The following is a 288,358-nucleotide window of genomic DNA, read 5'->3' on the forward strand; positions in this document are numbered from 1 at the left end:
CATCCTCATCAGAATCATCTTGCTTGGAGAAGAAGTTTTTCTTATTGAACCCTTTCTTTTTATGTGCCATTCTTTTAGAATTTCCTTCATCATCACCGTCATGTTTATGAGGAAATTTTGCTATATAATGACCTATTTTACCACATTTAAAATAGATAAGAGGATACTTGCCTTTAAGCTTAGATCCTTTCTTCAGCTTTCGTACAAATTCAATTCAGATTCCACATTTGACTCATCACTATAGTCATTCCTTTCTTTCCCCTTCTTTGACCTTGAGGCCTTGAATGTTGCATATTTCGAGCTTGGGCCACCTTTCCTCATTTCATAGGTAGTGAGAATTCCATGGAGTTCATCCATTTTGAGGGTATCTAGATCCTGTGCTTCTTCTATAGCACTTATTTTGGAGTCAAACCTGTCTGGAAGAGACCTTAATACCTTTTGAACAATGGTACTTTCTTCAAAAAAAATTTCCAATCCTTTCAGGAAATTTACCACTTCAGCTACTCGGAGGAGGTATGCTGCAATATCTTCTTCATCTTCCATCCTCAAACTTTCAAATTGTCTTCTGTGAGTTTGAAGCTTTGCCTTTTTGACTTTTGAGTCTCCATCTTACAAGCCAACTAGATTCTCCCACATTTCTTTTGCCGAGGTACAGTGCATGATTTTTGTAAACTTAGAATCAGTGATTCCACTAGTGATGGAGTCCATGGCCTTTGCATTTGCGATGTGGGCTTTCCTCTCGTCCCTGTCTGTTGGAAGAGTGGAAGTAGTTTTGTATTCATTTTGAACAAAATGCTAGACTTCAGGTCCAAGGGACATTAAGTACTAAGTCATTATTTTCTTCCAGAAACAAAATTTAGTGCCATCGAACAAAGGAGGTCTTCCTGATGCTTCGTGGTTTCTCATCATGGTTGCGGATCCTTCTTCAAGCTGTTAGGCTAGTATGAAGAAGCTTGCTCTAAAACCAATTGTTGGAAATATTGAGGGGGGGGTGAATCAATATTTCTTACTATTTATTTTTTTAATTGTTCTAGTGATTTCCAACAACCTATATAGATATGTATATGTATACATAGAACATAGAAATCAACAGTTGAATTTAATGCTTTTATTAGAACTCAAGACAGTGCAAAGAAATAAATACAATATAAGTATAAATCTGATTGTGAATAGTTGCCAAGCTCCAACTTGGACTTCAGTGAGGCTCCAACCTCCAGAGCACCAACTCTATTTTGCAATGGTTCTGCACTTAGGAGCACCTACCCCAATGACTTCAGTCCTGTTCAGTTCTAAGGCTCCAACCTCTTGGGCTCCAACCCAACCTTGGTATAAATAGGTATGCTGCTGCACTCTATTCAGCTGAGGTTGTCTCACTCCTGCTCTCCTGCCTCTGCTGCTTCTGCTGCCTCTACAGCCTCCGCTGCTTTTTCTGCCTCTTTTGCCTCTGCTGCTTCTACTATCTCACCCTTGGGTTCTTCACCACCATAACCACACCAACAGTTCTTTGTTTCTACTATTTTATACATTCCCATGCCTTTTTCCATTCATTTCTGCTTACACCATCTCTTAGGCTTCCTCCTCAGTCGCTGTCATTTCCTCTGACTCGCTTGATCTTTCAGCTTCCCTCTCTTCAGCAGCAGTAGCCATCAAATCATTGAACTACTATGATTTTCCCAGTATTATTTCAACCTTTGCTTTCTGGATGGGACGACCTCTTGATTGATATCTCATATCAATGGTAGATGTTGAGATTTTCTTTTCTACAGCTAGACCATTGTTCTTCAATATCTCAAAAACAGTAACCACTGTGGCAATGGCCATTCCTAAAGCAGAGAGCTCCACTTCTTCATGCTGCTGCATATACCTCTTGGCGAGGTTGACATAGAACAAGAGCGGCTTCTTAGTATTGGAGACTTGAATCCTATTTTTCTTGTGAACATCATTCAGATCCATGTTTCCAACTCGCTCAGTGATTTCTTCCACGGCCATTGTTCCTGTGCTTTTCTCTTCAGGAAAATTTCCCCTCTTAATACCTCTGCATTACTTCTCCACCTCCACTGCTTTATTCCAAAAACCCACGTAACCGTGCCCATATTAGCCTCTGCCGCATTCGCAATCACAGTCGTTGATCACCCTCATCCAATGGTTCCCACGTCATTATGGCCTTTTGCTTGCACTTTAAACCTCGTGCATCTCTTCACCATCCGATCAAACCTCGCCGTGATCGGACGGTAGTCGCACCTTTCCTCGCCGAAACCTTCATACGTGTTAACCTGCTGGGGCGGCGTTTTTCATCTGCCACACGTCATATTTTGATTGGATCGCTGGCCCTTGTACATATACCACCAAACCCAGGTGGGCGGTGCGGGGTATATCGCTTAGCGCGTACCTGTACATCTCCTGCGCATTATCGTCCGTGCATCTTTCGCGTGCGATGACTGTTGGATCCGCTGCTCTTTGATCCGACGGCTCACATTCACCTCTCAACTATAGCAGGATCAACACCATATCCAGTTAAATGAGCCTATGGTTAATCAGTACGTGCCGCACGTCTTGCTTCCTCCTGATAGCGTAGCATATCTTCTCTCAGCAATTCCTCTCGGCGCATTTCTTCTCAACTCAGTTCCTCTCTGCGTAATTCCTCTCGACGTAGTTCCTCTTCTTCAGCTCTGTCTGCTCCTCTCGTCTCTATCTACTCCTCGAATATTTCCATATTGACATCAATGACAATCTGTGTCCAACATGTAGAAGCATATGTTCCCCATGGTGCGACAAAAGTTGTCATATGTATATCATCCTCTAATACTAGAATTTGATTATATCCTTAAAATACATCTAACATAGACATTATCTTTGATCTTGTAATAAACTGGATAAGCCTTTCCATGTTTAGGAGAGGGTAATTATCCTTTATTGAGGCATTGTTCAATTATTGAAAATCAATGTGAATTCTAGTTTCCCTATTTTTTTCAAACAAGGATTGAATTCAATCTCCATTCAGAATGACACATCTTGAAAATAATTTCAACTTTATCCATTTTATCATTTTTTATCTTAACCATTTCCTTGAGCTTAGGATTTATTATTCTTGTTTTCCATCTTATCTGCTTGGTATTTCCCTCTAGTTAGATTGTATGTTGGATTGGTATCTTGTCATATTGTTTTAGAGCCTGAAGTCCATGCAAACACATCTTATGATTCTTTAAATAAAACCAATTATTTTTCAATTTATTATTGAGAACAATATACTCCAAGGCTTAGCTATTTTAGATTTTCTATATCTCCAATATTGATTCTTGTGATTTTTGGTACATTCTTTGTAGATATCATTTTAGTGATTTGTGATGCTCCCACTCCATCATTTTTATCAAACAACGATTCAATTGATGTTGGGATTTTATTATTAATATCACATTTTTCATCTTCTTCACCTTCAACATCAACCAATAATCAAGAAACGTGTTCTTCATTGTCAAAGATTTGTAAATATTCTTGATTATTCATAACTAATTGGTCAGAAAAGCATCTCAACCTTAAAGGAGTCGAGTTCTAAATCTGGAACAAAAAGAGAAGCAACAATAACCAATGAATCAAAGTTATGATTTTGATCTCTTGGATCAAAATATAATGCAAATGATTTGAAATTTTCAATGAGATCTCATACTCTTCTTATATAAAGCTTTAACTTCCCTTTTTTGGTATTATACTTTTTATTAACTTGATTAATAAATGTCTCCCATTACTTTGATTTCTCTTATTACTTTTTGATGGGCCAACACTAATCATTTAATCAGTGCCTTGTATTTTTCTTCATTATTTGTACTCTCAAATTTTAAAGAAAAGGCATTTGGAATATTGTCTCCACATAGAACTTCGAGAATAACTCCTCTCAAACCACTATTTGACATATCACCATCGAAGAAAATTTTGCAAGTGCCAGGGTCTACATCTTGATCACTATTGTGTACAACATCTACATCATTTAGAATGACATAGTTAGCCATGCCCATGTCCTCATATTCAATTAAACCTTCAACTTGCTTCCTTTCAAAGAAAAGATGATTCCTTGGCTCTCAAGGTATTCTTGATTATTGACCATCCTTACTTGGGATCATCATGCAACTCCCGTCGTTCATTAGATAACATTTGAGTGGGAAACTCCATTCCCGACCCAAAATAAGTCCATAGGAAACTAACAAGTCAATGACAACAACTATGAAAATCATTTTAATATGAGGAGTAAGTTGTATTTTCACATAAAGATATTTTATCTCCCCATATGAAGTTACTTTCCTAGAATCAATTATGTTGATACTTTATCTCTCATAATTTCTATTGCAATCCAAGCCTATGGATTTCATAATGTGTAATGGCATGCTGTTATTAGTAGCCTCACTATCAATCAAAGAGTTGTGTAAGATGAAATTGAGAGTTTCAAGAGATATGTAAAACGAAGGCTCCTTCCTACATTATTTTCCTTGGATTAATGGATTTGTTTGTGGGCGATCCATTGCCACAACTTCAACTCCTGTATTTTGGAATTCTTCACACTTAATATTTTGGTTAAGGATCTCTCTTTGTTGAGGGATTTTAATGACCTCTGAAAAGGGAAATGTGGTTTTCAATTTCTACAAATCATCCATTACATTTTAATTCATCTTATTGACATCTTGTGATGGTAAAATTTTGTCCTTGAATTTACTAACTTGTGTAGTTGTTTTTTCGTGACTTGAAATCGGATCAGTCATTGTCATTTTATCCTCTGATTTATTCAGTTGAGTTCAAATTTCAACTACATTTTATCAATCCAAATATTCTTCATTTTCTTGCAAATATTGTTCCTCAAAAGAAAATATTGGATTATCCCCCATTTCCATTTCTTCCCAAGGAGAATATTTTTCTTGGGCATCAACCTCTAACACCCTAGAATAATCTTCTTCCTGAACTTCTTTGTCATCAATTATTACTACACTTGAATTTTGGTATCTAGGAGGTCTTGGACATCTTGGTGGAATATTACACAAATTCTTATTCCTAGGTGGCCCAATGATCCATTATTGTTGAGACCCTTGTCCATAATTTTTCCTTATCCAAAGAATTTCATTTTGCATCTGCTTCATTGTTCTATCCATTTGAGCAATTTCAGAATCAAAATTTGATGTGGATGCTTTGTCAAGCCTTGGAATATTTCTTATGTTTGGAGGAATGCTTAAAACAAAAAACCTCTTTCTATGCTAGTATCTCATATATTTTGCTATTGAGTTGGCTTCTTTCAATTTGTGATTATGAGCGAAGCCATCTCCCTTTGCTTTTTCACCCAGATGATTTTTTGGTCAACCTCACTTTGTAACATGTCTGCTTCCATCTCTTTATATTTTGCCATTGCATCTCATAAAATTAATATTTATGGTAATTTTATACATATTTAAAATTCGAAAGAATAAAATTCATATAACTCCAAAATTTCATATTCTCATTGGGACGAGATTGCTCAAGCATCAATTGTGAAGTCCTGAAAAATATTGGGGATTAATATCTCTAATTTTTTATTTTTATTTTTTTGGAGTTTAATTTGATTAAACTAAGCCAATTGAGTGTGGTACCCAATGGTGCAAACATATCATCTAATGAATACATTTCCAATATTATCAAAAGAAGTGATAGAACTAGTAGGTAAGGAAAACAACCAATCATAAGCAAAATCTTTGAGTGTTTGGAGAAAAAAATCTTACCATTGCATATTCTTAAGCAATTCCATGAATGTCACATATTTCCAAGAATTGGTCCATACATTTCTCTATATCAAGGTCACCATCTTTGTTTAATACATGAAACACTCTAATACATAATACAGGAAGAGGGTGTTGTTCACCTTCTAGGGAAAGTGGGCTTGCTGTAGCCCTTCTTGTCGTTTTCTTAGTTCGTCTCTTCTTACTTATTGTCTTTATTCCCTTATTTACTCTATTATTTCTTCTCTTCATTCCTCCCTTATTTATCCTTCCATTTCATTGTCACTTAAGGGATAATAGAGGGACATTGATTTTCTATATGGAGTATCCATTTCTTCTACCACTTCATATTATGAGTTCTTGTCAAGGTCCTTGAAATTTACTAGAATTCCCCAGGTTCATTAGGGGAATTTTGAGGTCTAAAATGGTCCTCCTAAGGAAATTATAAATTAATAGTTGAAATAATAAAATAATATTTGATTACATCATCAAATTTTGGAGGGAAAAAAGAAAACACTATTTTTTCAACTCATATTTTGAACTTATCTCCCTATGGGTTTACTCAAATTTCAAGTGGAAACACTCGTTGGATGCAAATTTGATTCCTCATCCAAGAAGTAGCCATTTTTCATACTTTCTATGGACCCTACTACATGAAAAATGAGAAATGCATGAAAAACGTTATAGCAATAATATTTTTCATGTAGTAGGGTCCATCGAAGGTATGCAACATGGGTTGTGCTTGGATGAGGAATTAAATTTTTCATCCAATGAGTACTCCCACTCAATATTTGAGTAAAACCTTAGGGAGATAAGTTGAAAATACGAGTTGACAAAGTAGTTTTATTATTTTATTATTTTATTTTTTTTACTTTTTTACTCCAAAAATGGTAAATCATCCACCATGGTTGACATCATCATCCTGAATCCTATTGGTTCTTATAAAGTTTATTTGCTTGTACATTTTTCTCAGGAGGCCCATTTTAGACCTCAAAATTTCCCTAATGAAAGTCTAATGTTGTTGCAAAGTTGCCTATCAAGATTTATGGGTGCTAGTAATTCTTCTCAAGATAAAATTCCCTAAGATATTTTAAGTTATTATCTAATTATTTCTTTTTGCATGACAAGATTGTATAACTGATTCAAAACACTTCTTTGATCATCAAGTTTAGTGAGAAGAGGAGGTTGAAAAAATTTGGTTTGATTCATTTATTGGTGAGCGAGCATTAATTATTCATCCCTAGTATGTTATTCATCCCCATTATGGTCACCAAAAATGCTAGTCATTTTCCAATTAAAGGAAAAAGTCAATCTCTTGTGGCATGGTAGCAAGTCCCTCTACATTTTTATAGAGTTGAAATTCCTCTTTATGAACACACTCAAGTATATGGAATATAATTTAAAACATTATAACATGCACCTGTGAGTGGACCAAGTGTCTTTCATAGATATGCATGGAAAATCAAATAACAAAACATATAAAGAATTTAAAATTTAAATATGATATCCAACCATTCCATCATAGAAATAACATATCATTGAAGCATATTAAAGGGAAAACATGAGATAACAAGGTTCAAATATTAGAGAGCTAAAAGATACTTTTATTCATGTAATATCATAAAGAGCATGAGAAAAACATTCACGAGACTCATACAACTTCAAATAAGTTTTTGAATCATAAACAAATTACCTTCCCAAAATGGAGCTTTATACAAGAGTAAAAAACATTATAGATTCAATTTTATAAAATATTCAGTTTGTAAAGCACTAATCAAAATCTTGATACTTAATCAAAATGTAAATGAATTCATCCCAAGGGGGACTAGGATTGGGCTCCTGTGAACTATAACATGAATAAGGCACCTAAAAGAAAGGAACAATTGAAATCAAGGATCAACTTACTTGAGCGATAACAAAATCAAGAAAGATGAATGATCAAAAACTGTGTAGCAGAAAAGTGAATGCTCCAAGAATTAAAAAATAATAAAAATGTGGAAATATGGACCTCGTGTTGTTGAATTGTCAGCTACCTTTTACTGTCGTTGATGAAATCGTTACAATAAGTAGTTGATAGTTAATTTGGATTGATGATTTCTTAGAGAGACTGATTTATCCATTCTTGAATATAATATTTCATCAAAGGGGTTGTAATGTGCATTTGGACATGTTGATTGAGTATATCCTCCTCAATTTCCTAAACCTCCTTATGCAAATGGACAACTAAGATATATTGGTCTTCATTAACATTAACAAAAGTAGCTAACCACTTATTAATTTCCTCATCAGTAAAATCAATTATAATGTCGAATTCTAATCCCATTGACTTTTTAGATCAATCAAATCAACTTTCAATGAGTCCCTGGGAATTAACCCAGAGTCTCTTATCATGTAGGGAGAAAGCATATCATTATAAACTTTGATTTCCTTAAAAAATGTAGTACTCCTATCATTAATCTTGTTAATTTTATAATTAATCTCCTCGATATGTTAATTTTCGAAACCATCTAGCTTAGATTTGCTTCATTCATTTAGGCCCTGAGAGAGGTTTTTATGACCTTCACAATTCGTTGAGTGAACCAAACTTCTAAATAAAAGTAGATAAGTCATTATCTACAAAATGTTTGTCATAATCGAGATCCTTTTAACCTAGTCAACAATGGATGTAATTCTTTATGCTAAATACCTCATATGGGAAGCTTTCACAATTCGTTAAGTGAGCCAGCCTTCTAAATAAAAGTAGATAAGTCATTATCTACAAAATGTTTGTCATGATCGAGGTCCTTTTAACCTAGTCAACAATGGATGTAATTCTCTATGTTAAATACCTCATATGGGACGCTGATTCCCATGTATCTTCATTAGTTTTCAATATTTTACTTATATTACTAACCATATATGATTTTAATAAATTTAGGAGGTGGGCTCCTTTTTCATCTCTATGAGGTGTACCAGTGGTGGATGTTTCCATGTTGGTTCTTGTATGGTTAGAGTCATGAACACAAGAATAGGATTTAAAGTTTCTTCTAGCTCTTTTATTCTCTTTTTAAGCACAAGGTTTTCGACTTCCTCTTCTATGACATAGTGTGTTATTTATTCTCTAGTAGTTTGATGTAATTTCATGAGCATGGTGGCTCCAACTTTAGAAACATCAATGTCCATTTTAGTTTGACTGATTACTCTTATATTTTGGACTTTCACCCTTTCAATTTTTAACCTTTTATTACTTCTTTCATAGCTTTCATTATGCAAAGTGATACTAGGGTGATCATCAAAAGTAGTGGTATCCTCGGCTATTTCTTCTATCATTCTCTGTTTTTTAGCTAAACAGGAAATAACCCAATCAGGAGCTGCAATGTTGTCAACTTCAATGTCCATAATCTCTTCCAAACTTGTTGTTTCCTTTGAACATCTAACCTTGGTCGATTGAGCAATGTGTGACCTTTTAGGGGTGAATTTGGGAGGGGGATCTTCCTCACCTCCACTACCTAAGATCATATCATTACTCAGTATTCCACTCAAGGTAGCATTTCTTTTCGTTTGAGTGTAGGAAAAAATCAAGCGAGTCTGAGGTGTGGAGAATGGAGGCTACTTTATTGGCTCTTTTCTTTTTTACTTGTATCTTCCTGCCATGATTGTACAAGTTTCTTTAATAAATTCTTCAGTATGAGTTGGAAACTCTTTATCTCTTAATGGGCCAGTGTGACTCTCTTCACTTTCCTCTACATCTCTTGCAAATATATTGTTGTATCTAATTGTACTAAGGTTTCTAGAGAATATGTCTTCCAGGTAAAAGCCCTAAACAACTTCAACTTCACTTAAATTAAAAGAATTTAAAGACTAGGAAAACTTTGCAAGTGGGTCTCATTATTTTTAGTCACTTCTCCAATAGTAAATGGCAAGGAAATGAATTACTTTTCTTCTTCCATTCAAATAAAATTAACCATGGGTGATATTATCTACAAACTTCAGCAATTAAAAATTATACAACAAATTTGGGTAGTATGAATGACTTATCTTGAAATCCATACATTAAAATTTTGGTATTAATGTCGCTTTCCTCATGGACACCTTTATCCCATAGGAAAGCTTTGGATTTTCTTGATATTCTAGTGGGATCTCATCCAGTCATGATGTAATTGACTTCCTTTACAAACAAATCTCAGACTTGGAAAAAATTAAAAAGATCTTTATGCTTCCAAGTGTTGGATATGAGAACTGAGGTGGTTCCTCATCTGAGTTGAAATTACCTTTGTTGGGTAGGACATGAAAGACATGGATGGACATAAGGGTTGATATAAAAAATTCCATCATAAAGAATCTATTGGTTTGGACAAATTAACAAATTGGAAGTAGATTCATTTGATATGAGATCAACCTAGTCAAATACAAAATATCTTCTATGTTAGTAGAGAACATAAAGTATGGATTTTGGGACATTGATTATAGTTGATTGCCCCTCACTCAAGAAAAAAACTAAGAAAAGTCTCTAAAAGCATCTGTAAACAAAGAAATATAAGAAAAGGAAATATGAGAAGGAACTTGAGAAGATAAATTCCTAAATGATATTCATCTCACCCTCTTGGGAATGTAAGAAATTGTTTGCCTCTGACAAATTTAGTAACTTATTCAACTCTAGTAGATTAAATATCCTTCTAAACTCCTTGGGAGTGATTTGAATTGGGTTCTTCTTCACCCCTAACACTAATTTTTTTGTTCTTTGATTAAAATTCTTTGCACAAAGATAAACAATTTATTTGAAATCGAAAACCTGTGGAACACATGAAGCATCTGCCAATCCACTCATCCAAAATTTGTTATTGTTCTTTCACTCGGTTGGCAAGTTCATGAACAAATGGAATATAGTCAAATAATGAAAATTATTATCATGACAGGTGAGTGATTTATAGGTATCGCCAAAAACATATTATTTTCTTCCTTTATCATCCATCTATTGTTTGTACTTATATATACATAGTTAATCCCCAACATTCTCAATGGTCTTAGTTGTAAATTCATCATTCTCTTATATTATCACTAGATGTTACTCCCTTTCATGTGAAACCAGTTAGGCAGGATAGGATTAGTACATACAAACTCAATATACTAAGGCCATCTTTTATTGGAGATAGTGCAGATAAATATTGAAATTCTAAAACCATATCATCCATTTACTTCAAATCTTTCTCTTATTTTCATATCCTTGATACTATTACCATGAATGACAGGGAGATTAAATGAAGATATATAAATATTATACCATGAAATTTTTGTGATCATATAGGTTGCATACAAGTAGCTAATAACATTGAGCGAGAAAGCGTATGAGAAGGGACAAGTGCAGGGAAAATAGTTGTGCAAATTTGGGTGTGTGTGGGGCAACTTTATGAAAGATGGAGATGTGCAAAAGGAAAATGTCTGGAGGTAAGGATATGTGTGGATTAATGCATGTGAGAAAGGTGAAACATGTGCCAGAGAAAGGATACGCAGAGGGAAATGTGTGTGAAGAAAAGGATGTGGGCTTCCTTCTGCACACATGAAATTTGGCTAAGTAAAAACACTTAAGAGGTTGGCATTTTGAGGGTCAATGCAAACTTGAAGAATATATTTTCTCTTAAGAACTCAAACTCTTTATTTTTTTTAATTTCCTTTACTACATTCACTTTAACACATTTGGTCAAGTAATCATTGCATACAATGATGTTCCTTTTATGTCTGAATGGGGGGTCAATATGACTAATGAAGTCCATTCCCCATTTCTAAAATGGCTCAAAATACACTTGAGTTTGAAGGGGAATTTCATCCTTTTGAGCAAGCTTTCCTATTCTTTGGCACTCATCATGTTATGTGGCGTATCTTTTGGAATTCTTATGAAGAGTTTGCCAAATGTATCTTGCTTGTAGGATTTTGTAGGTTACCCTTTCTAAAAAAAAATGGCCTCCATAAGATCCATCATGAAAAGTTGAGAGGATATCATATACATAATCCTCCCTCACACATATTCTTAAAATATTATCTAGCCCCAACTTGAAGAGTTTCCTCCCAATCCAAGTACAAGAGGCACTTTTTCTCATGATCTTGCTCTTTTCCTTTAAAGAAAAGTCAAGAGGGGATTAGTCATTAGCTAAATAATTTTCAATGTTAGAAAACCATGGTGAAAGAAGTGAGATGGAAAGAATATTCTCATTTGGTAGATGATCATCTACTAGCTCTTCATCTATACAAAATGTAAATCTTGATAAGAAATCTGCAACAACATTCTCTTTTCCTAGTTTGTCAGTGTATCCCCTCATTGTTGTTGTCAATGTAACCCCTTTATTGCTATTTTTGTGCCCATGTAGTCCCCATATGGCTATTATTGTGCCCCATAGAAGCCCAAAATTGTTATTTTTGTTCCCTTACATTATTATTTTTATGTCGGCTCTGATTATATTGTGACCCCTTAAACTCCTATATATAGAAAGGAGATTTTGCCATTTGAATCATACAAGAATTGTTCATTTGTGTAATTTAAAGGATGCTTCCCCCTCAAAGAGGCTAATTTTGAAGTCGTTGATATATCTCTTCTTCTATTTTGGGATTTGGTTGCAAAACATTTGGTATCAAAGCTTCAAATTCTAGGGTTTCGCTTCTTCAAACATGTTATATTGGAATTTTCGCTATAACATTTTCTTTGCAAGGCTTCAAAAACTAAAATTTTTATCATATGGTGCTGAACTATTGGTGAAATGTTTGTAAACATTTCAGATCTTGGTTCATGATTTTTTTGGAGATATGATCTGGGGAAGTTAGGGTTTTTGCAAACTCAAAAATTTCATCTCAAACAAATGACCTAGGGAACATTGTCATAACTTTTGTTTTAGGCGTCGGATTTGAATTCTGCAAAAAGTGGTTGTAATTGCACTTTTAGTTTTTCTTGTAGTGTTTTTAGGGCTGAAGGTCGAAACAGTGACACATGGCACTCCATACAAATTTTCTCTACTGAACTAGTCTATAATCAAGTCATCGTGGGAGATCAGACGTAAATCTTTCATGAAGATTCCAAAATTGGTCTAACTGGTGGGGTTGGAAATAATACTTATAGGGCTACCATAGGAAGAATTTTCAAACCTTGGAGATCCAAAATTATAGATATACAACAGATTCAATATCAAGCTTTCACAAAGAGAAAAAAAAGTGTTTAGTTTTTTTAAAAATTTGCATACGTTTTGTTTGAAAAATTAGTTTGAAATGATTCAAAGTGAATAGTGAAGCATAATTATCATTAAGTGATGCCCCAAAGAAAGAAAATAGAAACACCTAGTAAGAGCCCCCGAAAGATCTACTATGACACATGAAGAAAAGGAAGAAATGTAACGTGATATATCAAAAATTATGAGACCAAGTGCAACAAATTTAACTCTCACAAAAGTAACATAAGCTAAGATGGATGGTTTGAAGAATGACATCAATGCTATAGAAGAAAAACTGAAAGGCGACATTGACTACTTGATGAAGGACATGGAAGGTTTGGAGGAAGGTTTGACAAAGTTGCTACAATAAATTATTCCTAATGGTGAAAAGGTAGTAGAGGAATCTCATGATAAGAACATAAGAAATGTTAATCATGATTTCATAGAATTTGATGTTGGATTGAAGAACCACCATATTACAAATATCAATATGAGGAAGTTTGATGGAAAGTATCCCGTAACATGGATGCTACAGAAAGAACAATATCTTGTCCTCCATAATGTGAAAAACACACAAAAGGTACACATTACAACTTTATATTTAGAACCCAATCAATTTGTATGGTATCGATGGATTTTCTCTCGTAAAAAAAATTCACTTGGTCAATTTTTACAGAGGAAATGATAGCACATTATGAGGATACAAAGAGAAACACCTTCTTTAGCCAATTGTTAATTCTAAAAAAAAATGGATCAATGGTGGAGCAATTTGAGGACTTCCAAAAATTGAAAATAAGGGTAAATGATATTCCAAATGAGCATAGGATTGATGTCTTCATAGGGACTTTGAAGGATAACATCTAGCATGAGCTTCGCCTTTCAGACACTGATTCATTGAAGAATGCATTTAGGTTCTCAAGAAAAATTGAAAGCAAAACTATGGCAACAGGGAAGCCTAACACTCACAACTATAACGATGGAAGTGTTTTTGCTCCTAGCGTTCCACAACCTACAAGGTTGAGACCAAAATAATTGGAAGAAAAAAGAGCAAAAGGGCTTTGTAACAGTTGTGATAGAAAATACACTAAAATTCATAAGTGTGCTGCGAATAAATTATTCTACATAGATTGTGAGGAGGAGGAAGTAAAGGAACAAGAAATGTCAAAATAAGAGGATATACACCTAGAACCAACCCTAAGGAAAAAAGAAATGAATTCGCACATATCTTGTAATGCATTGACAGGAATTACCACTCCTCAAAATCTCAAGATAGAAGGACATATCAAAAATAAAAAGGTAATAGTGTTAATTTATTTGGGTAGTAACCATAATTTTATTCATTGAAAGATAGCCAAGGAATTGAATTGCTTCCTATATCTAGCACCAGAGTGTCAAGTCATGGTTGCAAATAGAGGAAGGATAAATTTCTCTGGAAAGTTCCATAATATAAAGATATACATAGGAGAATATGTATTGAATAGTCCAATGTTTTCCATTCCAATGGGTTGTGTTGTTGTTGTACTAAGAGTCCAATGGTTACAATCTTTGGGTACATAGATTTTAATTTTCAAGAACTTTTCTTAAATTTTTTTTGGGAAGGAAAAGAAGTTGAATTAAGGGGTATCATAGGGAAACCAAGAAATATAATAAACTCTAATGGCATGATAAATCTTCTAAAGAAATAATAGCAGGGCATAATTTCACAATTATGTTCACTAGAGGTCAAACATCGAAATCATCTATTTCTCCAGACCTCCAAAAAGTATTGGACAATAATTCCAAGGTATTTGAGACTCCCAAAGGCCTCCCACCTATTCGTGATCATGATCATGCTATTCTTTTGATTCCAGGAAGTGTTCCTCAAAACATCAGGCCTTTGAGATATCCTTATGCCCAAAAGAGTGAAATTGAACGTATGGTTGCAAAAATGCTAGAGGTTGGTATAATTCAACCTAGTAAAATTTATTTCTCTTCTCTAGTAGTATTGGTGAGCAAGAAGGATGGATGATGGTGCATGTGTCCGGGTTATAGGGAGCTCAACTAGCACTATTAAAGATAAATTTCCCATTCTTGTCATTAATGAATTATTGGATGTATTACATGGAAGAAGACATTCTAAAAAAACATTTAGAACTCATGAGAGTCATTATGAATTTTTGGTCATGCCTCTCGGCCTTACCAATGCGCCTTGTACATTTCAAACCCTTCCTTAGAAAATTTGTGTTAGTCTTTTTTAATGATATACTAATCTACAATGACTCTTGAAAGGATCATGTTCAACATGTTGACAAGGTGCTCAAACTATTGGAGGAGAAACAATTATATGCAAAAAACTCCAAATGTCTCTTTAGAGTACATGAGGTGGAATATATGGGTCATATTATATCTCATGTGGGTTTTAAGATAGATCCTAACAAAATTAAAGCCATTAATGAATGGAAAATCCCCACATCCATAAAGCATCTGCGAGGATTTCTCGGGTTGACAAGGTATAATCGCAAGTTTGTTAAGAATTATGGGAGAATAACAGCACCTCTAACGACAATTAATAAAGAAAGATGCATTTTCTTGGACTGTAGAAGCAACTAAGGACTTTGAACATCTTAAAGAGGTGATGTGCCAAGCACCAGTCTTAGCTATGCTAGGCTTCACAAAAACCTTTATTGTGGAATGTGTTTCCTTAGAAAACGGAGTTGGTGTTGTTTTAATGTAAGAAGGAAGACCTATTGCTTTTGAAAGTTGTCCAATCAAAGGATAGTATTTACAAAAAAATATTTATGAGAAGGAAATGTTGGCAATACTACATGCACTTAAGAAATGGTGACCTTACCTAATGGGTCACAAAGATGTTGGGTTATGATATTGAAATCATCTACAAAAAAGTGAAGCAAAATGTTGTTGTAGATGCACACTTAAGAAAGGATGAGGGTGTGAAATCATTTATTTATGCCATTTATTTTATCCAACTAGATTTGATAACTGAAGCAAGGGATGAATGGTAGAATGATGAAGAAGTGTGGGAACTCATTCAAAAGTTGCAGCAAGATCCCAATACATCTTATACATTTAGCTGGAAAATGATTCATTATGGTACAAAGATTGCTTATATATTTGTAAGAATTCCCAACTCAAACAAAATATTCTTCTAGAATTGTAGACCTCTCCCTTAGGAGAGTAGTCAGGTTTTTTAAAAACTTACTAGAGGGTTAAGAAGGAATTTTTTGGGATGGCCTTAAATCTGATATTAAAAAGTTTGTGGTGGAATGTTTGGTTTTCTAGCAAAATAAAGTTGAGACAATTAAGACCTTGGGTCTATTACAACCTTTATCCATTCCAATTCAATGTTGGGAAGCGATTTCAATGGATTTTATCATAGGTTTACCCAAGTATGAAGGAAAGAGTGTCATTATGGTGGTAGTTGATAGACTTACCAAGTATGCACACTTTTGTGCATTATCTCATCCATTTAAATCCATTATAATTGTTACTGCATTTATGGAAACAATTCAAAAGCTACATGGAAACCCAAATATTATTGTAAGTGGCAAGGATCCTATTTTCGCTGGAAATTTTTGAATGGAATTATTTTCTTGTCTTGGTACTCAATAAGCTCATAACTCATCTTAACATCCTCAATTAGATGGGCAAACTGAGATAGTGAACAAATGTTTGGAAGGATATATTAGTTTCTTTATATATGATAAACATACACACTAGGTCAAGTGCTTACCTTTGGTTGAATGGCGGTATAACACTTCCTTCCATACTGTAGCAAATATGATCCCATTTATGGCACTTTATGGATATCATCCAACATCCATCACATCATCTTTAAGAGAAAGTTCTAAGGTTCAAGCATTGGAAGATCACATCGAGCATAAAAAACAAGTCCTCCAACTCTTAAAGGATAACCTCACTTTGGTGCATAATAGAATGAAACATTTGACAAATAAACATCGCAACGAAAGAAGTTTTGATGTAGGTGACTGGGTATTTTTACGGCTACAACCATACAAACAAATGACCCTCAAGAAAGATAAGAATTATAATAAATTAGCACCAAAGTATTATGGTCCTTACAAGGTGTTGCAAAATAATGGTACTATGACATACAAATTGGAGCTTCCTGCATTTTCTCGAGTGCACCCAGTTTTCCATGTTTAATGCTTAAAGAAGGTTATAGGTGACAATTTTCCAGTTCAAACAATATTGCCAGAACTTGATGAGGAAGGAAAATTTATATTGGAACCCAAAGAAATCATAGAAACAAGAACTCAATAGCTAGGAAATTGATCAATTTTAGAGTACCTCATCAAGTGGAAGAACTTACTCATGGAAGATTCCACATAGGAGGATGAGAATTTTATACAGAAGCATAAAAAACTACTCAAGCGTTGAGTACAACATATTTTTGAAGGAGAGGGGCATTTTAGGTCCCTATAATACTAGTGTATTCCCTCATTGTTATTCTTAGTGTAGCCCCCTTATTTTTATTCTTATGCCCATGTAGTCCCCATATTATTATTATTGTGCCCCATAGAAGCCCAATATTGTAATTGTTGTTCCCCTACATTATTATTTTTTTGTCAGCTTTGATTTTATTGTGACCCCTTAGACTCCTATCTATAGAAAGAAGGTTTTGTCATTTGAATCATCCAAGAATTGTTCATTTGTGTAATTTAAAGGAGGTTTCCCCCTAGAAGAGGCTAATTTTGAAGTTGTTGATATATCTCTTCTTTCATTTTGTGAGTTGGTTTCATAAAAAAATGTTGCAAAGTCAATAACCACCTAATTATATGAACATGTACATCTGGTTTCTTCATTAAATACTTAATTTTTGCATGGTAAGTATGCACAAAGACTTGGTAACCAGTGATATAATGCCTAAAATTATTTAAAGAGTGTACAAAAATGATGAACTCTTTTTTAGATACAGTATAATTTAATTCAACATTGGTTATATTTTTACTAATGAAGTAGATCACATGAGGGAGTTTACCTTCAAGTTGACCTAGAGTTGCCTCATTTTCCTTGCCTAATGCAACTATGTATATGTGAAAGGGAAAGGTCCAATTAAGACTTTTGAGGATATGTGTTGTTATTACCTTTTATTTTATACTCTCAAATTCTTCTTGATATGGATTTGTCCAATAAAACTTAGCATCTTTGGTTAGCAAGGAAAACAAAGGAGAGACACATGTACTAAACTTTTTATAAATATTTGATAGTATATTGCAAGGCCCAAGAAGATTCTAAAATTTCTTTACTTTTGAGGAGTAAGAAGGTGTTTAATGATGGCTATCTTACTATGGTTTACTTGAGTTCCTTTTGAGGAGAGGAAATGTCACAGAATAATTCCTTGACAGTTTTTTGCAAGGCCTAAGAAGCTTCTAACAATGCTTTGCTTTTGAGGAATAGGAAGGTGATTAATGATGGCTATATTACTAGGGTCTACCTGAATTCCTTTTGAGGAGAGGAAATTTCCTAGAAAAATTCACTATAATCAACATAGACTCTCCACTTCTCATTTTTCTTTGGAACAATAACCAATGGAGATACCCATTCACTATCTAAAATTGGATAGATGAACCCCGCGTCTAATAATTTCTACAATTCTCCCTTAAAAATATCTTTTAAGGAAAGATTCATTCATCTTTGAGGATGACAAATAAGCTTGTGATCTTCCTTTATGTATATGTGGTGAATGCACATGGAAGAATGTACTCCTTTCATACCCTTGTAATCCCATGCAAATGCATCATTATGTTTCCTTAAGATAATGAGTAGTTGATCCTCCTAATCATCTGAAAGCGAGGAGTTGATTTTTAACATTTTGGAGGGTCTAATGTCTACCTTCTTCTTATTATTTTGATGAAAACCAGTAGTTAATAATTCTACCCATACACTGTCCTGAGAATATCTAGCCTACCCTAGGCATGACCCTTCTTTCATCCCATCAATATTCATAGTAGTATGACCTTGGTTTTGCAGAAAATTATCATTTACTTTATATTCATATTCCTTCTTGCTTCTAAGGGTAGTTTCTATTGTACACCGAAGATAGGGTTATGAGGGGTTTGAATCCTATTCTTCTTCTTCTAACCATGTAGGAAATTCATCCTCAACCAGGGGTTAGTTGGGGATATAATACAAGTTATTTTGAGCACTTTCCATTGGTAATTTTCATGTTTCCAACCCTATAATTGCTATATGAATCAATAATAGCTAACCATGGTCTCCCTAGAATGAGTAGATAACCATTGAACTTGGTTTTGGGATAGAGGACATTATGATCAAAATTTAATATCTCTCAAGGTTTAAACCTTTCCTCAAGGTTTCCAACTAAAAATAAGTTTTCATCTTGAGATATTCAATCCCTCTTGGTGCTTGGTAGATCATGAGTTAAGATCCATCTTAACTTCGGATCTACCAAGCAACGAGAGGGATTGAATCTCTCAAGATGAAAACTTCCTTTTGGTTGGAATTCTTGAGGAAAGGTTTAAACCTTGAGAGATATTAAATTTTGATCTTAATGTCCTCTATCCCAAAACCAAGTTCAATGGTTATCCACTCATTCTAGGGAGACCATGGGATCAAATATCTCAATATGCAAACTGTTGTGTGTGGAGCATGATTGTTCAAAGGTCTTTGTTTCAGCCGGATGTATACCACAGGAATTTTGTACACCCCTCCACGCGGGGGGGTGCGAGGGTCCAAGGGCCAGCAGTCCCCCGACGGGGGTTCGGGGGCAGCGCCCCCGAAGCTAAAAACAAATGTAAAATTACCTTGTAAAAGTATAGTAATTTCTAGTCAATCTGGGCCGTTCATTAGGCAGATGATCTGACGGTAGAACTTATGTTTAATTTAGGGTTTTTTGTCCTAGAAGGCAACCCCTCTCTTTGTATGAGGGTATTGTATTGGAGGCTGAGATAATAAATGTGTATTCTGTGAGCGAGAAACAGAGAGGTGAGACTGTGAGAGAAAACAGAGGATATTATAGCGGATTTTCTGTAGGTTGTGTCTCTTCATTTTGTTGGATAATAGAAAGGAAGGACTGGCTGTTTGGGGTGGACATAGCCCAAACTGGGTGAACCACGTATATCTGTGTCTCTCTTGTTTTGTCCGTTTTCTGTGTTTATATTTCTGCAATATTTTATGTGTTCCATTGCTCCATAATATATAATTTTCTAACAACTGGTATCAAAGCCGAAGGTCTATTTGGCTGATAAACTTGCAGGAAAGAAGGGTTCCTGGTTTGAGTGGGAGCAATGGCGGAAGATGGTAAGTTTAGGGTCGAGAAATTTAACGGCCAAAACTTCTCGCTGTGGAAGATGCAGATGGAATATTATCTGTATCAGAAAGATCTATACCTACCATTGGGCGGAAAAACAAAGATGCCGACGGGTATGAAAGACGAAGAATGGAACCTTCTCGATAGAAAGGCACCTGAAACAATACGGTTGTGCCTTGCTATGTCAGTCACCTTCAACATTTCGAAGGAAACCATGACAGAGGGTTTGATGCAGACGTTGTCGAAACTATATGAAAAACCCTCGGCCTCAAACAAGGTATTTCTTATGAAACGGTTATTTAATATGAATATGTTGGAAGGTGGATTTGTTGCAAACCATTTAAATGATTTTAATACAGTTACAAGTCAGTTAAGTTCTGTAGGGGTAAACTTTGATGATGAAGTTAGAGCTCTGTTATTCTTGTGCTCATTACCAGAAAGTTGGAATGGTTTGGTAATGGCCATTAGTAACTCCATTTCTCGATTCAGTACTTTAAAGTTTGATGATGTTGTCGGTGTTATCCTTAGTGAGGAAATGCGACAGAAAAGCTTCGGTGAGACATCGGGAAATGCTTTGAGTGCAGAGTCTAGAGGAAGAAAAATGGAAAGAGGAAAGAGCTCAGGATATCACAGTAAATAAAGGAAAGGCAGATCCAAGTCCAGATCGGGGATAGTGTGCTGGAAATGTGGAAAGAAAGGACACCTAAAGAAAGACTGTAGATCTCAGAAGGGAAAAGAAGGAGATGCACAACAAGAAAACAATCATGAAGCAAATGTGACAGGTGAGGTGTTACAAGATGCTTTGATTCTTTCTTTCAAAAATATTACTGATTCCTGGGTGGTAGATTCAGGGGCTTCATTCCATGCCACACCTAATAAGAAATACTTTCATGACTATGTTCAAGGAGATTTTGGACAAGTTCGTCTGGGTGATGATAAACCCTGTAAAATCGTTGGAATGGGTAAGGTTCTTGTAAAATAGCAGAATGGAAACCAATGGCTATTAAAGGAGGTAAGGCATGTTCCAGATCTAAAGAAAAATCTAATTTCAACAGGGCAGTTAGGCAGTGAAGGTTGTGTGACAACTTTCACAGATAAAGCTTGGAAGGTCACCAAAGGAGCCCTGGTAATAGCAAAAGGCAAAAAGGTTGGTACATTGTATTTATGCAATGGTATTTCTAACTCTGTTAATGCTTTAACTTCCAAAGGAGAAGATGCAACATTATGGCATCAAAGGCTCGGACACATGAGTGAAAAGGGGATGAAGATTCTTCACTCAAGGAATTTGTTGCCGGGTTTGAAGAATGTTGATTTGGATTTCTGTGAGAATTGCATTTATGGAAAACAGAAGAGAGTCAGATTTCTTAGAGTTGGGAAAGAAAAGAAGAGCGAAAAATTAGAGCTTGTGCATACAGACGTATGGGGACCTGCTCAGGTATCATCTCTCGGTGGCTCTCGTTATTATGTTACCTTCATTGATGATGCAACTAGAAAAACTTGGATTTATTGTATTAAGAATAAATCTGATGTATTTGATACTTTCAAGAAATGGAAATCTTTGGTTGAGATTGAGACAGGAAAGAAATTGAAGTGTCTTAGATCAGATAATGGAGGTGAATATTGCAGCAAAGAGTTTGATAGGTACTGTTCAGAACATGGAATTCGTAGAGAGAAGACAGTTCCAAGAACACCACAAGAAAATGGTGTGTCAGAAATAATGAACAGAACAATCATGGAGCGTGCAAGGTGCATGAGATTGCATGCAGGATTACCTTTACAGTTTTGGGCAGATGCTGTAGATACTGCTGTTTATCTAATAAATAGAGGGCCTTCAAGTTCCTTGGATGGTGGTGTTCCAGAGGAAGCATGGACAGGTAAAAAGGTAAACTACTCTATTTTAAAGCCTTTTGGTTGTGAGGCCTTTGTCCATATTGATAAAGAAAATAGAACAAAGCTTGAGGCAAAGTCAAAGAAATGTACCTTTATTGGATATGGTGTTAATGATTTTGGTTATCGCTTATATGATTACAAAAATCATAAAATCATTAGGAGCAAAGATGTAATATTCAATGAAAAGGTCTTGTATAAGAATTAGTTGCAGGAAAAGAAACAGGAAAAGGAAAACAAGGAATATGCAGTTCTTGATGAAATCACTGAAAAGGTAAAGGTTCCTGAAAATAATAATAATCAACAACAGCAACCACCACAACAGCGACAGGCACCCCAAACACCCGAAAGTGGTGTTAGAAGATCTACCAGGATAAGTAGACCCCCTGAAAGATAATCTCCTTCATTATATTATTTATTGTTGACTGATTCTGGTGAACCCGAATGTTATGAAGAAGCAATGCAGGTTGAAAGCAAGAAGAAGTGGGAGGTAGCCATGGAAGAAGAGAAGGACTCCTTAATGCATAACCAAACTTGGGATTTAGTCAGGTTTCCTGGAGGAAAAACTACATTGAGGAATAAATGGGTTTACAGGTTGAAGGAAGAAGATGGAGGAAAACAGAGGTACAAAGCTATACTTGTGGTGAAGGGGTTTGCACAGAAGAAAGGTATTGATTTTGATGAAATATTTTCTCCTGTTGTTAAAATGACTTCAATAAGAACTATTTTAAGTCTTGTAGCAGCTGAAGATTTGCATCTTGAGCAGTTAGATGTAAAGACAACCTTTCTCCATGGGGATTTGGAGGAAGAGATATATATGCAGCAGCCACAAGGATATGAGGTGAAAGGGAAGGAGAAACTAGTGTGTAGGTTGAAGAAGAGCTTATATGGCTTAAAACAGGCTCCAAGGCAGTGGTATCTAAAATTTGACAAGTTTATGTTTGAACAAGGTTATACTAGATGTCACTCTGATCATTGTGTTTATCTGAAAAAGCAAAATGATGGCAGCTATATTATATTGTTATTGTATGTGGATGACATGCTTGTTGCAGGATCTAACATGCAGGAAATAAATGTACTCAAAAGAAAATTGGCAAATTCATTTGCAATGAAGGATTTGGGAGCTGCAAAACAAATCCTTGGTATGAGAATCACTAGAGACAGGAAAAATCGCAAATTAACATTGTCTCAACATGAGTACATACAAAAGGTGTTGAAAAGATTTAATATGCACAATGCAAAACCAGTTGGTACACCTTTTGCTAGCCATTTCAAACTTAGTAAGGAAATGTTCCCAAAGACCCAAGAAGACATGGATTATATGTCTAAAGTTCCATATGCATCAATAGTTGGAAGCTTAATGTATGCAATGGTCTGCACAAGGCCTGATATTGCACATGCAGTGGGAGTTGTAAGCAGGTACATGAACAATCCAGGAAAGGAACATTGGATGGCAGTGAAATGGATTCTCAGATATTTGAAAGGTACCACAAATCAAGCATTATGCTTTGGTGGTGCAAACATTTCTCTACAGGGATATGTTGATGCAGATATGGCAGGTGCCAGGGGTAACAGGAGGAGCACTACACGATATGTATTTACTGTTGGTGGAACAACTGTCAGTTGGATTTCCAAAATCCAAAGTGTTGTTGCACTTTCAACAACAGAAGCAGAGTATGTTGCTGCTATAGAGGCTAGTAAAGAAATGATTTGGTTACAAAGGTTTATGGGTGAATTGGGTAAGGAGCATGATATGGGCACGTTATACAGTGATAGCCAAAGTGCCATTCATCTTGCAAAGAACTTAGCATTTCATTCTAGGACTAAACACATACACCGCAAGTACCATTTCATACGATCAATGTTGGAAGATGGAGAGTTGAAGCTGGAAAAGATACACACTAGCCAGAATCCTGCAGATATGCTAACAAAAGTTGTAACTAGGGAGAAACTGAGAATATGCTCAGTTTCAATTGGTCTTCAAGGATGACGATGAAGATGAGAAATAGCCAGGTCCAAAGAGGAGTCATTGTCCAGCAAATGAAGCAGCGGTGGAGTTTCTACAATCATTCTCCAAGTGGGAGATTGTTGTGTGTGGAGCATGATTGTTCAAAGGTCTTTGTTTCAACCGGATTTATACCCCAGGAATTTTGTACACCCCTACACGTAGGGGGGTGGGGGTCCCAGCAGGGGCTCGGGGGCAGCGCCCCCGAAGCTAAAAACAAATGTAAAATTACCTTGTAAAAGTATAGTAATTTCTAGTCAATCTGGGCCGTTCATTAGGCAGATGATCTGACGGTAGAACTTATGTTTAATTTAGGGTTTTTGCCCTAGAAGGCAACCCCTCTCTTTGTATGAGGGTATTGTATTGGAGGCTGAGATAATAGATGTGTATTCTATGAGCGAGAAAGAGAGAGGTGAGATTGTGAGAGAAAACAGAGGATATTACAGCAGATTTGTTGTAGGTTGTGTCTCTTCATTTTGCTAGATAATAGAAAGGAAGGACTGGCTGTTTGGGGTGGACGTAGCCCAAACTGGGTGAACCACGTATCTCTGTGTCTCTCTTGTTTTGTGCGTTTTCTGTGTTTATATTTCTGCAATATTTTATATGTTCCATTGCTCCGTAATATATAATTTTCTAACACAAACTTCTTTTTGAGTACCAAAATTGAAGAAAGGTTTACACATTGAGAGATTTGATTCCTCTCATCACTTGGTAGATACTTATTTAAGATGGATCTATGCTAGTTTCTAATAATATTATTTATATTATAAAAATTTCACATTTATATATATAAAAGTATTCTCATTTTTTATTTTATTTAAACTTTAATTTCATCTTTATGGAATATTCACAAAATATTTTTAGTAGTGTGTTTAAGAGATAATTTCTCCTATAGTAGTAGGTTACCTTAATCTTATAAAACTTTTTCCATAGCTTTCCCAAACGGTGTGTGTGAATGAAGAAATGGAACTAAAGAATCTAGACAATCCCAAGAACTTTCATATCACAAGAAGAAGCCAATGGACATACCTTTCAACACTAGAGCCTTAACTCTATTTGATGATGCCAACTATAGGAATGTCTCCCATAGATATTTACTCCTAGATCTCATAGATCACTTGTACATAAAGAAAGAAACTAATATGATCTTCCTGCAAAAATATATTAGCACAACATAATACATCAATCATATAACATATCAAAGAAAAACGAAAGATGAATATGGGGAAAATATTCATTACTATTGCTCTCTTATTGAACTGAATTACATTGATGAGTCCTCCAAACCTCTGTTCTTAATATTCTCCCTAACCTCTATGCTCATTAGTGTTGATGCACAAGTTTATTGTGGTCACATATCTAGTAACATTTTGACATAAGTTCCTTTCTTATCCTTGTAAATAGTGAACAACTCCATTTATATATATTTCCTCATGATTGGCCTTCATTTCATCTAGAAAATTACTTGACTTTATCAAGGCCATGATTAAGTTAGACCAAATCAATCATTATCTTAATTAACAATGATTATTTTAACCAAATTTTTTAAATTGGACTAGATCTAAGCTTATCTAGTGGATCCTTCAACTCTAATGTAGAGAAGTCATTCATGTCTTGTTGCTTAAGTCCTCCAAACTAGGAAAGATCACTGCTAGGCCTTCTGGTTTGGTTCCCACAATTAGGTAGGAGCATTCATCCCTCAAAATGCTTTCTTTTTTATGTGTCACCAATCACAAATTCATCCCCTGACTTGGAAAAGTATATGATTATCTTCTTGACCCTATGGGGTGTCTTTCTAAGTTATAAAAATTTCCCCCTAATGTATGAGGTCAGAAGAGAATCTAATGGCCAAAATACATTACAATAAGTAATTCAATTAGTGAAGCAAGAAGAGAACATAGAAAAGAGACCTATAGAAACTGGAAAATATAGTCATATACATAAAGGAGTACATCCTCAAGGTAGGAGTACCCATGCTCAATACTGAGAGAATAAAGCATTGATCCCAACACAACATATTGCGGACTGATTTCATCAAGGACTAATCATGATACAATGTAGATCTCTGGCACAATAGCTATTAGTAGGGCTTGACACTAATGTGTTTCCCCCAATGATGGCCCTCAAAATACATAATATATTATCCAATCGCAACTTGGGGGAGGTAATAATCACGAGTGAAGTGGCCCCAATTCCCTAAGGTCTTTGACACATCCCGATGGTATGACTCTACTACATGCAAATGAATGAGCTGATGTCGAGAATTTAGGGAGACCATTTTATTACCAAGAATCAATGTATACCACTAATAGATGAGTGGGAGACCAACAATATTGAAAATGGTTCCCAAGGTACCTAGAACAATATACAGAGTGAAAATAAATAAGTTGAAGTCGAGCACTCTACAGAATCGGTCAATATGGGTCAATGATGAAAACCTGGTGCAAACTGCAAGGAAACCTACCATTGATGACTACAATCTCCAAGGTAATAGTTTGTTTCAAAATTTACATCCTAGATAAGGTGTTGGAGTCGAAGGGAAGAGATTTGTTGAAGGAAGGACTTAACGTATCCCCCATCATCTACACAAAACTAACACCAATATTAGGTATATGATGATATAAAATGAAGAAGCGACGTACAAATGACACATGGATGGCCGACACAAAAGGTATGATGATATGTGTAGATGTTAGACTCTTGACTGAGACTTCCCTTGAACATACAATGGTGTGACACAATAGTGAACTTGGTAGCATAGACTGAAGAATACCAAAAAACATGATTGTGACACATGATGCATCACCAAAACCCATAGATTGGAAGGGTAACCAATCAGATGAGATACTGACTCAAGAAATAGAGTGACTTGACTCAATTTGAAGGTGTGATTCAAAGGTATAGAAAAAAATAGCTCTAAGACTATGACTTGAACAAGTGCCATGTTCAAGGGCGACATACAACTGCCAAGACAATGACACGACAATGAAAAAAATTCCCCCACTTTTGTGTATAATGTATCCCCTTCATAGTCTAATGAACACAAAAGATAAGGAAAGTAAGCTCAATAGGTTCCTTTTTTGTGAATTTTATATGAGGTTAAAAAGATATAAAAATAGGCTTGTGACCTTCTCATGGATTAACAATCTTGAGGATGGACAAGAGATCACTCACAAACTTTAAATTTAACTAACGATCAGGAAAAGATGGAAAGAACTCATTGTTTTCATATAGGTTTTACAAGCATGAAAATATGGTAGCAAATGAGGCTTGGGATTTTCATGGGTTTAACGAGTCACAAAAAGAATACCAAAATAGACTCGATGTTTCCATATAGATTTAATGAGCACACATATATAGAAAAAGGAGTTTGGCATTTTTATTAATTAACAAGCATGAAAATAAGACCAAAAGGAAGCTTGTTCTAGAGAGACAACTGGTATAACATCATGCATCTTGTTTTGAGGGGTGGTGGTGGAATTGACCTAAATAAAGAAGGAAGCAGAGGTAAAGTGTCTAGCAATGGAAATCCACTCATCGTAACGGTCTTTCTGAAATGTGTTGGAAGGTTGTGAGATGGATACAAGACATTCAAAGGAAAGAGGTGAAGCATGGCTATAGTTTTGGCTATTGAAATGAGGACAAGCATCGATATGAAAACATATAGCAATACATTGAGGACCGGGAGCATAGGTGACCATAAAGCAACACGATAAAAAGTGTTGGGACCCCCTATAGGATGATAGTAAAAAATTATAGAGAAAGAGATGTATAAGGATGAAATTTGATGTCATGGAAGGCACTAAAGAGGATCCTTGAACCTACAAATAATTATAGAATGGACACCAAAATGACAATCAGATTTTATTCTAGAGTGCCCATGGAGGGTAGGCTCTATCGCAAAAGTTACAACATGCAAAAGGAGTGGTTAATGGAAAACATCAATTGGGTGGGCCATAAGGAAAGACGAAATAGATATGGAAAAGGCCAATAATGTAGTGACATGATCAGTGTATCCTAGGCCTATGTGTAATTTTCAATTATATACCTCAGAGTAGTACTAAAAAAGATGACATCTCTACAAATTTGTTTAACATATGAGTCAAAATACCTTTACATAAGAATTAGTGGAAAGAAATAATAAGTAAAAAACTAATTAATACTCCCAAGAAGTAACAATTCGACAAAGAGATATGACCAAAATTAAAAAGGATACATAATAGGTCCACATTCCCAATAGGAAAAGGAATATTTTGACCATAAGGCTCATTTTGCACCTCATTTGAAGAGAAAAATTGGAAAACCCCTCTTTTTTCCAGATCTTGAGAGCCATAGGCCACGAAATCAGATTTTGTCACCACAACGTCAGTCCTCAGATCCCTGCCTTTCATTTGATAGTAAATTTGATGTATTATCCTAATTTTCTTTGGCTATGGAAACCCCCTTTCCAAGCTCTAGTGTGTTCAATTCTTTGCCATAGGACATTTGACTAAAACAATAGGCTAGCAATGCTCCTGGAACACTAGGGTCATAGTGTTATTAGCTCTCTAGTTCGGTAGTGACACTAAGAAAGAGCGTTGAAGGGAAAATTTTCTGATCTAAGGTAGTGGGAGTCCCAGATTAACCTAAATTTTTGTACATGAGCATACACTAATGATATCTTTGATGGGTTTTCAATATTTGTATGATGATTGAGGGGAGAGAATGATAACATAGTGTTGATGATGAAGCTACACTATTGGATGTAGGAGCTATAAGAGAAATTCAAAACTGTAGACTCTTTAAGTTTTTCAAGAGCTAATATGTGAGAGGGAAACAAATGCTTCTAAAGAGGATTATCCAATGGTGGGATCTTGAGAACCAATGCTTCAAGACATAGACATAGGGGTTGGCCATTGAGGTAGAGGATATATACTTCCTCATATGTTTATCAAGGTGAGGGTCCATGGTAAGGGTATCTGGAGGAAGGTTGGTTGCAGAGAGATCCATGGAGGAGTGTATGGTAACATATTTCTCTACCACTGCCCAAAAAATAGGTGGGATGATCCCTATAAAATCAGTGACAAACCTTTTCCTACGAAACATCATCTTGACTTTGACCTATGTGGTCGGCACATCGAGTCCCCATCTAGCTTCCAAAATTCAGGTGAACATAGCAATTCAATGTTTTCCTCTTATAATGTTCAACTGGTGTGAGGGATAACTCATTAAATTAAAGGATCAGTTGACAAAATTCATAATAGGGAATCAGACTATGTTTGTTTATGACAACATCATAGTATCATCTTTCTTTGAGAGATTACCAATACCACGACCACGTGTCTTACCCACACTATTAGAGAGAACATCCCCACGAATGGACAAGTGGACTGAATTGTTATCAATGTTAGGGGGCGGAATGGGCATTTGAGCATATGGCGAGGATTATTTTGTATGGTTAGGTATTCAGTTCATGTGGAGTGATTATTATGCGTATGCAGGAGTATATTTCTGCCATGACATTGACCTGATGTTACCATTAGTGAATAGTCAGGTCCCCTGGGTAAATGAAATGTGTTTTTAAGTCTTCTATTTTTTTTTATGGTATAGAGTACTAATCTTTAACATGCATGAATGACACAAATTTTGCACCATAGAGACTTGAAGGTGGATCTCCTTATGATCATTGAGAAGTAGTGAGAGTGCTCGAGCCACATGAGGCCCAGGAGGAAATAGACAAGGAGGATGAAATTGACCACAATGAGCTAAGGCAAGTGCAGTGGAACTTGCAGGGTTTGACAATGGAGTACCATCAACTTGATTGGATGAGATTTCAAGACCTATACTGTGCTACAACATTGGCGTGACTAGCAAGATGTGACAACTTCTTTTCCAATTTTCTAGGATGGAAGTGCATTATTGAGCATACAGTGACTTAGATGATGAGTAGTGATAGGATTCCACTATGTACTCTCTATGAGGAATTTTGTATTTGGAAATTAGGTTTGATGTAACTTCCTTATGAGCCTAGACCTATACTGTGCTACACCATTGGTGTGACTAGCAAGATGCGACAACTTCTTTGCCAAGTTTCTAGGATGGAAGTGCATTATTGAGCACACAATGAATTAGATGATGAGTAGTGATAGGATTCCGCTATGTACTCTCTATGAGGAATTTTTTATTTGGAAATTAGGGCCGATGTAACTTCCTTATGAGCCTGGGGCTATGAGCCCAAATTTCACACTATATTGGTTTTTTATATTATGATGATGTATGCAAACTATATTCTACGTATATACATGTGAGTTTTATTATTTTTCTTATGGATGTATTAATGATATACAATGGTCCCATGTTTTTGTTTATGTACATGCATGTTTAGTTATCTTGATTTTTGATGTGACAAATTCCATTCCAACGCATAATTAACCGATGAATCCACTAATATATTAGAATCCCTAGGGGAATGTTAATCAATAATGTAATCAAATGAACGTTTAAGTAGACATACACTTAAGAAATTACAAAATAAGATAAGATGTCAAACATGATAGACATGATTCAGTTTTGATACATTAAGGCTAGATATTTTCATTTGCACCAAACTTTGGTCCTTATATTCCGATGGTGGATAACACGTACAAACTTTTGTCTTTGTGAGTGATTGATACTTTAATTGCATTGAGTATGACACTACAGGTGCAATATAGCATCACTCTTATGAAGAAGAGGAGTAGAGAATTCCGACTAATTGATTAGGTACTAGAAAAACTCAGACTGGATTTTACGAGGGACGCAACCAGTCATTTATAGTATTCATATCTGGTGACTAGTTATTACATGACCGATGAGTGTTGGTTAAAAGTAAATATTTGGGTGCAAGTGGACAACTTGCATTATCTCATCCATTAAAGTCTTTCGACATATGGGGACCAAATTAGACACATTATTACAGGCTCACTATTGCTTCTTCTTTAAGCTGAGGGTCCACTACTTCAACTGTGAGAAGGTCTGCCATGCAGTTGAGGTATCTGGGCTTATGTTCGATACCAAACTCATAACCATATAACCATATTTCCCATCACATGATGCAAACGTTATTATCTGCAGGTTCACGGTTTTCTTTTATCATGCCCGGCATGATTTTGAGATCGGTTCTGACCAAGAATTTAACAAGTTTTAAATAAACCCTGAAATGAGATATACTTTTCTTGATTGCAAGTACTTATTTATGGCTTGAGGGATAATTGATTTTAGGTCCATGAAAGGTTCCTAAGGTGTATTCGCAAATCTCTTTAGTTCCATTTACGCATTCAAGAAGAACACCTCCCCATGCAAAATTTGATGCATCTGTTTCAAGGACATAAAATCCTTCATCTGTTGGGAGCTTGAGAGGAGGACGGTTCTAGACTTTCTCCTTGATGGATTTCACCGCCTGGGTCATGGTTTGATTCCATTTGATTGGTGACTTTTTCAGTCTTTGCTACATGACAACTAGATCTTAGGCTTGTCCTTTATATAAATGTCTAATGTATTTCAGACTGCCTAGGAATTGTTGCATCTGGGTCTTGTCTAGGATTTTCTCTGGAAAATTCTTCAGTTTTAGAAGAACATGGTCTTGTAGTTTGATACTTCCATAGAAATCATCAAACCTAAGAAACTTACATTTGTTACTCCAATTTCAATCTTGTATTTTGACAAAGCTAATCCATGTTTAACATAATGCTCAAAAAATATTTGGAGATGTTTCTGATGTTCTTGGATATTCTTGGAACAGACAAGTAAATCATCTATGTAGATAATTAACTAATCTATGCCATGGAAAACATCTTCCATTCCTTTTTGAAATTCACTAGGAGAATTATTTAAACCGAAAGGAATTACCTTCCATTGATACTGTCCATGTGGGACAATAAAGGTTGTTTTATAACGATCTTTAGTAGCTATTCAAATGTGGTAGAAACTTCATTTAAGATCGAACTTGCTGAAAATGTTACATCCTTTCATTTTTTGGAGAAGTGCTGCTTGATTTGGTAGAGGGCATGCCATATTTTTTAGCACTGCATTTAAGGGCTTGTAGTTGATCACCATTTGAGGTTGGCCTCTTTTGATATCTGAATTCTTGTTGACGTAGAATGCTCGACACGCCCATGGGCTCTTGGCTAGTTCGATTAGGCCCTTGTTTAAGAGATCTATAATCTCTTTCTTGTAGTAATCCAACTCGGTTGGACTCATCAGCATAGTTGATGGTTTCTGTGGTCTAATATGTATATCATATACATATGTTAGATTGATCACATACTTTTCTCATGCCCAAAAAGCATTGGGGATATCCAAAGTACACTGCTAAATAATATTTTTAGAAATTTCTTTCGAATAATTTTGACGATGAGCTGTGGCAAAAGAAATGATTCTTTCTTTCTTCGGGACTTCTACAGGCTTTGATTGTTCTAGTTTTTTCTTGTGAGGGATGAAGAATGTACAAGAAGTTTTGAGAGGAATCTGTACAGACTTACTAGAAATAGTCATGGAAAATATGAGTTGGTGGTAATAAATAGAAATGGTAGAAGAACTAGTAAACAATTTAGAACCTAAAATAATGTTGGCCTGGATGTCATCAAGTTTGAGGAATGTACATTGGACTGCATGGCCTTGGATGGTCATAGGGAAATCAACTACCTAATGTGGGAGAGAAAACATTGAACCAGTAATGCTAGCACTGCCCTCCATTTATTTATCCCAGTAGAAAGGGGGAATAGAAAGATGGTGTTGGGCATGGAATCCTCCCAAGGCATGTTTTGGGGCTCAAAGCCCATGTTTTGACCGAATAATGTTGTAAAGCCCCGTGAATTGTGGGCGCGGATGTATGTTCGAGTCATAGGGTTGCCTGCCCTAGTTTGTAATGTAATGTAGGCCTACCCATGGTATTGTATAAATAGAGCGAGTCTCTAAGAGTAAAGAGAAAATAAGTCGAAGGGATTTAGTCATAGGTGTCTAGGTGTGTCTTTGGGTCGTAGAGTAGGAGAAGGCTCTATAGCTGAGTGCATGGACCCATGCAGCTGATTGCGCAGGGCAGAGTTGAGTCTGTAACCAAAGAAGAAAATAATAAAGAGAAGTTTGATCCAAATTCTGTGCATCTGTTCTTGAGTTATTACATGTTTGATATCAATTGCAAATATATTGTTTATTTATTGCATGCACCTGTATGAATGATTTATATTGCTAGGTATACTTTACACATGCAAGTAAGCTAAGCTAATCAACTAACAGTGGAATACTGGTAAGGACTTAGGTAATAACAACGTTCGGCCCCCGAGTAGGGCTACGCGAAAGCAACATCTCAGGCTGTGAGGTACAGGTAAGTGCACGTAGCGATGTGCACGAAGGGTAAAACCGTGGACCACTTGAACTCATCAGACATCTCTAGGGTGTAGAAACCTAGTTCTAGCACCCTCCCATACTACTTCAGGTGAGACCTTGGTCCGCGCTCCGTGGACTATTGCCAAAAGCACTAGTAGTATCGGTATTTGTTTGGCTAAATCACCTCTGAACCTGGGTCAGGCCCCAATAGGCCAACAAATGGTTCTATTGCTGGGACCCAGATCTACATAAGGGATGTTTGATGTCGTGTCACTAGAATCTGACAAAGAAAGAAATTGAAGGGTCGTTGGATAGAAAAATTCACGAGTTCGCGGCGCAGGAAAACAAGAATTTGTGAGAATCAAAGGAACAGTGGTTAGAGTGCTAATTATATACAGAAATTCACGAAATTTTCTTTGCATCCTTCCCCTCAGAGTTGTACGAGTGGATCATGAAGCTAGCAGACTGTCAAGGAAAGTGTAGCCTCAACAAACCGATTGTGTGGACTCCAGAGTTAGTGCATAGGCTAGAATCCTCGGAAGATAAGATTACGCACGATGTGGACCATTAGCTCGATCAAATTATAGGAGGGTTTATCACCGAATTCGCCGTAGACATGTCAGTCAGCTATAGTGAGGTAGAAAGACACTTTTTCAAAGGATCGTGAGGTAAGTATGTTAAATCTTTGAACACTTGGATTAAAATGCTACTGTGTGAAAAACGGGTTATGTGAATAAATTGACATTTGGGGCTACACAAAGTGGGAGGATCTATAGAAACAAAGGTAACGCAAAGATAGAGAATAGCCCCTTGATTTCACCTCGGCGAGAAAGCAAGGAAGAGCTTGCAAAAGTTTCACCAAGAAGTACAATTAGTTTGATAAGGCAGCGAATTCTGCGAATACCACCTCCACCCACACCACCACTAGTTTCACCATCTTCACCCCCATCTCCTCCCACACCACCTTTTCCACCACTACAATTCAAAATAGCGAGTGTAATAAAGTTTTCGATGTTCAAAGGAGTAGGGAACGAAGATCCGAACCAATTTCGGTTCATGGTAAAGGCTGTATGGGAAGCGCAAGGAGTCACGGATGACAACATAAAGAAGGCAACGTTGGTAAGCGCATTGCAGGATCGCGCATTGAAATGGTACATTAAGCATTCTAATGACACTCAAAACACGAGGATCATGGATATCCAAGCCGCGCTAAATCAGGAATTTAGTAGGCCAAAATTGGAGACACAGTCGATTATCGAGTTTAAAGAAATCGCAATGCTTCCCAGCGAGACCCCTTGGGAGCTAGATCAGAGACTGAAGGGTATGATTCACGAACATAACATGACCTTGAAAAATGGGCAACACTGCACATGGTTTGTAGTGTCACTAACGCCGCATCTAAGGATGGCGCTATTGCAACAGAAGTTATCCACCCAGGCCGAAGCTTTGGAGAGTGCAATGAGACTGCACAAGACCCCGATACAAAATCCTAGCCTGGGAATCCAACAAATCCATGCGCAACTAAAAATTTTGTGTTTAGAAATATAGAGTTTGAAACAGGATAGGACGACTCACCCAGAGGCGTGCGAGGAGGTATGGTGCATAAAGTGCAAAGGCCAGGGACATGAAAAGGACCATTGTCCAGTCTTCGTGAACTACTTGAAGGGAGGAGGGTCGATGCCATTAAGACCAGAGGCACAAGTAGGACCAAGTGTGGCCCCTGCATTATGGTGCGCAATTTTTCAGATAAGAGGGAAGCATGCTACAAATAACTGTCATCTATTACAGAAATATATGCAGACGTCCCAATAGTCATTCTATAATTTCTACAGGTCAGTAGGCCATGATGAGCGTACTTGTAGACGTTATGAACTGATGATGGATTAGACTCCTACCTACAAAGTTTAGACCAAAACATGAGCCATCAATCAAAATGTAGGGATGGTGCACACTGGATTTTAGGGGTGCAGATGAGGTTGAGGCGGAATGGGACTAGGAAGGGGTCACAGATAACTAATTTTTTACAATTGCGGAGGGCCAAGACATTATGCCCGTGGTTGTACAAATCTGACAAGAGCATCATGTTTATATTGTACCTAGTTTGATCATGAGACAGAGGAATACCCTACACTGATAGCGAGGTTGCATAATAAAGGAATAATCTAGCCTCCCCCGACTCAGAACCTACAAATGATGAGGTCTGAGCTACGTGAAGAGGACTCGAATGTAAACATCGTGCTCCAAAGTGGTATCACGACAAGAGATGACAAGCGAAAGAAACCCGAAGAGAGCGCTTGGGTTCGCAAGGCTCCAACAAAGGAACCACAGTTTGATTTGGAGCGCGCGAAGGAGACATCCATGGAAGCTAAGAAGAGCTTCACAGAGGCCTCCACTTCAGGTAGTAAAGACAAACTAGAACTAGAGATGGACTCATCAATGCTTACTACCTTTTTGGAGACAAGCACGAAGCTGCTGCACGACAGCAAGGTTGTAAAGGGACTGCAGGAACTCATCACTAGGTGCTTCAGGTCAGGAGAAAACCGCACGTAGTCTAGAAGCTTGGGAAGCACACAATGCAAACAGAAAGGGAGATGAGGTTGACTGCCCAAATCGGGGAATATGAAATGGATCAAGTGATTCTAGATCTAGGATCGGACGCGAACGTACTGCTAAAGCAGACATGGGAGTGCATGGGCAGGCCCGCATTGCAATGGTCTCCTATTCAATTGTGAATGGCCAACTAGTAGAAGATCCTACCAATGGGAAGATTGCAGGGAATAATGGTAGATATCGAAGGTGCGAGCACACTTGAAGATTTCGAAGTGATAGAGATTGTCGATGAAAACAATCCCTATCCAAAGCTACTGGGAATAGATTGGGTCACTGATATGAATGGAGTGATAAATCTAAAGAAGCAAAAATTGATTTTTGAGAAAAAGTCACTACATGTAGTGGTACCATTAGACCCTGCAGAAGGATCGGGCTACATAGAGCCAGTGCATGACAATGAGAGCGATGATGATCTAGACTATATCTATAAGATAACTACTCAGGAGCAGGACTGGGTGAATCCAACAGTGGATGGCAGGATTTCATGGGAGCATGAAAGCTCCTGCACCTCAGATTCGGACTAAGAAATAGAACGATGGCAGAATTGGTTACATGAGGTAACCATGCTCAATTGTAACATGATGGTAAGATCACTGCGCTGCGTGACAATAGAGGTAAGGGATCTACCTATGTATGATGGGTTGACAACGGTGGATGATTTCCTAACCAAATTTGAAAGAGAGGTGTCGAAACACTAGCGTTTTGATGCTCTGAAATGGGCACTGCGCTACGCCCACAAGATGGTGGGGTACACGCCAGTAGTATTTTGAGGATTGGCGTGAATGCAAAAGGGTGATTCTTATATGGTTTAGGAAGCCTAAGCTACAAATGGAAGCTGGGTATGATGGACGAAACAACCTGTGTGCCCACCTCTCCAGATGGGTACAAGTGTATGGTACGCAACCTGCACAAACGCACACTCTCCTCACGATAGTAAATAGGACCAACAAGCAGGAGCAGGCAAGACAAGGGTGCGAACGAGAAAGTATGATAAGACCAAGCTCGCCAAAGATTATTCGCGGGGAAGCCTTTGACAAGGTGTGTGAAGTGATGAACACGGTCCACCATGTGAGACACACCTACTGGGACCTGCGCGTACCAGCGGTTCTATGGGCTTATAGAACCATGTGCAAAACCCTGACTGTGCAAGCACATCCAAAGCTGAAGAATGAAGTAGGGGCTGTAATCCCTATGGAGCATGTGAGGCCTAGTCCGTGCATGATAGCACCCATAGATACAATGGTTTCCGCAGCCCAGAAAGAAAGAATCACACATATGCAAGAGGCAGAACGCATAGGACTTGAGGAAGAAATCCGACAGTGAAACTTTAGTCTCCGTGAACTTGAAAAAGAAAGGGTACGGTTAAGAGAGAAAAGTGCTTTGATGGACGTGTGTGGAGCACTGGAAAGGTATGTTTTTGACGAACAATTTAGTGACTTTTCAGTAACAATTGTAACCCTTTCTGCATAATGAGCTTAAAGAAATAAATAGTTTTAATAGAATGTGTAAGAATTAGTATGGAAAGCTTAATCACTGATAATTGTTATTTTTCCATGCAGAAAAGGGTGGAAACGAAGGACTGCCATTCGAAAGGAAAAGACAAAGAAGCAATAACTGCTATCCCTTTAGGAGGGAACCGGATGCGAACAAGATCGAACAGATCGAAGCAAGACGACCCTGGAAAGAAAGAAGGATTATCAATTCGGCGGAAGAAGGGAAGAAAAGTAAAGGATTAACGGATTGGCGAATCCCTCAGGATCTTTGATCCTGAGGGATCGATGTTTTGCTTATTTTTGCTACCTAGATACCTCCGTCGTTACTCTTATAAAAAGGGACAGCAGTGTTAAGCAAAGGGACTTTTGGTTCATATATGTAACTGTGAATCTCAGATTCAACTTTGATCATCGACTCTCACTAAGACTTGTTTTGTTGTACAATTGTTGATACATTAATACAAAAGACCTGGTATTTATTTCATCTCTACGTCTAAAGTAATCTAAAGCGGTGTACCGTTGGAAGCTAAGGGCCCGGCTCCGAAGGACACTTGCTTTTGTATCATTATAATTTGGTTTCTGTGTGGTTTGTTTATCTTTACAGTTTGGTAATCTGACGCGTTTTTCATATGCTATTCCATGCTCTGTTACAATTAATTAATTAATGGTTTCTTTCAAGAAGTGATTCTGGATTGTATGAGTGAATCTTTTCAGAGTCGATTGCATGCCAACTGTTTTCGTTGCAGAGCCTTCATATTGAATATTGCTGTAGTGGATTCATTTGAAATCTCAATTGTTGGAATCCTAAAGTGATATTATTCTATTTGGAAGCATAGTCATATTCTCTTTAAATCAGGTTACTATAGTAAGCGTGTTGTGTATATATGTTTGATGATTGCTGTTCCATAATTCATTTGTGAATACTGTTCCATAAAGTATAATTCATTAAAGTTGTTTTTGAGAGAAGATTGCTATTTGATTGCAGAATGTGAGTTTAATTCAATAGAGCAAGCTTAGTCTGACTCGCGAGATTTAGTTTATTGGATTGTTGTTCCATTTATTGCTGTTCCATTTTAGATTTGCTGTTCCATTTCCTGTTTGCTGTTCCATTTTACTTTCTGCCGTTCCATTTACTTGCATTTACTGTCTTGGTGTGAGAGAAGGTCTAAGGCTGTAGTGAGCCTCAGCAAGTCACTGCCTAGCTCCCAGACCTATGGTCCATGCTCTAATTTCCTTTCCATCAGTTTCTAGAGGGATGGGTTATCGCTTCCGTACCCTTGACTGATAAGCTGCTTTGTGTGATCTTATTCTTTTAAGCAATTTAGTCATAAATTTAGCATCCGTTCACTCTTGTATTTGCTAGAAACTGTACTACTAAGCATTACTCTGACGAATAGCCTCAGATTGAGTTACTCTTTGCAATAACAAAGCATTCCCGGATTGACTTATTAATGTGGCATAACTAGAGGTGAAAGAGACCCGTGTTACAGCTCTACAACGTGGAGGTCAAGAAGCTAGAGGATGGGATAAAGGAAGAGTTCCTCACCGAGAAATCTAGGATGATAAGGCAAGGTGCGTATGATCATGCTGACAAATTTGAGAACTATCACCGTCAATTTATTAGTCTGCTGCCTTGGCTTGGACTGCATATCACCAAACGTAGTGACCAGGGTAGCGCATTGCAATTAGTAAAGTGCGCGAGGTCGACCACAACAATGGAACATGGTGATTCTCCATGACTCATGATGGAGGATGGGATGGAGCCCCACATGGGTGGTGCAACCACCTGACTAGCCATGGGAAGGACAGTCTTAGCACTCCAGGCAGTTGAAAGAGAGCGCGAGACTATAAAATATTCTACTCGGGAGCTATGCGATATTGGGAATGTGCACAGAAGAAGAGCGTCACAGGGTCCGTGTCCACGCATGGAGGGCTGCGCTATCACACGGATTGGCCAAAAAGTGATCGTTGAGGTCACTATTCATGATGGGATGTGCGACTTGATGCCAAATGAAGTGGGCAGTCGGCATTTAGGACGTGATTTATGGGCAAGATTTTGGAAAATTTGCCACCAAGAAAGCATTAATGGACCAAAATTGGGGGGAACAGTCGAATTCAGATTCAAAAGGTGCTATAAAACAGAAAGGGATTCCTAGAAAACAACACTTGGTCAATTGAGAATTGAGCAATTGCACAGAGCACTGAGCATTGAGAGCCGAGCGATAATTGAGCCCCTAAGTTTGCGAGTAACAGAATACAACCTAGATATGATGACAACAAGTAAGGATGGGTTGGGAATTGAAGAGGTAACCGTCGGCAAGGTCGTGTAGACCCCAATGGTGGAGGATGTTCCAGAAAGTGTCGAGATTATGGCAGAAATCCCCAAATCACTGCGAATGGTGAGGCCCAAGAAAGATAAACAAGCAATGGCCCCCGTATGCATGTCCCTGAGGAACCCACTACGTAGCAAACTATCAATGCCAGAAAAAGGGAAAGCTATTACAATTGGCACAGATGAGGAAGAAGAGGATTAAGAGGCCCGGACCATCGCAAAGGAAGAAGACGAAGGCATGGACAAGGATATTCCACCTACATGCTCTGCAACAAAACTACCCACATATGTCCCTCCGTGGAAAGGGAAGACCAAAGTGCCGAAGGACCTCGATGAAACCAAGAGTTCACTCCAGACCTCGCTCCTCCCAGACAACATAGTGTTTGAAGGCATGCACCAGGGCCATGTGCCAACCATGAAGTTCGAAGATTGGGACCTCGCTGACTGTGAAAAGTTCCCTCACCTAGAGCTAGGAACCTCATGAAGCAAAACACTGGGGGTGGTGACAATGTTAGAGCCACAGAAGTGGTTGCATGGTGTGGAAAAGGCTAGGTTGCTTCACTTACTATGGGTACCGCATTTCCACCATGCACCTATAACCATTTTCGTCATTAGGCAGCTACTTTACCTGGTGCATGATGGGTATCTATGGCTAGAGGAGCATATCCACATCACAATAGACCTAATGCATCACATTTCTTGGCTTCCCTGTAAAGGAAAGGACCCTGCAACCATAGACAAAGGAAAGGGCAATGATTTGGCCCTTGTAGAAGCCATGAAGACAAAATACAAGCTGGAGAAGAAGAAGAGGGGCTATGCCATCTATAGCATCAAGGACAAAGGGGTACGCGTAGCAAACGAAATCCTGGTCGGCAAAGCTATGAGGAAGTGTTGCGTCGATGAGGTACCGACACCACTGATCGCACTGGCGAAGCAGTACGTAGAGGGGGTCCAGTTCAACTGGTCTGAATTCCTCTGCGAGGAATTTTTGAAGAATTTTCACGAAGCCTAGGAGCAGGGTAAAACCTTCCACTACGCGTGGTTGTTGTTATCCATAATGCTCATAGCAGGGGAACTGTTGGAGGACAGTCAATTCCTCAGCATTGGTAGAGCATTACTGGAGGCCACGAAGTACGCTTTGCTTTGGGCCACAAAGGACGCGAAACGGATATGTAACACCAAAATCTTATGGGTGCTCATGGAGATGAGAATCCGAATGTGGATTAATCAAAGGTCGCACCTGTCGCCCACGATGTACAATATTCTGTGGAGTTTTGCAGACTTTAAAGCTAATATGCACAACATTTTTATCAGGGCGCGCAAGGATCTGGGGAAGCGGTGGATGAAGCAACCTTTTGTAGCCATTGACGATGCTATTTTTACTATCTTAGAGACATGGCCTCTGGAATGGCGTGCCCCAGATCTGGCAGAACTTGAGAAGGTGACAGCATAGAAGAAGAAGGATGATGCCAAGTTGTGCATCACACAATTGGCCAAGAAAAGTAGAAGGAAACAACAACAACTAAGAAAAAGGCAGTGCAGAAAGCGACACAGAATGCCACCAAGCAGAAAAAGGCTGCAGAAGCAGCAACAGCAGCACAAGCGGTAGAAGAAGCAACACTGAAGGTGGATAAGGACCAAGAAACGTCCTCACATTGGCAGAAGGTAGAGGAAGTAGAAAAAATAGAAGGGAGCATAGACCTAGGGACTACGTCCATGCAGCTAATGCACCCACACATGACAGAGAGAGTAGGACCGAGGAAGAAGGTCAAGGCCTCGAAGTTGGCCATTGACCCGATCACCTTAATCGAAGGTGACCTCCATGACATCGTCGAGACGGTTCGTGATATCACTAATGAGGCCCTTTAGTATTTTATGCAAGAGCACCATACTGTGTTAGGGGCCCTCAGGGCGCAGCTACAGGAGTTACAGGTGCGGCCCCCTCAGATGGGTACCCTTTCAACTCACCTCACAGCAGGATCCTCGACAACAGAGTAGATGCTACACGCACGAATGGAAAACACAATATTGTTACCTGAAGGGGCCTTAGTAGCAGCGAATGAGACCAACAAATTTGCGGTTAACATGATCAAAGGCCTTGGCCTTAATTTGGTTGCCCTTCTGCGAGAGAAATTGTATCTGTTACAGGATGGGATAATGATAGAGTTGTGCACTAGGGAGAGCTGTGCGATCCAAGTTCTCAACGAACAAAAGATAAACATGGAACAACTCAATTTGCAACACGATGAATTGGTGTTGTAGAACCAATAGTTGGTGCAAGCGATAGAAAACACTTGCTGACGTGTCCCAAAGTTGGCCATCCCAGCAGATCTACAAGTAGAGGTGCAAATCCACAGGTTGGAAACCTGAGTCCACGAGGCTAGAGAAGAAACGACCAAGGTTCACTTGGAGTTGAATCTCTAGATCGTCGAGTTGTGGTTAAAGGTGTAGCCTTCCACTCCCCTGTAGGTTTGAGAACAGCATGCTAGTGCTATCACAACAGTATTGGAAGAAAATGGAGGTGTAGTGTAAGACTGTACCACTTTGTTGGAGCAAGAACTTGAGGTCCTCACAACTCTACAGGAGGACCCCAACATCCAACACCTGGAGACAAACATACGAGAAATTCAGTAGCAATACAATAGTGTTAGAGGAACTGCGCAGACAGTGGTCCTCACTCAACATCTTGCAAGGATGCAGAAAGTAAAGGCACTGAAGGAGTAGGTGGACGCGACGCGACATAAGGAGGCAGTTCTCAAAGTGCGCATCTAGCCGTGGATCGACGAGGCTTTCACTATCACGACAAACATCAAAGGAAAGCTCACACACATATAGGGGATGAACACGTTAATGCAGAGAAGCACCCTAGACATGGAGGTCTCAAAATAGAGGATGCAACAAATTCAGTAAGCAGGAGTGCAATACGTTGTCGAAATTAGCACAATTCGAGGATAGTTGGAGGAACTTCGTGCCAAGATCCCCACGCCGATAGAGTGACTCGAGGGTGAGTCATGATGTTTTTGTTAGGGGCCTGTTGGGCATGGAATCCCCCAGAGGCATGTTTTGGGGCTCAAACCCCATGTTTTGACCAAATAATGTTGTAAAGCCTCGCGAATTGTGGGTGCAGAAGTATGTTAGAGTCATAGGGTTGTCTGCCCTAGTTTGTAATGTAATGTCGGCCTACCCATGGTCCACAAACCATGGGATTGTATAAATAGAGCGAGCCTCTAAGTGTAAAGAGAAAAGAAGTCGAAGGGATTGAGTCGTAAGTGTCTAAGTGTGTCTTTCGGTTGTAGAGTAGGAGAAGGCTCTACAGCTGAGTGCGCAGAGGCCTAGTTGTCTGTAGCTGAGTGTGCAGGGCGGAGTCGAGTCTGTATCCAAAGAAGAGAATAATAAAGAAAATTTTGATCCAAATTCTGTGTATCTGTTCTTAAGTTGTTACATGTTTGATATCAATTGCAAATATACTGCTTATTTACTTTGCACACTTGTATGAATGATTTATATTGTTAAGTATAATTTACACATGCAAGTAAGCTAAGCTAATCAACTAAAAGTGGAATACGAGTAAGGACTTGGGTAATAACAACGTTTGGCCCTCGAGTAGGGCTGCGCGAAGGCAACATCTCAAGCTGCGAGGTACAGGTAAGTGCGCGTAGCGACGTGCGCACAGGGTCAAACCGCAGACCACTTGAACTCATCAAACATTTCCAGGGTGCAGAAACCTAGTTCTAGCACCCTGCCATACTACTTCGGGTGAGACCTTAGTCCGCGCTCTGTAGGCTGTTTCCGAAAGAGCCAGTAGTACCAGGATTTGTTTGTCTAAATCACCTCTAAACCTGGGTCAGGCCCCAACAAGCCAATAGATGGCGAGCTAAATTAAGTTGAGCACCTAAATCAAGTAAATAATCGAAGGAATATGGTTTACAATTAGGGGGAGAAAAGGTAAGAGGTATACAATTTAGGTTGACTAGCGAGAGAGAGAGAGACTTACCAGGATAAAGTGCAGACAAATAAGTTGAATCAGGCCATTGGGAATAATCTGGTGCAGGTGAGATAGGGGAAGATTATTTCAGACTGTCTAGAGCCTTAGTTTCTAGATGGTCTAAATCACCATCAAAGGATTCAGCAACTTCTTTCTCAAGCTAGTGCAATTTTTCTTTGAGCATCTGGATGTATGTGGCAAGGGATCTGATATTTGCTTGGTTTCTGTGGATCTACATACGCATGGATGTGTAGGAGGCATTCTTGACAAGTTGTCACTCTGGATGCTTGGCTAGATGGTCAGCGTATAACTTAGCCAGATGCTAGTAGGAGGGAACATAATAGGCTATCTCCTTCTCCTTTTGTTTGGTCGCCATCTGGCTAGACGACTGAAGTTTTGGATGGTTTAAAGTGGTCATGGCAGCCTCAATTCTTTTAATCTCATCATGAATCTTCGTGTGGAGATTTATCTACCATGGTGGTGTTTTCTCGAGCTTTTTTGTTAAGTCCACAAGATGCTTGTTAGGCATAGAAAACATACAAATGAGGTAGGACTGCAAACTATCTTCATCGTTAGAACTGCCATGGAAACTGGGAACACGGTTTCCATCTTCTTCTTCCACTTTAGAATCATCTTCTAGATAATAAATTTCTCTAGTTGGGTCTTCATCATAATCACAATAGAATAGATCCCACATAGTAGGTTCTAAGGTATTTGTGAATAGAGTTGCTAGCTTTGGCTTCCGTACTTTTTGTGGAAATTTGTTTGCCCAATGACCTTCCTTATTGCAAATAAAACATCGGACTAATTTAGTAGGAGTCTCTTGGTATTGAAGGAATGGTCATTTTTTCTGGAAAGGCTTCTTTCCAGGCTGATATGGATTCTTGTAAGCTTTTGGATGAAACTTGTTCTCTGGGGACCAATGCTTCTTGTGCGGATCTTCGGATTTAAAAGAGAATTTGGGGTTGTGATTGAAGGGTCCCTTACCCTAGTTGGTCATGTAGCCAACTGTTGTGCAAATCTTATTTGAAAAGATCTTTTTTTACTCCTTGAAGTTAGTCATAACACGTTTAGCTAAATAGTGTTCCTCAATGACTTTCTTGATGTGGCCATGGACCATTGCTAAGGTCATGCCTGACAGAGAAAGATGTTTGTCTTCAAAATATTTGTTGATAGCGGTGGGAAGAATGTGATTCATACTCTAGATATACCTCTTGAGGTATGATCTATTAGCATAGGAATTATATTGGATGAGCCAATCCTACATTTGAAAAAAATAATTTTCCATAAGACCAAGATTACCTAACTGGTTAGACATAAACAATTCATTGTAATGGTCGGGATCTTCATCAATTGTAAGGTCGACAAACTGTGGACATATAGCAATGAGAAACTAAACTTCAGGATCATTATGGCCAATGATGGCTTATTGGGCTTCTGTGGAGGCGTAATTCCACCATCTATGTGCTAAGCCACCAAATCCATTGATAATGAGTTGTGAAATGCTATGGACAGAAAGTGCAGGGTCATCATTCTGTTTTTTATTGTGCAACTATTGAGGAGACTCATTTCATTCTCCATTTCAATCTTAGGCTAGAAATTTGGAAAAAAACATGGGTTCTTGCAACATAGCTTGGATAGTCACACTCATAGTTGAAACTTTGGTCGTTGTTACTGATATGGGATGCGATGTTTCGTCAACTTGCCTAATCCACAAAGGGATACCTAGTTCTTTCTTTACATAAACAAGGAACTGATTTATTTGGTGTTGGATGTGGAGCCTAATTATCTTCTGTATTCAAAGGTATCACTGCATTAGGCCCCAGTTTGTAATGGGATGACAACACTACCTATAAAATATTCACTGCAGGGGAGGTCGGGGGGGGAATATGAACTTTTGGAGCTCCCCCTTGGTGGGGGGATCGGGGCAGTGCCCTAGAAGCTAAAAACAAATGTAAATTTGCCTTGTAAAATGTTGTAATTTTGTAGTCAATCTTGGCCATTCATTAGGTGAATATCTAACGGCATAAGTTATGTTTAATTCAGGGTTTTTTGCCCTAGAAGGCAACCCCTCGCTATATATGAGGGAATTTTATTGTGTCTATGTATATTTGTATTCTAAGTGAGGAAGCGAGAGGAGATTGATAGTGAAGAGGGAATTACAATGGATCTGTTGTAGGTTGTATCTCTTTAGTTCGTTGGATAATATAAAAGGAAGGACTTGTTGTTTCTCTGTCAATGTAGCCCAAACTGGGTGAACCACATATATCTGTGTCTCTCTTGTTTTATGTGTTTTATGTGTTTATATTTTTCCAAAATTTTATTTGTTCCATTGCTTTGTAATATATAATTTTCTAACAACTGGTATCAGAGCCGAAGGTCTATTTGGCTGATAAACTCACAGGAGAGAAGGGTTGCTGGTTCGAGTGGGAGCAATGGTGAAAGATGGTAGGTTTAGGGTTGAAAAATTTAAAGGCCAAAATTACCAGCTATGGAAGATACAAATGGAAGATTATCTGTACCAGAGAGATCTATACCAGCCATTGATCAGAAAGGCAAAGAAGCGGACAAGTATGACAGACACAGAATGTGATATTCTTGACAGAAAGGCACTTGGAACAATATGGTTGTGCCTAGCAGCATTAGTAGCATTTAATATTTCAAAGGAAATGACAACAGAGGGTATAATGTCGATGTTGGCCAAACTATATGAAAAACCCTTGGCCTCAAATAAGGTATTTTTTTGAAGCGTTTATTTAATATGAAAATGTCAGAAGGTGGATTTGTTGTTGATCATTTAAATCAATTTAATATAGTTACGAGTCAGTTAAGTTCCGTAGGGGTAACTTTTGATGATGAAGTTAGGTCTTTGTTATTTCTATGCTCATTGCCAGAAAGTTGGAATGGTTTAGTTATGGCCATTAGTAACTCTGTCTCTGGATCTAGTACTTTAAAGTTTGATGATGTTGTTAGTGCAATCCTTGGCGAGGAAATGTGACGGAAAAGCTCCGGTGAGACATCAGGTAATGCTTTGACTGCAGATACTAGGGGAAGAAAAATGCAAAGAGGAAAGAGCCCTAGATATTGCAGTAAGTCACGAAGAGATAGATCCAAGTCTAGATCAGGGATAGTGTGCTGGAAATGTGAGAAAGGACACCTGAAGAAAGACTACAAGTCTCGGAAGGGAAAAGGAGATGCACAATAAGAAAATAATCATGAACAAAATGTAACAGGTGATGTGTTTCAAGATGCTTTGATTCTTTCTTTAGAAAATATTATTGATGCTTGGGTGGTAGATTCAAGGGCCTCATTCCATGCCACACCTGATAGGAAACATTTTCATGATTATGTTCAAGGAGATTTTGGACAGGTTCGATTGGGAAATGATAAACCCTATAAAATCATTAGAATGGATATAGTTTTCATAAAACAAAAGAATGGAAATCAATGGCTATTGAAGGAGGTAAGGCATGTTCTAGATCTGAAGAAAAACCTTATTTCAACAGGGTAGTTGGGAGGTGAAGACTGTGTGACTACTTTTACAGATAAAACCTAGAAGGTCACTAAAGGATCCTTGATAATAGAAAAAGGAGAAAAGGTTGGTACATTGTATTTATGCAATGGTATTCTAATTTTATTAATGCTTTAACCTCTACAGGAGAAGATACGGCATTGTGGCATCATAGGCTTGGGCACATGAGTGAGAAGGGGATGTAGATTTTTCACTCAAGAATTTTTTTGCGAGGTTTGAAGCATGTTGATTTAAAATTCTATGAGAATTGTGTTTATGGAAAACAGAAGAGAGTCAAATTCGTCAAAGTTAGGAAAGAAAAGAACAGTGAAAAATTAGAGCTTGTGCATACAGATGTATGGGGACCTGCTCAGGTATCATCTCTTGGTGGCTCTCATTATTATGTTACTTTTATTGATGATGTAACCAGAAAAACCTGGATTTATTGTATTCAAAACAAATTTGATGTATTTGATACTTTCAAGAAATGAAAAGCTTTGGTTGAAAATGAGATAGGAGAAAGGTTGAAGTGTCTTAGATCAGAAAATGGAGGTGAATATTGCAGCAAAGAGTTTGATAGGTACTGTTCATAGAATGAAATCCGTAGAGAGAAGATAGTTCTAGGAACACCACAAGAAAATGGTGTGTCAGAAATGATGAACAAGACAATCATGGAGTGTGCAAGGTGCATGAGATTGCATGCAGGATTGCCTTTACAATTTTGGGCAAATGCTGTAGAGACTGTTGTTTATCTAATAAACAGAGGGCCTTCAAGTTCCTTGGATGGTGGTATTCTAGAGGAGGCATGGACAAGTAGAAAGGTAAACTACTCCTTTTTAAAGACTTTTGGTTGTGAAGTATTTGTCCACATTAATAAAGAAAATAGAACAAAGCTTGAGGCAAAGTCAAAGAAATGTACCTTTATTGGATATGGTGTTAATGATTTTGGTTATCACTTTATGATTATGAAAAACACAACATCATTAGGAACAAAGGTGTCATATTCAATGAAAAGGTTTTGTATAAGGATCAGCTATAGGAAAAGAAAAAGGAAAAAAAAAATAGAGAATACACAGTGCTTGACGAGATCATAGAAAAAGTGATGGTGCTTGAAAATCATAATGATCAACATCTAGAACAACAACCACAACAGCAACAAGCACCTCAAACACCTAAAAGTGGTGTTAGAAGATCTACCACGATAAGTAGACCCCCTCAATGATACTGTCCTTCATTATATTATGTATTTTTGATTGATTCTGGTGAACCATAATGTTATGAAGAAGCAGTACAGGTAGAAACCAGGAAGAAGTGGGAGCAAGCCATGAAAGAAGAGATGGACTCCTTAGAGCATAACCAGACTTGGGACCTAGTCAGGTTGCCTGCAGTTAAAACAACATTACAGAATAAATGGGTTTACAAGTTGAAGGAAAAAGATGGAGGTAGAAAAAGGTATAAAGCTAGACTTGTGGTGAAAGGGTTTGCATAGAAAAAGGGTATAAAATTTGATGAGATATTTTCTCCTGTTGTTAAAATGACTTCAATCAGAACTATTTTAAGTCTAGTAGTAGTTGAATATTTGCATCTTGAGCAGTTAGAAGTAAAGACAACTTTTCTCCATGGGGATTTGGAGGAAGAGATATATATGCAGCAGCCACAAGGATATGAGGTAAAAGGGAAGGAGAAATTGGTGTGCAGGTTGAAGAAGAGTTTGTATGGCTTAAAATAGGCTCCAAGGCAGTGGTATATAAAATTTGACAGGTTTATGTCTGAACAAGTTTATACTAGATGTCACTCTGATCATTGTGTTTATCTCAAAGGCAAAATGATGGCAGCTATATTATATTGTTATTGTATGTAGATGACATGCTTGTTGTAGGTTCTAACATGCAAGAAATAAATGTGCTCAAAAGAAAATTGGCGAACACATTTGCAATGAAGGATTTAGGTGTTGCAAAACAAATCCTTGGTATGAGAATAACTAGAGATAGGAAGAATTGAAAATTAACACTATCTCAAAGTGAGTACATAGAAAAGGTGTTGAAAAGGTTTAATATTCAGAATGAAAAATTAGTTAGTATACCTTTGGCTAGTCATTTCAAATTAAGTAAGGAGGAGCGTCCCAAGACTCAGGAAGAAATGGATCATATTTCTAAAGTTCCATATGCATCAGTAGTTGGAAGCTTAATGTATGCAATGATCTGCACAAGGCCTAATATTGCACATGCAATGTGAGTTGTAAGAAGGTACATGAATAATCCAGGAAAAGAACATTGGATGGCGGTGAAGTGGATTCTCAGGTATTTGAGAGGTACCACAAATCAAGCATTATGCTTTGGTGGTTCAAACATTGGTCTACGGGGATATGTTGATGCAGATATGGTAGGTGATAGAGATAACACGAGGAGCACCACAGGCTATGTGTTTACCGTAGGTCGAACAGTTGTCAGTTGAGTCTCAAAACTGCAAAGTGTTGTTGCACTCTCAACAACAGAAGCAGAGTATGTTGCTACTACAGAGGCTAGTAAAGAAATGATTTGGTTACAAAGGTTTCTGGATGAATTGGGTAAGAAGCAAGAGTTGGGCAGGTTATACAGTGATAGCCAGAGTGCCATACATCTTGAAAATAACTCTGCATTTCATTGCAAGACTAAACATATATAGCTCAAGTACCATTTCATATGGTCAGCATTGGAATATGGACAGTTGAAGTTGGAAAAGATACACACTAGCCAGAATCCTGCAGATATGTTAACAAAAGTTGTAACTAGGGAGAAACTGAGAATCTACTCAGTTTCAATTGGTATTCAAGTATGATGAATAAGATGAGAAACAACCAAGTCCAAAATGGAGTCATTGTCCAGCAAATGAAGCAGCGGTGGGGTTGCTATAATTAGTCTCCAAGTGGGAGATTTTTGGGTGTGGAGCCTGATTATCTTCTATATTCAAAGGTGTCACTGCATTGGACCCCAGTTCATAATGGGGTGACAACACTACCCGTAAAATATTCACTGTAGGGGGGGGGGTCTAGGGGGGTGGCTGCAACCTTTGGGAGGCCCCCCCTGGTGGGGGAATTAGATGTAGTGCCCCCTAAGCTTAAAATAGATGTAAAATTGCCTTGTAAAATGTTGTAATTTCGTAGTCAATCTAGGCTGTTAATTAGGTGGAGATATGACAGTAGAAGTTATGTTTAATTTAGGGTTTCTTTCCCTAGAAGGAAACCCCTTGCTATATATCAGGGAATTTTATTGCTTCTATGTATATCTGTATTCTGAGTGAGGAAGCGAGAGGAGATTGATAGCGAAGAGGGAATTACAACAGATCTTGTGTAGGTTGTATCTTTTCACTTTGCTAGATAATATAAAAGGAAGGAGTACTTTTTTCTTTGTGGACATAGCCCAAACTGGGTGAACCACATATATCTATGTCTCTCTTGTTTGATTCATTTTCTGTGGTTATATTTCTGCAATATTTTATGTGTTCCATTGCTCTGTAATATATAATTTTCTAACATTTGGTCCTTTGAAAGGGCAGGACCCTTTTGTTGCACCTGTTGCAAGAAGGATGCAGTGACCGAAGTAATTACCTCAATCTCTTCTTCTTCAACTGTTTGAATCCCAAAATCCAAAGGTTTCAAATATTGCCATCTGGGTGCAATCCGTTTTCACCTGAACGCTCTCGTTCGACCATCCATGAATGTCAGTAGCCTTTATGTTTTGATAGATACTCGACATAACCAATTAGCCAAAGGCATAATAGGAGGATTTTCCAACCCTTTGCATGATGGCCCTGCCTTTGGTATTGACTATCCCAATTATTCTGTTTCATTAGATGACCCTTACATCTATGACCTTCTGCAAGCTTATATTCATCCCCAAGGTTTTTGTTGGTGTCGGTGTATGAATAAATTATCCACTCCTTTTCCTACATTAATGTATCAATATAGGCACATATTCTTTTCAAGGTAACATGAAAGATATATGCAGGGGAAAGGTTATGATCTTACCTAAACCAAGGGTTCGTGATTGACAATCAAAATATTGCTAAGACAAAAATAAAACTCAACTGCAGAATGTAAAAAGGTATTCACAGTTATCTAAGAGATTTGTAGCAGCAATAAGATATAAACACAGCAAATAGAAAATACATACAACACAAGGAAACATGTAGCACCTGATCAAAAGAGCAGGCCCATCTCTCTGATGAGGGATGCTTTACTCACAGCGAACGATAGATTAGAAAAAAGGGTTATATCTTATTAATCTGAATACTGCTGCTACAATATCATCCGTAGTCCCCTTGATACACGAATGACCCGTATTTTATACAATATAAAGGAGAATTATTCTCCCCGAAACCTGGCAATTGTATGCCCAAAGATATACATAAGTTGTATTGTAGCAGTAGAGCTGAGAGAACCAAGAATAAGAATGGTAAAAAATGGGTTGAGAGAAACGGCAATCAATTATGTTTATGAGAAAATTCTTCGATGTCCTGATGATGAACCACACTGGTTGGTTCGAAACGCGTCGAAAAATGTAAGATTATGTGATTTACGCCGAAGAATTTTCTCATAAACTTGATATGGATCATAGAAGCCTCAACACAACAATCAGTTATGTTGTTTTTTCGTGGTCGATCAACTGTTGTGAATCACGGAACTGTTGTGATATGCTGCACAGTCAACACCTCTACTCCATAATTTGTGGTCATCACAAGTTTTAGTGATTTGTATAGGTAGAAACCTTCATGACTCTACTTCATTAATTAAATATCTAAAGAGATGATAAAGCGGAATTACCTCATAATGTTACACAATAAATATCTGCGAATGAATGAAAAAAGGGTGAAAAGAGGAGAAAAAATGCAAGGGAAAGATAGGCCAATTTGGTACCCAACATCTTCCCCCAACTAGCCTTCTGCACGCCCTTTTTCAACTCGCCATCTCCGCAGGTCTGGGTTGGATAGGCTATGTGCTTCTTGAAGCTGGGCGAGATCTTATTCCTCTGCCGTTTTTGTTCCTAGAACTTTGAACCCTTTTGAGAGGAGAATTTCCTTCCACCAATAATTTGGTACATTATAGGTTGGGGTGTAGTGTTCCACTGGTAGCCATAGAATAGGGTACTGGAATTGAATTCTCATCCATCAAACCCCACATGTTTGGATGCACACCACATATCTTGGCACCCTGCTAAGTGCCCATGCAAAATTTGGTGCTCCAAACGGTTCTCTATTCCGAATAGACGTGGGTTACATCATCCACCTCTTCTGACAACTATCCAGGGCCTCAACCTAAAACGTGACTAATTGTTTGATGCAGAGATCTATGCACCACTTTTGTGTCCTCAACATCTGTTCCTTGTTTCCCATAATTTAAAAAAATGTAGTGTGCTTATTATACATAGTCACTGATCTCTCGGGTTCTCCTCTTACCATAAAAGGCTTCATGGCCTAATTTGACTCGAACATGTTAGAAGACTTTTGCCAACTTATCTAATTAAAAGTGTAAGATGTGAGAGCCCTTAAATGAATGTCTCCCACATATGAAACTGTATTAAATTCTTTCTCAACACGCAAGAGATACCCATGCATATGAAGTTCGCACATCAAGTGCTGAGTTGGTACATCATGGGCTCTCAATATCCGGAGGAATTGTACACCATCCTCAATCTCATGACTAATTTCTTTCTGGATGCTTTTCAAACAAAAGAAAAAAAAGCGCTCATGCAAAAGTAAAGAGTAACAAGAAGCAGGAGGGCAACATGCCATTGCTTCTTGTGCTAAATGGAGCATCTACTCTTTATCGGTTTTTAATTCTGCTACTTGCCTTTCCAGCTGCTCCACATTGAATTGCTACTTTGCATGTCTCAGTCGCATTATATCAATGCATTCTACATAGTCAAAGATAGCCATGGATGCTCGCTCTTGGGCTCTCTTTGCTTCATTCAGATATCGCGCCGCGATGGACTTCCAGGTCTATACCTCAGCTGACAAAGAAAATTCATGGCCCTCAAACAAATATTCTATCAAGTCTGTTTGAGTAGCAACAGAAGTTGTTGCCACTTCCTCTGCCTACGTCCCTGCTTCAATCATCATGGGTTTGGGCTTCTTAGCCCACCGCTTATATTTCATCACTTGGTTCTTCAACCAGTGCATTTGTTTCCTCAGCTTCTTAACCTTTGTTTTGAGTCACATCATTTCTTTGAACTGAAGTTGATATTTTTGCTTCATAGGCAGTCTTCATTGTTCACACAACTCCACCCATTCTTCTTAAACCACCACCTCATCTGGTACTGTAGCTAGTTCGACAGGTGGTGATTTACCCAAGGCAGTATCCACAGGTTACTCTGCGGAGCGTCCTTACTTGGTTTCTCTTCCTGGGGAATAGCCATTTCATTACTATCTCCTACCTCACCCTATTGTGAAGCTATCTCGATAGGTGGTGAGCTCATTCGATGAATGTTCATTAGTGGTTCAGCCAAATTTCTCCTTCCAGGTTCCTTTATTTTAAAAACATCTACCTCTTCCTCTATTCTGGGTCCTTGGGAGAGGTCTATGTGGGGATCTGTGGCCAACAAGCCTGTGGCAGCTGGTCCCTTCCTCAACCCATCATATTTCAAAATCGGTGGAATAGCCACCTCCTCTTCTGTATGTCGGTAGAGCGAGACACTCTTTCCCCTTTCAGAATGGAGAAGTATGAGGAAAATTGAAAGAATTCTCCTACCTGATCTATCTTAGCACCAGTTCTGGTGTTGAGCCCCTGCCCTCTATCTGCAGCGTCTCCACTCTGGGTTAAAACCTCTACTTGTGCAGTCCCCTATTTGAGGTTGACGCTGGTTCTTTTGGAACAATGTCAATCTCGACATTTAATTCCTTTGTGGTCTCCAAAGTCGAACAGGTTGATGGTGGTTCTTGTGGGACACCACCTTCCAAGTCCAACATTTCTTGAAAAGGTGATGTCGGCATTGTTTCTTCTAGCATGACATTGATCCAGATGGATTCTTGCATAATCACATCAATTCCATGCATTAAACCCCTATCCTCTTCTTTTGTTGTCCCCACAATTCTTTTAGCTTCAGGCCCTTCTCGTTCTGGTTCTTCCTCCATTGGTTCTTTGGTCGACGGTGGTTCTTGTGGGACACCCCCAGCTGCAATATTAATGGATTCCTCCACCTCAGCCCGATGTGGTCCCTCTTTGCTTATTATAGTGCTACTACTTCACTCTATTGGCTCCATAGTTGAGGCTGATTCTTGAAGCACAACCTGGGTTGTGGTGCTAGTGGCCCTTTCTATATTGGCCCCTTGCTGCAACACTTCTTCTTTCATTGGTTTTGAGGTTGAGACTAATTCTTGTGGAGTAGCCTCGATTGTCTCTCTTGGTTCACATTCTTGATTCTGTTCCTGCTCTTCAAGTTCAATCTCCATTTCCTCCGGTTCCTTTTGATCTATATATTCATCCCCTGCTCTGGTTCCTTCCTCCATTGCTTCCAGCTCTTCCTCTCTAGCAGCTTGAGCAGCCATTATTGCTTCCTATGTAGAATCCCAGAATGTTTCCCACAGGATTTGAAATTGACCAATTGCATGCATGACTAGGAGTTGGACCAGGCCATGGTTGGTAATGACTGTTGCCACTTTTGGCGAACCTTGAGAAGAGTATGCCATCAGCTGGAGACTTCTTAACAAGAAGAAAGGCATATACAATGAGAAGGCTTCCGCATGTGGGAACCAGAGGTGAGCCAATATTTTGAAATGGTACTTAAACATGGTGGTATACCTCCCCTCGCATGCTATGTATCTCATTACAAAACCTGCTACCTCACCCCATGGGTGTGGTAATGAGTTTCAGTTGTACCCCTGACCCTTCTAAACAACGTTTTCTCCGGCCTATAAGAATGCTTCGGGGAAGTCTGGAAGGGTGGTTCTTTGTGAAAACCATTTATGCCCCTACTGGGGTAACCTACTGACCTCTGTAATGATTTCTTTAGTGACAAGTATTTTTATCCCTCGGACCTGAGAGCTTTCTTCTTCTAGATTGAGTGTGAATTCAATCCCAATTGCCTCGTTAAATCCTTGTAACTTGTCAAAATAAACATTCCATCCTCCATTTACGAAGACCTTCCATACCTCTAGATTATTTCTGACCATCGTTGTGCCCTCTAGTTCATGGCGCATAGCCAGTCCACCCATTGGTGTAAGAACTTTGATCAACACGACGGGTATAGTCGGCTGGTAGGGGGGAGAGTAACAGCAACCCAATTGACAATGACAATTTTATTGGCATGGTGGCCGTGGGGTGAAAGGATCATAATGACTGGTACACCTCAAAGAACACAATAATTAATAGCAGGGTGTGGTAGTACAAGTGAATGATTATGGAAATTGAATACAGCATACTGGGGAAATGACCGGTAAAGTTCTTGGCATATGTCTTCAAATTCCAATGCGTAGGAATCATGATTACAAAATCGCACAATTTTTGGTTTCCATTTTCATCGGATTTGGTAATGATGTGATATGATTACGGTTTTAGGTATGCCATCATTTCTTTATGATGGGACCCCCCCCAACTTAGATGTGGCCATTCGTGGCACGTACTAGTCTCTTTTTGGAATATTTTAATTAAATCTATAAGAGTCAATGAAGGCGTACCTGGTGACCCACTTGATGGTGGAGTAACAACAAAGATAATCGGCAAAGTAACGACAATAGTGGAGTAACAGTGTTGAAGGAGTAACAACATCGTTGGTGTAACAACACAACATAGTAACAACAACAGTGGAGTGTCAGCACCGCGGAGTAACAACAACAATGGAGTAATAGCACTGATGGAGTAACAACACTAGAGTAACAATACTAGTGGAGTAACAACACTAGTGGAGTAACAACACTAGTGGAGTAACAACAACTAGTGGAGTAACAACAATAGTGGAGTAATAGCACCAACAAAGTAACAACAACCAGTGGAGTAATAGCACCGGTGGAGTAACAACAACCAGTGGAGTAACAACAACTGTGGAGTAACAACACTGGTGGAGTAGAAGCAACTAGTGGAGAACTCCCTCAAAGTCGGCTCCAAATCAATTCCTGCACAAAGGAAAGGCAAACACAATCACAACATACACTATTGAAAACTAATATAAGAATGCACAATGAACATCTATTTTCATACAACTAAACCACTCATCTAAACAACTATCGAAATGAACAACTCAATGAACTATGTTACTGACACTATGGAGTAGGGAATACAACTGCAGTTTTGTATTTATAATAGAAGATTGATTACAACCATCTATTGTATCAGTCTTCCCTTGCCCCTTCTTCTTCTTCTCTCTCTCTCTCTCTTTCAGCTCACTTCTTCAAGTGTATGACAGTTCACAACAGCTTAGTGGGCTATCCTTTCAAATTCTTTGACCTTTTTCACAATAACTGTCACCTTGCTTTAGCAATTGAGTTAGGGTTGCCAAGCTCCTCCTAGAGTTCACTAGGGAAAAAGCAATGAACTTGCTCCGCTTTTCAGCTCTTTCCCATTTGCCTTCTTTTCTCAGATTAGACATCCTCCAAATATCTTGATTTTGGATGTTTCCTTGCTTTTCTTGAGCAAATTTCGGGATAAATATCTAGATATTTGTGAGTCAATTCAATGGCTTGACCCATTGAACTTCCCTTAGTTTCACTAATGCTACCCCTTCACTAGTAACATGAGTTAGCAGGATCACTAATGCTCCCTTACGCTTGGTAACAAGCTTTATAAAGTAGGTTTTCAGTGTGCAACTGGTGTTAGTGTGGAATCAAGGCCTGCAATTGTGGTCTTTGCTTCAGTCATCATGTCTTTCACCTCTGATTTGATGAGGAGCTCATTTTTTTGTATGACAGATGCCCCCTAAAGTATGAGATCAGAGGTAGAGATAATGGCCAAAATACTTTACTAAAACTGTAATTTTTCTTATCAAAATTTTGTAGAGAGAGAGAAGCTTCAGGCGGCAAGGAAAACCTGATACAACACACACACACACACACACACACATATATATATATATAACTACTAAAATCATGTTTTGAGTCAGGGATTCCCATGCTCAGTAGCTATGTCAGAGTAATTTTCTCCAAAGATATATAACAAGGTTGGCCACTGATAAGCACAACGTGGATCCAATGTCATAATAGAATCATCCTAAAACAGTTGTCTCCAAAAAACAATATCCACAGCTTGGGAGAGGAAACAAGGCTGAATGATGCAAGCCTCTACCTAAGGTCTTGATTTCCTCTTCACCAGTCAATAATGGAGACCGTTAATAGATGCAAGGAAGGCCAGCGATAATGGTGATGGTCTCCAAGATGCACAGTACAAACTGGCAAGTGTGAAAGATTTCTTTGCCATCGAACACTTGTAGAATCGCTTAAACAGGAGCCAATAATGAGAACCCTGATCAAACACAAGGTAACCTTCCACTAATGTCTACAAGTACCAAGGCATTGAATGTGTTTCTGGGTTATCTTCTTAGATAGAGTGTTGAAGTGGATAGGAAGAAACCTATTGAAAGTTTGGCAATGATGTGTCCTACATCAATCGACATGAAACAAGACAAGAATGATTTTTTTTTTTAGGAATATTTTGAGAATTTGGGTCTAAACAACGAAGGGCATGATGAAAGGATATGTTTGATCGGTTGATGGAGGAAACAAATGGGTAACCCTTAAACAATAGAAGGCATGACAACGGTTTTAACCAGACAACACTAGACTCATGAACACTACAGGGTGTTAGGATACAGAGATGCAATTACATCAGGGTATATTGGCTAAAACTCATAGAATGGTAGGGTTCATATTGAGAGGCCATCAAAAGGAAGGTTTATTTGAGGTAGTGCCATGTTCATGGGAACGACTGCTGCCAAACCGCGCTTTCTAATATGGAATACAGTTGTATTGTCCACTTTCCTCATCTGATTAATTTAATGAGTCCAGACAGGTAAACTCATCAATCTTTTAATGTTTAAAGAGTCTAAAAAGGATCGCAAAAAGAACAACTCTTTGCCCTATCTGATTAGTTTAATGAGTCTAGACAGGCAAACTCGTCAATTTTTTCATGTTTTAAGAGTCTGAAAAGTATCGTAAAAAGAACGACTCTATATCTTGTCTGTGTAATTTAAAAAGTCAAGAGAGTCTGAAAATATCATAAAGAAAAACTCCATGGTGGTCCCTTTGTCATAGTTGTTAACCGAGTGCGACAAAAGGTTAATAGTATACCTGGATCAGTTACTTTTCCGTAAGTTAATCTATTGAACCTGGATAAAGAGAAACCTATTTTCAATAGATGTCAACCTCATTTTGTTATGAGTATGAGGCGATAGACTAAACTTGTTTTTCATCGTGAATTTTTAATGAGTCACATGATGACAAACTAAATGCCTTCATCAAAAATTTTAATGAGTCAAATGAAGAAAACTCAAGGTATATTTTTTAGTTTAGTGAGTGAGAAAAAGAGTGGAAAGAACGACTCATCTCTTCTTCATAGTTTTACAAGCTCGAAGGAGGGGAATAAATCGGCGATTTTTCGATTTAAAGCGAGAAATGGTCCCAAAAAATGAAGTGCTCTTGCTGCTACCGTATATTTTTAACGAGCTTGGTAACAAAAACTCAGGATTTTTCGGTTTAAAGAGCGAGAAAAGTACCTAAAATAATGCTTGGGTCATCTTTATCAAGTTTAACGAGCAGAAAGACTAAGCTCGAGATTTTTTCAGTTTAAAGAGTGAGAAAAAAGCACCAAAAAGAATGCTCTTTTGGTCTTTTTTAGTTTATGAGCTAGAAAAAGATCAAAAAAGAGTTGCTCAGAGCATCGTTGTATGGATTTAACGAGCGCAACAATGAAAACTCAGAGATGTTTCTATTTTTTAAAGAGCAATAAAATATCACAAAAAGTGCTCTATTGAGAATTGCATGCAGCTTTTACTGCTTTTCATTCCTAAAAGTACTTTCATCAAAAATGGCAAAAAGTATAAAAAAGCAGCAATTCCTATCATATGGGTTCATGCATGATAAAAAATCATGGAGAATGGACTACTTCCTCTTTAATGATTTTCAGAAAATCATATCTCCAAAATTATATAAGGAGATGCTTGGAGCTTTCACATGCATCATTTTCACTATTTTGAATTTTGTGAGAGCATTCTAGAGCTAAAGAGGAGTAGATTTTCCACAAATCATTGCAGGAGATCCAAGCAACCATTCGAAGTGATGTCAGTCCCAGGTGAAAGCTAAAACCTTTCTCTATGAATTATTTGACCTTTTTTGACAGTTTTATGGGTGGAATTTTGCAGATCTGAGGTGCCCTGAAGCCTTATTTGCGCACTAACGCCCTTCAGATGGTCAGTAGGGAGCGTTAAACACTCTATACGAGTCACTGGTGGGCATTAATCCTCCCTGTGTAGTACTAGGGTAGAATTAGAGCTAAAGGACGCAATTAAAACCCTCATGCATGGATTCCTTAGGTGATTTTGCCCCATTTTAACTGGTTTTAGGATTATTTTGTGTAGGTTTCAAGCCGAAATGACTCACCTATGGAGAGAACGGGCTCATGATAATGAGGAATTGCTGATGTGAAATGATCCAGCATGCATACTTGCATTGTGCCACTGCAGTTTACTTAAGCATGCAAAGTTGGAGCTGATGAAAGGGCAGCAAGATTTACTGAGATGGATTATCTAGCACTAGGATGAACACAAGCAAGTGTTCAGGATTGGAGATTAGGTGTTGGCTATTGACCGGGATGTCATATATTTTTTGACCAGTTTGTTGTGTCATGGGGCACAGACAAACCTCACCGGTGGTAGGCCAGATCCACGATTTACCTCGGAGCTGGTACAAACTTACTGCATCTCTAAGATTGGACTAGTCAGCAATTAGGTTCCCATAGAGAGGATAAGATCCCGTCTATGAGGGTAGTTTTATGGTTGATTGTGTGGTTGTCGGGGTCAAAGAGTCCCCACATTGTGACAAAGGCCCAACTGTTTCTTGTGGTTGAATGTGTCCAACCCCAGATGTTCAATTGGTGTGAATCAGTGCTTCGCTAGTTGAAGGTAGAATTAATAGCATGCAAGATTTGTACCCAACACAGTTTTGGGTACGGTACTATCATAGTCTCATTTTTCATTGAGAGGGTACCTGTCATGTGCCCATGGATGAGCCTAGGTCCCCTTGATCCGAGGGAGCCAAGGTAGGGTCGCTGGTCATCACTCGATCCTCGCAGAGGAGGAGGACTGATCTAGCATTTCTTCGATGAAGACTTCTTCCAGTGGCTTCATAGCTAGATTGTGATTATTGATGACTATGCTTATGAAGGCATGGACTTCACCGACGACCCAGACTTGATGCTACCGCCCAAGACCAACTGGGGTCCTCAAGGTGAGAATAATTTTGACAGTACATTAAGTATTTTTTAGCTTTTGAATGTTTATGTAATATATTTATAGGTGAGATAAGTACTGGCATGAAACTTTTATGCTTAACACAAATGTGGTGCCATTACGACTTGCAGGCAAACCTCACCATGTGCGACGAGGAGGCCAACAACTAGTTGGAGGGGGCGATGCTGACAGTCTCCATGAGGTTCTGAGGAACCTGGAGGGTTTGACCATGGGTGTCCCCCCCTTCCTATGAGGGAGATTCCCACTCATATGTAGTGGCACACAGTTGGTGTACCTGAGCGGTTTCTGGTTCCTCTTTGGAGGGTAGCTAGAGTGGTTTTAGCATTTCTGGAGAAACAGGCTCTTTTTAGCAGGTGTTTTGGTATGAGTATTTGTAGTTGGGCTTTTATAGCCATTTTTTACTTAAAACATCCAAGTTTTGGAATATTTTGATGTAAAAGACTAGATGATGATCCATATATATATATATATAGACATTTTTGGTATTTTAGTGTTGTAAATGTGTTTTTTAAATGTTTTTTGTAACAATTTTTTAACTCAGTAAATGTTTTACTTTTCATGCATGCTTCTATAAGGAATGACACAAATGCCAATCTAATACATAGTTAGCTAATGAATCAGCAACTGTATTTAATTCTCGAGGAACATGTTCATATGTGATTATTTGAAATTGACATTCTAGGAGTCGCACCCTTAGATAATGATGTAACAAGGTTAGATTACAAATGTGATAATGGTTATTCAATTGCATAACGACTAGCTGGGAGTCTAATCTGACCACCAGATTAGAGATGTCCCTTGATGACGCTCCCGTGAGAAGTCAAAGAATGAACATGTACTCAGCAATATTGTTGGTGGCGGTACCAAGAAAGACCCCTTCAGAGCAAAATAGTTCTGACTCGGGTGCATAAATGACCCAAGTAGCTGATGCAATGTGTCGTGTGTGACGACTGGCACCATCAACGTATCTTAAATATGCTAAAGGTAATGACAACATATGCATTGCGAGAAGAATGCATGAGACAAGTACTCCACTAAATAACAAAACAATCCAATCACACCAAAAAGGGAAGCAAACCTTATGAATACATAAAATTACAAAGCATATGCCCAGTGCATTACTAGGCATAATACTTTTTCAGATAGAGCCCATATATGGGCTCCTTGAGTGGGACTCCTTCCTGGTCCTACAATTCATATGCCCTTGAGGGGAGGAGTTTCGTTACAACATCGAGACCTAGCCTTTTGGGTTGAAGTGTGCATGCCTCCAAGAGGTCATATTTTGGATGATAGAGCAACAGAAGGTCACCCTCTTGGTAAGGAGGAAACTTAAGCTCATTTGCAAATAGGGATTGTACCTGGTGCTTATGAGCCTCGAGTGCCAAGTTGGCCTCTCGATGGGTTTTACCCATCTGTTTAAGGTATTGTAAGCATTCTTCTTCGGCCGTAGTGTCGAGCATGGGTTCAACGGCTACTTCTAGGGAAGGGATTGGCCACCCATTTTGTTTTGTTTCGTTGTAAAATTGGATCTCATGCATGACAAACGATGGATTAAAGTTAGGAATTTCCTCATGAGACCAAACAAATTCATCGTGGAATTCCTCATATAGGCAGGTGGAGCTCACAGTTTCCTTAGGGCTGTAATCTGCTCGCATCTGGATGCTTTCCATGATGCCTGTCATGACCTAAATATATATGGGCAATGTTCTGGAAGTGTTGCCCATGATTCCTTCCACATCCAAATTTTGAATGATCTTGTAAGGTGAGGAAACAATTTCTGGTATGCCAGGGGACAGGTTTTGAAAAGGCATCATGTCTGAATCAAATATCGGGACACAATGGTGCCAATCCTCCCAATGTTTCTCTCCAAAACTCATGATTTCTTGAATATCTTCGTTCGTAGGAAGGAGTTGATTGGATGGATCTAAAGGAGGAGTAGTTATTGGAAGGGTTGTGGTACCGTCGGTCATAACCAACATGACTAGAGGTGCAGATTGAATGGCTTGGTGGTCCAATTCAACTGGTGACAACGGCATTTGGTCTCCGAATGTGTCAAGGGCTGAAGGAGCTAGTAGGATCCATGGATCATTTAGTTCATGAGGAATAGATGAAAGCATGTTGACCTTCTCTGAAACCTTGGTTGGCTAAAGAGGAAAACAACCCATGAGGGAAGAAGCCTTCAGTAGACCAGTACCTAAACTGACATAAGAGTCAGTTCCACTTCTTACTAGGGGTATGGAGCCACTTGGTAATGGTGAATAATCGGGGGTGCAAAAAGACAACTGATCTACTGTAACCACATTTCCATCCAATGGAAATAGGATGATGTGAAAGACAATAGATACGACGACCATCATGGCATATATCCAACTGTGACCCAGCAAGAGATTATAGTCGAGTCTTTTGTCCATGACTTCTATGTCCACCGTTACACTTTTCCCATACAAAGTGATGGGGAAATTGGCTAGGTACCCTTTTGGGATAAAGGTGTGGTCATCGAAAGCTTTCAAGGAGTTCGAAGGCAGGGTTAGGGTTGGAGAACCTAGGGTGAGCCAACATGAAGCCAACATGACGCAGATAGAAGCACCTTTGTTGATGAAATTTTTGTGTATACCTTTACCTTTCGAAGTGATATGCACCTGGAATGCAAGCTGGTGAGAAAGGGGAGGTTTACACTTGTCCATGTCAAAAAGTAGCAAGCATGGAATCCATTAGGTCAATACCTCCAATAGTTGAAAGCAAAGCTTTCCATTATGTTGGGCATGTTTGCAATACTTCAAGCGCCGACATAGCCGACGGTACTTGCGCCAAATCCTCTATGATGTTGTAGTGTTGGGCAGCACGTGTAGATGTATTTTGTGTTGTGGGTCGAAGTGCCCCTTTTTGAGGTCTAATTACAAAGTCCTCAACCAGCCTTTCAATATGAAAATTGTTGAGCAGCGATGGGTTTTGACCTGAGGATGGTTCTACTACCGAACCGACATGAGCTCCATAATATATGGCTCTTGTGGCGAGTCCTACCATTTCAAATGTGTAAATGGTAGAAGATCCTTCACTAATTGAAGGATGTTGCAAACCATCGTTGCCCCCTTGTAGGGGTTGTGGTTGGTTGGCAATAAGATTTTGCTGCTGTTGAGTAGGAAAAGGATTTCGAAGGATAGCAGATGCCTTACCAGAATCCCTTTTAGCAAGGTAGTCTATGCATTCCTAAAGCCGTAGACAACGCCAAGTCGTGTGGTCTTCAGCACAGAGTTTACATGGACATCTGCTGGCTTTATCATTTTCCTCATTAGTAGGCGCAGCAACCTTTTGCTTTGAGTTGGGATGTTTGAGTGACTGCTCTTCAGAAGGAGCAATCTTTTTCTTTTTCTTCTTGTCCTTGCCACTGGATTTTTGCGTAGACTACATAGAGTTTATCACAGTGGTAGGAAGAGTAGTCATATTGGTAGAGGGGTCCACTGCCAACATGGCAATGGAACCATTGAGTTGTTTTATAGCAACCCTAAAGGTTGCATCGACAATCCCTTCGGCGTGCACTCTGGGGTGCTAAGTGGCAGAAGCATTGGGGTTCCTAGGAGCATTGGGGATTATGTCGTAAATAGTGCCAGATTATGAATATATCAAATCTGAGTACTGGGCACGACGCATGGATTGGTCTTCTGTGACCGCACCACCTAGAGCGACATCTCTAACGATTTGCAGGAGTAAGGACTTGCAGAACCAGTCCGTTAAGAGAAAGTATGGGATAGGAGCTTTTACTAACCTCTGCCTACATCTCTATTCATGAATATGATCGGAGATGTGGGTGGCATTATCCTGACGAAATGAAGTGAGGAGCTCTATCCAAGTCTCATAATGGATTGGTAACTAGAAGTGCTTTAGGAATTCCATCACTAAAGTGTCAAAGGTGTTTACTGACGCACGTGGTAACTCAATATACCATTTTGTTGCATTACCAGTGAGGGTGCGGGTTAAGAGATGTAATCGGACACTATCATCCACCATAGAGTTTGAAACACACCAGAGATGGTAGGTGGTGATGTGGGTGTCCGGATCCTCCCCTTGTTTTCCATCAAACTTTGGAATGTCTGTTGGTATTTTATGCGGAATCAACGACCATTGTAAGTTGTGGTAGATGGGTTCGTTTTTCAGCTTGTATAAGTTGGGTATATCCAACGTTGCCAAGAAAGGCAAAGAGTTAGGTGCCCCCAACATAGACCATGGTGATGGCAGATGATGTGAGGAGCTTTGCGCTCCTCCCATCATTTGGTTCCCCATATTGTACATGGGTTGTGTGGTGTAGAAGTTGCTTTGCGGTATGGTGTTGTATAGTGGATTTCCATGAGGATTTTGATATTGGGGTATGAAATTGCCCCCAATATAAGTGGTTCCCCCTTGAATCATTCGAGTATGTGAGTAAGGTGCCCCCATGGACTAGTTGGGAACCACTTGTGGATTCCCGCTCAACACAGAACTGACCATTTGGCCTTGATTGATAGAGGGGACACTCATGTCAATCAGCGATTGACCATGCATGCCTGAGAACGGAAGGGGAACTGTTACATTCCCTATCGGCATGTGCATATTGGGAACCCCCCCAGGTGTCTGAGTCTGGGGGTTTGAACTATACATTGGCAGCCAACCATATTGTTGGTGAACGGGAACCGATCCCATAGTGTCGCATTAAGTGTTATAAGGAGCACTATATGTTGCACTTGTCGAAGGTATGTAGTGTGGCACCATAGGGGTGGAACCTAGCATCTGCTGGGTTTCACTCATAGAGGGTGTCGTGTGAGTGCTTGTACCTAAGACAAACGGGATAGCGAGATTCGCCATTACTGGTGTTGTGGAGATTGTCGATTGGGGAAGTGGTGGAGGATCGAAAGTGTCCACAAAGTTCTACAACCCATTAGTCATCGACTAGATAGATGGAAATGTTCCAACTAGCGAAGCAGGAAGTACAGGTACTAAGGGAGCCAAGATAGGTTCCGACAGATTTGTGAGCGAAGTGTTAAAGGAATGAAGTAATCCTTTGATAAAGAAATCCTCCGGAAAACTTGAATTGTTAGTAGTCCAAACAGATCCCATGTAAGATCTAGGAGACTGATCCCCTGAAGATGGAGAATCTGGTTCAGTGGAACTCAGCGGATCCTCCACAATGAGTGGAGGAAGTCCTAACGATCATCTAGAGTGACAACGAGGGCTAGATGTAGCCATGGTGATCGTTAATTTTATCAATAAATTTTTATTGTGATGTTCGTTAAAGTCTCAAAAATGATATCATTCAGGTACCTAATATAAAAAATAAACTAAGTCTATCAATCAACAAACAGAGGGAAAATACCTCGTTTGATAAGCACCAATCACCGGAGATGAAACCTAGTATCTCAATGAATAACAGAGAAGGATGGCCAGATGTACAGTTACGATTACTTTAGAGCTTCACTCAAACCTCAGATTAAGGGGCCAAGTACTCTTGTAAAGACAAGCACCCTCCCAAAAACTGAAGACAAAGTAGGTCCATCTGTGTTAGGTACCAGGACAGCCCGTCCCAGTCACCTTGTGTAAGTTCCTATAAGTTTGGCCACTAGAGATACCTCAAATCATAGACATCACTGGGGGGGGACATAGTCATAGATAGCATGTTGTGTCGGCAAGATACTTGAATCCCTGACTCAATTCCAAAATCCCCGAAGGGACCCCCAGTACACAGAATGCCCAAAGGATTTGTAAGAGAAGGTGGGCTACCTTCAATTACAGTCCGATGTTGTCTCGTATTTTTCTTCGTTGTTAGTCGAGTGGTCCCAGTAATATGAGTGCAGAAGGAATTTTTCACTCGTTAATGACACTAGTTTTGGTTTTCAACCTTGGGTAGTTCACTCACATGCTTATCCCAAGATCCTAGCCTAGCTAATGTTGGTTTTCTCAAAAGAGCAACTGATTGATTTCAATGTAAATTTTATGTGTACTTGATTATTTGTCTTCGGTAGGGGTGTTGGCGTATGAAATATGGTGAGACTCTTGACTCAATAAATCATGCAGAAACAATGCTTTGAAAAATAAAAAATCAATTTAATGCAAACAAGCTTTATTCTACATATTCATATTTTTCACATATTCATAGTTTCGTCTGTGCATCTATAGTCTTTCAACACATGCATAACCAAAAGATTCTTTTCCAATATTTCCTAACAACTACTGAAAACCAAAATGAAGCAACTCACAACTATTTAAACAGAAGGATGAATACAAAATATCAGTCTTTCTTTCAAAAAAAATGTTTTTTAAGAGAGAAAAAACAAATTTTTTTCCTAAAAATAAATTTCTAGAACACCAATTTTGCTGACATAATATAGTTACAGATCTTATTTCAGCCCATGAGAAGCTTTTCCATCCCTTTTGGTCCACAGATACTACTAGAAATCAAGATAAAGGGAGACTAATGCTCTGTAACAGTGGTTACAGAGAGTTAGTAGGGTCACTAACGCTCCCTGTACACAGGCACAGTGCTTTATAAAGCTCTGTGTAGCCTGGTAACCTGCGTTAGTGTGGGAAATCTTGCACAACAAGGGTTTCCAAGATCAGTTTCTGAGATGAATGTATACTAGTAGGATGTAGCAAGATATTTGGTGGATCAGAAAAAGGATTGCTGAAGAATAGGGAGCTCTTAGAAGGAAGAGAGAACAGAGAAGAGTCTGGGTAAACTGGGAACTAGATGTATAGTCCCCAGCGGAGTTGCCAATTCTGCTATGGGGTAAAATGCATGGTGTATGGAGAATGAAAACTACCCTCAAAGGCCTTCTCAGGACCTTCGACAGATTGTAAGATTATCTGCAGAAGCTACCAAGTTATACACATGTTCATCTATCAAATATAAGTTAACAAAGTATGGAAAGAGGATTACCTCAAGTCTCCTTCTAGATTTGTTTGGAGATCGCTATGCAGCCAAGAAGAAATCCTTCAAAGCCGGCTCCAAATAAATTACTGCACAAAGGAAAGGTAAACACAATCATAGCATACAATATTGAAAAGTAATATAAGAATGCACAATGAACATCTATTTGCATACAACTAAACCACTCATCTAAACAAGTATCGAAATGAACAACTCAATGAACTATGTTACTGACACTATGGAGTAGGGAACACAACTGCAGTTCTGTATTTATAATGGAAGAGTGATTACAACCATCCGTTGTATGAGTCTTCCCTTACCCCTTCTTCTTCTCTCTCTCTCTTTCAGCTCACTTCTTCAAGTGTATGACAATTCACAACAGCTTAGTGGGCTATCCTTTCAAATGCTCTGACCTTTTTCACAATAACCCTCACCTTGCTTATATATCAATCGAGTTAGGTTACCAAGCTCCTCCTAGAGTTCACTAGGGCAAAAGAAATGAACTTGCTCCACTTTTCAGCTCTTTCCCATTTTCCTTCTTTTCTTAGATTACAAATCCTCCAAATATCTTGATTTTGGATGTTTCCTTGCTTTTCTTGAGAAAATTTAGGGATAAATATCTAGATATTTGTGAGTCAATTCATTGGCTTGACCCATTAAACTTCCCTTAGTTTCACTAACGCTGCCCCTTCACTAGTAACATGAGTTAGTGGGGTCACTAACGCTCCCTTAGGCTTGGTAACAGGCTTTATAAAGCAGGTTTTTAGTGTGCAACCAGCATTAGTGTGGAATCAAGGCCTGCAATTGTGGACTTTTCTTTAGTCATCATGTCTTTCACCTCTGAGTTGATGAGGAGGTCATTTTGTTATATAACAATTCTCTGTAACAACAACCATCAAACTAGATGTATCAGAAAGATGTTTTATGAAGGCATCTTTAGACGTTGGACAATGGTATAACTTCAGATGGTGTCCGTTCACCAGGAAGGAAGTATGATTTTCATCTACTGCAACCAATCTGATAGTGCCATTGGTGAATACAGCATCCACTTCATAAGGTCCCATCCAATGAGTGCAAAGATTTCCTTTAAAATATTTGAACCGGGAGTCATATAACAATGCCTAGTCCCCTGTATGAAACACCTTATTCTTGATAAATTTATCGTGCCATTTCATTCTCTGCTATTGGATAGCAATAGTTCTCTGGATAGCTTCTAAACCAATCTTGTTTAGCTCATTGAGTTGTTCTAGCTAGTGTTTCTGGGCCTCCGATAAGTCCAATCCTACTTCCAAAGCTGTTATGAACATATTGATCTTGAATTCAACCATAAACAAGGGAGATTTCTCGTAGACTAGCTCAAATGGGGAAAACCCAGTTGTATTTCGCCATGTTGTCCTATACGCCCAAAGAGCTTCTGGGAGTTTCTGTGACCAATCCCGGTGATGACTTGCTACAGTGTTTGTTAAGATATTCTCCAACACCTTGTTTGTAATTTCTACCTATCCATTTGCTTGGGAATGGTAAGGAGTTTTCACTCTGTGTTTGATCCCATATTTCTGCATAAGCTTCTCTATCATGTGGGATGTGAGCTGTGCTCCTCCATACGAAACTATTTCTCTCGGGGTACCATATCGGGCAAAAATCTCTTCAAAAAGGAAATCTGCCACCACCTGTTTTGTTGCCTTCGCAACCGCTCTGGCTTCCACCCACTTAGTCACATAATCAGTATAGACCAGAATGTGAACCTTGTGATAGGAGGGTGGGTTGATGGGTCCAACAAAATTGATGGCCCATTTATCAAAAGGTTCCAGGACTATCTGGGGTTGTAATGGCATTTCATCTGATTTCCCAGGTTGTCCCATACATTGATAGCTGTCACATCTTTGGACATAATCTCTAGCATCTCAAAAGATAGAAGGCCAGTAGTATCCCATTTGCAGCACCTTGTGGCCTATTCTTTTATCTGCAAAATTTACTCCACACGGCCCACTATGGGTGGCCTTCAATATCTCATAGATATCATCCTCTGATACACAACGCCGAATTTGTTGATCCATCCCCGTATGAAAGAGGTATCCTGCCATCCATGAATATTAGGTACTATGATGAATAATTTTCCATTGGTCCTTGTATGACAAATGATGAGGTACTTTTCCTGTAGCAAGATAGTTAGCAATATCTGCATACCACAGAGTGTTGGCGGAAATTGCAAAAAGATATTCATCCGGAAAGCTATCTTTGATAGGTGTACCTTCGATATTGTTTTATAATCTAGATAGAAAATTTGAAATCATGTTTTCCTTTCCTGGTTTATCTACTATGGTAATATCAAATTCTTGAAGTAACAAAAGCCATCTTGTAATATGACTAGGAGTAATGGGTTTATTCATTAGATACCTGATGGCTGCATGATCCAAAGGTGGGGTAACCAGTGATATAGTGCCAAAACTTGTTGATGGCGTAGATGACAACGAGGAATTCTTTTTCAATCACTGTGTAGTTTAACTTGGCAGAGGCTAAGTTCTTGTTAACATAGTGAACTGCATATGGTACCTTATCCACCTGTTGTCCTAAAACTGCCCCAATTGTTGTTTGGGAGCATCAGCATGAATATGGAATGGTAATGCCTAGTCTGGCCCTCTAAGGATTGGAGCACTACAGACCAATTTCTTGATCTTCACAAAGGTTGCATCATAGTCATCTATCCACACAAAGTTTGCATCTTTTGTCAGTAATTGAAAAAGCAGATGTGTTGTTTTAGCAAAATGTTCTATAAAGCGCCTGTAATAACCAGCACAATGATAAAGCTACATACCTGAGTGGGTGTTCTGGGTATTGGAAAGTGTTGTATTACCTTTATCTTGTCTGGATCCATCTGGATTCCTGTAGCTGAAAGAAAGTGTCCCAGGACTATTCCTTCATTCATCATCATACGACATTTTTCCATACTTCAGGAGATATGCACCTGCTTTCATCTTTCAAGAACTTTTTCTAGCTTTCCCAATGCTTCTTCAAATGAATCTCCATATGCTGTGAAATCATCCAAGTATATTTCAATGCTATCATCCATCAGATCAGAGAAAATCCCCAAAATTGCCCTTTGAAATGTTGTGGGTCCATTACAGAGACCAAATGGGAGGAATTTGTATGCAAATGTTCCCCAAGGGCATGTAAATGTGGTCTTATCCTGATCTTCAGGAGATATCTGGATCTGTTTGTACCCACTAAACCCGTCCAGGAAGGAAAAAAAACTTCTTCCCTGCTAATGTACCCAAGACTTGGTCAATGAATGGTAATGGAAAATGGTCTTCCTTGTTTAATTCTCTATAGTCCATACATATTCGCCATTTATCGTTTTTCTTAAGAACCATTACCAATGAGGAAACCCATTGGCTATCTAAAATGGGGTAGATAAATCCCACATCCAATAGCTTTTGGAGTTCTTCCTTAATAATGTTTTTTGGGGCCGGGTTCATTCTTCTCTGGGGTTGCCTTACAGGACGAACGTCCTCCTTAATGTATATGTGATGAGTGCACAAATTAGAAGGAATTCCCTTCATATCTGAGTAGTCCCAAGTGAAGGCTTCCTTGTGTTTCCGAAGAACATGCAGAAGTTGTTTTTTTTGGGTATCTGACAGTTTTGGATTGATATTCAAGGTTTTTCCTGGTTCTATTTCCATGGAAACACTGTCATGGGGAGTGGCTATAGATAGCTTCTCGAATCCATCTACTACCTCAATAATTTCCTGAGTCTCATAGCTCAAGACAGACTCCAGGATTTATTGATTCAAATCTGAAACAGAACAAGGGTCACTGATAAAGGTAGTAATTGCATCATCTTCTGTCTCATCTTTCAACTGGAGGTCCTGCCTAATAGTGAAACTGGTCTTATCTCCTTGTTTTTTGATTCAGACTCTTTCTTATGTACAAATTTCTTATGGCCTACTGGTTTTGCTGATGGTTTAGGTTCTGATGGTGGATATAACACTAGATTCTTAGTGTTTTTCCCATTTTAGATGATCATATGCCCATACCAACACCCAATATAAGCATCTGCGTTTTACAACCACGGTCTTCCCAGGATTAATGGATGGCCTCCAGCTGGAGATTGCATTTGGAGTACTAGGAAGTCCACAGGGTAGTGCCATGAATCCACTGAAATTGTGATATCTTATAATTTCCCTACTAGTTTAACTGTAGATCAATCTGCCAATTCTAACACCATAGGTGTATGTTTCAAATTATGAAGTCCTAATGCATGCATGGTTTCAGTAGTGATGACATTTATGGTAGTGCCAAAATCTACCAGTACATTTGGAATTTCTACCCCATTAATGTGCATGGTCAAAATTGGGTTCCTGGGATCCCCATACTTTAAAGACATGGACCTTCCCATCATGAAATCTGATAGTTTCCCCATTACATGAATGGTGACCAGATCTCTCGATTTCTTTTTAGGCTTCTTAGCACAATATTCCCTAAGAGTTTTCGCGTATATAAGTACATCTTTCATGGCTTGCAACAAGGGAATCTTGAAAAATAAATTCTGTAGCTCCCCTAACAAGTCAAACTCAGTTTGAGGGGTTGGTTTACTCACAGCCAACCTTTATGGATAAGGCAGTTTAGCTTGGGGTTTCTCTATAGCTAATGGTTGAGGAGGTGTATGATTTTTGTTAGCTCGGTTTGGTTCCTCTCCAACCATTTCTCGTTCCTTCTCCTCATTGTCAATATGCTCAATGATAACTGGTGAGGGTTGAGCGCCTACGGGCTGCACAGATCATATTTCTCCAAGAAAATAGTTCTCATTGATTTCCACGTGGTGATAGACCTTCCCCCAAGACCCATAAACCACTGCAGGGTTGTCCCTTTTAGTGTAGTAGGGAAAATTTTTAATTTCTGAGCATTCGTTATGTAATCATACCCTTGGCACACAATGTCAAATTCAAATAAAAACATGTCAGGGTCCTCTGAAGTAAGCCCATGGAAACTGGGTAAAGCTTTTAAAGGGATGGGCTTTGTTGGTGCACCAGTCCCCAAATCCCCAATTGGGAAGTCAATAGTAGAGGCTGTAGGTGCCATGAATATCCTCCAATACTCACTAGGGATTTTAGCTAACTCCACAAGAAGGATTTTCATCATAGGGGTTCGATTTGTCTTAATAGCGCTTCCTCTATCCTTTGGTGATAAAAAAAATTCTACAATCTCTTCCCCCCTATCATCATGGCTGGACCCTTCGAATCTTCTCTCTACAATTTCTTCTTCCCTACTGGGATGGACAGTTCCTCCGGATGCTTTACTTGTAACTCCTTCTTCTTTGGTTGCAAGCAACAGGATTATTTTAGCAGGCGTACTGTTGCTTGTCTCTCTGACTACTAGAAGGGTATACTATATTGAACGGCAAGGGTACTATGAACAGCACTGGTTGATCTACAGATTGTCCCTCTGATTTTGTTTGTGCACCTGGCCTCACAGATACACAGGAAGATGCCTGTGGCTCAGCTTTTGCAATGATTTGCTAGATGTAGGTGTTCCTTCCCAAATCCTGTCTTCCTTTCTTTGGGGCTCTCCCTCTACCCCTTTTATTTGGCTCTCTATTCATATAAGTTGGTGTGGCAATAGAAAGCAAACCACTATGCTCAAATCCTGGAGTAGGGTGTCAAAAGACCATTCCCTTCCCAGGATGAGAGGTTGCTTTGAAGAGAGGGTTGTTCACAACAAAAAAGAAAAGAAAAGAATACAGGAACCTTGGGTTTAGGACCTAGAGCAGGGCGTCAAAGGACTCCTCCCTCCCCAGGAACAAGACCTTAATTAAGAAATAACACACACATGATAAAACCTTAATACTTCAAGACATGAAGTAGGGTTTCATAGGACCCTTGCCTCCTCAGGGCAAGAGATTGGGTTTCTCGAAAGCAAAAAAAAAATGCTAGAAAAATCTAGGCTTAAAGCCTAAAGCAGGGTGTTAAAGGCTCCTCCCTCCCCAGGGCAAGAGATTGGCCCTACTAAATAAAAAAACAATAAAAATTCAAAATAAGTAAATACCTGCACTCATGACCTGGAGCAGAGTGAGAAAGCTTGTTCTCTCCCCAGGATGAGAGATTGACCCTCTACTTAACACAGATCGTGTCTTGCACCTCGTTAGCCTCCTCGGCAATAGCGCCAAAATGTTGGTGTCAGTGTATGAATAAATTATCCACTCCTTTTCCTACATTAATGTATCAATCTAGGTGTGTATTCTTTTCAAGGCAACACGCAAGGTATATGCAGGGGCAAGGTTACGATCTGCCCTCAACCAAGGGTTCATGATTGACAATCAAAACATTGCTGAGATAGAAGTAAAACTCAACTGTAGAATGTAAAAAGGTATTCACAGTTATCTAAGAGATCTGTAGCAGCAATAAGAAATAAACACAACAAATAGAAAATATACACAACACAAGGAAACATGCAGCACCTGATCAGAAGAGCGGGCCCAGCTCTCTGATCAGGGCTGCATTACTCACGACGAATGATAGATCAGCAAAAAGGGTTATATCTTATTAATCTCAACACTGCTGTTACAATATCATCCATCATCCCCTTGATATAGGAATGACCCGTCTTTTATACAATAAAAAGGAGAATAATTCTCCCCGAAACCTGGAAACTGTATGCCCAAAGATATACATCAGTTGTATCACAGCACTAGAGCTGAGAGAACCAAGAACAGTATTGGTCAAAAATAGGTTAAGAGTAGCTGCAATCAGTTATGATGTTTTTTCGTGGTTGATTAGCTGCTGTGAATCGCGGAACTGCTGCGATATGCTGCGTGGTCAACACCTATAGTCCATAATCTGTGGTCATCACAAATTTTAGTGATTTGTATAGGTAGAAACCTTCATGGCTATACTTCATTAATTAAATATGCCAAGAGATGATAAAGGGGAATTACCTCATAATGTTACACAGTAAATATATGCGAATGAATGCAAAAAGGGTGAAAAGAGGAGCGGAAACGCAGGGGAAAGATAGGCCAATTTGGTGCCCAACAGTTTTGACATGAAACGCCTATCTAAAATAATTTAGCTCAAAACTTTGATTGTTGTTCACTTTGGCAATGACAACATGCCCCCACTACAACCCCATATCAGTCATACTTCGCAACTTATAAGTGAGGTGGAATCTAGTTCCAGTAAGTATACATCTCCTATTATATTTGAATGGATTAGAATCCAATATCCTGGACTTTGGGAAGCTAAAAATGAACAATACCACCAATTAGCCTTATTCAAAAACAACCAGAAGATTCCCAAAGCACACCCAATTCCATTTAATGTTGCTACCCAATCCTTTTGGTTACCAACCCAAGTTAAAACAACCTTTCGAGAGAAGGTTTCAGAGATGGTCCAAAACCATCCTGCAATCTCTTCAACAGAGCTTATTACAAAACATCAAGGTCAGTACCAGCAGTGTCTAGCCTACAATCAACTGATACAAAATCTTAGTACTACCACTAAGATAGAAAGACCTCACATTCTCATGCTCACTCTGCTACCCTGAGAAGAAACAACTAAAAATATGAAATTTAGCACGAGAGAAGAATCCTACACTCCAGGAAGGAACCTTCCTTATATATCTTTCTGATAGTTTCATGATGATGGTCAAAAGAAAAGGGAATTCATCCCTTACTCCATAGTACCACCAGCCACTACGTCTAGTACTAACATTGTACAGATTATCTATGCAAATCTCCAACTCAACCTTGAGTCGAAGAACATTGATGATTTGCACAATGACATCCTTAAGGTTAAACAAGTAGTCTCTGAAGAAAAGGAATTCTATGAGAAGATTTTAGCAAGATTAGAATTGCTAGATCACAAGATATCTTACATATCAATTCTTACTGCATCCAATACAAAGCTAGACCAAAGGCTAGTAGCTATATCTCAGGTTTTGTCCATAACTACCCCAATCATCAAGAAGTTAGGATCTAAGGTTCAGATCCCTGACTATTCTATTTTGGACAAACCATCAAATTCGGCTATGTTTACAGATAATCCCAAGAACAAGCTTAGGCACACTTTCAGCTTTAGTGTAGCTAGTCATAAGCTACCTACATGGAATTTTGGGATTCAAACAGTCGAAGAAGAAGAGATCGAGGTAGCTACTTCGGTCACAACATTCTTCTTGCAACAGGTGCAAGAAAAGGGTCCTGCCATTTCAAAGGACCAAATAAATTAGTTCCTTGTTTATGTAAAGTAAGAACCAAGTATCCCTTTGCGGATTATCTAAGTTGGTGAAACATCCCATCCCATATCAGTAACAACAACTTGAGTTTTAGCTATGAGTGCATCCATCCAAGCTATGTCGCAAGAACACATGTTTTTTCCAAATTGCTAGCCTAAGATCAAAATGGAGAATGCAATGAGTCTCCTCAATCACTGGGCAACGAAAAAATAGATTGATGATCCTACCCTTTCTCTCTATAGCATTGCACAACTCATTTTCAATGGATCTGTTGGCTTAACACATACATGGTGGCATTACGCCTCCACAGAAGCCCAAGAAGCCATTGTTGGCCATAACGATCTTGTTGTTTAGTTTCTCATTGCTATACGTGCACAGTTTGTCAGCCTTACAATTGATGAAGATCCAAACCATTACAGTAAATTGTTTATGTCTAACAAGTTAGGCAATCTTGGTCTTATGGAAGATTGTTTTTTTCAAATGTAAGATTGGCTCATCTGATCCAATTCCTATGCTAATACAACATACCTCAAGAGCTATATCCAGAGTATGACTGGAATTCTTCCCACCACTATCAAAAAATATTTTGAAGACAAACATACTTCTCTGTGAGGCAGGACCTTAGCAATGGTCCATGGCCATATCAAGAAAATCATTGAAGAACACTGTTTAGCTAAACGTGTTATGACTGAATTCAAGGAGTACAACAAGATCTTTTCAAATAATATTTGCACAATAGTTGGCCAGATTCCCAACTAGGGTAAGGGACCCTTTAATTGCAACCCCAAATTCTCTTGTAAATCCAAAGATCCGCAAAAGAAACATTGGTCCTTAGAGATTAAGTTTCATCCAGAAGCTTAGAAGAAGCCATATCAGCTTGGAAAGAAGCCTTTCCAGAGAAAACTACCATTCCTTCAATACCGAAAGACTCTACCTAAATCGGTCTGATTTTTTATTTGCAATAATGAAGGTCATTGGACAAATGAATGTACACAAAAAGAACGGAAGCAAAAGCTAGAAGCTCTATTCACAGATACCTCATAACATACTATGTGGGATATGTTCTACTGTGATTATGATGAAGACACTACTGGAGAAATTTATTATCCAAAAGATGTTTCTAAGGTAGAAGAAGAAGATGGAAACCGCGTTCCTGGTTTCCATTGTAGTTCTGACGATCAAGATAGTTTGTAGTCCTACCACTTTTGTATGTTTTCTATGCCTAAAAAGAGTCTTGTAGACATAAGGCAAAGCTTTAGAAAACACTGACATGGCACATAAATATACACATGAACATTCATGATGAGATCAAAAGAATCGAGGCTGCATTGACCACTTTAAACCATCCAGAATTTCAGTCATCCAACCAGATGAGGACCAAACAAAAGGAGAAGGAGATAGCTTATTCTGTTCCCTCCTACTAGCATCCGGCTAAGTTATACACTGACCATCCAACTAAGCATCTAGAGTGACAACTTGTCAAGTGTGCCTCCTGTACATCCATGCATATGCAGATCCATGACAAGCAAGCATAGATCAAATCCTTTGCTGCAGAAACCCAGGTGCTCAATGCACAATTGCAGTAGCTCGAGAAAGAAGTTGTTGAATCCTTTGATTATTATTTCGACCATTTAGAAACTAAGGCTCTAGAAATTTCAACCATTTAGCAACTAAGGCTCTAGATAATCTGAAACAATCTTCCCCTGTCTCGCTTGCACCAGATTATGCCCAACGGCCTGATTCACCTGATTTGTCTGCACTTTATCTTGGTAAGTCTCTTTCTCTTGCCAGTCAACCTAAATTGTATATTCCTCTTACCTTTTTTCCCCCTGATTGTAAACCATATTCCTTAGATTGTTTACTTGATTTGGGCGCTTAGCTTAATTTAGCTCGCCATCTTTCTATTCCCCCTTTCTACTGGGAGAAATCAATGGAGGGCGATGCCAGCATTACTGGTTCAATGTTTCCTCTTCCACGTTAGGTAATTAATTTCCCTATGTGCATCCAAGACCATCCAGTCTAATGTACATTCCTCAAACTTGATGACATCTTGACCAACATTATTTTAGGTTCTGAATTCTTTACCCTTTGGTCTCCCATTTCTATTGACTACCACCAACTCATATTTTCCATGACTATTTTTGGTAAGTCTGTACAGATTCCTCTCAAAACTTCTTGTACATTCTCCATCCCTCAAAAGCAAAAACTAGAACAGCCAAAGGCTATAGAAGTCCAGGAAAAAGAAAGAATCATTTCTTTCCCCACAGTTCATCGTCAAGGTTATTTGAAAGAAATTTCTAAAAATATTATCCAGCAGTGTACTTCGGATATCCCCAGTGCTTTATGGACATGAGAAAGGTATGTGATCGATCTAACATATGCATATGATATGTAGATCAGACCACAGAAAGCGTCAACTCCTCTGATGAGTCCAACCGAGTTGGATTACTGCCAGAAAGAGATTATAGATCTATTAGACAAGGGCCTAATCAAACTGGCCAAGAGCCCATGTGCATGTTGAGCATTCTACGTCAACAAGAATTTAGAGATCAAAAGAGACAAACCTTACATGGTGATAAAAAACAAGCCCTTAAATGTAGTGCTAAAAAATATGGCATAACCTCTTCCAAATCAAGCAACGCTTCTCCAAAAACTTAAAGGATGTAACATCTTCAGCAAATTTGATCTTAATCAGGTTTCTACCAAATTGGAATAGCTACTATAGATCATTATAAAACAACCTTTTTTGTCCAACATGGAAAGTATCAATGTAAGGTAATGCATTTAGTTTTAAAGAATGCTCCTAGTGAATTTCAAAAAAGCCATAAAGAAGTACTTGCAGTCAAGAAAAGTATATCTCATTCAGACTTTATTTAAAACGTGTTAAATTCTTGGTCTGAAACGATCTCAAAATCATGTCAGACATGATAAAAGAAAACTAAGAACTTGCAGATAATAACCTCTGCATCATTCGATGGGCAGTCTGGTTAGACGATTATGACTTTGGTATCAAACATAAGCCTGGATATGTCAACTGTGTGGAAGACCTTCTCACATGTTAAGCAGTGGACCCTCAACTTAAAGAAGAAGCAACAGTGGGCCCGTAATAATGTGTCTGATTTGGTCCCCATATGTCGAAAGACTTTAAGGGATGAGATAATGCAAGTTGTCCACTTGCACCCAAATCTTTAGTTTTAACCGACACTCACCAGTTATGTAATAACCAGACACTAGATATGAATACTATAAATGAGTGGCTACATCCCTCATAAAATTCAATCTGAGTTGTTCTAGTACCTAAGCAATTAGTCGAAATTCGCTTCTCCTCTTCTTCATAGAAGTGATGTTAGATTGTGCCTGCAGTGTCATGCTCAGTGTGATTAAAGGACCAATTTTTGGTGCAAATGAAAAGATCCAATCTTAATGATGGATCTTTTCATTTGCACCAATCTCTGGTCTTTGTATTCCAACAGCGGATAACACATACAAACTCTAGTCTTTGTGAGTGATTGATACTTTAATCACACTAAGCATGACACTGTAGGTGCAATTTAACATCACTCTTATGAAGAAGAGGAGACGAGAATTCTGACTAATTGCTCAGGTACTAGAACAACTTAGATTGAATTTTATGAGGGACACAACCACTCATTTATGGTATTCATATCCAGTGGCCGGTTATTACATGACTAGTGAGTGTCGGTTAAAAGTAAATATTTGGGTGCTAGTGGACAACTTGCATTATTTCATCCCTTAAATTCTTTCAACATATGGGGACCGAATTAGACACATTATTACGGGCCCACTATTTCTTCTTCTTTAAGTTGAGGGTCCACTACTTCACATGTGAGAAGTCCTGCCACATAGTTGAGGTATCTGGGCTTATGTTCAATACCAAACTCATAGCCGTGTAACTAGATTTCCCATCGCATGATGCAGAAGTTATTATCGGCAAGTTCACGATTTTATTTTATCATGCCCGACATGATTTTGAGATCATTTTAGACCAAGAATTTAACAGGTTTTAAATAAAGCCTGAAATAAGATATACTTTTCTCGACTATGACTACTTCTTTATGGCTTGAAGGATGATTGAGTTTAGCTCCATGAAAGGTTCTTGAGGTGTAGACGCAAATCTCTTCAGTGCCATTTATGCATTCAATAAGAATTCTTGCCCATGCAAAATTTGATGCATATGTTTCAAGACCATAAAATCCTTCATCTATCAGGAGCTTGAGAGCAGGAAGGTTCTGGACTTTCTCCTTGATGGATTTCACCACCTGGGTCATGGCTTGATTCCATGGGATTGGTGACTTCTTCAATCTTTGCTGCAGGAAAACTAGATCTTGGGCTTGTCCTTTGTAGAAACGTCTGATGTAATTCAGACTGCCTAGGAATCATTGTAGCTGGGTCTTGTCTAGGATTTTCTTTGGAAAATTCTACAGGTTTAGAAGAACATGATTTTGTAGTGTGATACTGCCATTAGCAATCTTCAATCCTAAGAAACTTACATCTATTACTCCAATTTCAATCTTGGATTTTGACAAAGCTAATCCATGTTTAACATAATCATCACAAAATATTTGGAGATGTTTCTGATGTTCTTGAATATTCTTGGAACAGACAAGTAAATCATCTATGTAGATAAGTAATCAATCTATGACACGGAAAACATCTTCCATTCTTTTTTAAATTCACTAGGAGCATTCTTTAGACCGAAAGGAATTACCTTCCATTGATATTATCCATGTGGGACAACCAAGGTCGTTTTATAACGATCTTTAGCAGCTATTCCAATTTGGTAGAAACTTGATTTAAGATTGAACTTGTTGAAGATGTTACATCCTTTTAGTTTTTGGAGAAGCGTTGCTTGGTTTGGCAGAGGGTATGCCATACTTTTTAGCGCTGCATTTAAGGGCTTGTAGTTTATCACCATGCGAGGTTAGCCTCTTTTGATCTTTGAATTCTTGTTGATGTAGAATGCTTGGCACGCCCATGGGCTCTTGGCTGGTTCGATTAGGCCCTTGTCTAAGAGATCTATAATCTCTTTCTGGCAGTAATCCAACTCGGTTGGACTCATTAGAGCAGCTGATGATTTTTGTGGTCTAATCTTATATCATATGCATATGGTAGATTGATCACATACTTTTCTCGTGCCTAGAAAGCATTGGGGATATCCGAAGTACACTGCTGGATAATATTTCCATAAATTTCTTTCAAATAATCTTGATGATGAGCCATGGTGAAAGAAATGATTCTTTCTTTTTCTAGACTTCTATAGGCTTTGGTTGTTCTAGTTTTTGCTTGTGAGGGATGGAGAATGTACAAGAAGTTTTGAGAGGAATCTGTACAGATTTACCAGAAATAGTCATGGAAAATTTGACTTTGTGGTAGTCAATAGAACTGGGAAGCCAATGGGTAAGGAATTCAGAACCTAAAATAATGTCAGCTGGGATCTCATCAAGTTCAAGGAATGTACATTGGACTGGATAGTCTTGGATGGACACAGGGAAATCAACTACTTGATGTGGGAGAGAAAACATTGAAGCAGTAATGCTTGCACTGCCCTCCATTGATTTATCCTAGTAGAAAGGGGGAATAGAAAGATGAAAAGCTAGATTAACTTGAGTGCCTGAATCAAGTGAACAATATAAGGAATATGGTTTACAATCAAGGGGGGAAAGGTAAGAGGAATATACAATTTAGGTTGACTGACGAGAGAGAGAGAGACTTAGCAGGATAAAGTGCAGAAAAATCAGGCGAATTAGGTCGTTGGGCATAATTTGGAGTAGGCGAGACGAGGGAATATTTTTCTAGATTATCTAGAACCTTAATTGCTAGATGGTCGAAATCATCATCATATGATTCAACAAATTCTTTCTCGAGCTGGTGCAATTGTGCTTTGAGCATGTGGATTTCTGTGACAAGGGATCTAATCTTTGCTTACTTGTCATGGATCTTCATACACATGGATGTACAGGAGGCACATTTGACAAGTTATCACTATGGATTCTTGGCTGGATGGTCAGTGTATAGATCAGCTAGATGCCTGTAGGAGGGAACATAATAAACTATCTCCTTCTCCTTTTGTTTGGTCGTCATCTAGTTGGGTGACTGAAGTTCTGGATGGTTTAAAGTGGTCATGATAGCCTCGATTATTTTGATCTCATCATGAATGTACATGTGGAGATTTATCTGCCATGGCGGTGTTTGCTGGATATTTTTCCTTAAGTCTACAAGCCACTTGTTAGGCATAGAAAACATACAAAAGCAATAGGACTGCAATTTGTCTTCATCACCAGAATTGCCATGGAAACCGAGAATACGATTTCCATCTTCTTCTTCTACCTTGAAGTCATCTTCTGGATAATAAATTTCTCCTTTAGGGTCTTCATCATAATCATAGTAGAACAAATCCCACATAGTAGGTTCTAAGGTATCTGTGAATAGAGTTGCTAGCTTCAACTATTGTGCTTTTTGTTGACATTCATTTGCCCAATGACCTTCCTTATTGCAAATAAAACATCAGACTGATTTAGCTGGAGTCTTTTAGTATCTAAGGAATGGTTTTTTTCTCTGGAAAGGCTTCTTTCTAGGCTGATATGGCTTCTTGTAAGCTTCTGGATGAAACTTACTCTCTAAGGACCAATGCTTCTTGTGCGGATCTTTGGATTTACAAGAGCATTTGGGGTCACGATTGAAGGGTCCCTTAACCAAGTTGGGCATCTGGCCAACTGTTGTGCAAATATTATTTGAAAATATCTTGTTGTACTCGTTGAATTTAGTCATAACATGTCATGAGATGAGAATCCAAATTAACCACCAACTGACGAACACCTAGAGCTATGGCCTTGGTTAGGAGTTCAATGAAAACATTGTATTCCGAAACATTATTGGTGGAAGGGCCAAGAAAGATGCCCCATGAACTCAAAAGTTTGTAAGTGGGTGAAAATAGCACCTAAGAGATGGAATCAATGTTCCAATAACTACGGATGGTTCCATTGGCATAATTGACATGGATCGAAGACAATACGAGCATTTACAAACCAAGTACCAAACATGATAAGAAGCATATTGAAACGTGGCAGACAAGAAAAGTAAAAGGAGAGCATACTACATACATACGTAAAGGGAACTATTCCTAGAAAAATAAAAACATTATGGTGCTAAGATGAACCAAATAGGGGGCTCCATGATGATGTACTCATCAAGATCTGGAGACTTTGGACAAGAATAACGTTTAAAGTCTACACAGATGCGAACACCATTGTTTTTGATGATGAGAATGATGTTATAAACCCATGTGGGGGATGCATGGGACTATTAGAGAAATTTTGAGGTCTTAAATGGGCCTCCTAAGAAATATTATAAATTAATAATGGAAATAATGAGATAAGATTGGATTACCTCATCAAATTTTGGAGGGAATAAAGGAAACCTACTTTTTCAACTCATATTTTCAACTTATCTCCCCACATATTTACTCAAATTTCAAGTGGGAGCACTGATTGGATGAAAATTTAATTCCTCATCCAAGGAATACCCATGTTGCATACTTTCAATGGACCCATTCTACATGAAAAATGAGAAATACATGGAAATAATGTTATTGCAATCATGTTTTTTTCATTCATTTCTCATTTTTCATTTAGCAAGGTCCATTGAAAGTATGAAACATGGGTACTCCTTAGATGAGGAGTTGAATTCCATGCAACGAGTGATCCCACTCAAAATTTGAGTAAAATTGTGGAGAGATAAGTTGAAAATATGAGTTGAAAAAGTAGTTTTTTTTTTTATTATTTTATCTTTTTACCTTTTTACTACAAAAATGGTGAATCATCCCCCATGGTTGATATCATCATGTTGAATCCTATTGGTTCTTATTAATTTTATTTTGGTTTTACAATTTTATTTTGAGGCCCATTTTTGACCTCAAAATTTCACTAGTGTGGCATCAATGGCATGAATGTGCAAGAAACTATCGATTGCGACCAAGCATAACTTCTTGTAAAGGTGGAAGAATGGTGTGGTTGACATGATACAAAGAAGTGTAAAGGAAAATCTCATCATGATGGAAATCCACCCTAATCTCAAGATCATCTGCGACCCCAAGATTCTGAGTGTTGATGGGGGTATTAGAAGAAAAGTACACAAGCTTTCATTCAAAGAGAACATGGTGGGTGATATCAGGATCTTATGCACAATAAAAATTTTGCTGAGAATCGAGGGTGAATAAGTCACTATTCCATAGTTTCAACCAAGGAGAGAACAATAAAGAATGAGATGGATCCTCCAAAGATAGATCAAAGATCGGGATGTCTTCCTTGAGGTAGACATCCTACGCACATAAAGAAGAATGATTGACATGTGGAGGGAAAGAGCCATACCCAACATCATGGGGAGGGATTGATGGGACAATTGATGGGAAAAGGGGCTCATCTTGATCGAAATAAAAATGAGAATTAAGTTCAACATCTTGGGAAGAAATCGACTCAAAGTCAGGTTGTTCATTTCATTAAACATTCTGAAGTCCTCAAAAAAAGGATTGATCAAAGGGTTAGTGGACCTATCAGAATCATATTCAATGGAGGAAGGAGCAAGTTCGACATCATGGGAAGAACTTGAGTCATGCTTAGAAGACACCATTTTGCCAAAGGTGGAAATATTTCCAAGAGAGAAATCTATCCAAGGTTTAGTAGACCCATATGAATCATATAAGATGGAGGTGATCATATTGATGCCATTGGTTGGCTTTAACATTTCAGGAGGAAGGAGAAAGAGTGTGCCCATCATGGAGGAGTCTTTGAACATTAATGCCCCAATACTCTCTATAAGAGTGGAAGAATCACCTACAAAGTGGACTAACTGACTATCATTAAATCAAATCTTGGGCATGAAAAATTCTATTTGGTCGACAATGATTATTTTACCCTCATGGGGAAACATTATGACACAAAATACTAATGACATGATAGTAGTCATAGCGTAGAACCAACTTTTCCCAAGCAGGAGGTTGTAATATAATGGTACATCATTAACCTTGACCCCAACATAGATCTTTTCTTGATCTGGATTGGATCAGTACATTTTTTGTCATCCATCTTGATGTATTTGGAGTGGAAAAATTGGAGGAATCATGTCATGAGACCATTTTCACCGGCGAGACTGAATTTGGAAAAACATGGTCTGAAACCTTCCAGGGGCGTTTTGAGGCATCAAACGACACTTTTTGAAGGTAAATTTTTTTGGTATAGCGTGAATCATTTCATGCTATCATACACATAGATATATTTCTAATGGCATAATAAGCGCATTAATTGGAGTCCGTACACAAAAGTTATACCACTCAGAAGTTGACCTTCCTATTTTCACACCTATAGTTCAGGATGATGCCACGTTAGTCCCCATTATTCATGGAGAACGAGATATCCACATGATTATGATGTAAAATACTCTAGAAGAGTATATATTGTAACTTTATTTAAGACTCGATGCAGTCAAAATTAAAGCCTAGTAGGCTATCGGGTTGTGTTATAACTGAGCCACTAGGAGGAAGAGGCATTCCATTATTTCGAGAGAATTTTGTTCCATAATTAAGGAAATATAGCCATGAGAGATAGGATGTAGAGCACACATAGAGGATCTGTGCACTATATTAGCCCATGGACCACATGCATTACTTATTTGTACCTACAACCATATTTACAGACAAAGAAAGGGAGTGAAGGAGCCTCACCTTCCAGTTGGGTTTTCTCCTAAAAAGGTTTTCCAAAGAGAATATCTTGTGTCTTGTTTGTGTGTGAGTTTATTTTGTCATTTTCTCATTTTCTGCATAAGTTCCATTTGCATGCATGAACTAATTACAGTTAAATATATATATCATAAAGTTTAATAAAGCTGTAATAGTGTAGAATCTCATATTTTTAATATAACATTATCATATTTGTTGTGATGAATTGTCTAGTGGAATATCCACGATAGTTTACATATCATTTTTCCCCCTAGTTTGATGGGTAAAGATGAAAACATCCCTTGAACTACAAGGTGTTATAGACATTTTTGTGCCTTACAGCATAGAGCATGAAATGTCAATAATCTAAGGGATCCAAAGTCCCTAGACATGTTGTTCCTACCCCTAGAGGAACAAGGTCAGCAAACCACAGCACTTCAGATCAGTTCTCCACTGAAAAACACTCAAAAACAGGTCAATTTTGGATCAAAGAAGCTGCTCCACTAAGCATCTGCGCTGAATGTCAAAAGCTCTATGGTGTACCTGCGCTGCATAGCAAGTGCAACAAAGGCTACCTACGCTGGGCGTACTTTGACATGTGGAGGAATCTTTTCTCAATGTGCCAGTGCCCAGGAAGCTTCCAAAATGACACTTGGATCAGAAGATTCGCCTAATGATTAGTTAAGAGCTTCTAAAACTCCAAGTGGAAGGTAGAAACTCTGAGTGGACTCAAGGACTGAAGAACAACTGGAGTTGAAGAGGACAACAAGTCACACATCAAGCTGACTTATCTTCACTCCAAAACTCTATATAAGGATCTCATCCCATGAGATCTGGAGGCCGGAATTTAGTGCAAAGAATTGCTGTTGGTTTACAGTTGTGAGTATTGGGTGATTGCTTGAGGGAGGTGAAGAGGAGATTTCTTTCCGTCGGGAAGGTGATGCTGGATTGGACCTCTTACGGTTGTATCACCGCCTGAACCTTACTTCCTTATATTAATAAAGCATTTGAGGTTCTTCTATTCGCATGTGTTTCAATGGTGTATTGTCTTACTTGCGTATTTGATTTATGCTAATCCTTGAATCAATTATGAATGCATGCTTCTTGTAGTTTCCTTTTCTTGTCTTGTTCGCAGGATCTCGTGTAGCTGGGCCCGTGAGAAGACTTGGAGCTGGGAGCAAGCGGCAAATAGAGGAGATTGGATCGACCATTTGCGCAAGACGTCGGTAAGTGGATCTCTTCCTTTCATCTCTTGCATGTCATAAAGAAGTAACTTTAGATAGCTTTGCTTCAGCTGTTGCTAAGGAACTATCACCCTTAGAGTGGGATAGGGTCATTCCGTGTTGGATACTTTTCCCCACAACAGACTGGCAACTCCACTGGGGATCGTGTCTTGTTGGTATCTTGTGTTTCTTGCTATTCATTTCCTAAACAAAGGGAGTACCGAATCGAACTGCATTCGAATCCTTCGAATGCAAAGTAGAGGGCAGCTACTCTAGCTCAGTGCTGGGCATGTTTATGATTTGAAGAGCTGATCCACAAGGACTCTTATTAGCTCTTTGTGATAGTGTTCATCTTCCTTTAATCATCCTCTAGAGTATACTTGATTGATAGCCTCTGATTTGGCCAAAAACAGTTGATTTTTGAGCAATCTGTGACCCGGAACCAAAGAGAGACGAGAGTTTTCTCTTCAGTGCAGCTGCAGTGAAGGCTACCTGCGCTGCAACGCAGGTCCTGAAGGGGCTACCTGCGCTGCATGTCAGATTGACAGTGCAGTACCTGCGCTGATCCAGTTTTGCCTTGTGCAACTGGGGTTCCCTACTGTCTGTTGCCCAGTTTTCAATATTGTTTTTGCAGCCTGTTGTCAACCTGTATACCCAGCTGAAACTACCTTTCTTTGCCTTCATTCCACCTCAGTTGTATGAAGAAACCGTGATTGTTCTTATTGTATTTCTTGCTTTCATTCACAGTTTCCCGTAGCGAAAGTGAACTAGTCTTGTTGTGACCTCTTGGATCTAGGCCTGTAAGAAAGTGTCGTTGTGATTCTAAGAGCTAGTTTATTACTGTTCATAGCTGCTTGAACATTTGATTTCGTTATATGGTTTGAATTTCAGTATTTCTTGTGTTGAAAAGAGTGAATCTTAAGGTGTTCTTTTGATTATTGGACAAAAACTTGTTTGCTTTCGCTTGAAATTGAATTCGAAATTATACAACAGCTTTCTTTTTGTAATACATCAACATTAAGGAAGAAGAAAAGAAATACTTGCATTGTGCATGTGCATTTTGACAGTTTGCATGTCGATTTAGGAAAAGTGCATCAGTGTGTGCTCCATGATCTGTTTGAAAAGATGATGTCTTTCTTTTCCCTCAGTAGTTAAGATTTTCATAAGTTGAAAGAATTGAAAAAGCCTGCTTATCATTCTTAGACTGCATTTAGGAGTTGTATCATACATCACGTGGTGATCCATAAAGGCAAACTGCTAAGTAAGATCAACCTAAAAAGAACTGAATTTATCTAACAACGCTTTGAAACATAACGAAACACAGTAGAGGTCTAGGTAGAGACGTGTTCCGGCGTCATTAAACATAGTGACCGTCGATCTCTACGAAGGTGGGTGATTCCTCCTGAGGGACGATAGCACTAATACGGACTTGTGCCCCCGCGTACCGTCGCGTATATTGGGGGACCCCTATAGGAACAAAGCCTTTATCCATAGGAAGCCGTGTCGGCTGCCCTACTGATCGCAATGCAGTGAACACAGCATTCACGAAGATCGACCACTCGTACCGTAAAACGTATTCTGTGGTTTCGCGAAAGGTTTGGCACACCCTCTGCCTAGAACTCCAGAGTAGTTTCTTTTGGCCTTTTTCAAACTCTATAACTGAAAAAGTCCATCCGAGCATTTGTCACTTCGGGCTCGTTAATACATCGAAGGAGACTAGAGTCATCTTTAGCTTTTTCTCGACTCTTAAAAAGTGAAAAAGCAAGTTGTGTCTAAAAGTGTCGTCATAATAAAATTCATTTTAAACGGAACATAATCACCTCCTATTCCTGCGTTGATCTTCGAAGTTAGTCTTTTGGCATCGTAAGTTCTTGTAGAATCGCTAAAATCTTTTGGATAGACTCAAAATGTCTGAACAACCGTCAACATCTAGGACTGTGTCGTCCGACACAGCAACAGCAGAGCCTCCTGCTGCTACTCCAACGATGTTTGCTGGTATACCATCTGTCCCGACAAATTGCCAACAACAAGCCGGAGTCCCATCAAGGGCGACAATATGGTTAGTTCCTATTTCTTCATCCGGATTATCATCTGGTACTTCTTATGTTGAAACTCAACAAACTGATCCAATGTGTCTTCAAAGGCCAATTTACCCTTTAAGTACTGGATTTCCACCATATGGAGGGCAGTATGCTCTTTCATTGTTCCCTCCTGGAGAACAACCATATGGGAGTTTACAACAAGGTTCAGGTCAAACTGGAATTACATCCAGCGGTTGGGTACCAATACTACCCCAACAACTAGGAGTTGTATATTCAATGCAACCAGTACACCCTGCGTCGAATATTACCACCACACCTGCTATGGCAAATGCGTCGCAAGTACAAGCGCTACCTGTTGTAATACAACAACCTCTTCTCTCAGCGGCTCAATCACAATCTCAGGGTAGTGCCTCCTTATCTGGAGCGACTCAGGCTCAAACAAGTACTGTGACTCCTCATCTTGGTCAATCATCCAGTATTGGTCAGCAGCAAATGGTCCAACAAGCAGAGCTGGTTCAATCTCAACAACCGCCATTCCAGCAATCATATCAAGGACCTGAGCAACAAGTCTTTGTAAGTAATGGGCAACCATGCTATAATGGTTATGCCCATCAACTTTGTCAAAGTTGTTAGCATTATGCTGGTCTGCAAAGACCCATTGCTCAGGCGATACCATCTTATCCTGGATATGCTTCGCCTAACCTGAACCAACAGTTGCCCTTTGTAGCAACTCTAGAATTACCAGATCTAAACCGGCTGATGAATGATCCAATTGCTTATGCCCCTTGGTGGCCAGCAATTCTGCATAAACTTCCATCGAACATTCCTAAATTCAATGGAAATCCAGGTGAAGACCCGTCGAATCACGTCATGACTTTTCATCTGTGGTGTTCATCGAACACTCTAAACGATGATTCGATAAGACTTCGCCTCTTCCAGAGGACATTGACAGGTCCAGCGGCTAAATGGTACATTGAATTGCCAAGAGCCTCTTTCGACAATTTCAGCTCCTTAGCCACGACTTTCTTAACCCATTTTCAATTACCGATAAGGTATGAAACGGGAACAGAACTCCTTACCAACTTCAAACAGACAACGGCCACTCACATATCTGATCATATACATGAGTGGCGACGTCGTCGTAGGATGGTGAAAACTTACGTTCCCGATCAGTTGTTAGCTGAATGGTTTATAAAGTCGTTACTTCCGGCTATAACAGAAGATGTGGCCAAGGGAGGAGTCGTAACAGAGGAGCAAGTCATTGCTCGCGCTCAATACGTAGACTTAGTATATACTCAGTCGGGCACACTCTACGACAAAATACCTGACGCCCCTAGACCTGAATTTTCAATTCCTCCCCCTCCTAAATCGAATACTGACTCTCACGCTAGTAATGGCGTGACTGGCAAACGCAAAATTTCTAGTCAAAATGCAAATGAGGAACTTCTTGCCTCAGAAGTAAATGCCATGTCGACCGACAAGGGAAAACAACTGAAGCAACCAGGGGGCAAGAAGAAAAAGAAAGGGAAAGGGAAACCCCCGACAGGGTGTCATATATGCGATGAGGATCATTGGACGAAAGATTGTCCACATATAGCTGAAGTTAAGAAACTCTTCAAGAGTTCAAAAACCCCAGCAGTATTGACTGATTCGTTTCCTAATCCAAGACAAAATCTGGTTGCTAATCAAAATGCTTCCCGATCCCAAGTGCTTATGTTGTCCACCTCAAAGCAACAGAATAATGCTTTGACAAGGAATAAAGATTACAGGAATCCAAAGCAGTTGAACAACAAGGCAAATAAACAACCTAGTAGTTCAACAACAACTTTGACCAAAGTCGTGCCACCCATCATTCCTGAACCAATGATAAAGTCACCAAAGGGAGTAGTACACAAATCGACATTTAATCCTCGTGCAAAAATAGCACAGAATTATAATATAGTAGAGGACCTGGCCCAATCGCCGTCCGCTATGTCGACACTTGAGGTACCGCAAAATTGCCCCTCCCAAGAGCAAGCTTTACTATCAGCGATAAGTGGGATTGGCCCATTGGATTCCAATCTTGTGGCCTTTGATCATAAAGGATATGACCCTCAGTTACCAGCTCAACTAGCTTTCCTTATTCAAGTGAAAGCCCTCAACAAAACTGTTCATCGAACAATTATTGATGAGGGGGCATCTACATGTCTTATGTCGATGAGTTGCTGGAAAAATTTAGGCTCACCACCCTTGTCGAAATCGTCAACGACATTAAAAGCATTTGATGGACGATCATACACTCCATACGGGATTTTAAGTAACTTGCAAGTTGAACTGGGGGGCAAAACAGTAGAAGTTGATGTGGAAGTAATCGACGGAAACCTCGATTACAACATCCTACTGGGAAGGCCTTGGATATATGCCATGGCTGCAGTTGTGTCGACCTACTTCAGGAGGATTGTATTTCCTTTTCAAGGAAAAATTACAATCGTCGACCAACAAACATTTCTCCCCAATAGTTCTCAAGTTACGGGAAGCAGCACAATGATCCATGAAAGTAATCAATTACTCCAAAATATTGGAGTAGGTCTCCTAAAAGACCCTGCCTTAATGGGTACTTTTGCCCTACCGCCGGCAGGTAATCTGGCGGAAGTAGCCACAGTGGAAACCTACAATATGAAATCTTCTATATCCAACGGATTCGGAAGATTCCTAAATATTTTTTCAGCATGGATCATCGCCCTAATGGAAATACTGTAAATACAGTGGGCTCCGAGGACGGTTCTTATCTCGTGTCAACCTCGTTAAAAAATGAAACAAGAAATCATGAGGATAGTTCTTTTATTGTGTCAACCTCATTAAAAAATGAAACAAATCCCCTTTTCAAAATTCAAAGGTAAACCTTCATTCCAACCACCAAGTTGAATGCAATGAAGCTTGGGGGGCACCCTCCTTTGACATGTGTTATTATGATGCTGGGGGCATGCAAAATACACGAGCAGTTTTGGCAAAGTTCATGCTCGTTAAAAAATAAACGCAAGATCCGAGCAGTTTTAACGCGGACTTCATGCTCGTTAAAAAATAAACATAAGCATGTGAGCAGGCTTCCCCCCCAGAGTTCAAGCTCATCCAGAAAAAATGAACCAGTAAATAACCATTTGAGACCATAGATTCATCATCCATAAAAGCCTTGGTCGTGTTTGTGCGCCGTCACCTCCACTTTTCATTTGGCCGATCATTCACATCCACTTGATTGTTTACCTATTTTGAGGAACAGCTGCGAAGAGTGATTTCACCTAGCCATCCTTGTGACACTGCCGTGATTGGAAAATTCCAACCTGTACCTGGAATCTGCTGCTATCCCTGTTTATCACTCGTTCCTCAAAATACGAGTCTTCTTTGAGCTCTTGTCACTGACTCGTAAAATCTGAAAAGTTTGCCGAGTTTTGGCCTTCCAGCTCATTAAAAGGACCGGAAGAGCTATCCCTCCTCTAGATTTTAATCTTTTTGGACCTGAGGGATTATTGCACAAAAAGATCGAGCGCTTGTCTAGTTCGGCTCGATAAAGATATCGAACATTCATCCCTTCTGTATTGTTTTATACTTTTTCAGACTTAAGGGATTAGATGACGAAAAAGGACCCCTGGAGTCCACTTTATGTACCCTTTTCAGACTCTCTAAAGATGAAAAGGACCGAGTTGTCTTTGTCGCTGGGCTCGTTAAAAATATTAGATAGCGACAAACTTGTCTTTAGACGAGAACGAGTTTCCCTATCGTTAAGCTCGTTAAAACATAGCGATGGGCTTGCCCGAAGGGCAGGTTATAGAACAAGCATATGTTATCCTCCTCAAGCTTGACAAAAATAAAGAGGTACTGGTCAGAAATGACTGGGGAAAAATTGGGAAGAACCTCAAAGCTTAATGGTAGCAAGTCGCTCTTGAACATGACACTTTTGCCTCCGTAAATATCGGGTTGGGTTATTATCATTCACCGGTCCCTTCACCATGGTCTCGCCATACCATCCATACATGGGGTAATGCTACCGATCCATCACATCAGTGTCGTTATATGTTCAAGAGATGTCATTTAGAAAGTGTCAACCGGGTCCCATCCACTACCATACATCATCTTTCATCCTTCCATGACCGCCACCCTGAATCATATTTCACAGATCGTTTTCACCATCATCACTAGCTCCGTTCCGTGTCACTGATGTGGGATTCATTAAGGCCCTCCTTTGACGGATCACTTCTTGTTGACATCAGCTCATTATCCAAGAAGTTGATCTAGGAGCACCCCCTCAGTACTTTGAAGCTTGCATGCCTCAATGGCAAGTTTCTCACTTCCGGCGATAGGTATACATTAATGACCTTCGACCAGGAGACTTTGCGTGGTGTTCGACGTCAAATCCTATATTCACACCACGTGAATTGTGCTGCAGTACCTTGAGGGTCATCATCATTATCGGTGATTCCTCTCGCGCTTGTTAACAGTTTACATTATTGACTGGTAATCAAGCGATGTCTTTCCATGTTCGACTTCAAGAAATTCTCACATGGATCGACTTGTACTAGAGTGAAGATCGGACAAGTTTGAAGACCCCGGATCTAGTTTCATCCATCCGGGCTGCGATATATATTCAGGAGATAAAAAACATAGACATGTGCAGCCAATGATCATCCTACTAAAAGGATGATAATTAAAAGCAGAGAATTATCAGTCTATTATCAGACGATCGTCTGTCTATGTACAGCAAATGTATTTATAAAGCTGAGCATGGGAAATGCCCGCATCAGCTAGATCATGAAAAGAAAGTATGAAAAGATAATGTATTGTATTGTATTTTGTTACAGGTCACCTCCCAACGATTGAATGAACTTCGGATCCTCCTAATAAAGCATTTCACCCGATAAACGACCTCATACTTTAGGGGGCAACTGTTATAGACATTTTTGTGCCTTACAGCATAGAGCATGAAATGTCAATAATCTAAGGGATCCAAAGTCCCTAAACATGTTGTTACTACCCCTAGAGGAACAAGGTCAGCAAACCACAGCACTTCAGATCAGTTCTCCACTGAAAAACACTCAAAAACAGGTCAATTTTGGATCAAAGCAGCTGCTCCACTAAGCATCTGCGCTGAATGTCAAAAGCTCTATGGTGTACCTGCGCTGCATAGCAAGTGCAACAAAGGCCACCTGCGCTGGGCGTACTTTGACATGTGGAGGAATCTTTTCTCAATGTGCCAGTGCCCAGGAAGCTTCCAAAATGACACTTGGATCAGAAGATTCGCCTAATGATGAGTTAAGAGCTTCTAAAACTCCAAGTGGAAGGTAGAAACTCCGAGTGGACTCAAGGACTGAAGAACAACTGGAGTTGAAGAGGACAACAAGTCACACATCAAGCTGACTTATCTTCACTCCAAAACTCTATATAAGGATCTCATCCCATGAGATCTGGAGGCCGGAATTTAGTGCAAAGAATTGCTGTTGGTTTACAGTTGTGAGTATTGGGTGATTGCTTGAGGGAGGTGAAGAGGAGATTTCTTTCCGTCGGGAAGGTGATGCTGGATTGGACCTCTTACGGTTGTATCACCACCTGAACCTTACTTCCTTATATTAATAAAGCATTTGAGGTTCTTCTATTCGCATGTGTTTCAATGGTGTATTGTCTTACTTGCATATTTGATTTATGCTAATCCTTGAATCAATTATGAATGCATGCTTCTTGTAGTTTCCTTTTCTTGTCTTGTTCGCAGGATCTCGTGTAGCTGGGCCCGTGAGAAGACTTGGAGCTGGGAGCAAGCGGCAAATAGAGGAGATTGGATCGACCATTTGCACAAGACGTCGGTAAGTGGATCTCTTCCTTTCATCTCTTGCATGTCATAAAGAAGTAACTTTAGATAGCTTTGCTTCAGCTGTTGCTAAGGAACTATCACCCTTAGAGTGGGATAGGGTCATTCCGTGTTGGATACTTTTCCCCACAACACAAGGTGCACCCATCAATGGCCTTCAAGGTGGAATTAGGTGCAAAAAAGGTGGAAGATCCAAGATATTTCCAACACTTTGATGAAATTATACAATTCAATGCCCCCATGTCTAAGACTGTCCTATGAAAGATTTTTCCATAAACATGGACCATTATCTAGAAGGCTACATGATGTGGAAGATAGGGTATCCAAAGAGATGGATTAAAGGTCATAATTTTTTAGTTTGAGGGATCTACCCCACCGATAGTAGGCAATTATTCCTTGTGTTGCGTTGGGAACCTTTGCAACACTTCTAATATAAACATAGCAGCCAAATATTGGGCCATATCCTAAACAATGTTATAATTGTAAGTGGTCATCACATTGGGATTGTGCATAGACTTTCGAAGGGAATGCATAGGCAGGCATGACGCACTATTAAGTGATGACTTATTGAAGAGAAGTTGACCATTCAGTGTAAGTTGGTTCACGGGTTCCAAGGTAGAAGTACCTCCCTCATAATTCTCGTAATTATGAGTTATAGTTGGTAGATGGGTTCCTAACTTAGCCATAAATATACCTTGTTTTTAAGGTGAGGCATTAGAAGATTTTCCCACACTCCCACCTTACTGAGGTAGTTGACGATTTGCAACCATGTTTTGTTGTTGGGCCAGAAATGGATGTGTCAAGATAGTTGGTTGATGAGTGGTTTTTGGGAGAAATATCGATGAATATCATCCATCCTAGGGCAATCATCAGTAGGATGATCATCCCCACAAATATTGTATGGAAATAAATTCTTCTTCTTCTCTTTTGTGCCATTCATAGTGTTATCTTGAGTTTGTGATACACTTTATTCCTCAAATGAAGTCTTGGAATTAATATTTTTCTTTTTCCCTCCTAGTTGTTGAGGATTCTTATTTGATGTGGATTGAAAATAATTCAACTGGGAGTTGGGAACAAAGACATGAGGACTTTGAGTAGAAGGTGGACAATCGAGGCACTAAAAGATATGTTTGGTTGGCCTACTTGAGAGGCTAGTTGTTGTATGTTTCTAGATGATATGGAGCCCACAACTCCATCTGCATGGGCTCCAGGTTTCTGAGTTAACAGACTAGTCAATGGCCGAGGAGAATTTGGAATGCATTGATATAAGGTTCCTAACTATGAATATAACAAGTTGAGCTGGTGGGCATGCAAGGTCGCTTACTCTTCGGTTTGGGCTCCACCCTTTACCACATCTTGGCCAATTTCAGGTAGTAAACATTTAATAAACCACCCACGCAACACTTCATTAGGAAGTTTAGTTTGGAGTAAGGCTCGTCATCTCCTCCACCAATGAATATGATCAGAAATGTGTGTGGAACTATCATGGTGAAAGGCGGTGAGGATATCTATACTAGCTGCATATCTAATTGGAAATTGATAATGATTAACAAATGTATGTGCCCAAGATAGGAAATAATCATAAGCGATGGATTTGAGATCAATATACCACTTGTTAGCACCACTGGTGAGATTCCACTGAGAAAGTTGTAGCCTTATATTATCATACATGAAAGAGTTGGATGAACACCATAAATGATAAGTGATGATATGATTTGTAGGGTATTCTCCAAGCTTACCCTCAAATTTCGAGATATCTGTGGGCAACTTATGTGGAATAGGTGATCATGCAAGATTATTTTGTATGGGGTCATTCATTAACTTAGAAATATGATGAAAAGATAGAGTTTCCATGAAAGGAGATGTGAATGAGCTTGGAAGGGGTTGGAGGCCCCTCGTGACCCAAGTGGAGGAAATTCTCTCCCCATAGTTTTTTTTTCCAGTATTAGGGATATTCGTGGGAGAAGGGTGGATACATTTGTTATCTCTAATGTACATGTAATCTTTTGATTGGTTAACACCCCCAAGGTAAGTGGTCCTAGTGGAAAAAGGATTCCCAAGAGGTTGTTGAGCTCCTAGAGCATAGGGGGATCCAAAGGGGTTATTGGCAAGATTAGAACTCCATGGATTATACATGTAAAAGTTGTTTCCCCCCTATAGGAATTCTAAGTATCAGATGTGTGACTCTACAATGTTGATCTTCCAATCTTTTGGCTCCAAAAAGGACTGGTGAACCAACAAGAAATGAACGCACCTTTAGTGTTGCTAAAGGATGACATGGCTACACTTAAGGGATTCCATCAATATGGAAATTCATTATTAGGTATTTTCATACTTCTGATTGACATATGTGAACCCATCAGGGAGTTGATGAACCCATATGTGAAAGAGGAGTTATACACTCCAACATTGGACATAGGGATACTAGACATGATGGAACTAGAACCTCCACTCATTGTGAATGGAGATGTAAAGGTCATTGATGTGGATGCATCCATATTGGATGTGCCAAATCGTGAAACTCCACAAAGATTCTGCTAAAAAAAGGATAAAGAGTCATTAAAGGATGTGGTATGGAAGGGATCCATGGTCAAAGGAATAGATATGGAAGTGACTTGTGGAATACTATCTGTCACTATAGGTGTAGACATAATGAGTTCCAACACAGAAGTATTAACATTATCCATGGATGACTCGGGTAAGGGACTTTTTAAAGATACAGATAAGTTGATATCCCCACCTAATGAGATGGGTTCAAAGGTAGGATGATGAGGTGGTTAATCATGGTCAACAACTATATGAATGAAAGGTTCAGACCTCTAAGTATCACCCAAAGGAAATTGAGACACAATTGTATCTATGTTGGAATTAACTACATGTCTATGGGGAGATGGACTCACCTCAAAGGGCGAAGGGAGGCAAGTCTAAGAGAACAATGTAAACAAAATTCTTCCACTGTGGTGACTAAAGGTGACACAAGCGTGAACCAATAAAATTCCTAAGTCAACTAGAGACAAGAGAGAAAACAACATGCACTAAAAATATCCTAAAGTTGAAAACCAAGCAAACTAGAGTGGGAAAGGGATCCTCCCACCACTAGAGGCAACTTAATCAATGCATGAGTCAACAGTGATGAAATGGTTGGGACATTTATAACAAGTACCTACTTAATGATCCAACCTGGGAACAAGTTCTCTTATAATTCTTGGAGCAGCCCCCAAGAGGGCCGAGTGAGCCTTCCTAAAATCTACCTCGAGTATAGCAAGGACCGCCTCCCTCGTTGTCACCCATGATAGTATCCTAAGAAAGGCCACTAAGGTCAACACAAATGACATGTCCTTGAGGGACAATTGTCAGCTATAACTACATGCAAGGGCAAGGTATTGAGCTTGAAGCCTCCCAAAGGAGACCCCCATGAGTACGATACAGTTCCTGGATATAGTCATCATCAATTTCAAATAGAGTTGGTAGGTAAATTTTAAGGTCCCATTGTAGCCTAATGTTTAACCCTCGTGTTAGAAGGGATTTTGAGCCCGTGCCATTGGAAGTGGATATACACACCCTATCTCAAGATTCTATGTTTGTTTTATGTTCTTTGGGAAGTTAACCTCACTCCCCCATCCCAAGACCCTAACATAACTAATTTTGTTTTACTACCAAGGAAATAGAAATTTGTTGAATTAATTTTATTAACAATGTAAACTTTGAAATGGGAACTGATACGATTACCCATTTTTTTGAGGTAGCAAAAAAATAAACTGATTTTGAAAAGTGTTGATTCTGAATACATATATATATATATATATATATATATATATATATATATATATATATATATTAACGTATTTTTTGACACTTTTTTTATGTACATTATTTTTAGAATGTTAGTGATTTTCAGGGTGATTTAAAAAAGTGTCGATTCTGCATCAGGCCCTTTTTTTAGAAGGGTTATTTTTTTACTTTAAATTTTCTAATGTATTAAATGTGAATAATTATTTTCTAAAGTTAATGATTTTTGAAGTAGTCTTCTTCTTCATATTTTTTGTTTTTTTTTTATTGAGATCTTTATTTTTTGGCATAGTTAAAGAAAAATATCAATATTTTAAAGTTTTGATATTCTACATATTTATTTATCGTTAATTAATTTTTCAACACACATCAAATAATTGTCTAAAAAAAAACAATAATTTTTAACAATTGAAATAAAAATTAACATTTTGAACATAAATGTAACAAAAATAGTACACATTTTGATAATTTTTTTGGCAGAAATGACATGTCAAAATCACAATTTTTGTAGGAAAATTTAACAAAAAATGGTTAAATAATAGTTTTTTTTAATGAATTTCATGTCAAAAACTAATAATAATCACAATTGTTTTTCAAAAAATAATGATTCACATAAAAGTTAAAGTGAAAATCACATAATACAAATATTTAACATATAACAACATTAACTCAATACTTATTCTTTTTATAAAATGTCAAAGTCAAAACATTACAAGTATAACTAATTAATAGTAACAAAAAATGAGCTTGATTTCCAAGCATAACTTAAGTTTAATCAATAATATCACATAATCCAAACTCTTCATCTTCTATAGTTTTATCATTGTCTTCTTCCATAATATTTTCTACTTCAGTTTGTTCATTTTTCTCTTCTGATGGATCTTTGATGCCTGAAAATCTCCCAATGTATGCCTTTCCAATGATTCCATCTAATGGTGGTTGAGGTTCCTTTGCCTTTTTTACCACACGTGATTCATTAAAATCTCCTTTCGTAAACCCAATTTCTTGCATTGCATCTGGAAGAAATTGAATAACATTAATTCTTTGATCAATAAATTTTCATTGTACTGGGTCTTTTTCAATGGGAATTCAATTTCTTCCTTTTGTAGGCAACATGCTAGTGCTGTACCTAATTATCAAGAACAAAATAAATAATGAAGTAAATTAGTATAATCACATATCAATTAATAAATAAGATATTGAAATTCAATTTTATATAATAGAACTTACCTAAGCCTAAGAATAAATCCAAAATCCAATCTCCTTCATTTAAACATAAGTCTATAAGATAATTAATCAATGACTATGGTTTTTGATAAGTGTTAACTATCTCTCCTTTTGCTTCTTTATCTTCATATGTTAGTATTTTACAACAACATCATAAACCAATACTTGGCTGTGACTCTTTCCATCTACCCGATTAAGAAGCATAGACTTATAACTATCATCTTTTGTCCAACATTCAACATGGATAAACTCACAATCACTTATAATTGGTTGATTTTCATGGTTAATAAGATTTGAATTTTCCTGTAACATGAAATAGTAAAAGTTCAATTAACTTGTACATAAATGAATTTTTTAACATTAAATATACAATTTCAATGTCTTACCATGTAATCTTCATCCTTGAGTTTTCTGTCCCCTTGAAGCTTCTGAATAACATTTTCAATTGTGTGTCTGAATGAAATATCACAAATATCCATAATGGTGATAATGTGACTTCTACAAGTCCTGCAACCAATTTACTAGGATCTTGATAAATACAAGGGTCACTATCATAGTCAATGTTTTGGATATTGAAACCATGGGGAATATCTGCAATAAATAGGGAATAATCCCTTTTAGGTATGAGTTTAGTAATGTCTTCACAATCAACTTGTATTATTTGACATTGAATAGTGTCAATCCAATTCAAAATGAAATGAGTAAGAGTTAGATCAAGTTCAACATTACTAAGACGTTGCTTTCTTAGTCTTCCAATCTTAATTTTTTCAATAAAGCTTCTGAAACTATCTGGTGATCGATTTGCATCCTTCTTCATCTTTAATAAAATAAACAAATATGTGTACAAGTCATAAAATAAAAATAGCATACAGGTGAGTAAAAGTGAATGTATAAATCAACATATCTTTTTAAATGCAAGATAAAAATCTTTTAGTGTTGATGTAGAGCTTAAATCTGGGTAGTTGAGTACAACATCATCTCAATTATCTTCATCCAACAATTTAACCATTTGTTCTTATATTTTCATGTAAACCTTGTGACTGAATAGATAAAGTAAAAAAATTAATATAATGATATGTATAACAAATACTACCAATAACAATATGTTATATTTAAAATAAAATTATAATCTAGAAATAAGTAAAAATAATTCAACAAACTTACTTTTGAAGTTCTTCACACATTTCTTCCAATGATAATTCCCTTGATTTTACACGAGATAATATTGTTTTGACAATTTTTTCATCCTTCACTCCTTGCAATGCTCTCTAAGGTGTGATAGTCATATCATCTAGAAGTTGCTTCATTTCAGGACCTGACTTACTGCTGTTACATATCAATGGTTTAGACCTTTTGACCTTCTAGTTTTTAATGCCAATGTTCTCCCACATTCTAAAAATATCATTTATCAATTCCCATATCTCTCCAGTTCTAAATTCCAGCTGGAAAATGTTATCAATACCTCTGAATATATCAGAATGTACTTTGTCGCCTTTAGAATTTATTTTTTCCTCAATTTTATAGCCTATTTACATACAATATTCCTTCTAAAATTCTAGACGAACCTTTGTATTATCCCCACCACATTTTTCTTCAAATTCATCATGCATAAATCTAACCCTTTAGATGAAATTCATAGACATCCTATGCTCATTATCTGTATTATGATCCCATGCCAATAAATTTGCTTCTGTTTCTAATAAACCAACACAAATGATACATTTCATTGTTTCAAAACATGGGTTATTAGGATATTCCTCCATCAATTTCTTTTGAGCTTCTACAGAATGGTTCCTCCCAAGCACATAATAATTATATTCAAAACATTTTGACTTATCAAATGCTTCTTTGTTGGGAACTTGAACTGGATCAGCAAGAAGCACATAATCAACCACATGAGCATATGGATTGTACCTCATAAATGTATTCAAGTTGTGAACATGCAGGTGGTGTGAATTTCTAATTTTATATTTAAATTGTCATTCACTTGGCTTATAGATTTGTCTGACATTAAGATGAAATGTACGACCACCCTCAATTAAGTTTTTCTTTTTCAAGTGATGTTGAATGTAATTTTTCTTTGCTTTAATAATGTCATCCACTAAATTAGCTCCTGGTGTAATGATTTCCCTACTTTCTTTTGAATTTTCACTAGGATCTTCACTATTGGCCTTGATTTTTTGACAATGATCATCTTTTATTTTCTTCCTCCTATTTTCTTCTAGATAAGTAACATCCTTATCATCAACTAGAACAAAGACATTCTTGGGAATTTTTACTTTTGGTCGTTTATAGCTCTTCTCCTTTCTAACATCAGTTCTAATCTCATCCTTGCTAATGCCAACATATTCTTCAGCTTCAATTTCAACTTCCTCCTCTTCAAAAGTAACATGTCTATCTTTGCTAGATTTATCCACTATAGGCATTCTTTGCTGATCCCTTGGATGTAGTTTTGTGGCATCATGAATTACTTCTTTTTCTTGTTTTCCATGCCTTCTTCTGACCCTGAGTAGAAACTAATGACAACATTCATAATATCTTTCCCTATAAAATAAATGCCACCCAACATAATTGAAATATTTTCAATAAAATACTGTTAAACAAAATATCATATGTCAATAAAAACTAGGTTATAAAAGATATAATGATACAATTACAATAACTAAAACACATAAATATAAATAGAAATACTTACGATATCTTGTGCAATCTCATTTATGATTTGTTTACACATCTTTGCAGATTCATCTGTCGTGTCATACATTGAAAATGCAAACTCATGTATAATATTGTCATGTGACTTGGATGGTTTTGTAAGCACATAAACAACTTTAGTATCTGGTATCAAACACATGTCTAGTACTTTTCCCAACACCTCATAACTTCCATTATTGTTAGGGATATCAACATATAGATATATCTGTAGATGTTGGTTGTCTTCTCTACCTCTCACAAACCATATATGTTCTGTATGACTCACTTCTTGTGATTTCTTCCAGTAAGAAATCAACTTCTTATCCTTTGAAGGACTTCATAGTTTTGTAGTTATTAGCTCAGCTTTGGTTCCTTCAACAGTATTTTTTGAGGATCCACCTCTAGTTTTAGCATTCTTTGGTCGAGAAAGATTGACAGAATTCTTCCTTGATGCCATTTTCCTACAAAAAATATACACATATATACAAATCATTAAATTACAAAAAAAATAATAGCTTAAGTATACAGGCAAAACGTAACAAAATCTAAAAATAAAAAAAGATAAGAAACATGCACATCAATCCCCATGAGAAGTTAGATGTTAGGTTCATATAGGGAACAAAAAAAATCCATTCCTTAGAAAAAAATTATTTATTTTTTCATTTCTCCTCGGTCACTTGGCAAGCCAGGGGCTAATTCTGAGAATCAGCACCTTACCTGCCACATCCCCTGCCTTCTAGGGGGGCGATTCTAAGAATCAACTCCTCGCATGTCAAGGCGTTGATTCTCATAATTGACCCCCTATTTGCTAGGGGGTTGATGTGCCTTAGTTTCGTGTTGTGTCTGTTCTTGTGAGTAGGTGCACCTAACTGTGGGCATGCCCAGTTGGTTGGTGATTCCCAAAATCAACCCCTTGTCCTGTCTGGGGTGATTCTAGGAATCGGTCCCCGACCAGGTCAGGGGGTCGTTTTGTGTTTTTTCTAGGGCGGGCACACCCACGGGCGGGAACGCTTGCACGCAGGCACTCCCTATGGGCAGGTGCACCCGGATGTGGGTGTTCCCACCCGCGGCATGGCAGTGTGCAGCATGATGTTGTTCTGCGGGTGGGGAAGCCCATGATCGGGCACACCCATCGAAAAAACCCACCTGCGTGGCCCAGACCACTAAGGGGTGAGGCCAATTTTGAGAATCATCCTCACCTTTGGGAAGGATGGGCCACAGGGGAGGGTGCCGCCGATGGGTACACCCAGTGTGTTGCACGCCACCATGACGCGGGCAGGTACACTCATGACTGGGGACCACCCACTAGTGGTAACCACCTGCGCGACCTAGCTCGTCCGCAGGTGAGGGTTGATTATGAGAATTGGCCCTCACCCTTAGTCAGGCTAGTCCATGTAAGTGGGTGTCACCAACGGGCATGCCCACAAGCAGGCGTGCCTGGTGGTGGCACCCACCCCCATGACCTACCCCACCAGGGGGTGAGGAAGATTCTAAGAACCAGTATGACCCCTAGGTGGTCTAGGTCACAAGGGTGGGTGCTACTTGGGGGTGTGCTCGGTTGTGGGCATGTCCGCCGGGGGTTGTGGGTGTGGGCATGAACATTTGTGGGCATGTTGTCCAATGCATGAGTGATGGGATCATGTGATTCAAGTGGAGGAAGTGAAATCTATGTGATAGATTGATCTTCAATGCATATAGATGAGTGATGAGGAGCCTAGGGTATTTCAATAATTTCCTGATTGGAAGTAAAACCAACCTCAGGATAGCAAGGGCCTGACATAACCATCAACTTAGGCTGAACTCCCTTGACGACCTATGGGGTTTCAACTTTATCGGAATATAGATCATCATAAATAGGTGGCTTTGAAAGATCAACAACAATGGAATCAACATTGTGAACGAATACAGGAGTAAGTAGATCACGACAACTATGAACAGAAATATCAATGAGCTCATCGACATCTTCATGATCTCATGAATCAAATAGAGGGGTAGATTAGAAGAAATAATGTTCACCCTTTGCATTTCCGGAAAAGGCACATGAAAAATCAAGTGGATTTTCAGTGAAGAATTTGTCCTCTATGTTGTCAAATGATGTACTAACATCAGGTGTGTTCTGCGAATGATCGAAAGTAGATGCACCCATGGGTGGAGTTACACAAGGAAAATCAGAGGTAGCAGAATCATCAAACATGTTAGGAAAAAGTGGAGAAGGCACGGACAAAAGGTGGTCATCCTTCATCGCGTGTTGATGTTCAGATCCCCATTCATACTCATCATAAATGACAATGCAGGTTGGTTGGGAAACATCAACTATGTAGATGGGTTTATCCTCGTCCACAACAAGTGTAGAGTCCGGAATGAAAGAACACAAGACAGTACAATCCTGAGGATCAACAGAATGTGAAGACAAAGGTTGAGGTGACAAGTGCATGTGACAAGCCATGGGATTCCCAACAAAATCTGTGTAGTAATTAAGAGTAGTGATGGTGGGAGGATGTGACATTTGAACAGACGTGTGTGCATGTTATCCCACATCACTCTGCAGGGGTGGATCTTCTTGACGAGGGGAAGGCAGACAACCACTTGTGACAACGAGTGTGTCCTCTTGTGATTGTGTAGCTCCATCACCGAAGTATGCTGAGTGGGGTTTAAACCTTAACTTCATTTTTGGACAGAGTGATTTCATGAGGAAATATTCAAATCTATCCATGAGATATTGGAATTTCATCTAGATTTTTGGAGCTTCAAACTGGAGTAAATGGGAGTGCTGCAAAAAATCCATAGGTTATTCATGCAGGTCCTTTTGTTGTTTTAACATTTTCTTGTCAAGGTCTTCAGGATCAAAAGGATGGAAAACTAATTCAATTAGATCATATAAGTGCTTAAATGAGTGCATGCAATTGTGAGGCAAGTCATGGCACCATTGTTGTGGGGATTCACAAAGTGTGGTTGCAAGCGGCATGCTAACCTCTACTTCATCAAACTCTTCCGCATCCTCCAAGAATGCAAGGAAGTCATGTAAGTGCTCAGACTAGGCCACTTTGCCTTCACCATCATACGCGAGTTCTGATAACTGATCAAAGAACTCCTTCGTGATTTCAAAGGAATGTGCATTGGACAGACATCATTGAGGGTGAACTACAATGATATCCATGATAGATGTGCAAAGATTAAAAATAGGATGTGATGACTTAGCTTGTCATCTAGCCCTCCTTCTAGGACCAAAAATGTTAACGGTGTTGGACCTGCCAACATGTCAGGGGATCTCCCCAGTAAGAAGTTGTAACTAGACCTCAAACCATTTGGAGTAGGAGTCCTAGCAGCGAGTAGTATGGTATTTCCTTAACTGTGGTTGACTACAGAGGTAAGTAAGATGTCCTTTCTGGTAGAAAGCATGTGACCTTGAATAACTCATGGAATGGGGGAAGAGTGCACCCCTTAGAAACTTTTGATAGAACACAGCTTGAAGTGGAATACAAGAGAAGAAATACATCACGATATGGAAAGAAGGATAGCCTACGATCCAAAGTGATGGATTATATCAGCAACATGCTTCGATAAGATTCATACAAACACATAAGTAATAGTCCACACATACATGCATAAATAACATCTACATACATCATTAGAGTAACCAGGATAGCCAAACTACAATAACAACATATGCATGAAACGTGATGGCTATGTTATATTGAAAGAGTGCATGATCCAATCATACATACAACCATGACTTCCACTAGCCCTGATATCGGAACATTATTATCACTACCGCTTGCTCCTCCAAAGAGATGTACTAGCTCTGCACTATGGAGAAGCCAAGGCTCATTACAATACACTCCAAGCTTTCTCTAAGTTATCCTTATAGGAAGCTTGGCTCCCAAAATCCTATACAATGAGTTATGAGGTTCTATAAATAGCAAAGGGTGGGGTGAACCCTGATATTCTCCTTTGTGAATCTTCACCTACACTCATGACTCTTCAACTACTGGATGATTGTTACATTCTACCATCGACATTTGGTGTTTCACTTTTACAACATGTTTACATTACAATCTGCACATGTACCAATGTGAGACAAAATAGGTTTGAGTAAGCCATGTAGGACATCACTAAGACTCAGACAGCTGTGGGAAGACTAACTCTTTGACATCCTCGCGATGATCGACGGTTGCGAACTAATGCCAAGCTTGGTAGTCTATTATGGCGTCTGTGTACTCTGTGGTGACATCCTTCTAAAAGAGAAATTTTGTCTCCGTTGCATCAGGGTATATTGATTTGGTACCTCTGTCCAACTCATCAGATAACATGTACATCATAGTCTTGAGTGCAGCTAGACAACCAACATACTGATGCATAGTGTCTGTGCTCATCTGCAATTTTGCACTGGTGGCTACACACATTAACTGATCAAAGTACATGTCCAACTCCAGTCGGAATTGGTTCTTTGTTTCTTCCTTGGTAGAGTTGAAGGAACGCATCTGGAGTCAAATCTGGAACTATGAGGAACTCTTGCAGCTCATCACTAGCTTACAAGATTTACATACACGGGTGTTCAGGAGAATGGATGTCATTGTGTGCACGCATGCATTCACATTTTTTTCTTCCTTGGTGAAAATTGACCATGTCCAGCTCTAGTCGAAATTGGTTCTTTTGTAATTTTCTATCTTTCTTTTCTATCTTTTTGTGAGCTAGTTTCATAACAATGTGAATGCATGCGTGCGCAAAATGACGTCCATGCTCCTGAACACCTGTGCATGTAAATCTTGTAAGTTAGTGATGAGTTGCGGGAATTCCTCATAGTTCCGGATTTGACTCTGAATGCATGCCTTCAACTCTATTGCCTTTGGCTTCATCATATTTAACAGGTGAAATGGGGATCCTTTGTATGTCATTGCCCATATTTGCATGTGATCGATAGCAGTGTGTAAGTCTAACAAGATGCATGCTCTCCTAGCACAGTATTGCTGCCAACAATTCAAATGGACAACTGACTTACACACAGTGACGAATCTAAAGTACAACTTCCGTATGACAGTCTCGAGAGACAATACTTCATACAATATCACTCTCCTCAACTTTACTCTAGCTAATGTTGTAACCTACTCTCCCCCCTTCTTGGCCACTTGTAACTCCTTAGCCATGCACTTGTTCTCAGCTATCATGAGTCTAACACTCGAACTGGTGGCTTCGACATATGCTTTGGTAACATCGGCTAATGTAGTTGGATGTCTGAGCACATCGGACATGCTCACTCACTCTTCAAACTACATAGGAGATACATGGACATCCAAAGTAGGCAATCTATTCGATTACACAACATTATGTTATGACTCGTCGAAAGATATGTTGTGCATCTCAGCTTCCAGATTGTATTCAAGCATTTTCATGTCTCCTTGATCACTTGGGACTTGATTTGGTGAAGCTGATGGGGTGATGTCTTGGTACTAAGGCATGAGGTCAATATCCTGATCTACCTCTAACTGAACCACATCCATGTTCATCCGCTCTAGCATTTGTTCAATCTCCTGAGAAAATTCCTCCTCCTACGACTGATCACCCTATCGTCTATGTGTTGATTGCTCGGATGTGTCAGTAACCTGTATGGGTGTATTTTCATCAATATGTGAATGTTGCACCTCTTGTTGTTCTTCTTCCTATCATGCTTCCTTCTTTCTTCTCCACAGCTCTTGTTCTTTCTTGAGTTGTTGCTTCAAATCTTGCAACTCCTTTTCTGCTTCCTCCAACTTCTTTTTCTCTCTTTGCCTTTGTGCGATCCTTCTGTCATGATGTCACCTCTTCACCTCAATCTCCAAAGATGCTCTCAACAGAAGTGGATCTACTTTGAACTTGCAACTTTTCTCCGCCTCTACACTATCTCCAACCTTCCTCTTGCCTTGGTCAAGTGCAAGTCTAATGCCCTCTGATGCTACTCTTTAAGATGTTGCTACCTTTTGCTTTGCTAACCACCCTATAGCTATGTTAGAAGTGATAAAAATATCTCCATGGGTATTCATCAGGCCAATGACATGCCTCGTGGATGCAAGGATGATACACTCTCACACAGTGGTCCTTTACTAACCAGTGTGGGTCATACGAATTGAAACTTCTTATGCTAAAGTTGAACCTTTGAATTATTTCGTCACAGCCTTAGCATGCTTGAGATTTTGGATCTCATACAACCTGATCCAAAAAGGAAGATTGGGCCAAGCTGCCTTCTTCTTCCTGTGCATTCTATCTAAAAACCCTGTCGAGATGTGATATGATACTCTTGACATGACGATCTTATCCATGGAAATTTTCGGTAAAAATTATAGAGCCTTCTCCATAATATACATCTAGATGAAGGTGCCAAGGGGTGAGGCATACCAATATACTATGTCAATCAGTGCCTCCATCACTGCCTGCGACATGCAAGGTGGATCCTACTCAAATATTATCCTGTATACCGAGGTAACAAAGTGGTCTAATAGTTATATGATAACTCCATGGAAGCTGCGTTCAGAGAAAAACCTACAATAAGTGTGCATAGAGGTTTTTGAAGGTGTCCATGCCCAACCCAAGTGTGGAAACTACTAACAGGCATAGACTGCATTAATTATGTAAGAAGACATGAATAGCTTCACTTTCTAGCCCTTGGGTGGGTGTCGGGCTTCTATTACCTATTTCTTCAACCTAAGAGCCAACATTTTAGACTAGTTGAAAGATATTCCTTCACTCGCCAGTTGATTAAACAGAATCACCCAACTCTGTAGGCAGGTTTTTGTTCTCTCTTGGCGATAGAAGTGGCGGCGAAGATTACCAATGGCTGATATGCCTTCCAAAGTATCCTAATCTTGTAAACCTGGTTGGGTGTTCTCCTAAACTTTGACGACTCTTTCACCCAACTCTTCAAGATGTCTCTTGAGTTTGCATTGTTGTTGGGTCCGGTGAAGGGTGTATCCATCGTGATCACCGACTGTGGCAAGTGATACATCTCCTGAAATTCATTTGCCCTGAAGGTAGAAGGTTATGTTCCATTGACACTCGTCAACACCATTGTCTCTGGATCAATATGTGAGACAATCTAGTGGATCATGTCTGCGCATGGAAACGCGGGATACCTGCATGCAATCCAGTACAAGCTAGACTTGTGTATGTTGACATAGACCTTGTTGTCTTTGATATTTTCCTCAAATGTGCCTGAATATGTGTCATTGATGTCTTTCCATTTCATCTTGATCTCTTTGTATATGAACAAATTAGTGTCTTCATAGATGGGCAAGTTCATAGACACTTTCTCAACTACATCTCCAATTGCACTCTCAATGGTGTCCTTTGACCCTTCTCTCTTGGAATAAATTGTACCTATACTATTGAGAGATGGACAAACACCTATGAAACCTGGAGAAAGAGCATCACTCATGGAAAGAAAACTGTCAGTTGGAAACCAAAACAATTTGAGGGCTGTCATGCAAGACACCTAGGTGACTAACTAAAAAGATTGCGCAATTTTCACTAAGAGGCTGGGAGACTAACTACCAAAACTGCGCAGACTACTAGTGGGCTAATTAGCTGCCAAAACTATGTAGATCACAGTCCACCTTGGATTGTTGAGGAATGAAACTGTGTAATGCGCAATTTCAGTCAGCAATAACTGTAGTCGAGAAAATTGCATTTGTGCAATTCCGGGTGCTAGTAGGGCACTTCCTCTCATAATTGAGCAAAGAAATCCTAGAGGCCAGTGTTGGGCTAGCTCTGTGCAATTTATGGGAGGAAGGTAGAGGCTTCACTCTCAAAAATGTGCAGTGCAAGCCGGGAAAGGCAAGGTTCGGGCCAAGGTAACCCAGACCCACCAATGGGTGACTTAAAACATGTAAAGGCCGAATGCATGGTGAAGATGAGTGGAGACAAGAGTAAATTATCATGCATGGAAACAGTGAGTGCAAGATTCAAAGGATGAAAAAAAACAAGTGTGTGAAGCGAGTCATCACAACGGTGGCCGTTAGTGCAGAAATAGTGTCATGCATGTGGCATCAATGAGATGCAATGAAAAACTGAAACAATGCTTCTACAAGCTAACATGCATTAAAATGACATAAATTGTTCAACAAAACCAAGCAAACAACACTAACACAAACAAAAATACAAAAAGTGACAAAAAAGCAGCGAAAGATATGAAAAGCGGACTTACCCAAAAAAGGTTGAGGTGAATGTATCGAATGCTCCTAGATGCGATGTGGGATGCTAGAGCTCCAATATTGATGTGAAGAAAGAGCTCTAAAGTGTCGAATAAATAGTTTTTATAAGATCGAGGCTTATGATGCACATGCCACAAATCTAGGAAAAAGTGACACTTGGTGAGAGGCTTCTAAAATGGATTTTGCATGTAACCTCCAGCTGCTAAAAATGGATCCCTAAAATATAGGGATGCTTTTTTTCTTTTTCCTTTTTCGGGAAAAGAAGCCCATGCATGAAAATTAAGATTGGTCAATCCTAGAGGGAACCGATTAACTTGGGATCACATGCAACAGACTACAAGCCTTGTAGTAACTTTTGCATAGTTTATGGGCTTAGTTGGTCTAGCAGTCCCTCAGGCTCTGCACAATTTCCAGACTTATGCCCTGGTTGTCAACTAGAATAGCGCAAATTTTGAGAGCAAGCCTAGTGATGGGATACATTGCACAATTTCTAGAGGGAAGGTTGTTTGTTTTCTCTATGCATTTCTGGAGAGCAGTAGGCTGCTTGGAAGGTTTACACAATTTTGGAGAGGAAGGTTGGTTCCCCTCCAGATTTTCACAATTTTCCAAGTGAGCACAACAACCAGAAAATGACCAAGTGTCGGACTGTCAACTTGTGGGTGGGAGACAAACAAGATGGAAAATACAAGCTGATGAGCTACTGAAACTCAATTGAATCATAAGTACTTGGGCATTGCAAGACATGTTGTTAAGGATGGTTGGTAGGGAGGCTCCAAATGAAGCTAAGGAAAAATTTTCGAGGGTGGTTGTAGTTGCTACAACACTTGATGACACACTGGTATAACTCTAGCTCTCTGAATGGACCTTCTTCCATCAAAAGAAAGTTTAACTCCTCCAGAAGTATTGTTCGGTTCTCTAATCATCAAGATTTGCACACTAGCTTGAACGAAAGATGTAACACCTGCCATGCTCTTGATCGCTTAGCACACATTCCAAGCCAAGTCGACACAATTGTTTCGATTGGGGATGAGGGGTATATTGGTACACAAGCAATAATACTGTCAGAGTTTAAGTTTTATCTATGGTGTTGCTCCACTGCGAGCAAGCTTGGAAAATACCCCGACAAAGTCATGTAGGAACACAAGCATCGCTCTGCTGCCAGTGAGCCTAGTCAGTACCCTGACGAAGTTACTTGCATCACCTATATGTGCAGAAAGCCTTTCTCTTCTTTCTCCTTATTCACTTTTTCAAAAAATTTCACATTTTCATTTTTTCATTTCTCATTTTTTCAAGAAGTGTGCATAGAACTTATTTATTTTAGAGGCAGAAGAGGGATCCTGATTTGTTGAGAGCAGAAGAGGTTGTTCCTTCAAAGAATTATTTTATATATATCTCTAACATACTTGTTAAGGTTTCCCCCCTCACCTTACTCTACTTGACTGGGCTGACAAGCGTTAACCCAAAACAACCGACTATAGTAGGTGGTACCAGTTAGCATGCAAGCATTGTGTTTTCCCTAAGATTCACTTCTAAAAAAATGTAATTTCCATTGGTGTATCATTGACTGAAGACAACAAGTTCTACATAAAGAGAGAAGACAACAGATAACCAAGTATTGATAGTTGTACAAGTCCTCCAGTACTTTACCTTTCTTGTTTCAAGAGTCGTATAGGGTTTCATGTGAAAATAACCTATGGATGTAAACAAGCAACAAAAAAAGAGCAAAGAGCATAAGTAAATGAAAAAGGAGAGATAGTAAGCAAAGCAAGAAGACAATAAAACAAACAAACCAAGAAATAAAGAGAACATGCATTCAAGAAAAAAAGATAAAAATAAAATGATACTCCCACTTCTAAGCTAACGGTGCATGGGTCTATTCACGTGAAGTGATATTTTCAATGTAGCCACCAGTGCATTGGTTGACCCATGGTGGTGAAGGCATGGTCCGTGAATGTCATAGTCAGGTGAACCAGAAAACATGAAAGATATAACAATGAAGACAAACACACTTCAAGTTTAAATGCATCCACAAAAAAGAAAAAAAATTAAGCACGCGACAAGCACTCTGTTTACTTACCATGGTCCTATGATACACTGTGTGTAGATGTTAAGCATATGCACTCTCTTGATTGTGGAATGCAAGAAAAGATGAGAAAAAGAGAAAACTTATGTCTCACAAGTGTGCTTGCTATGTAAGATTCCTCCAATGCATGAGTGATGGGATCATGTGATTCGAGTGGAGGAAGTGAAATCTGTGTGATAGATTGATCTTCAATGCATATAGAGGAATAATGAGGAGCCTTGGGGTATTGCAACAATTTCTTGGTCAAAAGTTAAACCAACCTTAGGATAGTGAGGGCTTGACATAACCATCAGCTCAGGCTAAATTTCCATGATAGCTTGCAGGGTTTCAAATATATCGACATATAGATCATCATAAACAAGTGGCTTTGAAAGATCAACAATGATGGAATCAACATCGTGACCAAATACAGGAGTAAATAAATCATGACAACTACGATCAAAAAAATCAATGAGTGCATCGACATCCTCATGATTTGATGAATCAAACACAATGGTATATTAGAAGCAATAATGTTCACCCTTTGTGTTTCCAGAAAAGGTAGATGAAAAATCAGGTAGATTTTCAATGAAGAATTTGTCCTCTCCACTGTCAAATGATGGATTGACATCAGGTATGTTCTGCAAATGATCAGGAGTAGATGCATTTGTGGATGGAGTTACATAAGGAAAATCAGAGATAACAAAATCACCAAATATGTCAGGAAAAAGCGGAGAAGGTGTAGATAGAAGAAGGTCATCCTTCATCGTGGGTTGATGTTCAGATCCCCAGTCATACTAATCATAAATGACAGCACAGGTTGTTTTTGCAACATCAACTCCATTGATGGCTTGATCTTCGTTCACAATAGGTATAGAGTTCAGAACGGAAGAACACAAGACAGTGCAATCTGGAGGATCAATAGAATGCAAAGATAGAGGTTAAGGTAACAAGTGCATGTGACAACCCATGCGCTTCCCAAGTAAATCTAATGGTGAGAGGATGTGATATTTGAATAGATGTGTGTGCATCTTCTCCCACATCATTTTGCAGGGGTGGAGCTATTTGACAAGGGGAGAGTGGACAGTCACTTGTGACAACGACTATATCCACTTGTGATTGTGCATCTCCATCAGCGAAGTATGCTGAGCAAGGTTTGAAGTTTAAATTCATTTTTAGATCGAGTGATTTGGTAAGGAAATATTCAAATCTATCCGTGAGATATTGGAGATTCATCTGGTTTTTCATAGATTCAAATTGGAGTAAACAGAAGTGTTGCCAAAAATCCATAGGTTTTTCATGCGGGGCCTTTTGTTATTTTACCATTTTCTTGTCAAGAGCTTTAGAATAAAAATGATGGAAAACTGATTCAATTAGATCATAGAAGTGCTTAAATGAGTGCACGCAATTGTGAGGCAAGTTGTGGCACCATCCTTGTGGGGATTCGTGAAGTGTGGTTGCAAGAAGCATGATGAACTCTACTTCATCAAACCCTTCTGCATACTCCAAGAATGAAAGGAAGTTATGTAAGTGCTCAGGCCAAGTCACTTCTCCTTCACCATCATATGTGAGTTCTGACAAGTGATCAAAGAACTCCTTTATGATTTCAAAGGAATGTACATTAGACAAACATCGCAGAGGGTGAACTACCATGATAAATGTGCAAAGATTCAAAATAGGATGTAGGGACTCAACTTGTCATCTAGACCTCCTTCTAGTGCCAGAAATGTTGACCAGGTTGGACCAGCCAACATGTCAGGGGATCTCCCCAGTAGGAATTCCCAACTATATCTTAGACCATTTGGAGTAGGAGCCCCAGCATTGGGTAGTACAGTATTGCCTTGACTACAGTTGCATACAGAGGTAATTAAGATGTCCTTTCTTGTAGGAAGAATGTGACCTTGTAACAATTAAAGGAAGGTGGATGGAAGGCTCTAACTCACAAAAGGGGGAAGAGTGAACCCCTTAGAAAGTTTTGATAGCACGCAGCTTGGAAGGGAACACAAGAGAAGAAAGACATCACTAGATGCAAAGCAGGAAATCTGATGATCCAAAGTGATGGATTATATCAACAACATGCTTCGGTAAGATTTGTACAAACACGTACAGAATAGTCCATACATATATGCGAAAATAACAGCTATATACATCATTTGCATAACTAGGATAATTGAACTACAATAACAACATATGCATGAAATGTGTTGGCTCTGTTATATTAAAAAGGTGAAAGATCTAATCATACATAGAACTATGATTTCTGCTAGCCTCGATAGTGGAACATTATAGCCAATGCCACCTACTCCTCCAAAGAGATTTATTAGTTTTGCACTGTGGATTAGCCAAGGCTCATTACAATACACTCCAATATTTCTCTAAGTTATCCCTGTAGGAAGCTTGACTCCCAAAATCTTGTACAATGAGTTATGAGGTTATATAAATAGCACAGGGTGGGGTGACCTGTTATAAAACTAGCTCACAAAAAGATAGAAAGGATAGATCAACGCCTCTGAACTCAGCCTCTTCAAGGGGGCAACCTCCTTTACATTACACAAATGAATGATTCCTTGATGATTCAAATGAAAAAACCTCCTTTCTATATATAGGAGTCTAAGGAGTCACAATATAACCCAGCCGACCTAATAATAATAATATAAAGGCACAAAAATAACAATAGAGGGATTCTATGGGGCACAATAATAACAATATGGGGACAATAGAGGCACAACAATATTAATAAGGGATACAACTACAGTAGTAATGGGGTAATCACTAGTATTATAGGGACCTAACATGCCCCTCCCCTTCAAAAAAGTGTTGTCCTCAACGGTTGAGTAGTTCTGGATGCTTCTGTATAAAATTCTCATCCTCCCATGTGGAATCTTCAGCGGATAAGTTCTTCCACTTGATGAGATCCTCTGAAATTGATCAATTTCGTAGTTGTCAAGTTCTTGTTTCTGTGACTGCTTCCAGTTCCAATATAATTTTTCCTTCCTCGTCAAGTTCTGGCAATATTGTTTTAACTGGGAGCTTGTCGCCTATAACCTTCTTCAAATGTGAAACATGGAAAACTGGGTATACTCAAGAAGCTGCAGGAAGCTCCAATTTGCATGCCATACTACCAATATTTTACAACACCTAGTACGGACCATAATACTTTGGTGATAATTTATTATCCTTTTTAGCTTGCTTGAGGAACATTTGTTTATATGGTTGTAGCCGTAGGAATACCCAATCACCTACATCAAAACTTCTTTCGGTGCAATGTTGATCTGCATGTTGTTTCATTTTATTCTGCGCCAACACGAGGTTATCCTTTAAGAGTTGGAGGACTTGTTGTTCGTGCTCGATGTGATGCTCCACTGCTTGAACCTTAGAATTTTCTCTTAAATATGATGTGATGGATGGTGGCTGATATCCATAAAGTGCCATAAATGGGGTCATTTTTGTTGCTGTATGGAAGGAAGTGTTATACCACCATTTAGCCAGAGGCAACCATTTGACCCATTGTGTCTGTTTATCAGATACAAAGCAACGAAGATATCCCTCCAAACATTTGTTTACTATCTCAATTTGCCCATCAGATTGAGGATGATAAGATGAGCTATGAACTAACTGAGTACCAAGACAAGAAAATAATTTTGTCCAAAAATTTCCAGGTAAAATGGGATCTCTATCACTTACAATAATCTTTGGGTTTCCATGTAGCTTTTGAATTGTTTCCATAAACGCAGTAGAAACTGTATTGGACTTAAATGGATGTGATAATGCACAAAAGTGTGCATACTTGGTAAGTTCGTCAACTACCACCATGATGACACTCTTTCCCTCAGACTTGGGTAAACCTGTGATAAAATCCATTGAAACCTCCTCCCAACGTTGACTTGGAATGGATAAAGGTTGTAATAGACTCAAGGTCTTAATTGTTTTGACTTTATTTTGTTGGCAAACCAAACATTCTGCCACAAACTTTTGAATATCCGATTTAAGGCCACCCCAAAAAAATTCCTTCTTAACCTTGTGGTAAGTTTTTAAATATCCTGAGTGCCCTCCTAAGGGAGAAGTGTGCAATTCCATAAGAATCTTTTGTTTGAGTTGGGAATTCTTACAGAGGTATAAATGATCTTTGTACCATAATGAATCATTTTGCCAGCTAAATGTATCAGATGTACTGGAATCTTGTTGTAACTTTTGAATAAGTGCCCACACTTCTTCATCATTCTTCCCTTCCCCCCTTGCTTCATTTATCCAATCTGGCTGGATAATAGAAATGGTGCACAAAAATGCTTCCACATCCTCATCCTTTCTTGAGAGTGCATCTGCCACCACATTTTGCTTACCTTTCTTGTAGATGATTTCAAAGTCATAACCCAACATCTTTGTGACCCACTTTTGTTGCTCTTCAAAGGATAATATTTGTTCTAAAAAGTATATAAGGCTATCATGATCTGTTTTTACCTTGAAGTGTCTTCCCATTAGGTAGGGTTGCCATTTCTTAAGTGCATGTAGTATTGCCAACATTTCCTTCTCATAAATAGCTTTGTGTAAAAACTTTCCCTTAATTGGATGACTTTCAAAAGCAATGGGTCTTTCATCTTGCATTAAAACAGCACCAATTCCATTTCTTGAAGCATCACATTCCACAATAAAGGTTTTTGTGATGTCCAGTGCAGCTAAGACCAGTGCTTGGCACATTGCCTCTTTAAGATGTTCAAAGGCCTTTGTTGCTTCTAGAGTCCATGAAAATGCATCTTTCTTCAATAATGTTGTTAGAGGTGCTGCTATTCTCCCATAATTCTTAACAAACATGTGCTAATACCTTGTCAACCTGAGAAATCCTCGCAGATGCTTTATGGATGTGGGGATTTTCCATTCCTTAATGGCTTTAATTTTTGTAGGGTCTACCTTAACTCCTTCATGAGCTACAATATGACCCAAATATTCCACCTCTTGTACTCCAAAGAAACATTTGGATCTTTTTGCATATAATTGTTTCTCCTCCAATAGTTGTAGCACCCTGTCAACATGTTCAACATGATCCTTCCAAGACTTGCTATAGATTAGTATATCATCAAAAAATACTAACACAAATTTTCTAAGGAAGGGTTTGAAAATAGAATTCATCAAACCTTGAAATGTAGAAGGTGCATTGGTAAGGCCAAAAGGCATGACCAAAAATTCATAATGACCATCAAGAGTTCTAAATGTTGTTTTCGAAATGTCTTTAGTCTTCATTCTGATTTGATGATATCCTGAACAAAGATCCAACTTGGTGAAGTAAATTGATCCATGCAATTCATCTAGTAATTCATCAATGATAGGAATGGGAAACTTATATTTAATAGTGAGCTTGTTGAGCTCCCTATAATCTAGACACATGCGCCATGATCCATCCTTCTTGTGCACCAATACTACTGGAGTAGAGAAAGAACTTTGACTAGGTTGAATTATACCAGTCTCTAGCATTTCTGCAACCATACGTTCAATTTCACTCTTTTGGGCATAGGGATATCTATATAGCCTAATGTTTAGAGGAACACTTCCCGGAATCAGATGAATAGCATGATCATGATCACGAATAGGTGGGAGACCTTTGGGAGTCTCAATTACCTTGGAATGATTGTCCAATACTTTTTGGAGATCTGGAGAAATAGATAATTTCGATGTGGAAATATCTAGCGAACATAGTTATGCAATTACACCTCTTTGTTCCTTTTTTAGAAGATTTGTCATAACGTTAGAGCTGATCATCTTCCTGGTTTCCCTGCAATGCCCCTTAATTCAACTTCCTTTCCTTTCGCAGAAAATTTCATGAAAATTCTTGAAAATTGAAAGCTATTGTACCTAAGGATTGTAGCCATTGGACTCCTAATACAACATCAACACCTCCCATTGGAATGGAAAGCATTAGGCTAGTCAATACATATTCTCCCATGGATTACTTGACATTATGGCACTTTCCAGAGAAATTTATTGTTCCTCCATTTGCAACCATCACTTGACACTCTGGTGCAAGATATAGGAAGCAATTCAATTCTTTTGCTACCTAACAATGAATAAAATTGTGGGTACTTCCTGAATCAATGAACACTATTACCTTTTTCTTTTTTATTTTTCCTTATATCTTGATGGTTTGAGGAGTGTTAATTCCTGCCAATGCATTACAAGATATGGTCGGATTCATTTCTTCTTTATCTAGGCTTTGTTCTTGGATTATATCCTCTTCTTTTGACCTTTCTTGCTCCTTTCCTTCTTCCTCTTCACAATCTATGTAGAATAATTTCTTCTCAGCACACTTATGACCTTTAGTGTATTTTCTATCACAACTATAACAAATCTCTTTTGGTCTTTTTTCTTCCAATTTTTGTGGTGTCAACCTTATAGGTTGTGGAAGAATACGGGCAACAACACTTCTATCTTTATAGTTGTGAGTGGTATGCTTCCTAGTTGCCATAATTTTGCTTTCCATTTTTCTTGCTAACCTGAATGCCTTCTCTAATCAATCAGGTTCCCAAAGGCGAACATGATGTTGGATATTATCCTTTAAAGTCCCTATGAACACATCAATCCTATGCTCCTCTGGAATATTTTTTACCCTTATGTTCAATTTTTGGAACTCCTCAATGTGCTCCATTATTGAACCCTTTTGTTTGAGACTTATCAATTGGCTAAAAAAAATGTTGCTTTTTGTATCCTCATAATGCACTATCAATTATTCTGCCCAGATGATAATTTTTTTATGAGATCAAAGCCATTGATGCCATACAAACTTATTTGGTTCCAAATATAAAGTTGCAATACGTACCTTTTGTGTGTTTTTCACATTATTGAGATCGAAAAATTGATCCATCTGTAATATCCATGTTGCGGGATCCTTGCCATCAAGCTTCCTCATATCAATTTTTGGAATATGGTGGGTCTTCGATCCAACATTAGATTCTATGAAATCATGATTAACCTTTCTTTTGTTTGCATCATGAGTTTCCTTTACTACCCTTTCACCATTAGTAAGTATTTCTTGTAGAAAATTTGTCAAATCTGTCTTCAAATCTGCCATGTCTATCTTCAAATTGTCCATCTTAGCTTCCACGCCATTCATCTTAGCTTCCACACCCTTTATCTTAGATTCCACACCATTTATCTTAGCTTCTATTAGATTTTGTGAGAGTGACATTTGTTTCACTTGGTCTTGTAATTTTGATATATCATGTATCATTTCTTCCTCTTCCTCATGGGTCATGCTAGAGCTTTCAGGTTGCTTACTAGGAGTTTTCATTTTCTTTCCTCGGGGCATCAGTTACCGATAATAATGCTCTACTATGCCCTTTGAATTCCTTCAAAATAATTTTTCAAACCAAGCTTAAGCAAAAATTTAAAAAAATATACACACCTTTTTTCACTTTGTAGGAGCGTCATATTGCCTCTGATGTATCTCTATAATTTCAGATCATCCAATTGTAAAATTGTGACCTGCAGTAGCCCTCTGTGTCATATTTCCAATGCCACCAGTCTGATCCAAATTGGATTCTCCAAGGAAGATTTATGCCAAATCTCCCACAGTGACCTAATTATAGACTAGTTCAGTAGAGTAAACTTGTACGACATGCCACGTGTCCCTGTTTCAACCTTTGGCTCTGAAAAAAATATATACAAGAAACTACAGTCTATCCTCTTTTTGTAGCTTCTTACGAAACTTCAATCCGATGCTCAAAGAAAAAGTTATGACGATTTTCCCTAGGTCACCTGTTTGGAATGTAATTTAGGAGTCTACAAAAAGACCAACTTCCTCAAATCATATCTCTGCAAATATAGCGCGAAAAGCTCTGAAATTCGAACCCAAGGTTTAGTGTGATTTCATCTCAAATGGCCTTTTTTTTTTCTTCTAAAACATTGTAGAAAAGAAGTTATAGCGAAAATTCCACGATGACCTATTTGGAGCAGCGAAACCCTAGAATCCGAAGCTATGATACCAAATGTTATGAAACCAGCTCACAGAAAGATAGAAAAGATAGATCAACGCCTTAGAATTTAGCCTCTTTGAGGGGGAAACCTCCTTTACATTACACAAATGAATGATTCCTTGATGATTCAAATGAAAAAACCTCCTTTCTATATATAGGAGTCTAAGGAGTCACAATATAACCCAACCGACCTAACAATGATAATATAAAGGCACAAAAATAACAATAGAGGGATTCTATGGGGCACAGTAATAACAATATGGGGAAAATAGGGGCACAAAAATATTAATAAGGGATACAACTACAATAGTAATGGGGTAATCACTAGTATTAAAGGGACCTAACATGACCCCTGACATTTGACTTTGTGACTCTTCACCTACCCTCATGACTCTTCAACTACTACATGAATGTTACATTCTACCATCTACACTTGGTCTTTCACTTTTACAACATGTTTACATTACAATATGCACATGTACCCATGAGACAAAATATGCTTGAGTAAGCCATGCAAGGCATCCCTAAGACTCAGACAGCTGTGGGAAGACTAACTCTTTGACATCCTTTCAATGATCGACGGTGGTGAAATGATGCTAAGCTGGGAGTCAGTTATGGTGTCTATGTACTCTGTGGTGCCATCCTTCTGAAAGAAAACTTTTGCCTCCATTGCATCTAGGTACACTCATTTGGCACCTCTATCTAACTCATTGGATAGCATCTGCATCATGGTCTTCAATGCAGTCGGACCAACAACATACTAATGCATAGTGTTTGCACTCATCTGCAAGTCTGCACTAGTGGCTATGTGCATCAACTAATCAAAGTACATGTCCAGCTCTAGTTGGACTTGGTTTTCTGTTTTTTCCTTGGTGAGTGTGCCAATGGATGGGATCGCATATGTGTGCACACTGACATCCATGCTCCTAAACACCCATGCATATAAAGAATGTAAGTTGGTGATAAGTTGTGGGAGTTCCTCATAATTCCATATTTGACTCCGGATGCGTGCCTTCAGCTCTACCACCTTTGGCTTCATCATCTTTAGAAAGTGAAATAGGGATCCTTTGTACCTCATTGTCCATATTTGCATGTGTTCGACAATAGTGTGTAAGTCTGACAAGATGTGTGCTCTCCTAGCACAAGGCTGCTGCCAACTGTTTATATGGACAACTGACTTATGCACGGTGACAAACCTAAAGTAAGGCTTTTGCATGATTGTCTCAAGAGATGATACTTCATGTAGTATCATTCTCCTAGACTCTGCTCTGGCGGATGATGTAACCTCCTCTCCTCTCTTCTTGGCTACTTGTAACTCATTAGCCATGCGCTCGTTCTCAGCTATCAAGAATCTAACAATTGAGATGGTGCCTTTGGCATATGCTTTTGTAGAATCAACAAATGTAGTTGGATGTTTATGCACATCGGACACGATCACTCATTCTTAAAACTACGCAGGAGATACATGGAAATTTGGAGTAGGCACTTTGTGTGATTGCACAACTCTATGTTTTGACTCGTCAAAAGATATGTTGTGCATCTCAACTTCCATATTTTCTTCAAGGATTTATGTGTCTCCTTGATCACTTGGGACTTTCTCTACTTTAAAATCTAGTGAAGCCAGTGGGGTGACGTCTTGGCCCTGAGGTCAATATCCTGATCTAAGTTTGGTTGGACCACATCTGTTCAATCTCCTGAGCAAAGTCCTACTCCTGCGACTGCTCACATTGTTTGCTATGTGTTAGCTACTCGGAAGAGTCAATAACCTGTATGGGCACAGTTTCATCAATATGTGCATGATTTTCCTCTTGCTGTTTTTGTTCCTGTTGTGTTTCCTTCTCTCTTCTGCATAATCCTTGTTCTTCCCTGAGTTGTTGCTTTAACTCCTGCAACTCCATTTCTTCTTCCTCCAACTTTTGCTTCTATCTTTGCCTTTGCACAATCCTTCTATCACCTTATCACCTCTTCGCCTCAATCTCCAAAGCTTATCTCAACACAAGTGGATCAGATTTGAGCTTGGATCTTTGCTCTGCCTCTGTGCTGTCTGCAACCTTCCTCTTGCCTTTGTCAAGCACAATTTTCCTACCCTCTGCTGCTACTAATGATGATGCTCTCTAAGATGTTACTGCATTCTTCTTTGCCAACCACTCTACAATTATGCTGACTGGTTCATTGAGCCTTGAGAAGTGATAGCAGTATCTCCATGGGTCTTCCTCAAGCCAATGACACGACTCATGGGTCCAAGGATGATACAGTCTCGCACAATGGCCCTTTCCTAAGAAGTATGGGTCATACGGATTAAAACTTCTAGTGCCAAAGGTGAACCTCTTGAATTCTTCCATCTCACCCTCAACATGCTTGAGATTCTAGATCTCATACAACCTAATTCACAAAGGAAGAGTGGGCCAGGGTGCCTTATTCTTCCTATGCAGTCAAGTTGGCAACCTTGTCGAGTTGTGATATGATACTTCTTGTATGATGAGCTTATCCATGGAAAACTTCGGTAAAACATGCAGAGCCTTATCCGCACTGTACATCTGGATGAAGGTACCAAGTGTTGAGGCATACCAATCTACTATGTCAACCAATGCCTCCATCGATGCATGTGACATGCAAGGTGGATCCTTCTCAAAGATCATCCTATATACCGGGGTGACGAAGTGGTCTGATAGATGTATGATAACTCCACGGAAGCTACATTTGGAAAACAACCTACAATAAGTGTGCACAGAGGTTTCTGAAGGTATCCATACCCAACACAAGCCTAGGAACTACTGATGAGCATAGACTACATCATGTATGTAAGAGGACATGAATGTCTTAGCTTGCTGGCCCTCAGGTGGGTGTCTAGTTTCTATCACCTTTTCCTTCAACCTGAGATTCAACATGTCGGACCAGTTGAAAGGTCTTCCTTCACTCGCCAACTGATCCAACACAATCACCCAACTCTACGAGAAGATTTTTGTGTTCTCTTGGCCATATAGGCAACATGATAGGATGACCAAGAGATGATATGCCTTCCGTAGTATCCTTGCCTTGTAAACCTAGTTGGGCTTTTCCTTGAAATTGGATGGCTCTTTCACCCACCTCTTCAATATGTCTCTTGATTTTTTACTCCTACTAGGTCTAGTGAATCATGTATCCATCGTGATCACTAGCTGCGGAAATTGATACATCTCTTGAAAGTCCTTTGCTCTGAAGGTAGAAAGTTCTATTCCACTGACACTACTCAACACCATTATCTCTGGATCAGTATGTGATACAATCCAATGGATCATGTCTATGCGTGGAAACACGGGATACTTGCATGCAATCAGGTAGAAGCCAGACTTGTGTATGTTGACATAAACCATGCGCTCTTCAAGATTTTCCTCAAATGTGCCTGAAAATGTGTCATTGATGTCTTATCATTTCATCATGATCTCTTTATCTATGAATAGCTAGTGTCTTCATATATGGGCAAGCTCATAGACACTTTCTCAATTGCATCTCCAGTTGCACTCTCAACAATGTCCTTTGACCCTGCTCTCTTTGAAGCCATTGTGCTTGTCTTGTTGAGAGACGGAGGACACCTGTGATACCTGGAGACAAAGAAACACTCATGGTAAGAAAACTATCAATTGAAAACCAAAACAACTTGAGGACTATGATGCAACACACTTGGGTGACTAACTGAAAAGATTGCACAATTTTCACCGGGAGGCTGGGAGACTAACTGCTAAAAATGCACAGAACAGAGTCTGAATTGTTAGTGGGCTAACTGACTACTGAAACTACATAAAGCATATTCCAACTTGTCCTGCTGACGACTGAAAATATACAATGCGCAATTTTAGTCAGCAATAACTACAACCCAGCAAATTGCATCTCTGTAATTCCTCGAGCCAGTAGGGAACTACCTCTCAAAATTGCGTAGAGAAGGCCTGAAGGCAAGTGTTGGGCTAGCTTTGTGAAATTTTTGGGAGGAAGGTAGAGCCTTCACTCTCAGAAATGCACAGTGCAAGTTGGGCAAGGCAAGGTCTAGGCCAAGGCAACCTAGACCCACCAACGGGAAACTGAAATCATGTAAAGGTTGAACGCATGACGAAGCTGAGTTTAGACAAGAGTAAATGATCATGCATGCAAAAAGTGAGTGAAATATTTAGGAAATGGGAAACAAGCAAGTGTGTGACACGAGTCACCACAATGACGACCGTTAGTGAAGAAACAGTGTCATGCATGCAACAACAGTGAGATGCAACAAAAAACTGAAACAGTGCTTCTACAAGCTAACATGAATTAAAACGACAACAAGTGTTCAACAAAACCAAGCAAACAACACTCACACAAAACAAAATATAGAAAGCAATAGAAAAGCAGCAAAAGACATGAAAAGGAGACTTACCCAAAAAAATTTGAACTGAGTGTGCATAATGCTCCTAGATGCGATGTGGGATGCCAAAGCTCCAAGATTGATGTGAAGAATGAGCTCTGAAGCATCGAATAAATAGTTTTGATAAGATCAAGGCTTACGATGCACATGCTAGAAATCTAGGAAAAAACGACACTTGGCGAGAGGCTTCTAAAATGAATTTTGCATGTAACCTCCAGCTGCTAAAAATGGATCCCTAAAATATAGGGATGATTTTTTTTATTTTTTTTCTTTTTGATTTTTTGGGAAAAGCAACCCATGCATGCAAATCAAGATGGGTTAGTCCTGGAGGGAACTAGTCGACTTGGGAGCACATGCAATGCACTACAAGCCTTGGAGTGACTTCTGCATAGTTTCTAGGTTGAATTGGCCTAGCTGTCCCTTAGGCTCTATGCAATTTACAGACTGAAGCCCTGGATGTCAGCCAGAACTGCACAAATTTTGATAGAATTCCTTGAGATGGGCTGCTCTACACAATTTATAAAGGGAAGGTTGCCTGCTTGCTATGTGTATTTCTAGAGACCAATAGGTTTCCTAGAAGGTTTGTTCAATTCTAGAGAGGGAGGTTGGTTCCCCTCCAGATTTGCATAATTTTCCAAGTGAGCACAACAACCAAAAATGAATAATTTTTAGAATGTCAGCTTGCAGGTGGGAGACAAACAGGCCGAAAACACAAGTTGATAAGCTACTAAAACTAAACTAAAGCATAAGTACTTGGACAATGCAAGACATGCTGTTAAGGATGGTTGGTAGGAAGGCTCCAATACAAGGCTAAGGAAAAATTTTGTAGGGTGGTTGTAGCTACTATAACACCTTTCGAATGCGATCATCTTCTTTTGAATGTGTTGTCGATAACAATGTAGCTGCTCCACAAAATCGCTCCAAGTCTTCTAAAGAACCTCGAGAAGCCTTGATGTGATGTGAAGAATAGTGATAATGAAGTTTATGATATAGCGAAAATTACAGAATTGTTTTACCACATGGTGAATGTGGTATTAGTTTTTTTTACAAAAATTAACATATAAATCGTCTTATGGCGATATAGTAATTTATGATATAACATAAGTTATGGCATTGTTTTAGCACATGGTTAATGTGGTATTAATTTTTTATTATTATAAAAATTAACATATAAATCGTGTTATGGCAATATAGTAATTTATGATATAACATAAATTACGAAATTGTTTTACAGCAGGATGAATGTGGTATTAATTTTTTTTATATAAAAATGTAACATATAAATCATGTTATGGCAATATAGTAAATTATTTTAAATGTGTGATAAAAGATATAATAAAAATAAAAATAAAAAATGTTTAATTGTCTAGTAAATGCTATATAGTTTAATGAAAGATTAATTTACGTAAAAGATTTAGTTTAAAATTTCAATTTAAAGATTTAGTTTAAAAGATTAATTTCATGAGAAAAATTAGTTAAAATTTTTCAGTAAATTGTAGAAGAAAATTTTGGAGAGAAATACATGAAACAAAATTTTTGGAGGGAAAATATTTGGTGAAAAAGTTTAGAGGGAAATTTTGGAGGGAAATTTTCATTCTTTGAGCTACATATTATCATTAGGCGACAGTGCATTTGTATCATTCAACCTCTTTTGTTTGAAAGCCATGAATTCTTCTGATAGTGAAGTTTTTCTTTGTGAAGCATCAACATCTTTGTCACTTAACAACTCTATTCATATTGATGAATATAATGGAAACTCTTTCACTATGAATAGAGAGTCAAATATTCCACTTAGTCCTAATCCTAAGGACAATGAGGGAAACACTGATGAAGGGAAGGAGGAAGAATTTAAAATAAATAAAGGTTCATGGTTTCCACTTAGTCCTAATCCTATGGACTACGAGAGCAGTAGTGATGAAGAACATGATGAAGAATTTCAAATAAATAAAGAGTCATGGTTTCCACTTAGTCCTAATCCTATGGACTATGAGAGCAACAATGAAGAAGAGCATGATGAATAATTTCAAATAAATAGAGATTCACGGTTTCCACTTAGTCCTAATCATATGGAATATGAGAGCAATAGTGATGAAGCCTAGGAGGAAGACTTTCCAATAAATTAAGAGTCACAGTTTCCACTTAGTCCTAATCCTATGGACTGTGAGAGCAATAGTGATGAGTTGCAAGATGAATAATTTCCAATAAATCGAGAGTCAAATTTTCCACTTAGTCCTAATCCTATGGACAATGAGAGTAGTAGTGATGAAGGTCGGGATGAAGAATCTCCAATAAATTGAGAGTCACATTTTCCACTTAGTTCTAATCCTAAGGACTATGAGAGAAACAATGATGAAGGTTAGGATGAGGAATTTCCAAGAAATCAAGAGTCACATTTTCCACTTAGTCCTAACCCTAAGGACTATGAGAGCAGTGGTGACAAAGGGAAGGATGATGAATTTCTAGTAAATAGAGATTCACATTTTCCACCTAGTCCTAATCCTAAGGACTATGAGAGCAGTAGTGACGATGGGAAGGATGAAGAACTTAGTCCTAATCGTAAGGACTATGAGAGCAGTGGTGATGAAGGGCAGGATGAAGAATTTCCAGTAAGTAAAGAGTCACATTTTCCATGTAGTCCTAATCCTATGGACTATGAGAGTAGTGTTGACAATGCACATGATGAAGAATATTTAATAAACATCGATTCAAATTTTCCATCTAGTCCTAATTCTCAGGACTGTGAGGGTAGAACTAACGAAGGGAAATATGAAGAATATCCTCCAAGTCAGTATTTCAAAAGCACAAATGATCATACTGAAGATAATATTCCTCCTAATGATGATGAAAATGCTTATACAAATGATGGTTCAATGATGGAGACATTGCTAGCAAATATTGTATCGAGGAGTAGGAGAAGACATTTTTGTATCAATCCATGATGTTCTAGTTATACAAGGGGTAGAGCAGAATATCTCATGAGAATAATTTCTATTAGTGCTCTCATTTCAAGAAAATGTTGTCAAAAGGATTGCTTGAAACATATGGATTTCAAGTTTGCATTGGAGAAAAGGAAGAGATATATGTCAATGAATAAAAGCATGCAAAACACATATTTTGTGGGTTTCAAGCAATCTACATTGTCAAGTTATGATTATCATATTCGGTCTTTATTTATATGTATAAAGGATTTCAAACTGTTTCATTCAACGGGTAATTTCTGTCTATCAATAATCCAAGAAATTTTGGAAAAGTATCCCACATTTTATTTTGAAGTACATCACAAACAACAGTTTGGGCCATTATCAAATACTATAATGTCATGGATGAAAGAATTCTTTTCAAATCATGGAGAGTGTATGCTAAATAGAGAGACAATACATATTCTAGATAATTTCTCAAGATGAGAAATCTACAACTTATACAAAGAATATGCAGAAGGTGTTGAAGGAAATGGTCGATTTCTTACCTATCAATATTTTGTGAAGATATGGAAGAAAGAGTTAAACAATGTTTGTATTCCTAAGAAGACAAGAATGGATTTTTTCAGTACATGTGATTCTCTTAAATAAAAAAGGGATAAATGTGAAGGGGAAGAAATAGGTAAGCATTCATAACATTAATTTTTAAAATTGTATAGTCGTCAACTAAAAAAATATTTATTAATGACTTTTTTTATATTGTGTAGATTCCATTGTCAAAGTGCTTCAAGAGCATCATGAACAACAAACAAGTGAAAGGAAAAAGGTACAAGCATCGAAAGAAGTGTTATGATAATCCAAATAAATATTTGGGGTTGATAATTGATGGTATGCACTAGACAAAAACACTTCTACCACATTTTTTTGTCACACCCAAAAATTAATAGGGGGGAAATTTTATTCAGTATCACTTGGTCAGTTGTATGGTCTTCAATGGGAAAATGTTTCCAAGGGTATACTTCATAAATCCAAATATTCATAATGATGAAAATTTTACAATAACTATAATTCATGATGTGCTTTCTCATTGGTCTAGTAATCTTCCTGAAGTTTTGTATCTACAATTGGACAACACTTGTCGTGAAAACGAAAATCAAATTGTTTTTTAGATATCTAAACATCCTTGTTGAATTGAGATTTTTTCAGAAGGTATAGGTTAGGTTCCTTCTTCCTGGGAACACTCATGACCATATTGATCAGATGTTCAGTCGTTTCTCAGTCACATTGAGGAGGAAGGATGTTGAGAGCTTGCCATCATTAATTGAATGTATTAAGAAATCATACATGTCAGAGCCTATTTTTGTTGTGTTGGAAGAAACTGTTGACAGGTGAAGGTTTATTCTAGGATCTCATAGTGAGGAGAAATGCATTGAACAACTTAATGACATTAGCTTCCAACATCAATTTCGTATCAAAAAAATTGATCAGAAAACACTAATATGGAGCAAGAAGTATTAAACTACTGCAAAATGGGCGTCGTCATCAGATTTTGCATTTTTTAAGTTCATTCCAAATCGGCCAATATTTGCATCAAATATATTTTTATTACAATCAGTTTTTGAAGTTCATAGTGCACGCAGGAAGAGTAGAGATATAAATTATTCATATTTCTTGGAAGAAATTAAAAAAAGTATCAGATATACATATGATTACTTTGATATTGTTGATTTAGTTTGGTGGGAGTATTTTTTCAATAATCAAAGTGATATCATTTCAAGAACAACAAATTAAGATAGAACTTTGAAAACTCTATTTATTTGGCCACAAAATGTGTCAAATGAACATTGGGAAAGAAACATTGTTGAACAACAACAATCTCAAGGTATTACTAAATTTTCACAGGTAGAGGAAAGAAAAATGTATATTGGTTCCAGAAGATCTCGTGCACAACGTGAAGCCATGCAAGACCTTTATAGGATATTAAGGAGGGTTGCATGATCGCAATGCTAGCAGATGGAGATGCTAATGGCTATCCATTATGGGTTGCTAAGGTTATAAAGGTAATTAAAAAAAATGTAGATTTTGTAGTGTTGAAGTACATTGGTATGCCACAAATACACACCCAATCAATATTGTGTACAAACTAGAGATGGTAGTTGATAAAAAAAATTGCAAAGAGAGAAAAAGAAAGGGTAAAAGTATAAATCGTCACCGCACAAAGCTCTTAAAATTGGAGGATGTTGACATAATTGTTTATGACTTCAATTTAACAAAGAGAGAAACTCTTCACTTCTGGACGATAGAAATTCTGAAAAGGTTGTTACCAGAAGAAACAATGTTGAGATGGGAGTCTGTTGAACCCAGTCATAGATCTAGAATAATTTTGAAACCTGAAATGGTGGGCATTTATGTGGACTCATATGGGGCACTAGTTGATGAAAGAGAATAATATGGAACATCTTCATAAGCATCCAATCATTCATCTGAAGATGTGAATTCTGATGGTGTGCAAGAAGATATGATTGATTTTGAATAATTGTCTAAGACAGTTTATATAACTAATGTTTCCATCATATCTTGATATAAAACTTTTGATTTCCATATCCACAATGCAACAATAACTTAGAGGTATAATTTATGTTTCATTCAATCTACAAGTATTGACATTTTGATTAATTTAGTCATGTAATTGTTCATAATGTCATGGTTTAAATGTGTTGAAAACTTAGAGTTTTTTAATTCTATAGTTGAAAAATTTCCAATTTTTTTTTATCTTTAATGTTATGGTTGAAAACAATTAGAATTTTAGCAATCTTTAGTGTCATGTTATTATATGTTTAACAACATGGATGAAACTGATGGAATCTTAAAGTGTTTTGGAACCCATTATTCTATTTTTATTGTCATTACTAAAAAATGTTGAAATTATACCTCGGAAAGAAAAATGTTATTCTATCAAAAACATTGTTGTGTTTTTTTCATTTATTTTGCAAAAAAAAAAATGGGTTTTGCAAAAAAAAATATTGGTGATTATGCCATTTTTTTAAATAGGTTGAAAATTAACCCTAAAAAACATTGTACTAGAATACACACTTTCTTTTTTCATGACAATTTTTCATGTTTTTTGGGGTTTTTTGGCTAGAATTCCAATTTTGAAATGATAGTTCCCATTTCAAATTTTACCTTGTTTATTAAGTGTGTTAATTTTAATAATTGTTCATTAATTCAAGGGTAATGGATGAAATTGAAATGATGTTATGACTCAACTGATACAAAGAAAAAATGTAAAGATATGAAAATGTAAAAGTTTAGTTTTGATAAATTTTACCTAGAGTAAGGAAGAGAACTTTCCTTTTTAGACTGAAATCATTCACATATCCCTCACTTCTCTCTTATTTATCACTCTGATCCTATCAAGAAGAGAAAAAACCAACTGAAAAAATGGTAGCAAAAGAAGCAAAATAAAACATAGGAAATGCTACCCAAAACCAAAAACCCTAGGCATAACCACAAGAATGCACTAAGATGTGAAAAATAAGTTCTAAGTCAAGTAATCAAGTTACAAGTATAAAATTAGTGCAGGTTCGTTAATACAATCATGCCAGAGAGGTACCTTAACACCAATGTTCCTAAAAAGAATCAAAACCCAAGGATCAAACCCTAATCAAGTAACAAAGTCCAAAAGATTGCATGTAAACTTAGTAAAAGGCAACGATCAAAGACAAAAACTTCAGAGTCAAAACACCCTCCAGTAGGGCTTGTAAGGAATCAAAAATCCCCTACCAAATTTGAGCTTAACCCCTTCATTTCTATAGAAAAATGACTTCAATGCTCTATGAAAGAAGGATTGACCAAAATAAAGAGGCTATCAATTCTCCCTAGTTTTTATGCAGACTGAAACAAAGGGTTATCAACACTTTGGTCTAAATTGTAGGCACAAAATGTAGGGAGAAAACATACATCCAAGAGGTTTTAGGATATGGATTTCGAAACCAAGATTCTTAGATGACTATTGACCACTGTAAACACTAAGGAATCTAAAAGTCCCCAAGAAAAATAAAGTATAATAGTCTTAAAAAATTTTCTTACTGGGATTTCTCTAATAGAGTTGCCATTTTTGTTTAAGAAACAATTTCACCTACAATAGTAGGTTACTTTAATCCCAACAAGATTTTCCCAGAGATTGCTCAGATGGTGTGTGTGAAGGATGAAGTGGAGAGAAAGAAACTAGTCAATCCCAAGCACTTTCAGATCATAATAAGAAGGAAATGGACATGCCTTTTAACGCTAGATCCTTAACTCTATTTGACGAAGATGGCTCTAGGAAGATCTCCCTGAGATATTTTCTCCTAGATATCCTATATCACCTACATAGAAAGAAAGAAACCAATATGATCTTCCTAGAAGATAATATTAGCACAACATAATAGATTATTAGTTGATATATTTAGCTACATATAGATTCAAATTAAAATAAATAAATCCAACAAATTAAATAATTAAGAAACTTTCCCCTAACTCTTGGTCCAGTAAACTGTCCCTGTAGTCCAGTCAATTTTAGTCATTTCCTTTGGTCAAAAGTATTTGTTTCTTTCTAGCCATTGGAATGGTAGGCCTCTCTATTTAACTTGTTGCCATGATCTGGATCTTCATCTTGTCCTAATGATGAACCACACTTGCTGGTTTGAAATGCGTTGACAAATGAATTTTGATGTGATTATCGCTCAAAAGATGTCGCAAAATCAACATAATACATCAATGATATAAAATATGAAAGATACAAGAGAGATGAATATGGGGAAAATATGTTTTACTATTGCTCTTTTATTGAACTACATTACATTGGTGAGTCCTACAAGACTCCGCCCTTGATATGCTCCCTAACCCCTACACTCACTAGTGTGGATGCACAAGTTTATCATGGTCACAACTTTGGTAGCATTCTGACATAAGTTCCTTTCTTCTACTTGTGACTAGTGAAGAGATCCATTTATATAGATTTCCTCATGATTATCCTTCATTGCACCTAGAAACTTTCTTGACTGTATTAAGGCGATGATTAAGTTAGACCAAATCAATCATTATTTTAATCAACAACAATTATTTTAACAAAGGTTGTTAAATTAGACTGAATCTAAGCTTATCCAGTCGATCTTTCACACTGTTTCATAACTCTAGTGTATAGAGGGCATTGATGGCCTATTTTTTCAGTCCCCACAACTAGGCAGGAATGTTGATAGGCCTTCCAGTTCAGTTCCCGCAACTAGGCAAGAACGTTGATCCCTCAAAACATTTGTTTCCTAATGTGTCACCAATCACAAATTGATTATATGACTTGGAAAGGATATGCTCATCTTCTTGATCCCAGGGGATGGATTATTGGGTTATGACATAGTGATAGCGAAGGATTTAAATATTTCTCAAAAACCTTTATAACATTTTCCCTTTTAGATTTAAATTTTTTATTTATAAAATTAAATTAAAATAAATATTTATTAAATATTTTGATTGTGAAATGAGTTATGGTTTTGGGTATGTGGTAATGATAGGCCATGGTATTGCAACAAATCCTTTGTACAAGTTAATAATATACATGGTAAAGTGGGGGTGAATATTCATGATTAAGAATGTTGTTATATTGTAATTTATTGTAAGTATTAAGTTTTTATGTTCTTATTAATTAAATTTAAATATGATTATGGAATCAGTATTTTAATTTATATGGTAAAAGGAATCTCAAATTATAGCTATTATTTATGTGTTGTATATTTTAGTGTGAATTTTAATTCTGTGCTTGAAAATTTTCCATTTTTTTTATCTTTAATGTTATGGTTGAAAACAATTAGAATTTTAGTGATCTTTAAAGTCATGTTATTATATGTTTAACAACATGGATGAAAACTGAAGTAATTTTAATGTGTTTTGGATCCCATTATTTTATTTTTATCGTCATTACTAAAAAATGTTGAAATTATACCTTGGAAAGAAAAATGTAATTCTACCAAAAATATTATTGTGTTTTTTTCATTTTATTTTGAAAAAAAAAATGGGTTTTGCACAAAAAATATTGGTTCTACTACCATTTTTTTAAATACGCTGAAAATTAACCCTAAAAAAAACATTGTCTAGAATAAACACTTTTTGTTTTTAGGACAAATTTTCATGTTTTTTTGGGGTTTTTTGGCTACAATTCCCATTTTGAGTTTATAGTTCCCGTTTCAAAGTTTATGTTGTTTATTAAGAGTGTTAATTTTAATAGTTGTTCATTAAGTCAAGGGTAATTGATGAAATTGAAATGATGTTATGACTCAACTAATTCAAAGAAACGATGCAAAGATATGCAAATGTAAAAGTTTAGTTTCGATGAATTTTACCTAGAGTAAGGAAGAGAACTTTCCTTTTTAGAATGAAATCATTCACATATCCCTCACTTCTCTCTTATTTATCACTCTGATCCTATCAAGCAAAGAAAAAAATTAATTGAAAAAATGGTAGCAAAATAAGCAAAAGAAAACATAGGAAAAGCTACCAAAAACCAAAAACCCTAGGCATAAGCACAAGAATGCACTAAGATGTGAAAAATAAGTTCTCAATCAAGTAATCAAGTTACAAGTAGAAAATTAGTGCAGGCCCGTCAATACAATGATGCCAGAGAGGTATCTCAACACCCAATTTCATAAAAAGAATCAAACCTCAAGAAGATGGATCAAACCCTAATCAAGTAATAAAGTTCACAAAATTGCATGTAAACTTAGTAAAAAAGCAATGATCAAAGACAAAAACATCATAATCCAAACACCATCTAGTAGGGCTTGTAGGGAACTAAAAATCCCCTACCAGATCTGAGCTTAACCCCTTCATTTCTGTATAAAAATGACTTGAATGCTCTATGAAAGAAGGATTGACCGAAATAAAGAGTCTGTCAACGCTCCCTAGAAGTTATGCATACTGAAACAGAGGGTTATCAACGCTCTGGTCTAAATTGTACGCACAAATATAGGGAGAAAACATATATCTGAGAGGAATTAGGATATGGGTTTTGAAACGAAGCTTCTTAGATGACTTTTGACCATTGTAAACACCAAGGAACCTAAAAATCCCCAAGAAAAATAAACTATAATAGTCTTAAAAAATTTACCTATTTGGATTTCCTCAATAGAGTTGCCATTTTTGTTTAAGAGACAATTCACCCACAATAGTAGGTTATTTTAATCCCAACAAGCTTTTCGAGAAGATTTCCCAGACAATGTGTGTGAATGATGAAGTGAAGAAAAAGAAACTAGACAATACCAAGCACTTTCAGATCATAAGAATAAGGAAATGGGCATGCCTTTTAATGCTAGATCCTTAACTCTATTTGACAATGATGGCTCTAGGAAGATCTTCCTGAGATATTTTCTCCTATATATCCTATATCACTTGCACACAAAGAACGAAACCAATCCAATCTTCCTAGAAAATAATATTAGCGCAATATAATAGTTTATTAGCAAATATATTTAGTTACTTATAGATTTAAATAAAAATAAATAAATCCAACAAATTAAATAATTAAGAAACTTTCCCCTAACACTTGGTCCAGTCAAATGTAGTTGTAGTCATGTCAATTTTAGTCATTTCCTTTGGTCAAAAGTAATTGTTTCTTTCTAGCCGTTGGAATGGTCGGTCTCTCTATTTAACTTGTTGCCATGATCTGGTTCTTCTTCTTGTCCTAATGATAAACCACATTTGTTGGTTTGAAACGCGTGGAAAAATGAATTTTGATGTGATTATCATTGAAAACATGTCTCAAAATCAACATAATACATCAATGATATAACATATGAAAGAAACAAGAGAGATGAATATGGGGAGATTTTTTTTTATTATTTCTCTTTGAATGAACTACCGTACATTGGTGAGTCCTACAAGACTCCGCCCATGATATGCTCCCTAACCTCTATGCTCACTAGTGTGGATGCACAAGTTTATCGCAGTCACAACTTTGGTAGCATTCTGACATAAGTTCCTTTCTTCTCCTTGTGACTAATGAAGAGCTCCATTTATATATATTTCCTCATGATTAGCCTTCATTACACCTGGACACTTTCTTGACTGTATTAAGGCGATTATTAAGTTAGACCAAATCAATCATTATTTTAATCAACAATTATTATTTTAACAAAGGTTGATAAATTAGACTGAATCTAAACTTATCTATTCGATCTTTCACATTGTTTCATAACTCTAGTGTATAGAGGGCATTGATGGCCTATTGTTTTGGTCCCCACAACTAGGCAGGAGTGTTTCTAGGCCTTGCGGTTTAGTTCCCACAACTAGGCAAGAGCATCGATCCCTCAAAACATTTGTTTTCTAATGTGCCACCAATCACAAATTGATTTTATGACTTCAAAAAGGATATGCTTATCTTCTTCATCCCAGGGGATGGATTATTGGGTTATAACATAGTGATAATGAAGGATTTAAATATATCTCAAAAACATTTATAACATTTTCCCTTTTAGATTTAGTTAATTTTTTTATTTGAATTCAAGCTTTTGTGATCCATATCATAATGTATAAAAAAAAAAAATCGGAAGAAATCACATTGAAGATTTTGGTCTACGTGTTTCGAACCAACAAGTGTGGTTCATCTTCAGGACACGACGAAGATACAGATCTAGGAAGAAGGTTAAATAGGGAGACAGGTCAACCTAACAGCTAGAAGAAAACAGCTATATTTGACTAGGGGAGGAAAAGGGAAAAATTTAATATTATTTAAATAAATTTAATTATTTTATTAATTTTTAAGATATATATATATATGTATATATATGTATGTATATATATATATATATATATATATGTATATATATCTATATGTATATATATATATATCTATATATATATATATATATATATATATATATATATATATATATATATATATATATATATATATATAGATATATATATAGAGAGAGAGAGAGAGAGAGATTGATTGTTAACTTATTAACTCAATGGTTATATTTGACTACGGTTTTAATGATATTAATAAATTAATAAAATGGATATACTTGAAACTAATTATATTTATCTTATTAATATATTATCTTATTATCTCAGCAGCTATATTAATAATATTTATTTAATTTATAAAACGACTATTATTATTATTTTATTACTCTCTCTCTCTCTCTCTCTCTCTCATAATAAATATTAAATTCTAATAATACTAATACTACTAATATTCATATTACTAATAATATATATTAAATTTTTGTAGTACTAAATACTAATATTAATATTAATATTAATAATACTAATATTACTAATATTCATAATACTAATACTAATATTAATAAGTATTATTATTAGTATTATTAATATTAATATTAGTATTATTAGTATTATTGATATTAATATTAGTATTTAGCATTAATATTAATATTAATAGTATTATTAAACATTTTTGCACAATCGTTCATTTCAACCCTCTCTCAACCATTTTTCAATTCTAAACAACATGCACACTAAGCCAACAAACTCAAGCTACACTAATTATTTTACACCAATGTTTCTATCCTAAATTTAAGAAAAAAATATTTGCTCATGCTACAATATAAAAATAATAATTCTATTATGACTTTATAATCTCATCATTTTAATTAAGTTTAAATAGTAGTTTTGAACCAGCGTTATTCTTTATTTTTAATATTAAATTAATAATTTTAATTTAAACTCTAAAACTAATACATATATACAATTTGTTATATACCATAAAGATCCATATAAATTAAAATATATATGAAATACATATTTACAAATAAATTTCTAATACAATTTTTCCAATTTATAAATTAAAATATATCATATATAAAATACATATTTACAAATAATACTAATATTACTAATATTCATAATACTAATACTAATATTAATAAGTATTATTAATAGTATTATTAATATGACCAAATCTTCGCCTTATTAGTATTACACTAGTATTTAATATTAATATTAATAATACTAATAATAAAAATACTTAATAATAATATTAATCATTTATAGTAATATTAATGTTATTAATATTATTAAAAAAAAGGACAAAGGGTCCAAACAAAGACAGAGCAAAACTAAGAAGAGAGGGTGGGAATCCAGAAGCTACTAATTGTCTAGCCGTCATCCCTATTAATATTACTGGAAGACCTCTCAATTTCAATGGCTTCCCTAAACTTAGGATGATGAAGATGAGGAATCTTAGTGATAACCTTAGCCTCCTCAATGCATATATGATGCTTGGTCTTCTTTGCATGTTCAGCTAAAGCGGAAGATTTGGTCCTCTCGTGCTTCATATCAACTGCATGTTCCTTAATCCTCTAGTTAATAGAATGACCAGTTTCACTGATGTATGAGGTTCCACAGGAACACAGAATGATATAAACATCTTTCATATCCATAGGGTTCACCTCGTCTTTGACATACTTAGGGGAGCTTCTAATAGTGTTGAGGGGTCTACAGGTCGAGGGAATATAATGCTTTTTCAGGATTCTCGCAATCGTTTCTGTCATCTCCTAGATGAAGGGGAGATGGAATCTTGAACTGCAATCAGTGGGTTCTTTCTTGACCTTGGGAACCTTACTCGCTTTGAGGAAAGCTTTGACACCCTGCTGCCTACTATAACCATTATGGAAAAAAACCTTAAGGAGATGGGACTTTTCTTTAGAAAAGTGGTCGTCATCTCTTAGAGCACGAGTAGCTAACGTGCTGAGAACACCAATCTTCTGAGTAGGGAAATTGTGGGAATTGGCATGAAGATATTGCTCAGTATGAGTCTTTTTCAATACACCTCATGGTACAAAGATCCATTAGATTTCGTAGAAATGAGAACATCAAGAAAAGGAAGGCAACCATCGACTTCACGCTCCATCATAAACTTAATGGAATTAGACTAATTATTGAGATGTTGGAAAAACAGATATAATCTATCAGGCCCATGCTGCCATATGGTGGAGGTGTCATCAACAAATCTTTTCCAAAGCTTAGGTTTAAATAAAGTTGAGGATAAAGCCTTGGATTCAAAATATTCCATGAATAGGTTAGCAACGATAGGGGACAGGGGGGAACCCATGGCCACCCCATAGTGAGTCTAATCAATAATCAATCTAATTCCAACATCTCAATAATCAATCTAATATCATTAAGTTTACAATGGAGCATGAAGTCGATGCTTGCCTTGCTTTTCTTGATGTCCTCATTTCTAGGAAAGTTGATGGATCTTTCTCCCATGAGGTGTATCGAAAAAAGAGTCATACTGAGTAGTATCTTCATGCCAATTCCCACCATTTCCCCGCTCAGAATATTGGTGTTCTCATCACATTAGCCACTTGTGCTCTAAGAATTTCTGATGATGACCACTTTTCTAAATAAAAGTCCCATATCCTTAAGGTTTTTATCTAGAATGGTTATAGTAGGCAGCAGGGTGTCAAAGCTTTCCTCAAAGTGAGTAAGGGTCTAAAGGTCAAAAAAGAATCCAATGATCACAGTTCAGGAGTTTATCTCCCCTTCATCCAGGGGACGACACACAAGATTGTGAGAATATTGAAAAGGCGTAATATTCCCTCGACCTTTAGACCCCTCAGCACCATTAGAAGCTCCCTGAAGTCTATCAAAGACAAGGTGAACCCTATGGATATGAAAGGTGTTTATATCATCCCGTGTTCCTATGGAACCTCATACATCGGTGAAACTAGTCATTCTATTAACCAGAGGATTAAGGAACACGCGGATGACATCAAGCACGAGAGGACCAAATATTCAGCTTTATCCAAACATGCAGAGAAGACCAAGCTTCATGTATGCATTGAGGAGGCTAAGGTTATCGCTAATATTCCTCATTTTCATCATCGTAAGTTTAGGGAAGCCATTGAAATTGAGAGGTCTTCCAGATGGCTAGAAAACTAGTAGTTGCTCAATTCCCGCTCTCTCTTCTTAGTTTTGCTTCGTCGTTGTCTGGACCCTTCATCCTTTTTTATTTTTTAATATTAATATAAATAATTAATATTATTATTAAGTATTATTATTAGTATTATTAATATTAATAATACTACTAATATTAATATTAATATTAATATTAATACTAAATACTAATATTAATATCAATAATACTAATGTTAATATTAATAATACTAATATTATTAATATTCATAATACTAATACTAATATTAATACTTGTTAATATTAGTATTAGTATTATGAATATTAATAATATTAGTATCATTAATATTAAGATTAGTATTAGTATTTAGTAATACAAAAATTTAATATCTATTATTAGTAATATGAATATTAGTAGTATTAATATTATTAAAAGAGAGAGAGAGAGATTAATAAAATAATAATAATAGTCATTTTATAAATTAAATAAATATTATTAATATAGCTGTTGAGATAATAAGATAATATATTAATAAGATAAATATAAATAGTTTCAAGTATAACCACTTTATTACTTTATTAATATTATTAAAACCCTCCTCAAATATAACCGTCGAGTTAATAAGTTAACAATAAATAAACAAACATATATATATATATATATATATATATATATATATATATATATATATTAAATAAACATTATTAATAAAATAGTTAACTTTATTTAAATAGTATTAAATTTTTCCTCAACGTGTCCTGAAGATGAACCACACTTGTTGGTTCAAAACACGTGGACGAAAATATTCAATGTGACCTCCTCCGAAGAAATATTTTTATACATTATAATTTTTTTTATAAAATTAGTTTAAAATAATATTTATAAAATATTTTGATTGTGAAATGAGTTATGGTTTTTGGGTATGTGGTATTGATAGGCCATGGTATTGCAACAATTCATATTTACAAGTTAATAATATACATGGTAAATTGGAGGTGAATATTCATGATTAAGAATATTGTTATATTGTAATTTTATTGTAAGTATTAACTTTTTATGTTCTTATTAGTTAAATTTAAATATGCTTACGAAATCATTATTTTAATTTATATGGTAAAAGGAATCTTAATTTATAGTTATTATTTATATGTTATATATTTTAATGTGATTTTTAATTCAATGCTAGAAAAGTTTCCAATTTTTTTTTATCTTTAATGTTATGGTTGAAAAGAATTAGAATTTTAGCGATCTTTAGTGTCATGTTATTATATGTTTAACAACATGGATGAAAACTGATGGAATTTTAATGTGTTTCTAATCCCATTATTTTATTTTTATCGTCATTACTAAAAAATGTTGAAATTATACCGAGGAAAGAAAAAAATTATTCTACCAAAAACATTATTGTGTTCATTTCATTCATTTTGCAAAAGAAAAATTGGGTTTTGCACAAAAAATATTAGTTTTATTGCCATTTTTTTTAAATATGTTGAAAATTAACCCTAAAAAAAACGTTGTTCTAGAAAACACACTTTTTGTTTTTAGGAAAAAATTTCATGTTTTTTGAGGTTTTTTGACTAGAATTCCCATTTTGAGTTTATAGTTCTCGTTTCAAAGTTTACGTTGTTTATTAAGTGTGTTAATATTAATAGTTGTTCATTATGTCAAGGGTAATGGATGAAATTGAAAACAATGCAAAGATATGCAAATGCAAAAGTTTAGTTTTGATGAGTCTTACCTAGAGTAAGGAAGAGAACTTTCCTTTTTAGAATGAAATCATTCATATATCCCTCACTTCTCTCTTATTTATCACTCTAATACTATCAAGCAAAGAAAAAAACCAACCAAAAAAACGGTAGCAAAAGAAGCAAAAGAAAACATAGGAAATGCTACCCAAAACTAGAAACCCTAGGCATAACCACAAGAATGCACTAAGATGGGAAAAATAAGTTCTCAATGAAGTAATCAAGTTACAAGTAGAAAATTAGTGTAGGTTCGTCAATACAATGACACTCGAGAGGTATCTCAACACCAATGTTCCTAAAAAGAATCAAAACGCAAGAAGAAGGCTCAAACCCTAATTAGGTAACAAAGTCCACAAAATTTCATGTAAAATTAGTAAAAAAGCAATGATCAAAGCCAAAAACTTCAGAGTCAAAACACCATCAAGTAGGGCTTGTAGGGAATAAAAAAATCCCCTAACAAATATGAGCTTAACCCCTTCATTTCTATAGAAAATTGCCTTCAATGCTCTGTGAAAAAATGATTGACCAAAATAAAGAGGCTATCAACGCTCCCTAGCTATTATGCAGACTGAAACAAAGGGTTATCAACACCCTGATCTAAATTCTAGTCACAAAATATAGGGAGGAAACATAGATCCAAGAGGTTTTAGGATATGGGTTTCGAAACCAAGCTTCGTAGATGACTATTGACCACTGTAAACACCAAGGAACCTGAAAGTCCCCAAGAAAAATAAAGTGTAATAGTCTTAAAAAATTTACTTACTGGGATTTCCCAAATAGAGTTGCCATTTTTGTTTAAGAGACAATAGTAAGTTAGTTTAATCCCAACAAGATTTGCCCAAAGATTGCCCAGATGGTGTTTGTGAATGATGAAGTGGAGAAAAAATAAACTAGACAATCCCAACCACTTTCAGATCATAAGAAGAAGGAAATGGACATGCCTTTTAACGCTTGATCCTTAATTCTATTTGACGATGATGGCTCTAGGAAGATCTCCCTAATATATTTTCTCCTAGATGTCCTATAACACCTACACATAAAGAAAGAAACCAATCTGATCTTCCTAGAAAACAATATTAGTGCAACATAATAGATTATTAGAGGATATATTCAGTTACATATAAACTTAAATAAAAATAAACAAATCCAATAAATTAACTAATTCAAAAACTTTCCCCTAACTCTTGCTCCAATCAAATGTAGCTGTAGTCCAGTCAATTTTAGTCATTTCCTTTGGTAAAAAGTAGTTGTTTCTTTCTAGCCGTTAGAATGGTCGATCTCTCTATTTAACTTGTTTCTAGGATCTGATTCTTCATCTTATCCTGACGATGAACCACACTCGCTGGTTTGAAACACGTCAACAAATTAATTTTGATGTGATTATCACTGAAAACGTGTCTCAAAGTCAACATAATACATCAGTGATATAACATATGAAAGAAACAAGAGAAATGAATATGGGGAAAATATTTTTTACTATTTCTATTTGATTGAACTACAGTACATTGGTGAGTCCTACAAGCTTTTGCCCTTGATATGCTCCCTAACCTCTATGCTCACTCGTGTGGATGCACAAGTTTATCGTAGTCACAACTTTGGTAGCATTTTGACATAAGCTCCTTTTTTCTCCTTGTGACTAGTGAAGAGCTCCATTTATATAGATTTCCTCATGATTATCCTTCATTCACCTAGAAAATGTCTTGACTGTATTAAGGCGATGATTAAGTTAGACCAAATCAATCATTATTTTAATCAACAATGATTATTTTAACAAAGGTTGTTAAATTAGACTATATATAAGCTTATCCAGTCGATATTTCGCATTGTTTCATAAATCTAGTGTATAGAGGGCATTGATGGCCTACCTTTCGGTCCCCACAACTAGGCAAAAGTGTTGCTAAGCCTTGCAATTTAGTTCCCACAACTAGGCAAGATTGTTGATCCCTCAAAACATTTGTTTTCTAATGTGTCACCAATCACAAATTGATTCTATGACTTGGAAAAGGATATGCTTATCTTTTTGATCCCAGGGAACGGATTATTGGGTTATAACATAGTGATAATGAAGGATTTAAATATATCTAGAAAACCTTTATAACATTTTCCCTTTTAAATTTAATTAATTTCTTTATAAAATTAAATTAAAATAAATATTTATAAATATTTTGAATGTGAAATGAGTAATGGTTTTTGGGTATGTGGTATTCATAGGCCATGGTTTTGCAACAAATCCTATTTACATGTTAATAATATACATGGTAAAGTGGGGGTGAATATTCATGATTGAGAATCTTGTTATATTGTAATTTTATTGTAAGTATTAAGTTTTTATGTTCTTATTAATTAGATTTAAATATGATTATGGAATCATTATTTTAATTTATATGGTAAAATGAATCTTAATTTATAATTATTATTTATATGTTATATATTTTAGTGTGATTTTTAATTCCATGCTTGAAAAATGTCTATTTTTGTATTTTTATCTTTAATGTTATGGTCGAAAACAATTACAATTTTAGCATCTTTAGTGTCATGTTATTATATGTTTAACAACGTGGCTGAAAACTGATGGAATTTTAATGTGTTTTAAATCCCATTGTTTTATTTTTATAGTCATTACTAAAAAAATGTTGAAACTATACCTAGGAAAGCAAAATGTTATTCTTCCAAAAATATTATTGTGTTTTTTTTTCATTTATTTTGAAAAAAAAATGGGTTTTGCATGTAAAATATTGGTTTTATTGCCATTTTTTTAAATATGTTGAAAATTAACCATTAAAATAATAATAATAATAATAATTGTTCTAGAATATACACTTTTTGTTTTTAGCACAAATTTTCATGTTTTTTTGGGGTTTTTTGGGCTAGAATTCCCATTTTGAGTTTATAGTTCCCATTTCAAAGTTTACGTTGTTTATTACGTGTGTTAATTTTAATAGTTTTCATTAATTCAAGGGTAATGGATGAAATTGAAATGATGTTATGACCCAACTAATTCAAAGAAATGATGCAAAGATATGCAAATGTAAAAGTTTAGTTTCAATGAATTTTACCTAGAGTAAGGAAGAGAACTTTCCTTTTTTAGAATGAAATCATTCACATATCCCTCACTTCTCTTATTTATCACTCTGATCTTATCAAGCAAAGAAAAAAACCAACTAAAAAAATGGTATCAAAAGAAGCAAAAGAAAACATAGGAAACGCTACCCAAAATCAAAAACCCTAGGAATAACCACAAGAATGCACTAAGATGTGAAAAATAAGTTATGAATCAAGTAATCAAGTTACAAGTAGAAAATTAGTTCAGGTCTATCAATACAATGATGCCAGAGAGGTATCTCAACACCAATATTCCTAGAAAGAATCAAAACCCAAGAAGAAGGATAAACCCTAATTGGGTAACAAAGTCTACAATCTTGCATGTAAACTTAGTAAAAAAGCAATGATCAAAGTCAAAAAATTCAGAGTCAAAACACCATCTAGTAGGGCTTGTAGGGAATCAAAAATCCCCTATCAGATCAAAGCTTAACCCATTCATTTCTATAGAAAAATGGCTTTAATGCTCTGTGAAAGAAGGATTGACCGAAATAAAGATGCTATCAATGCTCCTTAGCAATTATGCAGACTGAAACAGAGGGTTATCAACACCTTGGTATAAATTATGGGAACAAAATATAGGGAGAAAACATAGATCCATGAGGTTTTAGGATATGGGTTTCGAAGCCAAGATTCTTAGATAACTATTGACCATTGTTAACACCAAGGAACCTAAAAGTCCCCAAGAAAAATAAAGTATAATAGTCTTCAAAAATTTACTTACTGGGATTTCCCCAATAGAGTTGTCATTTTTGTTTAAGAAACAATTTCACCTAGAATAGTAGGTTACTTTAATCCCAACAAGCCTTTCCCAAAGATTGCCCAGATGGTGTGTGTGAATGATGAATTGGAGAAAAAGAAATTAGAGAATCCCAAGAACTTTCATATCATAAAAAGAAGGAAATGGACATGTCTTTTAACACTAGATCCTTAACTCTATTTGATGATGATGGCTCTAGGAAGATCTCCGTGGGATATTTTCTCCTAGATATCCTATATAACCTGCACAAAGAAAGAACCAATCCTATCTTCCTAGAAACAATATTAGCACAACATAATAGATTATTAGAGGATATATCTAGTTACATATAGATTTAAATAAGAGTATTTAAATCCATCAAATTAACTAATTAAGAAACTTTCTCCTAACTCTTGGTCCAGTCAAATGTAGTTGTAGTCTAGTCAATTTTAGTCATTTCCTTTGGTCAAAAGTAGTTGTTTCTTTCTAGCCGTTGGAATGGTCGTCTATATATTTAACTTGTTTCCATGATCTAGTTCTTCATCTTGTCCTGATGATGAACCACACTTGATGGTTTGAAACGCATCAACAAATGAATTTTGATATGATTACCACTGAAAACATGTCTCAACATAATACATTAATGATATAATAGATCAAAGAAACAAGTTAGAGGAATATGGTGAAAATCTTTTTTACTATTGCTCTTTGATTTAACTACAGTACATTGGTGAGTCCTATAAGACTTTGCCCTTAATATGCTCCCTAACCTCTATGCTCACTAGTGTGCATGCACAAGTTTATCACGATCACAAATTTGGTAGCATTATGACATAAGATCCTTTCTTCTCCTTGTGACAAGTGAAGAGCTCCATTTATATAGATTTCCTCATGATTAGCCTTCATTGCTCCTAGACACTCTCTTGACTGTATTAAGGTGATGATTAAGTTAGACCAAATCAATCGTTATTTTAATCAACAACGATTATTTTCACAAAGGTTGTTAAATTAGACTAAATCTAAGCTTATCAGTTCGATCTTTCACACTGTTTCATAACTCTAGTGTCTAGAGGGAATTGATAACCTACTATTTTGGTCCCCACAACTAGGCAAGAGTGTTCCTCGACCTTCCAGTAAAGTTCCTACAACTAGGAAAGAGTGTTGATCCCTCAAAACATTTGTTTTCTAATGTGTCACCAATCACAAATTGATTCTATGACTTGGAAAAGGATATGATTATCTTCTTGATCCCAGGGAATGGGTTATTGGGTTATAACATAGTGATAACGAAGGATTTAAATATATCTCAAAAACCTTTATAACATTTTCCCTTTTAGATATAATTAATCTTTTTTTATAAAATTAAATTAAAATAAATATTTATAGAATATTTTGCTTGTGAAATGAGTTATGGTTTTTGGGTATGTGGTATTGATAGGCCATGGTATTGCAACAAATCCAATTTACAAGTTAATAATATACACGGTAAAGTGGGGGCGAATATTCATGATTAAGAATCTTGTTATATTGTAATTTTATTGTAAGTATTAAGTTTTTATGTTCTTATTAATTAAATTTAAATATGATTATGGAATCATTATTTTAATTTATATGGTAAAAGGAATCTTAATTTATAGCTATTATTTATATGTTATATATTTTAGTGTGACATTTAATTCTATGCTTGAAAATTTTCCATTTTTTTTATTTTTATTTTTTATCTTTAATGTTATGGTTGAAATCAATTAGAATTTTAGCGATCTTTAGTGTCATGTTATTATATGTTTAACAACATGGATGAAAACTGATGGAATTTAATGTGTTTCGGATCCCATTATTTTATTTTTATTGTCATTACTAAAAAATGTTGAAATTATACCTCGGAAAGAAAAATGTTATTCTACCAAAAACATTATTGTGTTTTTCTCATTTATTTTGAAAAACAAAAATTGGGTTTTGCACAGAAAATATTGGTTTTATTGCCATTTTTTAAATATGTTGAAAATTAGCCCTAAGAAAAACTTTGTTCTAGAATACACGCTTTTTGTTTTTAGGACAATTTTTCATGTTTTTTTGGGTTTTTTGGGCAGAATTCCCATTTTGAGTATATAATTCCTGTTTCAAAGTTTGTGTTATTTATTAAGTGTGTTAATTTTAATAGTTGTTCATTAAGTCAAGGTTAATGGATGAATTTGAAATGATGTTATCACTCAAGTGATTCAAAGAAACGATGCAAAGATATGCAAATGTAAAAGTTTAGTTTCGATGAATTTTACATAGAGTAATGAAGAGAACTTTCCTTTTTAGAATGAAACCATTCACATATCCCTCACTTCTCTCTTATTTATCACTCTAATCCTATCAATCAAAGAAAAAAACCAACTAAAAAATTGGTATCAAAAGAAGCAAAAGAAAACATAGGAAATGCTACCCAAAACCAAAAACCCTAGGCATGACCACAAGAATGCACTAAGATATGAAAAATAAGTTCTCAATCAAGTAATCAAGTTACATTTAGAAAATTAGTGCAATTCCATTAATACAATGATGCCAAAGAGGTATCTCAACACTAATGTTCCTAAAAAGAATCAAAACCCAAGAAGAAGGATCAAACCCTAATCAGGTAACAAAGTCCACAAAATTGCATGTAAACTTAATAAAAAAGCAATGACCAAAGACAAAAACTTTAGAGTCAAAACACCATCCAGTAGGGCTTGTAGGGAATCAAAAATCCCCTATCAGATCTGAGCTTAACCCATTCATTTCTATAGGAAAATGCTTTCAATTCTCTGTGAAAGAAGGATTGACCAAAATAAAGAGGCTATCAATTCTCCCTCTCAGTTATGTGAATTGAAACAGAGGGTTATCAACACCCTGGTCTAAAATGTAGGCATGAAATATAGGGATAAAACATAGATCCAAGAGGTTTTAGGATATGGGTATCGAAACCAAGCTTCTTAGATGACTATTGACCACTGTAAACACCAAGGAAACTAAAAATTCCCAAGAAAAATAAAGTATAATAGTCTTAAAAAATTTACTTACTAGGATTTCCCCAATAGAGTTGCCATTTTTGTTTAAGAGACAATTTCACCTACAATAGCAGGTTACTTTAATCCCAACAAGCTTTGCCTAGAGATTGTCGAGACGTGTGTGTGAATGATGAAGTGGGGAAAAAGAAACTAGAAAATCCCAAGCACATTCAGATCATAAGAAGAAGGAAATGGACATGCCTTTTAATGCTAGATCCTTAACTCTATTTGACGATGATGGCTGTCGGAAGATCTCCCTGAGATATTTTCTCCTAGATATATTATATCACCTGCACACAAAGAAAGAAACCAATCTGATCTTCTTAGAAAACAATATTAGCACAACATAATAGATTATTAGTGGATATATTTAGCTACATATAGATTTAAATAAAAATAAATAAATCCAACAAATTAACTAATTAAGAAACTTTCCCCTAACTATTGGTCCGGTCAAATGTAGCTGTAGTCCAGTGAATTTTATTCATTTCCTTTGGTCAAAAGTAGTTTCTTTCTAGCCATCGGAATGGTCGATATCTCTATTTAACTTGTTGCCATGATCTGGTTCTTCATCTTGTCCTGACGATGAACGACATTTGTTGGTTTGAAACGTGTTGACAAATGAATATTGATGTGATTATCACTGAAAACATGTCTCAAAATCAACATAATACATCAATGATATAACATATGAAAGAAACAAGAGAGATGAATATCGGGAAAATCTTTTTTACTATTGATTTTTGATTGAACTACAATACATTGGTGAGTCCTACAAGACTCCACCCTTGATACACTCCCTAGCCTCTATGCTCACTAGTGTGGATGCACAAGTTTTTCGGGGTCTCAACTTTGGTAGCATTCTGACATAAACTCCTTTCTTGTCCTTGTGACTAGTGAAGAGCTCCATTTATATATATTTCCTCATGATTAGCCTTCATTGCACCTAGACACTTTCTTGACTGTGTTAAGGTGATCATTAAGTTAGACCAAATCAATCATTATTTTAATCAACAACGATTATTTTAACAAACATTATTAAATTAGATTGAATCTAAGCTTATCCAGTGAATATTTCACACTGTTTCATAACTCTAGTGTATAGAGGGCATTGATGGCCTACTGTTTCAATCCCCACAACTAGCCAGGAGTGTTACTAGGCCTTCGAGTTTAGTTCCCACAACTAGGCAAGATCATTGATCCATCAAAACATGTGTTTTCTAATGTGTCACCAATCACAAATTGATTCTATGACTCGGAAAAGGATATGCTTATCTTCTTGATCCTAGGGGATAGATTATTGGGTTATAACATAGTGATTACGAAGGATTTAAATATATCTCAAAAACCTTTATAACATTTCCCTTTTAGATTTAATTAATTTTGTTTATAAAATTAAACTAAAATAAATATTTATAAAATATTTTGATTGCGAAATGATTTATGATTTTGGGGTAATTGGTATTGATAGGGCATGGTATTGCAACAAATCCTATTTACATGTTAATAATATACATGGTAAAGTGGGGGTGAACATTCATGATTAAGAATCTTGTTATATTGTTATTTTATTGTAAGTAGTTTTTATGTTCTTAATAATTAAATTTAAATATGATTATGGAATAATTATTTTAATTTATATGGTAAAAGAAATCTTAATTTATAGCTATTATTTATATGTTATATATTTTAGTGTGATTTTCTTTTATCTAAAAAATTGTTTGTAATTTTATTAAGAAATACAAAATTACGATATAACAAATTGAATTTTATGAATTTTAATACTTTAAACTTCTTTCCCCCACCAGATCCTAAAGAGGAGGAGGAATTTGAGGTGGAAGAGCCCATCGCAAATGAGAACAATCAAGAAAAAACCCAGGAGACATCTCCACAAGGACCTACGGAATCACAACCAGAAAAGCATTTACATACAATGGAAAATAGCGGAACCAAAAGGCTACATGCATCAGACACCTTTGATTCTAACAAGGAAAATCCCCAACCAGGTGCTGAAAATCCACTTCAACTTGTTCCCACGATATGGTCTTAAGGGGAGTGGCGCAATGTCGAGAAGAAAAAGGGGAGGAAAACATGATTTTCACCCCATATTGTTATATCAGTGCTCCCTGCGTGGAACACATGTTTTTTTTTGTTTGTTTATTTGTATATCTACATACTGACAAGCTATATTTGCCTCACATATGCATATGCTATGACATCCATAAAATGTAATTTTCAAACTTTAATGGAAATTACGATTTTTTCCAGGGGAAAAAAATATAATTTAAACTTTTTATTATTAATTCAGCCAACATTTAAATGTGTACACTCATGTACAAATACTACAACATCTCCCCCATACTGGGATCTATATTACTTTTATAATTCTTTTTTTTTTTAATTGAGCCAATATGTAAATGTTTACAAACAAAAATTTACACCACTATAACATCACCCCCATACTAGGTTGTAAAGCATCATTCAGCGCAATGATCTTATGTCATTGTTTAAATTAGAAATATTAGTGAAGAGTAATGCACTCAATGTGCAATAAACATCAAATGGGCAATGAAAAAATAGTCTTAGTCTTACACACAATGCACATTCAGAAATCATTACACACAAACTAATCAATTTTATCTTATACAATTATATATTGTCACTATTTATATAATTTCAAAGATTTTAAAAATCACTCTAAACCATTTTCCATTAGTTTTCAAGAAGTTTGGTCAAACCTATTAACTATATAATGTATGTTGAAGAGAAATAATCAATCTCAAATTTCAACATGATGAGTTGGATTAAAGGAATGCCTTGAAAATATTAAAGCAAGTTTGAACTCAATGTTAAAGATTAATTTGGGAGGATTCTAATATTTGAAGTAATAATAATATACAAGACATGCATTTTGAATAAAATCATAATAATTTGACAAATAAGAAGGAAAAAGTTCTCTCTCCGGCACTTAAACATATAAAAGGCAAAAATCTAGTTGCTTTCATATTCAAGTATGAATTTATCAAACTTATCAAGGTATTGACAACCACACATTAGACATTTCCATATCCAACCACCAAATAGATCCACTTCCTAATCAAACTAATAAATAGACCCATTTTATAAAAAACTAGATCTACCACCAAAAACACATAACCACTCCCAAAATCAAAGAAAATCTCTATTTCACCCACAAAAAAAAAATCAAATTATATTATTGTTCTTGGACAACCAAAAAACCCTTCAAATTTATTACTCTATCTCCATATTAAATGTTTTATATAGCATGCCATTGACCTATAGGTGTGGGCTTGATTGTGTGTCAACCCTTAAACTTTAAGTTGTACCAAGCATGACTGTCAACCTAAAGTGTGCACAATGTATAATTAAGCTGATAGGAATTTTATGGTAAGTTTATTCCTGACGACATTGTAGAAGATTTGTCAACCTTCAAGGAATATACCATTTTGTCCGTGTGATGTTCGCAAGTTTCGATTTCTGATCTCCGATAGGATGAGCTCTTTGTTGCATGGACCTTGCCACATTTCTCTCCATACCACACAACCCTAGCCACTTATCACTTCCATATGGGGCCATTGCTATAATAATTAAACCTTCTTTTAATGGTTTTGCAGGAAGTTCACCCTATGCATGTAGCTTATCGCTTTTCAACACTTGCCCTTTATCAAAAATAACCTTTATCTGCCATGTGTCCCTCTAAGGAGAGAGAAAAGACCATGTCCTTCTTTGGTTTTTCTAAGAATTTCTTTGTTAACCTGTAATTGACCCTCCCTGCCACTTCAACACTAGTAGCTTTAACAATATTTCATATCACAACAGGCGCAATTTTCCTTTTTTAAATGCTTTAAGCCCAATGTTATTTCAGTCTTAATAACTGTGTGCCAGCACAATATAGGAGCCCCTCTATCAGAAATTTTGAAATGGAAAATGTTTCAAAATGCCGATATGAAATTGGTGATTGTGATCGCCCTTGATTCTCAGCCTCATGCCTTTCCTTCTTTGTGATCATGGGCCAACCCCCATATCGAAGCCCCTTAATCAGAGGATTTCAATCCAATATTTTACTTTGATGCAACAACATGCCTCAGCCTCCAAACTTCGATCTTCGGTTTATTACATCATTCACTACCACATGGAACCTTGTAATTGGTGACACATGTCACCCTGTTTTGCCCCCTCGGAACCCTAAAAATGTCAAAATTGCCTGCCACATGTCCACCATCCCATCATGCCATGTTGACATCATATGCCATGTGGTTTTATCGAAACCAATTTCTATCCACCACGCGTCCCTTATCGGAACCAATCATATTGTGCCACACGTCCATTTGGAAGAGAGAGAAAAGGCACATCCATGTCTGGTTTTGTAATGAAAATCCTTCATTATTTTGTTTCAATGTTTCCCCGATGGTTTAATGCTGATATGTGATATGGACCTCCGACTACATGTAGGGAAATCGAAATATCACATCCATTGTCATATCGATAATTTTGAAATGCCACATATGTTAAATTGTTGATATGGCTTAATCCTTTGATTTCCAATTTGGTTTCAGACCCAATATAGTAATAAAAAATAATTTAATGGAATAACGAATCTGCTAGAGTTATGTCGAAGATATAACATTGCAGGAATTATTTTAGAAATTTCTGATGCATATAACATTGGTCCTATATAATAATACCCAAATATCTAAACTCTGAAACTCAGAACTGTGCTATGGACCTCCAACCACCAATATGATTTTACAATATTGCATATCGTAACAGGCATTATTTTCCTTTGTTAAATGCTTCAAGTCTAAGGTTCTTTGTGTCTTAATAACCACGTTCCAACCCATTATCAGAGCCCCTCTATCGAAACTTTTGAAATGGAAGATGTTGCAAAATGGACACATGTGATTACCCTTGGTTCTCAGACTCGTGTCTTTCCTTCTTTGTGATAGTGGGACATCCCCCATATCAGAGCTCCTTAATCGGAGGATTTCAATCCAAGATTTTACTTTGATGCAACAACATGCCTCAACATCCAAATTCTGATCTTAGTCTATTACGTCATTCACTACCACGTGGCACCTTGTATTCGGTGACACATGTCACCCTATTTTACCCCCCTTGGAGCCCTAAAAATGCTGAAACTACCAGCCACGTGTCCACCATCCTTCCATGACATGATGATGTCATATGCCATGTCAATCTATCAAAACCAATTTTTGTCCACCACACGTCCCTTATTGAAAATAATCATATTGCGCCACACATCCATTTGGAAGAGAGATAAAAGGAAAGTCCATGTTTGGTTTTGCAATGAAAATCCTTCGTTATTTTATTTCATTGTTTCCTCGACGATTTAATATTCTCGGTACTTTTATATTGCAACTTCACAATATCAAAAATTTTGAAAGTTGTCACCCCTATGATTCATCGATTGTTGATAAGTGATATGGACCTCCAACTACATGCAAGGAAATGGGAGTATTGCATCCATTGTCATATCGAAAATTTTGAAGTACCACATATGTTAAATCACTGATATGGCTTAATCCTTTGATTGTCGATTTGGTTTCGAACCCGATATAGTAATCAAAAATAATTTAATGGAATAGAGAATCCACTATAGTTATATCAGAGTTATCACATCAAAGGAATTCTTTTAGAAATTTCCGATACATATAACATTGGTCCTATATAATAATAACCAAATATCTAAACTCTGAAACTTTGAACTGTGTTATCAACCTCCAACCTCCAACATGCAGACCTAGTTGTTTTATCATATCAAACTTAAATGTAAAATCACATATGCCCCTTATCGCAACTTTTGGAATATGAGCTCCGATAAGATCCACTGTCTATGCACATATCTTGCTTTTGTTGTCTATTTTATTCATTAATTAAGCGGGATTAACCGACTATGTGCATTTTCCCTCATTTTATTCTCCCTCATACGAAGATCGTATGTTTGATGCCCTTGTGCGAAACCACATTAATAGGATGAATCGGACTTTTTCTTTTGAATATTTCCCAAATATTTATTCTAATGTCAAGGTTTCAATATGCGAAAAATCATATATATGTTTAATAATTATGCCACATTCTTTAACCATTCCAACTTAAAACTTATACGGACATCTTCATCTTGATGACTATTCTTAATCTAATTAATGGATCAACTATCTCTGTTTATTTTCGCTTTGTTATCGCTCACATGAAGTTGATATGTATTATGCCTTGGCCACTTTATGATATGCGTTTATTGAAACGAATGACATTTATATGCTGGATCAGACTTTTACCTTCTAAGATTTCCAAAAGGATCTTATCATGTCAAAGTTTCAAAGCTCTGAAACTCCCATATATATTTAATCTATATGTCACTTTTTCCTTTGATTAAGGTTTCAAACCTATCCACACATCTTGGCATCGAGGCCTCTTCTATTCAATAATATAATTAATGACCCGACTATTTTTATGTATTCTCACTTTACTCTCACTCGGACGAGCATTTCTCTCATTATCTCTGTCATTGGTATCCCTGTGACCTATGTGACATGTCCTGACTCTCATTTATTGCTTCTCATTCTTACTTGGTAGATGGGTGTGTGCTCTATTTATCCTCTTCACCTTGCACTATTCTGCTACTTTTTTGAGTTGCATTTTCTATTGTTGTTACTCCACTATTACTGGTCTCTTGGTATTTCTCTTGTTGTTTCTACTACATGTCATGTTGCTTCCTTCAATCAGATAACTATCCCGGAATTTCATTCACAAGTAGGTGAGAATCGAAAACCTACTAACCATATCGCCTTGTACACTCAAATGGTAAGTATCAATGTTTTCCTTTGTTAAATGCTTTAAGCCCAAGGTTCTTTGAGTCTTAATAACTGCATGCCAACCCAACATCAGAGCCCCTCTATCGAAAATTTCAAAATGGAACATGTTGCAAAACTTCTATATGTGATCGATGTTTGCTATCTCCCTTGGTTCTTACGATGGCCAGCCACCATATCAGATCCCCTTAATCAGAGGATTTCAATCCAAGATTTTACTTTCATGCAACAACATGCTTGAACCTTTGAACGTGGATCTCTGTTCGATTACATCATTCATTGCCCTTTGGCACCTTGTAATTGGTGACCTGTATCACCCTCTTTTTCCCCCCTTGGGGGCCCTGAAAATGTTCAAACTTCGTGCTACATGTCCACCATCCTGCTATACCATGTTGACATCATATGCCATGTGGCTTTATTGGAACCAATATTTGTCCACCACGTGTCCCTTATCAAAACTAATCATATTGTGCCACACATCCATTTGGAAGAGAGGGAAAAGGAATGTGCATGTCTTATTTTGCAATGAAAATCCTTCATTATTTTGTTTCGATGTTTCCCCGATGGTTTAAAATTCTCGGTACTTTTATATCGCAAAATTTAAAATTTGTCACCCGTCTGATTCACCAATTGTAGATAAGCGATATGGACCTCCGACTACACGCAGGGTAATTGAAATATCGCATCCACTATCATATCAAACATTTTGAAATACCACATATATTAAATCAAGGATATGGCTTAATCCTCTGATTATCGATTTGTTCCAGACCCAATATAGTAATCGAAAATAATTTAATGGAATAGTGAATCCGCTAGAGTTATATCATAGTTATAACATCATAGGAATTCTTTTAGAAATTTGCTATACATATTTCATTGGTCCTATATAATAATAAGAAAATATCTAAACTCTGAAACTCCAAACTATGCTATGGATGTCCAACCACCAAATTCAAACCCAATTGTTTTATCATATCAAAATTAAATGTAAAATCGCTTCCACCCCTTCTCGTAACTTTTGGAATAAGATCTCTGATAAGATCCACTGTCTATGCACATATCTTTCTTTCGTTGTCTATTTTATTCATTAATTAAGCGTGATTAACCGATTATGTGCATTTACAATCGTTTTATTCTCCCTCGTACAAAGATTGTATCTTTTATTCCCTTGTGCAGAACCACATTAATAGGATGAATTGGACTTTTTCTCTCGGATATGTCCAAAATATGTATTCGGATGTCAATGTTTCAATACGCGAAAAATCCGATATATGTTTAATGAATATGTCGCATTATTTAATGATTCCAACTTGAAGCCTATACACTCATCTTGGTCTCGGCGACTATTCAATTCATTAATATAATTAATGGACCAACTTACTCTGTTTATTTTCACTTTGTTCTCACTTGCACGAATTTTATATGTATTATGCCATGGCCACTTTATGATATGCGTTTATTGAAACGAACCACATTAATATGCTAGATCAGATTTTTCGCTTCCAAGATTTCCAAAAGGATTCTTCTCGTGTCAAAGTTTCAAAGCCCAGAAACTCCCATATATGCTTAATAAATATGTCACATTTTCCTACGATTATGGTTTCAAACCTATCCACACATCTTGCTGTCAAGGCCTCTTCTATTCAATAATATAATTAATGACCCAAAAATGTGCATTTACTCTCACTTTACTCTTGCTTAGAGGAGCATCTCTCTCATTGTCTTTGTCATTTGTATCACCACGATCTCTATGATGTGTCCTCACTCTCATTTATTATTCCCTATGCTTAGTTGGTAGATGGGTGTGCCCTCTATTTAGCCTCTTCACCTTGCACTATTATGTTGCTCTTTCGAGCTGTAGTTTCTGTTGTTGTTTCTCTGCTATTACTTGTGTCTTTCTATTTCTACCTGTTGGCTTAGGGGGTCCTGACCTAGGTTTAGAGTTAGTTGCGCCAACCAACAAATACCTACACTACCAGCCCTTTTAGGAACAACCCACGTAGTGCAAGCTGCAGTCTCACCCGAAGCCGTTTGTGGGGATGCAAGAACCAAGTTTCGGCATCCAGAGACTAGTGTGATGTCTTCCAGTGCCTCAAATTTTCTCTTGCGCAGACTGATACATTCCTAAGCACAATGTTGCAACTCTATCAAAATGGCCTTTAGACCTTCGCGAAGGTCTATGATCAGTCTTTGCAGACCTTTAACAGTTAGTTTATCTACTTACGCGCATCAGAAAGCAATACTAAATTAGTGTTTGTGCAGATTTACTTAGGTTAAATTAGTAAATACCAAAGAATTCATCAGAGGGTTCGCAAAATTACTTAAACATGCATTGCGTACATCACTAATAGTTATTCAATAGAATCGTGCAACATTCAATCAATATTCCATAAAACACATCATTCATTGACAACATATATCATAACAGAAGTAAACAGAAATACACAAGAATTATTTGGAAATTGTCTTTATTGATCTTCAATTCAGAATTATAGACTTGAAACTACCATGCACACTCAGTTGTAGGGGTCCACGCACTCAGTATCGGACTCTACTTAGGCCTCTGCACACTCAGTTGCAGAGCCTTTCTTCTCCTATCTGACCCTCTTCTCTCTGCTATCACTTCTCTTCTATCTACCCATTGCTTGTCAATTATTCAAAAACTTGCCTTAGACTCTCTAAGACACATCTATTTATATTCTTTTTCATACAATCCCATGGTCCGTAGACCATGCGTGGATCTGAAAACCAACTCAAACTTTACATAAACAAGGAGATAAAACCCCTTTGACTTCTAATCATCTACGTGCTCTGCATCCACTAATCGTGGAGACTTTACACTAGTTACAAAAATGTATCAAAACTTGGCTTATCTTAACCCCAAAACTGACCCAGGGGACCCCATCCAGTAGGCTCCCAACACAAAGATCATGATTAGCCCTTGAGTCATTCAACTGGTGATGAAATCTTGCTGTGAAGATCCCCCAGCTCGACCTAGATTACTATGACTTTAGAAGTGCTCTGTGTTGCTTCCTACTTGACTTATTCAACCAATTTTTTTGTATTTGGTCCTTCTACGACCCGCCTCATCATCTATTGTGTATGTTGTAAGCCCTTAAGCTTATCTTGGATAGTGGTCGTGACTTAATAAGCCTCCTCTAACCAAGGCTACGACCTGGCCTTAAGCAAGGCCTCCTTCTTCTGTGCTTCCTCTACATGTGCTAGGAGTTGCTTTCCCTCATGTAATTTGGCTAAGGCCTGTGTTGGTGCTATAGAGCGTGTGGTTGCCCTAACTTCATCATATTACCGATGTAGCTCCCTGACCTCTGTGTTCAGTGTCTGCAGGTTCAGGTCCTCCTACAAATTGATCACTAACTCCATTGCTTGCTCGAACAATGCCTTACAGTCAATGACTATGGCATCCAGGTTGGCCATTCTTTCCTTTATCATGGCTCTACGTTGCTCCCAGACCTTAGGTGGAGTTGTGGGCTACAACTTTAACTGCAGCTCTGTAATCTTAATGTTCATCTCAAACTAAACTCGACCAACCTCTACTTTAGCTTCGTGCACACCAGCAACAAGTTTTCTGATCTTTGCTTATGGTTGTGCATCCTCCGGGACGGGAATCTCAGGCACTGTCTTGCATGCATTTGCAACTGCTAACTCTAGTTGTGAAATCTACACTTGCAACATCTCCTTTTCCTTCAGATCCTCTGTCTTTTCAGCAATCATCTACTCATTATTCACTCTGTACTCGCTGATGAGGTTGAGGGTGTGTTGCTCCCAGGATCTCAATTCATCTGCCACCCTTGCATGCAACGCATGGAGGGTCTCGTTAGAGAGTGCGATCGTTGGTTGTCTTTGCACTAAGGGCTCCATATTTTAGTGCTATGGTTCTAAGGTCAAGGGTTCAAACTAACTCTGCTGCTTGGCTTGTCCCCACTGTCAGGATCGCTTGTTCCACGCTCACCTATCTGGTTCTCACCTGTATTCATCTTGCCTAGATCTGCAACTCATGAAGATCCTTTTTGATGCTCTCCAACGTCTTCATATATTGTTGCTTAAATTGCTCCAACACTTCAGTCATGGTATCCTTGATTTTATCCCTGATCTCATCGAGATCGCCTTCTGTTAAGACCATGGAATCAGCTTGTGACTTATTTGATTTTTGGTTCTTCCTTGTGCCTTCCTGTTGCTCCTTATCACATTTCTTTAGAATGAATGGGGTGCTCTGCACCTCATTTCTGCCACCGAATCGCCTTGAAATTTCCTCCTCCTCTATCTCCGGCAAAGGTGACCTGTAATTTTTTTGTGATTCACGCTACTCCTGTTCTGAATACTCCATGGCAGTGCATTCTTCTTCCACCTGAGCCTTTTCTGCAGCTTCCTTATTTTTTTGCTTTGAGAGTGTATGCACAGCTATCTTAGCTGCCTACTTTCTCTTCTACACAGAAGAACTTCCCGCACCCATGCTTGTTCTAGCATCTAAGTCTGAGTGGGCATGCCACTCTACAGGCCATCTTGCTACCACCTCCTACACATATGTTTCCATCACCAAATATGGAAATTCATGCCATTTCTATTGTGGATCCTTCCGCTCTTGAATGTATATTATGTGGAAGTCAACCTTGAATGTTGCATAGGGTGACAGTTGCATGAACAAGGTTGGGAACAACCTCGGACGCTAGTTAACGGCCATGCAGAGACTCATTTCCATAAGAACCCTAAATATCTTCATCTCTGTAATCCGCATGAGGTCCTTTGTAGCCCATAAGGAAGTGAATTGTGTTACCTTTGGCAATCCTTCCTCAAGCGGAGGAAACTGACTGTCCTCTGACAATTCCCATGTGACAAGCACAATGGACAGTAACAAACAAGTGTAGTGAAATGAATTGGTTTCATCCTAGGCCTCTCAGCATTTCGTGAGGAACTCTTGACAGAGGTATCTGGACCAATTGAATTGTACACACTTCGCACACTGGGAAGCCAGGGAAACTATAGGCGCTGGAACTTCATACGTACGACATTTCCTCATCACCTTCCCTACTAATATCTAGGTGGCCAATTGAACCACCTAATCTATGATAAAGAGGATTTAATACCCTCACAATTTCTTCACAAGGTCCTAATCTCTCTTCATTCATTCTACGAGGTCCTTTTCCCCCATCTTGCCGCCAAACTCCTTGGTCAGGTTCTGGTCTTCATAAGGTAGGTGCATGATTATGTGAATAAGCATATTTGTAATGGGTATAGGCCCTCGTATCCATAGACAGCCATCATGTACCAATGTGAGAAGCTGACACACACAGATTATGTTGATGGGGGTGCGGTGATAATGGGGTACCCATAGCAGATTGAGTAACCCCGAGTTCTGGACACTACAAACCCTTTCCTATATTTCCAATGCAGTAACACCTGACTTCGCATAGTAGACATGCCTCATGTACTTATCCATCACTAAGTATGGAAACCTAGTGTGATCTGTGAGGTCCCAATCCTCCATTTTCAATATTGGGATCTGCATGAGCCGTAGACCTTCAAAAGGGACCTACTCTGGTAGTAGGGGCATGGAAACGGTGAACTTCTCAAAATCTAGGTCCTTCAGGACCACCTCCTTTCCCTTTCTTGGAGGGATATACTGGGGTATCTTTGTGAGGGGTTCTGATCCTTCGGCATCAATGTCTTATGTTCCTTGGGCTTCTTCCGCTTCTAGGTCCATGACTTTCTTTGGCTGCTTGTCTTTCTTTTGTTTTTCTTGTGTTGTGGAATGCTTTCTTGGTGATTCACGCATCGGTACTAGCTTTTTCTACTTATTCTTTGTCAATTTGGTTATTTGGGTTTCTCTGTTAGGTGTAGGCTTTGGCCTAGGCAACCTCGGCGTCGTAGGAATAGGAACTGGGGCTTCCATACTTACCACTTTCGGGGCTGCTCTCTCAGAGGCAACATCACCACCAGTACTCATAGTTTCAATGGGACTTGGTTCAAGCATTTTCTCTAGAATAAACTTCTGATTTAGCTCAAACAACTTAGAAAACGCAGAGCTTGCAACTAAATATTCTCAATACAATCGGTTCATAGGCGAGAGACAAAAAATATCACTAGCAATTCTGAGGGCACAAAGTGTTCTCTGTTGGACCAACACACGTAATTTATAGGGAGTTTTGAATTCAAATCCGACTGTTCGCCTCAATTTCTAATAATAAATGTTGTTGTAGTGGTAGATCTTCAAATATTTTTTCTTAAATTCCAACACTACTTCACGTCATTTTGCTTCCTTCAACCGGATAATTATCCCAAAATTTCATTCACAAGCAGGTGAGAATCAAAATCCTGCTAACCATATCACTTTTTTCACTCAAATGAAAAGTTTCAATGTTTTCATATTATATATGTAGCTTAAAATGATATCTACATTGTCACAACATTCAAAACACCCCCTATAGAGTTTCTAAAATGTCATATATAGGGAGCCAACTTTCTATGCTTAGACATTTCAAACTTACTTCTCTGTTACCTTTCACTATTGGTAGCAATCTAGATTGCGAACCTTTCTTCTTTCATTTGTTCTCGCTCCTTTATTTCCGTTTCTTCCAATGTTGACAATATTTCACATAGTTTCACCTTTTAGAAAATCTCCTTTTCTCCTCATCATGGAAGTTTCCTTGACATAGAATTCCATCACTTTGTTGTTGGCTGACTGTACAGGGATCCAACCATTGCTCCAAATAGTTGAACTCGCCCTTCTTACTTCAACAAAGACAACATCCCAATGCTACTAAATTTCCCTCTCTGGTGGTACCTCTCAGCACAAAAATTTCCTTATGTCTGCTTATAATGGCCATGTTGTCTCTGGTGCCCTCAAGTTGGGCTCGGTTTTCATTCTCAAAGAAGTGACTTGCACTTTTTTGAGAAACTATGCATATGTTCACTCTTCACCATATCCATCATGTTTTTCTATTCCTTCCCTCTCTATGCTTTTGTCACTCTAACTAATGTTGCATTTATTTTCTCTTTCTTTCCTTCTTTTCAGGACTCTTCAGGTTATTGAACTTGAAGTTCTTGAATGTCATGCACCTTTGATTGGGGACCCGACCCTTCTTCAAATTATACAACTATCCACATACCAACTAGGCTCTTCAATGTCACACGACCCTGCCTCATATACTTCTCCTTCGACATGGACTTCTCCTTCATCATCAACTCAGTTGTCCTCTACTTTGCCTATTGCCATTTCATTCATGGTGCTAAGTCCCTACCGTAAACAATGGTGAATCTAGGCTAGGGTTGAAGGAAAAATAGTCGTTTTCTCGTACAACAATGCTTGAGCCTCTGTAAAGCTATTTGGATTTGACCTCGCTGATTCTACCAATGATGTAATCCATCTCTCTCCCTTTAGTGATTTAGGAGATTCCTTGCATGAGCTTGTCCATATTGGGTAGATTTACATGGTTTCAAATAGCAGAGTGAAACCAACAAACACAAATTACAACCATCTCAATAGAAAATGGGAAGTCTCTCTCTCTGTAACTTCCAATGTTGAACCTTCCCTAGATGATGTTCTAACAATTCCTTTCCAAATTTTCCATTTTAAATCTATAGATGAAATCAGATATGCAAACCTCGACTCAATTGTCGACATAATTGGCATTGTCAGGTCCACTTCTCCAACTTCCATGATTTTTCAAAGAGATAGCTATGAAACATCTAGAGAAGCTATCAGCTTAGAAGACATGTTTGGGTATGGTATCAATGCCACCTTATAGGGGGAGCATTGTGACACAGTAGGCAAGCAACTTTTTGAACTTGCCTCTTCTGTTGCTTCGACCGTGCTTACAGTCAAAGGTGGTTGCAGAGCTGAATTTATGGAAGAACTATCCAGAATATCTCGACCACCAACCTCATGCTAGATCCCAACATTCCAGAGACTAACCAACTCCAGTCATGGTTTTACCAAATAGGTTGCTTTGCCTCTTCACCATCATTAATTAGAAAATTATTGGGGTCTTCCAAGCACCACCACCCACAATGTATAATTATAAACCTCATAGACTCGCATGCTACTGAAAACACAACATGGTGCTCTGTGCATGGAACCATCACCTCTATTGACATGCAATATTTCTACTTCGTTGCATTCCCTCTCTCATATGATGGAATGGAGTGCATGAAAAAAGTTGTCAACCACTCAAATGGAATGTGGCACTACACAAAATGTGGTGGGGACTTCCCGGAATGTTAGTATTGTTATGTGCTTAAATTTGAAATATATGACCACACAGGCCTACTGGAAAATGTTACTTCTTTTTATGATCCTGCAACTGAACTCATGGGTGTCCAAGAAAAATATTTTTTCATACTCTCCAGTGATCCTAATGTTATCCACGAGTTTCATGCAATGGTTTCATGTTGTCCTTTCCTCTTCACACTGTCTATGAAAACATATAACTTCAATGGTGTCAATCATTTGAAGTTTCTGGTAATAAATTCATAGGAAATCAACTATGGCTCTACATATTCTGTTCTTATCTAGGATGTTAAAAGAATGTCTAGTACTTCAATTGTTCGCCACCTTTGAAACTCGTTTTATTTTCCCCATGCCACGCTAAATTGTAAACAACAAATTCTATATGCTTTTCTATTCATTTTCATTTCATCCCCCATCGCCCTCTTCTTCTCTTCACTTCATCATTGTACTTCTCTTGCTTACGTATATACACCTATGTTACATGTTTCACTTTTCACCTTTTCATAATTCTCCATATTTTACCTTTAGATGGAGTATATATGATTTATGGAGTATATATGATTTTTCCTTCTTCCTTCTAAACAAAATAGAATGGTTACATCCTTTTAAAGTGTGCTTTGTGAAACTAAATACAAACACTAGATTTTTATAAATGATTGGTGTTTCCTTACCTTAAATCTATTTGGTAAATCAAATATAAATAGTTATCACTCACCACAAAAAAAACTTCGTTGAAATAAGATTGATTTCAACAACAAAATTTCAATGGCACGACATTAGTGCGTTATGACAAAGAAATATAAAATTTATTATAAAAATGTTCGTCCAACCAATTAAATGCAACCACTTTATCAAAAGGCACATCTACCTTATAAGCTAAAAGGCACTATTTCGAAAATATAACTAGTAATGGAGTTCTTGGTTTTGGGGGATATGCACTTTATCTTTGCACTGAAGACTACTCTTTCCCATCTCCTATATTCACTAATACTTTTGTCCCCATAATTTTATTAGGATGGACATGCAAACATCTTCTGCAAACCCCTCAAGAAATGTTCACAAGAAACTCCTTTATGCACAAAATAAAGACGCCTCCAACAAAAAAAGACTAATCAAATATAAAGATGATTTAAACAACCAAGCGTTTCCAAGTATACCCCCATACATTTCTCTTCCCAAACATCTCGAAGCTTCACTTGGAAACCCATGTCCTTCAACATTCCTTGCTCTGACTGTACCTACCCTTCAACTTTCTCCATTCACTAGCACTTCTTCCTCATATACATTGCACACCCACCATTGAATCATCCTCCTTCACCCTCCCATCCCCATATTTTGTTCAATGTTTCCCTTAACCACGCACACCACCGATTTCTTGAAAGGATAGATGACCTCTCTCCCTTGCATGTTTTCTCCATATGCAAAGAATCATACCCCAATATGAAAACTAAATTCTTACATGGTAACCTACGTTTCTCCCAATGTGTAACTACAAAATCCACCCACCGCTTCTCACTTGCAAACAACATGGACCCCGACAACCAACCATTCTCCCTTGCTACTCTAACACAGATAAAGGAAATTCTCATATCACGTGCCATCCCAGTCTTGCAAGTCACCCACGCACGAGGTGGACAGTACAAATACATTGGTCATACTATTTGTTCCCCCAAGACATCACTACAATCACCAACATTTTTCCACACTTGGTTTTTGAATTGGACGTCGTCATTGTTATTAGACATGACTCTGACTGTAAAACATATGATTTCATTGGTAGCAAGACACATGTTCTTTTAGCTTTAGAGTACAAACTAGACCATGATCCCTACTACAAGGATGTCCATTTGGACCAAGCTGCAATATCTGCCTTGCCAACTCACCCTTCTGATATGTCTTCTCTCATCTTTCACATTACCACCTCCTCTCCTGAACCACTACTTGCCTTCCCTACTTTCAATGATAACATTCTAGCACAATCCACCCCAACAAACCTCCAATGATCCTCTTTTGTAATAGCACTCCCAAATTCCCATACTGAGCTTGAAGAAATATCCAACTACCTGCAATCTCACCGTACTAATTCCACTACTTCACTTTCGTGGCCCTCTGTTTCCCACTCCATTGTCAATGAATATACCACAAAATTCTTGTTTTCTATGGCATTCCCCACACTCTTCCCCACAGCGGTTGCTATGATTGGTCAACCACATCTTAAAAAAGTTAAAATGCAAGAATATGTTGTTCACCTCATACGCTACTATGATAACCTCTTTGCCCAACATCAAAGGTTTCAGTATTACTTGTATAATTTTATGTTGCGACATCGTAGTTAAGAAACTATTGTTCTTTTTGTCAAAAGAAACCTTGAAGAGGGCTTTCCAATGACCATTTCATACATTTTTGCATGCCTTGATGACATGCCTGATTCCATGGTTCCTAACCAGATTATGCGCTTCGGGTCAGGCCTTAGAGGGACACGCTTATTCTGGAACAAACATAGAGGTGAACTCACTAATATGATCGTACAAATAGGTAGCCCTACTTTCTTCTTCACCCTTAGTGCAATTGACACCAAATGGCATGACATGCACATGGTCATGCCTAGTGCGCTCCCCCTGCGGACTCATCGGAGTTGTCTCGATGGAAATTCAACAATATAATCAGCAATCCACATCTTGCAGCCAGTACATTCATTGTCGATTCACAATCTTCCTCGAAGAGGTCTTGCAAAAAGGTTTCCATGCAAAGGACTTTTGGTGCAAGTTTTTGCCTGACCATCCTTCTGCTTTTTCGTTTTTTTGCCCAGAATTACACCCACCTCACAAAATTTAATTTCTCATATTTGCAGATATGAGTGGAAACATAGGGGCTCTGTACACATACATGCTTTCCTTTGGCTAGAAAACACACCTAATATGGACAACCCCTATTAGGATGACCAAGGCGCGGTGGATTGAGTGAAGCCGTATTTCGATGGACACATGTTTGCTTACAATCCTCAGCTTGCTGAACAATGTGCACCTCATGTACACATCTCTATAGAGCATGACCCATGCATCCTGTCGCCTTTAGGACTATGAGGATCTTCTCAAGTGCATTCAACAACATACAAAATGCCACCCCTCTTCATGTATTCACAAAAATGCTCCTACTTTTGTTAGCCGCTATGGAGTTCCATGGGATTTCAATGCCACCTCCTCTTTGATGATTGAAGATAGTGGAGAAAGAAATAAGTCTCGAATCATAATGATGACAATTTAAATATACACAACTTTTCCATGTTATCCATATGGAGAGAAAACATTGATTGCCAACACGTTTTGTCTCGACATGTTTTTCTCCATTACATCGCGAAATATGTATCAAAGTCGGAGACAAAATCACAAAGTCATCGGTAAGTATTGTCACCTGTCTCGTAGGCTGATCAACCCGAAGTACCTATTTTTAGTGTCGTCCAGAAAATTTTAATAGAAACAGTTGCCGATAGGGACATCAGCGCATAGGAAACATGCGACATGCTACAAAAACCACCCCTTTCACTTTCTAGTCGCTCAATTATTTCCATCAATGTTACTCAAATTGTTTCTTAATGTGTTGCTCATGGTCCAGGTTCCCCCTTCCCAAAACTACCCTTCATTGTAGCATACATGAATAGACCTCCTTCACTTGAAACACTAACTCTTCTTGAGGCTGCACATTCCTGGTCTTTCTATTCTCCCCTAAAACATAACCAATGGAACAAATAAATCCTTGGAAGATTGTTCATCTCCTCTCTTGATATTCCTTAATCCCTTCTCCTACTGATGCATCCTACGCTTCCTTTTGTTGGAATGAACTACTTCTATATTACCCTTTCCACATACTCCCATCAGACATTGCCTCCACTGATGCAACAATCGTTTTTCCTTGGGAACAAAAAATATATGGGTATGTTCCATGGCATGTTCATTGATCCTCTGAAGCCCCCCCTTCCCCTAGCTGTGGTGACACTTCCACTAATTATGTGCCCAACCCCCATGAATCCGTAGACATCGATGAATGGAAATTCCTTTCTCAGCTACACCCTAGCAAAAACATGAAAATTGATGACCTTGACATGCTTCGACATCTTGACTTTGACTCTAACCACAATTGGGCCCATACTACCATCTCTCTCCCTTTTCAAGAGACAACCATACATTTTATAGACTTCAGTCACTCATCCACCTAAATCCATTCTAGCCCCACTCCAGTTCCCCACTCGCTGACCTCACTATTGCCCACTCAGCAAGTTGTTTTCACCATTTTCCTTACCCACTTTAGTACCACTTCCTCCATTCCTCGACTTAGAATCCTAATCCAATGTATTGCTGGCATGGGGAAGTCTCATTTAATTGATTTCCTAAGATATACATTTCTTGTTGAATCTGCTCCCAATTAAATTCCATTGTTCTTTTTCACTCCAACAGGTGTTGCAAAGTTTAACATAAAGGCCCTTACAATCCATTATTCCCTTCGCATTCCTTTAGCCTCAATGCATCCTCTTGAGGGCCAACCACTTCTACATCTCCAAGAAAAACTTGGTCACATCAAATACATTTTAATTGATGAAATGAGCTTTATTGGGCCTAAACTTCTTTCACTGGTCTGGATTTAAATAGGAATGCAACAAGTTATAGATATAACCATAAATACAAATATGCAGTAGAAATAACACTTCATTTCATTAATATCAAATACTGAAATATGCTTACAAACATAATGGAAATAAGACTAGCTTGGGCGATGGTAGCTTATCTCTGAGAAGGGATGTAGCGGCTACATGGATGACGACCTTTGCCTAGCTAGCAGTTTGGGGATGGAAAGTTGTGGAATTAGTGAGCTTGGTGTCTAGCATCGACCAGAGACTAGAACAAAATGTATTGAGGAACCTATTGTCCCAATATGAGATGATAAACTATGGGATCCCAAAGTGTACCCACACTCGTTTGAAGAAGATTTTAGCAGTGGCTTCTGTCGTGATATTCTTCTTACAAGCCACCATAATGGCCATCTTTGAGAATTTGTTGATGACCACAAAAACACAGTCATTTCCATGCTTAGCATAAGGAAGTCCCGACATGTAATCCATGGAGATGGGTTCCCAAGGTCGAGTAGGGATAGGTAGTGGAGTATAGAGGCCTTGCTTCTTGATGGTCAGTTTGGCAGTAGTGCAGGAAGTGCAGGATTTGATTTATTTCCCGAAATCCTGTCAAATATTCAGCCAGTAAAAATAATTCTGTAGTACTGCCACTATTTTCTCAACCCCAAAATGCCCAGTAGCCCAACTGTAGTGTGGTTCCCAAATCATCTTGGTATGCTCTCTTGCAGGAACACAAAGGTGTCCAAGTGACATAATAGGGCATCCTGGAGGTGAAAATATAGAACTTGTTGAACCTCCAAGAGTGTCTGATATGTATGTCTAAATTATGGGTCGTGTTTGTAGAGAAGTGGCCAATCAGAAGTCTCATGCCCTCAAGTGTTGAGCATAGTGGTTAATAACATGATTGGTGGTCAGATGAGGCAGTCTGCAACATTATTGGTGTTTCCCTTCTTATACTTCATATTCAAATGGAATTGTTGCAGGTATGTGGACCACTTATGATGGCAATCATTCTACAACTTCCCTTGCATTTGTATGAACTGCAGGGGTTGGTGGTTTGTGTGGATGACCGTTTCCTTCCCCAAAATGTAATGCTTCCATTGTCAACAGGCCTGCACAATGAAATACATCTCTTTGTCATAAGTGGGATACTTACAGACTGTGTCTAAAAGTGTCTCACTGTGATATGCCACTAGATTTCCATGTTGAGTAAGGACTTTCCCAATATCATAGTTAGAGGCATCTGTCTCGATACCAAATTCTTGTTCCAAGTCTAGTAATCTGAGCACTGGTGTAGAACAGTGATTATCTTTCAACTCTACAAATGCCTTCTATTGAGATTCATACCAAAAGAATTTTTATTTCACTCCTCCCTTGGTGACTTTACTCAAGGGCCAAGTGATATGAGAGAATCCCAACACGAACCTGTGGTAGAAATTGGCAAGACCTAGAAAGTTGTGGAGCTCTGTCAGAGTGGTTGGGGATGGCCAATCCCGAATGACTTGGATGTTGGTTGCATCCACATGCACCCCCCATTCATCAATAATGTATCCCAGATACTAAACCTGGGTCATGCCAAAAGTACATTTCTCCAAATTGGCACACATCTTGTGTTGCCGTAGTGTTTAGAGAACTTGTCGGTTGTGGAGGTGCTCTTCCCATCTTTGGCTGAAGTTCAGGATGTCATCCAAGTATACCACTACAAATGAGCTGGTGAATGGCCGTAAGATATCATCCATCAGCCTCATGAAGGCTGCAGGAGCATTTTTCAACCCGAAAGGCATAAGCAACCATTCGAAAAGGCCCTCCTTGGCTTTGAAGGCAATCTTCCACACATCGGAGGGTTTGATTGGTACTTCGTGATATCTAGACTTCATGTCAATCTTACTGAAATATTCCCCCCCTTGAGTTGGTCCATAAGGTTATCAATCCGTGGGATCAGGTACTTATTCCAGACTGTGATATTTTTCAACACTCGAGAGTCAATACAGAGTCTCCAAGTCCCATCCTTGTTTTGTACCAACACGATCGAGCTCCCACAGGGCGATGAGCTCAGTCGGATGTGACCTTTCTGCAGAAGCTGCTGAATTTTCCTCTTCATTTCGTTGTTCTCCATAATGGAGCGCCAATGGATTGGCCCATTGGGTAACAGTGCACCTAGGGTCAGATCGATGGAGTGCTTGACCTGGCAGTGCAAAGGCACCCCTGCGGGGGAGGTGAAGATGTCCTCGTACACCTCCACGACCTTGTCCATCTTTTGTTGTCGTGCATAGGAGCCCTGTCTAGAGGTCGTGGCCACCGGCTTCTTATTTCCTTGAGGGCGTATCATCTGGAAAACAAATTTCCCAGTTTTGGAAATCATCCCACTGAATTGTTTTGCAGTAACCAAAGAGATGGCGGTAGGCGATGCTACCTCCGGGATCTTGTACAAATTATTTCCCAAAGTAATAGTAACAGAGTGAGGCCTTGACTCATACACGGCATTTCGCTTCCACAAGTATGGTTAGCCTAATAATACATCACAAACATCAAGGGGAGAAACATCACATAATGCCTCATTCGTGAAGGATTTGATGTGGTATGGAAGGTGACACTTCTAGCTCACGCAAAGATCCCGTCCTTGGTGAAGCCACACAATGGTGTATAGTTTTGGATGTGTTGTGGTCGGTAAGCCCAACCCCTTCATGACCTCATCCAAGATGAGGTTCTTTTGGCTCCTGCTATCAACAATGAACTGTAGCGAGGAACCCTTTACCAACTTCTAGGAGTGGAAGAGGCGCTCCTTCTCCTCTGGATCTTCGGATTCCTCCTCCTGGATCTTTGTGGTGGCAACGGTGGTGTTGGGCTCTGCAACAATAATATACTTCTCTTTTTCATTCCCCTTGTTGGGTTCTGAATCAGAGTCTGAACATGCATCTAATTTCGAAGCCTTCGGCGCGGCCACTAGTGACTACTTGGCCCGACACTCACTTGTGTTGCGAGTGGAGATCTTATGGAATTCACACCACTTTCCCATGTCCTTCTTTGTCTTCGCGGTGTTGTTTGCTTATGTCTTTGGAGAGTTTTCCAAGGCTTCCCTTCCTTGGCTTTGTCCTTTTTTCTATAGTTTGGGGGAACCTTTCCCTTGCTTCAAATTCGCAAATCCAAAGTCTGGTTTCTTCTGTTTAAATTTCTCCTCGACCTTGACTGTGTATCGGTACGCCGTGTCAAGTGAGGAGATGTCTAGGAACTCCATCTCATCCTGGATGTACCTGTGTAGGCATCCATGGTACTTGAGTAACAAATGTTTCTTAGAATCCTTGATACCCAAATTTGTGCGAAGGGTATAAAAAACATTGGAAAATGCAAGCACATCTTGGTCCCTTCCTTGTCGCAGCTTTTCCACTTTATGTATTCATCCTCATAGCTCCCGATAGGGTATTACTTCTCCTTGATGGAATCCCAGAACTAATTCCAAGTGGGTGTGACTAAAAACAATTAGGTCATACTTTCATCCTTTTGCTCACAGTAGGTTTGCCACCGGTCCTTCATGTGGGGGGCGGCTTTGAGAAGAGCAAAAGTAATATTTTTTTGGCTGGAAAAATCATGAACATAAAAATATCCTTCTAGCATATTTAACCACTTATCTATGGAGTCTACATCTATTTGGCCCTCAAATATGGGAATTTCAAAGTTTACTTGTACCTTAAAAGGAGTGGAGCTTCCAGAGTGGCTGTTAGATGTGGATGCACTGTTGGTGGGCAACCACTGAAGGATCTAGGAAAAGTTATCCATCATCGCATTCCTTTATTTCTCGAGGGCATCCTCAAGAAATATTTTGATAGGATATCCTACCCCCTCACCTTTCTTTTCTTCCCCCCTAGGCAGTCGTCGAGGTTTGTGAGGCTGATCTTTCAAAGGTTCAACCAAATCGAGCCCTAACTCCCTATATCTCGACCTCGTTGGGGACAAGCAAAGAAAAACATAGAAAGATCAAACCTCTTTGATACCATTGATCCGAATTTAAATAGGAACGCAACAAATTACAGATATAACCATAAATACAAAGATGCAGTAGAAATAACACTTCATTTCATTAATATCAAATACTGAAATATGCTTACAAATAGAATGGAAATAAGACTAGCTCGGGTGATGGTGACTTATCTCTGAGAAGAGATGTGGTGGCTACATGCCTCTGAACTGTGTTATAATGAGGCTCAAAGGACTATTTATTATTTAGAAACAATGGAAAACCCTAAACATTTAAAAACCTAACCCTAGGAGATGAAACGCCAAACTATGGGCCTTGTTTGGGTAAATTGGTACATCAATTTCCCAGGGTTGTAACTTTGGCATATGATCTCCGTTTGACATGAAAAATACCTCGTTAGAAAGATATATCCGAGGACTACAAATTTTGAATGAAAAATATTTGTCAATGACATTTTTTGGTCCCGATTTTCCCTAAAAACATCGTATAGGGCCTCAAAACGACTCCAGAAGTTCAAGACCCAAAAAACTACCAAAAATAGTAAATTGTGCTACAAATAAGGAAACTAAAAAAATGAAAGAAACAATGGTGGGGGTCCAAGTGGAATAGGCGAGTGGACACTAATATCCACCTAAATCACTAGAGGCACTAGATTCAGAAAAGATTTTACATGATCTTCACAATAGACCAGTTGTGGGACACTTTGCGGGTAACACCACAACACACAAGGTTATGTGGGCCAGTTTCTACTAGTCTACATTATTCAAGGATGTGCATTCTTATGGCCACAGGTGTTCGGTCTATTAATGGTGCACTGACAAAATTTGGAATTCAGCAGCCCCATTGCAGCCTATTGTAGTGGAAGAACCATTCCAACAGTGGGGTTTAGACATCGTTGGGGAAATTTTCCCACATTCATCGAAGCAACACTGCTATATTTTGACTACTACAGATTATTTCATGTGGTGGATAGAAGTAGTTCTATTGAAACAAGTGAATGATTAGGAAGTCATCAACTTCCTACAATAGAATATCATTTCCACGTTCGACATTCCCATGCCATTTGTTTTTGATAATGAAAAGTACTTTGCTTCATTGAAGCTTTATCACTTTGCATTGGAAAATGGTATTGTTTTGAAACATTATGCTAATTACTATCCATAGGGAAATGGTCTTACCGAATCCACAAACAAGGACCTCATTTGCATCATTGAAAAGACCATTTTCTCTTAGCAGCAAAACTGGGACTCTGCTCTAGTGGATTCTTTATGGGCTGACTGAGTCACACCTAAACCTTCTCCGAATACTTCCCCTTACTTCCTGGTATATGGAAAGGAAGCCATCCTACTACTAAACATTTACTTGTATTATCTCTAGTTCTCCTAAGAATCCCAAGGGAAGTCATCTCTTTTAGTTCAATGTAGGATGAACACATTGCAAAAGCTACAAGAAGAAAGGCCGAAGGAAGAAGAAAAAAAATCACTCCACCAGAACCGTATCAAGAGATGGTTCGATAGAAAGTCTATAGTGAATACTAGCTTCATTGTGGATGACTTAGTCTTAAAGTGGGAAAAAGCCCACGAAGACAAAGGGAAGAACACTAAGTGTCAATCCCTATGGATTTGTCCTTATATTGTCCATGAGAAGCTTGGCCAATACATGTGTCATCTCCAATCACTTGATGAGAAGATTGACTCTCTCCCTCTCAATGGCCAAGACTTGAAATGTTATTTTCAATGAGATCTAGGGCCATGCCCCACACTATGTACATAGTTTCTTATTGTTTCCTATAATGATCTCTTTAGTTTTCTATTGTTTTTTTTTATGTAAATAAGCATTGTGCCTTACTACGTTCTGGCTTTTGAATGTGTATGTGGCTGAATTTCAAAGAGTCTTATGATAGTACAGCCCTTGGCTAGTCATGTGCTTGCCTTATTTGTGTTTGGCTGTCACTTTTCGCCAATGAAGTATTGATGGAAAATACGATCTGTCTATAAGGATAGCTTTGGTAAAACCATGAAGTTGTGTCCAAGCTGGGAAACCTCATGCCTACACTTAGTTTTCTGCTTTGGTGTTTTCAAGCTTATCAAACTAGTAGAAACAGAGAAGGGGAAAATCTAAACGAGAAAACCTAAATCAAAAGTCTTTATATGCTTCTCTAAAGAAACAACCACTCCTGCTCTCAATAATTCGGGATCCCTCTTCCGCCCCAAAATTAAATAAGTTCCTATGCATGGTTATCTTTTAAAAATAAAAAAGGTGAAAGAAGAGAAAGGCTTCCTACGCAGAGAGGTGAAGCAAGAAACTCCACCAGGGTATTGTCCAGGCTCGCTGGAAGTGGAGCATTTCTTGTGTTCCTATGTGACTCCGCTGGGGTATTGTCCAGGCCTGTTGGCAGCAGAGCAACACTAGAGATGAACAACTATACTCTAAATATATTAAGCTCGTGATCTAAACTACCCTTCCCAATTTGAAACACTGTGATCTACCTAAATCTTATATCATGTTCAACGAATAAGGCACAAGTCGAACCATGTCTACCCATGTGGTAAGTGGAGAAACCAAAGTGGTAAGCACGATGAATCAACACTCCCTGAAGGACCAAGGCCCTGCACTAAAAAATGAACCAAGACAAAGAAGTTGGTATTCAACCAGTGTGTCGCCAAGTGTTGTAGCGGCTGCAACACCCTCCAAAATTTTGTCTTGCACTCAAAATTCAGAGCCTTCCTTGGTTTTTCCTTAATGTTTGTAGACACTCAAGCTCATTCCATGAGCTCATTCAGAGTCTTTCCACCCCTTCTGGTTCATTGATCAATGGTTGTCTTTTGGCATGTTTGATTTTTTATCATGCTTACAATCCTTTTCTCATGATTTCGAAGGTTTGTCTTTGTGTGTTTGATTTTTCCTAGTCATGTAAATATTGGTTACACTCATACACAAAGTTTTAAGAATTTTCATACAAGTGTCATCACAGTCGTCCTAAGGTCTATCTCAAGTGTCACAATTGTCACTTTTAGTTTTATACAATCTCACAGAGGGTGATGCCTTGTCTTCTTGTTCCGGTGGTTTATGTTGTCATGTCTTCAAAGTATGCTAAGTGTGTGATCTCAATGTCAAGTTCCTCACAAGTTCACGTGCCTCCCACACTCAGTCATTTTCCTGAAAATCCTTCTGATCAAACAACTCTCTTTTACTGGACCTCGACTGAGATGCACACTCCGTAGTCTCAACCCTCAGTGATGTTGCAATGGTGCCTGGAACTACACATTACGTAGTCATTATCCCCCAAGGCAGCTACACTGCACAATTCCAGAGCTGAGCAACCTGCCTTCCTCCCCATAATTGCGCTTAAGTTGCCTCAAGCCTGACCTGAAATGCACATTTCGCAAGATCAATGATCAAGCCTCCTTTCTCCCTACTGGAACCCCACAATGCATAGAGACCCATGCCTACCTTGCCTCCTAGAACTGCGCAGAAGTGTCCCCGAGTGTGATCCCTCAGCCACAACTCATTAATCCCAAAAACTATGTAGATCTGTCCTATATGGTACCTCTACTACCCAGTCCTGCCTTCCCCCAGAAAAAAATGTGCATACCTACCTCCCAAGGTCCCACTTTGTAGCTACCATTGATGATATCAAATGCACAATCTTGCCCCATAGTGGCCTCTGCATAATTTTTCCCAACATTGAAGACTATTCTCAAGAGTTCCTCAGCTAAGCCTGAGTTGCGCTTTGCACAACCTCAGTAACCAATCTCCCTCCCTTTTACCTGGAACTGTGTAATGTGTAGTTACTGGGCCTTATTTCCTAGCATGTCATATGTCCTAAGCCCAATCCATGGATAACAATGCATCATCTTAGACTTGGGGGGTTTTGGATTTGATGTCGTCCTATCATGAGTGAATTGCAAGGACAGGTACACTGTTATATCATGGTGAGACGATGAAGGAGATGAAGAAGGAGCGAACATGCTAGAAGACTCACTTGCAGCTAGATGGAAAAAATATTCCCATCAAGAAAAATCAAAGGGAACACATGCATGCAACCGCTTTTCAATACCAAATATCATTGAAAACCCTGCATCATCAATTCATGTGGAGGAGAAAAGAAATAACACCCAAGAACACATCTATCACTCAGCAACAACAACAACTTGACATTGCCGCCACTGCAAGTCAGTCCATGTCAGTAGTGTCATGTCAAGTTGTGTCACGAGTTTTCAAAAGCCACATCACTATTATGGGCCATATCCGTTGTAAATCAAATGTAATATAAAATGAAATTCCAACGAACACACATGAATATGAAGAGTCATGTCAGTTGAAAATTGATAGGAATTTGAATAGTCATGATGGTAGTCCAAGAGTCACAAGGGTCAAGAATGACCCTTCGTTATATATACTCCCCTCATTGTATGAGAAATAATTTTTCACCATGGCTCCTCCCACAAAGCATAGAGAGTTTTGAGTCATTTTTTTAGGAGTGAGGAGTGGCTCCAATGTACTACTACAGGGGATAGTGATGTATGATGTAAATATGTGTCTTGGAACTTTTTCTTAACAAAAAGGTTTGTTCAATCCAACACGTTTTCATGCATGTCTTGTGGATGTTTTTAAGACTATTCTTTCAACATTTGTATTTCATGTTTGTTTCACAAGTACTAAGATAATTGAACTATTTCAGTTGTTTTAGTACTTACCTTATTGGGAATGTGATGTATTGGTTATCGTTGTTGTCTCATCCTTGTGGACTACTCTGCAAGATACTAGATAGACCTTCCTCATTTACAGGTTATAATGACCATCACATCCATTGTGGATGACTCTATTGGATGGTGGACGGGCCTTCCCTTCTAATTTGGTTTTAATGACTGTCGCATCTATTGTGGACTATTCCACTGGATGCTGGACAAACATTTCTAGTTCACATGTGTCTCTTCCTGGGTGATATTATTACCTCTCACTTAGAGGCTCACTTTAATTTCCCCCCTTTCCTGTAAGAGAACATAGACACAGTTATGTTATGCACTCACTAGGTACACTCACCTCACCTTTTGAAGATACCAGTGTAACACTCTCATGTAATGAACAACTAGAGTCAAGGAAAATATTTAATTCTATGGCAACCAGGCCATCATACCAGATGGGATTCCTACACCAAACAGTGTGGGGTCTAATTGGCACTTCATATCGGGGAGATCCCCTGAATGTTGGTGAATCCAACACTGTCAACAATTTTGGATGTTATCCTTTAAAGTTCCTATGATGACATTAACCATATTGTGTTTTGGAATATTAGTTACGTTGATATTAAATATTTGGAAATCCTCAATGTGTTCCCCAAATGAACCCTTTTGTTTGAGATTGATCAATTGGCTAAAGAAGGCATTTCTCTTTTTATCCTCATAATTTGTTATCAATTCCTTAGTGAAAATCATCCAGGTGACAATCGATTTACAAGGACAAAGACATGAATACAAGACAAATTGATTGGCTTCTAAATATAAAGATGTAATGCATACCTTTTGTGTGTGTTTCACATCGTGTAGATAAAAGACCTACTCCATCTGTAGTATCCATGTCACTAGATCCTTGTTATCAAAATATCCTCATATCAATATTTGGAATGTGGATGGAATTCAACCCAAAGTTAGAGTGTCTAAAATCATGATTCACACTTTTATTTTCATCATGAGTTTCATGGACTACCTTGTCATCATTAGGAATTCTTTCTTGTATCGAATTTTTCAAACCTTCCTTCAATTCTTCTATGTCTACTTTTCAACCTTCGACGTCCCCTTTTAAACCATCCATGCCCTATTTTATTTTTTCTTATAAACTATCCATCTTAGCATTCATCATCGCTTGCAATTCACTTTTTGTTTCTCTTTGTGAGAGCGAACATTGTTGCACTTGGTCCCTTAATTTTGATATATCACATTGGATTTCTTCTTCTTCATGCATCATATTAGAACATTATGAGTGATTTTAAGAGCTTGATTTTGAGCTTGTTGATGAGGCTTCCTTGAGAATTTTTTATCTTTGTGAATTCGGCCTCGCAAGGTCTAAAATTGCATCCTGTGGTAACCTTCTGTTTCTCATTTCCATGCCACCAGTTAGATAAATATTGGATTATTCAAGATAAAGTTATTCTGAATATCCCACTATGACTTTATTATGGTCTAGTTCAGTAGAGAGAACTTGTACAAAATTCCATGTGTCATTGTTTCCACCTTTGCCCCTAAAAATCATACTTATTTGAGACTGAATTTTGGAACATCCAAAAACACTAACTTTATTGAACCATATCTTTGAAAATATAGTGAACCAAGGTATGAAATTTTAACCAGATGTTCATCAATATTTCAGCACTTCATGGTCAAAAGTTTAGCTTCTGAAACCTTAAAGAAAAAAATATATATATAACAAAAATGCTAAAATGACCTCTTTGAAGCAGCAAAAGTCTAGGATCCATAGTTTTAATACTAAATGCTATGTATCCATATAAAAAAATAGCACAAAAACATAAGAAAATATAGATTAATGACTAGATAATAAGCCACTTCAAGGGGGAAATCTTCCTTTACATCACATACATGAACAATTATTGGATGATTCAAATGACAAGACCTCCTTGGTATATATAAGAGTCTAAAGGGTCAAAATATAATTAGGCCCTACATAACAATAATAATGTAAAGGCACAATAATAAAAATAGTGGGTTTCTATGGGGCACAACAATAACAATGTGGGGGATACACTAGTATTATAGGGACCTAACATACCCTTTCATTGTACTAGGAACTTTGTGGAAAGAGAAGATATAGTGGCAACTCTAATAGATGTGGGCATGTGGTTATTTTGGTGTACCATGGAGAATTTGGTTGGAGTAAAACAAGAAGTAGCTTAAATTCGAAGCTCGATGTAATCTTTTGCATTTGGTTACATGTTTTTCCAAATAAGTTTCTTTATTAGATTAGTACGTAAGGAAATATACTTAGCACAATCCAATTTAGTTACAAAATTTTTGGATATAATATTAACAATTTATGTAAGAAGAAAAAATAAGTATTTAAAAGCAATCTTATAAATTTTGATAATTTTGAGATACTTAAAAAAACAACGATGTAAAAAATGTTGGAAAAATGGAAGTAATTGGAAAATTTACTTTTAAATGATAATAAAAGTAATAAATTAAAACTAATATTCTTTTAATATTAAAATTATTGTATCAATACATGTTATATATTTTCCTTTATATTTTGATCAAATGTGGCACATTGAATTGCATCAATAACCCACTCATTAATGCAAACAAAGAACCAATAGAGCTTGCATGTTCCTTCTCCATACACATTGATCCATCCTGTTACAAAATGGATAGGGGACAAAAGACTTGGTCGCCTCCCTGATGCTAAATTCTATATTCAATTAGTTTCAAACGTAACCCATGTGTTCTCCATGAGAGTGAAGATCCCCCAACCTCTTCAACATGAAGATTTGATCTAGGTGGATATTGGTGGTAAGCCACTTATGCCACTGGATCAAAGCATATTTCTCAGTATTGGTAGTTTTTCTACATTTTCCAAGTTGTGAACTTCACGGGCCATTTTGAGGCCCTAAATGATATTTTTTTGACATGGCAAAGGCCTGAGCTATGGAAACAACTGTAGGCATAGCTTGGGCCTCAAAATGTGTACTTAATGAGGATGCCTTTCTATCGGGCTACCAATCGTGATAAATAGAGATCATATGCAAGTTATGACCCCGAGAAGTTGATGTACCAACTAACCCTATTGGGGCCACAGACCTTTTGGAATTTCATATCCTAGAGTTATATTTTGGATTTTGGGGTTTGTTTATTGTTGCTTTATGTGAAAAAGGGCCTTCTGGTCTCATTGCAAGGTGCTCTAGCAAATTCGCATAGTGGCCACATCTCTTTGTAGAGATAACCTACCACCATTCAAGCAAATTTTTTTCATTCCACATTATTTATAGTTTCAACATATTCCATTTATTGATAAAAGTCAATTTTTATTAAATCTCTGCATTTGTGTTATAAATTTGTATTTCTTTTCATTCTCTTCATAAATATAGATAAGTGACATTAGAGGAGTAAGATTTTTTTTTATATGCATGTCGTCAATGAGGTTAGGGTATAAGGAGTTGGGACTTGAACTAATTGATCCTTTGAAAGACCATCCTTGCCGACCTCGACAACCTCCCATGGTGGAAGAAAATAAAGACAAGGGAGTAGGAGATCCTATTAAGTCATTGCTCGAGGAAGCCCTCATGTGGAAAAGGAATGAGATGATGGATATTTTTTCCTAGATTCTTTGAAAAATGAAAATAATTGATGCCTCTTCATTGAGTGGCCACTTTAGAGGAACCACCCCATCCAAGGTACTAGTTGGTTTTTATATTCTTGTATTTTAAGGTTGACTAGATGCAAATTCTATAAATGGTTAAATCTACTAGAAGGGTATTTTTCCATCCACAATTTTCGAATAGAGAAAATATTACCTTTGCACTCCTTAAGGCTATACCCCATGTCAAGGACTGGTGGGAGACTTACTGTTAGCAAAAGGCCACAATGAAATACATAATGTTTGTGGTTAAACACACTTGGGTTTCTTTCAAGGATGTTATTAAGGAACAATAAAACCCTTTTCGAAGCTATGCTAACTAGTATGAGATGGACCATAATGCGGTAGGAAAGGGACCAAATGTGCCAAAGATAACAAATATCTCCCATAACTCACACACCAAGATAGGTATCAAAGACTCTCATAAACAACTGGTGCTCAAGTGCCATGACAGTCTGCACATATACATCTAAATAGAGATGAAATCTCTGGACATCTCCTCATTGAGCACGACATATTGGGGTATGCTGTCAAAATCAAGCATGATATTAAATAGAAAAAGTGAGAGTTTGGATCTGTGAATTCCTCACAAAAAAAGTAGGGAAAAGGAAACCCCAAACCGCAAAACAAAGGATAGAGTCAGATGCATCTTTTGAGTTTGAACCATATGTAAATAAGGGGAAGTATATCATTAACACAAATTTATTGCCACAACCCACCATCACTAACACCAAGGTCTAGATAAGTGAAACTGAAGAATCGAAGGATGGTGAACACCTTTTCCACTCACATAGGTGGTAAAGGGTGCACTACATTACATTATCGATAAGATAGGTTTACATGTGGTTGGACCTGTCAAAACACCACAACCACATCCATATACCATTGGGTGGATCTACCAAGGGACATATCTCTATGTTAGCTAACAATGTTTCTTACCCTCCAACATCAAGTCTTTCAAGGATGAGGTATTCTATGATATTTCTCCCTTTGAAGTTTTTGATGTTCTCTTAGGCCAAATATACTTACAGAAGTATCATGTGATATACGATTCTATACCTCACAATGTTATTATTACTTTGGGTAAACAACTATACATGGTACTAGAGTTAGCTCCACCTACCACTATTTCTTTGATCTTAGCTAAGTAATGCATGATGGTTATCTCCTAGACAGAGAAATTTGTATTCTTATTGACTCACTCTCAAAGTAAGAAAAAGGTTGCGACCACATCCATGGCCTCCATATGGGGACTCTCCATGTAGAAAAATCATCTGGATAAGGTCATGGAATAATATGAAGACGTCTTCTCCTCACTCACTAAGGTAACTTTGCACCATCATGTCAAGTGTTCAATCAATCTAACCCTCAATGCACCCTTACCTAAGGGACTAGTCTATCACCACTCTCTTATGGAAAATGAAGAAATCAAGTGAAAAATATGAGAAATACTTCAAAAAAGGAACATTTGATTAAGATCCTCACCCTAGAAAAACACAATTGTGTTCGTGCAAAAGAAAGATAGAACTTGGTGAATTGACATTGATTACAAGGCCCTAAAAAAAATCACAGTTAGGAACGAGCACCTAATTTCCTGAATTGGTGACCTTCTTGACCAACTCAAGGGGGAAAATTAGTTCAATAAGATTGATCTAATGTCCAACTATGACAAGGTCCCAATAAAACAAACTAATGTATGGAAGACTCCTTTCAATTCCAAAGAAGGTTTTCTGAATGGATGGTCATGCCCTTTGGTTTAATGAATTCCCAAACAACTTTCATGGGGTTGATCGATGATAACTTGTGGACTTTCACCAATTACTTTATGGTGTTATATCTAGATGTTACTCTCATATTCAATAAAAGTTAGGAAGAACACTTGCAACATATCAAGTAGGTTCTCCACATTTTGTAGTAGCACAAGCTATATGCTAACTTGGAAAATCCTCCTTCAGAGTGAACAAGGTCCAATACCTAGGCTTCATTGTTGATGAGCATGGTGTGCATGTGGTTCCAACCAAGATTTGGGTCATTCATGATTGGCTAGACCCAGCCACACTAACTGAGCTTAATATATTCTTAGGCCTTTCCAACTTCTATCATAAATTCATGTTGCAATTCTCCCATATTCTGTGGGCCCTCGACAAACTGACCAAGGTTGGTGGTAAATACAAATTCATCTAGGGCCAATTACAACCATAAAGCCTTCGATGATCTAAAACACCACTTATGCTAAGAAGTAGTGATCTCCTTACCTAATCTGCAAAAATCTTTTAAGATTGAGACAATTTCTTTAGACTATGTTGTGGGTGAAATTCTCACTTAGCACAATCATCTGATGGCCTACCATAGTGATACACTATTAAATGCCATCTATAAATACCCCACCCATGAAAAATAAAACTATTCCATTATAAAACCCTGTTACCATGGGAAGGAGATAGTCATCCAAACTGGTCACAAGGCTCTGCAATTCATGCAAACATAAGGAAAATTACAAAACAACAACCATCAAAACTGGTACACATACTTGTGTAATTTCATCTAAATAAAAAATATAAGATAGGGAGCACCAATCATGTCACAGACTACCTTAGTTGACCTCTAGTTTCAATAGTAACCATAGTTCTCCACTCCTATGGACATGAGGCATTTGAGTGGACCCAACTCTACAGGAGAGATCTTGACTTTGCTATCGCCTACCAAATGCTGAGATAGGCATAGTCATCACTTACTTTCATCTTCAGGATAGACTATTATTTCATTTGGTCCATCTCTATGTTCTTTCAAGTGAATTTGCAAAGATGATTTGGGAAGCTCACTACAATCAGATAGTCAAGACACTTTGGCATACAAAAGACAGTGGCCATGCTACAAAGGTATTTCTATTGGTTGAAACTTGAATAAGATTTCAACAAGTATATCAGGTCTTTCACTGCTTGTGCCATTTCCAAACAAGCCATTATGAAATAATGATTGTACACCCCTATGCCTATTCCCAACAAGCCTTGGGAATTAATCTTGATGAACTACATTTCTATAGTTCCTTCAACTAAGAATGGCAATGGTTGCGTCTTCATTTTGCTGATTTATTTTCTAATATGGCCATTCTCATAGTCTTCAAGAAGAATATTACAACAAACGCCACAACCAATATCTTCTTTGAATGGGTGTGGGTCTATTTTAGGATGACATAGACCATCATATCAAATCTAGACAATATGCTCCTAAACACATTTTGATCAAGCCTCTAGTCACTGTTGGACACCAAGTTCACCAATTCCACTACCTACCACCCCAAAAATTATGGCCACACAAAAGTCATCAATAGGATGATCATGCATGTAAAAGTACAAGCATCCATGCACATGGGATGAGAGTCTCCTTTAAGTTCAACATAGCTACAACCGATCCCACAATAGCTTGGTTAATCACATCCATTTTCAAGTGGGCCTAGGATTTCAACCATTGAGCCCTCTCGATGTATCACTACGCCTTCTGTCCACACAAGTGGAGTCTTCCCATACTCACTTTGAGGTTGAAAAAACCACCAAATTCATTAAATATATTCAACACATCCATCAAAATGTCCATGATATTTTACAAAAATCCAATACTAAGTACAAACAGTGCCATAATCAACACCGAGTTCCAAACAAATTCTAGGTGGGGCACAAGGTTTGGTTGCATTTGTAGAAATAACACCTTACAAGATCCCTTTAAAATTTTCATCCACTTTATTGTTGACCTTACTCCATCACCAATTTCATGGGTGGCAATGCTTTTGAGCTAAGTATTTCCCTCTTCATTTTCTTACACCTAGTGTTCAATGTGGACCTCCTTCGACCATACTTTCCACCATTATTTGACACATTAGAGATAATAGAGCATTTTACATTGATAGAGCTCAACCCTGACTATATGGAATAGGAAATCATTGATCGAATCTTAGAAACAAAGGTTAAGGGAACTCACCAATAGAGGATCAACCTTTATCACATTGTCAAGATAGGGCAGTTGTTGCAACAAGGAAAATGGTTTACTGAGGGCCAAGTTTGATAGAAATTTACCCATCTAATGGGGGACCTAAATGTAATGGATACCATTGCTTCCTAAGGGCGGATGACTAATCTAGGTGGACATCAGTGGCCACCCACCTGTGCCGCTGTTTGAAAACACATTTATTCGTCTTGGTACTTTTTCTACATTTTTTGGGTCCTTAACTTCTGGGGCCATAGTGAGGCCCCAAATGATATTTGCTTTGAACTTGGAAGTGGCCCAAGAGATATCCATAAGAATCACATAGACTCAGTTGAAACTCATACCTCTACGCTATACCTTTCCAACATGATACTAAGCATGCCAAAGGGAGATCATATGCAAAAGTTATGACCATAGGAAGTTAATGTACCAACTAACCCCATCAAGGCCACAAACCTTTTGGTGTTTCATCTCCTTGGGTTAGGTTTCTGGATGTTTATGGTTTCGTCATTGCTATTTTATGTTAAAAATTTTATTTCAACCTCATTGTAAGGTGCTTTAACAAATGCATATAGCCATCACATCTCTTCTCTGAGATAAGTTACCACAATTAAAGAGAGCTTTTTTCATTCCACATTATTCACAATTTCAAGACATTTCATTTATTAATATAAGTCAATTTTTACTGTATCTCTATGTTTTTGTTATAAATATATATTTCATTTCATTCTCTTCATAAATTCATATCAAAATTCTTCGTTTTCTTTGGAGAAAAATAATAGTTACCTGTAAGCTTACAGTGAAAACAATTCCCTAATCTCTGATTTATTTAGCAATATTATTTATGTCTCTTTGCTAATAAAGAGCTTAATACTTGCTAAAGGAGAGCTTAATATAGTTTTCACTAGAATTATTTTTCTATTTTCAAGCATGTATACAAAATTCTCCTTATAATATCCATAGTTTCCATTTGCTTGTGTCAATTTCAATGGATCTTGCATTTCAAAGTGTATCGAACATCCATGTTCGTTATATTTGGGGCTTTTGTTTTGATGAATTATTCAGTTGCAATATGGTGTGTTGTTTCTTCCAAGTGCTTTTATCCTCCGTTATTTTTTCATTTTGTACAACTCCAACATCTTGTTCTACAATCTTCTAAACATTTCACAAATTGAGTGGTTAGCCTTGTTTTATATGGTTATGCTGTCAGGTAATTTATGCATTTTTTATATGGTTATGATGTAGTTCTTTGATTTTACATGATTTAATTTTGTGTTGATGAAGGTTAGACCTCAAACCAAGGGAGATGATTATTTTAGCTGACTAGCCACACAATTTTAATCATTGATGTTGGAACAAATTATGATTTTCATAGGGGAACGAATAGTGAACATTCAAATTAGAAAGCTCTCATTCATATTTTAGAAAAATTTAATGAGTTGGAACTATTAACCTAAACGTGTTATTAGTCCCTGCCATCTAGCAATGGCCAGGGACTATAGTAATCGCTTATGCCCAATTTAGCATTAGTTCAGTTGTTTCTTAATTCGACTAATCGCGCTATAACCAAAGTTTCTCGAGGAATACGATTAGCTCTCCAAAGTTTTTCAATATGGATTTATTTTTCTTCTTATTTGGCCTCTTCCCGAGGCGGAAGAGGTAAGACTATATGTTAATTTGGTTTTAGCCTGTTCATTTTTTTAAATGTTTTAGCCTACGTAACTAATGTTAACATTAGTTTGAGACATCAAAAGTTTGAGACATCATTAGTATCATTAGTTCATTAGTATCATTAGTTTGCGCATTTGCTGGCAGGTAGTTACAAGTGTGTACAAAGATTAGTTACAAGTGTGTATGCATGTGTTACAGGTGGATGATGCAGAACTAACAAAGGCTTCAGTATAAGCCACAAAGAAATAAGCAAAGGAGCCAGTATCTCCACCACCCAGATTCATATCCTCTCCTCCAGGTTCAGATCCAGATCGAGAGGCACCAGTAGATCTAATTTCTTCGTTTGATTGTACAGTCGAAGAAGCAGTTGAAAGCACCAAATTCTGACCTTTGTGCGAAGTTCATGATCGAGGTGTAGAGACTTCGTGATCGAACCGAAGATCTATACCCATAGCTAGGAAAGCCAGGCAGACCAACGAGCCAGAAAGCATCACCATATAACATCTTACTCAGGCCATTTTTGCAGGTCCAGAGCTTTTTGACGACTCACGATTACTCAGCTGAAGTCGATACACTATATTGGAGCCACCATGAGCTTGTGGAAGGATTTCATCTCCCAAAAGGTTTGGTTGTTGACCTTATTTTGAATCTCTACGATGCAAGGATTTCATCTCCCAAAAGGTTTGGTTGTTGACCTTATTTTGAATCTCTGCGATGCAACCTGCATCCTCAATATAGACAGTCGTTCCTGTTTTGGGACTCATTCAAACTTTTCTTTATGAAAATTAAGTTATCGTGAATCGCAGAAGATTGTTTTAGCTTTTGCTTTCCACTATCTGCAACATTAAGCTTCTTCGGGGATTTTTCCTAAAAGCATCACCATAGTTTTTTTTTCAAGATTAACACATAAACAATAGACTGAAAAATTAAGTACTCCTAGCATGATACTTTGCAAGGCTTGTTAGTAGTTTAATGCAGGAAAGATTTGAAAGTTTGAATTCATATTAGACCTTGATACGATTATTAATTCATTGGTAGCGCTTGCCCAGTTTCAGCAGACATTTAAGCACCCATAGCAAAGGAAGAAGCAGGGGCATTCCGAGAATCGAACTCGGGACCTCTACTTTGTCTGTCTCGATATGCAGTGAAGAGAAACTTTTATTGTTAGAGATTTTAAAAACGAGTAAAGACAATTTGCCTCTGCAACCTCAAAGGGCATTCCGAGAAGCAATTGTTACTGTTAGAGCTTTCTCTGCTTCTTTCTCTAATACGTTATTGCCCACGCTATCAATCAGAATTGATCCATCGCAGCCCTTCAACAACATATATATTTATTAATTCCACACCATTCAATTTATATTTATAAATCCTGAATTTAAAGGAGACTATGATTTCCAGAGAAGTGCACGCTTACCTTTACGAAACAGTCATGAAAATGCATGCGCAGGAGGGCAGTAGGAAGAGATTTGTCGGTAGCAAAGTGACTTGTGATTACTCCGCGCACAATCGATTCTACTTGCGAAGGCAAGAGCTGCAGACTGCGATGGATAAACTACCTGCGTCCCGATCTGAAGCGTGGAAGCTTCACAGAAGAAGAAGACGAGCTCATCATCAAACTCCACTCCTTCGTTGGCAACAAGTATGTCATTTTATCTCCGCTGTTGCTGCAATGGATTTCCTTTTAAAGCTGGATCTGTCATGAAAATCTCACTTTTGAAGTCTCAGTTACTGATCGAAGTGATTTCTAATCAGTCTGTGAAACTGTGCAGGTGGTCTTTAATTGCAGGGACATTGCCCGGACGGACGGACAACGAGATAAAGAACTACTGGAACACACACATCAAAAGAAAATTGCTGAGCAAGGGACTCGACCCCCAGACCCATCATCCACTCGGCCAGCCAAACAATACCCCCGTCACTCGGCCTGTTCCTGAGCACGAAATTCCGGCTTATGGTAGAATCCAACCTGCAGGTTGTTTTACGCCAATGCAGCTCCTAAAAACGCCAGAAGCAACAGAGAATTCACGACACACATCAAAAGAAAATTGCTGAGCAAGGGACTCGACCCCCAGACCCATCGTCCACTCGACCAGCCAAACAATACCCCCGTCACTCGGCCTGTTCCAGAGCACGAAATTTCAGCTTATGGTAGAATCCAACCTGCAGGCTGTTTTGCGCCAATGCAGGTACTAAAAACGCCAGAAGCAACAGAGAATTCACGATTCTGAATGCCATTATAATTAAATGCTTCGGCGTCATTGCAGTGCTGAACATGACATTTTCAGAGGGTGCACCTGTTCAACATGCAAGCCCATGCAAGCCGTCGTGCCAATCGACTCGTCGCGTTTAGGAGAGGAACATTAGAGCGGCATACCTGAAATAGCATGCATGCAAGACACGTATATCATGCATGTTAGCCCCACCCGTGTCTTTTCCAACTCGGTATATGCTGCTTTGGTGGCACCCGTGTCTTTTCCAACTCGGTATATGTTGCTTTTGTGGCACCCGTGTCTTCTCCAACTCGGTATATGTTGCTTTGGTGGCAGGGACTTGTTGCCTTAGCAGCCTTCCTTGTCTATACTAATATACTAAAACTTTTCTTTCAACTATAGAAAGGTTTTCCATATATATCAATGTAAAAGTTAAATGAAAGTAAGATGACACGTATTGATTATATTATTATATTATTTGTTATATATAATAAATAGATATAATATTAATAGAAATAGGACAAATTTAAACAATATCACACCAATTTTATATCTAAGCTATCTAATTTTATATCATTAATTTACCTTACAGCTGTATTATTATCATTCATATCTGGAAGATTTTGTGTTTGTACATTTTCCATTTACTTATTGTTGATTATGGTATTTGGACATGGGGATTTTCATTCGTAGAACACATAAATATTAAGTTCGAATTCTTCTTGAACATATCTAAGGAATTGATTATTGAAGTTGTGAAGATGCAAGTGTGGGATATGGCAGCCTACATACAAAAAAATAGGCCATGCCAATAGGTCTTACATTTTATTAGTACATGAAGAATGGTATATCTATTTATCAATGTGTATATTAAATGTTTATCTACTTTTGTTGATGGGAAACTTTTACCCCATGATGCTTTGGAGAAAAAAACACTCTCCACTCAAAATTCAAGAACTTGTAGAATTAACAGCTACACGGGTAGACGAATCAAAACATCTTGAGGTATATTATTCTAATGCATCTATAATTAGAGCGTTTGAGGTGAACTAGATAGATAAAACAAAACAATTTAGTCATTCATGTTATCATTGTTATTGTTTAAGGTGATCAATATGAAAAGGTTTTTGGGTGATTAACAAGAAAAGGTGGGTGGGGAGCTTCAGGTATGGAGTGTCATTTGAAAGAAAATAATCTAAATAGATGTTAGGGTGGTTTTAGTAAATTTGATTTGGTCAAGTTAATTATGGTTTTCTGGGTCCCCGGCTAGAGTGAGGGGCCAAGGTTCGAGTCGGGCTCCCTGACCAGTGTGAAGGGTCAAGGGTTGAGTAGGGATCCCCAGAAAGCTTGGTCAAGGTTTTGGCTAAAGACTAATAGAATTTGATTAGGCTGGGCTTTTCCCTAGAGTGGGGGTTTTCCAAGGATATTTATTGGTGTTCTTTATGTTTTTTATTGCTTCTATATCTTGTCTATGATTTATTTATTTTACCTTGCCTTTGAATACATAATAATGGACAGATCATTCTATCAAACCTCTCATAAAGAGAAAAACAATAGATTGTTACGTAAAAGACAAAATCTAAACTGGCAGGTTTAAATCTTGTTAGAGTTATTTTTTTGTAGACAAGGGAGCTAGCAAACTCCCTACATATATGCAACAACCCGCAAGCCACATATATTAGTAACTCATAGTTCAACCCAGGATCAAAATATCTGGAGACCACCATAAGCTAGACTTGGGATCGCAAACTCCAAGAGGATGCCTATTCTTCGAGCCTTAATATGCAGGACCATGTTGTCGGAAACTTAAACCCAAGTGGATGGGATGTAAAAACATCATCCCAACCACTCAAGCTAAGCCCCAGTGACGATCTTTTTAGAAATATCATAAGGAGAAAAACAAAACGTTGAAAGGCCACCCTTTAAGGTAATTGTGTTAAAAGTTGTACATCAATGAAGGACAAGATGTAAAGCATCAAAATATGATAATATGGCCACTATTGGACATATGCAAGGAACATTAAAACCATTAAGTGAAAAGTAATGCATCTATATATCCCTTTTCATATTTCCATAAGAAGTATTGTCCATATGTTATTAGCATGGAAAGTATGTGTAATGTCCTATAGTTCATGTAGTTTTCCTTCCATCCCTAGTTTTTGCCTCACAAGAATGATATTTAGGAATTGGCTATCCTAGCTTTATTTCTTTGTGCCTCCAGTGATGTTGCTAACACTGGTGTTGGTGTAAATGACCTTGTAGAGGGAATGTGCCAAGTAGATACATATAGTGAGCTAGAAGTAGATAATTGACAATTGAGTTATTATGTTCAAATTCTTCATGACATTTTCCTTTCTCAGAGGGAGTTTTTTAGGGGCGATATTACACTAATTTTCTAATTTTTTTACTCTTTTGGAAAAAAAATATTTACCTATTTGGTTATGGCATTATCTATTGAGGCCACAATTTCGCCTGCATGGTGAATTCCTTGTTAGAATTGGGTGATAAGTTTTTCAGGAAATCCAATCGTGGGATTGTTTAAATTGTTTTTTGATGGTGGAAATGGATTCAACAACATCAAGAACCCCTGTGACACCCAAAATTATGAAGTTTTATAGCTGTAACCTGGATTTCCAAAAACTTTTCTCACATTTTCTCAAAATTCTGCCAGAATTTCTATTATTTTCCAGAAAAAAATGTGGCATGTTTAGACTGCACATGTGGATAACAATTCACCTTTTTTACATATATATAATTAAATTAATGGTATTTGCCAAATATTTACCAATTTTGACAGTAAATTACATGTTATTTTATTGAATATTCACTTCCATTATATAACCACCAACCTAGATCCATCTTAACTCTGGATCTATCAAGTGCTTAGAGGGATCAAATCTCCTGAGGTAAAAACCTACTTTTTGAGGAAAACCTGAGGAAAGGTTTGCACCTCTAGATTCATTCTCTTGGATTGATAGATTCAGAGGTAAGATGGATCTAAGCTAGTTTAAGTATTAATTATTAATAATTATAATAATTTATTTTATTTTATTTTTATTTTTAAGCAATTTCACTAAGTCAAAAGGTAATAATTATTAATTATATATTGTTATTTTTATATAACTTGATGGAGTCAAAATGTTTAAATAACATAACATAACAAGGCTTTACATCATTTTTTCCATTTTGGACTACAAGTGTCTGTGGGCCCAAAAAAAAATGTAATAAAATTAAATTAAAAAAACATTTGTAAAATATTTTGATTATGAAATGAGAGATGGTTTTTTGTCATGTGGTATTGATGAACCATGGTATTGGTTTGTGTTATTGTAACAAAGCCTATTTATAAGTTAATAATATATATGGTAAAGTGGGGGTGAATATCTATGATTAAAAATCTTGTTATATTGTAAGTATTTAAGTTTTTAGATGCTTATTAATGAAATTTAAATATGATTACAAAATTTTTATTTTAATTTATATGGTAAAATGGATCTTAATTTATAGCTATATTATTTATATCTTATATATTTTAATGTGATAGAGGGTTTAAATATATCTCAAAAGTAATTATAATCATTTTTCTTTTAGATTTAATATTTATAATTTATTTTGATGGTGAAATGAGAAATGGTTTTGGGGCATGTGGTATTAATGAACCATGAAATTTTCCCATGGTATTGTAAGAAATTCTATTTACAGGTTAATGATATATGTGGTAAAGTGGGTGTAAATATCCATGGTTAAATATATTTATATTGTAAGTTTATTGTAAGTATTAAATTTTTTATCTGCTTATTAATTAAATTTAAATATGGTTACAGAATCATTATTTTAATTTATAAAGTAAAATGGATCTTAACTTAGAGCTACTACTTATATGTCTTGAGTGGGCCTAATGGTTAAGAGGATGTATTTCCTCCTAAAAGGTCATAGTTTCAAAACTAGAGGGGGATAGAGTATGTATGCCTTCTAGACTTAGAGTATGTACTTAGATGATGATGGGGTGTACTATTAAGTCACATCATTGTGACCTTAAAATTGGATAGTAATAATAATATATATTTTAATATGATATGTATATTATGATTTTATTTTATCTAAAAATGTGTTCATAATTTTATTAATAAAAATAAAATTACAGCCCGTGGGCATACAATAGATGATGATGGTGTGTACTATTAAGTCACTTCGTCATGTGAAGGTCACCAGTTCAAAACTCCATGGGAAAAAAATGCAACCATGTTAACGGTTATTGTGGCCGAGGCCAGGTGTGATCTTCAGGTGATTTTGACGACTTAGATTCCCCTGGGTAGTGGTTTCTCAAGCCTGAAGTAATCTCTCGAGAACTCAGACAACTTGACAAACAAAAACAATTAGAATATAAGAAATTAAATTTTATTATTTTTTTTAAGTTTAACATTTTACGAACACTACAACCTCTAACATTTTAGTATTATTTAATTGAGATAACATATAAATGTTTACAAATCCTTTACGTCTTATAAATTGAACCTATTAATATAAATTAACATATCAAGCCTATATGTAAAAATGTTTACATACTTTCTTACATTACACCTACACATCTCCCCTACACTAATCTTGTGGAGCGTCTTAGGCATAATTATTTTCAGACTAGAATAATTATCTATCATACTATAAATAGAAATAATATTTCAATCCTTAAAAAGCTAACTTTTATAATTAATGGAGATATAAGTGCTTTCATTGTTCATTTTTTGCTAGAGCAATCTCACCAAACTTTCGCACACATCAAGTTAGAGTTATTCTAGAATTTGATGGCCATCATTTTTGCTTCATCTTCGATTGACATGGATGAAGTTTAGTGGGAGTTTGCATAGGTGAGTCCATCTTATTTTATGAATAGAGTATATGCAATGTTTAGAATGCCATAAAATAGTTTTCTTAATGGCTATTAATGCAAGTGATGGCAGCGATGGAGGACATGGATGAAGTTTAGTGGGAGTCTGTATAGGTGATTCCAGCTTATTTTATGAATAGAGTATATACATTGTTTAGAATGACAAAAAATATTTGTCTTAATGGCTATTAATGTAAGTGATGGAAGCGATGGAGGATGAGTCCAAGATAGACATAACAAAGAGGAGAATCGTTGATACAAGTTCGTCATGAAGTTCTTATAGTGGTGCCAATTCTTTCATGCTTTAATGCTCAATAAGGAAATCATACCCACATGCCCATGGAGAAATATTTAGCAGAACTAGAGTTTCCAAAGGAAAAGAAAAAAATTTAGTGTTGCTGCATTAATATTCTCCTACAAACACCTCCCTAAAACTTGATCTTAATGTGATTCCTCTCTACAATATTCTAAAAGAAATAAGAAAAACTATTCTCCATACTTGTCAAGCATGACCTCTCTAATAATTAACTATAAGTAGGATTATTTCGATATGTTATGAAACCAGTACACAAAATAGAACAAAAGATAGATCAAAACTTTTAAATCAACCTCTTCGAGAGGGAAACCTCCTTGACCTTTACATTACACAAATGAACAATTATTGGATGATACGAATGACAATACCTCCTTTCTATATATAGGAGTATAAGGGGTCATAATATAATGAGAGACAACATAACAATAATAATGTAAGGGCACAACAGTAACAATAGTGGGCTTCTATGGGGCACAATAATAAAAATATGGGGACAGCATGGGCACCATATTAACAATAAGGGGCTAGAATGACAATAATAATAAGGGAATACACTAATATTATAGGGACCTAACATGCCTCTCTCCTTCAAAAAAGTGTTGTCCTCAACTCTTGAGTATTTATGGATGCTTCTGTATAAAATTCTCATCCTCCCATGTGGAATCTTTAGTGAGTAAGTTCTTCCACTTAATGAGATACTATAAAATTGATCGATTTCATAGCTATTGAGTTCTTGTTTCTGTGACTGCTTTAGGTTCCAATATGATTTTTCATTCCTCTCCAAGTTCTGGAAATATTGTTTGAACTAGGAGCTTGTCACCTATAACCTTCATTAAGAATGAAACATGGAAAACTAGGTGCACTCAGGAAGCTGTAGGAAGCTCCAATTTGTATGACAGAGTACCAATCTTTTGCAACACCTCGTACGGATCATAATACTTTGGTGATAATTTATTATCATTCTTAGCGTGCTTGAGGGACATTTGTTTGTATGGTTGTAGTCATAGAAATACCCAGTCACCTACATCAAAACTTCTTTTGTTGCAATGTTGATCTACCTGTTGTTTCATTCTATTATACGCCAAAGTGAGGTTATCCTTTAAGAGTTGGATGACTTCTTGTTGATGCTCGATGTGATCTTCCACTGCTTGAACCTTAGAATTTTCTCTTAAATATGATGTGATAGACAGTGGATGATATCCATAAAGTGCCATAAAAGGGGTCATTTTTGCTGCAATATGGACGGAAGTGTTATACCACCATTCAACCAAAGGCAACCATTTGACCCACTGTGTTTTTTTATTAGATACAAAGCAACGAAGATATCCTTCCAAACATTTTTTCACTATCGCAGTTTTCCCGTCAGATTGAGGATGATAAGATGAACTATGAGCTAATTGATTATCCAGACATGAAAACAATTTTGTCCAAAAATTTTCCACTGAAAATGGGATCTCTGTTTCTTACAATAATCTTTGGGTTTCCACATAGCTTTTGAATTGTTTCCATAAATGCAGTAGAAATTGTATTGGCTTTGAAGGGAAGAGATAATGCACAAAAGTATGCATACTTGGTAAGTCTATCAGCAACCACCATGATGAAACCTTTCCTTCAGAATTTGCTAAACCCATGATAAAATCCATTGAAACCTCCTCCAACATTGACTTGGAATGGATAAAGGTTGTAATAGACCTGGGGTCTTAATTATTTCAACTTTATTTTGTTGGAAAACCAAAAATTCTGCCACAAACTTTTGAATATCATATTTAAGGCCATTCCAAAAAATTCCTTCTTAATAGTGTGGTAAATTTTTAAAAATCCTAAGTGCCCTCATAAGGGAGAGGTGTGCAATTCCATAACAATCTTTTGTTTGAGTTGGGAATTCTTACAGAGTTATAAGCATTCTTTGTACCATAGCAAATCATTTTTCCAACTAAATGTATCATATGTATTGGGATCTTGTTGTAACTTTTGAATGAGTACCCACAATTCTTCGTCATTCTTCCATTCATCCCTTGCTTCGTTTATCCAATCTGGTTAGATAATAGAAATGGTGCAAAGCAATGCTTCCACATCCTAATCATTTCTTGAGAGTGCATCTGCAACAACATTTTGCTTCCCTTTTTTGTAGATGACTTCAAAGTCATAACCCAACATCTTTGTGACCCATTTTTGCTACTCTTCTGAAGATAATTTTTTTTCTAAAAGGTATTTAATGCTATCATGATTCTTTTTTACGTTAAAGTGTCTTCCCATTAGGTAAGGTCGTCATTTCTTAAGTGCATGTACTATTTCCAACATTTCCTTCTCATAAATAGCTTCGTGGAATGACTTTTGAAAGCAACGAGTCTTTCTTCTTGTATTAAACAACACCAATTCCATTTCCTGAGGCATCACATTCCACAATAAAGGTTTTTGTGAAGTCTGGCATAGCTAAGACCAATGCTTAGCACATTGACTCTTTAAGATGTTCAAAGGCCTTTGTTTCTTTTGGAGTCCAAGGAAATGCATCTTTCTTCAATAATGTTGTTAGAGGTGCTGTTATTCTCCCATAATTCTTAACAAAATTGTGATAATACCCTGTCAACCCATGAAATCCTTGCAAATTCTTTATGGATATGGCGATTTTCCATTTCTTAATGGCCTTAATTTTGCTAGGGTTTACCTTAACACCTTCATGAGATTCGATATGACCCATATATTCCACCTCTTTTACTCCAAAGAAACATTTGGAGGTTTTTTCATATAATTGTTTCTCCTCCAATAGTTTAAGCACCCTGTTAACATGATCCTTCCAAAACTTGTTGTAGATTAGTATATCATCAAAAAATACTAACACAATTTTTCTAAGGGTTTGAAAATGGAATTCATCAAACCTTGAAATGTAAATGGTGCAATAGTAAGGCCAAAAGGCATGACCAAAAATTCATAATGACCCTCATGAGTTCTAGATGTCGTTTTCAGAATGTCGTTAGTCTTAATTCTGATTTGATGATATCTTGAATGAAGATCCAAATTGGTGAAGTAAATTGATCCATGCAATTCATCCAATAATTCATCAATGACAGGAATGGGAAATTTATATTTAATAGTGAGCTTGTTGAGCTCCCTATAATCTGGACACATGCACCATGACACACCCTTCTTATGCACTAATACTACTAGAGCAAAGAAAAAAATGTGACTAGGATTAATTATAACAGCCTCTAGCATTTCTGCAACCATACGTTCAATTTCACTCTTTTGGGCATAGGGATATCTGTACATCCTAATGATTGGAGGAATACTTTCTGGAATTCAAATTAATAGCATGATCATGTTCATGAATAGGTGGGAGGCCTTTAGGAGTCTCAAATACCTTATAATGATTATCCAAGGCTTTTTGTAGATCTAGAGAAATAGATGATTTCAATGTGGGAACCTCTAACAAACATAATTGTGAAATTACACCTCATTATTATTTCTTTAGAAGCTTTATCATGCCATTAGAGATTATTATGTTTCTCGATTTCCCTGTGATACCCCTTAATTCAACTTCCTTTGCTTCCAAAAAAAATCAAGAAAAGTTCTTGAAAATTTAAAGCTATCATACCCAAATATTGTAGCCATTAGACTCCTAGTACAACATCAGCACCACCCATTAGAGTGGAAAGCATTGGACTATTCAACACATATTCTCCCATGGATAGCTTGATATTATGGCACCTTCCAGAGCAATTTATGGTTCCCCCATTTGCAACCATCACTTAACACTCTGGTGTTGGATATATTAAGCAATTCAATTCCTTACCTATCTTAAAATTATGGGTATTGTCAGAATCAATCAACACTATTGCCTTTTTCTTCTTGATATGCCCTTATATCTTGAGAGTTTGAGGAGTCGTAATTCCAGCCAATGCATTACAAGATATGGTTGGATTCATTTCTTCTTTCTCTAGGGTTTGTTACTAGTGTATATCCTCTTCTTTTGACGTTTCTTGTTCCTTTTCTTCCTCCTCTTCACAATCTATGTAAAATAATTTCTTCTCAGCACACTTATGACCTTCAGTGTATTTTCTATCACAATTGTAACAAAGCGCTTCTTCTATTTTTTTCTTCCAATTGTTGTGGTATCAACCTTGTAGGTTTTTGAAGCCTATGGGCAACAACACTTCAATCTTCATATTTGTTAGTGGTAGGCTTCCTTGTTTCTGTAATTTTGCTTTCAATGTTTCTTGCCAACCTAAATGTCTTTTCCAATGAATCAGGTTCCCAAAGGTGAACCTCATGTTGGATGTTATTCTTCAATGTCCCTATGAACACATAAATCCTATGCTCCTTTGAAATATCTTTTACCCTTATATTCAAATTTTGGAAGTCCTCAATGTGCTCCACCATTGAACCCTTTTGTTTGAGATTTATCAATTGGCTAAAATAATTGTTTCTTTTTGTATCCTCATAATGTGCTATAATTTCTTCCATAACAATTGCCCAAGTGACAAATTTTTATGAGAACAAAGCCATTTATGCCATATAAGCCGATTTGATTCCAAATATAAAGTTGTAATGCATAGATTTTGTGTGTTTTGAACATTATGAAGATCGAAATATTGCTCCATCTGTAGTATCCATGTTACGAGATCCTTGCCATCAAACTTCCTCATAACGATCTTTGGAACATAGTAGGTCTTCAATCCAATGTTAGAGTCTATGAAATCATGATTAACATTTCTTTTGTTCTCATCATGAGTTTCATTTACTACCCTTTCACCATTAGTAAGCATTTCTTATAGCAACTTTGTCAAATCTATCTTCAAATATTCCATGTTGCCTTTAAGTTTTTCTTCTATACCATCCATTTTAGCTTCCATGCCATCCATCTTAGCTTCCACGCCATTCATCTTAGCTTCCATGCCTTTCTTTAAACCATCCATCTTAGCTTCTATTACTTTTTGTGAGAATACAATTTGTTGCACTTGGTCTCTTTGATATATCATGTTGCATTTCTTCCTCTTCTTCATGGTCATGGTAGAGCTTTCAGGTTGCTAACTAGGTGTTTCCATTTTCTTTCTTTGGGCATCAATTAATGATAGTTATTCTTCACTATGTCCTTTGAATTCCTTGAAAATAATTTTTCAAACCAAACTTATGCAAAATTTTAAAAAGACTACACACCTTTTTCGCTTTGTAGGAACTCAATATTGAATCTTTTGTATCTCTTTAATTTTGTATCTCAAAGGTATGAAAGTTCAACTTGTAGTAGCACTTTGAGTCCTTGTTCCAACCCCACAAGTTTGATCAAGATTGGATTCTCCAAGAAAGCGTTATTCCAAATATCCCATGATGACCTAATTATAGACTAATTCAGTACATAAAACTTGTACAAAGTTCCACATGTCACTATTTCAATCTTCAGACCTAGAAATGATACACAGAAACTAAAGTCCATCCTATTTCTATACCGTTTTACAAAATTTCAATTTGATGCTCAAAGAGAAAGTTATGATAATTTTACCTAGGTCACCGGTTTGAGCTATAATTTGGGAGCCTGCAAAAATCCTAACTTCCTTGGATCATATCTCCAAAAATATAGCAAGACAAGATCTTAAATTTGTACACAAGGTTCATCAAGATTTCAGTTCAAATGAGTTTTAATTTCAACTTCTGAAACTTCGCAGGAAAAAAAAAAAAAGCCTTAGTGAAAATGCCACGATGACAGGTTTACAGCAGCAAAACCCTAGAATCCAAATCTCTAATACCAATTGTTATGCAACCAACTCACAAAATAGAAGAAAAGATAGATCAACGAATTGAAAATCAGCCTCTTCGAGGGGGAAACCTCCTTTACATTACACAAATGAAAAATTCTTGGCTGATACAAATGAGAAGACCTACTTTAGATATATATATATATATATATATATATATATATATATATATATATATATATATATATATATATATATATATATATATATATATATATATATATATATATATATATATATATATATATAGATAGATAGATATATATATGAGTCTAAAGGGTCACAATATAATCACAGCCAACATAACAATAATAATGTAAGGGCACAAAAATAACAATAGTGGGCTTCTATGGGGCACAATAATAACAATATGGGGACAACATGGGCACCACAATAATAATCAGGGGCTGTAATGAAAAAAATAATAAGGGAATACACTAGTATTATAGGGACCTAACACAATAATACTCCTTGTTGGTAGTCCAACCAACATGGAATATCTATATATATTCAAAGTGCAAAGAATTAATTGGTTTTTGCAAAGCCTAGATATATCTATGATGAATCTAGTGAATCTTACTCATTTGGATCTTTATTTGAATCAACTTACTTTACTACTGCATTTTGTTAGGCCACCGTTAAGGGTGTTGTGAAGCTTAAGGTCTTGAATGTTTCAACAAATTATTTTTTGCACTTCCTAATAGCATTAAAAGCTGCAAGTATGCTACTCGAATTAGATCTCTGCAATTTTCTCCTTAATTTGTTTAATAAAAAACCTACCATGCCTCATTTTGATCATGACACTGTCAATAATTTCCATTCAACCTCCTTGGTGCTCGAAAATATGTCCATAAAGATTGATGAGGTAAGAATGTTGTTATCATTCCCCTTAATTCCAGCCTTTTCTGGAGATGGGCTTAGCCTAGGGTAGTAGCTTAGAGGTCCTCGGTCAATGGTGAGATAGGGGAGTAAGAGAGAAAGGTGTTATAGAGAGTAAAAGCATGGTTTGGTTAAGGTAAGGTGTACCCTTTATGTAAGGACAAGTAAATATATGCAGTATAAATAATGGTGAGCCCCTATGTGTAGAAATTTTGAATAATATGACACTTATTCAACAGAGATTATCTTGATCATGCACTATTTCAGAATACATGCACAATACATAAGCTCCTCTACGTTGATCATCAATTTAGCAGCATCAAGAACAATGAAACATCAATAGCATGCACAAATTAACACAGTATGTAACCCGGTGAGCTTACAGCTGAAAACCCCACACTCTTTGTATATTAATGATTGAGAACATGTAACAATACATAGTACAATACTCCTCACAAGTATCCAGCACTATCTCCACCTGTTACACACAAAATTAGCTCAGATCTAAAAAAGTCACAGGTTCAAATCTCCTCCGCTGCTTTGCCTGCCTCTATTGCACAATACCTACTGAGAATCACCCACTCCGGAAATCACGTGAGCACAAGCTATTCTTCTGGGCATATACTGCGCAATACTCATTGGTATAACTCAATCCATGCTTGTGCAAATCCTCATGCACAACTGATAGTCACAACTCACCCTTTCACTTACCTCTAACACCTGTCTCTGTTGAACTGTCCATGCACTGAGTTAACTGATGTATTCTTTAGTTATTTTATGAGTTAATAATTAGTGAATTAATTAACAATCAATTCACACAACTCATCACTATTTTATTCTCCAGTTAGACTGAATACAACTAGTTCAATTGAACACAATTCCATCAACTCCACATCCAACTCCATAGAACTCACATGCAGCATGAGTTCTAACTAAAGTCCTCCATGCAATAACTCAACTGACCCACAAAGAAAGTGTATTTCCTTCTGACAGCTACATGTGCCACATCTGTAGCTTGAACTAAAGTGCTCCTAGAGAATAAGATAAAGTTTATAGTCCAAATATTACTGAGGGCTAATAACATTTGACTGTTTTTATTTTTAGCCTGGCAGTCTAAAAATAGACTTTGATCACTCCTGCTGTGAACCAGAAATAGAAGTCCATCTATTTTTTCCAACATGACCAATCATCCATAAACAGCATTCTGCAACTCATAGACCATGATCCATATGTCTAAAAATAGACTTTGCGCCATAATTTTCCTGCGGGCCCACTTAGTGAAGGCGACTCCTTTCCACTAAGCTCCATCATCTTGTTGCATTCTCAACACTATGTGTACATGCATAGGTTATAGAGCCTTGCCTTTGTTCTTGTTTCCACCTCTAGTCTTGTTTCCACCTTTCTTATGGGAAGATAAAGTGTCTTTGTCTACGCTTCTAGTTTTATGCCCTTCATGCCTACTTACCTAAAAGTAAAATCTTGATATTGCATGTCACAGGAACTCCTTTATTTTAAGTCTTTCTAGATATTTTTTATTTCTATTTGTTTATAGAATTGTTAGCAGGGATTTAAATTTTAGTTATAATTATTTTGAAGGGTAAAATCGCAAGTAAATCCTAAATCATGTATACCTCTAAATATAGAAGACCATGAGATACACACCTTCTTTTTTTTCTTTTTTACTCCTAGAGGAGCTACCACAATGTTAGGGTGGTTGTACAATTTCTGCTTCTTTCTTACTACTGCAAGAGCTAGATAGTGTTGGGTGGGTGGTTAGGGTTTTGTCGTTGCATGTAATTTGTTTGATATTGTTGTCAACTATAAAGCATCTAACTCATTTCATATTGTAATCAAGTTTGATATCATAGGTGGATTGATGGTTTATGTTTTTGGTAGTAGTAAGACAATAAAATTGTCAAGAAAATGACACATCCATCCTTGCATAGAATGCATTATAAGAAAGGAAGATAAGGTTGGTAAAGATCGAGGATGAAGATAAATGAACATAAAAGAATATCAATTGCAATATTGACTGCAATTCAAAACGTTGACTATAATTCATATCATCGATTGTAGCAAGCTCTGATATTTATTTAACTATAGATTATGAAGCCTACATAGTAATGAAGACAAAAAAAATAAATAAATAAAATAAAATTCTTTCTAATAACTAAGAAAAAATAAATCTCATACTTGGGAAATTTAATTATGTATGAATAATGTGATATTCCAAATTTGAAAAATATAAAAATATATTTAGTTTTTAAACAAATTAATTAAATATCAAATTTTAGTCAAACTTGGGATAAACGTAATGGAAGTGACCAAGATAATATATGGTAAAAGGATGTTGACAACTAAGGGAATGTTACAATGTGATACCTATTAGTTAAAAGAAAATGTAAAAACCTAAATTTACTTAGCTAAATTTTGTGGTTACACTAATGATGTTGATTTATGAAATTGATGATAGTTTTCATAACAAATGTAACTTCCATACATCAATGAAACCCAATATTTGAATGGTTTGGTGGAAGTGAATAAGATAAGATGTGTTTCCTAAGTGAATGATATAATGTGACAATAATTAGGTAAAAGAAAATGTAAAAACCTAAATTTACTTTAAGTAAATTTTCTAGTTAGTTGAATAGTGTTGGTTTATGAAATTGGCCACATTTTTCATAACAAATGTAATGGTGTATGTTTTAATATATCAATGAAGCTTTTAAGGATTGAATGGTTTGTAAGATTGATTGTAATTTTTTCTTAACTAAGAAAATAACTTACCTTGTGGATGTTTCCCTGATAAGCTATCAAGGTTTGACCACATAAATTTCATGTCTTGTTTGTTATTCTTATTCTTAACATTATTTCTATAGTAAGTTTATTTATTTTTTAGGCTCTCAAATACCAACCAGTGGCATCAAAGCCAAAAATGTGTATAGTGATTTCTTGGATATTTGTGCACATAGGAAGAGAAGGGGTCATGGACAAGTTTGAAGCCATGGAGGGAAGGTCCATTGTGGTACAAGTCTATTTTATATTTTGGATTCACCATAGGAATCAAATCCCAACCACCATTTGGTCTGAGTTGAGAAGAGAATGTTGCATTGTAAGTAGAGATCCAGGTTAATGGAGTCAGGGAAAATACTTCCTATAGAACCAACACATAGAAGAGGTTGTGCAGAGTGTCGAGTCTATGAATCAATCCAATGGAAGTTGTGCAGTGTTATTATTTTGTGAAGGTGTTGTTATAAGTGGTGCATCATGTTTCATAGAAGCTAAGAGATAACCCCAAGTAAGGTATTTTCAATTGAGGAGCCACACCTAGAGAAACCCTAGTTGAGTTGTGTGCAGAGAAAAATGTTGAACAGTCATAAATCACTCATTCTATCTCAAGGAGATGACATTTTTGGATTGATGTAGATTTAAATTGGTAAACCTTAGCTTATGGAGATGATTTTTTATATGGATATAGTAATTTAAAAAAAAAAAAAAATTCCTTGGAAGATCAATTTTTTTTTTAAATGGTGCTAATATATAATTTTTTATGTAGTGTGCATCTAAATTTTTAAAGAAATCAAGTCTAACAAGCCCCAACTACAAGGTATGAGAAACAAGGTTTGTGAAAATATTTTTTATTTTTCAAAAGTTTTGAATTGACATATTTAAAAAAAATCATAATTATCAGAGATGTAACATTTGATGAATATTCTCTAATTAAACTACACAACGTAGAAACTAATTTGAGACAGAAATAGGTACCCTTAAATCAACAAATTTAGTTAGAAACATCACCATATAGACACAAGGACGTAATAAGAAGCTTCTGATGATAAAGAAGTTGTAGATGTTGAAGAGATTTAGGAAAATGTGGAAATTTTACTATCAACACTAAGAATATTTACATGGAAGAAAAAACCCCCTAAAATGTACACTAATTTTATTTCATCTATTTTTTTGGTTATTGATGATGGAGAACCTTCTTGTTATCAGGAAGTAATATATGATACCAATAATTCCAGATGGAAGATGGAAATGGAAATGGAAATGAAATAATATATGGATGTCCTTGAGAAAAAAAAAACTTGAGACATAGTAGAAATTCATAAACATAGAAAGGTTGTTGGGTGTAATTTGGTCTACAAATTGAAGAAAGTCATTGATGGTAACGTTGAAAGGTATAAAGCCATACTAGTCGCAAAATATTACTCTCATATAGAAGGTATGGATTTCCATGAATTTTTTCTGCGATTTGTTAATCTTGTATCTATTGAGATTGTGTTGGCACTAGTTGCCTTGCTTGATTTGGAGTTAGAACAATTAGATCTTAAAAAAAAATTTCTTACATGGAGTTTTTGATGAGGTGATATACATGGAACAACTATAAGGTTTTTTGGAACATCACAAAATAAGGTTAGTTTGGAAACCCAAGAAATTATTGTACAACCTAAAGTAGTCTAACAAGCAATGATACAAGAATTTTAATTCCTTCATGATGAGCCAAAATTATACTAGAGTGAGTATAACCATTGTGTGTACTTCAAAAGTTTGAATGGTATATTCATTATTCCAATGTTATATGTTTTTGATGTACTTTTTGCAAGCAAAAGCATAGACAAGATCAATAGGTTAAAGGTTGAAATGGCTATGATCTTTAATATAAAGGATTTAGGAGAAAAATAAATAAATCTTGGTCATTGAAATACACAAAGGTATAAAAATGGTAAGCTCAAGTTTTCATAACAAAATTATGTTGAGAAAATAATTGTAAAATTTGGGATGAATAATGTGAAACTTGTCAATGTCCCTTTTGCTTCTCATTTTAACCTTTCTTCAAGTTTATATCCTAGTAATGAGGAAGAAAATGAGTATATATATCTTGCATCCCTTATAAAAATGCAATAAGAAGTTTGATGTATCTGATGGTATGTACATACCAGATATTTCACATGCAGTATGTGTTGTCATTCAGTACATGGAAAATTCACGAAAAGAGCATTGGAATGCAATGAAATGGGGGATTCAATATATTAGAATAATGAGTGATTATTGCATCACCTTTAATGGTATTAGTGATTATTTATGTGGTTATGTTGATTCAAATTTTGTAAGTGATTTGGACAAGAGGAGGTCTTCTTCAAGCTATTTATTTACTCTTGCGGGAGGATTTATTACTTGGATGATACAGCGTCAAGAAACAATTTCTTTATCCACTGCAGAGGTAGAATATATCACTATCTCACATGCTTACAAGAAAGAAATTTGGTTGAAGGTACTTCTAGGCGAGCTTGGAAGAGTTCAATATAGTTTAACTATCTTTTATGATAGTCAAAATTCTATTCATTTGGAAATAAATCCATCTTATCATGGTAAGACTAAGATTATTTGTATGAAGTACCATTTTGTAAGACAGGGGATTGATGGAGGTGGAGTAAATCTTAAAAAGCTCCACACTCAAGAAAAATGTGCAGATATGTTTGTTAATCAGTGTTATTAGAGAAGCTACAAGAATAGATGATAAATGGGTTTGGGAAAGGTATTAGGTAAATGGTTGTAAAGGTGGACATTGTTAGAATTCAACAATAATTATTTAAAATAAAATGTAAAAAACTAAATTTGCTTAAGTAAATTGTGTTGTTACTTTAATTGTGCTCGTTTACAAAACTAGAGATATTTTTCATAACAAATGTAATGGTTTCTATTTAAATATATCTATAAAACCTTAGAATTGAGGGGTTTCTAAGCCTAATTATAAATCCTTATTGATTAATAAAATATTGTGCCCTACCCTTATTCTTGATTAATAAAATACCTTGCCTTGCCCCATGATTGTTTACTTGTAAAATGTTAGAGTTTTACCACATAAATTTCATGTCTTGTGTTTTATTCTTATTCTTTACATTGTTTCTCAACTATGTTTATTTATTATTTAGACTATCAAATACCAACAATGAAAACTATAGTCCCTATAATAAAAAATAAAACTAATAAAAACAAAGGTTGAAAATAAAAAAAAAATTATATCACATCTAATTCTTTATGTAATACCATGTAAGGTTAATTCTTTTAAAAAGGCATTTTTCTCTTAAAAAAATAAAATGGCATATTCAAAACTATATTTATTTATTTTATATTTTTAAATAAAGATTTAATAAATTTCTTCATCATTATTATTATTATTATTATTATTATTATTATTATTATTATTATTTATAAAACTATAATAAATTTAAACTATTTCAATTTACGCATGAAAATATTTATAATAATATATATGTAAAAATAATTTCCAAAACTTTTCTTTTGCATTACTAAAATCTATAACAAAGTTTGTAGTTTTTCCTATGAATCATATGAAAATATTTATAATAATATATATGTAAAAATAATTTCCAAAACTTTTCTTATGTATTACTAAAATCTATAACAAAGTTTGTAGTTTTTCCTATGAATCTATTTTAAATTGTCATTAAAAACATACAACAATCAATTGCATCACTATATATAAACAAATTTGTATATAGGTTCTCACCTGATCTCTTGGTCAGGTATATGCATCAAAAGACCAAATAAATAAATAATTTACTTTACCTCTTAGCTTTTGGCTTTTTCAAGATGTTTTTCTTTTCGGAATTTTAATTGGCTTTGATTATCATTACTTTTTGTATACTAATTGTCTTTCATGTACCTCTCGGATATGGGATTTTTTTTCCACTTTTAACTTCAGCCATAATGTAAGATGCTTCTTCTCCGATACTTAATTATTGTCAACCTAGCCATTCTAAGTCCTTCTAAAATTTTCTTTTAAAAGACTTATTATCTTTCTTTTTTTTGTAAATCAGTAGTTATATATTAATTCATAAAATACATAGGATACAAAAAAGTCTACATGCATAGACAAAGTCAAAACATCACCGCATGCTCAAAAAGACTATAAGCAGCTGAAATTTCATCTACTGAACCCGAGGCTAACCACGCAGGGCTACCTAAAGAGGGGTTTAAATCAGACAAATCCACCACCTTGGGCTACTGGATAGTAGTTCCAAAAAGAAACAGGACCTGGTGGACCTCTACAATTACGACAAAGAAAAACAAAACCAAAAGAGAAACAAGGAATAGAGAAGCCATTACAGCTTCAAAATCACATAGTCAGTGCTGGGAACACTTGGGCTGGCCACTGTAGTCATTTTCTCAGGTTGGGGAATCATCTAAAGCGTGGGGTGCCTCACCTAGCTAGTATCAGTAACCTCCTCCGGGACTGCCATCGCTGCCCTAGATCCCTGACGAATGGAGGGCCTGAGGATATTGATGAGGACACTCAACTTTTGCGAAAGGGTTGTTACTTCCTGAGTCAGGGCATTGAAATTGAATTCCATGGCATCTAGCTTAGCCAAATTCTCTGTAGAAACGAGAGAGATGGCTAGGTGAGCTTTTTTGATATCTTCAACCTGCATGATGAGCGCTTTGGCCAGCATTGTCTTCATTCTCCACATTTCTCCTTGGGTTTGAATAGATTGAGTTGCTCTTGTGGTCATTGTGCCTGGATCAGCTAGCAAGTCCATTTCCATCTCTAGCGCATGCACATCCAAACATTCTTCCTCCTCTGTTACCGCACCTTTGAGCTCTTCGATTTTCCATTTTTCTTTCTGAGTAGTTCTGGTTTCTTAAGCCTCCTGGGCTTTCTGCATGTCCTAGTTGGCAGAAACATTCTGACTACCCTCACGCACCATAATGTTATTGCAGGCTGAGGAAACACTGAAAATCCTAGCAGCACTACAATTGTTAAGAATCAAGTCGGGAGAGAGCCGTGTTCGGATCTTCTGGTTGGAAGCCTTAGATATAGATGAGGGTGGGAAGGTCTACCTTGAGATCTCCCACTTCGCCGTCGAATTTATGTTGTTCCTGCCATAATAACTACCATTATAGTTTCCCAACACCTGCTCATGATTCATATCCAGAGCCTTAACGTTGCCATGCTTAAGGCTATTGGTTGAAAGCCATGTGTCCTCCCCTTCGTTTTTCTGATGGCGCGGAACATATTTTTTGTTGATTTCCCTCCTCAATTGATGGACTTTGTCCTTGTATATGATTTCCCACTCTTCCTCATGTACTCCATGGGCCTGATGCCCATTGTTCCTACGTTTGGCTACCTTAATTTGCTATTAAGGCATGACCCATCGTACTACTGCACCCCTCCTCCCTGTAACAGATGTCTTGTCTCGAAAGATGTAAACACTTATCTTGAAGTTTAGTGCATGTGGCATCATGCCAACAGGTTTCCGGGTAGGTGAAGTGGTGATCGATCCGTAGTTAGCTAGATAATCAGCCACTGTGTTTTCTGTTCTTCTTACTGCTTGGAGGATGATTCTGTCAAGGCCTCAGAGGTGCTCTGCTATGAGCTCTATGACCTTGGCCAACCTCCAATGCTTCATCACCTTACTCGGTTTTGATCCCATTTGCATTCTCCTTGTAGCATTGATAGCCAAAAAAGAATCCCCTTCCACCACTTTAGCTCCTATTCCCAGGCGAATTATAATTTGTAACCCTTGTTCCAAAGCCACAAATTCCATCTCATTGTTGGTGCCTTCACCCAACGATTGACTGAAAATATGTTGAATTTCCCCTTTGTAATCTCGGAGGACACCTCCTATACCTGCCGGACCAGGATTTCCACGAGAAGCCCCGTCAAAGTTGAGTTTGTGAAATTCTGTTGGTGGTGGTGACCAAACATTCATGGAGGGGCCTTGTTGAGGTCATGGTTCAGATGAAACAAAGATGGATCCTGTCTCAATTCCAAATGCCTGCAGAATTTGTAAGTCAGTCACTGAGAAATCCTTGTTCCAGTTCTGCTTTCCATTTGGTAAGAGTCGTTTCCTTCATATTTTGCAAGATGGTGGCTTTAATAAACTCTATGGTTTTAGATTCATTTTGAAACACTCTTCTGTTTCGTTCTTTCCATATCATCCACACTAGAAACCTAGGGATTAAATTCCATAATGTATTGATTGTTTGGGTTTTCGAAAAATTACTACACCAATTCACTATGCTTTCTTGTATTGAGTTTTTGTCCTTGTCTGTTCTCTTAAATATGGTTTCCATTTAGTTCCATAGACTTTCTATCCATTTACAGATGTTGAGGAGGTGATTCATGGACTCCTCCTCATTTTCACATAGGGGGCAGCGTGAGGGGCCTATGAACCCTTTTTTCCGGAGGTTCTCCCAGGTAAGAATTCTTCGTTGCATCAAGAGCCAAAGGAAAATTTTAATCTTCGGCCAAAGTTCAGCATCCCAAACTTTGATATACTGATTGAATTTTTCCCTTTGGTTGTTTTCTTAGATATAGACTCTTGCTTCTTTGAGGGAGAAATTACCCCACTCGAGCTTGCCCCAACGTAGTTGATCTGCATCATGAGCATTCCTTATTTTCCTTTTGGCCAGCTCTGTTTGCAATGTTCTCATAATGTTGTCCTCCTCTTTTGGCTACCCTGTATCGTTGAAGACCCACTATTTCCAAGCTTGGTTAGTATAGTTAGGTTTCTAGTAATGATTCAAGGTTATCCTCCCTAGCTCCTAGTATCTTCTCTGAATTGTGAGGAAATCAAGGCTTTCAAGCTTAGGTAATTGTTGCCAAGCATCCTCCCAGAATAGGGCAGTCTGTCCATCTCAGACTTCCCAAAAACTCTGTTCCTGAATTATGCCTCGATTAGTTCTTGCAAGGTTCCAGATTGGAGATCCATTTGGGTTTTCTTGCATCCCGATTAGATTCTGTGGGCTATAGTGAATAACATACTTTGCTTTCCAATGTTTGGCCCAGGGTATATTTAGTTCTTTGACCCATCTCCACCGTAACTTGGCTCCACAAGCTCGGTTGACAATGTAAGGGTCCTGAAGATTTAACCCACCTAGGTGTTTGGGTTTGCATATTTTGTCCCATGCCATTAAAGACCACTTCTATTTAACTAAGTTACCCGACCAAAGAAAAGCTTTCTGGATAAGTCGGATTTTCTGAAGCACACCTTTAGGTGTCGGGAGAATAGAGAGCATGAAATTAGGTATGGCCTGGAGGACAAATTTGGTGAGGATTAGGCGACCTACAAAGTTGAGGGTCCTATGAGTCCACCGTTGACACCCTTTCTCTAGATTGGTGATCATTTTTTCCTAATGTGTTTTTTGCCAGGGTTTGTCTGTCAGAGGAATGCCTAGGTATCTTGAAGGGAGGTTACACCTCATGAAACCAAGGATATTAGAAAGATTTTTCTAGACTGCTAGATGTGTATTAAAAAAGAATATGGAAGATTTGGCTAGATTAAGTTCCATACCTGAGGCAAGGCTGAAGCGATTGAGAATGCTTTTGAAATTGAGAGCTTCTTTGACAGAGGGTGTTCCATGCAGCATTGTGTCATCGACAAACTGTTGATGTGTGGTTGCAGGGCTAGAGGGCAGGGGTTGGAGTCCCTGAATAAAGCCATCCTCTTTTGCTCTTCTGATAAGCCAGCTAAGACCTTCCATTAGTATAACAAACAGAAAGGGGGATAGGGGATCCCCTTGTCGTATACCTCGAGAGGGTGTGAACTAGGCTATGGGAGCTCCGTTAACCAGAATGAAAAATCTAGTAGACTTAATCAAGGCTAGAATCCATGTTATCCACTGCTTCGCAAAGCCAAAGGCAATCAGAATAGCCTCCAAATAGTTCCAGCTGACTTTATCATAGGCCTTCGATAGGTCCAACTGCATTAGCATGCCCACTTTTTTCTGAGTTTGGAGAGTATGAATCATCTCTTGAGCTAGCAATATGTTGTCCATAATCTATCTCCCTTCTACATAACCAGATTGTTCTTCTGAAATTATCCCTAGAAGAATTGGTTTTAGTCTGTTAGCTATGACTTTATATATGATCTTGTACAGAACATCGCACAATGCAATTGGCCGAAACTTCGACGGAGTGTTTGCTTCCTCCTCCTTTGGTATAAGGGTTATGAACGTAGAGTTGAGAGATTTTAGGATGGAAGAGGAGCACCGAGAATCCTCCACCACTTCCCACACCTCAGTTTTGATTATTTCCCAACAAGCTTTGTAAAAGTCGATGGTGAAACCATCTGGTCCTAGCGCCTTACCATTTGGCATATCTTTCACTGCTTCTTCCACTTCTTCCAAGGTGATTTCTCAATTTAAAGCCTTGTTTTGATCCTCTGTGATGAGCTTAGGAATAGAATTCAATAGGTACCTAATAGCCTCCTTTCTGTCAATGTTAGTTTCCAGAGAAATTTGGCTAAAATGATTTATGAGAATGCCTGAGGTTTCATGATGAGTTTGCACCGAGGTTCCCTGATCATCCTTTATTCTTAATATTTTATTAGCACTTTTGTGATCAATGGCAGATCTGTGAAAAAATTTAGTGTTCTTTTCACCTTCCTTAAGCCATTGAATTCTAGATTTTTGCTTCCATAGAGTTTCCTGCTATTGGCATCTGATCTGCCAATCCTGCATGAGTTTTTGTTCAGTATTCATTGTTTCTTGATTAATATTTCCCTAGATCCATTCCTTGTGAATTTGTTCCAATTGCTCCTCCAGCTTCTTTTTTTCTTTAAATATGTTGCCGAAGACTTCTTTATTCCAGGATTTTAACCTGGTTTTGATATGTTTAAGTCTAGCTTGGAAAATATACATTTTAGTACCTCTTATACTTATCAGTTCACTCCACACTATTTTATTTTCGATGTGAACTCTGGATGACTCAGCCAAAACTTTTCAAATCTGAAGGGCTTATTCCTTGGTGTGCCTAGGATGGCCGCATTCATTATTATGGGCCAATGGTCCGAACCCAGAAGGATGGTTTCTGTCACTAAGAATTTGTCCAATCTAGAGACGATTTGCCTATCACCCGCTCTTTTATTGTTCCAGGTGAAAGCTCCACTCTTGGGGAAGATGTCCACCAGCTTGGCTGATTTGATAAAGTCTTTGAAAGCTTTAGTATCCCTGTTGAGCATTCTGATGCCTCCTTTTTTCCGTAAGCGAAGTTATCATATTAAAATATCCTCCGAAAATAGCTTTTACTTGGGGATATCTCTGTTGCACGTTGGATAGAGCTCTAAGCCATACCAATTTTGCCTCTAGTTTCTAAGGGCCATAGACATTAGTACAGAGATAGGTGGTTGGATTCCCTACCATTTGGACTTCTATAGATATATGAGATCTGGAAGCTTCAGAAGATATAAGATGGAGAACATGAGGATTCCAAAAAATGGCCAGGCCCCCTTCCCATCCACTGCTCTCTGTTTATAGGTATTCCATTCGTTTGCCCAATTTTTTATTGATGTTCTCCATTGTTTTGTTGGAGCATTTAGTTTCTTGCAAGAAAATTATATCTGGTTGTTCCTTTTTGACTTTTTTCTTTAATGATCGCTTCTTCTTTAGGCTATTTATCCCTCTAGCATTCCATGAAAGTACTTTCATAATTAACAAATTTTAAGAGGTGAGTGTGAACGCCTCAAGGGCTTTCATCTTACCCGAGTTTAGGAGCATTTGACCAAGTTCTTGTAATGCTTCACTGTTTGTCCTTCGTCCTCGTTTTTTCCGGTGCTTTGAGTTGGTTGTATTTTGATGTAGTCCCTGAGCTCTCACCCCTAGACTGTTTCTTGTTCCCAAGCTCCTTCTCTGCATATCCAGTTTTGCTTGTTGTCTTGCGATGAATAAGTTGTTGATTTTGTTCACCTCCTCTTTCGATATGTGTTCCATGCCTTTCTTTTTCCAGTTTTCTATTATATTTGGTAGATCCATACCTTCTTGTTCAAGAATGCCGCTTAGTTCCATATCCTCTAGCCCTATTTCATTGGTCATCATTTTTTAGTCTTCTTCTAATCCTTTTGTTGATCCCTGAGCAGTTGGGATGTTGTTTGATGGAATAGAAATGGGCTCTTGTATTCCCGGTGTGGTTGTGGTTTGGTTTTCTCGCAATGTCTCACGCTCTGGATTGGTGTCCTCTGAATCTGTCTCCGATTCCAACACCTTAAAAGCATTACTTGTGCTTCTGAAGGAGGTACTTTCTTTATTTTGTTGTCTTTTATTTGTTTGCTATCTAGCCTGAGGTCGAACAAAAGCCTCCTTATTCTTAACTCCTCTGTTTTCCTTGGGTTTCTCCTTTGTTTTGTTCATTGGGCATTCTCTAATCAAATGTCCATGTCATGATATTTCTTGCAGCGAAATGGGATCTGCTTATAGTCTATAGCTTGAAAATACACTTCATCTCTGTATTCCAACCATAGGCCCTCATGGAGAGCTCCTGAAACATCCATCTCGACACATATCCTAGCACAAGAGGTGTATCTTTTCTGTAATGTTGCCTCCGAAGCTTTGATGAAGGTGCCTAACTTATTGCCTATCTGTTCAAGAGCTGCATGTCCTTAGTAGTCAATCGGTAGAGAAAACACACAAATCCAGACCGGAACATGTTTGAAGGTTTCCTGTTCTGGTGCGAAGTTGGGTTTCCATGGTCTCATGTAAAGACCTACTGAGGCAAATAAATACGGGCCTCCATAAAAAATTCGATCCCTGTCCTCCAGATTGGTGAAAACCACTGTGAAGAATCCTTTGGCTCCTAGGTGGAGTCTTACATCGCCTCTGGGTTTCCATTGCCACTTGATCCACAAGCACAGGGCTCGTTTTGTTGGCCAAAAACCCATAAACTTGTAGATCATTGCATGTTCCACCATGTCGTCTCGGTATGCCTATAGTTCTGGGTCAGAGATTATTACCCGTAGGGTATCAGTTGCTTTGGGCTTGCACGGACCTTGGGTTTCTTTCTTGCTCCCGTCATTGTTCCTTCGTGTCCTACCTTAGCTTGATTTAGATCCTCCTTATCTCTTGCTCGTTCATCCTGAAGCTCGTTTTCTTGTGAATCCTGATCTGAAGATTAGTTTTTCCTGTCTCTGTTAGCGGTACTATTGCCGCCAATGATTTCTTTTTGTTTCTGGTTATCTTTGCCTCGCTTTTTTAGCTTTCCTTTGTTGGTTGGATTCTCCTTTCCTCACTTCTCAAAGCCTGAGATTTGCACCCTGTCCAGTGCAATCTTATTCTTGTGCATCATTACCTGTTTATAAGAAGGGGTCCCATTGGACGCCACATTTTTCATCTGTAGGGTCAGAACTTGCCTTTTTCTACGAAGCTCTGCCGCTCTGGCACTGTCCTCCTCCAGAGTTGGTACTATGGCTACAGCTTGAATAGGTCTTCTTCAAACCCTAGCCACCATCGCGCTCTCCCACCACCCAGCATGCATTTTTAAAAGACTTATAAACAATATATATATATATATATATATATATATATATATATATATATATATATATACTGAACTGGATGATTATCACATATATTGCATTTCATCACACATAAATTTCATTCACCTTTAAAGTTCCTCACATTTTAACTTCTTTACCTTTCTCCTAAGCTTGTATTAAAATGTCCCTTTATTAATTTACCTAACACTCTAATCCCACACTAAGTTCGACTTTGGTTTATATACTTATACTCCATACCCTCAATCTGTAATGGCTATGTTGTATTTATTGTATCAAGTGACTTAGGCATATGTCTAAGGTTATGATTTATATGTTATCCATATCTCTACCCATATCACTACGGCCTTGATATTCTTAGCATGTGATAGCTATGGTGAACATCCCAAGGCACCTGAAAAATCAAACTACCAATCCTATCCGACCAGCTACACACCAATCACGTGATAGTCACTTGGGTGTTCAAACGTGGGATTCTGTGAAGGGTTGAGATTTCTCAAGGTGATTTAGTGTCCTTTCTTGTTCGTTCCAAACCCTAAACCTTCTAACACTCTCTTCCTCTTTTCATTTCATGTTTTCCTATTCCCAATTCGTGGCCAGGTGAATGGGTTTGTAATCGCATAACTGTTGGGAATTTCCAGAACGAGGTGTCACAATGGTTTCCTTGTGTGTCACATATACTATATGTTCAAGGCTAAAGGAAATCTACCCGAGGCATTTTAAAGGGTGTTGGAGTTTAGCATTCTAGCTGGTAGTCGCTCGTGCTGGTGCATTTGGTTCTAAACCTTTAACGAACGCACCCATTTCATTCCAAAGGTAAGGTTTTTACTCTGTACTGATATGTTTTCATAACATTATGTTCTTTATATCCCTTCCTCTGTCAATTTATATTGACAATTTGTCTTAAGTTTATTTACATTGAGGTATGGTGAGAATGTCTATGGAGGATGAAGAACTATTTTTCTCCAACATTTCCATTTCTCTCCTCACCACCACTCCCATCCAAGTAATAGACTCGGGGTTTCTTTCCTTCTTTGTCAGTTTGGTATTTGTGGCTATTATGTTTCAATACTAGATTCAATTTCATGGTTTTCATACTCAATGGAGTATCAACTTCATGTCTGCTCTGTACTTTATTCTCTAGGAAATAGGGGAATCAATCAGCGTTGCATCAAGCATCAGTATACCGGTACGTTAAACTCTTAGACTAAAAATGCTCTACAATGGTTATTCAATTGCAATTTTTTCTAGAAGATTGAATATTAACTCAAGTTTTTATTTTATTTGCCTTTGATAGGTACGACGCCTGCATAACCTTGTTGGGTTTAATTTCCCCTTTGTTCCAGTGCCTGGAAGCTTCGGTTCGTGCAATTATGCTTTTTGATAGGTCGATTCAACGCTTCCGCCCTCATGATGGAACTCTTTCAAATGTGTGTCTTTATAGAGCTTCATTCCTAGTATTAAATTGCTGAGAGCATGGCCCCAAATTTTATGTTTACTATGTTTACTCAAAGAGTTTTCGAGAATTGACCCTTCGAGAATTGACCCTGTCACCTCCTAAATATTAACTCAAATTTTTATTTTATTTACCTTTGATAGGTACGATGCCTGCATAACCTTGTTGGATTTAATTTCCCCTTTGTTCCAGTGTCTGGAAGCTTTGGTTAATGCAATTATGCTTTTTGATAGGTCGATTCACCGCTTCCGCCCTCATGATGGAACTCTTTCAAATGTGTGTATCTTTATAGAGCTTCATTCCTAGTATTAAATTGCTGAGAGCATGGCCCCAAATCTTATGTTTACTGTGTTTACTCAAAGAGTTTTTGGGAATTGACCATGTGACCTCCCAATTGGTGAGGTACTGATTTGACCGATTGAACTAACTCTTGGCTAAGCCATATTTACAGTTATATATTTAGGAGTTGCTATTTTCTTATTAAAGTTTAGTACGGCCTATTTTATGATGGAAATTCCTTACTGTGAATTCAGAATTCAGATTGCATTTCAGAATATATGTTCAGAGTAATGTTGAAATGTTAATGGAGCTAGGTTGGCAATATATACTCGAATTTCTCTTTGAATGAGAGTTTACGTTCACTGCTATGGGTTGTTAATTTTTCTGTTTATGTTTCATACATTCTGTTGGCTTACTATAATTTTCATTGCAATAACTCCAGTTTTGTGGCGATGGTTCCCATAATGTTGCGTTAGCTCTTGTATTGTTGCAGTAGCTCGAGTACTGTTGTGATATCTCCAGTGATGTTGTGATAGCTCCAATAACGTCGCTATAGCTCTGATACTGCTTGAGGCCCTTTGGTTGTATGTTACCATAAATTGTACATGTTCCACTTTCTACTAAAATATATGAATGATTATTCTGGTTATTATAGTTACGCCGGTAGTGATTGAATTGATTGTAACTGTAAGATTGTTTTTATGAGAAGTCTATATACTTATTGTATTCTTCATTTAACAAAAACCCCTGTAACGTAAACACCGACATAGTTTCATCTATCCATATCCATAGTTTGCGTAACTGTCTGTTTATTCTTATTCTCATTCCAGAGATTATATCATTCACATAACAACTAGTTCCATCTCGAACCTATGTTTCACACTTCTATACCTTAATCAAATTTTATTTGATTACGAATTCGCATATCTCTAGTTTACTTCTACCTTCCGTGTTTTACATAAACGCAGGTTCTCAACAGAGGTGTTGAACGTGACTGTTAGCCATAATCTAGTCTTTAGCTAGCAAGTTCGCATAGCTATTGCTATTAGTTCATTTCCTTGTGCGTTATATTATTTTTGTACTAGCCTACAGAAATATTACCGGAAATATTACGGGAATCAGTTTATAATCCCTTAATTGATCCCGGCTCTTTCTCCAACAATAGTTTTTGTTTCGTAATGAAACTACATGATCTAATTGTTTAATTCAAACCTTGTAAACTAGAAATATATTCCTTCACAGGTCTCCCACTACCAAATACACGAGTACTTTTACTTCTCGTATAATCACAACACACTTATTTCGTTTTTCCTGTACTCTGTGGTTTATGGTTAGATTATAAACATGGTATGGTTAGATTATAAACATGCAACCATCCGAGAAGCTTAATCATAGCGCATATATATATATATATATATATATATATATATATATATATATAACCAATCATTAACATAAACCCTTGTTAATTTTCCTCAAGTTTTTCAAACAATCTCAATCAAATTTGAGCGTATAATTTTCAAGTCCAACTTCTATACGTGGGGTATACTCTGTTTCTGTAACCCAATAACCACCAGAGTTATTTTAATCACAATTTCTAAAATCTACGGCAACATATTCTATGCTTGAATCAAAGTTCAGAATTCGAGTAAATTGCATCCATGTTTCAATACTAGCGAAATTCATGTAGACAAAGTTAGAATTAAGCAAGAATTAATCTCACTTCTAAGAGTTCAATTAAACCTTGATATCAAATAATTGTAATAACAAACTAAATTTTTAAATGCTCATAGGGCAAGATAAACTTCACATCCCTAACAGTAATAACAAATTTTGACCACAATAAACTGGATCCACCTGGAAAGAACAAATTGTCAACCAACTATGAACCGTATCCTCCAGATCTCCCCGTAGCTAAGATCTGTAATTTTTTTCTAGAATGAACAACCTTTTGTGATTTTTGGTCAAGGTATTTTATCCCTTTCCCTAGGAGAGCTCATTTTTCTGGGTTCTGCTTAATCCTATAGTTTAGGTTTGTTTTTGTTTTTTTTCAAAAGTATAATTTTTTTATTTAAAGTAGGCTTTTCCCCTTCAGTTCTCTATTTACCTATTCCCAATGTTGTTTCCCCACAGTGGATGATTTATTAGATTTTTCTCTTCCAAGCTAAACTATGGCATAAATTTAATCATAAGGCTTTTTAGGAATAGTTTGGGAAAGTTGTATTTCCATCTTATCCATCCACATTGGATTCTAGATTGGAATAATCCACATTGGATTCTGGATTGGAATAGTGATCTCAAATATTCACATGTTGTTTTTCAAGATAATCCTTTCAAAGAATCAATTATGGCTTTTTTTTTCATTACTACAAATAGTTCACATTGCTAAAATAATATTTACATGAGCATTAAGGGGTATTACATTGTCCATCTAACATAGTATTTTTTTAATTATAATGAATCCGTAATTCTTTGAACTAATCTAGGGAGGTGGAGTAACCTGCAAGCTAGATATATTAGATTTTATCATTTAACAAGAACCGAAATCATAAAAAAACCATATGCTCAATAAAATTAGAACCTTAATCTCAAGAGTTTCACTCAACAAAATTATTATTAAAGCACATATACAATACAATACTTGGCTTACAGTGATAAACAAACCCCCTACATAATACAATACTTTGCTCGCACAAACCACATACATGATACAATACTTTGTTCACAGTGGTAAAAATTTTTAAGATAGAACAATGACAGTTCATAGGCTCAATCTGTATAAATATACTAGTGGAATCCGCAAACAACAAATTTATTAAAGGATACTTCCCGTTCGTCAACATCACTCCTTTACATCGAAATCATCATTATTTCTTTGCAACGAAAAAATAGCAATGAATATTGACTTTCTACGTGATTGAAATTCAATGTCACAGATTAAACCCACCACCTGATCTGATTGAGATAGCTTGTTTAAACTAATACCTCTCTCATAGCGGTATGCAATATGGCTGCTTGTAAGTTTCTCGCAGAGTTCACGCGTTAGAAATACATGAATCCAACTAGGGAGAGGGATGAAAGCGGCCATGGTAGGCAATATGAAAATCTGAAATGAGTGCAGAATGGTTAAGAGCCTGCAGAGATTAGGGCTTAAAAGGCAGTGTCTATCCACTGAGTTATTCATTTTTCAATGCAGTGGTGGGTAGCATATATGCCATTTGATTTGAAAGGGCCAGGATGAAAGGGGAAACGGGGTATTTGACTGGCACTACTAAATCTCAATTAAATTTAGGATGTTTTATTAAATATTCAATGCCGTCGTGGGTGGTATATATGCCATTTGATTTGAAAGGGCCAGGATGAAAGGGGAATCAAATATATGATGGTTTTATTCAATTTTCAATGCCGTGGTGGGTAGTTTATATGCCATTTGATTTGAAATGGCCTGCATGAAGGGGTAATCAGAGTGTTAATTTGACTCATGTTACTACTAGTAAATATTTGATTTGAAAGGGCCAGGATGGAAGGGGAATAAGGTAATTTGATTTAAAAGGGCCAGGATGGAAGGGGAATAAGGCACTAGGGTATGATGTTTTTTTTTTAAATGTTTTTTCATGATATTTAGTTTTAATTATTATTTATTATATATTATATATTAGGTTTATTTTTGTTAATTGTTTTTTAATGAATATAAAAATTATTTTTTTGTCAATAAAATTTTGGTGTTTTATTTAATTAAGATTTTTTTTAGTTTTAATTTTGATTATAAAATATGATTTAATTCAATAAATATTATAGATGTATATATTTTTTAAAATTAGTCAATGATGTGCTGTCATTATCAATGATCACTATTTATATAATTTCAAATAATTTATAGATAATGTTGAAACATAGAAAAGTTTTTAAGTAGTTTAGTCAAACTCATTAACTATAACTTAGAAGAGGTTATTCAACTTTCAACATGATGAGTTGCATTCAAAGAGTACCTTATAAATGATAAAAGAAGTTTAAACCCACTTTTAAATAAGAATTTGAGATGATTCTAACACTTAAAGAGATTCATAATAATCATAAAACAAGTAAGAAGGACCCACAAAAAGACTCAAATCCAATGGCTTTCAAATTCATCAAAGCCATGGAAACTACAATGTTTACATTTCCAAATCCAACTAACCACAAAGTTGACATTTTAATTTTATTATTTTTATTAGAGAACAAAAAATCCTTCTAATGTGATTACTCTATAGTCACATTTACTATTTTATATAGCATATCAATGGCCTATAAATGTGAACACGCTTTGCTAATATAGACCTTTAAGCTAAATAAATACTTTAGTTTTTATTGTTGATTTTCCCAGTGTGACAATGATTTTAGTTTTTATTGTTGATTTTCCCAGTGTGACAATGATCTTTGTCAATGCTTGACATAATCCCTATTAGAAACAACAGGCCTTACGAAATAGCTTGAATCAAGCTTATTCATTCATTATGATGAGAGTTCCATTTTGACATCTTAATATTGTGGAGACATAGAATTTGATGATATTTTAAAATTTTAAGAATTGTGGATATATAGATTATTTTGAAATTTTAAGAAGCAAGATTATTAGTTTTTTTTTTTTTTACAAGTTTATTTTCAATTTAATTTAAAAATTAAATAAACATGATTCTTAATGTGCTATCTAAAAATATTAAACACTTCAACAAAAAAAATATACTAATTATAGTGTTTCTTGATGTGAAGATTACATATCTGAAACTCCTTAAAGCAAAAATATCCAGCCATATTAAAAGCTAATATGGCCCAAGGAAAATGCAATCCCTAAATAATTTAAATGACTTAGTAAATTGAAAAACTTAGTAAATTCAAGTTTCTCTAGCCAAAACATAAATATGCCATCATCTTAATACTCACTCAACTTTACATTTATATATATGGTTCAGGTACCTTACCTGCCTCATTAAAGAGTTCAATTTACAACGTCCATATCAACCTGTTAGCATTGGAGCCATCTTATCTTACTATGGATGTCTGAAAGTTGTCAGAAGCAGGCATGGGGCGATAGCCGGACGGCCCCATGCATGTTCCATAGAGTTATGGATGTACTGCATCCAGTTCCTGTCAAGGTGGGTGGTGGCCGGATGCATTTTCCATGGTATTAAGGATATCTAGAAGCTGTTAGCAGCGTCATAAAAAAAATATTGTTTGAATTGAAATCCATAGAGTTAAGGATGTCCGTCGAGTTGCTGTCAAGGCCCGTGGTGGGATTATGGATATCTAGAAGTTAACAAACGTCATGGAAATTTTGTAGTTTGAAATTAATGATTTACAGTTAGATATTTATGATTTAATTGGTACACTTTTAATGATGTTAGAGTTAAGATGTAAACGTAAATATACAAAATATAAATTTTTAAATGTTGCGTAAACAAGTTAAATTGTATAATTATATGTGGTAGCGATATTCATTATTATTGATTGGTTGATAAAATTGTATTTTATAAATAGTAAATATTATGTAATATTTTTTTGGTTGGTTAATTTGTTTGAGTTTTTTAATTATTTCAAGTTTGATTTGTGGGTTGAGAAATTGTGATGGAGAGAATTTAAGTTTATCAAAATAGTTTAGGAATCTCGTCTAATTTGAGTCACACTAGCTTTGAACATGGTTAGATTTTTGCTCAGGGAGTTTCACATTGGCCACCTTCACATTGCCAAATAACTTAACAGTACACCCCATGACTTAATAATACATCCATCAATGTCTATTCTAAACATTATAGGTTAATTTTATATAATAAATTAATAAAATATAATGTGTTTAACATTTTGACTTAGCCAAAATAAAATAAAATAAAATATTTAATAATTATAATCATCATTTAAATCTATTTTAACTCTAGGTTTACTAAATTTTAGGAAATTAAATTTATGCCAATTATTTTTAAAATAAAAAGAGATTTGATCCTTTTCATCTCTGATAACTTCCGAATAAATGTAACTCATCATCCTAATATAATATTATAAAATAATACTTAATATTTACAGAAAGTGAGTTTAAACGGCAGATGATAAATTCGAAAGATGGCAGGCTTTTAGTTGAGGGCGACCACACAAGAAATTCTGAAGGGGATTAATTATCCTTCCTAGGATATTACATTTTGAGTTTGCTAGTCGTTTTGATTCAATTGCAATTACGTTCAGAGATATGCTGCTATGACACATGGCACCCATTAAAAATCAAGCAAAAGAGGTCATTTTAAAAGAGACTTGCTAGCATATTATGGTTGGTACGCCCAGTTCTTTAATAAATCTTGTAGTTCTTCATAACTGGCCCCTATGAGTACAAACGGCATCCGGGTACACCCTCTGCAGAATTGAATGCTGCTTAGCCGGGAAGATAAAGGGCAGTGTTGACAGTTGATGCATAAAATGGCCAGCAATATTTATCAGGATATTAATGTGGTCAAACTTTATATTCTTACAGGTAGTTAAACATGTATAAATTTAAGGATGGGCATATACAGTCGAATCACATTAAATATGTTATAGGTGGGTAACTAAATTTTGCTCACGAAAACAGGAGCATTTATTGTTGCTGGAAGAGAATGACCAGTCAACATGTGGTAGTTAAGCTATATGAAACGATCAATGTTTATGGTAGTTAAGCTGTATGAAATGATCCATGTTTATGTAAAGTAGTTGAATTATATGATAAGGTATTTTATAATTTTAATTTAATTATTAATATAGTTATATATATATATATATATATATATATATATATATATAGGGTTTATATATAAACAAATAAAGTGACTATATTTTTTTTGCTTTTTAATATAATTAATTTAATTATCTAAGTTAAGATTAATTTATGATAAAAGATTAAAAAAAATCATAAAAATAAAATAAATTTATAATTTTAAATTATTATTATTAATTATAAAAAAAATTAATTAAACAAATATACATTTCAATCAATATGTGATATTCATTCCCATTTTGTCATGGAGATTTTTAACTTATCATGGTAGATCCATCTTAATTTTGAATGTACCAAGCACCTAGCAAGATCAAATCTTTATTTCAAGTACAAATCTCTTTTACAATGAAAAGAGATTTGATCCCTCTAGTAGTTTGGTAGATATGGAGTTAAGATCACTCGTTTAATTTACCCTTCCACATAAATACCATGGGTTCTCAATAATATTTGTAATTGTATTATTATTTTACTTATATAGGGCTATTTTTATTTATTTTATTTTATTTTGACTCTTTACATTATTTATTTATTCCGGAGAACAAAACCATTTTATTAAGAGACAATAAAAAATACATTTTGTAGACACACCAGGTGTGTATGCAAATTATAGCTGAAACTTGACAGAAATGAGAAATAAAGGGCAGAGAGAGTTCACAAAATCTCAATGACCCTCACATACAAAGACTATGAGAAAAACAAAAACATATACAAAGGAAGTGAGCAAAAAGATAGATACTACATTAGTTAGACTTTTTACCCTTCTTTTTATTCACCTTATGCCAACCATCCCACACTAGTTCAATAAAAACCAATGACAAAGCTCTATCTGCATCCACTAGTGGGGGCATCTTTATCAGAGTCAAAATTCTCTGAAACATGAGCTCTTTTGGAGCCCCCAAGCCCATCCAAAATATGCATGCTTACAAGAGGATAGTCTTACTAAAACTAAATGACTCGTCCTCTCTAAGTCAGAGAAATCTCTTTTGGTTGCTACCCAGGTTGATCCATATTCTCCTCTTCAATTTGGGCTTTGACATTCTCTTTGGATTCATCTGTTTCTCCTTTGAAGGGAGAATCTCATAAAACTGCCATCCTTTTGGTCGCTTGGGTTGCTTCTTTTTCTTCTTTGGGTTTTTCTTAGCCTGAAGACAAGTATTCTATAGGTAACATGTTTGAAAACATTCATGGCATTTGAATGTCGTGTTCTCATAGTCCAAAACTTGTGACCACTATAAATTGTTGTACTTCAAAATTATGTGATCTAGAAATCCTTTGCTCAAATCTATTTCTGCACATATATTCTAGAAAAGGTGAAGATGCATTTTTTTGTTCTTTCCATGTCCCTTTTTTTTTGTATTTACCCAAAGTATTCCCAATGTCTTGAACAAAACTATGGTGCTAGAAAGGAAGGGGTAGTTTTGAAAGGCTAACCCAAATCATCATTTTTGTGGCATCAAACTTCAGAAACCATGGAGTTATAAATAAACCAACATTACCCTAGAACCATGGTCCTTCCTAAAAAACAAAATCTGGATCCTTTTGGGTGTCAAATTGTACTATAAAGAACCCCTTGGAGCATAGGCATATATCGCAATTTGGCATCCATGTACAAAGATCCATTGTTTTAGTGTTTCAGGTTTTGATCAAAACCCATTGAATCTACAGATGATAGCCTTGTTTTGTAGGGTGGAAAACATAGATGAAACCTCTACATTGTTGACCACCAAAGCAGGGGCTTATTCAATTTGGTCAACAATATAGGGGCTAGGAATATTTTGATTCTATGCAACAGATCCAAAACCTTTCTCTTGAACCACTTCTTTAAATGATATTGTTGTTCCATTTGATAAGCCACCTCTTGGAGCACGTCCACCTAACCTTGTATTTAGAATGATAGTTGAATCTTTTCTAATATTGTAGTCCCTAAGCATGTATGAATCATGAAGAATCTTCCCTTCAAATTGCAATCAATAGAAACTAATAGGAATGCCCCATTTATCTGTAACAGCATGTTTAAGGGAGAAGACAGGAACAAACCTATTTGACCAAAAAGTAGATGATTTACTATGAAAATTTCAAATAAATATATGAAAAGAGGCATTTGTTCCAACAAATTTTGGGTATGTGGGAAAGCAACACATGGGGCTTGTAAACCCAAAGAAATTGGTTGCAATCCCTGCTTATACCCTAGAAACACAGGGGTTGAGGGCATATTGTGTATACCCTAAATAAAAAGTTGTTGAGAATAGAAAACATTAACAGGGGAAAAGGAAGATGGAATACTAGACATGGAATTTGTCTGCATCAATGCCATCGAAATAAGGCCACCATTGTAGACGACATTAAATCTCCCATGGAATTTTTCAAAACCTTGACCAAATTTTGTGCACACTAAAGAAAATTTTCCATTAGCAAATTTGTGCTTCCCACAGTCATTAACCTCCTTAGGAGCTTCACAAATTGCAACTGGATGCTTCAACAGATAAGTCGACAAATCCCCACCATATCCCTCACTATAATCAAATAAAATCTCACATAACCCTCAATTGGTGATGACGAGATCTCCATGGTTGTGACCCGACATGGCGGTGGTGACCTATTCTTCTCTACATCACAATGAAACCCTAACCAGCCACACAATTTTTTTCTCTCCATGTTTACATTACATTGCATTAATCATTTTATTTTATTTTATTTTGTTTTGTTTATTTTATTTTATTTTAATTTATTTTATTTTATTTTTGTTTTTAAGTAATTTGACTCAGTCAAAATGTTAAACATGACATTACATTACAACATATCTACCATATTGGGCTAGAGAGTGCTTCTCGATGCAATAATTAATAATGGGTGGATAATAAGGGTAGTTATGCATAAAGGGTTTAGTTTTTTTTAAGTGCTTATACTTTTCTTGTTTTTTAATTTAACTAGTTTAATTATCTAAACTAAATACATTATACATTTAACATTGTGAAGGTTAAAAAAAATTTAAAAATAAATTAAATTATAACTCTAAATTATTATTATTAATTATAAAAAGAATTAAGATATAAATTAAAAATAAATATATATTTAAAAAAACCATGTAACATTCATTCCCACTTTATCATGGAGATTCTTAAATTACCAGTCTAAATCCATCTTAACACTGGATCTACCAAGCGTCGTGTTGACAAACTAATCGCTCTTGTAGACAAGACCGATCTGCCTAGGTTTGGTAATCAAACACTAAAACTAAACACACAAAAATATACAAACTTTCCCTAGAAAACTGTTGAAAATGTAAGCATGGACATACTTGGTAATCTCAAATTTGTCCTTGATTGTTCTTTGTTTGTTGTAGTTCCAATTTTTCCTTTGATCCTCAAAGCCAAAACCTACAATGTCACCAACAAACAACTAATCAAAGCATTTGATATATAAAATACTGAACATATTCTAAATGGATGATCAAGGAATTCCATTAGTATATTTATACAATAAAACATTAATAAGGAAAAAGAGAGAGTTACAACCAATTCATTTATGTTGATAGCTTCCTCCCCATAGTCCTTGATTCCAAGCTTGCATTCAAAAGCCTTCAATGGATATTTTAGCAAAGTGAAAGTATACTTCAAAAGTATAAAATCCAACCCCTTCTCCTTGAGGGTCCATTGAATTATAGGCTAGAGAAGGGTAAGAGGAGATAACAAATGGACGTTAAGATCCACTTTGGTAGGGGTGAGATCCACTACGGTAGTGATTAGATCCACTATGGCAGGGATGCGAGCTCATATCCACACCATATAGCAATATACCTCCAAGAGGCTTCTAAAATAGAAGCTTTAGGTTCCTTTTTAATTTCTACCCACATTAAAAAAACCAAAACACCTTATAAGGTAAAAAACTATGTTGTTGAAACAATTCATTAATTATGTAATTTTCATCATTGTAGTCTATAGTGGTGACATCTGCATTGTTCTTAAAAGATAGGATTTTTTAGGTATTTTGATAAGATTATTATCTTCCATGGAGAGGTATTTCTTCCATCTTCTTTAGCGATTTGTGGCAAAGATACTTTGGATAGCGAAGGACAGGGGTACAAAATTATTTGACATAGATGTGAAAAAATAATGTGTAACATGCCAATAGGGATCAAATTTATCTTTTAAGGTACAAACACCTTTTACAATGAAAAGAGATTTTTTCCCTCTGAGTGCTTAGTAGATCTGAAGTTAAGATGGATCTAGGTTGGCTTAATTATTATCCTTTAGATATGCCACATTAGAGAAAAATACCATGTTGAATTCTTTCTTATTTTCAGATGTTGGTAATTATTGCCTTATGATCAATGATTACACACTCGAAAAATTATCAACCTTAATTTCATTTTTACGATTGAGTAAACAATATTAGATTGATATAAGATATATGAGATATTGATTGATATATAATTATAATTGAGAGCCTCGATATATATATATATATATATATATATATATATATATATATATATAGTCGGTGTGTCATTTCATTAATAGACATGTCTTTTTGAAAATACATGTCTTTTGTTTTTTTTTATAATTAATTATTAATTATTTATATTTACATATTATATTATGTATATAATATAATATATAAATATATTTTTTTTACATAATATAATACATATTATACATTTTTGTCTAGAAGTGAATACCTTCCATTGCTATATAAAACATCAACACTATCTCTTAGCAAGGAAGGTATTCTTCCATGATGTTCTCCTCTAGTAGTCCCAATCACACCAACCACTTCACACAATATGGGCAAAACTACCATAGTAGTCTCAAGGCTACATTACAAGTGTCTATTATATTTCGCCTCTCCTAGTAGTCTCAATCACACCTAGCCACTTCACATGGCATATGCAAGACTTGTACTAGGCTACTCATGACTCCCTCAATCACTTCACCTGACTGATCTAGGAAACCCTTGGCTAGCGGAAGCGTATATGACCATTGTAGGAGAAACATCACAACTCCCTCTCAAGGAGTGTGGACATTATGCATCACACCAAGCATATCTCTAAAGTATTCAAAATTCACTTTAGATAGAGGCTTGGTGAGAAATTATGATGTCTGCTCATCTATGGATATGTATCAGAGTTCCACTGCTCCTCTTTGTACTATGTCTCAGATGAAATGGTATATGTTCTCTATATTCTTTGACTTGTGATGAAAGAATGGATTCTCTGAAATCTTCATAAAAATTTTACTATCACAATATATCAAATTTGGATCTAACTTTAGATCAAATAACCCTACAAGTAATTTCCAAAGCCACATTACTTCACAACTTGCATCACTGTATGGTATATATTTTTCCTCTACTATATTGAGTGCCACTACAAATTGTTTTCTGTTAAACCATGAGATCATACTTGATCTGCAACTGAAGAAAAATTATAATATTATTTTTGATCCGTAAACCTCCATGGATATTCCACTAGACAATTCGTCACAACAGATCTGATAATATTATATTAAAAATATGAGATTCTACACTATCACAGTTTTATTTAATTTCTAGATTTGTAAAATTAACTGTAATCAATGCATGCATGTAAAAGTAAATCAAGAAGAAAAGTAGAGAACGATAAAATAATCCCACACACACATAATACACAATATATTCTCTCTCGAAAACCCTTTCAGGAGAAAACCCAACTGAAAGGTGAGGTCGTTTCGCTCTCTTTCTCTGTCCGGAAATATGGATGTAGATACAAAGAAGTAATGTCTATGGCATGTGGGATGCTACAGTAAAAATATTATCTCTATGTGCTCTACCTCCGATCTCTCTTGGCTATCTTTTCTCAATTATGGAACAAAATGCTCTCGAAAGAATGGATTGCCTCTTCCTCCTAGTCGTCCATTATAACACAACCCGATAGCATACTAGTGGTTAAGTTTGACTACATCAACTCCTAACTACAGTTACAAAATAGACTCTTCTAGAGTATTTGACATCAAAAACACGTGGCTACTCCCTTTTCCATGAATAATGTGGGATGACACGACATCCTCCAGAACTATAGGTGTGAAAACAAGAAGGTCAACTTCTGAGTGACATAACTTTTGCATACGGACTCTAATTGACGTGATTCTTACACCATTGGATATATCTCTGTGTGTAGAATAGCATGAAAAGGTGTGGCATATAATTGACAAAGTTTTACCCCAGAAAATGTCATTTTATGCCTCAAAAATCTCCCAGAAAGTTTCAGACCATGTTTCGCTAAACAAGGTCTCACCGGTAAAAATGGTCTCGTGAGATAATTCCTCCACTTTTTCCGCTCCAAATGCATCGAGATGGATGAAAAACAATATAATGATCCAATTCGAATCATACATCCCCATCTTTGGAGGCTTTTGGTCCCCAAAATATTTTACTGAATCAGGTGAGGAAATTTTTTCTCCACCTTCTCTCTGGTGTACCATTTAGCTTTGCCTGGAAGTTGTCCCTTCAACCCAATCTGCCAAAGGTCTTGCTACCCTTGTCTTGTAGTTTTGGAACTCTTCTGCAAAACTGTATCTTTTGCTAACTCTGCTTGAGCATCTGGTGCCAAATCATCCACAGAAGGTAGGACCTGTTCCTCTTCCTGATCTAGCAAGGAAGGCTCATAGAGTTTCAAATTCTCTACATTTACAACTGAGTAAATGCACATATATGGTGGTAAATTGAGTTGATAGGAATTATCACCCACCTTTTCTAGTATCTCAAAGGGACCATACCTTAGAGCCTTTCTTTTCTTACCAGGCCCCTGTAGCCTCCCATTGTTCAACTATAGCCATACTTTGTCTCCCACCTTGAATGATTTCTCTATTTTGTGCTAATCATGCTTGGCCTTATACTTCACCTACAACTTACGTAGTATTTTGTGTACTTGTAGATGGATCTGACTAATCTTCTTTATAAAAATTTTAGCCCTCAAAGCATCTCCTGTAATGTCTTCCTTCACTCCTCCTTGCTGCCCATATGCAATATCCAAAGGTGAAGGCGGAAAATATCCAAAACAAGTCTCAAATGGAGACTTTCCTATAGAAATGTGGGCTGCTCTATTATAATAATGTTGTATATATACCATATTTTCATCCCAATTCTTCAGATGCTTCTGGTTGTAACCCCTTAGAAGCTTCACCAAAGTCCTGTTGACTATTTCTGTCTGCCCATCTATCTGTGGATGGAATGTTGTAGATATCTTCAACTTTGTGTCCATCTTCTCCCACAATGTAGTCCATAATGCACTGAGAAATCTTGTATCCCTGTCTCAAATGATTCTCCTTGGTATCCCAAAGTGTACCCAAACTTGTCTAAAGAACAAGTTTGTTGCTTCGTGTCCGTTGATGGTCTTTTTACATGGCATCAGAATACACATCTTGTTGAACCTGTCAACTACCACGAACAAGTAGTCACGCCCCTTCCTGGTTTTCAGTGAACCTCCCACAAAGTCCATGGAAATTCTTTCCCAAGGAGGAGTAGGTATAGGTAAGGGATGATATAGACCCTATTTCCTATTGCTAGGCTTGCCGGTACAACAAAGAATGCATCCTCTTATGAACCTAGCTACTTGTTCTTACATCTTGGGCTAATACACATACCTTTGCAAGTTAGCCACGGTCTTCCCTACACCAAAGTACCCAACAAACTTGGAGGTGTAAGCCTCTCTAATCAGCTGTAAATGCTCACCTTTAGGAACACATAGCTTATCCAGCCTGTGGAGTAACCCCTCCTGGAGATGGTAGTCAACGATGTTGTCGCCATCATGCACATGACTCTGACTCTGCAACTACTGATACACCTCCTTGAAGTCATCATCTTTTGAATGTGCCTCTCTGTATGCATCATGGGTGAATGGTTCCATGTGCATAAGAGTCCCCAAATATGTAATCTTTGATGTGGGTAGCCTTGAAAGCATATCATCCAACTTGTTTGTGCTTCCATTCTTATACTTGATCACCAAATGAAACTGTTATAAAAACCCCATCCACTTGTAATGTCTGGTTTGTTGTAGCTTACTCTGGGCTTGCAAGTACTGTAACGACTGGTGATCTGTGTGTATTATTGTCTCCTTTCCCATCAGATAGTTCTTCCACTTCTTCACAACTTGCACCATTGCATAGAGCTCCTTATTGTAGGTAGGGTAGTTAAGAATTGCCCCATGAAATACTTGAGAATGGTATCAAACGTGCCTTCCCTCTTGCCTCAAGACAACTCCCATAACATACCCACTCACATCTGTCTCCACTTCAAAGGGTCGTTTCAAGTTTGGTAATTACAGAACTAGTGCTTCATTGATCTTCTTCTTTAACTCATTGAATTCCTTCTACTTCCCTTTCCCCACTGGGAACTCTTGCCACTTGTTGTTATGGCGTGCAGCGGTGCTACTACCGCTGAAAACGAGGCTATGAATTTCCTCGGGTACTATGCTACCCCAATGAAACTCCTAACCTTATTAATATTAGTAAGAACTAGCCATTTCATGATGGCCTCCATCTTGGAAGGATTTATCTCCAATTCTCCTCCACTAATCACATATCCCCAATACACCAAGGACTACTGTGCAAACTCGCACTTCTTGATATTTTCTAGCAGTTGGTGCCTCTTCAATGTTTGCATCACCTACGTCAAATGTGAAATATGCTCCTCCCAGGTAGCACTATATACGAGTATATCATCCAAATAGACAATAACAAATGAATCTATAAAAGGGCATAGTACCTCATTCATTAATCTCATAAATGTAGCTGGTGCATTACACAGGCTAAAAGGAATAGCTAACCACTGATACAAACCTTGCCTGGTTTTGAAGGAGGTATACCATGTATCTTCTTCTTTTACTCGGACCTGGTGATATCTAGACTTCAAGTCGAACTTGGTGAAATACTTTTCTTACTGCAACTGATCTAGCAGATTGTCTTTCTTGGGCATGGCATATCTATTCTTAAGTGTGATTTTATTCAATGACCTATAATCTATACACATCCTCCAAGTCCCATCCTTATTTGGCACAATGATGATGGTTGGCCTTGATGTACTCAGTCAAATGACACCCTGTTCTAGTAGTTGTTGCAACTATTTCTTCACCTCACTTGCTTCTATAATAGACTGCCTATACAACCAAATATTTGGCAATGGGGATTCTAGAAATCGCTGCATCTCGTGCTCCACTTCTCTCTTAGGGGGTAACCCTTTAGGCTTTTGGAACACGTCCTTGTTTGCCTGTAACAACTCCTCCAATTTTTTTTTTTGTTTCTTAGTAAACCCCTCTAGGGATTCCTTACCTCTTATTGACTCCTCTACAGACTGACCTTCTCTTAAACACAATAAAACATACTTCTTGCTGGAACTGATCAATTTCTTAGCCTAGTTGGCACTTACCAGAGAAATTTATGACTTGCTTTTCTGTGTGTTGATGATGAACAATTTTTCATCCTTGATGAGCTGGTACTAGTTATCTCTCCTCATGAATATTACATCACACATGTACATGTATGGACTCCTAAGCACGACTCGACATACATCAAGGGGAACCACATCTAGATCTACTTCATCAATAAAATCAACACTGATAGCAAATATAATTTTTCACTTTTTTCTTACTTTCAACTATGCATCCTTATGTACCCATCCCAGTGGATATGGGTTTGGATGGTCACGAACTTCTAGCCCCAACTTTTGACCAGATCTGATGCAATGAGATTTGTCTACGATCCTAAGTCAAACAGAGCATCAATCTTCATCTTCTTGACTTGTAATGTTACATCGAAGAGTTTGGTCATTTCTTTCTCTTCCTGTTGCTGAAGGCTACTTAGATTCACCTCCTACTGCACTGATATATAGACAATCTTCTCATCCACATGTGAGTTGTTTTCAACTTTGTTGCTCAAATCAGTGTCCATGAGATTATTCTTATTATTATCTTTCTTCTTTTTTCTTCGGGTTTAGTTTTGGATGCAACTTCTAGCACTTCTCCTCTGTTTGGACATCACTATTGCAGTGGTTGCACTGGTTGCTAGGATCTTTGCACTGGTGTGTTGTGGCTGTCGTCTTTTTATCATTCCTCCTTTTTTCTTCTTTTTCCCATCCTTAGAAGCATCTTGTTTCTCCTTTTTCTTATTGCACTCTTTTCAGGTCTATGTTCTCCAGGTACTGTGCTTGTACACAAGCCTCGTCCACCATTTTAGGCTTGAACAACTGATGAGCCCCAAAAATGGGTAACTTATTGGGATCATTTTGCCTATTGTTATCCATTAATCCACCATTCTTTATAGTTTATGCATGCTTTTGAGTATATTTATGTTGATTGAATGAATGAGGATAGTCACTTGACCACGAAGACTAATACATCTTTATTGCAAATTTTTGGATAGCTTTTGGACCAAGGTCAAGCATTTATGAGCCATTTGACAACCGAATGCAAGGGGACAAGGCTGAGGATTCATAGGGAGGGTGCCTCCTACAGTAAATGGCCTCTTCCTCAAGGTCTCCACCATCAGCTCGGAGTTCAGCAGCCCACCAACGTTGATTCCCAAGGGCAGTCGAGCAGCTTTTATGAAGTGATTGAGTACTAGCAGTTTGGGCAGCCAAGCCCCTCGAATCAAGGAGTACTGTTGGAGGTCCTCGTGGTGCATAAATAGGAAGGCTTTCAACCTTTTTAGGTTACTTTTTGAATAGTTGTATTCTGCACTATAGTGCTGCTAGTTTCTCAGCTCATTTTGTAGCTTCTGTTGTACAACTTCTTTTGTGACATGGTTATTTTTGAGTAATGGAAAGCAGTTTCATTTGGCACCAGTTCTGAGCTTCTTCTTAGGAGCCTGCAGCTCTTGGGGTTGGGCCCAACCCAAGTGCCAAGGCTTCCTTTGTGTACTGTTATGTGTTGTTGATGTCTTTATCAAATAATTTATGTTAAGTAGATTAAAGTCTTGCTTGGTTACCTAGGTCATTGTTGATGATTAAAAAGGATTTTCATGTTTAGATTGGTTTGATAGGTTGATAAAAGAGAAGATCTTCAAAAAAAGGCTATCAAGCACCCCTGATCTCACCTCTCTCTCCATGGGACCATGAGCTGGGACCAAGGCGTCCTTGCTGCCACCAAAAATACTGTCTTTGCTTCGTCATGCAATTGTTAGTGTTAGATTCTCATTTGTGGAAGTTGATACCAGTTGCAATTACATGCTCAGGTCCATGATTTCTTAGTTTGCATAGCTATTCCACATGATTTTGTTGCCAATAAACTTCTGTTCATTTTCTTTTCTAATATTTAGGTCAGATTAGGTTAAAGTAGCTAGGTATTTGGTTTTCTGAGTCTTTGTTTGAATAGTTTGGAAAATAACTTGCAGAGCACCTATGATACCTCTTTGCCTACCCCTACTCCATCAATACCACCTGCTCCATCCTCTAACTCTGATTCTTGCCTCACATTTGCTACGTTCCCTCACTTTGACCTAATTTCCATATTTTTGTGCAACATTGCTCTACCCCTCCTTGAACAAATCCAACCATCCTTATCACTCACCCGCTTCATTCACCAGGTCCTAGACCCCTTCACATCATCATCCAACCTCCGTACCCACTTCTTCACCTTTCTTCAACCATCAACCCTCCAAAATCCCCTTTCAGAACATCCTGTAGAAGCCACAAAACATCCTGTAGAACCCCTGCAAACTTCCTGTAGAAACTCATGAAAGCGGTTTCTTAAGATCTGATCACTGTGAACCCCTCTGGAAGGGTGCTAGGGACCCCCTTAGGCCCTCTTCTCACCTTCCCAACCTCCTACAAGTGTCCACTCCATTTCCTTTCACCAATCAACCTCTGCACAGTCAAAATAGTCAAAACACCTGCAAAGTGATTCCACAAATATTATTCGAAAATACAAAAAGATGTTTTCTTCATATTTCTCTTCAGAAGTAGCTTAGTCACATGCATTTTACTTTTCTAGAAGTCAATGGCATCCATTTCTGTAGCTTTCATCCTTTTACTTGCACCAGTAGGGTTAGTCGGTAAAATTAGGGTTTGTTAGGGTTTGCATTCCCTTCTAGCTTTCAACTTCTTTATGCAAGTAGATTAGCCTCTGGTTGAGTTAGTTTGTGTCCATCACAATTAAAAGCTTCTTCTAAGAGCTCATAGAAGTTGGCTTAAGCTCCTAGCGGACTTGTGCCAGCTGATCAACTGACAGCCTGCAGCAAGAGCTAGTACTTGTGCATATAGCACGTCACTTCCAAGTTTGTTACGAACTACTGGGTTGATAAAAGTGAAGAAGGGAGTCCCATGAGTTGCAGCATTATTGCTGCAATACTGGATCCCACCAACAACATCAATTTATCACGCAGATGGCGATGCAGACCCTCCAAATACTTGAGGAGTACATCTGGGTTCTTTGGAGAGATACCCAACATTATAGCCATCTTTCTAAATTATGTGGTGTACTCTTACATGCTTTGGCCCGACTTTTGCCTAAAGTAATTCCACCAGATCCACTAGTCTTCCACGTACCTAATAGGATAAAACTGTGACTTAAAGAGGGTTTTGAAATCCTCCCCTTAGCCACTGGAGGTTCTCCCTCCAACCTCAGGGTTTCTGTGTGGTTATCCCATCAAGTCAGTGCATGGCCCTCTAATTTTAGTTGCGCAAGTGAGATCTTCTGCCCTTCCTTGATTTGATGGATACTGAAATAAACTTCCAGTTGTTGCAACTAGGGGTTTAGCTTCAGAGTGTCAATCTCATTGTGGTATGGCTTGATATAAACTTTTTCTTCCACTTTAAATATGGATTGGTTCACGACACTCGAACTGGGTTGATCTTTTCCGAGTTCTTTCTTTAGTTGGTTATCCACATCTTCTCGATCTCCTGGTCCCCCTTCTATTTTTTCCTCAGCATTCGAACCCCCTTCTTCTCCAAATATCCCTAGCTTATTGGTTAGGGCAACCAAGAGGAGATTGAAATTTTGATTTATATCCACAACTTGTTCTTTGAGCCATGAAAACATCACCTCTGCAAGATCACGAGGTTCATTTACAGATTCATCGCCCATGATTAGGGTTTTATGATTTTCGGCCTCGCCAATCTAGATCCCTGTAATCTCCACAAAATACCCAAAGAAACCTACTCTGATACCAAATGATCGATAAAATGTCGTGGATATTCCGTTGGATAGTTCATCACAATAGATCTGATAATATTATATTAAAAATCTGGGATTCTACGCCATTATAGTTTTATTTAATTTCTAGATCTGTAAAATTAACTGTAATTTGTTCATGCATGTAAAAGTAAATCAAGTAGAAAAGTAGAGAATGAAAAAATAAGCCCCCACACACATAATACACAATATATTCTCTTTGGGAAACCCTTTCGGGAGAGAACCTAGCTGGAAGGTGAGGCCGCTTCAGTCTCTTTCTCTATCCGGAAGTATTGTTGCAGATACAAGTAAGTAATATATGTAGCCCTTGGGCTGCTACAATACATAGATCCTCTCTATATTCTATACCTCCTATCTCTCCTAACTATATTTTCTCATCTATGGAACAAAGTTCTCTTGAAAGAATGGAATGCATCTTCCTCCTAATGGCCTGGTTATAACACAACGCGATAGCCTACTAGTTGTTAAGTTTGACTACATCAAATATTAACTAGAGTTACAAAATAGACTCTTATAGAGTCTTTTACATCACAAACATGTGGCTAGCCCCTTTTACTTGAATAACGGGGGTTGATGTTGTATCCTCCCAAACTATAGGTGTGAAAATAGGAAGGTCAACTTCTAAGTGGCATAACTTTTTCATACGAACTTTGATTGATGCGATTGATGCGCCATTGGATATATATCTGTGTGTAGAATAAAATGAAGAGGTGCGACATTTATTTGAAAAAGTTTTACCCCCAAAAAATTTCATTTGATGCCTCAAAATGCTCTCGGAAGGTTTCAAACCTCGTTTCGCCAAACAAGGTCCCGCCAGTAAAAACGGTCCAGTGAGTTGATTCCTCCACTTTTTCCACTCCAAATACATCAAGATGGATGAAAAAAATATAATGATATAATTTGGATCACATTTCCTTTCTATTGCACCCCCTACCCACTCAAATTTTGTATAACCTTGTAACTTTACTTCATCGTTTGAGACATATGAGTCCATATCCAACTGTACCATGTAGGTACCTCAATACATGCTTTGTTACTACCAAATGTACATATCTAGACTCAACCATGTACTAACTCAATGTGTTCACTACAAAGCATATATATTTCTTGGTATTAACCAGGTACATCAAGGATCCAATCAACTGTACATCATACGATCAACCAAATTTGAAGAAGAATCACTCAAGAAATCGAGATTCATAACCATAGGTGTGGCCATCGACCTACAATCCATCATCCCGAAACTATGCAATATCTCAACAGTATACTTTTCTTAGATAAGGAACATCTCATCTGGTCTCTACCACACTTCTAATCCCAAGAAATAGTTCATTAAACCTAGATCCTTCATTTCGAACTATGACATGAGCTCCCTATTATACCCATCTATGAGCTTCTCATCCCTTGTAAGAAACGTGTCATCTACATATATCACCAATATCAAGGGGAAACCATCTTCAACCATGTACTAAAGGTTGGGATCTATATTACTCTTGGTAAACCTCAATCTCATCAAATAATTGTCTATTCTTGCATACCATGCCCTGGGCGCCTTCTTAAGCACGTACAAATATTTCTTCAATTTACAAACATGAGACTCCTTCCCATGGATCATAAAACCTTGTGGGTGCTCTATATACTCTTCTTCTTCAATTAAACCATTCAGAAAGGCAATATTTACATCCATCTAGTGCAATTTCCAACCCATAACATAAGTAATAACGATAATATATCTAATATAAGTGTACCTAGCTACTGAGGAAAATGTTTTATCATAATATTTTCCCTCTTTGTGTGATAATCCTCTTGCCACAAATCTAGCCTTGTAATTTTCTATGTTTCCATCTATAGCATGCTTGATCTTGTAGATCCATTTTGAAGTCACCATTGACTTTACTTTTGTTCTCAAAACCATGTCCCACACATCATTTTTCATGATGGATTCATAGTGTTCCATCATAGTGTCCTTCCACACTTGTTGTTTTCCAACTTCTGCATAAGTGGGAGGTTATGAATCAATGATCTTACTCATTATTTCCTCATAGCTAGAAAACGTATGTGGTCTCTTTCTCTCTCTGAAGGAACCTCTGGGAATTGCATGTTTTTTTTCTTCTTGTAATATGTTTCAGAGCCATACTAGTCTCTTCTTAATGAATATACACTCTTTGGGTGGATCTACTGGTATCTATGGTTCTATTGTCTCATCTTGATCTTCTGGGATACGTTCTTCCAGAGTAGAGTCAATCGGTATTGTATCCTTGGGTGTCTCTTGCTCCTCTTTATCCTCGTCCATGTGAGACTCTTTGGATATTCAGTAGGATGCATCATTCCACTCTAACTAACTGTCTCCTCCCTCTAAATTAGAAGATCTTCTAGTCATATGGCATGGTTCTAGATGTATTGGTCCATTTCTCCTTCTTGAACACAAATCTCTCTAGCTGAGTTTTGTGCTCCACCTTGGGAGAATCCTATTGTTATAAATGTTTCTTCATTCTCCCCGATGCTTCCATTTGTGACTAGAGCCTTCAAAAGCTTCACACTGTACCTACAACTCTCGTTAGAAGGTCCTTTTAATCTGAGGATTGTAGGGACTTGTCAACTCCTTCTTGTTCCTTACCTTCTTGCAGGAAGCATTGCAATCTCATTAAGCTAGAAATGCTCATCCTTGTCCTCATCATCAACATGTTTCTTTCCTTTCCTTTAAAACATGAGATAAGGTTTCCTCTTTCAGTATAAACATCAATAAAGGTCTAGCTCTATGGTTTTATCCACAAACCCTAGGTCTTTCTTATCCAATACCTCTAGCCTTCTAGGTATTACAAACCATAAGACTTCCAACTTTCATCGAAACCCAGTGAATCACATCACTAGAATCCTTTCTACTCAGCTCCCTTTGGCTTTGGAGTATCTTTCAACTTTGTTCCTTAAACTAGCCAACAAGACTTTAACATGAGTCCTCATCTTAGTCCCGTTACTCTACTTTCTAGAGCTTAGTTCAACCCCATTCTATGATATCAATTATTCAGGAATACTTCATCTCAACCAAGCTACAAATTAATCTAACTTCAAGTGGCACAATCATGGTCTAGACTTCTTAACAATTCTTAGATGATTTCTCGATCATGGGAGAATCCTCTGAGATGCCCTTTAAATCTCTTAGGTTAATTTCTTATGAAAAAGAGTGTATTTATGTCATTATTCACCCCAAACATATTCTTTAACCATTTACTAATTGGTGCAATGATGTTAAAGGTCTCATAATATTAAAATTTATATTTTAATCCATTGGACTTAGGCTAGAATCCACCCACATACTGTTTGACTTTGTTAATTGTTCCTCCATAATTTATGTGATTCTTTATATTTTAATAATTAGGCATATTTACTAGGAATTATTGTCCAAATAATTTATCAAATTTTTTGCATAAATTGAGGTAGAAATAAAAGGTAAATATGTTTTTATATAAAGATTGTAACAACCTAAAAATTGAACACGTTTTTTTCCTTGCAAGATCTTATTGCTCTCATACCATGTTGAGTTCTTTCTTATTTTCAGAACTTGTTAATTAGTACCTAATGATCAATAATTACACACTCAAAAAAATCTCAACTTTAATTTCATTTATATGATTGAGTAAACATTATTAGATTGATATGAGATATTGTTTGCTATATTATTACAATTGAGGGCCTTGATATATATATATATATATAGTGGGGGTGAGTTTTCATTAATAGGCATGCATTTTCCTTTTTTTTAATTAATTATTGATATTTATATTTATATATTAAAATATATATATTTAATATAACATATAAATATATATTGTTGTACATAATATAAGATATATTATACGTTGTTGTCTCGAAGATATTATCTTTTGCTTCTATATAAAACATCAAAATACCATGGGAAAAAAACATGAGTTCGAGAATTTTATGTTATTAATTTTATTTTTAATTTATTATTATATTTTTTAACCAAGTCAAAATTTTAAACATTACCACATCTCCTCCATGCTAAGATGGAGAGAGCACCTTGACACAATAAATAGAAACTCCCTTCCTTTGCATGATTCCACCTCCATAGTACAAAGAATTGTGAATGTTTTTATGTATTGTGTGCCATTTACAGTTCTCTTTTACAAAAAAGTAGCATAATCAAACTGTCGTCTTTTGATTTGAAAGTGTCGCAAGTGTCATTTTCAGTCAAAGAAAAGAATTCTATTGTTCTTGATGGTCGATTATACAGTTACTCTTGTATTTGATTTGAATTAGTAGTTTTTCAAGTCGAAAGCAGTTTTCAATTCAAAATCGCAAAGTGTCGTCATTATCTTCTTTTCGTTTTTGAAGAGAAATTTGTTATTACTGTCGCTTTGAAAATATAATTCAGATTTCTACTTAGCATTCTTCTTGTCATTCACACATTAAGAAAGTTGAAAACAAATACATGCATTTGCATTTGCATTTAGACTGCTTGTTGGTTCGATTTAGGACAGTGCATCTAGTGTGTGCTCTCTGCTCTATGTTGAAAGAATATCATCTCTCTTTCTTTAGTAGCTAGGATTTTCATTGCAAAAAGAAGATTAAACGATTGTTTATCATCTTAGATTTCATTTTAGGAATTGTATATCTACATCACGCGGTGAACCTGAAAGGCAAATTTCTTAAGAAATATCAACTGTAAAATAAATTCAATGAACATAAAAACGCTTTGGAACCTAACGCACAACATCTAGAAGTCTAGGCTAGAGACGTATTATGGTGTCGTAAAGCCTGGTAACTGTCACTTTCACTGTTGTTTGGGTGATTCCTCCTCTTTGAGACAACAAGTGCCAGTACAGACTTGTGCTCCCACGTACCGTCGAGTATATATTGGGAGACCACAATAGGCTATATCCTTTATCCATAGGAAGCCATGTCTTTCGCCCTATCGATCGCAATGCACTAAACACAGCATTCGGGAAGATTGACTGCCGTACCGTAAAAAGTATTCTGCAATTTTGCGATTGGTTTGGTAATCCCTCTATCTAGATTTCCAGAGTAGTCTCTTTCATTCCTTTTTAGACTCCTTAAAGGAAAAGGTCCATCTGAGCACTTGTCACTTCAGGCTCATTAAAAATCGAAGGCGACTAGAGTCATCTTTTATTTTTTCTGGACTCTTAAAAATTGAAAAAACAAGTTGTGTCAAGCGTTTAAAATTTATTTTAATCGGAGTAATATCACCATTCCCGCGCTGGTCTTAGGTTGAGAAAAATGGAGTCCACCAACCAAGGATTTCCCCTTGGAGGAAATCCTAGTCCTTTCTCCTCTTGGGGAGATGTTGGTGCACCTCATATGGCCACATTGTCACTTCCAAGATTGACGATTGGCTTGCCAATATGGCTCTTCTCGACCTCCGTCATTCAGAACACCGTGATTCCTGAACAATCGAGTCAGCAACTGGATGATACTAAAGTTACCCCCCAACCTTCTACTTCATCCGATTCTCCCTCTCCTCCTTCCTCTTCGCTTGATAAAGCTGGTAAAGCCAAAAGTCAAGTAACTAAGAAGGAGAAGAAGGGGAAGGAGAAGAAAGAGAAGAAGAAGAAGGAGCCAAAGGCGAAAAGGGGTAACCGGGCATCGTCTAGTGAAAATCCACACACTGCACCGTCCAAGCCTAAATCTCCATGTGTCATTTGCAAAGGAGACCACTATCATCGAGATTGTCCTTGCATCCCTCAGATCTTAAGGGACTGGTCTCCTCGTTTTCACAATCTGGTGTCATCAACCTCTGAAGATCATGTTGAAAGTACACCATCAACTAGTGAAAGCGAAGCATTTGGACAGAAAAGGAAATGTAAATTTCCTTGTAAACTGTGTGAAGGCGATCACGTCATCCACCGTTGTCCCTTCCTAGACGAAGCTAAAAGAGTCTTGGATAACCATCCTGTTTCACCGCTACGGCTTCCTCCTGGATACAAGAAACTCTTGCTGAGTCCATCGCTAGTTGAAAACCCGACCAACACGCCATTGTGGTCGGTCGAAGCATCTATCATTGAAGATAAACCCGCTGAATCCATACCAGACAAAAGTCAAAAGGTTGAGGCTGCAGTCGACCCAGTCTTATCTTCGGAAGGTCCATCTTCAGATGATACAACCACTGAAGAGAATGACAACAACACCGTTCAAATTCTTTTTGTAAACACAGACTCCAATGAATATGGGGGCAATCTACCTGTTCCTTTACCGTAGGAAGGAAGTTCGTTAGAGTCATATCTGGTCGTCTATTTGGTCCCACCTCCAAGCAACCTAGTCGTTTCCTTCGATTGGAATCTACTAGGTAGACCCCGTTTACCGGCTAATGTACCATTCCGAATCATTGTACAAGCTTACAAAATGATCATGGTCGGTACCATCATAGATGAAGGGGCTTTTGTGAGTATCCTTTCCTCAACCGCTTGGGAAGCGCTTGGTTCACCATCGCTTCTGCCTGAGATGAGAAATCTGACAAGCTTCGACAAAGGAACCAGTCGACTGTTAGGGATCCTTCCCAATGTGCCCATAACATTGAGAAGGAAAACCGTTTATATGAACGTGATGGTAGTCCAAGTACCTCTAGATTATAATCTACTCCTTGGGCGTGACTATATTTATAGCATGGGCGCCATTGTCTCCTCACTTTTTAGAGTAATGTGTTTTCTGCATGAAGGCCGAGTGGTCCAGCTCGTAGACCAGCTTTCGTTCCCCAGCTCACACATAGCTAATAGTCAAATGCCATCCCTAAATGGTCTTTTCACATAAGGAATGTCTCATCAATCTCCAGTCCGTCTACCTGAAAAGCGCGAGTAATTCGGGAGGACATGACTGAAATCTAGGGGGCATGCACCCTGCTCTGTTTCGGCAGGAAAACCTTGGGTATAGGGTAGGTTTCCACGGAGGATATATGACTAGTCTAACACACCCATCCATTTAGGAAAATGGGATTAGACTGGAATAAGATTCCCTCGTCAAAGTTATGTTAGTGGAGGCGACCACGCCACTCACCTTTGTCTATTTCGGTAGACATCGCCAACGAAGTGTTTTGTCTACAATGTGAATGGAGCAATCTTGCAAATGCGAGAACTTTCATATGATAACCTGGAAACTCTACTTCGCTATGCCTGGGGGCATGCAAACCTTTTGCCTAAAAGTAAAGAGCAACCATTTATTTTCTTAGTTTGTAGTCTCTCAACTCTTTAAACTCGTAGGATTGGTCATTCCTAACTTGCATAATGAAAGGATCCGGAGCAAAGTTTCGAATGGTGCAAGCTCCCTAAAAATTAAACCTATCGATGGGACATCCTTATTATACGACTGGCACAAGCAGTTTTTATGCGAAGTTCAAGCTCGTTAAAAATTAAACCTTAGCAATGAGAAAATGTTTCCCCCAGAGTTTAAGCTCATTAAAACATGAACCAATCCCTGGTAAATAACTATTTTGAATGCATTATCATCAGCTTTTGAGCCCTAATCATGTTCTTACCGTCACCTCCACTCTATTTTAGCCGATCATTCACCTCCATTTGATTGTTCACCCCTTTTGAGGAACAACTGCGAAGAGTGATCCTATTAGCCATCCTTGTGACACTGCCATGATTGGAAAATTCCAAACCTTACCTGGAATTAGCTACTACCTGAAATTATCACTCGTTCCTCAAAAAACGAGTCTCCTTTAAGCTCTTTTCGTTTGACTCGTAAAATATGAAAAGATTGTCGAGCAGTTAGCCTCTCCAACTCGTTAAAGCTACCGGGAGTGCTATCCCTCCTCTAGATTTTAATCTTTTTGGACCTGAGGGATTATTACACAAAAAGATCGAGCGCTTGTTTTTTTCAGCTCGTTAAAATTACTGAAAATTTATCCCTTTCGTATTATTTTATACTTTTTCAGACTTAAGGGATTATATGATGAAAAATGATTATTGGAGTTTCCTTTACGTCCCTTTCAGACTCTCTAAAATTGAAAAGGACCGAGTTATCTTTGTCATTAAACTCGTTAAAACCAAATAGCAACAAACTTGTCCATATAGACAAGAACGAGTTTCACTGTCGCTAGGCTCGTTAAAACATAGCGACGAGTTTTCCCGAAGGGAAAATTATAGAATAAGCATATGTTATCCTCCTCAAGCTTGACAAAAATAAAGAGGTACTGGTCAACAATGATTGGGGAAAAATTGGGAAGAAAACTTGAAGAAACCTTATTGGTAGCAAGTCGCTCTTGAACATGACACTTTCACTCCACATCCGAGTCGGGTTGGGTTATTACGTTTACCGGTCATATCACCATTGGTCCATCGCACCATCCATATTTGGGGTTAACGCTACCAATCCATGTCAATGTCGCCGGTATGTTCAAGAGAAGTCACTCAAAGAATTCACCTGTGTCTCATCCACTGCAATACATTCACGCTCCATTCTTTCATGACCGCCACCCTGAACCCTGTATCATCAGAGAGTTTTCATCTCCAAAATCATTTACTCCATTCCATGTCATAGATGTGGGATTCATTAAGGCCCTCCTACGACAGGTCGCTTCTTGTTGACATCAGCTCATTATCCAAGAAGTCGACTTAGGAACAACCCTTTCAATACTTTGAAGCTTGCATGCCTCAATGGCAAGTTTCTCACTTCTGGCGACAGGTTTACATCAATCGCCTTCGACCGAAAGATTTTGCGTGGTTTTTGACACCAAGTCCCTTTTCACACCACGTGAATTGTATTGTAGTACCTTGAGGGTCATCATCATTATCGGCGATTCCTCTCATGCTTGTTAACAGCTTACATCATTGGTTGGTAATCAAGCGATGTCTTTCCATGTTCGACTCCAGAACATCTTTCACATGGATCAACTTGTACTCTGAGTGAATATTGGACGAGTTTGAAGACCTCGAATCTAGTTTCATCCATCCGGGCTGTGATATATTCAGGAAAATAAAGACATCAAATGTACATCATTGTTGCATAGATGATTATCCAAATCAAAGGATGATGACTCTATCAGAATCATCAGTCTACCACACAGACGGTTGTCTGTCTTATGTACATGAAAATGAATTTATAAAGCTGAGCATGGGAATGCCCACCTCAGCTAGATCATGAAAAATACTATGAAGATAATGTATTGTATTGTATCTTATTACAGGTCACCTTCCAGCTCGAAAAAACTTCGGATCCTCATGATAAAGAATTTCACCCGACATCAAAAGATTAACGACCTCATGCTTTAGGGGGCAACTGTTATAGACATTTTTGGGCACTGCAACCCCAATCATACATGTCCATAAACCAAGGGCTCCTAAGTCCCTAAAAGTGTTGCTTCACACCCTAAAGGAACAAGGTCAACTGATTATATCATCTCCCAGAAGTTCTCCATAGAAAACTGCTCAGAACTGGTCAAAGCTGGACCATACAGACTGCCTAGTGCAGAGGGTGCAATGCATCTCACCTGCTCAGTGAAAACGGTGTGATGCATACTGGAAAGCCCTTCTGTAGGGTGCGATGGGTGAGAGTAGACAAATGGCAGAGACATGGATCGTCATGGAATCTTCCAGAAACTTCTCTTGTGACACTTGCCTCTCTGAATTCGCCCAGGGATGAGTAAGAGATCATCAATATCCAAGTGGAATCAAGAACTATCAGAGAGAGGACACTAATCAAAATCCCAGAAGCTGACTCACCCCCTTGCAATCATCTATATATGGATCCCTCATCCCAGAGATCCAGAGGCTGGAATTTTGTATCTTGTAAGGAAGTGTTGTTGGTTTCTTGGTGGAATATCATAGTATTGGGTGATCTAATCTTTTCATGAGGTGAAGAAGGGCTTTCATGCTGGGAGGATGACGCTGGGTCAGAACAATTGGTTGTAATCCTCTTTTCTATTCTTGATATTAATAAAGTTATTCAAGTTTTCCTCCACATTCTTGTATGTTTGATGATATATGCATTTTTGTGGTCAATATATATCTGGTCCTATATTGTTTATGATTGTAGATCTCTATTCTTCGATAGTATTATGCTGCTTTGATTCCACAGGTGCTCTTGAAGCTTGGTAGACGAAGGCAAAGCAGCGAGGATCTGTCAGAAGGGAGAGGAACCAAGCAAGGAACTAAGCGCAAGACTGAGGTTGGTGTCCTTTGTTCCCCTCTTATCTACTTCTCATAAAGGAAAGCAAAAGTAGTTTTAGTTTGTTTGTTTCTAAGATAGCTACCAGTCTTAGTGGGACTAGCAGCTCCGAGTGGACACTAGATTTCCCGATAACACTTTGGAGAAAAAAACACTCTCCACTCAAAATTTGAGAACTTGTAGAATTAACAACTACACTGGTAGATGAATCAAAACATCTTGAGGTATATTATTCTAATGCATCTATAATTAGAGCATTTGAGGTGAACTAGATAGATAAAACAAAACAATTTAGTCATTCATATTATCATTGTTATTGTTTAAGGTAATCAATATGAAAAGGTTTTTAGGTGATTGACATGAAAAGGTGGGTGGGGAGCTTCAGGTATGGAGTGTCATTTGAAAGAAAATAATCTAAATGGATGTTAGGGTGGTTTTAGTAAATTTGACTTGGTCAAGTTAATTATGGTTTTCTGGGTCCCTGGCTAGTGTGAGGGGCCAAGGTTCGAGTCGGGCTCCCTGACTAGTGTGAAGGGTCAAGGGTTGAGTAGGGATCCCTAGAAAGCTTGGTCAAGGTTTTGGCTAAAGACTAATATAATTTGATTAGGCTAGGCTTTTCCCTAGAGTTGGGGTTTTCCAAGGATATTTCTTGGTGTTCTTTATGTTTTTTATTGCTTCTATATCTTGTCTATGATTTATTTATTTTACCTTGCCTTTGAATACATAATAATGGATAGATCATTCTATCAAACCTCTCATAAAGAGAAAAACAATAGATTGTTACGTAAAAGAAAAAATCTAAACTGGCAGGTTTAAATCTTGTTAGAGTTATTTTTTTATAGACAAGGGAGCTAGCAAACTCCCTACCTATATGCAACAACCCGCAAGCCACATATATTAGTAACTCATAGTTCAACCCAGGATCAAAATATCTGGACACCACCATAAGCTAGAGTTGGGATCGCAGACTCCAACAAGATGCCTATCCTTTGAGCCTTACTATGCAAGGCCATGTTGTCGGAAACTTAAACCCAAGTGGATGGGATGTAAAAACATCATCCCAACCACTCAAGCTAAAGCCCCAGCGACCATCTTTTTAGAAATATCATAAGGATAAAAACAAAATGTTGAAAGGCCACCCTTTAAGGTAATTATGTTAAAAGGTGTACGTCAATGAAGGACAAGATGTAAAGCATCAAAATATGATAATATGCCCACTATTGGACATATGCAAGGAACATTAAAACCATTAAGTGAAAAGTAATGCATCTATATATCCCTTTTCATATTTCCATAGGAAGTATTGTCCATATGTTATTAGCATGGAAAGTATGTGTAATGTCCTATAGTTCATGTAGTTTTCCTTCCATCCCTAATTTTTGCCTCAGAAGAATGATATTTAGGAATTGGCTATCCTAGCTTTATTTCTTTGTGCCTCCAGTGATGTTGCTAACACTCGTGTTGGTGTAAATGACCTTGTAGAGGGAATGTGCCAAGTAGATACATATAGTGAGATAGAAGGAGATAATTGATAATTGAGTTATTATATTCAAATTCTTTATGACATTTTCCTTTCTCAGAGGGAGTTTTTTAGGGGTGATATTTCACTAATTTTCTAATTTTTTTTACTCTTTTGGAAAAAAAATATTTATCTATTTGGTTATGGAATTATCTATTGAGGTCACAATTTCGCCTACATGGTGAATTTCTTGCTAGAATTGGGTGATAAGTTTTTCAGGAAATCCAATGGTGGGATTGTTTAAATTGTTTTTTGATGGTGGGAATGGATTCAACACCATCAAGAACCCCTGTGACACCCAAAATTCTGAACTTTGACAGCTGTAACCTGGATTTCCAAAAACTTTTGCCACATTTTCTCAAAATTCTGCCAGAATTTCTATTACTTTCCAGAAAAAAAAATGTGGCATGTTTAGACTGCACATGTGGATAACAATTCACCTTTTTTACATATATATAATTAAATTAATGGTATTTTCCAAATATTTACCAACTTTGACAATAAATTACATGTTATTTTATTGAATATTCACTTCCATTATATAATCACCAACCTAGATCCATCTTAACTCTGGATCTATCAAGTGCCTAGAGGGATCAAATCTCTTGAGGTGAAAACCTATTTTTTGAGGAAAACCTGAGGAAAGGTTTACACCTCCAGAGATTCATTCTCTTAGAGCTTGATAGATTCAGAGTTAAGATGGATCTAAGCTAATTTAATTATTAATTATTAATAATTATAATATTTTATTTTATTTTATTTTATTTTTATGCAATTTCACCAAGTCACAAGGTAATAATTATTAATTATATATTGTTATTTTTATATAACTTGATGGAGTCAAAATGTTTAGATAACATAACATAACAAGGATTTACATCATTTTTTCCATTTTGGACTACAAGTGTCTGTGGGCCCAAAAACGTAATAAAATTAAATTAAAAAAACATTTGTAAAATATTTTGATTATGAAATGAGAGATGGTTTTTTGTCATGTGGTATTGATGAACCATGGTATTGGTTTGTGTTATTGTAAAAAAGCCTATTTATAAGTTAACAATATATATGGTAAAGTGGGGGTGAATATCTATGATTAAAAATCTTGTTATATTGTAAGTATTTAAGTTTTTAGATGCTTATTAATGAAATTTAAATATGATTACAAAATTTTTATTTTAATTTATATGGTAAAATGGATCTTAATTTATAGCTATATTATTTATATCTTATATATTTTAATGTGATAGAGGGTTTAAATATATCTCAAAAGTAATTATAATCATTTTTCTTTTAGATTTAATATTTATAAATTATTTTGATGGTGAAATGAGAAATGGTTTTGGGGCATGTGTTATTAATGAACCATGAAATTTTCCCATGGTATTGTAAGAAAGTCTATTTACAGGTTAATGATATATGTGGTAAAGTGGGTGTAAATATCCATGGTTAAAGATATTTATATTGTAAGTTTATTGTAAGTATTAAATTTTTTATCTACTTATTAATTAAATTTAAATATGGTTACAGAATCATTATTTTAATTTATAAGGTAAAATGGATCTTAACTTAGAGCTACTACTTATATGTCTTGAGTGGGCCTAATGGTTAAGAGGATGTATTTCCTCCTAAAAGGTCATAGTTCCAAAACTAGAGGGGGGTAGAGTATGTATGCCTTCTAGACTTAGAGTATGTACTTAGATGATGATGGGGTGTACCATTAAGTCACATCATTGTGACCTTAAAATTGGATAGTAATAATAATATATATTTTAATATGATATGTATATTATGATTTTCTTTTATCTAAAAATGTGTTCATAATTTTATTAATAAAAATAAAATTATAGCCCATGGGCATACAATAGATGATAATGGTGTGTACTATTAAGTCACTTCGTCATGTGAAGGTTGCCAGTTAAAAACTCCATGGGAAAAAAATCCAACCATGTTAACGGTTATTGTGGCCCAAGCCAGGTGTGATCTTCGGGTGATTTTGACAACTTAGATTCCCCAGGGTAGTGGTTTCTCAAGCCCGTAGTAATATCTCAAGAACTCAGACAATTTGACAAACAAAAACAAAAACAAAATTAGAATATAACAAATTAAATTTTATTCTTTTTATTAAGTTTAACATTTTATGAACACTACAACCTCTGACATTTTAGTATTATTTAATTGAGATAACATATAAATGTTTACAAATCCTTTACGTCTTATAAATTGAACCTATTAATATAAATTAACATATCGAGCCTATATGTAAAAATGTTTACATACTTTCTTACATTACACCTACACATCTCCCCTACACTAAACTTGTGGAGCATCTCTAGGCATAATGATTTTCAAACTAAAATAATTATCTATCATACTATAAATAGAAATAATATTTCAATCCTTAAAAAGCTACCTTTTATAATTAATGGAAATATAAGTGCTTTCGTTGTTCATTTTTTGCTAGAGCAATCTCACCAAACTTTCACACACATCAAGTTAGAGTTATTCTAGAATTTGATGGCCATCATTTTTGCTTCATCTTCTACCGACATGGATGAAGTTTAGTGGGAGTTTGCATAGGTGAGTCCATATTATTTTATGAATATAGTACATACAATGTTTAGAATGCCATAAAATAGTTTTCTTAGTGGCTATTAATGTAAGTGATGGCAGCGATGGAGGACATGGATGAAGTTTAGTGGGAGTCTGTATAGGTGAGTCTAGCTTATTTTATGAATAGAGTATATACATTGTTTAGAATGACCAAAAATATTTGTCTTAATGGCTATTAATGTAAGTGATGGAAGCGATGGAGGATGAGTCCAAGATAGACATAGCAAAGAGGAGAATCGTTGATACAAGTTCGTCATGAAGTTCTTATAGTGGTGCCAATTCTATCATGCTTTAATGCTCGATAAGGAAATCATACCCACGATGCCCATGGAGAAATATTTAGCAAAACTGGAGTTTCCAAAGGAAAAGAAAAAAATTTCAGTGTTGCTGCATTAATATTCTCCTACAAACACCTCCCTAAAACTTGATCTTAATGTGATTCCTCTTTACAATATTCTAAAAGAAATAAGAAAAACTATTCTCTATACTTGTCAAGCATGACCTCTCTAATAATTAACTATAAGTAGGATTATTTCAATATGTTATGAAACCAGCTCACAAAATAGAACAAAAGATAGATCAACACTTCAAAAGCAACCTCTTTGAGAGGGAAACCTCCTTGGACCTTTACATTACACAAATGAACAATTATTGGATGATACAAATGACAATACCTCCTTTCTATATATAGGAGCATAAGGGGTCACAATATAATGAGAGACAACATAACAATAATAATGTAAGGGCACAACAGTAACAATAGTGGGCTTCTATGGGGCACAATAATAAAAATATTGGGACAGCATGGACACCATATTAACAATAAGGGGCTACAATGACAATAATAATAAGGGAATACACTAGTATTATAGGGACCTAACATGCCCCTCTCCTTCAAAAAAGTGTTGTCCTCAACTCTTGAGTAGTTGTGGATTCTTCTGTATAAAATTCTCATCCTCCCATGTGGAATCTTTAGTGAGTAAGTTCTTCCACTTGATGAGATACTCTAAAATTGATCGATTTCCTAGCTATTGAGTTCTTGTTTATGTGACTGCTTTAGGTTCCAATATGATTTTTCCTTCCTCTCCAAGTTCTGGAAATATTGTTTGAACTGGGAGCTTGTCACCTATAACCTTCATTAAGAATGAAACATGGAAAACTAGGTGCACTCAGGAAGCTGCAGGAAGCTCCAAGTTGTATGACAGAGTACCAATCTTTTGCAACACCTTGTACGGATCATAATACTTTGGTGATAATTTATTATCATTCTTAGCATGCTTGAGGGACATTTGTTTGTATGGTTGTAGTCGTAGAAATACCCAGTCACCTACATCAAAACTTCTTTTGTTGCAATGTTGATCTACCTGTTGTTTCATTCCATTATACGCCAAAGTGATGTTATCCATTAAGAGTTGGATGACTTCTTGTTGATGCTCAATGTGATCTTCCACTACTTGAACCTTAGAATTTTCTCTTAAATATGATGTGATAGACAGTGGATGATATCCATAAAGTGCCACAAATGGGGTCATTTTTGCTGCAATATGGACGGAAGTGTTATACCGCCATTCAGCCAAAGGCAACCATTTGACCCATTGTGTTTGTTTATTAGATACAAAGCAATGAAGATATCCTTCCAAACATTTTTTCACTATCGCAGTTTTCCCATCAGATTGAGGATGATAAGATGAACTATGAGCTAATTGATTATCCAGACATGAAAATAATTTTGTCCAAAAATTTCCAGTGAAAATGGGATCTCTGGTTCTTACAATAATCCTTGGGTTTCCACGTAGCTTTTGAATTGTTTCCATAAATGCAGCAGAAACTGTATTGGCTTTGAAGGGAAGAGATAATGCACAAAAGTATGCATACTTGGTAAGTCTATCAGCAACCACCATGATGACACCTTTCCTTCAGAATTTGCTAAACCCATGATAAAATCCATTGAAACATCCTCCCAACATTGACTTGGAATGGATAAAGGTTGTAATAGACCTGGGGTCTTAATTATTTCAACTTTATTTTGTTGGAAAACCAAAAATTCTGCCACAAACTTTTGAATATCATATTTAAGGCCATTCCAAAAAATTCCTTCTTAACAGTGTGGTAAGTTTTTAAAAATCCTGAGTGCCCTCATAAGGGAGAGGTGTGCAATTCCATAACAATCTTTTGTTTGAGTTGGGAATTCTTACAGAGTTATAAGAATTCTTTGTACCATAACGAATCATTTTTCCAGCCAAATGTATCATATGTATTGGGATCTTGTTGTAACTTTTGAATGAGTACCCACAATTCTTCTTCATTCTTCCATTCATCCCTTGCTTCATTTATCCAATCTGGTTAAATAATAGAAATGGTGCAAAGCAATGCTTCCACATCCTAATCATTTCTTAAGAGTGCATCTGCAACAACATTTTGCTTCCCTTTTTTGTAGATGACTTCAAAGTCATAACCCAACATCTTTGTGACCCATTTTTGCTTCTCTTCTGAAGATAATTTTTTTCTAAAAAGTATTTAAGGCTATCATGATTCTTTTTTACCTTAAATTGTCTTCCCATTAGGTAAGGTCATCATTTCTTAAGTGCATGTACTATTGCCAACATTTCCTTCTCATAAATAGCTTCGCGGAATGACTTTCGAAAGCAACGAGTATTTCTTCTTGCATTAAACAACACCAATTCCATTTCCTGAGGCATCACATTCCACAATAAAGGTTTTTGTGAAGTCTGGCATAGCTAAGACTGGTGCTTAGCACATTGACTCTTTAAGATGTTCAAAGGCCTTTGTTTCTTCTGGAGTCCAAGGAAATGCATCTTTCTTCAATAATGTTGTTAGAGGTGCTATTATTCTCCCATAATTCTTAACAAAATTGTGATAATACCCTATCAACCCATGAAATCCCTGCAGATGCTTATGGATATGGGGATTTTCCATTTCTTAATGGCCTTAATTTTGCTAGGGTTTACCTTAACACCTTCATGAGATACGATATGACCCATATATTCCACCTCTTTTACTCCAAAGAAACATTTGGAGTTTTTTTCATATAATTGTTTCTCCTCTAATAGTTTAAGCACCCTGTTAACATGATCCTTTCAAAACTTGTTGTAGATTAGTATATCATCAAAAAATACTAACACAATTTTTCTAAGGGTTTGAAAATGGAATTCATCAAACCTTGAAATGTAGATGGTGCAATAGTAAGGCCAAAAGGCATGACCAAAAATTCATAATGACCCTCATGAGTTCTAGATGTTGTTTTCCGAATGTCGTTAGTCTTAATTCTGATTTGATGATATCTTGAATGAAGATCCAAATTGGTGAAGTAAATTGATCCATGCAATTCATCCAATAATTCATCAAAGACAAGAATGGGAAATTTATATTTAATAGTGAGCTTGTTGAGCTCCTTATAATTTGGACACATGCACCATGATACACCCTTCTTATGCACTAATACCACTGGAGCAAAGAAAAAAATTTGACTAGGATTAATTATACCAGCCTCTAGCATTTCTGCAACCATACATTCAATTTCGCTCTTTTGGGCATAGGGATATCTGTAAGTCCTAATGATTGGAGGAATACTTTTTGGAATTAAAATTAATAACATGATCATGTTCATGAATAGGTGGGAGGCCTTTGGGAGTCTCAAATACCTTAGAATGATTATCCAAGGCTTTTTGGAGATCTGGAGAAATAGATGATTTCAATGTGGGAACCTCTAGCAAACATAATTGTGAAATTACACCTCATTATTATTTCTTTAGAAGCTTTGTCATGCCATTAGAGATTATTATGTTTCTTGGTTTCCCTGTGATACCCCTTAATTCAACTTCCTTTGCTTCCAAAAAAAATCAAGAAAAGTTCTTGAAAATTTAAAGCTATCATACCCAAATATTGTAACCATTGGACTCCTAGTACAACATCAGCACCACCCATTGGAGTGGAAAGCATTGGACTATTCAATACATATTCTCCCATGGATAGCTTGATATTATGGCACCTTCCAGAGCAATTTATGGTTCCCCCATTTGCAACCATCACTTGACACTCTGGTGTTGAATATATTAAGAAATTCAATTCCTTGCCTATCTTAAAATTATGGGTATTGTCGGAATCAATCAACACTATTACCTTTTCTTCTTGATATGCCCTTATATCTTGAGAGTTTGAGGAGTGGTAATTCCAGCGAATGCATTACAAGATATGGTTGGATTCATTTCTTCTTTCTCTAGGGTTTGTTACTAGTGTATATCCTCTTCTTTTGACGTTTCTTGTTCCTTTGCTTCCTCCTCTTCAAATATATCTTCAAATATTCCATGTTGCCTTTAAGTTTTTCTTCTATACCATCCATCTTAGCTTCCATGCCATCCATCTTAGCTTCCACGCCATTCATCTTAGCTTCCATGCCTTTCTTTAAACCATCCATCTTAGCTTTTATTACTTTTTGGGAGAATACAATTTGTTGCACTTGGTCTCATAATTTTGATATATCATGTTGCATTTCTTCCTGTTCTTCATGGTCATGGTAGAGCTTTCAGGTTGCTAACTAGGTGTTTCCATTTTCTTTCTTTGGGGCATCAATTAATGATAATTATTCTTCACTATGTCCTTTTAATTCCTTGAAAATAATTTTTCAAACCAAACTTATGCAAAATTTTAAACAGACTACACACCTTTTTTCGCTTTGTAGGAACTCAATATTGAATCTTTTGTATCTCTTTAATTTCGTATCTCAAAGGTATGAAATTTCGATTTGTGGTAGCACTTTGAGTCCTTGTTCCAACCCCACAAGTCTGATCAAGATTGGATTCTCCAAGAAAGCGTTATTCCAAATATCCCATGATGACCTAATTATAGACTAATTCAGTACATAAAACTTGTACAAAGTTCCACGTGTCACTATTTCAATCTTCAGACCTGGAAATGATACACAGAAAACTAAAGTCCATCCTATTTCTATACCTTTTTACAAAATTTCAATCTGATGCTCAAAGAGAAAGTTATGATAATTTTACCTAGGTCCCCTGTTTGAGCTATAATTTGGGAGCCTGCATAAATCCTAACTTCCTTGGATCATATCTCCAAAAATATAGCAAGACAAGATCTTAAATTTGTACACAAGATTCATCAAGATTTTAGTTCAAATGAGTTTTAATTTCAGCTTCTAAAACTTTGCAGAAAAATAAAATAAATAAATAAATAAAATAAAATAAAATGTTATAGTGAAAATGCCACGATGACTGGTTTGCAGCAGCAAAACCCTAGAATCCAAAGCTCTAATACCAATTGTAATGCAACCAACTCACAAAATAGAAGAAAAGATAGATCAACGAATTGAAAATTAGCCTCTTCGAGGGGGAAACCTCCTTTACATTACACAAATGAAAAATTCTTGGATGATACAAATGAGAAGACCTACTTTATATATATATATATATATGAGTCTAAGGGGTCACAATATAATCACAGCCAACATAACAATAATAATTTAAGGGCACAAAAATAACAATAGTGGGCTTCTATGGGGCACAATAATAACAATATGGGGACAACATGGGCACCAAAATAATAATCAGGGGCTATAATGAAAAAAATAATAAGGGAATACACTAGTATTATAGGGACCTAACACAATAATACTCCTTGTTGGTGGTCCAACCAACAAGGAATATCTATATATATTCAAAGTGCAAAGAATTAATTGGTTTTTGCAGAGCCTGGATATATCTGTGATGAATCTAGTGAATCTTACTCATTTGGATCTTTATTTGAATCAACTTACATTACTACAGCATTCTGTTAGGCCACCGTTAAGGGTGTTGTGAAACTTAAGGTCTTGAATGTTTCAACAAATTATTTTTTGCACTTCCTAATAGCATTAAAAGCTGCAAGTATGCTACTCGAATTAGATCTCTGCAATTTTCTCCTTAATTTGTTTAATAAAAAACCTACCATGTGTCATTTTGATCATGACACTGTCAATAGTTTCCATTCAACCTCCTTGGTGCTCGTAAAGATGTCCATAAAGATTGATGAGGTAAGAATGTTGTTATCATTCCCCTTAATTCCAACCCTTTCTGGAGATGGGCTTAGCCTAGGGTAGTAGCTTAGAGGTCCTCGGTCAATGGTGAGATAGGGGAGTAAGAGAGAAAGGTGTTATAGAGAGTTAAAGCATGGTTTGGTTAAGGTAAGGTGTACCCTTTATGTAAGGACAAGTAAATATATGCGATATAAATCATGGTGAGTCCCTATGTGTACATGCGTAGGTTATAGAACCTTGCCTTTGTTCTTGTTTCCACCTTTGTTATGGGAAGATAAAGCATGTTTATTCTTGTTTCCACCTTTCTTATGGGAAGATAAAGTGTCTTTGTTTACGCTTCTAGATTTATGCCCTTCATGCCTACTTACCTAAAAGTAAAATTGATATTGCATGTCACAGTAACTCCTTTATTTTAAGTCTTTCTAGATATTTTTAATTTATATTTGTTTATAGAATTGTTAGGAGGGATTTAAATTTTAGTTATAATTATTTTGAAGGGTAAAATCACAAGTAAATCCTAAATCCTACGTACCTCTAAATATAGAATACCATGAGATACACACCTTATTTTTTTCTTTGTTACTCCTAGAGGAGCTACCACAATGTTAGGGTGGTTGTACAGTTTCTGCTTCTTTCTTACTACTGCAAGAGATAGATAGTGTTGGATGGGTGGTTATGGTTTTGTGGGTGGGTGGTTATGGTTTTGTTGTTGCATGTAATTTGTTTGATATTGTTGTCAACTATAAAGCATCTAAGTCATTTCATATTGTAATCAAGTTTGATATCATAGGTGGATTGATGGTTTATGTTTTTGGTAGTAGTAAGACAATAAAATTGTCAAGAAAATGACACATCCATCCTTACATAGAATGCATTATAAGAAAGGAAGATAAGGTTGGTAAAGATCGAGGAAGAAGATAAATGAACATAAAAGAATATCAATTGCAATATTGACTGCAATTCAGAACATTGACTATAATTCATATCATCGACTGTAGCAAGCTCTGATATTTATTTAATTGTAGATTATGAAGCCTACATAGTAACAAGACAAAAAAAAAAAAAAAAAAAAAATCTTTCTAATAACTAAGAAAAAATAAATCTCATACTTGGGAAATTTAATTATGTATGAATAATGTGATATTCCAAATTTGAAAAATATAAAAATATATTTAGTTTTTAAACAAATTAAGTAAATATCAAATTTTAATAAAACTTAGGATAAACGTAATGGAAGTGACCAAGATAATATATGGTAAAAGGATGTTGACAACTAAGGGAATGTTACAATGTGATAACTATTAGTTAAAAGAAATCTTAAAAACCTAAATTTACTTAGCTAAATTTTGTGGTTAGACTAATGATGTTGATTTATGAAATTGATGATAGTTTTCATAACAAATGTAACTTCCATACATCAATGAAGCCCAATATTTGAATGGTTTGGTGGAAGTGAATAAGATAAGATGTGGTTCCTAAGTGAATGATATAATGTGACAATAATTAGGTAAAAGAAAATGTAAAAACCTAAATTTACTTTAAGTAAATTTTCTAGTTAGTTGAATAGTGCTGGTTTATGAAATTGGCGACATTTTTCATAACAAATGTAATGGTGTAAGTTTTAATATATCAATGAAGCTTAAGCATTGAATGGTTTGTAAGATTGATTGTAATTTTTTCTTAACTAAGAAAATAACTTACCTTGTGGATGTTTCCCTGATAAGCTATCAAGGTTTGACCACATAAATTTCATGTCTTGTTTGTTATTCTTATTCTTAACATTATTTCTCTAGTAATTTTATTTATCTTTTAGGCTCTCAAATACCAACCAGTGGCATCAAAGCCAAAAATGTGTATAATGATTTCTTGGATATTTGTGCACATAGGAAGAGAAGGGGTCATGGACAAGTTTCAAGCCATGGAGGGAAGTTCCATTGTGGTACAAGTCTATTTATGTTTTGCAGTCGTCGTAGCAATCAAATCCCAACCACCATTTGGTCTGAGTTGAGAAGAGAATGTTGCATTGTAAGTAGAGATCCAAGTTAATGGAGTCAGGGAAAATACTTCGTCTAGAACCAACACATAGAAGAGGTTGTGCAGAGTGTCGAGTCTGTGAATCAATACAATGGAGGTTGTGCAAAGTCATTAGTTTGTGAAGGTGTTCATATAAGTGGTGCATCATGTTTCATAGAAGCTAAGAGATAACCACAAGTAGGGTATTTTCAATTGAGGAGCCACACCTAGAGAAACCCTAGTTGAGTTGTGTGTAGAGGAAAATGTTGAACAATCATAAATCACTCATTCTATCTCAAGGAGATGACCTTTTTTGGATTGATGTAGATTTAAATGGGTAAACCTTAGCTTATGGAGATGATTTTTTATATGGATATAATAATTTAAAAAAAAAAATCCTTCGAAGATCAATTTTTTTTTTTTAAATGGTGCTAATATATAATTTTTTATGTAGTGTGCATCTAAACTTTTAAAGAAATCAAGTCTAACAAGCCCCAACTACAGGGTATGAGAAACAAGGTTTGTGAAAATATTTTTTATTTTTCAAAAGTTTTGAATTGACATATTAAAAAAAATCATAATCATCAAAGATGTAACATTTGATGAATATTCTCTAATTAAACTACACAACGTAGAAACTAATTTAGACAGAAATAGGTACCCTTAAATCAACAAATTTAGTTATAAACACCACCATCTAGACACAGGGACGTAATAAGAAGCTTCTAATGATAAAGAAGTTGTAGATGTTGAAGAGATTTAGGAAAATGTGGAAATTGTACTATCAACACTAAGAAGATTTACATGGAAGAAAAAACCTCCTAAAATGTACACTAATTTTATTTCATCTATTTCTTTGGTTATTGATGATGGAGAACCTTTTTGTTATCAGGAAGTAATAGATGATACCAATAATGCTAGATGGAAATGGAAATGGAAATGAAATAATATATGGATATCCTGGAGAAAAAAAAACTCGAGACATAGTAGAAATTCATAAACATAGAAAGGTTGTTGGGTGTAATTTGGTCTACAAATTGAAGAAAGTCATTGATGGTAATGTTGAAAGGTATAAAGCCATACTAGTTGCAAAATATTACTCTCATATAGAAGGTATAGATTTCCATGAATTTTTTCTGCGATTTGTTAATCTTGTATCTATTGAGATTGTGTTGGCACTAGTTGCCTTGCTTGATTTGGAGTTAGAACAATTAGATCTTAAAAAAAAATTCTTACATGGAGTTTTTGATAAGGTGATATACATGGAACAACTATAAGGTTTTTTGGAACATCACAAAATAAGGTTAGTTTGGAAGCCCAAGAAATTATTGTACAACCTAAATCAGTCTAACAAGCAATGGTACAAGAATTTTAATTCCTTCATGATGAGCCAAAATTATACTAGAGTGAGTATAACCATTGTGTGTACTTCAAAAGTTTGAATGGTATATTCATTATTCCAATGTTATATGTTTTTGATGTACTTGTTGCAAGCAAAAGCATAGACAAGATCAATAGGTTAAAGGTTGAAATGGCTAGGATCTTTAATATAAAGGATTTAGGAGAAAAATAAATAAATCTTGGTCATTGAAATACACAAAGGTATAAAAATGGTAAGCTCAAGTTTTCACAAAAAAATTATGTTGAGAAAATAATTGTAAAATTTGGGATGACTAATGTGAAACTTGTCAATGTCCCTTTTGCTTCTAATTTTAACCTTTCTTCAAGTTTATATCCTAGTAATGAGGAAGAAAATGAGTATATATATCTTGTGTCCCTTATAAAAATGCAATAATAAGTTTGATGTATCTGATGGTATGTACATACCAGATTTTTCACATGCAGTAGGTGTTATCATTCGATACATGGAAAATTCACAAAAAGAGCATTGGAATGCAATGAAATGAGGGATTCAATATATTAGAAGAATGAGGGATTATTGCATCACCTTTAATGGTATTAGTGATTATTTATGTGGTTATGTTGATTCAAATTTTGTAAGTGATTTATACAAGAGGAGGTCTTCTTCAAGCTATTTATTTACTCTTGCGAGAGGATTTATTACTTGGATGTTACAGCTTCAAGAAACAATTTCTTTACCCACTGCAGAGGTAGAATATATCACTATCTCACATTCTTACAACAAAGAAATTTGGTTGAAGGTTCTTCGAAGCGAGCTTGGAAGAGTTCAATATAGTTTAACTATCTTTTATGATAGTCAAAATTCTATTCATTTGGAAATAAATCCATCTTATCATGGTAAGACGATGAATATTGGTATTAAGTACCATTTTGTAAGACAGGGGATTGATGGAGGTGGAGTAAATCTTAAAAAGCTCCACACTCAAGAAAAATGTGCAGATATGTTTGTTAATCAATGTTATTAGAGACGCTACAAGAACAGATGATAAATGGGTTTGGGAAAGGTATTAGGTAAACGGTTGTAAAGGTGGACATTGTTAGAATTCAACAACAATTATTTAAAATAAAATGTAAAAAACTAAATTTGCTTAAGTAAATTGTGTTGTTACTTTAATTGTGCTCGTTTACAAAACTAGAGATATTTTTCATAACAAATGTAATGGTTTCTATTTAAATATATCTATGGGGTTTCTAAGCCTAATTATAAATTCTTATTGATTAATAAAATACCTTGCCTTACCCTTATTCTTGATTAATAAAATACTTTGCCTTGCCCATGATTGTTTATTATTGTTTACTTATAAAATGTTAGAGTTTTACCACATAAATTTCATGTCTTGTGTTTTATTCTTATTCTTTACATTGTTTCTCACCTATGTTTATTTATTATTTAGACTATAAAATACCAACAATGAAAACTATAGTCCCTATTAAAAAAACTAATAAGAACAAAGGTTAAAAAAACTAATAAGAACAAAGGTTGAAAATAAAAAAAGAATTATATCACATCTAATTCTTTATGTAATACCACGTAAACTTAATTCTTTTAAAAAGGCATTTTTCTCTTAAAAAAATAAAATGGCATATTCAAAAGTATATTTATTTATTTTATATTTTTAAATAAAGATTTAATAAATTTCTTTTAGCTTATTATTTTTATTATTCTATACATTTAATTTTACATGAATAAGTATAAAATTATAATAAAATTAAACTATTTCAATTTACGTATGAAAATGTTTATAATAATATATATGTAAAAATAATTTCCAAAACTTTTCTTTTGCATTACTAAAATCTATTACAAAGTTTGTAGTTTTTCCTATGAATCATATGAATATATATGTAAAAATAATTTCCAAATTTTTTTTTGTATTGCTAAAATCTATAACAAAGTTTGTAGTTTTTCCTATGAATCTATTTTAAATTGTCATTAAAACATACAACAATCAACTGCATCACTATATATAAACAAGGTTCTTACCTGATCTCTTGGTCAGGTATATGCATCATTAGACCAAATAACTAAATAATTTACTTTACCTCTTGGCTTTTGGCTTTTCCAAGATGTTTTTCTTTTCGGAATTTTAATTGGCTTTGATTATCATTACTTTTTGTATACTAATTGTATGTCATGTACCTCACGGATATGGGATTTTTTTTCCACTTTTAACTTCAGTCATAATGTAAGATGCTTCTTCTCCGGTACTTAATTATTGTCAGCCTAGTCATTCTAAGTCCTTCTAAAATTTTCTTTTAAAAGACTTATTATCTTTCTTTTTTTTGTAAATCAGTAGTTATATATTAATTCATAAAATACATATGATACAAAAAGGTCTACACGCACAGACAAAGTCAAAACATCACCGCATATTCAAAAAGACTATAAGCAGCTGAAATTTCATCCACTGAACCCGAGGCTAACCACGCAGGGCTACCTAAAGAGGGGTTTAAATCAGACAAATCCACCACCTTGGGGTACTGGACAGTAGTTCCAAAAAGAAAGAGGACCTGGTAGACCTCTACAACTACGACAAAGAGAAACAAAACCAAAAGAGAAACAAGGAATAGAGAAGCCATTACAGCTTCAAAATCACATAGTCAGTGGTGGGAACACTTGGTCTGGCCACTGTAGTCATTTTCCCAGGTTGTTGAATCATCTAAGGGGTGGGGCGCCTCCCCTGGCTAGTATCGGTAACCTCCTCCGAGACTTCCATCGCTGCCCTGGATCCCTGACGAATGGAGGGCCTGAGGATATTGATGAGGACACTCAGCTTTTGCGAAAGGGTTATTACTTCCTGAGTCAGGGCACTAAAATTGAATTCCATGGCATCTAGCTTAGCCAAATTCTCTGTAGAAATGAGAGAGATGGCCTGGTGAGCTCTTTTGATATCTTCAACCTGCATGCTAAGCACTTTGGCCAGCATTGTCTTCATTCTCCACATTTCTCCTTGGGTTCAAACAAATTGAGTTGCTCTTGTGGTCATCGTGCCTGGAACAGCTAGCCAGTCCATTTCTGTCTCCAGTGCATGCGCATCCAAACATTCTTCCTCCTCTGTTACCGCAGCTTTGAGCTCTTCGATTTTGCGTTTTTCTTTCTGAGTGGTTCTGGTTTCGTAAGCCTCCCAGGCTTTCTGCATGTCCCAGTTGGCGGAAATATTCTGACTACCCTCATGCACCATAATGTTATTACAGGTTGAGGAAACACTGAAAATCCTAGCAGCACTGCAATTGTTAAGAAGCAAGCCGGGAGAGAGCCGTGTTCGGATCTTCTGGTTGGAAGCCTTAGATATAGCTGGGGGTGGGAAGGTCTACCTTGAGATCTCCCACTTCGCCGTCGAATGTATGTTGTTCCTACCATAATAACTACCATTACAGTTTCCCAATGCCTAATCATGATTCGTATCCAGAGCCTTAACATTGCCACACTTAAGGCTATTGGTTAAAAGCCATGTGTCCTCTCCTTCGTTTTGTTGATGGTGCGGAACATATTTTTTGTTGATTGCCCTCCTCGATCGATGGACTTTGTCCTTGTATATGATTTCCCACTCTTCCTCATGTACTCCATGGGCCTAACGCCCATTGTTCCTACGTTTGGCTATCTTAATTTGCTATTAAGGCATAACCCATCGTACTACTGCACCCCTCCTCCCTGTAACGAATGTCTTGTCTCGAAAGATGTAAACACTTATCCCGAAGATTAGTTCATGTGGCATCATGCCAACAGGTTTCCGAGTAGGTGAAGTGGTGATCGATCCGTAGTTAGCTAGATAATTAGCCACCACATTTGCCGTTCTTAGTACTGCTTGGAGGATGATTCTGTCAAGGCCTGAGAGGTGCTCTGCTATGAGCTTTGTGACCTTGGCCAACCTCCAATGCTTCATCACCTTACTCGGTTTTGATCCCATCTGCATTCTCCTTATAGCATTGATAGCCAAAAGAGAATCCCCTTCCACCACTGTAACTCCTATTCCCAGGCGAATTATAATTCGCAACCCTTGTTCCAAAGCCACAAATTCCATCTCATTGTTGGTGCCTTCACCCAACGATTAACTGAACATATGTTGAATTTCCCCTTTGTAATCTCGGAGGACACCTCCTATACCTGCTGGACGAGGATTTCCATGAGAAGCCTCGTCAAAGTTGAGTTTGTGAAATCCTGTTGGTGGTGGTGACCAAACATTCATGGAGGGGCCTTGTTGAGATCGTGGTTCAGATGAAACAAAGATGGATCCTGTCTCAATTTCAAATGTCTGCAGAATTTGTAAGTCAGTCGCTGAGAAATCCTTGTTCTATTCTGCTTTCCATTTGGAAAGAGTCGTTTCCTTCATGTTTTGCAAGATGGTGGCTTTAATAAACTCTATGGTTTTAGCTTCATTTTGAAACACTCTTCTGTTTCGTTCTTTCCATATCATCCACACTACAAACCCAGGGATTAAATTCCATAATGTATTGACTATTTGGGTTTTCGAAAAATTACTACACCAATTCACTATGCTTTCTTGTATTGAGTTCTTGTCCCTGTCCGTTCTCTTAAATATGGTTTCCATCTAGTTCCATAGGCTTTCTATCCATTTACAGATGTTGAGGAGGTGATTCATGGACTCCTCCTCATTTTCACATAGGGGGCAGCGTGAGGGGCCTATGAACCCTTTTTCCGGAGGTTCTCCCAAGTAAGAGTTCTTCGGTGCGTCAAGAGCCAAAGGAAAGTTTTAATCTTCGGCCAAAGTTCAGCATCCCAAACTTTGCTATACCGATTGACTTTTTCCCTTTGGTTGTTTTCTTCAATATAGACTCTTGCTTCTTTGAGGGAGAAATTACCCCCCTCGAGCTTGCCCCAACGTAGTTGATCTGCATCATGAGCATTCCTTATTTTCCTTTTGGCAGCTCTGTTTGCAATGCTCTCATAATGTTGTCCTCCTCTTCTGGCTGCCCTGTATCGTTGAAGACCCACTGTTTCCAAGCTTGGTTAGTATAGTTAGGTTTCTAGTAATGATTCACGGTTATCCTCCCTAGCTCCTGGTATCTTCTCTGAATGGTGAGGAAATCAGGGCTTTCGATCTTAGGTAATTGCTACCAAGCATCATACCAGAACAGGGCAGTCTGTCCATCTCAAACTTCCCAAAAACTCTGTTCCTGAATTATGCCTCGATTAGTTCTTGCAAAGTTCCAGATTGGAGATCCATTTGGGTTTTCTTACATCCTGATTAGATTCTGTGGGCTATAGTGAATAGCATACTTTGCTTTCCAATGTTTGGCCCAGGGTATATTCGGTTCTTTGACCCATCTCCACCATAACTTGGCTCCACAAGCTTGGTTGACAATGTAAGGGTCCTAAAGATTTAACCCACCTAGGTGTTTGGGTTTGCATATTTTGTCTCATGCCATTAAAGACCACTTTTGTTTAACTAAGTTACCCAACCAAAGAAAAGCTTTCTGGATAAGTCGGATTTTCTGAAGCACACCTTTAGGTGTCGGGAGAATAGAGAGCATGAAATGAGGTATGGCTTGGAGGATGAATTTGGTGAGGACTAGGCGGCCTGCAAAGTTGAGGGTCTTATGAGTCTAGTGTTGACACCCTTTCTCTAGATTGGCGATCATTTTTTCCTATTGTGTTTTTTGCCAGGGTTTGTCTGTTAGAGGAACGCCTAGGTATCTTGAAGGGAGGTTACACCTCTTGAAACCAAGGATATTAGAAAGATTTTTCTGGACTGCTAGATGTGTATTAAAAAAGAATATGGAAGATTTGGCTAGATTAAGTTCCATACCTAAGGCAAGGCTGAAGCGATTGAGAATGCTTTTGAAATTGAGAGCTTGTTTGACAAAGGGTGTTCCATGCAGCATTGTGTCATCGACAAACTGCTGATGTGTGGTTGCAAGGCTAGAGGGCACGGGTTGGAATCCCTAAATAAAGCCATCCTCTTTTGCTCTTCTAATAAGCCAGCTAAGACCTTCCATTAGTATAACAAACAGAAAGGGGAACAGGGGATCCCCTTGTCGTATACCTCTAGAGGGTGTGAACTAGGCTGTGGGAGCTCCATTAACTAGAATGGAAAATCTAGTAGACTTAATCAAGGCTAGAATCCATGTTATCCACTACTTCGCAAAGCTAAAGGCAATCAGAATAGCCTCCAAATAGTTCCAGCTGACTTTATCATAGGCCTTCGATAGGTCCAACTGCATTAGCATGCCCACTTTTTTATGAGTTTGGAGAGTATGAATCATCTCTTGAGCTAGCAATATGTTGTCCATAATCTGTCTCCCTTCTACATAACTAGATTGTTCTTCTAAAATTATCCCTGGAAGAATTGGTTTTAGTCTGTTAGCTATGACTTTAGATATGATCTTGTATAGAACATCGCATAATGCAATTGGCCGAAACTTTGACGGAGTGTTTGCTTCCTCCTCCTTTGGTATAAGGGTTATGAACGTAGAGTTGAGGGATTTTAGGATGGAAGAGGAGCACCGGGAATCCTCCACCACTTCCCACACCTCTATTTTGATTATTTCCCAATAGGCTTTGTAAAAGTCGATGGTGAAACCATCTGGTCCTATCGCCTTACCATTTGGCATATCTTTCACTACTTCTTCCACTTCTTCCAAGGTGATTGCTCGATTTAAAGCCTTGTTTTGATCCTCTGTGATGAGCTTAGGAATAGAATTCAATAGGGACCTAATAGCCTCCTTTCTGTCAATGTTATGTTCCAGAGCAATTTGGCTAAAATGATTTATGAGAAGGCCCGAGGTTTCATGATGAGTTTGCACCGAGGTTCCCTGATCATCCTTTATTCTTAATATTTTATTATCACTTTTGTGATCAATGCAAGATATGTGAAAAAAATTAGTGTTCTTTTCACCTTCCTTAAGCCATTGAATTCTAGATTTTTGCTTTCATAGAGTTTCCTCCTATTGGCATCTGATCTGCCAATCCTGCATGAGTTTTTGTTCAGTATTAATTGTTTCTTGATTAATATTTCCCTGGATCCATTCCTTGTGAATTTGTTCCAATTGCTCCTCCAGCTTCTTTTTTCTTTAAATATGTTGCCGAAGACTTCTTGATTCAAGGATTTTAACCTGGTTTTGATATGTTTAAGTCTAGCTTGGAAAATGTAAAATTTAGTACCTCTTATACCTATCGGTTCACTCCACACTATTTTATTTTCGATGTGAACACTGAATGACTCAGCCAAAACTTTTCAAATCTGAAGAGCTTATTCCTTGGTGTGCCTAGGATGGCCACATTCATTATTATGGGCCAGTGGATCGAACCCAGAAGGATGGTTTCTGTCACTAAGAATCTGTCCAATTTAGAGGCGATTTGCCTATCACCCCCTCTTTTGTTGTTCCAGGTGAAAGCTCCGCTCTTGGGGAAGATTTCCACCAGCTTGGCTGATTTGATAAAGTCTTTGAAAGCTTCAGTATCGCTATTGAGCGTTCTGATGCCTCCTTTTTTTCCGTAAGCGAAGCTATCATATTAAAATCTCCTCCGAAAATAGCTTTTACTTGGGGATGTCTCTGCTGCACGTTGGATAGATCTCTAAGCCATACCAATTTTGCCTCTAGTTTCTAAGGGCCATAGACATTAGTACAGAGATAGGTGGTTCGATTCCCTACCATTTGGACTCCTATAGATATATGAGATCTGGCAGATTCAGAAGATATAAGATGGAGAACCTGAGGATTCCAAAAAATGGCCAGGCCCACTTCCCATCCACTGCTCTCCGTTTCTAGGTATTCCATTCGTTTGCCCAATTTTTTACTGATGTTCTCCATTGTTTTGCTGGAGCATTTAGTTTCTTGCAAGAAAATTATATCTAGTTGTTCCTTTTTTACTTTTTTCTTTAATGATCGCTGCTTCTTTAGGCTATTTATCCCTCTAGCATTCCATGAAAGTACTTTCATAATTAACAAATTTTAAGAGGTGAGTGTGAACGCCTCAAGGGCTTTCATCTTACCTGAGTTTAGGAGCATTTGACCAAGTTCTTGTAATGCTTCATTGTTTGTCCTTCGTCCTCATTTTTTCTGGTGCTTTGAGTTGGATGTATTCTGATGTAGTCCCTGAGCTCTCACCCCTAGACCTTTTGTTGTTCCCAAGCTCCTTCTCTGCATATCTAGTTTTGCTTGTTGTCTTGCGATGAATAAGTTGTTGATTTTGTTCACCTCCTCTTCCGATATGTGTTTCATGCCTTTCTTTTTCCAGTTTTCTATTATATTTGGTAGATCCATACCTTCCTGTTCAAGAATGTTGCTTAGTTCCATATCCTCAAGCCCTATTCCGCTAGTCATCATTTTTTACTTTTATTCTAATCCTTCTGTTGATCTCTGAGCAATTGGAATGTTGTTTGATGGAATAGAAATGGGCTCTTGTATTCCTGGTGTGGTTGTGGTTTGGTTTTCTCACAATGTCTCGTGCTCTGGATTGGTGTCCTCTGAATCTGTCTCTGATTCCAACACCTTAAAAGCATTGCTTGTGCTTCTGAAGGAGGTACTTTCTTTATTTTTTTGTCTTTTATTTGTTCGTTGTCTAGCCTGAGGTCGAACAAAAGCCTCCTTATTATTACCTCCTCTATTTTCATTGGGTTTCTCCATTGTTTTGTTCATTGGGCATTCTCTGATCAAATGTCCATGTTCATGATATTTCTTGCAACGAAATGGGATCTGCTTATAGTCTATAGCTTGAAAATACACTTCATCTCTGTATTCCAACCATAGGCCCTCATGTAGAGCTCCTGAAACATCCATCTCGACACATATCCTAGCACAAGAGGTGTATCTTTTCTGTAATGTTGCCTCTGAAGCTTTGATGAAGGTGCCTAACTTATTGCCTATCTATTCAAGCGCTGCATGTCCTCAGTAGTCAATCGATAGAGAAAACACACGAATCCAGATCGAAACCTATTTGAAGGTTTCCTGTTCTGGTGCGAAGTTGGGTTTCCATGGTCTCATGTAAAGACCTGCTGAGGCAAAGAAATACGGGCCTCCATAAAAAATTTGATCCCTATCCTCCAGATTGGTGAAAACCACTATGAAGAATCCTTTGGCTCCTAGGTGGAGTCTTACATCGCCTCTAGGTTTCCATTGTCGCTTGATCCAAAAGCACAAGTCTCATTCTGTTGGCCAAAAACCCATAAACTTGCAGATCACTGCATGTTCTGCCATGTGGTCTCGGTATGCCTATAGTTCTGGGTCAGAGATTATTACTCATAGGGTATCAGTTGCTTTGGGTTTGCACAGACCCTGGGTTTCTTTCTTTTTGGCTCTCATCGTTGTTCCTTCGTGTCCTGCCTTAGCTTGATTTAGATCCTCCTTATCTCTTGCTCGTTCATCGTGAAGCTCGTTTTCTTGTGAACCCTGATCTGAGGATTAGTTTTCCTGTCTCTATTAGCGGTACTATTGCCGCCAATGATTTCTTTTTGTTTCTGGTTGTCTTTGCCCTCGCTTTTTTAGCTTTCCTTTGTTGGTTGGATTCTCTCCTGACTTCTCATAGCCTGAGATTTGCACCCCGTCTAGTGTAGTCTTATCCTTGTGCATCATTACCTGTTTATAAGAAGGGGTCCCGTTGGACCCCGCATTTTTCATATGTAGGGTGAGAACCCGCCCTTTTCTAGAAGCTCTGCCGCTCTGGCACTGTCCTCCTCCAGAGTTGGTACTATGGCTACAACTTGAATAGGTCTTCTTCAAACCCTAGACACCATCAAGCTCTCCCACCACCCCCGCATGCATTTTTAAAAGACTTATGAACAAATATATAGTTACTACTTTACTAAACTAGATAATTATCACATATATTGCATTTCATCGCACATAAATTTCATTCACCTATAAAGTTCCTCACATTTTAACATCTTTACCTTTCTCCTAAGATTGTATTAAAATGTCCCTTTATTAATTTACCTAACACTCTAATCCAGCACTAAGTTCGACTTTGGTTTATAAACTTATACTCCATACCCTCAATCTGTAATGACTATGTTGTATTTATTGTATCAAAAGTGACTTAGGCATATGTCTAAGGTTATGATTTATATACCATCCATATCTCTACTCATATCACTGCGGCCTTGATATTCTTAGCATGTGATAGCTATGGGTGAACATCCCAAGGCACCTGAAAAATCAAACTACCAAGCCTATCCGACCAGCTACACACCAATCACGTGATAGTCACTTGGGTGTTCAAACCTGGGATTCTGTGAAGGGTTGAGATTTCTCAAGGTGATTTAGTGTCCTTTCTTGTTCCTTCCAAACCCTAAACCTTCTAACACTCTCTTCCTCTTTTCATTTGATGTTTTCCTATTCCCAATTCGTGGCCAGGTGAATGGGTTTGTAATCGCACAACTGTTGGGAATTTCCAGAACGAGGTGTCACAACGGTTTCCTTGTGTGTCACATATATTATATGTTCGAGGCTAAAGGAAATCTACCCGAGGCATTTTAAAGGGTGTTGGAGTTTAGCATTCTCGCTGGTAGTCGCTCATGCTGGTGCATTTGGTTCTAAACCTTTAAGGAACGCACCCATTTCGTTCCAAAGATAAGGTTTTTACTCTGTACTGATATGTTTTCATAACATTATGTTCTTTATATCCCTTCCTCTGTCAATTTATATTGACAGTTTGTCTTAAGTTTATTTACATTGAGGTATGGTGAGAATGTCTATGGAGGATGAAGAACTATTTTTCTCCTAACATTTCCATTTCTCTCCTCACCACCACTCCCATCCAAGTAATAGACTCGGGGTTTTTTTCCTTCTTTGTCAGTTTGGTATTTGTGGCTATTATGTTTCAATATTAGATTCAATTTCATGGTTTTCACACTCAATGGAGTATCAACTTCATGTCTGCTCTGTACTTTATTCTCTAGGAAATAGGGGAATCAATCAGCGTTGCATCAAGCATCAGTATACCGGTATGTTTAACTCTTAGACTAAAAATGCTCTACAATGGTTATTCAATTGCAATTTTTTCTAGAAGATTGAATATTAACTCAAGTTTTTATTTTATTTGCCTTTGATAGGTACGACGCCTGCATAACCTTGTTGGGTTTAATGTCCCCTTTGTTCCAGTGTCTGGAAGCTTCGGTTAATGCAATTATGCTTTTTGATAGGTCGATTCACCGCTTCCGCCCTCATGATGGAACTCTTTCAAATGTGTGTGTCTTTATAGAGCTTCATTCATAGTATTAAATTGCTGAGAGCATGGCCCTAAATTTTATGTTTACTGTGTTTACTGAAAGAGTTCCGGGGAATTGATCATGTGAATTGGAGAGGTACTGATTTGACCGATTGAACTAATTTTTGGGCTAAATCTATATTCACAGTTATATATTTTAGTTGCTATTTTCTTATTAAAGTTTAGTACCGCCTATTTTATGATGGAAATTCCTTACTGTGAATTCAGATTGCATTTCAGAATATATGTTCAGAGTAATGTTGAAATGTTAATGGAGCTAGGTTGGCAATATATACTCGAATTTCGCTTTGAATGAGAGTCTACGTTCACTGCTATGGGTTGTTAATTTTTCTGTTTCTGTTTCATACATTCTGTTGGTTTACTATAATTTTCATTGCAATAACTCCAGTTTTGTGGCGATGGTTCCCATAATGTTGCGTTAGCTCTTGTATTGTTGCAGTAGCTCGAGTACTGTTGTGATATCTCCAGTGATGTTGTGATAGCTCCAATAACATCGCTATAGCTCTGATACTGCTTGAGGCCCTTTGGTTGTATGTTACCATAAATTGTAAATGTTCCACTTTCTACTAAAATATATGAATGATTATTCTGGTTATTATAGTTACGCCGGTAGTGATTGAATTGATTGCAACTGTAAGATTGTTTTTATGAGAAGTCTATATACTTGATTGTATTCTCCATTTGACAAAAACCCCTGTAACGTAAACACCGACAGTTTCATCTATCCATATCCATAGTTTGCGTAACTGTCTATTTATTCTTATTCTCATTCCGGAGATTATATCATTCACATAACAACTAGTTCCATCTCGAACCTATGTTTCACACTTCTATAACTTAATCAAATTTTATTTGATTACGAATTCGGATATCTCTAGTTTACTTCTACCTTCCGTGTTTTACATAAACGCAGGTTCGTTGAACGTGACTGTTAGCCATAATCTAGTCTTTAGCTAGCAAGTTCGCATCGCTATTACTATTAGTTCATTTCCTTGTGCGTTATATTACTTTTGTACTAGCCTACAGAAATATTACCGGAAATATTACGGGAATCAGTTTATAATCCCTTAATTGATCCCGACTCTTTCTCCAACAATAGTTTTTGTTTCGTAATGAAACTACATGATCTAATTGTTTAATTCAAACCTTGTAAACTAGAAATATATTCCTTCACAGGTCTCCCACTACCAAATACATGAGTACTTCTAGTTCTCGTATAAGCACAACACACTTATTTCTTTTTTTGTTTACTCTGTGGTTTATGGTTAGATTATAAACATGCAACCATCGGAGAAGCTTAATCATAGCGCACATATATATATACACTATACATAACCAATCATTAACATAAACCCTTATTAATTTTCCTCAAGTTTTTCAAACAATCTCAATCAAATCTGAGAGTATAATTTTCAAGTCCAACTTCTATACATAGGGTATACTCTGTTTCTGTAACCCAATAACCACCAGAGTTATTTTAATCACAATTTCTAAAATCTACGGCAACATATTCTATGCTTGAATCAAAGTAGAATTCGAGTAAATTGCATCCATGTTTCAATACTAGCGAAACTCATGTAGACAAAGTTAGAAATAAGCAAGAATTAATCTCACTTCTAAGAGTTCAATTAAACCTTCATATCAAATAATTGTAATAACAAACTAACTTTTTAAATGCTCATAGGGCAAGATAAACTTCACATCCATAACAGTAATAACAAAACTGAAATATTAAATTCTCATCTACCGAAATTTTGACCACAATAAACTGGATCCACCTGGAAAGAACAAATTGTCAACCAACCATGAACCGTATCCTCCAGATCTCCCCGTAGCTAAGATCTGTATTTTTTTTTCTACAATCAACAACCTTTTGTGATTTTTGGTCAAGGTATTTTATCCTTGCTTTCCCTTGGAGAGCTCATTTTTCTGGGTTCTGTTTAATCTCATAGCTTAGGTTTGTTGGTTTTTTTTTTTTTTTTTTCTCAAAAGTATAATTTTTTATTTAAAGTAGGCTTTTCCCCTTCAGTTCTCTATTCACTCATTCCCAATGTTGTTTCTCCACAGTGGATGATTTATTAGATTTTTCTCTCCCAAGCTAATTTATCACATAAATTCAATCCTAAGGCCTTTTAGGAGTAGTTTGGGAAAGTTGTATTTCCATCCTATCCACCCACATTGGATTCTAGATTGGAATAATCCACATTGGATTCTGGATTGGAATAATGATCTCAAATATTCACATGTTGTTTTCCAAGATAATCCTTTCAAAGAATCAATTATGGCTTCCTTTCCATTACTACAAATAGTTCACATTGCTAAAATAATATTTACATAAGCATTAACGGGTATTACATTGTCCATGTAATATAGTATTTTTTTAATTATAGTGAATCCATAATTCTTTGGACTAATCTAGAGAGGTGGAGTAACCTGCAAGTTAGATATATTAGATCTTATAATTTAGCAAGAGCCGAAATCATAAAAAACCATATACTCAATAAAATTAGAACCTTAATCTCAAGAGTTTCACTCAACAAAATTATTATTATTAAAGCACATATACAATACAATACTTGGCTTACAGTGATAAACAAACCCCCTACATAATACAATACTTTGCTCGCACAAACCACATACATAACACAATACTTTGTTCACAGTGGTAAAAATTTTGGTAAAATTTTTTAAGATAGAACAATGACAGTTCATAGGCTCAATCTGTATAAATATACTAGTGGAATCCGCAAACAACAAATTTATTAAAGGATACTTCGTGGTCGTCAACATCACTCCTTTACATCGAAATCATCATTATTTTTTTGCAACGAAAAAATAGCAATGAATAATGACTTTCTACGTGATTGAAATTCAATATCACAGATTAAACCCACCACCTGATCTGATTGAGATAGCTTGTTTAAACTAGCGGTATGCGGTATGGCTCCTTGTAAGTTTCTCGCAGAGTTCACGCGTTAGAAATACATGAATCCAACTAGGGAGAGGGATGAAAGCGGCCATGGTAGGCAATATGAAAATCTGAAATGAGTGCAGAATGGTTAAGAGACTGCAGAGATTAGGGCTTAAAAGGCAGTGTCTATCCCCTTAGTTATTCATTTTTCAATGCAGTGGTGGGTAGCATAGATGCCATTTGATTTGAAAGGGCCAGGATGAAAGGGGAAACGGGGTATTTGACTGGCACTACTAAATCTCAATTAAATTTAGGATGTTTTATTAAATATTCAATGCCGCGGTGGGTGGTATATATGCCATTTGATTTGAAAGGGCCGGGATGAAAGGGGAATCAAATATGGCGGATCCTATTTCCAACTCTACTGCATATTTAATGCACGTTGAGATGCAGGGGCGATAGCCACATGCAACGCGCGCCGTGATGACTAGGGGGCGATAGTCATCACGGCGCGGGTTGTATGTGGCTATCGCCCCTGCATCTCAAGCGCATTAAATATGCAGTAGAGTTGGAAATAGGAAATGCCATCAAATATACGATGGTTTTATTCAATTTTCAATGCCGTGGTGGGTGGTTCATATGCCATTTGATTTGAAATGGCCTGCATGAAGGGGTAATCAGAGTATTAATTTGACTCATGCTACTACTAGTAAATTTTTGATTTGAAAGGGCCAGGATGGAAGGGGAATAAGGTACTAGTGTATGATGGTTTTTTTCTAAAATGGTTTTTCATGATATTTAGTTTTAATTATTATTTATTATAGATTAGGTTTATTTTAATTTTTGATTTGAAAGGGCCAGGATGGAAGGGGAATAAGGTACTAGTGTATGATGGTTTTTTTCTAAAATGGTTTTTCATGATATTTAGTTTTAATTATTATTTATTATAGATTAGGTTTATTTTTGTTAATTGTTTTTTTAATGAACATAAAAATTATTTTTTTTGTCAATAAAATTTTGGTGTTTTATTTAATTAATATTTTTTTTAGTTTTAATTTTGATTATAAAATATGATTTAATTTAATAAATATTATAGATGTATATATTGTTAGAATTAGTTAATGATGTGCTGTCATTATGAATGATCACTATTTATATAATTTCAAATAATTTATAAATAATGTTGAGACATAGAAAAGTTTTTAAGTAGTTTAGTCAAACTCATTAACTATAACGTAGAAGAGGCTATTCAACTTTCAACATGATGAGTTGCATTCAAAGAGTACCTTATAAATGATAAAAGAAATTTGAACCCACTTTTAAATAAGAATTTGAGATGATTCTAACACTTAAAGAGATTCATAATAATCATCAAACAAGTAAGAAGAAGCCACAAAAAGACCCAAATCCAATGGCTTTCAAATTCACCTATGAAATTATCAAATTCATCAAAGCCATGGAAACTACAATGTTTACATTTCCAAATCCAACTGACCACAAAGTTGACATTTTAATTTTATTATTTTCATTAGACAACAAAAATCCTTTTAATGTGATTACTCTATAGTCACATTTACTGTTTTATATAGCATATCAATGGCCTATAAATGTGAACATGCTTTGCTAATATAGACTTTAAGCTAAATAAATACTTTAGATTTTATTGTTGATTTTCCCAGTGTGACAATGATCTTTGTCAATGCTTGACATAATCCCTATTAGAAACAACAAGCCTTATGAAATAGCTTGAATCAAGCCTATTGACTCATTATGATGAGAGTTCCATTTTGACATCTTAATATTGTGGAGATATATAGTTTGATGATTATTTTGAAATTTTAAGAATTATAGATATATAGATTATTTTGAAATTTTAAGAAGCAAGTTTATCAGTTTTTTTTTTTTTTTTTTATTTACAAGTTTATTTTCAATTTGATTTAAAAAACTATCTAAAAATATTAAACACTTCAACAAAAAATATACTAGTTACAGTGTTTAGTGATGTGAAGATTACATATCTGAACTCATTAGGCAAAAATATCCAGCCATATTAAAAGCTAATATGGCCCGGGAAAATGCAATCCCTAAATAATTTAAATAACTTAGTAAATTGAAGTTTCTCTAGGCAAAACATAAATATGCCATCATCTTAATACTCAGTCAACTTTATATTTATATATATGGTTCAGGTACCTTACCTGCCTCATTAAAGGGTTCAATTTACAACGTCCATATCAACCTGCTAGGATTGGAGCCATCTTATCTCACTATGGATGTCTGAAAGTTGTCAGAAGCAGGCATGGGGCGATAGCCGGACGGCCCGATGCATGTTCCTTAGAGTTATGGATGTACTACATCCAGTTCCTGTCAAGGTGGGTGGTGGCCGGATGCATTTTCCATGGTATTATGGATATCTAGAAGTTGTTAGCAGCGTCATAAAAAATTATCGTTTGAATTGAAATCCATAGAGTTAAGGATGTCCGTCGAGTTGCTGTCAAGGCCGGTGGTGGGATTATGGATATCCAGAAGTTAACAAACGTCATAGAAATTTTGTAGTTTGAAATTAATGATTTACAGTTAGATATTTATGATTTAATTGGTACACTTTTAATGATGTTAGAGTTAAGATGTAAACGTAAATATACAAAATATAAATTTTTAAATGTTACGTAAACAAGTTAAATTGTATAATTATGTGTGGGTAGTGATATTCACTATTATTGATTGGTTGATAAAATTGTATTTGTAAATAGTAAATATTATGTAATATTTTTTTGGTTGGTTAAGTTGTTTGAGTTTTTTAATTATTTTAAGTTTGATTTGTGGGTTGAAAAATTGTGATGGAGAGAATTTAAGTTTATCAAAATAGTTTAGGAATTTCATCTAATTTGAGTCACACTAGCTTTGAACATGGTTATATTTTTGTTTAGGGAGTTTCACACTGGCCACCTTCACATCGCCAAATAACTTAACAGTACACCTCATGACTTAATAATACACCCCATCAATGTCTATTCTAAACATTATGGGTTAATTTTATATAATAAGTTAATAAAATGTAGGTGTTTAACATTTTGACTTAACCAAAATAAAATAAAATAAAATAATTAATAATTATAATCATCATTTAAATCTATTTTAACTTTAAGTTTACTAAATTTTAGAAAATTAAATGATCTTTTTTCTATCTCTGATAAATTCCAAATAAGTGTAACCCATCATCCTAATATAATATTATAAAATAACACTTAATATTTACAGAAAGTGAGTTTAAACGGCAGATGATAAATTCGAAAGATGGCAGGCTTTTAGTTGAGGGCGACCACACAAGAAATTCTGAAGGGGATTAATTATCCTTCCTAGGATATTACATTTTGAGTTTGCTAGTCGTTTTGATTCAATTGCAATTACGTTCAGAGATATGCTGCTACGGCGCATGGCACCCATTAAAAATCAAGCAAAAGAGGTCATTTTAAAAGAGACTTGCTAGCATATTATGGCCGGTACGCCCAGTTCTTTAATAAATCTTGTAGTTCTTCATAACTGGCCCCTATGAGTACAAACGGCATCCGGGTACACCCGCTGCAGAATTGAATACTGCTTAGCCGGGAAGATAAAGGGCAGTGTTGACAGTTGATGCATAAAATGGCCAGCAATATTTATCAGGATATTTAATGTGGTCAAACTTTATATTCTTACAGGTAGTTAAACATGTATAAATTTAAGGATGGGCATATACAGTCCAATCACATTAAATATGTTATAGGTGGGTAAATAAATTTTGCTCACGAAAACAGGAACATTTATTGTTGCTGGAAGAGAATGACCAGTCAACATGTGGTAGTTAAGCTATATGATATGATCAATGTTTATGGTAGTTAAGCTATATGAAATGATCCATGTTTATGTGAAGTAGTTGAATAATATGATAAATAGGTATTTTATCATTTTAATTTAATTATTAATATAGTTATATATAAGGTTTATATATAAACAAATAAAGCGACTATATTTTTTTGTTTTTTAATATAATTAATTTAATTATCTAAGTCAAGTTAAGATTATTTATGATAAAAGATGAAAAAAATCATAAAAATAAATTAAATTTATAATTTTAAATTATTAGTATTAATTATTAAAAAAAAATAATTAAACAAATATACATTTCAAACAATATGTGATATTCATTCCCATTTTGTCATGGAGATTTTTAACTTACCATGGTAGATCCATTTTAATTTTGGATGTACCAAGCACCTAGCAAGATCAAATCTTTATTTCAAGTACAAATCTCTTTTACAATGAAAAGCGATTTGATCCCTCTAGTAGTTTGGTAGATATGGAGTTAAGATCGATCTAGACTCGTTTAATTTACCCTTCCACATGAATACCATGGGTTCTCAATAATATTTGTAATTGTATTATTATTTTACTTTTATAGGGCTATTTTTATTTATTTTATTTTATTTTGACTCTTTACATTACATTATTTATTTATTCCGGAGAACAAAACCATACATCTTATTAAGAGACAATAAAAAATACATTTTGTAGACACACCAGGTGTGTATGCAAATTATAGCTGAAACTTGACAGAAATGAGAAATAAAGGGTAGAGAGAGTTCACAAAATCTCAATGACCCTCACACACAAAGACTATGAGAAAAACAAAAACATATACAAAGTAAGTGAGCAAAAAGATAGATGCTACATTAGTCAGACTATTTACCCTTCCTTTTATTCACCTTATGCCAACCATCCCACACAAGTTCAATCAAAACCAATGACAAAGCTCTATCTGCATCCACTAGGGGGGGCATCTTTATCAAAGTCAAAATTCTCTGAAACATGAGCTCTTTTGGAGCCCCGAAGCCCATCCAAAATATGCATGCTTACAAGAGGATAATCTTACTAAAACTAAATGATTGGTCCTCTCTAAGTCAGAGAAATCTCTTTTGGTTGCTACCCAGGTTGATCCATATTCTCCTCTTCAATTTGGGCTTCGACTTTCTCTTTGGATTCATCTGCTTCTCCTTTGAAGGGAGAATCTCATAAACCTGCCATCCTTTTGGTCGCTTGGGTTGCTTCTTTTTCTTTTTTGGGTTTTTCTTAGCCTGAAGACAAGTATTCTATAGGTAACATGTTTGAAAACATTCACGACATTTGAATGTCGTGTTCTCATAGTCCAAAACTTGTGACCACTATAAATTGTTGTGCTTAAAAATTATGTGATCTAGAAATCCTTTGCTCAAATCTATTTCCGCACATATATTCTAGAAAAGGTGAAGATGCATTTTTTTGTTCTTTCCATGTCCCTTTTTTTTTGTATTTACCCAAAGTATTCCCAATGTCTTGAACAAAACTATGGTGCTAGAAAGGAAGGGGTAGTTTTGAAAGTGCTAACCCAAATCATCATTTTTGTGGCATCAAACTTCAGAAACCATGGAGTTATAAATAAACCAACATTACCCTAGAACCATGGTCCTTCCTAAAAACCAAAATCTGGATCCTTTTGGGTGTCAAATTGTACTATAAAGAACCCCTTGGAGCATAGGCATATATTGCAATTTGGCGTCCATGTACAAAGAATCCATTGTTTTAGTGTTTCAAGTTTTGACCAAAACCCATTGAATCTACAGATGATAGCCTTGTTTTGTAGAGTGGAAAACATAGATGAAACATCTACATTGTTGACCACCAAAGCAGGGGCTTATTCAATTTGGTCAACAATATAGGGGCTAGGAATATTTTGATTCTATACAACAGATCCAAAACCCTTCTCTTGAACCGCTTCTTTAAATGATATTGTTGCTCCATTTGATAAGCCTCCTCTTGGAGCACGTCCACCTAACCTTGTATTTAGAATGATAGTTGAATCTTTTCTAATATTGTAGTCCCTAAGCATGTAGGAATCATGAAGAATCTTCCCTTCAAATTGCAATCATTAGAAACTAATAGGAATGCCCCATTTATCTGTAACAACATGTTTAAGGAAGAAGACAGGGACAAACCTATTTGACCAAAAAGTAGCTGATTTACTATGAAAATTTCTAATAAAAATATGAAAAGAGGCATTTGTTCCAACAAATTTTGGGTATGTGCGAAAGCAACACATGGGGCGTGTAAACCCAAAGAAAGTGGTTGCAATCCTTGCTTATACCCTAGAAACACAGGGGTTGAGGGCATATTGTGTATACCCTAAATAAAAAATTGTTGAGAATAGAAAACATTAATAGGGGAAAAGGAAGATGGAATACTAGACATGGAATTCGTCTGCATCAATGCCATCGAAATAAGGCCACCATTGTAGACAACATTAAATCTCCCATGGAATTTTGCAAAACCTTGACCAAATTTTGTGCACACCAAAGAAAATTTTCCATTAGCAAATTTGTGCTTCCCACAGTCATTAACCTCCTTGGGAGCTTCACAAATTGCAACTAGATGCTTCAGCAGATAAGTCGACAAATCCCCGCCATATCCCTCACTATAATCAAATAAAATCTCACATAACCCTCAATTGGTGATGACGAGATCTCCATGGTTGTGACCCGACATGGTGGTGGTGACCTATTCTTCTCTACATCGCAATGAAACCCTAACCAACCACACCATTTTTTTCTCTCCATGTTTACATTACATTGCATTCATCATTTTATTTTATTTTGTTTTGTTTATTTTATTTTATTTTGTTTTGTTTATTTTATTTTTGTTTTTAAGTAATTTGACTCAGTCAAAATGTTAAACATGACATTACATTACAACATATTTGCCATATTGGACTAGAGAGTGCTTCTCGGTGCAATAATTAATAATGGGTGGATAATAAGGGTAGTTATACATAAAGGGTTTAGTTTTTTTTAAGTGCTTATACTTTTCTTGTTTTTTCAATTTAACTAGTTTAATTATCTAAACTAAATACATTATACATTTAACATTGTGAAGATTAAAAAATTTTTTAAAAAAAATTAAATTATAACTCTAAATTATTATTATTAATTATAAAAATAATTAAGATATGAATTAAAAATAAATATATATTTAAAAAAAACATGTAACATTCATTCCCACTTTATCATGGAGATTCTTAAATTACCAGTCTAAATCTATCTTAACACTGGATCTATCAAGCGTCGCGCTGACAAACTAATCGCCCTTGTAGACAAGACCGATCTACCTAGGTTTGGTAATCAAACACTAAAACTAATCACACAAAAATATACAAACTTTCCCTAGAATGCTGTTGAAAATGTTAGCATGGACATACTTGGTAATCTCAAATTTGTCCTTGCTTGTTCTTTGTTTGTTGTAGCTCCTATTTTTCCTTTGATCCTCAAAGCCAAAACCTACAATGTCACCAACAAACAACTAATCAAAGCATTTGATATATAAAATACTCAACATATTCTAAATGGATGATCAAGGAGTTCCATTACAATATTTATACAATAAAACATTAATAAGGAAAAAGAGAGAGTTACAACCAATTCATTTATGTTGATAGCTTCCTCCCAATAGTCCTTGATTCCAAGCTTGCATTCAAAAGCCTTCAATGGATATTTTAGCAAAGTGAAAGTACTTCAAAAGTATAAAATCCAACCCCTTCTCCTTGAGGGTCCATTGAATTATAGGCTAGAGAAGACTAAGAGGAGATAACAAATGGACGTTAAGATCCACTTTAGTAGGGGTGAGATCCACTACGGTAGTGATTAGATCCACTATGACAGGGATGTGAGCTCATATCCACACCATATAGCAATATACCTCCAAGAGGCTTCTAAAATAGAAGCTTTAGGTTCCTTTTTAATTTTTACCCACATTAAAAAAACCGAAACACCTTATAAGGTAAAAAACTATGTTGTTGAAACAATTCATTAATTATGTAATTTTCATCATTGTAGTCTTTAGTGGTGACATCTGCATTGTTCTTAAAAGATAGGATTTTTTTAGGTATTTTGATAAAATTATTATCTTCCATGGAGAGGTATTTCTTCCATCTTCTTTAGCGATTTGTGGCAAAGATACTTTGGATAGCGAAGGACAGCGGTACAAAATTATTTGCCATAGATGTGACAAAATAATGTGTAACATGCCAATAGGGATCATATTTATCTTTTAAGGTACAAACACCTTTTACAATGAAAAGAGATTTTTTCCCTCTGAGTGCTTAGTAGATCTGAAGTTAAGATGGATCTAGGTTGGCTTAATTATTAGCCTTTAGATATGCCACATTAGAGAAGAATACCATGTTGAATTCTTTCTTATTTTCAGATGTTGGTAATTATTGCCTTATGATCAATGATTACACACTCGAAAAATTATCAACCTTAATTTCGGTTTTACGATTGAGTAAACAATATTAGATTGATGTAAGATATATGAGATATTGATTGATATATAATTATAATTGAGAGCCTCAATATATATACATAGTCAGAGTGTCATTTCATTAATAGACATGTCTTTTTGAAAATACATGTCTTTTGTTTTTTTTTAATTAATTATTAATTATTTATATTTACATATTATATTATGTATATAATATAATATATAAATATATTTTTTTTACATAATATAATACATATTATACATTTTTGTCTGGAAGTGAATACCTTCCATTGCTATATAAAACATCAACACTGCCTCTTAGCAAGGAAGGTATTCTTCCATGATGTTCTCCTCTAGTAGTCCCAATCACACCAACCACTTCACACAATATGGGCAAGACTACCATAATAGTCTCAAGGCTACATTGCAAGTGTCTATTATATTTCGCCTCTCCTAGTAGTCTCAATCACACCTAGCCACTTCACATGGCATAGGCAAGACTTGTACTAGGCTACTCATGACTCCCTCAATCACTTCACCTGACTGATCTAGGAAACCCTTGGCCAGCGGAAGAGTATATGACCATTGTAGGAGAAACATCACAACTACCTCTCAAGGAGTGTGGACATTATGCATCACACCAAGCATATCTCTAAAGTATTCAAAATTCACTTTAGATAGAGGCTTGGTGAGAAATTATGATGTCTACTCATCTATGGATATGTATCAGAGTTCCACTGCTCCTCTTTGTACCATGTCTCAGATGAAATGGTATATGTTCTCTATATTCTTTGACTTGTCATGAAAGAATGGATTCTCTGAAATCTTCATAAAAATTTTACTATCACAATATATCAAATTTGGATCTAACTTTAGATCAAATAACCCTACAAGTAATTTCCAAAGCCACATTACTTCACAACATGCATCATTGTATGGTCTATATTTTTCCTCTACTATATTGAGTGCCACTGGAAATTGTTTTCTGTTAAACCATGAGATCATACTTGATCTCCAATTGAAGAAAAATTCTAATGTTCTTTTTGATCCGTAAACCTACATGGATATTCCACTAGACAATTCATCACAACAGATCTGATAATATTATATTAAAAATCTGAGATTCTACACTATTGCAGTTTTATTTAATTTCTAGATTTGTAAAATTAACTGTAATCAATGCATGCATGTAAAAGTAAATCAAGAAGAAAAGTAGAGAATGATAAAATAATCCCACACACACATAATACACAATATATTCTCTCTCGGAAATCCTTTCAGGAGAAAACCCAGCTGAAAGGTGAGGTTGTTTCGCTCTCTTTCTCTGTCCGGAAATATGGATGTAGATACAAAGAAGTAATGTCTATGGCATGTGGGATGCTACAGTAAAAAGATCCTCTCTATGTGCTCTACCTCCGATCTCTCTTGACTATCTTTTCTCAATTATGGAACAAAATTCTCTCGAAAGAATGGAGTGCCTCTTCCTCCTAGTGGTCCATTATAACACAACCCGATAGCATACTAGTGGTTAAGTTTGACTACATCAACTCCTAACTAGAATTACAAAATAGACTCTTCTAGAGTATTTGACATCAAAAACACGTGGCTAGTCCCTTTTCCATGAATAATGGGGGATGACACGGCATCGTCCAGAACTATAGGTGTGAAAACAAGAAGGTCAACTTTTGAGTGACATAAATTTTGCATACAAACTCCAGTTGATGTGATTCTTACACCATTGGATAGATCTCTATGTGTTAAATAGCATGAAAAGGTGTGGCATATAAGTGACAAAGTTTTACCCAAAAAAATTTCGTTTGATGCCTCAAAAATCTCCTAGAAAGTTTCAGACCCTGTTTCGCTAAACGAGGTCTCACCGGTAAAAATGGTTTCGTGAGATAATTCCTCCACTTTTTCCACTCCAAATGCATCGAGATGGATGAAAAACAATATAATGATCCAATTCGAATCATACATCCCCATTTTGGGATGCTTTTGGTCCCCAAAATATTTTACTGAATCAGGTGAGGAAATTTTTTCTCCACCTTCTCTCTGGTGTACCATTTAGCTTTTCCTGGAAGTTGTCCCTTCAAACCAATCTGCCAAAGGTCTTGCTACCCTTGTCTTGTAGTTTTGGAACTCTTCTACAAAACTGTATCTTTTGTTAACTCTGCCTGAGCATCTGGTGCCAAATGATCCACAGAAGGTAGGACCTGTTCCTCTTCCTGATCTAGCATGGAAGGCTCATAGAGTTTCAAATTCTCTACATTTACAACTGAGTAAATGCACATATATGGTGGTAAATTGAGTTGATAGGAATTATCACCCACCTTTTCTAGTATCTCAAAGGGACCATACCTTAGAGCCTTTCTTTTCTTACTAGGCCCCTGTAGCCTCCCCTTGTTCAACTATAGCCATACTTTGTCTCCCACCTTGAATGATTTCTCTATTATGTGCTAATCATGCTTGGCTTTATACTTCACCTGTGACTTCTGTAGTATTTCGTGTACTTGTAGATGGATCTGCCTAATCTTCTTTATAAAAAATTTAGCCCTCAAAGCATCTCCTGTAATGTCTTCCTTCACTCCTCCTTGCTGCCCATATGCAATATCCAAAGGTGAAGGTGGAAAATATCCAAAACAAGTTTCAAATGGAGACTTTCCTATAGAAATGTGGGCTGCTCTATTATAAGAATGTTGTATATATACCATATTTTCATCCCAAGTCTTCGGATGCTTCTGGTTGTAACCCGTTAGAAGCTTCACCAAAGTCCTGTTGACTATTTCTGTCTGCCCATCTATCTGTGGATGGAATGTTGTAGATATCTTCAACCTTGTGTCCATCTTCTCCCACAATGTAGTCCATAATGCACTGAGAAATCTTGTATCCCTGTCTCAAATGATTCTCCTTGGTATCCCAAAGTGTACCCAAACTTGTCCAAAGAACAAGTTTGTTGCTTCTTGTCTGCTGATGGCCTTTTTACATGGCATCAAAATACACATCTTGTTGAACCTATCAACTACCACGAACAGGTAGTCACGCCCCTTCCTGGTTTTCAGTGAACCTCCCACAAAGTCCATGGAAATTATTTCCCAAGGATGAGTAGATATAGGTAAGGGATGATATAGACCCTATTTCCTATTTCTAGGCTTGTCGGTACAACAAAGAATGCATCCTCTTATGAACCTAGCTACTTGTTCTTACATCTTGGGCTAATACACATACCTTTGCAAGTTAGCCACGGTCTTCCCTACACCGAAGTACCCAACAAACTTGGAGGTGTGAGCCTCTCTAATCAGCTGTAAATGCTCACCTTTAAGAACACATAGCTTATCCAGCCTGTAGAGTAACCCCTCCTGGAGATGGTAGTCAACGGTGTTGTTGCCATCGTGCACATGACTCTGACTCTACAACTACTGATACACCTCCTTGAAGTCATCATATTTTGAATGTGCCTCTCTGTATGCATCATGGGTGAATGGTTCCATGTGCATAGGAGTCCCCAAATATGTAATCTTTGATGTGGGTGGCCTTGAAAGCATATCATCCAACTTGTTTGTGCTTCCATTCTTATACTTGATCACCAAATGAAACTGTTATAAAAACCCCATCCACTTCTAATGTCTGGTTTGTTGTAGCTTACTCTGGGCTTGCAAGTACTGTAACGGCTGGTGATCTGTGTGTATTATTGTCTCCTTTCCCATCAGATAGTTCTTCCACTTATTCACAGCTTGCACCATTGCATAGAGCTCCTTATCGTAGGTAGGGTAGTTAAGAATTGCCCCATGAAATACTTGAGAATGGTATCAACAGGCCCTCCCATTTTGCATCAAGACAACTCCCATAACATACCCACTCACATCTGTCTCCACTGCAAAGGGTCGTTGCAAGTTTGGTAATTACAGAATTGGTGCTTCATTGATATTCTTCTTTAACTCATTGAATTCTTTCTACTTCCCTTTTCCCCACTGGAAACTCTTGCCACTTGTTGTTATGGCATGCAGCGGTGCTGCTACCGCTAAAAACGAGGCTGTGAATTTCCTCAGGTACTATGCTACCCCAATGAAACTCCTAACCTTATTAACATTAGTAGGCACTAGCCATTTCATGATGGCCTCCATCTTGGAAGGATATATCTCCAATTCTCCTCCACTAATCACATATCCCAAATACACCAAGGACTACTGCGCAAACTCACACTTCTTGAGATTTTCTAGCAGTTGGTGCTTCTTCAATGTTTGCATCACCTACGTCAAATGTGAAATATGCTCCTCCCAGGTAGCACTATATACGAGTATATCATCCAAATAGACAATAACAAATGAATCTATAAAAGGGCACAGTACCTCATTCATTAATCTCATAAATGTAGCCGGTGCATTACACAGGCTAAAAGGAATAGCTAACCACTCATACAAACCTTGCCTGGTTTTGAAGGAGGTCTTCCATGTATCTTCTTATTTGACTCAGACCTAGTGATATCTAGACTTCAAGTCCAACTTGGTGAAATACTTTTCTTGCTGCAACTGATCTAGCAGATTGTATTTCTTGGGCAGGGCATATCTATTCTTAAGTGTGATTTTATTCAATGACCTATAATCTATACACATCCTCCAAGTCCCATCCTTATTTGGCATAATGATGATGGCTGGCCCTAATGTACTCGGTCAAATGACACCCTGTTCCAGTAGCTGCTGCAACTATTTCTTCACCTCACTTGCTTATATAATAGACTGCCTATACAACCCAATATTTGGCAATGGGGATTCTAGAAATTGCTGCATCTCGTGCTCCACTTCTCTCTTAGGGGGTAACCCTTTAGGCTTTTGGAACACGTCCTTGTATGCCTGTAACAACTCCTCCAATTGTTTTTTTTGTTTCTTAGTAAACCCCTCTAGGGATTCCTTACCTCTTATTGACTCCTCTACAGACTGACCTTCTCTTAAACACAATAAAACATACTTCTTGCTGGAACTGATCAATTTCTTAGCCTAGTTGGCACTTACCAGAGAAATTTACGACTTGCTTTTCTGCGTGTTGATGATGAACAATTTTTCATCCTTGATGAGCTGGTACTAGTTATCTCTCCTCATGAATATTACATCACACATGTACATGTATGGAATCCTAAGCACGACTCGACATACATCAAGGGGAACCACATCCAGATCTACTTCAATAAAATCAGCATTGATAGCAAATATAATTTTGCACCTTTTTCTTACCTTCAACTATGCATCCTTATGTACCCATCCCAGTGGATATGGGTTTGGATGGTCACGAACTTCTAGCCCCAACTTCTTGACCAGATCTGATGCAATGAGATTTGTATACGATCTTGAGTCAAACAGAGCATCAATCTTCATCTTCTTGACCTATAATGTTACATCGAAGAGTTTGGTCATTTCTTTCTCTTCCTGTTGCTGAAGGCTACTTAGATTCACCTCCTTCTGCATTGATATACCGACAATCTTCTCATCCACATGTGAGTTGTTTTCAACTTTGTTGCTTGAATCAGTGTCCATGAGATTCTTCTTATTATTATCTTTCTTCTTTTTCTTCGAGTTTAGCTTTAGATGCAGCTTCCAGAACTTCTCCTCTGTATGGACATCACTATTGCAGTGGTTGCACTGGTGTGTTGTGGCTGTCGTCCTTTTATCTTTCCTCCTTTTTTCTTCTTTTTCCCATCCTTAGAAGCATCTTGTTTCTCCTTTTTCTTATTACACTCTTTTCAGGCCTATGTTCTCTAGGTACTTTGCTTGTACACAAGCCTCATCCACCATTTTGGGCTTGAACAACATCAATTTCTCACGCAGATGGCGATGCAGACCCCCCAAATACTTGAGGAGTACATCTGGGTTCTTTGGAGAGATACCCAACATTATATCCATCTTTCTAAATTATGTGGTGTACTCTTGCATGCTTTGGCCCAACTTTTGCCTAATGTAATTCCACCAGATCCACTAGTCTTCCACGTACCTAATGGGATAAAACTGTGACT

The 288,358-nt window shown here is 36.8% G+C and overlaps 1 protein-coding gene, 2 long non-coding RNA genes and 1 pseudogene across 3 annotated transcripts; 3 read left to right on the top strand and 1 right to left on the bottom strand.

Annotated features, from left to right (window-relative positions):
- Positions 1-1,662: 1,662 nt before the first annotated feature.
- Positions 1,663-1,989, bottom strand: LOC149190356 (uncharacterized protein At2g34160 pseudogene; annotated as a pseudogene).
- A 58,711-nt stretch (positions 1,990-60,700) lies between these two features.
- Positions 60,701-188,232, top strand: LOC149190357 (myb-related protein 330-like). The gene is made up of 4 exons (XM_089410491.1): positions 60,701-60,761; positions 60,895-60,984; positions 187,705-187,819; positions 187,950-188,232. Exons 1-4 carry the CDS (start codon positions 60,701-60,703, stop codon positions 188,230-188,232), a joined length of 549 nt encoding a protein of 182 aa, XP_089266617.1.
- Positions 188,233-215,091: 26,859 nt separating this feature from the next.
- Positions 215,092-215,907, top strand: LOC149190358 (uncharacterized). The gene is made up of 3 exons (XR_016256488.1): positions 215,092-215,327; positions 215,656-215,700; positions 215,809-215,907. It is a non-coding gene; the product is annotated as an uncharacterized LOC149190358 (long non-coding RNA).
- Positions 215,908-270,005: 54,098 nt separating this feature from the next.
- On the top strand, positions 270,006-271,237 carry LOC149190359 (uncharacterized). The gene is made up of 3 exons (XR_016256489.1): positions 270,006-270,465; positions 270,790-270,834; positions 270,943-271,237. It is a non-coding gene; the product is annotated as an uncharacterized LOC149190359 (long non-coding RNA).
- Positions 271,238-288,358: the final 17,121 nt, after the last annotated feature.

Source organism: Pinus tabuliformis, chromosome 3_1 (genome assembly GCF_031772625.1).
Source record: "Pinus tabuliformis cultivar Carrire ecotype Pingquan chromosome 3_1, CPIR1, whole genome shotgun sequence".
Taxonomy (NCBI): domain Eukaryota; kingdom Viridiplantae; phylum Streptophyta; class Pinopsida; order Pinales; family Pinaceae; genus Pinus; species Pinus tabuliformis.

Bases quoted from the DNA above. Each gene is read 5' to 3' on its own strand.
- LOC149190357 (XM_089410491.1), top strand. From the start codon at position 60,701: ATGGACTTCACCGACGACCCAGACTTGATGCTACCGCCCAAGACCAAC. The intron at 60,762-60,894 runs GTGAGAATAATT...TACGACTTGCAG, and splicing joins GACCAACTGGGGTCCTCAAG to GCAAACCTCACCATGTGCGA. The intron at 187,820-187,949 runs GTATGTCATTTT...GAAACTGTGCAG, and splicing joins CACTCCTTCGTTGGCAACAA to GTGGTCTTTAATTGCAGGGA.